The sequence below is a fragment of the Leucopleurus acutus genome (assembly GCF_964270905.1).
Source record: "Leucopleurus acutus genome assembly, chromosome: 1".
NCBI lineage: Eukaryota > Metazoa > Chordata > Mammalia > Artiodactyla > Delphinidae > Leucopleurus > Leucopleurus acutus.
The window spans coordinates 30661193-30949550 of NC_139142.1; the positions used below are offsets into that span (position 1 = coordinate 30661193).

At 39.9% G+C, this 288358-nt stretch overlaps 1 protein-coding gene across 6 annotated transcripts; it reads right to left on the bottom strand.

Moving 5' to 3' along the window:
• Positions 1–53236: 53236 nt before the first annotated feature.
• On the bottom strand, positions 53237–221998 carry PCNX1 (pecanex 1). Of its 6 annotated transcripts, XM_082844797.1 has the most exons (36): positions 221425–221998; positions 190626–190834; positions 176371–176476; positions 172222–172267; positions 170976–171065; positions 162717–164420; positions 153012–153159; positions 146867–147051; positions 134374–134464; positions 132809–132866; positions 130795–131012; positions 124997–125150; positions 117115–117147; positions 115385–115556; positions 114751–114861; positions 112595–112686; positions 105972–106081; positions 105460–105565; positions 103625–103717; positions 100736–100886; positions 98712–98853; positions 97860–98037; positions 95196–95304; positions 94225–94354; positions 91186–91244; positions 89204–89419; positions 83548–83801; positions 81295–81525; positions 75095–75195; positions 74175–74325; positions 62076–62306; positions 60957–61231; positions 59202–59407; positions 56813–57255; positions 56239–56379; positions 53237–56051 (listed from the first exon to the last, which is right to left on the bottom strand). In XM_082844797.1, exons 1-36 carry the CDS (start codon positions 221575–221577, stop codon positions 55911–55913), a joined length of 7038 nt encoding a protein of 2345 aa, XP_082700923.1. In that variant the 5' UTR covers positions 221578–221998; the 3' UTR covers positions 53237–55910. The 6 variants fall into 6 exon arrangements, with proteins under 6 accessions (XP_082700923.1, XP_082700921.1, XP_082700920.1 ...); XM_082844795.1 differs by lacking the exons at positions 146867–147051; positions 153012–153159 and having other exon boundaries at positions 130795–130997; XM_082844794.1 differs by lacking the exons at positions 146867–147051; positions 153012–153159 and having other exon boundaries at positions 74169–74325; positions 130795–130997.
• Positions 221999–288358: the final 66360 nt, after the last annotated feature.

Sequence of the window (288358 nt, forward strand, 5' to 3'; positions counted from 1 at the left end):
TACAGGAAAAGATCTGCAAAAAATACAAACACATGGAGGCTAAACAATACACTACTTAATAACGAAGTGATCACTGAGGAAATCAAAGAGGAAATCAAAAAATACCTAGAAACAAATGACAATGAAGACACGACAACCAAAAACCTATGGGATGCAGCAAAAGCAGTTGTAAGAGGGCAGTTTATAGCAATACAATCCTACCTTAAGAAAACGGAAATATCTCGAATAAACAACCTAACCTTACACTGAAAGCAATTAGAGAAAGAAGAACAAAAAAACCCCAAAGTCAGCAGAAGGAAAGAAAACATAAAGATCAGATCAGAAATAAATGAAAAAGAAATGAAGGAAATGATAGCAAAGATCAATAAAAATAAAAGCTGGTTCTTTGAGAAGATAAACAAAATTGATAAACCATTAGCCAGACTCATCAAGAAAAAAAGGGAGAAGACTCAAATCAATAGAATTAAAAATGAAAAAGGAGAAGTAAAAACTGACACTGTAGAAATACAAAAGATCATGAGAGATTACTACAAGCAATTCTATGCCAATAAAATGGACAAACTGGAAGAAATGGACAAATTCTTAGAAATGCACAACCTGCCAAGACCGAATCAGGAAGAAATAGAAAATATGATCAGACCAATCACAAGCACTGAAATTGAAACTGTGATTAAAAATCTTCCAACAGGGCTTCCCTGGTGGCGCAGTGGTTGAGGGTCCGCCTGCTGATGCAGGGGACGTGGGTTCATGCCCCGGTCCGGGAGGATCCCACATGCCGCAGGGCGGCTGGGCCCATGAGCCATGGCCACTAGGCCTGCACGTCCGGACCCTGTGCTCCACAACGGGAGAGGCCACAGCAGTGAGAGGCCCGTGTACCACACACAAAAAAAAAATCTTCCAACAAACAAAAGCCCAGGACCAGATGGCTTCACAGGTGAATTCTATCAAACATTTAGAGAAGAGCTAAAACCTATCCTTCTCAAACTCTTCCAAAATAGAGCAGAGGGAGGAACACTCCCCAACTCATTCTACGAGGCCACCATCACCCTGATACCAAAACCAGACAAGGATGTGACAAAGAAAGAAAACTACAGGCCAATATCACTGATGAACACAGATGCAAAAATCCTCAACAAAATACTAGCAAACAGAATCCAACAGCACATTAAACAGATCATATATCATGATCAAATGGGGTTTATCCCAGGAATGCAAGGATTCTTCAATATATGCAAATCAATCAATGTGATAAACCATATTAACAAAGTAAAGGAGAAAAACCATATGATCATCTCAGTAGATTCACAGAAAGCTTTTGACAAAATTCAACACCCATTTATGATAAAAAACCCGCCAGAAAGCAGACATAGAGAGCACTTTCCTCAACATAATAAAGGCCATATATGACAAACCCACAGTCAACATCATCCTCAATGGTGAAAAACTGAAACCATTTCCACTAAGATCAGGAACAAGACAAGGTTGCCCACTGTCACCACTCTCATTCAACATAGTTTTGGAAGTTTTAGCCACAGCAATCAGAGAAGAAAAGGAAATAAAAGGAATCCAAATCGGAAAAGAAGAAGTAAAGCTGTCACTGTTTGCAGATGACATGATACCTATACATAGAGAATCCTAAAGATGCTACCAGAAAACTACCAGAGCTAATCAATGAATTTGGTAAAGTAGCAGGATACAAAATTAATGCACAGAAATCTCTGGCATTCCTATACACTAATGATGAAAAATCTGAAAGTGAAATCAAGAAAACACTCCCATTTATCACTGCAACAAAAAGAATAAAATATCTAGGAATAAACCTACCTAAGGAGACAAAAGACCTGTATGCAGAAAATAATAAGACACTGATGAAAGAAATTAAAGATGATACAAATAGATGGAGAGATATACCATATTCTTGGATTGGAAGAATCAACATTGTGAAAATGACTCTACTACCCAAAGCAATCTACAGATTCAATGCAATCCCTATCAAACTACCAATGGCATTTTTCACAGAACTAGAACAAAAAATTTCACAATTTGTATGGAAACACAAAAGACCCCGAATAGCCAAAGCAATCTTGAGAACGAAAAACGGAGCTGGAGGAATCAGGCTCCCTGACTTCAGACTATACTACAAAGCTACAGTAATCAAGACAGTATGGTACTGGCACAAAAAGAGAACGATAGATCAATGGAACAGGATAGAAAGCCCACAGGTAAACCCACGCACATATGGTCACCTTATCTTTGATAAAGGAGGCAGGAACGTACAGTGGAGAAAGGACAGCCTCTTCAATAAGTGGTGCTGGGAAAACTGGACAGGTACATTTAAAAGTATGAGATTAGAGCATTCCCTAACACCATACACAAAAATAAGCTCAAAATGGATCAAAGACCTAAATGTAAGGCCAGAAACTATCAAAGTCTTAGAGGAAAACATAGGCAGAACACTCTATGACATAAATCACAGCAAGATCCTTTTTGACCCACCTCCTAAAGAAATGAAAATAAAAACAAATGGGACCTAATGAAACTTCAAAGCTTTTGCACAGCAAAGGAAACCATAAACAAGACCAAAAGACAACCCTCAGAATGGGAGAAAATATTTGCAAATGAAGCAACTGACAAAGGATTAATCTCCAAAATTTACAAGCAGCTCATGCAGCTCAATAACAAAAATACAAACAACCCAATCCAAAAATGGGCAGAAGACTTAAATAGACATTTCCAAAGAAGATATACAGATTGCCAACAAACACATGAAAGAATGCTCAACATCATTAATCATTAGAGAAAAGCAAATCAAAACTACAATGAGATATCATCTCACACCGGTCAGAATGGCCATAATCAAAAAATCTAGAAACAATAAATGCTGGAGAGGGTGTGGAGAAAAGGGAACACTCTTGCACTGCTGGTGGGAATGTGAATTGGTACAGCCACTATGGAGAACAGTATGGAAGTTCCTTAAAAAACTACAAATAGAACTACCATATGACCCAGCAATCCCACTACTGGGCATATACCCTGAGAAAACCATAATTCAAAAAGAGTCATGTACCAAAATGTTCATTGCAGCTCTATTTACAATAGCCAGGAGATGGAAGCAACCTAAGTGTCCATCATCGGATGAATGGATAAAGAAGATGTGGCACATATATACAATGGAATGTTACTCAGCCATAAAAAGAAACGAAATTGAGTTATTTGTAGTGAGGTGGATGGACCTAGAGTCTGTCATACAGAGTGAAGTAAGTCAGAAAGAGAAAGACAAATACCATATGCTAACAGATATATATGGAATCTAAGGGGAAAAAAATGTCATGAAGAACCTAGGGGTAAGATCGGAATAAAGACACAGACCTACTAGAGAATGGACTTGGGGATATGGGGAGGGGGAAGGGTAAGCTGTGACAAAGTGAGAGAGTGGCATGGACATATATACACTACCAAACGTAAAATAGCTAGCTAGTGGGAAGCAGCTGCATAGCACAGGGAGATCAGCTCTGTGCTTTGTGACCACCTAGAGGGGTGGGATAGGGAGGGTGGGAGGGAGGGAGCCTCAAGAGGGAGGAGATATGGGGACATATGTACATGTATAACTGATACACTTTGTTATAAAGCAGGAACTAACACACCATTGTAAAGCAATTATACTCCAATAAAGATGTTAAAAAAAAAAAGAATAAACTTTTAACTTAAAAAAAAAGGTGAACAGCTGTAAAATAGGTTTTTGTACAAGAGGATATCTGAGTGCCCTTCCAGCTTGGATGATTGACAATCCTGTCATCAGGTGTGGGGTCCACGTCAAGCTCCTTTCTGTACCCCCGTGTGTCTAGGGTGTCACTTATATTCTAAAAGATGGGCTCAGAACACAAAGAAGATGTAATTTGGAACTCTACCACTCATAGGGTCACTTGACTTCTCTTAGCTTCAGTTTCCTTAAATGCAAATGGCCTTACTAATGCCCACATCAGGGTGTTGATATGAGGATTAAAGATAACATGTGCAAGTCCTATGGCCCATAGTAGGCACTTAAGGAATTTCCACTCCTAAAATAAAGGAATTGAAGATGAAACGTGATGATCTGTGATCAAAGGGAAAACACGGTTGTTCTTTGGGTGGTAACAACAAAAAATTATCAAAAGCAAACATCTTGAAAGTTTTAGTTTTGGGTCTCAGAAGTATTCAATTTTTTTCTGCTCTATACTTTCCACACTCAAGCTGACTGGTCATCCACACATCTGATAACTAACACGTTTACAGAACAGCACACCTATCCATTGGAAAGGGGAATAATAGCTTGCTTGTCCCCTTTCAAAACACTGCATAAGAGTCTACCGTTCTCTATGACCTGAGTCCTCTGTAAATATGACAAAAGACTCAGGCACTGTTTTTGTGTTTGCAAATTTGTGAGCCTCTTCATCTTGACCAAGATCCCCCATTTGTTCAATATGGTAGCCACTAGACACTGAAATCTAAATAAGTAAAAATTAAGTGAAATAAAAAATTCAGTTTCTCAGTCACGCTGGTCACATGTCAGGAGCTCCATAGCTACAGGGGGCTGGTGGCTGTCACATTGAACAGAGCAGACTATAGAACATTTCCATCACCACAGTTCTACTGGACAGCACTCTCCCAGGCTGATTCACCTAGCTTTTAATAAAAATAAACTTCAAAAACCCAGCCTGGGACTTCCCTGGTGGTCCAGTGGTAAAAAATCCGCCTTCCAATGCAGGGGAGGCAGGTTCACTACCTCGCTGGGGAACTAAGATCCCACGTGCTGCAGTGCAACTAAGCCAGCGCGCCACAACTACTGAGCTTGCGCACCTCAGCTAGAGAGCCCGTGTGCCGCAAACTACAGAGCCCACGCGCCCTGGACCCCATGCGCCGCAACAAAGAGCCCGCGCACCACAAGGAAGATCTCTTGTGCTGCAACTAAGACCCGACACAGCCGAAAAAGTAAAAACATTAAAAAGAAAAGAAAACAAAAAACCCTGCCTGACAGTTGAAGTATTAGTCCTGATAAAAGGGCCATCTGGCAAGGACCGTTTTCCCAGGAACGCATTGCGCGAGAGCAGAGTCCGCCTGGTGACTTGCAGGTAGGGGAGGTTGTGTAAAGCCCGTGTCCCTGGGCTCACAAGGGCTCCAACTGGGAATGCCTTTCAGGCCACGCTATGTGCCAGCAGCTTCGTGACTGGTAGCTTAACTAGTCACCAGTTCAGATCCAGGCTGCTGATGAAGTTGGGTGAAAAGGCCCCCTCGGTGCTTTCCACGGAGCAGTTAAGGGCTGCTGGCTTTCCTCACACTCTTCCCCGGCCACAGATGAATAGATAGCCATGTCCTTGACACCTTTCCTGCCTGTCAAAATCTCCCCCATTCTTCTCCACGGTCTCAAATGTCACCACCTCCAGGACCTCCCTGACTCTCTGTGAAGCCCCTCTTAGCTCTTTCTTTGCAAATCTCCAAGAGTACTTATGCATCGTGCCTTGAACCCGAGGTAGTCTGTCGGCCTCCTCTTCACCTCTGTTGGATAGCAAACTCCTTGGAGTGAAAGGCCCCATGTTTGTCACCCAGCCCAGCACGGGGTTCTATGTCTTAACATGGCAGACCTTAATTAGCAGGACCTGATCCTTGAAAACCCCGGAGGGTCCACCCTGAAGAGTTTTGTGGGATGGCTCTGACCTATACACTTGTCACAGGGAGACCCTAATGGTGGCCTCTGTGCTTGCCACTGACTACAGCTTCATTCAACCACTGGCCAGGGCCCCTGCTTCGGAAGGGGCTGGAGTGTCACTACAAGCTCAGACCCCACCTCGGCCCCTTACTCACTGGGTGACATCAGGAAAGTTATCTCACCTCTCTGGGCCTCATTTTCTGTAAAATAGGGATATAAATACAGATCTTCCTCTACTTAAACGATGGGGTTACATCCAATAAGCCCATTGTAAGTTGAAAATACTAAACATGATAGCTTAGCCCAGCCTACCTTAAACATGTTCGGAATACTGACATTAGCCTACACTCGGGCAAAATCATCTAACACAAAGCCGATTTGATAATAAAGTGTTGAATAGCTCATGTGATTTACTGGCTACAGTACTGAAAGTGAAAAACAGAATGGTTATCTGGGTCCAGAATGGTGGTAAGTGTATGGGCTGTTTACCCTCGTGATCGCAAGGCTGCCTGGGAAACGCGGCTCAATGCCCCGCCCAGCATCAGGAGAGAGGATCGTACCGCAGAACACCAGAAAAAGATCAAAATCTGAAATTCAAAGTATGGTTTCTACTGAACGTGTATCACTTTTGCACCATTGTAAAGTTGAAAAATCATAAGCCGAACCATCTTAAGTCAGGGCCATCTGTAGTATATCTCCCCTGGAGCTGCCGAAAGAATTAAAGAAAATAATGCACCTAAAATACATCTTAAATGCCTGGCAAACAGTGAACACTCAATAAATCATAGCTATTGCATTATTATCATCATTCTCTGCAACAGACTAATTGTTCTGGGAAGTAGCTTCCTGGCTTCATTCATACCCATATTCCTGCCTTTGATCTTCAATTTCCTGGTTTCTGTCATCATCTATTCAACCAAGCATCTCCCAGACCCTGCTTGTCTCAGTCTGCCTAGCCCCCATCACCGGCACCTACCTGCCTCCTGTGAGACCCAGGATGCCCAGTCTCTCCTGGACATGGCCCAGCTCAATGCTGGGTAGCGATGCCTTGCTCAGGCTGAGGGTACTCAGTAAATGTTGGCTGGTTGGAATTGCTGTTCTCAGAAAAACTAGCTCCTGACAAACATGTTGGGGTGGTCTCCGAGCACCAGATTCTAGCTCAAATGGGGCTATGTTTCCAGGAAAAATGAGCAGGGTGTCAGGAAAATCAAAGGAGTGAGCCTTCTGAGGACATGTTATTAGGAATAATAAAACAGAAAGTATAAGCGGATTCTAAACGCTTTCACTGAAATGGTATTTTGGAAAAAAGAATTTGGGACCCACCAAACTGTCGGTGATCAGAAAACAATGGTTTACACTGTTGGTGAGCATACCATTGTAATGGGTATTCTCTTAATGATGGGCCCCAAAATGTGGAAGTAACAATACTTACCAAAAGGTCCATATCTTTTTTTTTTTTTTTTTTGCGGTACGCAGGCCTCTCACTGTTTTGGCCTCTCCCGTTACGGAGCACAGGCTCCGGACGCGCAGGCTCAGTGGCCATGGCTCACAGGTCCAGCCGCTCCGCAGCATGTGGGATCCTCCTGGACTGGGGCATGCATCCGCGTCCCCTGCATCGGCAGGCGGACTCTCAACCACTGCGCCACCGGGGAAGCCTGGTCCATATCTTTTGAACCAGAAAGACACTTCTAGAAATATAGTCCAATGATATAGTCAGAGTCAAAATTTATATATAAGAATATTGGTGGCGGCATTATTTACAAAAAGGAAACTTTGGAAGCAGCCTAAATAGCCAGCAATGTTAAAATGCTTTTGTAAGAGTGAAAATCCATCCTTTACTCAGTGGAATATCATAAAACACATTTGGTCTCTTCTGCTGCCCAGAAAACTCTTGGACCTGCAGCCTTCTCTTTTCACTCGCTTCAGGACCCTGGCTGGCCAAGTTCTTTGCACTGCAGAAGTGGCACCATGAGCCTCGAACAACACCAACAGAATTCCTCTGTGGTGTAACTTGCCAAGCAAAGAAACTGGGGCTTTTGCAACCCTGCAGCGTTCACTAATTACTACAAATTCCCTGGGTGAGAAACATAGCTCCTTCTCCAACATTTAATCTCAAGCAGGAGACAGAGAGTGGGGCGGAGGGACCGACCCGCCTCGGGGACATGGGCAAGTGAGTTCTGGTCTGGAGACAAGGCTGTTTTCTCAGAGTGGTAACCCAGTTTGGGCAGTGACCCCACGCTGAGCCAGTTCTTTTGTTCCATGGGATCAAACTTCCCCTCTAATCAGGTGGTAATTGAGAGGTTCCAAGGGAAACTGGGAGAGGAGGGAATGTTACTTGGCATTTGCAACACGTTAGCTGCAGGGGATTTCAGAGAGAGTCTCTGACCCTCACAGTAGCCCCATAAAATGTGGGGTTCTTGGCGGCTTCCCTGGTGGTGCAGCGGTTGGGAGTCCGCCTGCCGATGCAGGGGACACGGGTTCGAGCCCTGGTCTGGGAAGATCCCACATGCCGTGGAGCGGCTGGGCCCGTGAGCCATGGCCGCTGAGCCTGCGCCTCTGGAGGCTGTGCTCCGCAACAAGAGAGGCCGCGATAGTGAGAGGCCCGCGCATCGCGATGAAGAGTGGCCCCCGCTTGCCACAACTAGAGAAAGCCCTTGCACAGAAACGAAGACCCAACACAGCCAAAAATAAATTTAAAAAAAATAAAGGAATTCCCTTAAAAAAATTTTTTTTAAAAGTGGGGTTCTTGGGGCTCCCCTGGTGGCACAGTGGTTGAGAATCTGCCTGCTAATGTGGGGGACACGGGTTCGAGCCCGGGTCTGGGAGGATCCCACATGCCGCGGAGCAACTGGGCCCGTGAGCCACAACTACTGAGCCTGCGCATCTGGAGCCTGTGCTCCGCAACTAGAGAGGCTGCGATAGTGAGAGGCCCGCGCACCGCGATGAAGAGTGGCCCCCGCTTGCCACAACTAGAGAAAGCCCTCGCACAGAAACGAAGACCCAGCACAGCAAAAATAAATAAACTCCTACACCCAACATCTAAAAAAAAAAAAAAGTGGGGTTCTTGACCCATTTCAGAGACAGGAAAACTGAGACTTGCCAGTTACTGTTCCTGCAGGGTCTGAAGGGCATGGGGATCAGCGGCCAACTCAGATCCTCCCCACTCTCTCTTCCAAGCCACCTCATGCAATTAGTAGTGTTTCAAGAGGGCTGGCAGGGCAAGCGGGGGAGCCAGGTTCCAATGCATGGGCACCTCGTGGACTGAAGTTCCAAAGATTCCAAAGCACAGAGCAACCTGCAGGGTGGATGACCCCTCCAGCTGAGCTGTCAGGGTGGATGACCTCCTGCAGGGTGGATGACCCCTCCAGCTGAGCTGTCAGGGTGGATGACCTCCTGCAGGGTGGATGACCCCTCCAGCTGAGCTGTCAGGGTGGATGACCTCCTGCAGGGTGGATGACCCCTCCAGCTGAGCTGTCAGGGTGGATGACCTCCTGCAGGGTGGATGACCCCTCCAGCTGAGCTTGAATGCCCAGGCAGCCCTGAGGATAGGAGGGGAATATTTGCATGCGCACTGTTTTTTCCTACACCAGTATTTTATTCTAATTACTTGTGATTGATTCATTCATTCTTTTATTCACTCAATAAAATGTTATTGAATTCTCTCTCAAGGGCAGATCTAGCTTTTGCAGGGCCAGACACTTATTTGGGAACCCTCTGTAAGAAAATTTACAAGTAAAAAGTTAAGTACAAAAATGAATATTTAGAATGAGAAGGGAAATCACAACATATTATTAGTGTCTTGGACATTCAGCTCCTTTATTCTGAGGTTTCTTTGGGCAATGATGTGCCAGGCTTGAAGAGAAATGCTTCCCTCGTTGCAGCCTGCCACACTAGAATGTTCTGTAACTCCCAGCCCTCACAGGGGCCATGCAGGGGAGGGTTCTGAAGCTTGACCTTTATTAACTGCCGAGAAACTCCATGTGCTACGTGCAGGGATGAACAAACACAGATACAGTCTGCTCTCTTGGCACTTGTCATCAAATACCATCAAATAATCACACTAAATGTTTATAATTAAAAACTGATTAGTTCCATGGAGGAGAAGAACACAGAGCCATCTCTGAAGTTGTGTGACAAAGGGAATGACACCTTTAGGACACCTTCTCTAAGGTGGTGACACTTGTGGGGGTAACAGGGTGGACAGTAGAGGGTTCCAGACAGCGCATTACTCTGCTCCCCAAATGCTTGTTCATTCCTCAGTGCTGGTGTGTGAACGTGTGAGCTTTCCCATGCCAGGAAGGCCCTCGCCGGGTCCCCGTTCCACCTGCACTGCTGATCAGCTCTGAGAGGACAGGGCAGCTGGCCTGGCCCGTGAGGCTGCCGTGCTCAGTGCCCAAGAAGGCTGCTCCCACTCTGACACCTGAGGAACCGACGACATCCCTCCCTCCATCCTAACCCACTCCTCCTCTGGCTTGGATTTCATTCCAGTCTCCATCCCCAAGACACCATCTCCCTGTCCCAGCGGCATCCAAGTGGCACGCTGATACAGGGCACTTGGAAGGCGGCAACCGGCACTACACAGCGTGCGAGAATAGAGCTGCAAGGCTCTGTGATCTGGACTCTCCTCTACCGCTGCTTACATCCTGTGACCTGAGAAGTCAGTCCCTGGAGTGATGCAGTGAGATGAGGACCTGGGGACAGGGACCACCATAGAAGCCACAACTCAAAGACGGGGAAGTCCATGCCAAGCACCCCTGGGAACCACTGATTTTAGTGGAAAACTGCATTCCTGTGCAATTGGGAAAGGAAGAAGCCTTTGCTCCTAACTGTGCCTGGCACACAGCAGGCTCTTGGCAAGTGGTTGGCGAATGAAGGAACGAATGGATGAAAGAACACAAGTCCTGCTCGGTCCTCCCTGGAGAAGGAGAGAGAACACGGAGGGCGGGCTAGGTGTGTGCCCTGACTGGATCCCAGGGTCGTTTCTGCATCCCGACCTCAGGCTTGCGGGAGATGCTCCTCAGGCCGCCCTGAGCGACAGGAGCAAAGCAGCCAAGGAGGCAGCTCCACCCCCAAAGGGGGAGGGGAGGAGAGCTGTGCCCCCAGCTAGAGCCCTGGGGCCCTCCCCCACTTGCATCCGGGACACCCTCACAGACCCCGCTGAGCCCAAATGTGCGCTGACTGGGGTCGGGGCCTCTTGCTGGGAGGGGGTGAACTATTCCACATGGTCCTCTGCAGAGTGGCTTCTGCAGCTGCTGCAGCTGCTCCCCCTTTTCTTGTCAAAACTTCACTTGAAAATTACTGTCTCCCCCATGTCTGATGAGTCCATGGCTCTCTTTTCGTTGGGTTTTCCCCTTAGTGTGAAGAGAAATATGGTACCACACTACAGAAGGTTTGAGGAATAGAGAAAGGACACCTCTATGGCGCTACCATCCTAATACCCGCCCGTCCTCTGTGTCTGGTCTTCGCATTGCTCATGGCAGCCAGGCCAGGACTCTGGGCTCCAAATGCCTGCAGGCGAGCCATTGCTGCCACCCCCAGGCTCTCTGCTGTCATACCCAATCCCCAGGCCACCTTCTGAGCCAAGGGCAGGGCCATGGCTGGGGTGGATGGGGAGAGCTGGTCCGAGTCTGGGGGCCCCTCAAAGGGCTGCAGGGCTCAGCCACAGCCATTCTTTCATGGAAAACGTCAGAAGTCAAGGAAAGCCCTGGCTGGAAGGGAGTGAATTACCGGGAGAGGGTCACGCCTGGGCTGAAGGGCTGCCCAGCCATGAGGGGCCCCAGTGAGGAGTGATTTGCTCAGGGACTGCAAGGCTGCACTTAGGTTTGTCCAAGCTGCCCTGACAGGCAGCCTGCCCTGGGTGGCCGTCAGAGATGGGACAGAGAGCAGAGACCCCAGACCTACCTGTGGGCCTGCAGCTCTCCCACTTCCTCCGGCTGGTTTGCCTCTCACTTCTCAAGTCTCCTGTCTCACTTCATTACGGGGCTCAGCCTTCTGGCAATTTCCAGACGTTAGCCCCACCTTCTGCCCCAGCAGGGGGTTGCTGATGGCAGCCCAGGTGGAAGAGGGAGGCCAGATGGCAGGCGGCAGTGCTGACCCACGGTCACTCCAGGGATACTGGGCGCCTGGCAGAGACTGCGAGAACCTCGCGCTCGGCAGTCCTGTGCGCCTTGGGTCAAGTTGGGCATGAAGGCGGGGGAGGCTGGAGGCATTCCCATTTGAGTCGGCTGCTCATAGCACATGGCATGTGCCCGGGAGGCACACACACAGACTTTCTTTCATAAAAGAACAATATGAGGTAGTAAAAACAATAACCACGACTCATACGAGTGCAGTACTTTACAGTTTACAAGGAGCAGGAATAGCACGGGTATCGTTTCTCTTCTGCAACCCAGCCGGACACACTGGGCTTCGTTTGAGAAGAATAATTAGGAAGGGGAGGCAGACAGATGATGCTTTCTAATGAAATGAGCACAGCATTAGGAGTAAGGTAGCCATGTGACTTTGAGCTAATTATTTAACCTCTCCAAGCTGCAGTTTGTTTCTCTGTAATATAAGGATAATGTTAACTACCTGAGCACACCTGGCTCCCAGATCTTGGTTGCTAGTACTAGTCTCCAATAAAAGGAACCAGGGCTCCTGGGAGAAATGGCTGATTCTGGGACTAGAGCAGGAAATTTCCAAGATAAGCCTGGAGTACCTTGTAGTGCCAGAAAGTACTGAAAAAACAAATAAAACAAAAAATCACCCAACTCACAATGATGGGGCAGGGTGGGGATGGGAAGTTCTGTGAAAGGGACACAGCAGGGAACTGAAAGAACTCTCAATGACCAAAGTTGGGACAATTTGACAATGAGATAAATAGTGTTATATTATAACCCAAGGTACAAAATAAATTTCCATGAGCCCATACTGATACAAAGAAATGATCAGAGAACAGACTTGTGGTTGCCAAGGGGGTCGGGGAGGGATGGATTGGGAGTTTGTGACTAGTAGATGAAAACTATTATACAACAAGGTCCTACTGTATAGCACAGGGAAACCTATTCAATATCCTGTGATAAACCATAATGGAAAAGAATCTGAAAAAAAAGTGTGTATCTGAATCACTTTGCTGTATATCAGAAACGAATACAACATTGTAAGTCAACTATACTTCAATAACTTTTTAAAAACAGACTACAAAGTAACACCAAAAAAAAAAAAAGAAATGATTAGAAACATAAATAAATGGGTGGGAAGAGACAAATCTTCCATGCAGAAGAATTCCAAATAATTTATATAGATGCTCTGCCTTCAAGGAGGCATTGTGCCCGGTGACTTCCTTCCAAAGAGGACGGTATGCAAAGGGAAAACGAGTAAGCCTAGAGCAGAGAAACCGACAAACCTCTCTCAAGCCAGGTGACCAAGATTAACATCAACAGTGATACCTCATGTTAGCAGCATGTGCTCTTGATAGGATGTGATGAAAACGGCACGTTGCCTCTGTGGTCTTCTTCCCAGAACACATGAAGTCTGATCTAATGACAAGAAAAACATCAAATTACAACTGAGGGCTATTCTACAAAATGCCTCCTCTTCAAAATTGTCAAGGTCATCAAAAACAAGGGAAGTCTGAGAAACTATCATGGCCAAGAGGAAGCAAAAAGTAATGTAATGTCCTAGATGAGATCCTTGAAACGAAAAAGGACCTTCTATAAGAACGAAATTTGAGTCAAGTTTAGTGAATAATAATGTATCAATGCTGAATCATTAGCCGTGACAAATGTACCATACTAATGTAAAATGTTAATAATAGGGGAAACTGTGAATGGGTTATATGGGAACTCTCTGAACAATCTTCACCACTTTTCTATAAATCTAAAACTGTTCTAAAACTAAAAATTTAGTTAAAAACTATTGTCTGCCTCATAGTGTTGTGAGGATTATGATAAAGCATGAAAAGTGCTTAGCACAGTGCCTGGTAGATGGTAGGTTCTCCACAGATGGCAACTCGGTTATGATCAGGTACCAGAGAGGACAGAAAGCAGAGGAAGAAACACACTGGAGAGCGTATGAATACAAGACTTATGACTCGGACTTCCCTGGTGGTGCAGTGGTTAAGAATCTGCCTGCCAATGCAGGGGACAAGGGTTCGAGCCCTGGTCCGGGAAGATCCCACATGATGCGGAGCGACTAAGCCCATGCACCATAACTACTCAGCCTGCGCTCTAGGGCCCGCGAGCCACATCTACTGAGGCCCACGCGCCTAGAGCCTGTGCCCTGCAACAAGAGAAGCCACCGCAATGAGAAGCCCGTGCACCGCAACAAAGAGTAACCCCTGCTCGCTGCAACTGGAGAAAGCCAGCTCGCAGAAACAAAGACCCAAAGCAGCCAAAAATAAATTAATAAATAATTTTAAAAAAAGAAAACTTATGACTCTACGCCCAGCTGTGGCCACAGCACCTCATCAACAACTCCAGGGAGCTGCCGGCCTCCTGGAAAGGACTGTCACACCTTATCTCAGCACAATAGGGTTGCTCAATATGCATCGCTGTAAAAACCTATAGCTCAATGGATGGGGCGTGGGGTAGCAGTGCCTGCCGGTGCACTAATCAGAGCCAGGAATAACAGATGATGGATGGCTGATTTGCACACAGCCAATCAGAATTAAGGTGTGAACGTCGACACTCCCTGGGAAAGGAGGTCCCCCTACAGAGCTTTCAGCGCGTGCTGGCACCGGCTCCCCCTGCGGGGCTGCACGCTGCCTCTCTGATTAAAGTTGGAGCCTGGCCGGAAGCTCTGAATCTTGTGCTCTAATTGATCCCGTGGACCAGCCAACAATGAGATACCTCATGCCTGCCACCATCCTCGTGCCAGCTACCTGCCATGAGGGGAGACCATCTACACCTACCAGGTGACATGGGTCACTCTGGGGCTAAGACCCCACAGCTTTGATTCAATTCTTGCCCCCAAGGGGTGCTATCCAGACACAGACCAGAAAGATCAGTGAAGATTCCAGGGGGAAGTTGATGGCATTGGAGAAATCCAGGACACGGAGGAACAAACCCAGAAACCCAATACCCAGTGGGTTATTTTGCATCCTTGGGGTTGCAAGTAATAGAAATCCTACTCACCTAGGTTAGGGGCACGAGGGAAGGAGGTTAGCTCACACAGTCAGGCTTGAGAAGCAGAATCAGGGCTGCTCCACGGATTACCCTTTGGAACCGGGATTCCAGGGCTGAGAGGAGGCATTTTCTGTGGGCTTCTCGGATCTGCACCCCACCCCCAGTTGCCAGCTGTGTCCTTTCAGACCTGCTTTGTTCAGACTCAGCTCCCAGGCCCACCATCACCCCACGTCACCAACAGAGGGGACCACTCACTTCTCTCCTCTGACCAAGCTTCAGTTAAATGAAAGCATGGGGAAGGACTCTAATTAGTCCACCTGGGCTGCCGCGCTCACCTCTAGACAGGTCAGGAACCGACAGTTCCTGGAACAGAGAGGAATTTCTAGACAGAGTTTCTAATTATGTGTCAAGTTGTTAACTGAGGACCTGGAAAGGTAAAAAGAGAATTCCAATGGATCACAGAGTTAGCAACTGCCTGAAACAGCTACTAATCCTAGGACTGGGGAAGAAAGGGAAGATGTTGGAATTAGTTAAATGTAGAAATGGAAAGATGGGGACCCTGGGAGCTGGGAACCAGACTTCTGAAGAGGGGCACCAGCTGGTTGGTATCTCTGAGGGGGATGCAATAAAACTGGTTTAACTCGGGTTGGAAAAACTGCTAACTGGATTCAGCTGCTGCACAGGACTGCGTTGCTGCTGATGGATGAACAAATGTGGTCTATCCACCCGACGGAGCACGTACTATTCGACAGCACAAAGGAACAAAGTCCTGATGCCTGCTGATAACATGGAGCGACGCCAAAAATATTACGCTAAGTGAAAGACGCCAGACACAAGAGGACACAGGTTGTGTGCTTCTATTTTCATGAATGTCCAGAAAAGATAAATCCATAGAGACAGAAAGGACACTAGTGGTTGCCTCGGGTGGAGAGTGATTGCTCACAGGCTCGGGTTTCTTTACGAGCTGATGGAAATGCTGTAAGATAAGATTGTGATATGGTTGCAGAATTGTCAATAATAGTAGCAATTATTGAATGGCACACTTTAAACAGGTGAATTTTATGGCATGTAAATTATACCTCTATAAAATCTTTAAAAAAATAAGCAAGGATGATCCCATTGCTAGCCAACGCTATGGTAGTAATTATTTTGCAAGATAGGAGTGTATTAAATCAACACATTGTACACCTTAAACTTACAGAACGTTATACATCAGTTATGTCTCAATAAAGCTGGGGGGGAAAAGCAAGTAGACAGAAAACCACAGGCAGGTTTTAACCCTTCACCCTCCTCCCGCTTCTCAGAATCCCTTTAAGGACTCTTCTCTGCAGAGCCGAGCAGGGAAGGTGCAGAGTCACAAAGCATCATAGGAAAGGGTAAGTGTGAAGCAGAAAGGCAATTACTTAATTAGTGTCACAGGGAGGTAAGTGCTCCCCAAAGGAAGGAGGTTTCTGGCTTCTGAAAAAGGTCTGAAGGAGATGTCCGGCAATCAGAGCAATAAACATTCACAGCAGAGGGCCCGGGAGGCGGGGGAAGTAGGACAGGAACTCAGTTGTGGAAATACTGGGGAACAGGGCAACTATTGAGTAAGAGAGAGTCTGAGGACAGCAGGAGTCACAGACAAGGCAGAAGCTCCTTCTATCCCCCTGGCCCAGAGTCAGCGACCGGAAGCTCGGTGGAATATTTCTAGTTCTGACGATTTGTAGACGGGAGGCACCTGGTTCTGGAAGCCACCACGTCCTGGTGTGCAAGGAGTTCGCCAGCTGCACCGCACTGGGTGGGTGTCTGTGAGGGCCACCGGGTCTGAAATACCCCCATTCAAGGGCTCGTCCCTTTGAGCTCACTGCTCCCTCCTCTCACAAAATGCAAATACACTTCAATGGCAGCTCTTTTGTTTTACTTCTGAAATATGTGTCACATGTCTACTATGCGCCAAGCACTTCTAAATCACTTTAGAAATCGAAACTCCAGGCATTTTTCAATCACTCCTCGCCCTGACAGGAGAAAACATCCGTTGCTGAGCCCTGTCGGGGGGAACTGGGAAATCTGGGTGAGAAAAGTGCCTGAACCCAGACTGCTGTGGACATTCAGGGAAGGAGGAAGAGAGAGACAGAGAGAGACAGGGAGAGACAGAGACACAGAGAAGGGAAATTAGTGGTGCCGGGTCTGGGGGTGGGAACGGGGAGTGACTGCAGTGGGCGCCAGGCTCCTGTTTGGAGTCGTGAGGATGCTCTGAAATGAGATTATGGGATGGCGCACAACTCTGTAAAGATACTGACAGTCACTGAACAGTACACTTAAAACGGGTGAATTTTATGGTGTGTAAATTAGACCTCAGTAAAGTAGCTTCAGAAAATGAAAGTATCTCAAAAGACAGTTTTTTTTTTTATGGACACTTGAGCAGATAAGGACAAGACATCCACCAAGGACTCAGCACTCTGCCGGCAGGCGCAGAGGCCACTGCTGTTAGAGCCGTGAGCACAGTCGTTTCTGCCACACCCTCCCCTACTCCTCCGAGGGAGGGGCGTGGCTCACTGAACCCGGATCCTCCTGGCATTCAGCTCTGCCCTCAGCTTTGTTCTGTGCATCCTGAGACGGGGATTCAGGAGTGGGATGAGGGATGGTGGCTACGGGCTCCTACCCAGTTTTCACGCCAGTTCTGCAAAGAGGTTACTGAGTTATGGCTCAGCTATTAATAAGGTGGGGTATTAATTCCTATTCTGTGTGTTTACAAAATAAGACAGCATTTGAGCATTTCCGGTCTCCTGCCATAAAACAATCAAAATACCACCCAAGCCCAGTGTTACCCTCAGTGCAGGTTCTGATTCAGGATGTCCGGTTTTGCCCTAGATTCTGCTTCTCTCATCAGCTCTGGGCGACGCTGATGCTACTGGTGCACGGACCACACGCTGAGCAACTTGCATCTAGAGCTTCTCTGCCAGAGCTGCAAAGCCTCTGCTGCTTCTCCTGGAGAATCCAGCTCCAAGGGAAGGGGCAGGCAGGCCTTTTTTGAGCAGAAGCTCATGGGAGCCACCAGGCTCTCCAGGAGTACCCCCCGGGGATGCTTGCCTCTGCACCAGGCTGAGGCTCCAGAGAGGCTGCAGGCTGGGACAACAGCAAAGGCAGCAGCTGCTTTACCCGACCCTCCTCCCACCCCCAACAGAGAAAGTGATGAGCTGCTGGTTAAGCAGGAAGGGACCTGCTCCACCTGAGATCAGCCATTCACCACGGACTCCCGTTAGTGCGGGAGAGGACGGGCGCCATGTGTCCCCTCCTCAGCACCTTAGAGGCCCGACTCCAGCAGGTGATGGATGGGCCCTGGAGCACGGAAGAATTCTCTGCCAAAGGCAGGAACAGCCACTGCGGAACTCACATGGCTATTCTCTCAGGGAACATTCCTTCAGCATCGCTAGGTGCAAAGCACTGCCGATGAGCACAGAGATGATTAAGACCTGGCCCGTGTTTCCAGGAGCCCAGGACCCTGGGGCAGGCAGCGTGAAGTGTGAATGACCTGTGATACAGTGCATGGGGAGAAGGAGGCCCAAATACAGAGAAACTGTGGGGAAAGGAATACAGTTGTGAGCAGGGAGAAGAAAATTCGTTGGAGGACGCAGCATCAGAATGGAGTAGCAATGGCTGGGTCGAGTTGTGGTGCGTGGAGAAGAGCCGAGAAGAGGATGGGCAGTCCGGGAGGGGGAGGGAAGAGCACGTCTGCAGAACGGATCTGGTGAGTCTGATGCGGCACGGAGGTGTGTGGTTAATAGTGTCTACTAAGCATTTACTATGTGCTATGAGAGCCTCGGGAAACGACAGAAAAGCAAATGCTCTTACATGATAGCACATTCGTGCATTCCAAATATAGAGAAGTCACTGGCAGAAAGGGCCGTGAGGAAAATCCAGAGCCGTGTAGGGGTTCAGACAAGGGACACATTTCTCTGGGCCCTGTGCTGGGAGAACTTTGGGAGCCTGGAGAGCAGACCAACAGGCAGACTGTCTGATTAACCAGGAATGGCCTTCTGGTCAAAGCACAGACCTGGGAAGTTTGGCCCTTTTCCACTGGCGTTCTACCTCTGCTTTCAGCAACTTCTCCGCAGCCTGCCTGACAAAGCCTCATGCGTTCAGTACCCCACTGCGGTGAGGCCGTGCCCTTGACCAGCTGCTACGGCTGTAAGGGTCACCTGACAAGTATTAAGAAAAACTACACAGAACCTGGAAACAAGGCCAAGGGGTTATCTGCGCGTCCTTTTAATGTCAGGCTGAAGTACTGTTTAACAGGCTCACCCAAGGATTATCAACATTCTAGGAGAATGTACTGTTGTTTGACTACACTATTTTCTATTAATGAAGGGCTCAGACTCCGAAGTTAAATGTTGTCTTGCAGAGTTGTATAGATGCAAATGACTCCTGTCTAGTAGAAAAGATAACCTCAAAGGTGAGGGCTAGTTGCCAGGAGGATATTAATGAGTTTTTTTTTTTTTTTTTTTTTGCGGTACGCGGGCCTCTCACTGTTGTGGCCTCTCCCGTTGCGGAGCACAGGCTCCGGACACGCAGGCTCAGCGGCCATGGCTCACGGGCCCAGCTGCTCCGCGGCATGTGGCATCTTCCCGGACCGGGGCATGAACCCATGTCCCCTGCATCAGCAGGCAGACTCTCAACCACTGCGCCACCAGGGAAGCCCCATTAATGAGTTTTGTATCCAACCTATGTAGCCAATATTCTTTCTTTAGTACGATTATGTAAACCCCAAGGCCTCCAATGCTCTTAGAACCAGCCTGACCGTTCTGCTGTTTCCCTCCTTAATGAGTGAATTGAATAAAGTTTTTGACATGGGTTCATTCCATATTTGTAAGAAAGTCATGCTTTTGATTTTTGAACATTATACTTGCCCAGCTAAAAACTGAGGGTTCTAAGTATTATGAGAGACAAAAACATGTGAATTGATAACGCTCAATAGTATTAGAACTTTCTAATGGGCTACGATGGTCATTACCCAGGTCCCCCGTGGACAAAAGGAATCACAGATCCCAAGGGGAAGTTAATCAGAAAGAAGAGCTGATATAGACTATATCAGTATGTTCCTACGTGAGGTTTGGGACCATTTCTCTCATGTGTGTCTTGCACTAGAAGTTCCCACAGACTTGCAAACCTTGATGTAACACTCATGCTTAGGAAACAACAGCAAAATACGTGAGTGTAACATACAAAGGCCGGAACCTTGGGGACTCCATGTTTGGGGACCTGGACAGGCCAAACGTCAGCCCAGCAGGGCCTGGGACAGGTCGCATCGGGCAGTACAGACCCTGCTTGCATCATGATGCCACGTGGCAGTAACAGAAGCAACAATAGTCCAGTCCTTGGCCCTGCTGCAGGCTGAGCGGACACCTCCACCACAGTCTCTGCCTGACACAGGCAAGGAGGCGAGCCCTTTGGACTGAATCCCCTTAAGTCCGAAGGACAATTCAAGGCCTCAAGAAGAAGGTGTTGGGCTTCCAGCAGGTGGGCACCTGAATGACACACTGGAAATGAAAACATATAGTTATCTGTACCCCAAACTGGTCACACCACTTTCTATACACATGGGGTTATGTAAGAGATTGCCTTTTAATAAGAGTCCACAGCTGAAGAGAAGTCTGCTCCCGAGATGTGGGAAAGCATGGAAGGAACTGCCAGCTCCCCCATCCTGGGGCAGGAAGGGAAGGCCTCAGAGAGCACACGTGGCCGCCAGCATCTCCCAGATCCACGTACGAGGCGGACCACGGAGACTGGCATGGGACTGTGTATCACTTTGCACCTAGCAGAGCAGCCCACACCCCTGTCATAAAGTAACAATCCTTTGTTGTCATGGGTCAGGCTAGCGGGACCTGCCCCTCACTGAAGGTCTGCGGGCTGCTCGGCTCCACCCCGCACTCAGTCGGGGCTCAGGCGGAAGGTGGCCATTACCTTCGCAAGAGGACAAGCGGAAGCATAGGAGGTCTCTTAGGCTCAGAACCACACACCATTCCTTCCATCCACATCACTGGCCAAAGTCAAGGTCAAGGGGTATGCGCCTTGCCTAGGATAAGGCCGTGGTAAGGGTCTGGATGCAGGGAGAGGTGAAGGATTGGGGCCATTCGATCTGCCCCAGAGAAAGGCTGATGGCCTTGGGAGCCCCCATCTCCCGTGCGTCTGCCTCTTTCTGGCTGGGCAAGCAGAGCTGGGCCACCTCCAGCCCACAGGTCTGCACGCCCAGCGAGTCTCTGGGGGGAGCAGGGGGTCAGTCCAAAGGCTGAATGGCATGGGTCACGCCAAAACGTACAGTCTTCTCATGCATTCTTTTCCCCCCTTTCCCTCTGGACTACCCTGTTGAACATTTAAATCATTCTAGAACTGTTTCCTTGAGCTCATTAAAGTGGTCCTCTTCCTACCTCATTGTGCAGGGGCGCTTCCAATCAGTTTAATGACTGTGCTGGCATCCCAGGGGCGCTCAGCCTGTCAGATGGATCCTCACAGAGGCCCGGTGTCTACCATGTGGCCTCTGTGATCAGCAATAAGATCTCCACTGCCCCCCGCTCCCCCTTGTGGGGATGAGAAGAATTCTAATGACGAGGCTGGGGACGGGGATTTGGGGACTCAGGACTCAGACAGTCAGTCAGTAGGGGACTCAGCCGAAGTTACTGTTGTTTATTGAGTGTGAGTCCCAATTACGTGTCAGGCGAGTGTCGGGGGGCTCTCTCTGCATGGGGTGGAGATGGACCTGTCCCTGGAAGAGGAGTGGGTCCTCCGGGGAAGCTGGTGGGCCTTGGGAGCAAGGCGGCTGCCATGGAGGGGATGTGGGGCTATAGGGTCACTGGTCCTCCAGGGAAGCTGGTGGGCCTTGGGAGCAAGGTGGCTGCCATGGAGGGGGTGTGGGGCTATAGGGTCACTGGCCAGGGATCTGGAGCTGGAGAGGGTAGTGGTTTATGCATGTGGCTGAGGTTAGAAACGAGTTTACACCCTATTCACTGGCGCTGTAGAAGAGGAGTGGGGTGTGTGTGTGTGTGTGTGTGTGTGTGTGAGAGAGAGAGAGAGAGATGGGGGAGGGGTGGGGAGGGGAAGGGAATGATTAAGAGATCAAATTGCCAAGTAATTAGAGAACATGCTGGATCATAATCCCATTTACGTGTTACATGTTACCTTTGACCAGAGCCCCCAGCCAAGCTCCGGCAGATGGAGGGCAGTGGGACGGGCAGATGTGCACACCCTGCAGTCATGCCCCCCCTGCATTGTCCCCGAGGGGACTGAGACCAGGGTGGACAGGACTTACAACAGCCAGCGGAGGCCTGGCTTCAGGGCTGCGGGGTGTGTGCCTCGTTCCCAGCAAGTCTGCAGGTGGGAGAAGAGGATGGTGCTGGACAGCCACACAGCTCAGGGAGCCAGCTGTGGCCCAGAGTGGCCGCAGTGGCCTAGATTCCTACTCCACAGCAGACTGGTGAGATCTGCCAAGCTCCTCTTCACGAGGAAATTGCAACCAAGACCCGATGGCTTAAACTGATTCTGCCCCTGGCAGTAGTGGATTTATCAGGGAGGGACCCCCAGGAGAGGAAGGCTAATGCCATGATGGTGACCTGGGTGCTTAAGCCATTTATTTTGAGTAGGGAATGAATGCGTCCTTATGTATATTCCACACTGGAGACACAGAGCATAACAGCTACACATAACAGTTATACATCATCACCATCATCATCATTATCATCATCATAATATATCTCAAGGTTGTGTAAGAACTAACAGTTACACAGTTAGTTCTCCCTAATCCTTACACAGCCTTGGATATATAATAATCATTATTATTATTCCCATTTTGCGCACACACCCAAGTCTTCATTCAGCAAGCTGGTCAGTTCTATGCTCACCGAGCCCTGGGAAAGGACAGTGGGGTGTGGAGAAAAAGTAGCCTGGAGGAGAGTGGATGGGCTAGATGGGGGTGGGCCCTAGTTGCAGGCTGCGTCCTGCAATTCAGTGCTGAGGTGACAAGAGACACTCAGACAATCCCTAGGGAGCCTCAGAAGGGCCTGAAGAACACTGGGCTTCTGGAAGCTCCCCGGAATGCAGGTGTGAATCAACCTTATCTAACTCTCTAAGGGATATAAGGCTCCTAAGGGTTGGGAACAGGGCAACTACGAAAACCTGGACTGTATCTATGCACTGAGTCCCAAGTATGTGTTAGGCATCATGAACTTTAAATACATCGCAGGGTTTTCTCATTAAAATTTAAAACAAATACAAGCTTGTAAAAATCCAAACAGTGCAAATGTGACTTACAAAAGGTAAGTCACCCTTGACATGTCCCATCCTCCTCTCCTAGAGAATTTCCTGTTCCTCCTTAGAGATGGTGTTTCTCCCACGGTTGACAGTTTGGTGTGTGCACTTTCAGGCCTGTTCACAGATACATGAGACAGTGTGGGTAAGCCCTTACTAGGAACCAGAAACTACTCTGAGTTTACACACAGACACACATTCACACTTTTTTAAAAACACATAAATGGGTTCACATTCTACAGTTTTTCTAAGTTGCTTTTTAATTAATATGTTTTTGAAAGCTTCCCAAGTCACTACTTATAAATATGCTGCCTTTAAAAACAATATTTTATCTTTAAAAAAGCAGTGGGTGCACATGGTAAGAACTTTAATCAGAAGGATGAGAAATGGTATGTAAAATTTCCCAACTGCCCATTTCATTCTACTCTGAAGTCTATACTTTCATTAATTGTCAGCGCCTCATTCACATATATGTATTTTCACAATTTTTTACTTAATAGTTTTGCAACTCCTTTTTCTCACTTCATATATCGGGATCTCTTTCCTCATTAGCAGATAAACAACTGCTGCTTTCATTTTTAACTGCTGTGTAATATTCCACTGAATAAATGTATCATTCTCTATTTAATCAGTCTCAGACTTGTAGATGTCATTTAGATTGTTTCTAGGGTTTTTCCAATTATAAAAAATGCTGCAATGAACATCCTTATGCCTACATCTATGCCTATGTATATAAGTGTTGTATTGGAGATTGTGCAGTGGTCTCTGTTAACCAACCTCCCCTGCTTTCTTTAGTCATATAGCCTCTGGACTTTTGAGGGCACATGGCTGCCCAGAATAAAGACTACATTTCACAGTGTCCCAGCAGTTATGTATGGATATAGGATTAAGTTCTAGTCAATGGGGTATAGCAGAAGTGATGAGGGCGACTCTGGGATTGTGGCCTTAAAGGGAAAGGATGTGCCCCCCATACCTTTCCCCATGTGGTGGGGAAGCTGCCTTCTGCCATGCAGATGAGGGCAGCACTCTAAGATAGTAGAGCAAAAAATATGGAACCTAGGCCCTCAATGCCATGGAATCATGACCCCCCCCCCCACATACACACACCATCCCAGCCCTAGATTGATTAAGCTGAGCTGTCATGTTCCAGAAAGAAATATGTCTCTGTTACATTTAAGCCACTGTTATTTTGGGTATTATAGCAATCAACCTAATATCCTAATTTAAATTAATATATTCATAAGATTAATTCAGAGCAGTGGAACTGCTACATCAAAAAGTATATGCATTGAGGAGACCTTCAAGATGGCGGAAGAGTAAGACGCGGAGATCACCTTCCTCCCACAAATACATCAGAAATACATCTACATGTGGAACAACTCCTACAGAACACCTACTGAACGCTGGCAGAAGACCTCAGACCTCCCAAAAGGCAAGAAACTCCCCATGTACCTGGGTAGGGCAAAAGAAAAAAGAAAAAACAGAGACAAAAGGATAGGGACGGGACCTGCTCCAATGCGAGGGAGCTGTGAAGGAGGAAAGGCTTCCATACACTAGGAAGTCCCTTCACTGGCGGAGACAGGGGGTGGGGTGGGGCGGGGTGGGGTGGGGTGAGGGGGCAGGGGGAAACTTCAGAGCCACGGAGGAGAGCGCAGCAACAGGGATGCGGAGGGCAAAGCGGAGAGATTCCCGTACAGAGGATCGGTGCCGACCGGCACTCACCAGCCCGAGAGGCTTGTCTGCTCACGTGCCGGGGCGGGCGGAGCTGGGAGCTGAGGCTCTGGCTTCGGAGGTCGGATCGCCGGGAGAGGACTGAGATTGGCGGCGTGAACACAGCCTGAAGGGGGCTAGTGCGCCACGGCTGGCCGGGAGGGAGTCCGGGAAAAAGTCTGGACCTGCCTAAGAAGCAAGAGACCCTTGTTTCTGGTGCGCGAGGAGAGGGGATTAAGAGCACCGCCTAAACGAGCTTGAGCTCCAGAGACAGGCGCGAGCCGCGGCTATCAGCGCGGACCCCAGAGCCGGGCTTGAGACAATAAGGCCGCTGCTGCCGCCGCGACCAGAAAGCCTGTGTGCGAGCACAGGTCACTCTCCACACCTCCCTTCCAGGGAGCCTGTGCAGCCCACCACTGCCAGGGTCCCGGGATCCAGGGACAGCTTCCCCGGGAGAACGCACGGCGAACCTCAGGCTGGTGCAACGTCATGTTGGCCTCTGCCGCGGCAGGCCCACCCCGCACTCCGTGCCCCTCCCTCCCTCCGGCCTGAGTGAGCCAGAGCCCCCGAATCAGCTGCTCCTTTAACCCCGTCCTGTCTGAGCGAAGAACAGACACCCTCAGGCGACCTACACGCAGAGGCGCGTCCAAATCCAAAGCTGAACCCTGGGAGCTGTGAAAACAAAGAAGAGAAAGGGAAATCTCTCCCAGCAGCCTCAGGAGCAGCGGATTAAATCTCCACAATCAACTTGATGTACCTGCATCTGTGGAATACCTGAATAGACAGCGAATCATCCCAAATTGAGGAGGTGGACTTTGGGAGCAACGATATAGATATTTTTTCCTTTTTCTCTTTTTGTGAGTGTGTATGTGTATGCTTTTGTGTGTGATTTTGTCTGTATAGTTTTGCTTTTACCATTTGTCCCAGGGTTCTGTCTTTATTTTTTTTTCTAGTATAGTTTTTAGCACTTGTTATCATTGATGGATTTGTTTTTTAGTTTCATTGCTCTCTTCTTTCTCTTTTTTTATTACTTTTTAATTTAAAAAAATTTTTAATATTTATTATTTTAGTAACTTTATTTTATTTTATCTATTTTTTCCTTCTTTCTTTCTTTTTTTCTCCCTTTTCTTCTGAGCTGTGTGGCTGACAGGGTCTTGGTGCTCCAGCCGGGTGTCAGGCCTGTGCCTCTGAGGTGGGAGAGCCGAGTTCAGGACATTGGTCCACCAGAGACCTCCCATCTCCACGTAATATCAAATGGTGAAAGCTCTCCCAGAGATCTCCATCTCAATGATAAGACACAGCTCCAATGACCAGCAAGCTACAGTGCTGGACACCCCATGCCAAACAACTAGCAAGACAGGAACACAACCCCACCCATTAGCACAGAGGCTGCCTAAAATCATAATGAGGTCACAGACACCCCAAAACACACCATTGGACATGGACCTGCCCACCAGAAAGACAAGATCCAGCCTCATCCACCAGAACACAGGCACTAGTCCCCTCCACCAGGAAGCCTACACAACTCACTGAACCAACCTTACCCAATGGGAGCAGACATCAAAAAGAACAGGAACTACGAACCTGCAGCCTGCGAAAAGAAGACCCAAACACAGTAAGTTAAGCAAAATGAGAAGACAGAGAAACACACAGCAGATGAAGGAGCAAAGAACAAATGCAGCAGACCAAACAAATGAAGAGGAAACAGGCAGTCTACCTGAAAAAAAATTCACAGTAGTGATAGTAAAGATGATCCAAAGTCTTGGAAATAGAATGGAGAAAATACAAGAAACGTTTAACAAGGACCTAGAAGAACTAAAGAGTAAACAAATGATGAACAACACAATAAATGAAATTAAAAATTCTCTAGAAGGAATCAATAGCAGAATAACTGAGGCAGAAGAACGGATAAGTAACCTGGAATATAAAATAGTGGAAATAACTACTGCAGAGCAGAATAAAGAAAAAAGAATGAAAAGAATTGAGGACAGTCTCAGAGACCTCTGGGACAACATTAAACACACCAATATTCAAATTATAGGGGTTCCAGAAAAAGAAGAGAAAAAGGGACTGAGAAAATAGTTGAAGAGGCTATAGTTGAAAACTTCCCTGCTATAAGAAAGGAAATAGTCAATCAAGTCCAGGAAGCTCAGAGAGTCCCATACAGGATAAATCCAAGGAGAAACATGCCAAGACACATATTAATCAAACTGTCAAAAATTAAATACAAAGAAAAAATATTAAAAGCAGCAAGGGAAAAAAACAAATAACATATAAGGGAATCCCCATAAGGTTAACAGCTGATCTTTCAGCATAAACTCTGCAAGCCAGAAGGGAGTGGCAGGACATATTAAAGTGATGAAAAGAAAAAACCTACAACCAAGATTACTCTACCCAGCAAGGATCTCATTCAGATTTGATGGAGAAATTAAAACCTTTACAGACAAGCAAAAGCTAAGAGAATTCAGCACCACCAAACCAGCTTTACAACAAATGCTAAAGGAACTTCTCTAGGCAGGAAACACAAGAGAAGGAAAAGACCAACAATAAGAAACCCAAAACAATTAAGAAAATGGTAATAGGAACATACATGTTGATAATTACCTTAAATGTAAATGGATTAAATGCTCCAACCAAAAGACATAGACTGGCTGAATGGATACAAAACAAGACCTGTACATATGCTGTCTACAAGAGACCCACTTCAGACCTAGGAACATATACAGACTGAAAGTGAGGGGATGGAAAACGATATTCCATGCAAATGGAAATCAAAAGAAATCTTGAGTAGCAATTCTCATATCAGAGGAAATAGACTTTAAAATAAAGACAATTACAAGAGACAAAGAAGGACACTACATAATGATCAAGGGATCGATCCAAGAAGATATAACAATTGTAAATATTTATGCACCCAGCATAGGAGCACTTCAATACATAAGGCAAATACTAACAGCCATAAAAGGGGAAATCGACAGTAACACAATCACAGTAGGGGACTTTAACACCCCACTTTCACCAAGGGACAGATCATCCAAAATGAAAATAACTAAGGAAACACAAGCTTTAAATGACACATTAAACAAGATAGACTTAATTGATATTTATAGGACATTCCATCCAAAAACAACAGAATACACTTTCTTCTCAAGTGCTCATGGAACATTCTCCAGAATAGATCATATCTTGGGTCACAAATCAAGTCTTGGTAAATTTCAGAAAACTGAAATCGTATCAAGTATCTTTTCCGACCACAATGCTATGAGACTAGATATCAATTACAGGAAAAAAATCTGTAAAAAATACAAACACATGGAGGCTAAACAATACAGCACTAAATAACCAAGAGATCACTGAAGAAATCAAAGAGGAAATAAAAAAATACCTAGAAACAAATGACAATGAAAACATGATGACCCCAAACCCATAGGATGCAGCAAAAGCAGTTCTAAGAGGGAAGTTTATAGCAATACAATACTACCTCAGGAAACAAGAAACATCTTAAATAAACAACCTAACCTTACATCTAAAGCAATCAGAGAAAGAAGAACAAAAAACCCCCAAAGTTAGCGGAAGGAAAGAAATCATAAAAATCAGATCAGAAATAAATGAAAAAGAAATGAAGGAAACAATGGCAAAGATCAATAAAACTAAAAGCTGGTTCTTTGAGATGATAAACAAAATTGATCAACCATTAGCCAGACTCATCAAGAAAAAAAGGGAGAAGACTCAAATCAATAGAATTAAAAATGAAACAGGAGAAGTACCAACTGCCACTGAAGAAATACAAAGGATCATGAGAGATTACTACAAGCAACTATATGCCAATAAAATTGACAACCTGGAAGAAATTGACAAATTCTTAGAAAAGCACAACTTTCTGAGACTGAACCAGGAAGAAATCGAAAATATAAACAGACCAATCACAAGCACTGAAATCGAACTCTGACTAAAAATCTTCCAACAAACAAAAGCCCAGGACCAGATGGCTTCACAGGCGAATTCTATCAAACATTTAGAGAAGAGCTAACACCTATCCTTCTCAAACTCCTCCAAAATATAGCAGAGAGAGGAACACTCCCAAACTCATTCTACGATGCCACCATCACCATGATACCAAAACCAGACAAAGATGTCACAAGAAAAGAAAACTACAGGCCAACATCTCTGATGAACATTGATACAAAAATCCTCAACAGGGCTTCCCTGGTGGCGCAGTGGTTGGGAGTCTGCCTGCCGATGCAGGGGACACGGGTTCGTGCCCCGGTCCGGGAGGACCCCACATGCTGCAGAGCGGCTGGGCCCGTGGGCCATGGCCGCTGGGCCTGCGCGTCCAGAGCCTGTGCTCCACAGCGGGAGAGGCCACAACAGTGAGCGGCCCGCATACCGCAAAAAAAAAAAAAAAAAAAAAAAATCTTCAACAAAATACTACCAAACAGAATCCAACAGCACATTAAAAGGATCATATACCATGATCAAGTGGGGTTTACCCCAGGAATGCAAGGATTCTTCAATATATGCAAATCAATCAATGTGACACCGTATAAAGCAATTGAAGAATAAAAACCATATGATCATCTCAATAGATGCAGAAAAAGCTTTTGACAAAATTCAACACCCATTTATGATAAAAACCCTCCAGAAAGCAGGCACAAAGGGAACTTATCTCAACATAATAAAGTCCATATATGACAAACCCACAGCCAACATCGTTCTCAATAGTGAAAAACTGAAACCATTTCCACTAAGATCAGGAAAAAGAGAAGGTTGCCCACTGTCACCACTATTATTCAACATAGTTTTGGAAGTTTTAGCCATAGCAATCAGAGAAGAAAAAGAAATAAAAGGAATCCAAATTGGAAAAGAAGTAAAATTGTCACTGTTTGCAGATGACATTATACTATACACAGAGAATCCTAAAGATGCTACCAGAAAACTACTAGAGCTAATCAATGAATTTGGTAAAGTTGCAGGATACAAAATTAATGCACAGAAACCTCTTGCATTCCTATACAATAATGATGAAAAATCTGAAAGTTAAATTAAGGAAACACTCCCAATACCATTGCAACAAAAAGAATAAAATACCTAGGAATAAACCTACCAAAGGAGACAAAAGACCTGTATGTAGAAAACTATGACACTGATGAAAGAAATTAAAGGTGATACAGACAGATGGAGAGATATACCATGTTCTTGGATTGGAAGAATCAACATTGTGAAAATGACTATACTACCCAAGGCAATCTACAGCTTCAACACAATCCCTATCAAACTACCAATGGCATTTTTCACAGAACTAGAACAAAAAATTTCACAATTTGTATGGAAACACAAAAGACCCTGAATAGCCAAAGCAATCTTGAGAAAGAAAATGGAGCTGGAGGAATCAGGGTCCCTGAATTCAGACTATACTACAAAGCTACAGTAATCAAGACAGTATGGTACTGGCACAAAAACAGAACTATAGATCAATGGAACAGGATAGGAAGCCCAGAGATAAACCCACACACATATGGTCACCTTATTTTTGACAAAGGAGGAAAGACTATACAATGGAGAAAAGACAGCCTCTTCAATAAGTGGTGCTGGGAAAAGTGGACAGCTACATGTAAAAGAATGAAATTAGAACACTCTCTAACACCATACACAAAATAAACTCACAATGGATTAAAGACCTAAATGTAAGGCCAGACACTATAAAACTCTTAGAGGAAAACACAGGCAGAACACTCTATGACATAAATCACAGCAAGATCCTTTTTGACCCACCTCCTAGAGAAATGGAAATAAAAACAAAAATAAACAAATGGGACCTAATGAAACTTAAAAGCTTATGCACAGCAAAGGAAACCGTAAACAAGATGAAAAGACAACCCGAATGGGAGAAAATATTTGCTAATGAAGCAACTGACAAAGGATTAATCTCCAAAATATACAAGCAGCTCATGCAGCTCTATATCAAAATAACAAACCAATCAAAAAATGGATGGAATACCTAAATAGACATTTCTCCAAAGAAAATATACAGATTGCCAAAAAACACATGAAAAGATGCTCAACATCACTAATCATTTGTGAAATGCAAATGAAAACTACAATGAGGTATCACCTCACACCGGTCAGAATGGTCATCATCAAGAAATCTACAAACAATAAATGCTGGAGAGCGTGTGGAAAAAAGGGAACACTCTTGCACTGTTGGTGGGAATGTCAATTGATACAGCCACTATGGAGAACAGTATGGAAGTTCCTTAAAAAACTAAAAATAGAACTACCATATGACCCAGCAATCCCACTACTGGGCCTATACCCTGAGCAAACCATAATTCAAAAAGAGTCATGTGCCACAGTGTTCATTGCAGCTGTATGTACAATAGCCAAGACATGGAAGCAACCTAAGTGTCCATCGACAGATGAATGGATAAAGAAGATGTGGCACATATATACAATGGAATATTACTCAGCCATAAAAAGAAACGAAATTGAGTAATTTGTAGTGAGGTGGGTGGACCTAGAGTCTGTCATACAGAGTGAAGTAAGTCAGAAAGAGGAAAACAAATAACACATATATGCTAACACATATATATGGAATCTAAAAAAAAAATGGTTATGAAGATCTTAGGGGCAGGATAGAATAAAGACGCCGACGTAGAGAATGGACTTGAGGACACGGGGCGGGGGAAGGGTAAGCTGGGACGATGTGAAAGAGTGGCATGGACTTATATATACTACCAAATGTAAAATAGATAGCTAGTGGGAAGCAGCTGTATAGCACAGGGAGATCAACTCGGTGCTTTTTGACCAAAAATTGCTGAGCTGATGGTGGCATAGGGAGGGTGGGAGGGAGACATAAGAGGGAGGAGATACGGGGATATATGTATCTGTATAGGTGATTCACTTTGTTATAAAGCAGAAACTAACACACCATTGTAAAGCAATTATACTCCAATAAAGATGTTTAAAAAAGTATATGCATTAAAAAACTGATTTTTAATGGCAAATTGCCTTCCGCAGCTATTGTACTAATTATACTCCTACCAACAGTATGTGAAGATGCCTGCTTTATCACATCCTTGCCAACACTGTCCATTATGAAACTTAAAATATTTGCCCGTGAGTTTATAAACTTCATAATTCAGAAGTCTGCATTAATTTAACGATGATGGAAAGTCGGTTTTGCCTATGTTCATTATCCTTTTTATACATTATCTTCAATCTTTATCAGAATTCTAGGGCATGTTATCATTATCCCCATTTAGTTTACCTCTGAAATGTTAAGCAACTTGTCCAGGATGGCACAGCTGGTAAGTGATGGAGCCAGCCTTGAATTCAGGCTGGACTCACTCTAGACAAGAAACCAGACACTTTCTCCTGCATCATACCTTTGGCCTTGACGAAGCTCCCACCTCCCCACTCACTACCTGCATATTTACGAGCAAGTACTCGGGGCGCAGATAGGCGAACCAGCCTCCACAGCCAGGTCCAGCTGGGCCCTCTGGAGGGCCCACGCCTGACCGTCTCATAAGCATCTTCAAAAGAAAAATCTTTTCCTTTGGTTTTGTTTATTTTGTCTAACCCTGGAGGAGAAAATTGTCTTTGCAAGTTAACTTTGTATCATCATTATCAGTACCCTATAGTCTAGGCAAAGAAAACAGCGTCCTGACCAATAGAAGAGGTACCTCATCCTTACGTTGAGAATAATGACAGCTTCTTATCTTTGGGGAGGTGTGTGTAAAAGAGAGGAGAGGAGAAATAATAAATGTAAAATGCTTGGCGTATAGTAGAAACTCCATAAACTGCACCCATGTTTTTATTATTGGGGTTCCACCCCATCCCATACACCCCTGCAGCTCACAAGCCTGTGACATATACGCATGTACATTTATCCTATTTTCCAGCCTCACAGAGTCATTCATTCAGAAAATATTAATATTTGTTGCCCAGTCTTGGCCTCCTTGGGCATGCCAGGGAATAGCGTTCACAACGTTAGGAACACATGCATAATGTTTACTCTGGGCCAGCACTGTTCTGTCCCCTGACTTCATCTCATAACCACAGCCCTAAGCCATAGGCTCCCCACTGTACAGTTGGGGGGTCTGAGTTCAGAGGGGCTTCTGAGCAGCCACCCCGAGAGGCGGTGAGCAGCAGAGGCGGGACTCGAACCCCGGCAGGCTGGGGGAACTTCCTATGTCTCCTCCAGGCTCGGCAGGCTTGTCATCACCACCTTAAGTGGCTGTCCCAGGTGCTCCTCCCCGTGGAGGACGTCCTTGTCACATGCCCTGCCCGCCTGCCTCCAGCATCACCCTCTCCTGGCCACCCTCCCCCCAGTCTTCTCAACTCCCAGCTCTATGGCAGGTATTCCCAACCCTACCAGCCCTGAGAGCTCCTCGAGGGCAGCGATGTGTCTGATTTATCTGCGTATCTGGGCCTGGTCTAGCCTAGTCTCTAGATAAAGGAGGAACTAAGAATGGGGATGCAAGGGCCCAACTCGGGGGAACAAAGCTACCTTCACGCTCCCGCAGTGAGCCTGCCGCCGAAGGAAGGGGCTCCCCTCCAAGAGGTGGGGGAGTCTATGGGGGAGCGTTGGCAGGCCTGGGAGGATGAAATCATTAAAGCTTATTCGTTTGGGAAAGATGTTCCAACTCTATAACCTCAGTGTCCCAATCTGTAAAATGGGGGTAAAAATTACAACTATCTCCTGAATTAAATGAAATATTTCATTTAAAGCGCTGAGCCTAGTTCTGAGCACCGAGTAAATTCTTAATAAGTGTTACCATCCTTATTACCCTCATTGCAGGTAGCACAAGATACCGTTTCCATTGCCTTTAATTCCTTCTACTTTCTGTGTTGTGTTACTTAAAGAATGGAATGTCCTCGCAATGTTATTCTTGCCTGCTGAGCACAGGTTTTCTATCTTTGAAAAGGATAGACGCCTCTCTCCGAAGGACACAACCCCAGAAGGGTGAGCAGCTGGTGACTGCTGGCTCCGGAACGTGCTCAGCCCAGAGCAGGCTGGACCATGAGGGCTACCGACCCTACAGGGAATGTGCAGGCAGCGAGGCCAGGCTTCCAAGCCCTGCCTGGGTGTCCACCTGTGGTCCCTCTGGGTTCCCACATTACCCTCCTCTACACACACACACCCCTGCCTGCAAAGGCACCATTCTGGGCTGGGCTCTCAGGGAAGGCTCGGGGGAGGGTGCTCTCTCTCAGCCCACAAGACTCCTTAACTGCAGTTAACTCCAGAGTCACAGGGTAACTTCTCCTCAGGTTGTCAGCAGCTACCTGTGCCCCACACAGACCCTCCATCAGGGACCTGCAGACCTCACTTTGTGAAAGGGAAGAGCCGGGGCCAAGTCATTCGTACAGACGGGAATTCAGGCCTTAAGGAAACGAGAGACAGGTCAAAGCCCAACTTACTACCTTTAACGGGCTGAATTTCCCCGTGGGAGGGAAACAAGCCCAGCAGCATAACATTTTGCTGCTGAACGGAACTTAGGTTGAGCTGGTCGGACCCTCCTTTCACGGTTGAGGACACCAAGAGGCGAGGTATCCTGGCCCCAAATCACAGAGGGAGTTTGGAACAGAGCCAGGACCAGGCCCCAGGTCTCTCCTCATGACTCGATCACACTTTTTAATTTAAGGTCTAGCTTTTGCACAAAGGAATTATCACCCTTTGTTCGGAAAGCCAGGGACTTGTAGGTTGGTGCTATTGGCACCTACTGGGTAGAGATCAGGGATTCTGCTAAACATGGTACAAGGCAAAGAACTGTCATGCCTCAAGTGTCAATGTGGTTGGCTGTCAGTGGGTGTAGGTAACAATCCAGGCTAATCACCCAGGCCTCCAGGAAAAGTGGAACTGCAAGAGGAGAGAAAAAGGTAGTAGAAACATTATAGTTTAACAGGGAAGTGTTTGGTGAGAAAACAGGTAGTGCCTGCGGGGTACTTTCCACACCAACAAGCAATCCTCTGACACCAGCTGGGTGTCCAACAGTTCAATCCCATTCTGACACGAACTGCCTTGAGTTAGCACAGACCCCGCAGGTTGAGGGCTCAGCCCCACAAGACGGTCCCCACGTCAGACGCCAGTCACAAGTGCTGGGGGCCACCTGTACTTCTGACCCACCAGCTCTACGTTCAGGGGTCCCACGACTCTCTCCTCAGCTTTGAGAATCCGCTGGATGGATTCACAGAACTCAGGAAAGCACTTTACTTACATTTACCAGCTTATTATAAAGAATACAACCCAGGAACAGCCAAATGTAATGGGAGAGACATACCGGGCAAGATGGGGGGCTGTGCGGAGCACCTATGCCTGCTCTGGGCGCACCACCCTCCCAGAACATTGAGGTGTTCACCAACCCGGAAGCTCTCCAAACCCCATCATTTAGTGTTTTTAATGAAGGTGTCGTTACACAGGCACGATCGATTAAATCATTGGCCACTGGTGATTGAGCTCAATCTCCAGCTCGCTTCCTCTCTCTGGGGTTGGCTGTGAGCGGGGGTTGGGCTGAAAGTTCTAACCCTCTAATCAGAGTTGACTTTTCTGGTGACCAGACCCTATGCTGAAGCCATCAACCCACCCCACCCCTGACGCCCACCATGAATCATCTCATTAGCACATAAGACAGTCAATTCCAAGGGTTTCGAGGGTCTCTCTGTCGGGAACTGGGGACGACCACATATTTATTTTGTATTTTCCCACAACAGGTTAACTCCAAGCCCTAGATGTCCTGGGCTGAAGGGGAAGGAGTTTTTTTGAGTCAGGAGACAAGAGCCCGGCAGTGCAAGGTGTCCTGTGTGTTCCCAGTCTCCTGTGTGGTTCGGTGGCCCTCAGACTTCGCACGATTTAGATGGTGTGGGACGCCCCTGTTAACTCAATATGCTGTGACCAGGCTACCAGATCTCTCAGATGCCAGGCTTTTTGTAAAAGTTTCAGAAAAGACATAGCAAGCTTGAGTTTTTACTTTCTCCCCTTGCAACTGGACAATTTGCAGACAGGAAGAACAACTGAGTTTGCTTTCTCTCTGCAAACTACCATGCCGATACTGAGTGGAGGGAGGGAAGATAAGAGCCTGCCTTCCCTCTTCAGACTGTTTACAACATCTTCCAGAACCCAGCAAAGAAGGCAGGAAGCGAGCCTACCAGGCAAGTCTCCTCAGTTAAAAGATGTAAAGATGAGGTAAACAATGAGGGGACTGTGGACACGGGTGATACGTTTCCTGCTGTTGGTGTCAGTGAGATTTCATAGGGGCCTTTTCCTGTCTTCACTCAAAATGAAATGCAGTGACACCGAGGGTGTGGTAAAACCATGGGCCAGTCTATGTTTTAGAATCTGATATTTGGGAACCTGCAGGTCTGACCTGCAGACCTGAAGAGTCAGTCTTCTTATGAAGATCTGATACACAGGGGCTATCCAGACAAGGAGCTGACTCATCAAGAAGCGTGGTGGACTTCTACGTAAAGCCTCAAACCACAAATGCTTCACCCTAAATTCTGTAGACTTAGACACTTCTGTTAAGCACTGTGTGAAACAATGGGATGATTGGTTTCTTTCCCCTCCCCACGGTGACTACGTGCATCTTTTATAATATGCCCTTGCCATGTGGTCAACTTGCAAGGACGAATTTATTTATTTTTAATTAAAAAAAAAATTGTTTTTGGTACGTGGGCCTCTCACTGCTGTGGCCTCTCCCGTTGCGGAGCACAGGCTCGGGACGCGCAGGCTCAGCGGCCATGGCTCACGGGCCCAGCCGCTCCGTGGCATGTGGGATCCTCTCGGACCGGGGCACGAACCCGTGTCCCCCGCATTGGCAGGTGGACTCTCAACCACTGCGCCACCAGGGAAAACCACAAGGACGAATTTATTAATGAGCTTGTTTAGGGAGTTTCAAATGGAAGACCTTATAGGAACGTAGAGCAGGTGCTCTTCTTGTACATAGAAGTATGTGAGCCCTAATCCTCAACCCCAACCAGGCAACTGAGGTTACTGATGGTGGGAGAATAGAGATGGTGGGAATTTCCTGTAGAGGACTCATCACTGAAGAATTCTCTCTACCTCTTGATTTGACCTAGACTTTCCAGGGATAAAATAAGACTCAAGGTTTGATGGCAAAACAAAAAAAGTAATCACTTCCAATCTCCCAACACCCCTCCCCATCTCTCCAAATTTTCAGCCTGACTCACTTCCCAGCAAAACAGTAAGGGGTCCGAGCTGATCAGATGGCAACAGAAGTAGGTGTCCTTCCTGGTGGCTGCCCGTACTTATCAAGACGGGCTCATTGTGGTCAACAGCACAGTCTCTGAAACTGACTGCTTGGCTGGAGTCTCAGCTCTGCTACTTACCAGCTGTGGAACTTCTGGCAAGTTACTTCACCCCTTCTACCTCCATTTTCGCTTCTGTCTAAAGGGGGTAATAATAGCAACATTACTCATAATAGCCAAAAGGTGGAAGCAACCCAAGCGTCCGCTGGTGGACGCATGGATAAACAAAATGTGGCATAACCATACAATGGAATATTATTCAGATTTAAAAAGGAAGGAAATTCTAACACATGCTACCACCTGGATGAGCCTTGAGGACATCATGCTAAGTGAAAGGGCAAATACTGTATGATTCCACTTACGTGAGGTACCTAGAGCAGTCAGATTCACAGAGACAGAAAGCACAGTGATGGCTGACAGGGAATGTGGCGGGGAGAACAAGGAGATAGTGTTTATTGGGTAGACTTTCAGTTTTGCAAGATGAAAGGGTTCCAGAGATAGAGGGTGGTGATGGATGCACAACGTGAAAGTACTTAATGCCACTGAACTGTGCACTAAAAAATGGTGAAGATGATAAATTTTATGTAATGTGTGTTTCACCACAATTTTTAAAAAAGCAATTAAAAAAAATAAGGAGAGGTCATAGTGCAGGGTGGTGAGGATAAAATGAGTTACTGTCAAGTCAATAGTTCTCTACCGGGCTGCTCCTTCACACAAATCAGTGTGTTGGGCCCAGAATGTCACAGGGCGAATGCTGAGGAGCCCTGGAGAAACGCACCCGGCACAGGGTAGCTCTTGGTAAACAGTGGCTGTGATTTTTACGTAGTTTATATGAAAAGGATTTATCGTGCCCCCGAGTTCCCGTCGCCTCTCCATAGGAGTCTGTTGCTGATGCAGAAGCACCCAGAGGACCGCTCACAGCAGCAAAGGCCTTGAGGGTGAAGTCTGCGGGTCTGAGGGCACATGGCTTTGCTAACAGTTTTATATTACTTTATTTTCCTTCAAATTAATTTGGACCACAAACTCCGATCCGACCCCCACCCCCACCCAAAGATGAGCAGAGAATCTGGGGTCTCATATGGGGCCAGACATCCAAGGAGGCTCCTCTGGCTACAACCTGCCCAGGGTTACCCCCGGTGGCCCCCATCCAGCCTGTGTGAGCCCTGGAAGGCCCTCGAATCTTAGCTGTGGCCAGGAGTCCAAGTTTGGGGTTGCAGCCTCCCCACGCCTCCATGAAGACCCCCTCCTCTTCTGCACATCCCATCCTCACTGCTCTGAGGAAGCTGCAGACCTTTACCCACTTCTGGCTGGGAGACACCCCCTCTCCAGGCATGATTCACTCCAGGCCCACCTGGGGCAACGAGGGGCAGAGCTGGTGGCTGGTGGACCATCTCTGAGCTCCAAACTCCCTCTCCTCTCCACACATGACCTTTCTCCTCCATCAGCTGCCCCTCCCTGGGCTCTGACAAGAAGGGTCAGAGGGAGATTGGAAGGTAGGAGCCGGGGGGGGCGGGCGGGAAGGATAGCCCTGACTTTGAACCAGTTCTTGGTTCCCTCTCCAGCTGTTTCTCGGCACCAGCTGTGTTGTCACCGCCCCGCAGGGCCGCTGCAGCTCCAGGCTGGCCCCCAGGTCTGAGCACGCACCTCTTCCTTGTCTCCCCGCCTGGCGCAGGGGCTGCTTCCCAATGCCCAGCCCTGTGCTCCCAGAGCACTTTCCACTCACTACTGAGCCAGTGCCTGACATGACACTCTGTCCAGCCACTGAGCGTGGTTTCCATCTGGTGTCCTAGATGGCGTGTGTGGCAGGGCCACCAAGGCTCCTCCCCCATCCCGGCCAAGAGGCTGCTCCTGTGATGTCACCAGGAAACCGCCCAGGCGGGAAAGATCGCTCTGAGGTGTTGGAAGCACGCCACTCTCAGCAGGCAGTCCGCTGACCTTGTCGCAGTCACCTGTCTCTGCCTGTCACGGTGGAAGCAGGGCAGAGGCCCCATCTGCCTTCTCCCGAGAGGCTGAGTGGCTGAGACACACAGTGTCCCCGCAGGTCCTGGGAGAAGGTCCAGCTCCATAGCCTCAAGGGATGGCTCCTGTGAGGCTCAGTGAAATGATGGAGAGAAAAAACGACTCAGCAAGACCTGGGATGCTCTAAGGGCAGTCCTGATGGTGAGGCTTATGACCGCGGAGCCCACGTTTAGCTGGAGGCAAGGATGCAGAGGGGCCTCGCAAACAGGCACGGGCATCAAGCAGTAAACGTGAATCCGGGAGCGCACGCAGGGTAATCACCCCCAGGTAGTTTAACAGGCTCCGAGAGCCTTGTCATTTTGTTATGTTTTGTTCCTCACACCTCTTCTGGCACGTGTGTCTCTGGGGCTCCAGCCCACCCAACACACCCCGGCCCTCAACGCCTCCCCAGCCTGGGCTGAGCGCCTGCTGCCACCTGGTGGCAGTTTACGTGCAGACACCAGCGAGGCAGCCGCTGCTTCCCCTTCCTATATTGTTTTCAGAGACGGAGAGCTTCCTTGGCATTTCCTTCACGGACAGAAGGAAAGGCCACTCGGCACGTCACTGCCGCGCTCCGTTGAGATGTTCCGTCCCCGCGCACAGCACAGTTCTGGGAGATGGGACACACGAGGGGGCGTGGGGGGGGGTGTCACCGCTGGTAGGGCAGGTCGCAACAGGATAGCTCTGTCCCCCCCAGCCCTCCAGGAAGCTGTCTCCTTTTCAGTCAGGGATCTGGGCACCTCTTGAGGGAGGAAAAATACAAGCTCCGAAGCTAATGGAAAAGCTCCAGCACATCGCAGGATTTATCTTCTTAGCCACACACCCACTCACGTTGCAGACCGAAATCCTGGCACGTCCAGACTCCTCCACTGGTGCGTGGTTTCAATTGTGAGCTCCTTGAGGTCAAGGACCTTTTGTGTCCATAATCTGTATCTAGCACAGGGCTGAGCACAGAGGGGGTATTAAATGTTTCTTCAGTGAAAGACCTCTATGCCATCAGGTCAGCATAACCTGTCAATTCATCTTCCGGAAGCCATTCTCTTGTCTGTAGCTCTCCTCTTTACCCCCAGGGGCAGTTGGTGCTATGTGCCACCCCTTGACCGCTCAAACCTAAGGCCCTCCCCAGGAACTGCCCTCCTTCCAAAGGAAGCTACTTAACCAAGGTTGGGTCTCCTCCGGGAGACCAGTCATATCCAGTAACTAGTCAGTGCCGGCAGGGGCGGTTCCAGCCTCTGTACCTCAGACCGGGATAACTTGGACCATCGAAGCCCCAGAGCTTCCCGTGGGGCAGGCTGAGGCCTTGGCTGTGACTGCACTGCAGCACATCTTCTCCCTCCGCCCACCACGCACCCTTCACCCCTCCTAGGTTGAGGGCTCTCGATGCACCAGAGAAAGATAGCAAGAGGCTGAGGACAATTACTTGCCTATTTAAGGCAAAGAGTCAATGTTAGAGGGGCCTCCTTGGTAGCATGTAGAGGTTCCTGTTCTTCAGCGAGAGGGCAGAGCAGCTGAGGCCTGGCCCAGGACAGAACACGAAGGGAACAGAGCTCCAGCGAAGACTGAATTTTCGACTTAGCGGGTGTGCCATGCCAAGGACAGGGCCCGGCTGGGAAACAGGTGAGACTTGAGAGAGGGACTGTGACGTGTCTGGAGCTCCCTGTGAGGCTGGCCGATGCCTCTGTTGTAACTGCACTGCAGGTCAACTTGACGCTCTTGACAACCGTGAAGCCCCAGATCCCCAAACACTGGCCTGCAGATGTGACCCGCTCTCCGCTGCTTGAAGATGACTCAAAGGCCACTCATCCCCTCCTACCTCTCCTCCTGGCTCCCTGGCCCATAACTGGTCAGGTCACAACATCACCTGGCCAGGGGTGCGCTGGGGCTGCTAGGGGAAGAAGGGGCTAGGGGTTGAGGAGACCCGGCCGGTGTGAGCTGGCAGAGGCCAGGAGGCTGTATATGAGGCTGGATCTGGAGGGTGCTGAATCAAGAGAAACCGAATACGAAGTTGGAAAAGAGAGAGTTTATCAATATGAGAACACTCTCCTATGACAGAAGATTGATATCCTGGCAAAGTCCCTAAAAGATTATGCAAATATACCGCTAGGTTGGTTCCCAGAAGGCTGGAAAAAGCAATAATCCATACTAAGTAGAACAGAAATGCCAGAATTGCCATGGTAAGTGGTAGAGAAGGAATCCAAGGCTCAGAGAAGTGAGCATGCTAAAATGGGTATGTTGCATAAAGTCAGGAAACCCACCAACTGCATTCCACGGAAAGGAGGGCCAGCCTCCTGCCACTTTGTTTAGCAAAATGATAAGAAATGTGTTGGTGACAAGGGCACCAGCACGACTGAGAAAGGTTAGTGGGGGCTGTCCTCTGTGGGCCAGGGCTAATGCTAGAAGATGCTGTTATAGAGCAAGATTCCTTGATAGCAGTGGGATGATAGAGTCTCAAATTAAAAGAGGCCAGGAAGCACAAGGCATCAGAAGCAAGGTGGATGCAATGATTGTGATAAGGAGCAAAGTCAGCATGACAGCTGGGAAGACTGACCCAGAGGGAACGTGGAAATGGTTAATTGAACATGGCATTCAGAAGGGCAAGATAGAGAAACAGGCACCAACAAGGGTATCATGCAATCTACACAATCAAAAGAAATCAAGGGGGCTTCCCTGGTGGAGCAGTGGTTGAGAGTCCGCCTGCTGATGCAGGGGACACGGGTTCATGCCCCGGTCGGGGAAGATCCCACGTGCCGCGGAGCGCTGGGCCCGTGAGCCACGGCCGCTGAGCCCGCGCGTCCGGAGCCTGTGCTCCGTAATGGGAGAGGCCACAACAGTGAGAGGCCCGTGTACCGCAAAAAAAAAAAAAAAAAAAAAAAATCAAGGAGGCTGAGGGAAGTACCCCAATAAGAACTTAAAATCTGTGGCCCAGTTTCTGGGTCTGGGCCAGCTTTCAGACCTGGAAGTCAGTGACTGAAGGAAAAGCTGGGCCCTCAGGAGGAAGGATCCTGCAATACCACAGCAGCATATACAGAATGATTCCCTCTGCTCTTCCCCAAGGGATCTACGGGCCAAGGTGAAAATCCAGAGATTCTAATCACTGGTTGGACACAGACACAGGATCTGAGGTCACGGATACTGGGCACCCAAAGCATCTTCATGATCCCTGTTAGAATGCGGGTCAGGGAGGCACATGAGAACCATATAAATAAAATACAAATCAAGTCCTAGTGAAGGTCTGGTTTAGAGTGGGCCCACTGGGTCCACAGATCTGCCCAGTGTTTTATCCCTCATCCCTGAAGGTATGATCAGAGCGGGCATACTTGGTAGTCAGGCAAACCAACTAGCCAACCACACTAGGGAAGGCCGAGTGGAAGAATATGAAACTCCCTCCGACCCCATCCCTCCACCCAAGACAGTACATCACAATACCTGTAGGGATGAGAAGAGATATAAAGGAGAGGGGTGGTGGCTCTCATATTCCCAACTGATTCACTAGTCAGGTCCCTACAAAAAACACAAATGCAAATTAACACTGCTTCAGGTACATGGTCACTCCGGCAAATGTATTCTTATCCATCTCTACTGAGAACGAAGGTCAGAAGCAGTCTGCATTCATGTGGGGTGGATAACACTGTACATTTACGGTCTTCTGCCCTCCCTCAAAAGGCATGAAGGAAGCTGTGTAGACATGGTGCAGAAAATCACATTGGCCCCCTACACTGATGACATCACGCCGGTCAGACTGGATGATCAAGAAGGGGCAAGGATGGTAGGACATAAAGCCTATAAAAATTCAGGAGCCTGCTGGAACTTCCCCTTCAATGTAAAGGACTCATTTCTCCCATGACTAAAAAGGACTCAGAACACCCATAGGTCAACATGGATTCTGAAGTCTGCAAAGTCCATTTGTGAGAACACTGCTCTGACCCACTTGCCGAATCACATGGAAAGCTTTGAGTGGGGCCCAAAGGAGAATGACTCTGCAGCCAGTCCAGGACGTGGTGTAAGTGGTCTCGCCACTTGGTCCTTACAACCTGGTAGATCTTACGATATTTAAAGCATCTATGATGGGAAAAGATGCTGTGTAGGGTTTATGGTAAACCTAATTGGAGAATCACAATGCAAACTCATAGGATTCTGGAGTAAGGCCATGGCATTTATACCAGCTCCTGGTTTGCTGCTGGCCTTGGTAGAGAGTGTCTGGCTACGTGACTTGTCAGACATTAAGCCGTAAGCCTGCATAGGCTCAGCAGCAACCCATTTGAAAACGGAAGTGGTACACAGGGCATTGGACATGAGCAGGGAGAGGGGACACAGGTAGGCTGCATGAGTAGGCAGTCCAGGCTCCCCGCCATGTCATTCACTGCTGTCGCACGAGCTCACCCCTATGGCTAAGGGCATGTGTCCCTTATAACCAACTTACAGAAGAGGAAAAAAGCCAAGTTTGGTTCACAGGTGGGTTCCTGTGGCAGGTAGATGCAAGCCAAAAATGGACTGTTGCTGCAACGCAGCCTCACTCGGGTGGCCCTTTAAGACAGCGGTGAAGGGAAATCACTGCAAGGCAAAAATCAGGCTATCCAGTCGTCCACTTTGTGTGGAATCAGAACGAGCCTAAGGCCAGAAAAAACATGAACAAATGGGAGTAGCAAATGGCTTGGCTGACTGGTCAAAGACCTAGGAGGAGAAAGATAAGGTGGTCAGGGACACAGGTTGGAGCACGTGGTTGGTCTACGGGAGTGGGCGTGGTGTATAAACATCTTTGAATGGTGTTCATGGCCACCAGAGAGCATCTACGATGGAAGAGGCACTAAACAACCAAGTGGTCCAAATGATTTGGGCAGTTGATACCTGCTATCTTCTTCATTAGTCACTCCTGTGCTGGCAAAATGTGTGCATGAAAGGAGTAGCCATGGTGGCAGCAATGGCAGATACACAGTGGGATTCCATTCACCAAGGATGGTCTAGCTACTGATGTTGCCAGATGTTTAACCTGAGTGCTAGAGATCACTGCTGTATATGGTATATTGACTAAATACCCACCCCTCAAGGAGAAAAACCATCCACCTGATGGCAAGTGGACCCCTTCCACTCTAGGTGGGGCCGTCACTTATCTTGACTAGAATTGACACACATTATGAGAATCGGTCTTGCCTTCCTGCATGCAGGGTTTCAGCACTATGATCACATGAGGGTTTACAGAGTGTCAGACCCACTGAAACAGGATTCCATGTGGCACTGAATAGGACCGTGGGACTTTACAGCAAAGAGAGTGAAACAGTGGGCACGTGGTCGGGGGATCTACTGGTCCTATCATGTACTGGAAAAGTTGCTGCTCTGATAGAACAATTAAGTGACATTTTAAATGTGCAGCTGAGGTGCCAGTTTGGAGATGATATTCTGTGAGGATGGGGCACCACCCACGCTCCAGGATTGCAGGATACATCCTAAATCAATGACCATTCTAGTGGTTCAGTGGCCCCAACTGGCGGAATACACCAGACTGGGAACCAACAAATAGAAATGGGAACGGTCCCGCTAACCATCTTTACCAATGACCCTCTTGGGGAACTTGTGCTTCCTAGTCCCACAACTTTAGGCTCAGCGGGTCTAAAGAACCTGGTTTCCAAAGGGAGAAATCTTCTGTCAGGGGATATAGCAAGAGTCCCATTCAACTGTAAGCTACGGCTATCACCCAGTCACTTTGGGTTCTTTGTGCAATGAGGCCAGTAGGCACGAAAAGTCACCACCACGTTCTTTCCTTGGTGGAAAGGAAATTAGGAGAGGTGGGGCTGCCGTCTCGCAATGGTAGGAGGAGAGACACGCGGGGCATGCAGGTGATACACTGGAGTGTCTCTTGGTAATCCCTTGTCCAATTTAAATGGAAAATGGTCAGTCAGGTACAGCAGTCACTGCTTGAGAAGGGCCTGGTGACCAGAGGCTCAGAGCTCTCAAGGATGAGGGAGTCTGGGTCATCCCAGCAGGTAAGCCTAGCGGTAAGAGCAGGTAAGCACCTAGACTAGCAGAGGTGCTCGTCAGGAGAAATCTCAAAAGGGTGACAGAGGAGGGCGACACGTGGATGTGAGCAGGGCAAGAACTGCATTGGGCGCTGTGGTGCTCTGCCCAGATTCCACTTCAGGATGGACATAATGATCCCTATCCCAGCTGCCAGGAGTACTGCCGCCCCAAGGTGTGTCCTCAGAACATCTCAGAAGCGCTCCAGATCTTCCCATGGATTTTTAACTGAAGCCTTTGTTGTACCTGCATCAACAGTTCATCAGTCCAGCTTCTCCTGCTCCCTCACCTATGCTGTCCCCGAAGAGCACTCTCCAATAAACTGCAAAACCCCCAGCCTCAGAGTCTGCTAACTAACGCCCTACGGTCAGCACCCCAGTCCCAGCCAACACTGCCCCAAGGCTGAGCCACACCAGCCTCCGAGGATGCCCTCAGGGCTTCCCTTGCAATTCAAATGTCCTGGACACCACCGCCCAGATCTTCTCCATCATGCCACTTATTATGTGGATTATCTCAGGCCAATTACTAAAAGTAAGGTAGACAAAACTTGCACGCCAATGGAAAACTGCATCGTCTACAGCATGCTTCTCTGTCTTATCAGGTTCTGATTCTGAGGGAGTTATTTTATAACTTGGTAAAATGTAGGTATTGAAAAAGTCATGTAAATTCTGTCTCCTCTAGTAGAGGTTCAGTGGACAAAAAACCAGAACAGTTTGTCTCCATTTCACAATTCATTTGTAACATTCTTTTACTCCACATACACTTGTGCCCTTTTCTAAAAAATTTAAATTTGAATGTGTTATAACGTGTGGTTAGTGCTTCAGATTAATGCATCAGATAAAGCCTTGAACACATGTAGTACATTTTTATACCTGAGGACCATGATTTTACCTTTTCCTTAAAATTATCTTTTAAGCCTCCACTTTCACATATGCAAGACAGTAAAAACATATGGCAGGTTTGTTGTGAATTTATCTGGCACACAGTTTACTTCGATAAACACTTTCCAAAGAGAGTCATTACTGCTTTATATAGAGTCCTTTTGCTCAGATTTGCAATGGAAATATAATTTATTACTTTCCAGAATCTTTAATCTGGCAAGAGTTATCATATGCCAGCCCTTTGCCACAGACACGTCAGCATCTTGTTTTAATGTCTTTACACTATTAGATTGTGTCTAGTCAGTCTGTCAGTGTCATTTATCTTCCGTCCTTGAATACTGAATATTTTCAAGATAATTTACAACAATCCCTTTCAAGCTAAACAGATCCTGAATTTTAAACTTTTTAAAATTAGATTTTGCTTTTAATCTCTTAAAACACGTTTGCTCTTAGTTTAAAAGCTATGAGACATTTTCCCCTGCCCAAACTGATGGGTGTATTTGGAGAAAATAATTAAATTACTGTTAGTTGGAAATGTAATGAAGTAGGAGGTGTAGTAAATTTGTGTCCTCTGAACTGTAAGATAAAGAGATTTTCCCATGTTTCAACTAGTGAACTTCACACCAGTGGGTAAGACCAATTCTCTGCAATCAAAGCAGGAAGGGCAAGGTGTTGAGTAATCCAATTAGAGCATCTCAGCAGAAGCAGAAGCTGAGTGTAACACAGTCGTATTGACACACCTGAAGGAAGAATGTGACAACAGAAGAAATGTGGTCTGCTTGGAGTCTAGAAAAAGGAAGCCAAAGATCAAAATTTGACAATGTTTACTGCAGAGTGAAAAAACTAAGACTGATGGACATAAATATTCCATCACTAAAAAAGTAGAAGAATTATAAAGCATGCTTTCCCCAAGGCAGGAAAAAAAAATGTTCAGAATTATAAAAAATGATGTTCCTTGTGCTCTTAATTCTATGTCCATAAACTAACTTCTGATGACCAAAGTGGCCTAACAGTTACCTTCTGATATGAGGCTGCGAGTGCCCTCATCTCCTAATCTGCCCTAATTGACTGAAAATGCCAGTCAATAAACTGGCATTTTCATCAACATATTGACCTTCTACTACTTTCATTATCATTAACTGCTTCTGAAGTTAATTCAGGTTCTGACAAAATCAAGTTTGAGTACTAACCCTAACAAACGCCAAAGCCAAGCATATCTGAATAGCCAGTCTGCCTCTCTCCAGAAACTCTCTCTCCACATTAATTCTAGCTCTTAAGCCATCTTCCTCCTTTACCTAAAACACACTCTGTGCAACTTTAGCTACAAAGGGATGCTAATGAAAACTTCATTATGAAAAAATGCATCCTAAATTTAACCTTATTCTTCACGTTCTCTAGAAGTGCAGGGGCTGAGGAGCTTGTATTTTTTAGGCCCAATACCCAGTTCTATGAGGCTTGCTGTGCTGGCCGTGGGCAGCTGGGCCAGTGCTTGCCTTGGTGGTGACACCTCACCATCTAATCACTGGAGACACCAGAGCTTTCCCTGCTTCAGTACTTGTCATTTCTTTGGCCCTCTCACCCATGGCCCACATAACCTGTAAGTTTTCTTTCTGACCTGCATACCCAGAGGGTGAACCAACACAGGTTGAGAAAGAGAGATGTTAACTAGAACATGTCAGAACTCGTGCAACTGGAGGGTTCTCTCGTTTCCAGAAAGGAAAAGATATTATCCAAGTGAAGTATTTTTTGCCTCCCGTCCTCTGGCCCCATATTTTTGAGAGAAAAAAAAAAAAAAAAAAAAGTCTACGGTCTTACAAAATGAATTATAAGCCTCTGGACTGGATGGTTTTCAGTAAATAAACCATTTTATTTCTCCGAACACTCAACTCACTCAGCTCAGCAGATTAAGCTTTAAGAAACTACCACTTAGCAAATTTCAGTGAAGTAACAAAACAAGAATATTAACAATTATCTGAAAAGGCTATTCAAATATTCCTCTTTTCCAACTACATATATGTATGAAGTCAGGTTTTCTTCATATCCTTCAATCAAAATAATGTAATGCAACACACTGTATGTAGCAGCAGATAGTTCAGATGTCTTATGCAATTTTTAAAATTTGGAAGCACTGTTCTAAATAAAAATGTTACGTTAACATGTAATGAGTTCATTATTTATTAATTCATTTAGAAATAACATCTTTAGTATTTGTTGTTTTAATTCCTAATGCAATAGATATCAGTAAATATAAGTATTTCTTACATAAAAAGAAGTTCTTTGGTAGCGGGGGGCTCAGTAATTTTTTAAATGTCAAAGTATTCTGAGACCAAAAAGTTTGAGATGTGCAGTCCTAGAGAAATCCAACTTACCATAACTAACTAAAAAAGGAATAGGAAATCTGAGTAGTCCTTTAGAAACTGAACCCATCATTAAAAGCCTTTTCCTAAAGATCATCCTGTGTCTAGGTGCTTACTTTTTTCTTTTTTTCCCCAACAAGTTTAGGAAGGAAATAATTTACACGGAGAAAAGCAGAAGCACGATGAGATGTAAGGCAGCCCCTCAGAAAAAAAGAGCAAACACTTGGACCTAGTCCACCTCAGTTTCTGCTGACTTTCTGTTCTAGGTCTGCTACAGATGCATCCTAAAAGAAACACCTTATTTTGTAGGTAGTCTGAGCCTTCGTTTCTTGAAAACAATACTCAGGTTCCAAAATGCTATGTACAGAACAGTTGCGGACATTGCGGCCAACTCCTTTGCACACGTCGTATAGCAACCATGCTGTTTGCTGAGTGAACTCTGGGTTCCGGGCTAAGCTCTGATTTGTCTGAGCCAATCGTGGTGACTGTTCTTATCAGTGGCCGGTTCAGAAACTCGGGACACAGGGACAGGTTAAGGATCTTGCATATGTCAACTCTTACATTAATGAGATGCAAGGAGAAATATGCTCAGGCTTCTGGGAGATTTTCCCACCTAAGGGAGGCAACAGGAAGTGTTTTATTCTGAATGATAATGTGTATGGAGTGAGGTCTAGAAATAGACACCTAGTTCCAGTCTGAAAAGAAAGCCAGCATACACAGGAGGGCAGAGTTGAGAAAATTAGATACACGGAGCTGGAGTAACATGATTAATCAATCCTGAAAGCCCAGTTTACCTTTCATTTTATAATGAGCCAATTTCCTGTTTCAGGAACTTTGAATTGGGGTTTTTCTTCCTTGCAACTGTAAGCATTCTAAGTAAATATTTTAGAACTATTTAAATAGTATCTTAATGCAATTGTACCAAAGGAGTCATCCCCAAATTTATAAGCTAGATAAATCTGCATTTTGTCTAAAAAAAAGGTATACCTTACTTTAGCCATTTGTACTCCACTGTTGAGTTCCCACTGGGACATCCTGTGTTATTAACTAGTACACAACCAAGAAGTGGTGGGTGGTTTTTGAGAGCAAACCCATTAACAGTATTAAAAACGCTGCTTGGTATCTGATAAAATTCAGTGCTGGCCTGGGATGGTGACTATATGATAAAGACAAGTCAGGATGCTTGTGCTTCAGGATGGGACTGGCCTGGAGTATCCTTACATGGGCCCGGTTATTATGGATTCATACAATGTCCTTGGGAGCAAAAAGGAACCCTGGACTAAAAGATGACTTTTCCCTTTCAGCACAGTTTACTGGGCACTGAAACTGAATGGTTTCTTAAAAGGCTTTCAGATAAGACGGATTCACCTCTTACCACTTGCTGTTAATATATATCCTGAGAAATTACAGAGCGATCTAGGGATCCTCTTGTACCAAATTACATTTTTCTAAGCATGAAGTTCAATCATATTTACTTTTCTTTAATAAGCACATATGAATGGGGGAAAAGGGGAATAAAACAAACGTTTTATATAGTAAGTGCTGAATGAATACCCCAAAAGCCATCATTTCGTCACGTCCTCACTTCACAAGGTGTGTTTTACCTTCCCCAGAGGAAAATGCACCTACATGGTGAGATTCATCGGTTACAGGCCAACATTTTCGGATCCTTTAGGAGAAAAAAAAAATCCTAAGTAAACTGCACTTTACGAACAACAAAGAGCTTTTAGGGGACCCAAATTTCAGGTCAACTCCCTTTTGAATCTCTGGCTCTAAGATTAATGTAGATCACATACACAGAAAATCCCTTTCTTTGAAGATGTGTTTCATTTAACCAGCATGTTTCCTGTCACTAGAAAAAATACTGTCCTATAAGATCCTGTAAGACTAAATGCCATTTCATTTCTAGGTGTGCCACTGTGATCCTGGGCAGGAAGACAGCAAACTGTTTGGGACTCTGATGCCAATGGCACGTCACCTGCACCCTGCTGGCTTTGGTTGTTATTTATAGTTAAAATGACTCATTGAAGGATTAATAGGTGACTCAGTCAAGAGTACATCTATTATCATTGTAAGTCAGCTTGCATTTTCTTGAAGTATTATACATGAAATCAGTGGGTTAGTACACACACCAAGTTAGCATTTGTCTGATTTTGATGACTATAACCTGTACGTTCTTTCCATTTTCTGTACTGTAATTTAGTGTGATACAGTGAACATGTACGCATTTTCATCCATCATCCTACATGTTCCATCTGATATTATATCATTAATAGGACACATTCAGATAAGTTCAGAAGATGTAAACTACAACCTTTCTGCCAAGTGTGAAAAGCTATCCTTTTATTATGAAATTTATACATTTCTATTATAAGCTGAATCCCATGTTAATAGGCCAAAGCTTCTGTTTAAAATGATTATTTTCAGAACCAAGTACATGTTTTTAAAATATGCTAGGCAGAGCTTAATATGGTAAACTCTGATTTTTCTTAATTTGACAAAAATGGACAGAAGGCAAAATGAAAAAAAATTTATTTCCTCCGTGTTTTATCCACTGTCGATACTGTATCTTTGATGCAATATATTTGCAAAGAAAAAACAATCTCAGCTTTTAGTTTCCATTTTAAACATCTACCGTATTTACAAGCTGTTTAGAATAACAAACACTCAGACACGCGCACACACACACACTCACAGACACACGTGAGTACATATATTCTTATCTCTGGTTTATACTGAATGCTGGTAGAGGCAATGAATACTTTCAGAGCCCATGATCAGAAAAGGGAAAACCATTCTCCTTCCTCCCACCTACCTTCCTGGAATCATTTTCAGTATTCTTTCTTCCATTTCCTCATGCAGAGCTCATTGCCAGACTTGTACAGGGTTAAGGTAATCATTTTTTACAATTTATTTTTACTTAAACTATAATAAACTTTAAAAAAGCATAAGCAGACATGATTTTTCCCCCCATTTCTATTATTTTGGTTGTAGAATCGAGTTTCATATATAAAAAATCGTGTTTAACCACAATTATGCTAAATCCAAGAGTCATCTGGAGCAGCCATCTCATTCTCCACTACTACTCTGCTCTGAATTCCAGGGTATCACCCCATCTGTGCAGATACCACGCAGGAATTCATCCTTATCACAATCTTAGATGACCTTTCTTCTTCTAGCTTGGATCCTCTGAATCATAAATTGTCAGGTGCAGAGCTGAAGCATAGAAAAAAGGTATAACCCTATATAATAGGTGTGCCTTAGAAGAGAGCTGTCATGTAACCTTGTGATGACACTCAGCTCTGGTCCCCCAAAGAATGTTATGCTGCTTCCATAAAACGGCAGATCATGAAGTTCAGTTCACAAATAGAACTTATTTTCTCTAATTCAGAAAGAATATGTGGCTGATAGGCAGTAAAGAGAAATTCTTATCACACATAATTCTTGACAAGATGACTCTGGAGAGGTGATTCAAAGCAGAAAATATACATCTGTTTCAAACAAAATTAATACTTCACTCACATACCTACCAGATCTATTTGTATAATAATTAACTTCTTTCCAATCACCTAAACAAATGAGAAGGACTAGGTATATATGAACCAGATTTTTTTAAAAAAATGAAGTGAAGAAAAGAGAGGCTGGTTTTTTAATACTTAATTAAAAAAAAAACTATACATATCCAACATAATATTAAAATTTATGCTGCACAAATACATGGTAATAGCTAATTTTCCTCTTTCTCCAGATAAATAAAACTCAATTTCCATATATGACTGAAACAGAAAGTTCAAAGTCCATTAATGGGCTCCAAGTATCATCTTAGCCTTGAATGACATCTTACCCTTGGTCTGTGTCCAAGCAAAGTAATTTTATGTGATTAAAATATACTACAAAAAAGAACAAGAATGAATATTGAGGACTTTAAAAAAAAGGGGGGGCTGTGTCCATATTCATGAAAAAGTAATGAAAACAAACACAAAAGTCAATCACAATGCGGGCAGCCATTTATAGTTTTGTAGCTAGTAAACATAAATTCAAAGAATTCTCATGCAAAATTATTGTTATCTTCTTCTCAAGTCACATATTTGGGAGGGAAGAGTTTTGAAAGAAAACAATAACCTTAGCCTCTGGGCAAATCGTAAGTTTAAAAGACTCGGTTCTGGATGAATGGGACTCAGGGCAGCAATCCACCACATGAAGATTTCCTAAGCAGAGGCAGAAGGACGCTGCTCAGAAGCAAAGTGGGATGCATTAAGGCTAAGCTACCCTTGCTTAGACTTGAGGCTGTTTTTTCTTATATTTTCATATGAGATGGAAAAGTAAACTAACCCAGGAAGAAAAATACATCTTTTTAATGAGCTGTTGTTTCTTACGTAAAAACTTCTATTTTCACTGCCTGACATTTGGTACACAGAGTAATTTCCATAGTTCACTCGGGAGAAAATCTTGTCTGACTAATTCTGTTTCAAGGGTCTGTAGACGTATCTCAGATTTACTTGAAATATTAAAAAAAAAAAAAAAACTTCAAATCTAATGGAAGTTAATTTTCCAGTAATGGAAACTCAAAGAAGGCAGAACACTGATGAAGTCTGTTCGCTAATTTCCTGAAAGGTAATTAATCTCCTTTTACCTTAAAAATATAGAGCCTCACCACCTACTCTCCCAAGTCCCTTAAAGATCAACATCTTGTATTAATCTAGACTTTTGGAAAAATTATAGTTCTTTAGAAAAAAGTGAACATATAAAGTTTTATCAAGTATTGAAAAATGGTGTAAAAACAAGGCTTACACCAAGTTATAAACTGGAAGATTAAGCAAAAATTTGAGTTATAAAATGATTTTTAACACTGAATAACAACAACAGCAAAAGAGCTAGGAATTTATAACTTATTCCAGAACTCTCGCTAACGGGGGAAAAAGCAAAATCAAACAAGAAAAAACCCCGAAAGATATCAATAAAACTACTGAAAGCAAATGAAAAAAACTAGTGTTTTAATTACATATTTTTACTTTCAAATTATGGAACTCTGAACGTTTTGGCAACTGTGAACTAAAGACGCTAATGTGTGTATACTGGAGTCTTATATACTAATCAAAAAGGCTAAGCAGGGAATCTAAATGAACAGCTCACTAATCTCCAAGGGGGGGTGGGGTGGCAGGGGACAGGGTTGAATAAGACATGTATAATCAACTTAATTAATGAAAGTGTGTATATTTCTATATTATACTTTAGTTCCAATTATTTTTAAGACATGACTCCTTCTTTAATTATCAATGCTTCCCCTGCTGCAATTATTAGAAAAGTATTATGATTTTAAAAAGACTATATGTTTTAGTCTTAAACATTTGAAGTTCAGGTTTTTTCTTTTTCTCTGTGTAGGAAAATGAAGTATCTTCTATTTAAGACTGGAAAGGCTCCACTTATCTTCTCATCTAGGCAATGACCATGAAGAGATCATATTCATCTCAGAAAGGGAACAAGCAGCAGGGAGCATAATTCCTCTGAGAGGATTTTAGATAATACAGATAGACAAACAGATAACATATTCAGTTTCAGAAGAAAAAAGAAGAACCTGAACCTTAATGGCATATTGTAGATTTGCCAAAATAAGGCAAACACAGAATATAATGACAGCATCAGGAAAAATACATTTTAACTGGTCAATTTAGAAAGGGTACCTTTGTGTAAATGTTCAGTAAATCATTTGACAAAAAGTTTTTCAACAGTAAATTCTGCAAAGTGTGTGAAGTCTGGAAACCTCAACACAAGGCACATTGGCTCCTGAATACCCACAAAAATTTAAAATTGGAAAAAGGAAACGTAAATCGGTTTTGGAGTGAAAATGCAATCAGAGGCTATATATTAGCTATTTACTTCCTTAGCTTTCATTCCTTCCACTGAAGTGTCATGTGATACTGTAAGATCTACATCAGAATTAGGAGGAAAAACAGCTTCTATCTCCTCTCACCTCATCAGAAGACACTTTAAACCCACGCTGCCCAATACAGTAACCACTAAGCACATGTGGCTAGCAAGTACCTGAAATACGGCTAGTACCACATGGTGAAATAGCAATACTTTGGATATAATGGACTAAACAAAATGTATGACTGAAATTAACTTCACCTGCTTCTTTTTACTTTCCATTCACGGGGGGGCAGAAAGATGGCTGCTCCTAAATGCTCAGATGTAGTCTTCTTTGGAGTTTCACACAAAAGGAGAAAAATTTTCTGAAGGATTTAAAAAACGCCATATGTTGAAAATTAAATCTAAACTGCAGTTCCCACCTAGTCTAATTGTAAATCTGAGTTATATATTTCCCTGAATACATACATTTAAAAAAAAACCAATAAAATTTAAGTTATGAGACAACATATGAATTAAGTCAAGTTCATCACAGTTATAAATATTCCAAATTACAGCTACACACTATAAATCACAGGAAATAAAATTCAAGTAATAGAATAAGAAGAGAGGAGGAAAATAATAGGCAAAGTTTTAAAGAGGGATATAACAATAAGAACTGCACCATTTGGATAATTTTGTTTGAAAAACTTTTACTTGATTAACTGAACTGCATGTGAATAACTTCAAGAGCTAAGAACTCTTAAAATAAAAGGCAATCCATCCTTTCTTTAAATTCCAGGACGTTCACCTTCTTCTTTGAAAAGCAAAAGTATTTTCTTCCCAGAACTGACCCCAGCAGAACTTGCCCCAAGTGGGAGAAACAGGGTAGCTGGGACGCACACAGTGTTGGAGCCCATCTGAAATGTGGACACAGGAGCTGGCAGGAGTGTTCACGGGACTGAGTCACTGACTAACTGGCTCCGGAAAATGCCAGTGATGAAGCTACGTGTTTCTTGAGATTAAGTATTCATTTTAAAGGAAACATCCAGTGGACTGGCATGAAGTACAGACTACAAAAGAAAAATGAGCAGCACAGTTCCTGCTACGTATAAGGAAAGGGAAGGGGTTAATCCCAAAGGCAATTTAAATAATGGTATTTTATTTTTATATATAAATAAATGTTCTGAGAAATCTCAGACTTTATAGTGCATTGTAAAAAATTAGTGCAGTTTTTTTCATTAAAGTTTTTAGCGCTCAAGGAATAAGATAAATCTATGTCTGTTCATAGTCTTTTTCACTGTACATTAAACTTTTATACTGCTATATGTCAAACTGAAGGTTTCTACACTTGTCTGTTTTTAAAAATCAAGGTAAATGGATTTCATGTTTTATGACAAAACATGGCAATTATTTTTGGCAAAAAAATTAGAAAAATATGAGATCATAGTTTAGAAAGCAAGAGTTTGTTGATTTAAAGCATAGGCAATGCATAGGAAAAAACTTTTTTTAAGGATGTATTTTAACAGAACTTTATCCTTCATGCACGATGTTTTCTCAGCAGCTAACTTAAAAAAATATTTCAGCTTTATTTGGGGATGGAGACAGTGACAGGAGTCAGGGTGAAGGGCGAAGGAGAGGTGCTTAACCAAGCCCACTCTATGTTCAAGTCTCTCCTACAGGATCAAAGGGATACCTGCAGGCATCTTCTGCTCGCTCCTCTTTTTTTCCAATCTCTTGGAATTTTGAGGGAAAAGAAATGAAGTTATAAAACACTGGCTCACACTTCAGCCCCAAGTTCTAGTACCCCAGTTTCGATTACAGTCACGTATTTATCTTCAATCTGAACCAGAAGTACTGTCTTGTCGATGTGGGATCTAGTACCTGGATCTCTGCTGCAAGGCACCCAACGGTGAATCACCTAATGATTCAGAATAAAACAAGCAGTTAGTGGCAGAGACCCTGAATACACTCACAGACTCTATCCTTAAGATTAGAGGTAGTAATTCAGTTTGGTAATTAAGCATAAGTACATAAATCAGCTAAAAACCAGGCATACCAGTCAGGCTACAAAAAAGTCAGAGCACCAGCTTCATAGGAGAACTTACGTGGCCTTCCATGCCCTCCTGGGGACTCCAGTCTTTCCAGCTGTTTCTCCCAGCTTTTAACCGAATACCCTCATCAGGCCACTGCAGCTCTTTCCTTTTTGACAGGTTGATCCCATCCAGAATCTGACTGGGATCCACAATCTGCAGTATAAATAAATATGGATCATTCATTCAAAAATGAATGAATGAATTCAAAAATTCACTTTCCCCTCGATGACAAATAATTATATAATCCCAAACAGAATTTCCTTCACAGTGTCTCAAATTCTCCACTGACTATAACGGAATAAAAAACCACCTAAAGAGCCACCTGAACTCCTTTTAGCCTCCTAGGAGACCTTAACTGCAATGGCCACATAACCATGCTGAAGAGGGAACAAATACCACCAGTGAAAAACTGCTTGCTTTCAGTTTTTATACTGGCAGAAACATTTTTTCAACATTCAAAACTGTTCTAGTCTTCAGACTAAGCGATATAAGGTGTGTCTTCACAAGAGTCCTTCACTCAAAAAAACAAGAAATAAAAACAAACGAGTAAGAGAAACAGTGCAAGAAGAACCGTGGGCTTACTCACCTGGACTCTGTAAATCACCTCCCCCTTTTTGGCATGGGAATTATTGGCAGGACTTAAGGTGTTGCCGGGCTGCGTATCAGCGGCACTGCTCTGACCACCGTCTGTCCCAAGAAAGCCCACGAGGGTGTGATGCTTGCAGGCTGGGATGCTTTGGCTGGAGCTGCTAGAGGAAGGCAGGCCATGCTGCACACAGGCCGGGCCGCTCTGACTGGAGGGTTCCATCTGGTTCACCACAGAGAGGCGGGACTGGATGGATGACGGTAAGTTGCGAAGCGATATCTGGCTGGTGGAAGAGCGCCGACAAGGCACAAATCCCGTGGTGGACATCCGGAGAGATGAGTGCCGGCTGCTATAGCAGTATGACGACTGGCTGGCTACAGAGGCCCGGGCAGGGGACTGCCGGACCAGGCTGGACTGCACAGAGTGAGAGCTGTGGCTAGCGGCTGGGGAGGGAGAAACAACAGCAGCGCTCCTTCTCAGTGGGATGACCCAAACACAACTGCTTCTTCAGTAGTTTCTAAGACTTTCTCCCTTAAGCCTCGCACCTTAAATTAGTTGGTGAATTTACTGAATTTAATATTTATACCTAAAACTTTTAAAGTTGCCAAAAAGAGATAAATATCTGAGATCTATTTTCTTATGTGGTTTTTGTAACATAATTTCTATTTGCTGAAGCTTTTTAAAATTCAAATTCTGGGGCATAAAAAAAATACAATTAAATAATTTATAGGAAATAGCAGGTATTTAGGTTGAGATAAATCCTAAAATTTCTTTCACTGAAATATTTCAGAATACATGAATATCTCATAGAAATGAGACAGTGAGAAATATTTATTAAGGATCTACTATGTGGCAAGCTCTGTAGCTACTATTTCTCAAAATACAGTATTAATGCCCTTTCAATCTACCCCAATGACAAGCTATACTACCTATAGAGGCACAGTGATGCCACACTGTAATATGCATGTACATTAAGGGATCACTACTGAATATGAATGATCAGTGATACTAAATAGTAGGTTATCCTGTGTCCTTTTTTCTAATGGCTCGATAGGATTCTTCAGATTTGTGAAGAGTGATGCGAAGATTATTAGAAAATTATTATCAATTATATTGAAAAATAACTACATGTACTTTTTAATCTGAAAATAAAAAGAGCTAATCAATGTTAAAAGTAAAAGGTGTGTTTAAAGAACACTGGCAGTTTTAGGTTTTCACTCAGAAGTTAAAAAAGAACATAACAAAGTGTCGATCACACACCTATTTAGAGTCTTAACAATTCCAGTGCCATTACATTTTTTTGAATCATTTTAAGTATATGTTTTTAAAACTTCATCTGATCCACGCAAAACAGAGGGGGAAAGGACAGTGCTGGATCAACCGACCAGCCATCCAGGAACAGGTAAGACCTGAGTCCTGCTGTATGCCAGGTGGATTACAGCTCTCATGTAAAAGGCAAATTAGTAAAAGAATAGCTTCCTTTGGGATAAGGAAAAATTTCTTAAATAGGATACAAAAAGTATTAATCATAAAGGAAAAGATCAGTAAATTGCTCTACACAAAAATTAAGAACTTAACCAAAAAAGGCAAGCCACTCTTCACAGAAAGAGAAGGGAAAGCCAAGATACAGAATGGAAAAAGATGTCTGTGGTACAGAAAACTGACCAAGAGTTCCAATCCAGAATATACAAATAAGAAAAAGACAACCAAGTGGAAAAATGGGCAAGAGACTTAACATGTACTTCAGAAAGAAGATCTGATAAACTCATTTAAAAGTTTCCAACCTCAGGTATTATTAGAGCAATGCAAATTAAAAATATGCAACTAAAGACCACCCCCCTCCTCCTGTCTCTCTGAGAGAGCAGGCAGCAGAGGTGGAAACAATGATACTCAAAGCTGGGCATTCCTCTAGACGACCGGTCAGAGTACCAATTGGTGTAAAAGAAATCTGGAAAGATTTTTGGCATTATGTATCATATCTTAAATATTCTCATATTTAAATATTCTCAAACTTTGACTTGATTCCATTTTTAAAGTTTCCAGCCTAAGAAAATAATAAGTGATTACAAAGATTTATATACAAAGATTATTACAACACTCAGAAGAAACCAAATCGTTGTTCAACAGGAGAGAAGTAAATTATATTAGTTAACTATTATTGGCCTTTAAAAATGATACTTTCAAAGAAATGCTATTTCAAATGGTGTATATTTATATATATTAAATGATTAATATAAACAAGTAGGATAACGTCCTACTGGGAATCAAACAAAACATTCTATTTATATATTTCCAAGTAGGTAATATGTCACCCTCTTTATACACACATACTACCTGAACCCCACAGTTGAGAGGCTGACATTACACACATAATTCTGTTTCACATTACCTAGTGCTGGAGGGTAAGATGTGACAGGCGGATGGAGTCCTGCTCCCGGTCCCTGGCCTGGGTTTCCAGTGCTTCCTTGGGATGCACTGCTGTGGGGATCATTGGCAGTTGTCGCACTGTTACTAGTGCAAAAGGCTCCACCTCCAGCATCAGAATCTTCAATATTGCCACCACTGTTACAGCCAGCTCCACAACCTTTCCTTAACCTAGGAACAAACACCGGAGTAGGAGGCATGGTCCCAAGATCACTTCAAGATAGGTACTGTATTCCGAACATTTAATGCTACTAATGTTCACCTTTGGAAATCTTCATGGGGCAATCAACATTAAGAAGCAAAAGAGTCTATGATGTTCGCGTATCTCCCTCATACTCACTGCCTCCGTTCTTCTAATCAACTTCACTTTTACACTACACTCTATCATCTCTTCTACACCATAACAAAGAACTGCACATAACAAGTTGTTCCATTAAGATCTCAGCTGGAAATAGTATCCTTGTCACTGTATACAAACCACGAATACCTAATTGATTTAAATTAAACCTAATTTATTCTGTAGCACACCTGAAGAGAACTGTTGTAATAATTTTTCTTCTCTTTTTTATTTTTTTTATTTTTTTGCGGTACACGGGCCTCTCACTGTTGTGGCCTCTCCCGTTGCGGAGCACAGGCTCCGGACGCACAGGCTCAGCGGCCATGGCTCACGGGCCCAGCCGCTCCGTGGCATGTGGGATCCTCCCGGACCGGGGCACGAACCCGCGTCCCCTGCATCGGCAGGTGGACTCTCAACCACTGCGCCACCAGGGAAGCCCTCTTCTCTTTTTTAAAACGTAGGGTGACCAACTCTCCTGGCTTGCCCACAACTGTCTCAGTTTGGCACTGAAAATCCTGCATCCCAGAAAACCACTCAGTCCTGGGCAAACAAGGCAATTCCAGCACAACACGTATTTTTTGAAAAGAAAACTTCTGTGAACACTACCCTGGTTTGTATTCTTCCCTCTGTTTGAATAGGGGTAGACGTTAAAATGGTGAAATTTTACTCTTTAATGCTGGGTATTCCTGGAAGAATTTTAAAACACCTATTTCTGAGTTTGCTGCTCTAGTCTTGTTTTGGATTAAGTTTTGATATTTAAGGATCTGAACAACTCTTAATCTGAGATTTTTCTTTGCCATCCATCAAATTATGATGTTCCTGCACCATATATCATAATTTACCACACAAAAGGCAGAGGAAAAAAATTCATGTGCATAATTGAAGACACTAAATATTTGAGATGTGAGTGCTGACTAACTGTTAAAATGGCAGCAGTATCTCTGCATCTCACAAGGAGGAGTTTCAACATGGACAGCATGCTCCCCCTACTGCTGGAACGGAATACAAAAAGAATGTAATCGACTTGCACCAGTTTCTTTTATTTTTCTCTCATTTGCCCTGTTTGCTGACCCACACATTCTAATAGTGGCAATAAGCTGCAATAGAGAGTTTAAAAAACTACAAGGAGGGAATTATCCAAGATTCTACTAAATGCTAGAGCAGTGGCTCCTGACCAGACTACTGTACATTAGATTTACTTAATAAGAGTTTGCAGATACAAATGCTCAGATTCTACTTCATGAAGCTCAGGTGTAACAGGTTTTTATTGTACCGTGGCATCTGTATTTCTCCTACAATCTTTCCAGGTGGTGCTATTGCACACCGCCTAGACTAAGCGGGTCAGGACACACCACCACTGGAAAAGGCAGTCCTAGGGCTCACCTGTGCCAGGTTGACACTACGAAGTTTCTGATATTTCCCAAGCTGATAGGTCCCCCAAGAATTTCTTTAAGCTGTTCATGGCTGTCAGAGTAAGAAGTTGTCAGGGGTGAGACGAAGATCGGGTAGCCAATAGGCTGGTCACAAGATGAGTTGATCATGTTCCTCAGAGCTTGCTTGGCATTTTGGATGCTACCTCTCTCCGGGTTACGGTTACGTAGGAAAACAAGTTCCTGCTGTTGCCCTGCCCAAAGGCCTCGGACGCACTCCTTATTCACCTGAAAACCAGAACACATGGGAATTAGGTTAAGGGGCCAAGAATAAAATTTATATAAACAGAAGAGTGGAAATGGGAGGGACATAAAAGACATTACGATAACCAACTGTGAAAAGCAGGAAACAAATATAAGCAGGTCACATCTGAACAGGAGTTAACTATTTTCCACTGTCATTAGGCTATTAAATAATAAACACCTACAGAGCTCTTCCCTCTGCTGTCTTGTAAAAATACCAAGTAAAATGTAGTCCATTTAGTTTTCTAAATTGGTGAAGCACTGAATTTTGTAACTAAGATAATAAATATTTTTGATAGAAATGAGAGGTAACAAATATTTAGAGTTGAAAGGATGTTTGTGATTTTGGGGGCTGATTAAATGAAGAAAAAACATTACAAACTATCAAAATAAAATGTCAGAGATTAAGCCTCCTAAAGCCCTGAGATGCTTAAAAAAAACAACAAAACAAAAAAGCAAGTTAGAGTGAACCATTTACAGTTAGCTACTGTGAAGTACAAGCTGTAGTATTATTTTGCAACCTAGGAATCACATCTTATTAGCAATACAGTGCTGACATTTTAGGAAGAGATGCTTCCCCAAGAGCACATATAACAGGCAAGAGATAAATAAGCAAAAAATGTAAGGCTTTACGGCACATGAAAAAATTTCAGAGGGCAGAGTAAATTACTGACAAAATAAATTAAGAGCTCAAAAACAATAAACGTTAATGTAGTATGGTCATTATTTTTGTTTTCTATAAAAGAGTTTCAATTACTTTTTAAAAGTTTGGATACAGTTATCTAAGTTCCATTGTTTTCAGAGGCAAACGCGTGCCTCCAAACCTTACTTTAATGACCCTGAAGCTAAGGTAGCGTCTGTTGAGCATGATGATCTTGTACTCGTTGGCGCCGTCGTCCATGACGTGCCGCAGAGCAAGCAGGGAGGGTGAGTTGGCGAGGACTGCACTCCGCCACGCAGGGTCCCCTTCGTGGGCTATGACGAGGTTCTTCTCATGAGACACAATGGCTTCATAGAGCACAGTGGGGTCATCATATTCATCCGGAGAAGTGAAATGGTCCTATACACAGAGATAAAAAATACACCTAAAATTTTAGGAAAAGAAGAGAATGACTTCCAGGATGATGAAAGCTTCTGAAATTACTAAATCAGTTACTAAATTAAAAGTCTTAAAAAACTAGTTTATATATTTCATTTCAGCACATGTTAATATTATTAGAGATAAATTATTCAAGTCGGTTTTCATATCTTCATTCATTTTTTTTTCTGTTAAAGGATTATCTCACTGCTATCAGTTAAGGGAGGCTAAAACTACATAAAAGGTCTCTGAATTGCGTTTCTTTTTAACTAGGTGCTTTTCACTTAAAGCCACATCTCTAGAATGATTATAATAAACCATTTTATCCTGCCTCTCATTTAGTTAAGATAAGGCTCAAAACTATGAGCTCTGAGGACAAATTAAGGGTCCTAGCCCTAGAGAAGCTAGTAAAGTCTTCCCTAAAAAACCTCTCGGCCTTATGTGACAAGTCGTTATTTAATATCTACCACATGCAAGACTACGTGGCAGGTAGCATGGATGAAACAAAGGAGTATATGAAATGTGTTTCCCATTCAGAAACCTAAAAATTAACAGGGGATACAGGATATAAATCCAAAATAATCATAACACAAATCAGAATTTCTGAAATGGTGTGCTATTAAGGAAACACAAATATTATATTGGCTGCCTTGATAAATTTTTACATCCAGGTAAAGTGACTCATTTGTGCTCAAGTCAACTGACTGGAGTATGTGCTATCTGGAGGACAGACAGTGACAGCAAGAAGCCGATGTCCCCAAGAATGCACTTCCAAGTCTGGGGGTTCATCTACATGAGACTAAGGGAAGTCTTCACTGTACACGTGGGTACATAATGTAAGAAGTTCTCCGATACAAGATTTCATCTCACTCTTACAACAACCTGGTGAAGTAGATTGAGCAGGTAATACCAGAATTTTACAAATATCAAAACTGAAGCTCAAAGAGGCTTAACTGCTTCCTAGGTTTAGAAAATTAGTATATGATTGTAATGCCAGGACTTGAACACATTTTTTAGAGTATTTTTTCATTCTGATTTTTAAAAATTTACGATTATAGAAGTTAACTGCAACACCTTTCAAATCCAGTTGCTGTGATTAGGGAAAGCTACACAGTGCAGGTGGTCTGGGGCTGGATCTTGAAGAATGAGTACACTTTCAGTGGATGGAGACGGCACCGTGGGGGAAGGGAAAAGACTCCAGGCAAGACGACCTACTAGTGCCTCTCCAGACTTTTTATAAGGCTGGTGCACTCCTCGCTCCACTGCTTTGAGCTTGGCTCGTAACAGGTCACAGCTGTTCCGTTTTCTACGAACTGCCTTCAGCTAATGGAGCTGCCTGGGTAGGAAATGCCAGGAGAGGATTATTCCCCCCTTGGCTGTGGAGGTGCAAGGTACAAAACGGAACTCTGGGTGACATTCACACTCCAGAGCTCCCTCTGGAGACCAGGGAAGGCTAGAGCTCAGCTGAAAGACACTTCTGCTTAGCTTCTTCCCTTGCTCTTTCCTGCTTCCATCATTTCCTCACAGACTGTCCTGAGGGCATCCCCTCAATTAGTCTTTTGCACGAGAATCCTGGACTCTGACTCTGCTTCTAGTGAACATGCCCTAAGAGAATTTACTACTTAAAATACTGATGGATGGCTCTTGACTTCTGTCCATCACACACCAGCAACCATGCTAATCTTTCTTTTAAATACTGAGTTCACTTTCCTACACCAGCAGATAGCTAGATGCCATAAGATGTGCTCTCTTTCATCAAGCTGTTCAATTAGGGAAGGAATGACATCCTTGGATAGCGGTATTTGTACAATTATTTGAATGGAAAATAAACATACAGAGACAAGCAATAATCACATTCTTAATAAAACGGAAACAAAGTTGGAAATCATTAGGCATGCCAAAAGTGGAGAATGCTTAGTCTTGTCCAAATATTTCTTCTCACTTAAAATAGTTGAATGAATATGTAAACTTCTATGTACATCATTCAGCACTGTTTTACTGATAAAATATTTGAAACAGGGACTTCCCTGGTGGCTCAGTGGTTAAGAATACACCTGCCAATGCAGGGGACATGGGTTCAAACCCTGGACCGGGAAGATCTCACATGCCGCTGAGCAACTAAGTCCGTGAGCCACAACTACTGAGCCTGTGCTCTAAAGCCCATGAGCCGCAACTACTGAGCCTGGGTGCCACAACTACTGAAGCCCGCATGCCTAGAGCCCGTGCTCCGCAACGAGAGAAGCCACCGCAATGAGAAGCCTGCATGCCACAACAAAGAGTAGCCCCTGCTCACCGCAACCAGAGAAAGCCCACGCACAGCAATGAAGACCCAACACAGCCAAAAATAAATAAATAATTTTATTAAAAAAACAAATTGAAACAATCAGAATGTCCATGAATAGTGAGATAGCTTAATAAATGGAGTAAAAATTATACTCTGGAATACTACAGAGTCATTAAAGAATGTGGTGTGCCTCTATATGTGCTAACGTAGAAAGGTGTCCATGGTAAACTAAATGGGAAGAAAGCTTGCACTCCAGATCAATTTCTATAGCATGATTACACTTTTAAAAAGGAAGATATTTATACATATAGTTGGAAATGTCTGCATGAACTTGGGGAAGTCAGAAAAGATAGGCGTCAAATTATTGGCAGTGACTTCTTTGTGGGGCTGTTGTATGATGGTATGGGATGACGGAAGGTGCTTACTCTTGGGAGATGTTTACTTTTCAATGTTTTTCATTAGTTTTCAAATAAATAAAAAGAGATAATGTTTCCAATTCTAGGAAAAGATTTCAAAAGCATTTTAGAAACTTCTCATAAGAAGTTATGAGCAGAGGCACACGAAATATTATTTTTCGAAAACAATGAAACTCATGTAGCAAACATTCACAGGGCACCAAGCACTGTGCTAAGCAAGGAGGACACAGACATAGAGATTAATATTGCCCTTGTCCTCAAGGAGATCACAGATTGTAAGATTTTCATTATATATCTCTTGTAAACCAAGATAGACTTTAATTGGTTTATTTTACTTCTAACAACCAGGTAAATCCTTAAAGAGACTAGCGAAAGAGAAAAAAATAAGGAAATATGCTGTTTTATAAAATGATTAAATAGAGGACAAGAGAGAACACATGAAAAGGGCAATTTGTGTAATTTCTCTGAGTTTTGATTAATCTTCATCTATAAAACGGGGATTAAAATAATTTTCTGGGTTGTGGGTGATATAATGTGTATGAGAGCACTGATACACTATAGGATACTGTAAAATTAAATATTACACAGATAACAGTTTTAATTTCTAAAGTAAAAAACATATAACACATTAGATTGTAGAATTAAAAAATTAAAAAAGAACTGTAAAGGAAAAAAGCAGAAGTTAAAAAAAATCTATGAAATCGCTAAAAGCACCCTATCAAAGACTGTGTCTGAAACAAAAGTTATTACAAATTTCGTATTTTTAGCTCTCTGGGAACAGGATCTTTTTTAAAAAATCAGGTTGACGTACAATTTACACACAACAAACTGCACCCATTTTAAGAGTACAGTGAGAGGCGTTTCGACAAATGTGCAAACTCGTGTAATCAGTGCTACAATCTAGATATAGAACATTTCCATCATCCCAAAGTTCCCTCCTGCCTTTTGGTATTCAATCTCTACATCCCAAACAAGCACTGATCTGCCTTCTGTCACTAGAGATTAGTTGGGCCTGTTTTAAATTTTATATAAATAAAATAATACAATATGTACTTAAAAATATTTTTAAATTAAATTTTATTTTTTTATACAGCAGGTCCTTATTAGTCATCAATTTTATAAACATCAGTGTATACATGTCAATCCCAATCTCCCAATTTATCACACCACCACCCCCACCCCTGGCTGTTTTCCCCCTTGGTTTCCATATGTTTGTTCTCTACATCTGTGTCTCAATTTCTGCCCTGCAAACCGGTTCATCTGTACCATTTTTCTAGGTTCCACATATATGCGTTAATATATGACATTTGTTTTTCTCTTTCTGACATACTTCACTCTGTATGACAGTCTCCAGATCCACCCACGTCTCTACAAATGACCCAATTTCATTCCTTTTATGGCTAAGTGATAGTCCATTGTATATACGTACCACATCTTCTTTATCCATTTGTCTGTCGATGGGCATTTAGGTTGCTTCCATGACCTGGTTATTGTAAATAGTGCTGCAATGAACACTGGGGTGCGTGTGTCTTTTTGAATTATGGTTTTCTCAGGGTATAGGCCCAGTAGTGGGATTGCTGGGTCATATGGTAGTTCTATTTTTAGTTTTTGAAGGAACCTCCATACTGTTCCCCATAGTGGCTGTATCAATTTACATTCCCAACAACAGTGCAAGAGGGTTCCCTTTTCTCCGCACCCTCTCCAGCATTTGTTGTTTGTAGATTTTCTGATGATGCCCATTCTAACTGGTGTGAGGTGGTACCTCATTGTAGTTTTGATTTGCATTTCTCTAATAATTATGTTGAGCAGCTTTTCATGTGCTTCTTGGCCATCGGTATGTCTTCGTTGGAGAAATGTCTATTTAGGTCTTCTGCCCATTTTTGGATTGGGTTGTTTGTTTCTTTAATATTGAGTTACATAAGCTGTTTATATATATTGGAGATTAATCCTTTGTCCATTGATTCGTGTGCAAATATTTTCTCCCATTCTGAGGGCTGTCTTTTCACCTTGTTCATGGTTTCCTTTGCTGTGCAAAAGCTTTGAAGTTTCATTAGGTCCCGTTTGTTTTTGTTTTTATTTCCATTACTCTAGGAGGTGGATCAAAAAAGATCTTGCTGTGATTTATGTCAAAGAGTGTTCTTCCTATGTCTTCCTCTAAGAGTTTTATAGTGTCCAGTCTTACATTTAGGTCTCTAATCCATTTTGAGTTTATTTTTGTGTATGGTGTTAGGGAGTGTTCTAACTTCATTCCTTTACATGTAGCAGTCCAGTTTTCCCAGCACCACTTATTGAAGAGACTGTCTTTTCTCCATTGTACACCCTTGCCTCCTTTGTCATAGATTAGCTGACCATAGGTGCGTGGGTTTATCTCTGGACTTTCTATCTTGTTCCACTGATATATGTTTCTGTTTTTCTGCCGGTACCGTATTGTCTTGATTACTGTGGCTTTGTAGTACAGTCTGAAGTCAGGGATTCTGATTCCTCCAGCTCCGTTTTTTTACCTCAAGACTGCTTTGGCTATTCGAGGTCTTTTGTGTCTCCATAAATATTTTAAGATTTTTTGTTCTAGTTCTGTTAAAAATGCCATTGGTAATTTGATAGGGATTGCACTGATTCTGTAAATTGCTTTGGGTAGTATAGTCATTTTCACAATATTGATGCTTCCAACCCAAAAACATGGTATATCTCTCCATCTGTTGGTATCATCTTTAGTTTCTTTCATCGGTGTCTTATAGTTTTCTGCATACAGGTCTTTTGTCTCCCTAGGTAGGTTTATTCCTAGGTATTTTATTCTTTTTGTTGCAATAGTAAATGGGAGTGTTTCCTAATTCATATTTTTCATCATTAGTGTATAGGAATGCAAGAGATTTCTGTGCATTAACTTTGTATCCTGCAACTTTACCAAATTCATTGATTAGCCCTAGTAGTTTTCTGGTGGCATCTTTAGGATTCTCTATGTACAGTATTATGTCATCTGCAAACAGTGACAGGTTTACTTCTTCTTTTCTGATTTGGATTTCTTTTAGTTCTTGTTCTTCTCTGATTGCCGTGGCTAGGACTTCCAAAACTTTGTTGAATACTAGTGGTGAGGGTGGACATCCTTGTCTTGTTCCTGATCTTATGAAATGTTTCAGTTTTTCACCATTAAGAATGATGTTTGCTGTGGGTTTCTCGTATATGGCCTTTATTATGTTGAGGTAGGTTCCCTCTATGCGCACTCTCTGGAGAGTTTTTATCATAAATGGGTGTTGAATTTTGTCAAAGGTTTTCTTGCATCTATTGAGATGATCATATGGTTTTTATTCTTCAATTTGTTAATATGGTGTATCACGTTGATAGATTTACATATATTGCAGAACCCTTGCATCCCTGGGATAAATCCCACTTGATCGTGGTGTATGATCCTTTTAATGTGTTGTTGGATTCTGTTCGCTAGTATTTTGTTGAGGACTTTTGCATCTATATTCATCAGTGATATTGGTCTGTAATTTTCTTTTTTTGTAGTATCTTTGTCTGGTTTTGGTATCAGGGTGATGGTGGCCTCATAGAATGAGTTTGGTAGTGTTCCTTCCTCTGAAATTTTTTGGAAGAGTTTGAGAAGGATGGGTGTGAGTTCTTCTCTAAATGTTTCATAGAATTCACCTGTGAAGCCATCTGGTCCTGGACCTTTGTTTGTTGGAAGATTTTTAATCACAGTTTCAATTTCATTACTTGTGATTGGTCTGTTCATATTTTCTATTTCTTCCTGGTTCGTTCTGGGAAGGTTACACCTTTCTAAGAATTTGCCCATTTCTTCCAGGTTGTCCATTTTACTGGCATAGAGTTGCTTGTAGGAGTCTCTTAGGATGCTTTGTATGTCTGCGGTGTCTGCTGTAACTTCTCCTTTTTCATTTCTAATTTTATTGATTTGAGTCCTCTCCCTCTTTTTCTTGATGAGTCTGCCTAATGGTTTATCAATTTTATCTTCTCAAAGAACCAGCTTTTAGTTTTATTGATCTTTGTTATTGTTTTTTGTTTCTATTTCATTTATTTCTGCTCTGATCTTTATGATTTCTTTCCTTCTGCTAACTTTGGGTTTTGTTTGTTCTTCTTTCTCTAGTTCCTTTAGGCGTAAGGTTAGATTGTTTATTTGAGATTTTTCTTTTTTCTTGAGGTAGGCTTGTATATCTATAAACTTCCCTCTTAGAACTGCTTTTGCTGCATCCCATAGGTTTTGGATCTTCGTGTTTTCATTGTCATTTGTCTCTAGGTATTTTCTGATTTCCTCTTTGCTTTCTTCAGTGATCTCTTGGTTATTTAGTACCGTATTGTTTAGCCTCCATGTATTTGTGTTTTTTATGTTTTTTTCCCCATGTAATCCATTTCTATCTCATAGCGTTGTGGTCAGAGAAGATGCCTGACATGACTTCAATTTTCTTAAATTTACTGTGGCTTGATTTGTGACCCAAGATGTGATCTATCCTGGAGAATGTTCTGTGCGCACTTGAGAAGAAAGTGTAATCTGCTGTTTTTGGATGGAATGTCCTATAAATATCAATTAAATCTATCTGGTCTATTGTGTCATTTAAAGCTTCTGTTTCCTTATTTATTTTCATTTTGGATGATCTGTCCATTGGTGTAAGTGAGGTGTTAAAGTCCCCCACTATTATTGTGTTACTGTCGATTTCCTCTTTTATAGCTGTTAGCAGTTGCCTTATGTATTGAGGTGCTCCTGTGTTGGGTGCATATATATTTATAATTCTTATATCTTCTTCTTGGATTGATCCCTTGATCATTATGTAGTGTTCTTCATTGTCTCTTGTAACATTCTTTATTTTAAAGTCTACTTTATCTGATATGAGTATTGCTACTCCAGCTTTCTTTTGATTTCCATTTGCATGGAATATCTTTTTCCATCCCCTCACTTTCAGTCCCTAGGTCTGTGTCCCTAGATCTGAATTGGGTCTCTTGTAGACAGCATATAGATGGGTCTTGTTTTTGTATCCATTCAGCAAGCCTGGGTCTCCTGGTTGGAGCACTTCACGTTTAAGGTAATTATCGATATGTATGTTCCTATGACCATTTTCTGAATTGTTTTGGGTTTGTTTTTGTAGGTCCTTTTCTTCTCTTGTGTTTCCCACTTAGAGAAGTTCCTTTAGCATTTGTTTTAGAGCTGGTTTGGTGGTGCTGAATTATCTTAGCTTTTGCTTGTCTGTAAAGCTTTTGATTTCTCCATCGAATCTGGATGAGATCCCTTGCTGGGTAGAGTAATCTTGGTTGTAGGTTCTTCCCTTTCATCACTTTAAGTATATCATGCCACTCCCTTCTGGCTTGTAGAATTTCTGCTGAGAAATCAGCTGTTAACCTTATGGGAGTTCCCGTGTATGCTATTTGTCGTTTTTCCCTTGCTGCTTTTAATAATTTTTCTTTGTCTTTAATTTTTGCCAGTTTGATTACTATGTGTCTTGGTGTGTTTCTCCTTGGGTTTATCATGTATGGGATTCTCTGCGCTTTCTGGACTCAGGTGGCTCCTTCCTTGCCCACATTAGGGAAGTTTTCGACTATAATCTCTTCAAATATTTTCTCACGTCCTTTCTCTCTCTCTTCCCCTTCTGGGACCACTATAATGCGAATGTTGTTGCATTTAAGGTTGTCCCAGAGGTCTCTTAGGCTCTCTTCATATTTTCATCCTTTTTTCTTTATTCTGTTCCGCAGCAGTGAGTTCCACCATTCTGTCTTTCAGGTCATTTATCCGTTCTTCTGCCTCAGTTATTCTGCTATTGATTCCTTCTAGTGTATTTTTCATTTCAGTTATTGTATTGTTTATCTCTGTTTGTTTGTTCTTTATTTCTTCTAGGTGTTTGTTCTTTAATTCTTCTAGGTCTTTGTTAAACATTTATTGCATCTTCTCGATCTTTGCCTCCATTCTATTTCTGAGGTCCTGGATCATCTTCACTATCATTATTCTGAATTCTTTTTCTGGAAGGTTGCCTATCTCCACTTCACTTAGTTGTTTTTCTGGGGTTGTATCTTGTTCCTTCATCTGGTACATAGCCCTCTGCCTTTTCATCTTGTCTATCTTTCTGTGAATGTGGTTTTTGTTCCACAGACTACAGGATTCTAGTCCTTCTTGCTTCTGCTGTCTGCCCTCTGGTGGATGAGGCTATCTAAGAGGCTTGTGCAAGTTTCCTGATGGGAGGGACTGGTGGTGGGTAGAGCTGGCTGTTGCTCTGGTGGGTAGAGCCCAGTAAAACTTTAATCTGCTTGTCTGCTGATGGATGGGGCTGGGTTCTCTCCCTGTTAATTGTTTGGCCTGAGGGAACCCAACACTGGAGCCTACCTGGGCTCTTTGGTGGGGCTAATGGCCAACTCTGGGAGGGCTCACACCAAGGAGTACTTCCCAGAACTTCTGCTGTCAGTGTCCTTGTCCCCACAGTGAGCCACTGCCACCACCCACGTCTGTAGGAGACCCTCCAACACTAGCAGGTGAGTCTGGTTCGGTCTCCCCTGCAGTCACTGTTCCTTCCCCTGGGTCCTGATGCACACACTACTTTGTGTGTGCCCTCCAAGAGTGGAGTCTCTGTTTCCCCCAGTCCTGTCAAAGTCCTGTAATCAAATCCCACTAGCCTTCCTGATTCTCTAGGAATTCCTCCTCCTGTTACTGGACCTCCAGTTTGGGATCCTGACGTGGGGCTCAGACCCTTCACTCCAGTGGGTGGACTTCTGTGGTATACGTGTTCTCCAGTTTGTGAGTCACCCACCCAGCAGTTACGGGATTTGATTTTACTGTGATTGCGCCCCTCCTACCGTCTCATTGTGGCTTCTCCTTTGTCTTTGGATGTGGGGTATCTTTTTTGGTGAGTTCCAGTGTCTTTCTGTTGTGACTGTCCAGCAGCTAGTTGTGATTCTAGTGTTCTCACAAGAGGGAGTGAGAGCACATCCTTCTACTTCACCATCTTGGTTCCTAAAATATTATGTACTCTTTTTATGTTTGGCTTCTCTTACTCTGCATAATGTTTGAGATTCATTCTTGTTGTGGCATGTAACAGTAGATCATTTCTTTTTATTGCTACGTAACATTCTATCTGTTGATGAACATTGGAGTTTGCCGTCTGGGGCTATAGAATGGCTATGCACACTTGTGTGTAAGTCTTTGCATGGCCATACACTTTCATTCTCTTGGGTAAGTACATAGGAGTGGAGTTGCTGCGCCATATGCCAAGCGTGTACTAATCCTTTAACATATAAGCCTTCTGTGGATTTTCATGAGTACATATGAACTTTGGAGATGACCAGTACTGACTGACACATCTATCTTTTCCTGGCCAGAGAGTCCCTCACTGGCAACCCATCGTCTGGTCAAAGTGGTGTGCAGTGAATGGCTGTTGCTTGTTACTTTACAGGTCAATCTCGCCCTTCTCAAAGGTGTATGTGAATCACAGAACTTCTCCAGGTTGCATCTGCGTTCTCATCTCCTCCCCTCCCCCAGCCCTCCACGGCCCCCAGTTCCCGAGTCCACCTCCTTACCCTCTCTGTTTGTCACTGTTGCTGTCTGTCATGGCTAATGATGACAGTGTGCTATACTCAACTGTGTTGGCCCTGATTATAAGGTGGAGAACCACTGTCACAGGCTAAAAACACATGTGAGGAAATGGACTGGGAGCAACAGGCAATAGCACTCGTAGGGAGAGATAGGGACAGACATGGAAGGATCAGAAAATACAGAGAGCCTGTGCCTCAGCTCCTCTCTCCCAGATGGAGATAAAATACCTGTCATAATGTTCAGAATTAACAGTTAGTCATGCTACATAAAAGAGTATTTCTTATGTAGCAGACACATAATACCTTTTGAGAAATTCTGAAGTTTTAAAAATATTTTAATATGAAGTCATTATCTTTTTCTTTTCAATACATTGAATTTTGTCTTGAAACTCTAAAGCTAGCCTGAAGATGGACAATTCTATTTGATCCCTATTGTACATTTTCCCCATCATCCTCAAAATAGTATTCTTTTCACAGAGATTTTCAAATACTATAGCCCTTATCAGTAATGCTCCTAAATAATGTGGGGTGTTAACTTCATTGCAACACGTTTTACCTTATTTTATTTTATTTTTTGGCTCTGTTGGGTCTTAGTTGTGGCATGCGGAGTCTTCACTGAGACATGCAGGATCTTTCGTTGTGGTGCGTGCACTTCTCTCTAGTTGTGGTGTGTGGGTTTTCTCTCTCTAGTTGTGGTGCGTGGGTTTTCTCTCTCTAGTTGTGGTGCGTGGACTCCACAACACGTGGGCTGTGTAGTTTGTGGCGCGCGAGCTCAGTAGTTGTGGCACGTGGGCTCAGCTGTCCCGCAGCATGTGGGATCTTAGTTCCCTGACCAGGGATCGAACCCGTGGCCCCTGCATTGGGCGGCAGATTCTTTATCACTGGACCACCAGGGAACTTCCCATTCTAACACTTTAGATCACAGTAAAATCATCTGAAGAGTAATTCACCCTTTATTTGGTGAAAAGAGTCATCCAGATTTGAGCACAGCAGATGTGCTTTAATGAATATTGTCATGTGCTCTCTATCATCAGATCTCATCATTACTGTCAAGTGGAATGATTAGAGCAGCAAGTGCCCGTATTTAATTTCAAAATATATTCTTAAAGTGATCCGGGGCTTTAGATATACATTTTGGAGCCCTCATTTTCATTTTATTACCTTACTAGGATTATCTAATTAAGGCTGAATCTGTCCTAACCATCTATTACTCTATACAACATGCTGAATGGAGCTCATAGTTCAGTAACAGCAGCACTTACAAGACTCCAGAGATGCTGTTACACTGCACCAGAAGTCAGCTACGTCCACCCACAGAACAGGAATGAATTACAATCACGTGAAGTCAAAGCAACCATTACAGGGGCCATAGGTATTTATTTCCAGTTTATCACTGCTTGCATTTTTCCCTCAAGTTCATGCCCAGGTCACTCTCTAATATTAACGTTCAAATTTACTGTTAGAAACACAGGTTTAGGCTCCTAAGATTTAATATCATGTCATGAATCATGTTTTTCTTTGCTTCGAATCAGAGTCTTTCTCAAAAGGATCCTAAGAAACATAATTTGCAAGTCAAGTGAAGAAGTACCATTAAACACCAGTAATGCATTAGAAATTCCCTACTCTTACCTGATGAAGTTTAATGGACATACGAATTCCAGGGACTACTACTTTTCTCAGCAATTCCATGTCAGCAAAGATCCATTCGTCTCGAATTGAAGAAATTCGGAAATCTCCCTTAAATAGGGCATGCAATCCATAGAGGAATGACTCTAAATTACTGTTAAGATTAGAGATAAAAGTTTACATATTTTAACAAAGGTCTTCCATTACACTGATTCTAACATTTGGTTATGCATCAGAAGAATGTGGGAGTGTTTTGAAGATACAAATGCCAAGAACTAATGTAAGCACCCCTGAATCAGAATCACAAGGGACAGGGCCTGTTTGACCTGGGACCCTTGTTTATGAACTACTATAATAGTGAGTCCCTGAAAATAAGCAACAGGCAAAGACACTGTAACTTAAAAGAAAGTAAGGAGGGCCTAATGGAAAACATGTAGGAATCACAGAAGAAACTTAAAATATGTGGCATTTCTTAATTCTAATTCAATTGGATGTATATGTCAAGAAATTCAGTTTATATTTAGTCTCCAAATCTAATGTACCACTATATTAACAGTATAAATGCTGTGAACAAAAATTGCAAGGAGAAATGGAAAAATAAAAAGAAATGAATTGTTAGAAAAACAGATGTATATGGGAAGAGACCAATCATACCTTATGAGTTGATTATTTCTTAAAATGTCTTAAGTCTATTAAATTCTCATTATCTATAGTTGCCCACACGTGTGAATTTTAAAAGCCAGTTCTGTTAACCACTTAGAACTCCACTGTGTTCAGCACAAAGATCTATACAATACAATATCCGAAGAGGCATTTGCAATAAATTAGCACAGAATGCTTCCATTAAAAACTATTTCAGATTTTTCAGATTTCAGTTATAGAGCTTCTCAGTCTCTTTCTGAAAATAGAAATGCCTTCCTTACCTGGACATATGGTGGGATGCAGTCCCCAAAGCTCTCCGTCCCAGAACACAGAGTCCATAACAAAGAGTCACCAGGGATGAATCTTTGTCCACATCCAGTGGCTTTAAAAAAACAAAGAATGGGGTGACAGGGTCAAAAGGCACAAATTTCCAGGTATAAAATGAATAAGTCATGGTGATGTAATGTACAGCAAAATGACTACAGTTTAGTAATACTGTATTGCATATTTGAAAATTACTGAGTGAGTACATCTTAAAAGTTCTCATCACAAGGAAAAAATAATTCTGTAACTATGTATGGTGAAAGATGTTAACTAGACTTATTGTGGTTATCACTTTGCAATATACACAAACATGGAATAATTATGTTGTACACCTGAAACTAATTAATGTTATGTCAATTACACCTCATTAAAAAAAGGAAAAACAAAAGAATGTTAGTTATCAGAAAGGAATATGAGTATTTAACAAGTCAGAAGATATCTATTTAATAAATCAGAGAAGTTCAGGAGCTCAACTAGTACATACTTTCTATCTCTCCAGATAAAATTTCTAATGAAAAGAAACTTAACAAAACAGCATAAAATGAAGTGTGAATGTATATGAGGAGGTTCTTTGGAATCTTTAAATAAAATCTAATACTTTATAATAATACTAGAACATACTAAAAAAAAAGTGGTTGTATTACAGAGTATTAGGATCTTAACTAAACATCTCAAAGTACTTGTTGATATACATCATTACTGATACTGTCCTCTCCTGAAAAATATAATATTCTATCTATATAGCCTATTAGTGACTATAACCATAGTAAAGAAAATCAAATTGATATCTGTAGACTACTGCTTCCCCTCAACCTTTTAATTTTTCAACAACTGCATACCTTGATTATTGACTATTACATATATATTATATATTAAAAATATATAATACAATAATTATATATATGCACAAGCAAAATGGTATACTTTATATAATACTACAGAAAATCTTGGTAGCATCTCAATGACTGGAAACAATCTAAAGCAGTGGTTCTCAAAGTGTAATCTTGGGACACAACATGAGAATCATCTGGGAACTTATTAGAAATGCAAATTCTTGAGCCACTTCAGACCTATGAAGTCACATTCTGAAGGTGGTGTCCACCCATCACACTCCAGGTGATTCTAACGCATGCTAAAGTTGAAGAATCATGGATCTAGGCTGATAATGAGCTTAATTATTCTAACTTTGCCAATGGTATATATATCTGGCTTTATAAACCATTAACTTATAAACAAAAAAGGGCAGTTATCTAAGATACTAACTTAATATAGCTTGGTTAGTTAATTACCATTAATTGCGTAATTCAGTTAACAATAGTAACTGTGTAGGAGATCCTATATTTCTTTCTTTTCTGGCTCCCTCCCTTCCCCACCCAGTCAACTTTATATACTGAAAATGTATTGCTTTTGTGATGGGAAAAAAAAATATTTTTTTTGGCTGCACCACGTGGCATGTGGGAATCTTAGTTCCCTGACCACAGATTGAACCCGTGCCCCCCTGCAGTGGAAGTGCAGAGTCTTAACCACTGGACCACCAGGGCAGTCCAAAAAAATTTTTATTTTAAATTTAGTTCAGGCCTCTGCTACTGGCCAAGACAGAGTAATAAAGGCCGGATTTACCCCTTGCAACTGAAATGACCAAGAAAAGAATATATTGAGACACTGGATACTAATCTCTGAGAAATGGGAAACCCTACAAGAGTTTCCAGGCTGTAGTACAAGGAAGAGGAGCACAGGTAGAGCCTAGAGGCCTCCAAGTTGAGGAGATAGCTGGGAGTCTGGGGAGGTCAAGGTGGCTAGAGTTTGCAGGGCAAAGTGCTCTCTCTACATATAGAGAGCAAGCTCTGGAGATCTGCAGAGGATCCCTCTTGCCCTCTTGAGTCCAGCAGATTACTGATCAGCACACACAGCAAAGGTCCAAGGCTGAGAACAGAACCATCAGAAAAAAAGCAGAAAGGAACAATGGAAAATTCTATGATTGGTTAGAGTGCTCAAAAGAATACTGTCTCAGTAATGGGGAAAAATTAGCCCCAGACTAAAGGCTGCTTTGGTCCCTCCTAAGAAAGCTTAAAAGTAAACCCTGAAAAGATCAAACTGTCCCCAAGGAATTTGTGTCACAGAATAATAAGGTCAATAATATTTATGGGAATACAAAAATATCTAGCACTCATCAAGGTAAAATTCATCAAGTCTAGCACCCAATCAAAAATTGTCAGGCATGCAAACTAGCAGGTAAATAGGATCCGCAATTAGAAAAATAATCAACTAATCAATCAAAACTGACCCAGAAATGACGCAGATGTTAGAATTAGTCAACAAGGACATTAAAAGAGTTATTATAACTGCATTCCATAAGTTCAAAAAGATAGAGGAATGACAGCATGCTAGTAGAGACATGGAAGGTTTATATCAGTATAAAAGACACGAGGAGTTCCCTGGTGGTCCAGTGGTTATTACTCCACGCTTCCACCACTGGGGGCCTGGGTTCGATCCCTGATTGGGGAACTAAGATCCCGAAAGCCCCACAGAGCAGCCAAAAAAAAAAAAAAAATTAAAGACAAAAATTAAACCTCAAAAATACAAAAAAATGCAATGTCTGAGAATAAAAAAAATACACTGCATGAGATTAATGGCATATTAAACAATGCAGAAGAAAAAATAAATGATCTAACAAATATAACAGAAACTATGCAAAATTAAACACAGAGACAAAAAAAAGACTAAAAAAAAAAAAAATACAGGGCATCAGTGAGCTGTAGGACAACTTAAGGCAGCCTAATATAAATGTTAACTGGAGTTCCCCAGAAAAGGGAAACAGGAAGACAGGAAAACAAATTTGAAAAAAATAATCACCAAAATATTCCCAAATCTGATGAAAATGATATATACCTAGGGATTCAAGTAGCTCAATGAACTCCAAGAACAAGAAACATTAAGAAGACAGCACCAAGGTACATCATAATTAAACTGCTTGGGACTTCCCTGGTGGTCTAATGGCTAAGACTCCACGCTCCCAACGCAGGCGGCCCAGGTTCGATCCCTAGTCAGGGGATCTAGTCCCACACGCTGCAACTAAGAGTTCGCGTGCTGCAACTAAGAGTTCGCATGCTGCAATGAAGACGCAGCGTGCAGCAACTAAGACCCAGGATAACCAAATAAATAAGTAAATTGCTTAAAACTAGTGAAGAAGAGAAAATCTTAAAAGCAGCCAGCAAAAAAAAGACATCATTATGTGGTACACACAGGCATATATTGTTTTATTACGTTTTGCATATACTGTGGGGTTTTTTTTGGTTTTTTTACAACTTGAAGGGTTGTGACAATGTTGTTTTGAGCAAGTCTATTGGCACCATTTTTTCCAATGGTATCTGCTCACTTTTATGCCTCTGGGTCGCATTTTGGTAATTCTCAAAATATTTCAAACCGTCCACCAGCAAAAAGATTATGATTTACTGAAGGCTCAGATGATGGCTAGCATTTTTTAGCAATAATGTATTTTGAAATTAAGTAATGTACATGGTTACAGTTTTAGACGTAATGCTATTGCACACTTAGTATACTTCATAACATTTACAATTGGGAAAAAACCCAATTCGTGTTGACTCGCTTTTACTGTGATACTCGCTTCACTGTGGTGGTCTGGAACAGAACCTGCAATACCTCTGAGGTGCGCCTTTATTATTTGTCAGAAACCATGCAAGCCAGAAGGCAGCGTAGCCACATCGTTAATGTACTGAGAGAAAAAATAATTGGTTCAACCCTGGTAGCTCTATTTTGTCACTGTTGGAGAAGACATGTGTCTTACATCCTCAAATGCATTAGAAATTCTCACAAAGACTTCTTGCTAATACTAACAACAATGGTGAAAGAAATATACTGTCATTTAACAAGCAGGAAGCAAAGTCAAGCTGAGACGAATCTTTCCAATTTAGCATTCCAGGTAGTTTTAATGCAGTTAATCCAGGGCTACACTTACAAAAACATTATTTCAAGCTCTTCAGAAGACAGGTACAGCTATTATATGAAAGATTATTTCCTCCTAGAATACATATAATAAGAGAAGGAGGAAAGAATGACTTTTTTATTTCTGTGTAATATGCGAATTAGAGAACTATCTTGGAAGGAAATTAAGGGGAAAAAAGTCTGGAGGTAACTTTATTAACATTTAGGTGAGGGTACCAGTATTTGGAGTCAGCAAATCTTTCTGGTTTAATTAACTTCCTTCCCTAGGAAGAGGCTATTCTGGGAATGGTGATTCAGAAAACAGAATTCATGGTTTTAAGGAGGTAGGGATAATCTTGTTCAATTTAAAAAACTGGAGAATGAAGGGATTATTTTAATTTTCCTGACAATTTTCTTCTAGAGGGGACTACAAGAGTAGAATATAAGCCAGACTGATCTAGTGATAATAAGCTCTCTGAAGAGACTGGGGATATCCAAGTTTGGAGGTAAACCTTTTGAATATGATTTATTAGCAATTAAGAGGATGACTTCCTTGAGGTACATCCGTGACCTCAGCAATAATTTCTAAGAGATTATTTATTCCTTAAAGTTAGGAAGGATGGAGCCTGTTCCTGAGTCGGTAGACTGAGTTCCTAGCCTAGGTGACGATGGTTAAACCAAACAAAAGTAACCAATATAGTCTAAGCCGGAGAAAGGCTATTAGAATAATATGGTCACTCCAACCGTCCCCCACCTCCCCCTCCCCCACCAAGAAATAAGTCCAAGGATTTGAGAACAGTGTGCAAAGCATTCTAAGTATATTTCATTTATGGAAAAAAAATAAACTGCTTGTTATGTGTTTGAAAGAAGAGAAGATTAGCTTTGAGGGCCTCCATTTCCAGACATCGTCTGCTGGTCCTTTTTCTGAGCTCTTACAAGGTTATTTTATTCTATCTTTTATTCCTTCCTTAAAAATATGCTACTCTGCTCAGTATCTACTGTGCATCCAGTACAAAAGCTCAAAGGCCACTGTTCAAAGAGGAATTACAAGGATGCCCCCTTTCTTATGGATGAAGTAAGAGAAACAGGCTGATTATGATGGGGTGCCTTACTCTAATTGAGTATCTGTGAAGGAAAGACTAAACTAGGTGCTACATCTAAAGACAGTCAGTGTGTACAGCCCCAACCATGATAAAGGCACTGGTTGTCAAAGTGGTTCACTATGCTCCATGGTACAGAGTAATCCTGTACATAGGATGCTGGTGGTTCAACTACACAAGACTTCGCACTCTGCCTTGGTACTGTGGTTACGGTCCCTGGGGTCTAACCGGGGGAGCAACACTGCCACAAGAGCCATGGGACCTAGGAGGAAAGCTGTAGTTGCTGAAGTCTGTAACTCAGCTTCCCTTTAGGATAAGACAAGTTATCCTGGAGTGCGGATTACGAACCCCTTGCATTATAATCACCCAGCATGACACAGATCTTGGGTCCCCAGCCTAGACCTACAGAATAAGAATCTCGCAGGCAAGGCCCATGAATCTGCATTTTTACACATTCCTGTATCATTTTTACCCATGTTAACATTTTAAAGTCAGTAGTCTAGATGAACATTGTCCAGTATGGTAGCCACTAGCCTAAATTTAATTGATTTAAATTTAAATCAATTAAAATTAAATTTAAAAATTCATTTCCTTAGTCATACTGGCTACATTTCAAGTGTCTCATAATCTACCATATGTGGTGGGTTAGTAATTACCATATTGGAACAACACAGAATGTTTCAATCATTGCAGAAAATTCTATTAGCATTGGATTAGACTTTGAATTTGGGACAAAGATATTAACTTATCCTTAAGTCTGCTGTGTGTGTTTGGGGGCTTGGGGCTGGGAATGCTCCAAAACGCAGTCTTTAAGAAAGTGCTACACGTAATCTACAACCTAAACCTGTGTATATGTACGTACCTGCACAGGGTGGAGGGGTTGCTATTTGGACAGTGAGATTATGACACTGCAGATGAAAGAATGAGAAAGGTCGCTTACTCTAACCTGTTTTGGCAGTTGGTTTGGCCCAATCTTAATGAATAGACAGGTTCTCTTACCCAGATAGTTAGAAAGAGGAAAGTCTAGAAAAACTAACCTCATGATAACAAACAGAGGTATTCTTTCCATCTTTGGAAAAACAGATTCAAAGAGTTATAAACGAAATAAACTCTACCTTTGCTCTTCGGGAAGAGCAATACTCTATCCAGTTGAGGTAAATCACACAGAAACTCTCCCTGGATATGCCTGCAAGTCGATGGTCATAGTCTTCATCAATGTTTGGATTAAACGTTGGGTCCACATCAACGTAATTTCGATCTGCACACAGACGTAGTCCTTCCTGCATCGTCTCATTAGCTAGCCACTCCTCCAGTTTAGAAGAGGTTGTAACATAATAAATGATACCCTAACGAGGAAAAGATAAAAAAAAAAAAACAACAACAAAACTCAGGCTAAACCACAATCTGAATTAACTGCAAGTCCTCAGTAAATTAATTCCAACTGTTTATATGATAGCAGGAATCAAAAATGTATATTCCAGCTCAATACTGTAAGTATACTATTTTGAGAATGCTACAGTAATACATCTCAGGCCTTCCTGGATAAAAAAAAATTAATACTTTTAAAATCACAACCATAAATTCAAGAAGGCAACTTCAAAACAACTCCAGTCCACTGATTTTAGGATATTCTAAAAACAATTCTGTCTACTGAATTTAGGATCTTTTAAGAGAGATGAAAAACCTTTATTGTGGTGTACTTATTTTGAGAAAATTCTCATAGAAAGCTATTAAACCATCTTGTGATCCTAGGTCAAGTTATAAAAATATAACTAATAAATAAAGCAATAGAAATATACATCTTTAGAGAGAGGAACTTCCACACACAAATGCACACGTTAAAAAATGTTGTAGGGCTTCCCTGGTGGCGCAGTGGTTGAGAGTCTGCCTGCCGATGCAGGGGACACGGGTTCGTGCCCCGGTCCCGGAAGATCCCACATGCCGCAGAGCAGCTAGGCCCGTGAGCCATGGCTGCTGAGCCTGTGCGTCCGGAGCCTGTGCTCCGCAGCGGGAGGGGCCACAACAGTGAGAGGCCCCCGTACCGCAAAAAAAAAAAAAGAAAAAAAAAGTTGCAAAGTCTATTTCTTTAGCTTCCTGAGGTTGGGTTTAACCAAACATTCAACAGAGGACTCAGGCTTCAACCCAATCAGCACAAATAAGGTGGTACATAGAGGTAATAACACATGAATCATTAAGATTTAGCATACGTTTTTCCTCTTGAAAATGTTGGCTTAGCCTGTAAACCCCCAGTCATAACCATGCTGTACTTCTGTAAAATCTTTAGCAAAAACAGAATACCTGTGCAGTAAAGAACTAATCCTGCCCAAAGAGAGGTTTGGCCTTTGCACCTGGGTTCTGGGAGGTAACCTCTAATCCCATGCACTGTCCTGCCTGATAAGAGTCTTTATTTACCTGGAGGCTTAGAACCATGAGCTCTAGAGGACGTGGAGACTAAGGCTGGCCATGTGGATGGTCAAACAAGTCTAAATGACTGTGTGTCAAGACGAACTCTGTACACTGAGGCTCAGGCGAGCTTCCGTGGCTGGCAACACTCTGTAGGTATTCTCTCACATCGTTACTGGGGGAAATAAACATTGTCTACGCAACTCCATTGGGAGAGGACAACTGGAAGTTCAGGCCTTAGCGTCTCTAGACCCTGCCCTATGTGCCTCTTCCCTTGGCAGATTTTAACCTGTATCCTTCCACTGTAATAAATTCTAACCATGAGTATAATGGCTTTGCTGAGTTCTGTGAGTCCTTCTAGCAAATTATTGAACCTGATTGTGGTTTCAGGGTCTTGGGAACCCTGAAATTGCAACTGGTGTCAAATGTGAGGGTGTTTTTGGAGACCTCCCAAATCTTGCAATACTTTCATTCAGTTTGTTGAAAGCAGTGCAAAGCAGTGGTTAATAGCAAGGACTCAGGAATCAGACAAGCCTGTGTTTTAAATCCCCAACTCCACTTGCTAGTTAGAGGACTTCGGCGAAGTTAACTTTTGATCCTTAACTTGTTTATATGTAAAACAGGGACGTAATATTCCTTTAGAGAATTAGGTAAGATATACATATCATATATATACATGCGTGTATGTGTGTATTCCTTAACGCAGTGCCTAAAAGATATGTACTACAGATGGTAGCTATTAATATTAATGAACAAATGTAATAAGTTTCACTAAAGAAGGAAATAGCAAGACCTTCACAGGTATAATTTACTGACTGTACTGGATACTACAGAATTTAAATCACTACTTAGAAGCAAAGCACAAGTTAAAAAAACAAACGTGCATGTGTGTGCGCACGTGTGCGTATACGTATGTCTTTTCCAAGAGCCTCTGATACCAGATCTAAGTAGGCACATATCCTTACCTTGACATAGTAAGTGGTGAGTACTTTCCGAAGATCAAAGACTTGAAGCATAGAAGCAGCACTATTGTCAGTGATGCTATAACCCTCCAAAATATACTTGGTGACTATCACTTCCCAAGCTAGCCAGCGCTGGCTAAATGCAGCATTAAATGAAAGCACATGAGGAATATGGCCAGGTTCACAACAGCAAAATCCTTCATCTTCCTCAACACCTTCAGTAATGGCCTCCACTTCCCGTTGTTGACAGTAAGTACCTTAGAGAGAGAGAGAAAGCACTTACGACAAAGGAGAAAGAAACATGAGGTGAAAAAAACATGAGGTGGAAAAATGAATGCTTCAAAGACATAAGAAACTTAGAAAAAAGACATTTTATTTATAGCAATTGAGAGGATGCGACTGATCTGCCTTAGACTGTCCATTAACAAACTGCGGCATGCTCCAGGAAAGAGGCGCAGTATATACTCACCGTCTGCAGAATCGTAACGTGCACTAGCACATCCAAGGTTCTGAGAATTTGTGCAATAAAGCAAACTGAATTTTGATTCATTGATTCCCAAATTTTTCAAATTTGGGTTTACAACTGCATTCATATCAAATGAAGACCAAATGAGTCAATGTGCGTCTCATGAAGGTCTGAGTTAACTCAAAACTGGATGAGTGGAATGAAAACTGAATCATCCCAGGGCACACGATACAGACAGACATGCAGAACTCAAAAGAATCTGGGCTGTATTCTCACCAGCACTGTGTCCATGCTGCAAGCAGAAATAGTATACACACATCCTACTTACTTGGCTATACAACTTGTAATGGTTCACTATAGTTTAATATTAGATATATAATTACAATTTTTCTCTGTTGCCAATTCCAACAATAAGTGGGTAAGATTACATTCTTGGCACTTGAGGCTTATCTGCTGATAAGGCTTATCTGCTAAGTTTCAATTAGGTACCAGGTCTGATTGTTCTGTACTAGCAAACAATTCTTGGAAATTACATGCTTTTATAGATGATACTTATCTAATAGGCATTCTCTGCGTTAGTGTTATTGAAATAAAAATAGAAAATCAGATTAAATACAGAATTAGATACACAGCCATCTATGCCAACAACATACCATCCATCACATTCATGTTAATTTTTATTTCGTTCTGTGGGCTTGCTTCCATTTAATTTGTAAATTCCTTATAGGACTACAGAGTGACTATAGCTAATTTTATAAAGGCACATATTAAAGCTACATTATAATAAAAGTAAGTGGGACTTCATAATAATTTTTTTCTTTTAAAGAGGATATATACAACATCCATATTTAAAACACCACTTTGAGAGAAAAAAATGCCATGAAATTTAGCCCCGGTTGGTGATGGTGGTGGTGGTGGTGGTGGTGGTATGATGAACGATAAGACTGAGAGGTAAGCTTGGCCAAGCTAATGAGCTGTACTGTCGAGAACTCTAGAGGCTTCAACAATTTTATTATTTCATTTCTTGTTTAATTATGTTGACGAGCCCTTCCAAAATAGTGTTACATAGTGGTGAAAAAACTTTGTCTTGAACTTGACATAAACAGGAATGCATGCTGTGGCTGACCATTACACACGATACTGACTACAGATACACACATACACTTTTTCCAGAATAAGAATGTTATGTAATTTTATAAAGTACTTTTGAAACCAATAATGAAAATGAAATTTAACCAATTTGCTTTTAATAATTAATTTAAAGAATGAAAAACGGCCGAATTGGTGAGGGATACTTAAAAATAAAAGTACTAAAAAAAAAAAAAAAAGTACTGCTGGTTCCTCCTTACTCTGGGCTCTGAGGATTTTTGTATCTATAGTCATAAACGAATTAAACTATAGTTACTTTTTTAGCCAGTTCAGTCATATTTTGACATCAGTATTACATTGGTTTTGTACAAGAGAGCCTTGAGATATTTTCCTTCCTTATCCATTTGCTAGAATAGATTAGAGAGGGCAGAAGAATTATTCAATTTCCAGAAGAAACTATCTGAGGCTGGGTTTTTTAAACTGTGGCATGAAGTTGGGTCTATTCCTTAGGTTTTATATGTTTTTACTTTATTTTATTCATTTTGTCATCCTTCTGCAAAGTCTGTCAAAGGTTTTTAAAGTAAAGGAAATAACATAACGAGAGCTGTATTTTGTGCAGATGACTCTGGTAGTAGTATACAGAGAAGAGAACAGGCAGGAGTGAATTCAGAGGTTTGACATTTTCTCACAAGAGAAAGAATGAGGTCCTTGTTCACAGTAGCAGAATAAACAGAGTAACTGAATTAATGTGGGGTGTTTTCACTCTGACATACAAACCCCAAGAATATTTTCTACCCCAACATACCCAGTAATACATTTTGCTTAGAAAATGAAGTCAACAATAAGCACAGGAATATTAATAACCGAAAAAAGAATTTTGAGATTTGGAAAGGGATTCTAGAGAAACCATTACTAATTGTTTCCTGGATTAGCTAGATCCTTCAGTCACTTCATAGTGAATATAACTGGTAAAAATTAATAAAACTAACAATTATGAAAACCAGACACGTTAAAATTAATTTGAGTAAAAACTGAAAGGAATCCAAACAGAATAAAAATGTTTGACCTATAAAGTTTGACCTGAAAAACCCCACTTGGTAGAAGTAACATTTAAAAATATACAGAAGTAACATTTACAAACTTGGTAGAAGCTGTAACCAGGGAATTCTGATAGACAAAAAACATGATTGATAACTCAAATATCTGACATAAAATTTGCATGGAAAAGAATCTTGAGAATATCAGTAAAATGAAAATGGAAATGAAAACTATGAAGGTATTTAACCAAGATCTATAAAAAACTGATCAAGAAATTTTAGTTAAATGTCACTTAAAACTTAGCATCCACTATGAGAGACAATAAAATCAAAGGAATTAAATTGGCTTAATGGAGTATACATCAGAAAACACATCAAAATGCTCAGCAGATCCAAATATCTGCCTGGCAAAATACTGCCTGACAACACTCTTAATTAGTATTTTGAGGAGCGGGCCGTAGATGGAACAGGGACTACCACTGTGAAGGAAAGAAAATAACCAAAGATCACAACAGCATTTGAGCAAGAATATAATCATTCCTCATCAAAGTTCTGCAATGAAGAGGAAGCAGAAAAGACTGTTACTTAGATTACTTAACCAGTCTACAAAATGATCTTTATCATATGCTAGCTGCTGTGATAGGTCCTGGATATACAATGATAAATGAAGCAGATAGGACTCCTGCCCTTGAGGAGTTTATAATCTACAGCAAAGGTTTACAAAATACAGCCCTGGGCCAAATCCAAGCTAAGAGTGGTTTTGATATCTTTAAAGGGTTGTTTAAAAGAAAAATCAAAGAAGAACATGCAACAGAGGATGTGTATGGCTCCAAAAGCCTGCACTATTAACTATCTTGGCTCTTCACAGAAAATGTCTGCCAACCCCTGGGCTCGAGAAGAAATAAACTTTAAACAAATAAATAAATAAATATAAAATTAGAACTCTGCTAAGTGCTAAGGAGGTAAAAACAGGGTAATATGAGAGATAACCATGTGGGACAGGTGGTTAGAGACTAAGGCTTCTCTGAGAAAGTGACAGTTAAGCTAATTCTTAAAGATAATTAAGGAATTAGAGGTGGAAGATTGGCAGGAAGAGGGGAGACGTTTGGTACTTTCTGGGCAAAGGGAAGGGCGATAAGGAGGCCTTAATAAAGAATTTAGCACAGCTAGGACACTGAAGGAAGGTCAGTGTGGCTACAGTGGACGAGGAGGGTGCTACAAAGTAAGGTGGAGAAACTGACAGAGGCCAGATCTCACAGCTGTCCATAGGATGTGTTAAGGAATTTGAATTCTATTTTAAATGCAATGGAAAGCCACTGAAAATTTAAAGCATGGAATGGAAAGGACATAACTGAATTTGCCTTTAAAAAAAAAAAAATCACGATGGCTGAATGAAGAATTACAGGTACGGCCTGCTATTGAAATTCAGCATGAGTTCAGAAAGTAAGGGGGTACTGTGTTCTCAAATTGATTTGAGTTTTGTTTGACAAAGAGTGAGAGTTTGGATGGCAAAGGATTTATCCAAAATTTTACTTGAATCTATTTGGTACCAGAGAGTAAAGTGGGGAGAGTGAAAATCTGGATCAATTTTTGATTTGGACAATTTCTGATCAATACGGTAAAATGAGCAGATAAGAAGGACCCCCTTCCAATTCACACACATAGAAATTCTGGATAAAATAACCTCCCCACAAATACCTGTTAAAAAAGAAAGTTAAATTAAAATCAAAAAGCAAAGATGAAATCTTCAGGTGCCAACAATTTAAAAAGAAGGTGAAGTTATAGCAGTGGTATGTGTAGTGGTTAAGGGGGTGCTGGCTTTTGGATGAGGATAGATGGATTAAATTTGAACAGCACTGGGTTAAGACCCTAGAAGAGATGGAATTAAGGTCCTGGGCTTCTGACAGAGAGTCAGAAACAAACCATAAGACAAGAATAGGAGATTGTGAAGAAGAGAGAGCGAATGGGTTACAAATAAATTACAAATAACAAACATTAACATTTACTACCTTGAGTTTTACACAAGTAAAATCTTATTTCCAATGAATGGAGTAACTTTAGAAAAGCACTTGCTCCATTAACAAAGATATTATGTAACAAAGGTGCAAACTTTCTGATTCAACACCAGGGTAAAAATAAAGCTATAGGGTACAGGTCTAATTTGATCCTCTATTTAGACAAATGCTTTCTTATTTCCTATTTCAGGTTAAAAACACCTAAGGTGCTTCTTAGAATAGACCAAAACACTGCTTGGATGCTTTCTTTAAAAACTCTCAAGTCCAAATGTTGCCTAGATTGGAAACACATGCATTAATAGGACTCCTTCAATTCCTATAAGACAAGTTTCTATTCCTGCTTACAAGACATTCAACTTACAGAAGTGGATAACATCAAGCTGGTATGTTTCTGAATGCATGATTTTCTGTGTAGAAACAGCTTCATTTGTCAGTATACAAAACTGTTGAAGGCTGGTGGGGGAATAGGGAGTAACTGCTTAATGGGTGTGAGGTTTTATTTGGGGTGATGAAAATGCTTTGGAACTAGACAGAGGTGGTGGTTGCACAAGATCGTGAATGTACTAAATGCCACTAATTTGTTCACTTTAAAATTGTTAATTTGATGTTATGTGAATTTCACCTCAATTTAAAAAAATTGTTGAGGACAAAGGCATGGCAGTTATATGAAAGTAACTTGGTTAGCTAATCTCTGCCTCACAGCATTCTATGCTGCCAGCCATCTAACGAGCATGTGCAGCTGATCACAATAAAAGACTAGCAAGAGGGCAAGCACAGAACAACAGAAATTCACTCTTACCAGGAAAAAACAAGTCTGTTATACACTATTGATACTACCTTTACATACAGAGCATACTGCAAAAATGATTCTTCTCTGAATGTGAAATTTGGAAAATTTGGAAAAAAACTAATAACTACTCTTTAGCAGCTTTTCTCATTCCAGAATTCCAAATACTAAGGACCTACTTTCATAACTTTTGATTTGAGACGTAGACACATCAAACTTAGATGTCACAGGAGTACGTTATAGAAATGAAAGGTGAATGTCTTACCTCTGAATTCAAGTCCCCGCAGCTGGAAGGTGACCAGCCCATTGCCTATCTCTATAAGGTGTACTAACGCATTGAGGTAGTCAGAGGCAAGAATGAAACAGTCCCCTGTACTGTAGTTTCCCCATCGTCCTAGGTGCAAATCACCACAAAGACTGTGTTGTAGGGATCTGGTTAAATGTTCATAAAAGATGGAATTCAGATTGTTGTCATCTGATCCTATAAGAAGGGATTAAAAAAATGTTAACTTTACCTTAAGTACCCTTTATAACAACAAACAAGATTGTTAAAAGTATTAAAACTAATTTCCAGTTAGGGTTGTATCTATAGTTCTTTGACAAGGAAGATAATATACCCTTACAAGGGTACCCTGTACCCTTATAATACAGATACCCTTAGAATTTCTATACAAAAATGAAATATGGGATAATGGGAAAAAAATTTTCAAATTAGAGTCAGACGTAACGTAACCTCTTTGAGTCTCTGGTCCCCATCCATAAAATGTGGGAATTGGATTAGGTGAAATCTAAGGTCTTTTCCACCTCTTTAACAGTCCATGATCAAAATTTTCTATCACTGTTCAATTAACTATGCCTTATAATTAAAACCATGCAAGAGAAATGAAAAAGATAAAAGAAATTCAAAACTAGAACAAAAAGACATACTGGTAAAGGAAGTGGGTTAAGTAATACAAGATTTGAACCAATGAGATAGTCCAAAACAAAGAGAAGTTGGTCAAAAAAACTCTGTATACTGAGATGCCTAATATTAGCTAAACAGAAATAAACTGTATACACAGAAACAGCAGTAAAGAACCACCTACAAATTTTAGTCATCCTTTAAGAAAAAAAATTAGGATAAAACATCACCCAATAAATTAGAAAATCATCTTTAGAAGTAACCCATACAAAGCAATAATCTGTAAATGGGTGCCCAAAGCACAGAATTGAAGAATGGCAAAACATACTAAACTTAATAATTACTTGAAACTCAGCCTAACTAAACAATAAAATAAAAGGGAAACCCTAGGCTCAAGCTTCAATAAAATAGTTGTATCTAATGCTGTCTGCCCATTACAAAAGTGTGCATATTAATTCAGGACATGGTCTTTGTGATAGGCATCTTCAGCATCATAATTCCAAGCCCCCTACAAGGACATGCCAGAGCTGAGATGGCTGCTATATCTACCAGAACATGATAATGACAGTCATTAATATCAAATAACTAGTCCTCCTTAATCAAATTTATAATTATGAATCAATCTGATTACTATAATTTAGTTTCTCAAGCAGAGCATTTGAAGTAATCTGTGAGTTAAATGAATACAAATCTTCCAGTGTATCGGGAGTCATATTTCTTTAGTAAATTAATACACTGATATTCTGGTTGATACATTAATCTTTTATGGGTGGGGCAGTGAGATTCACCCTCTCTGTGCCAGATTACTAATAGGTGGGCCGACAAAAAGATGTTTCCCAAAGGACAAAACTAAGAACCAAACTTTAGATAATGGTAACACCACCAAAATGTCACCCACTGAAGCCTTATCTTGAGTGGCTATTTGGCTCCTCTAGATGACATCTCTGTATGTAATAAACTTAATGAAATTAACACTTATCTAACCATTTGGCGAAGCAGGGAAGCAAACATAATAATAAGTTCAGACTGCATACTCTTCAATACACCTCATCAGTTTTACTTTCACTGTGCTCTACTTTTTTAACCTATGTAAGAACAATCTTTCAATGGAATTTTTTATTCTTATCAGCATTCTTACAATGCATTTTATAAAAGATGGGTATATAAATTTTAGATATTCTAATTCACGTATACTTTGCTAAAGTAAAACAAAATAAAGCGAAGGATATTTAGTTTTTCAGAAATGCCCTTTGGATTCCATAGAGGATTCCCAATAAGTCGGGAGTGAAATACGTATATGACGAATTCCTTAGACTTGCTTCTTTACTCACAAATAGGGCTATTACCTGGATTTCTATCAAGCTGGGAAGCCAATCTGGTATTTGAATGATCCACTCGTTTTGTGCTAAAAAAGGCAAAATGAAACATCTTTAGTAAGCTTTTGTATATTAAAAAAGTCTAACAATTAAAAGGGAGAAAACTATACAATAAAGATGAAATAAATATTATCGCTTTATAAAAATGAGAAAAATCTATGCGTAACATATTAATAAAGCTCTTTGATAGAACAATTTTAGGGGTAAGGATTTATTTTTTACTCTTCCACCTCCATTATACATAAAGACAAGTTTTTTCTTAACTGATGTTTCACCGAACAGTGTATAGAAAGACACTGAGTTTAATGTAAAAAAATTTTTGATCAGGATGAAAAAATGCATACTGTATACAGTTCCTAAAAATATACAGTGCATGAAACATTCCTTATAAGGGGAAGGTTATTAATGTCCAGAGGTACAGTGTTCTTTAGAACAGTGGTTCCCAAAATGTGGTCCACAGAACCTGAAGCAGGACACTTCAGATCTTTCAGGGAGTTTTCCAAATCAAAACTATTTTCATAATAGTACTGAACTGTTATTCGCTTTTTTTCACTGTGTTGACAACTGCACTGACGGTGCAAAAGCAACGGTGGGTAAGACTGCCGGTGCTTTAACATCAATCAAGGCAGTGGCACCAAACTGTACTATTTTTCACTGCTACCCATGCACAAGAAAAAACAATAAATAAAAATTCAAGTTTCCCTTAAAAATGTCCTTAACGAAGCAATAAAAATAATACTTTTGTTAAAATGCAGCCCCTCAGTACAGGTCTTTTCAATATTGTGTGTGGCAAAATACACATAAAGCCCTTCTGCTGCATTCTGAAGCAGGACGGTTAACTGGAGGGAAAGCATTTGTGCAACTGCTTGAACTGTAAGTAGCAGTAGCTGCTTTTTTTCCCATGGAACACCATTTTCACTTGAATAAACTATGACTATTCAGACTTGAGTATTTGACAGACACTTCTCAAGTGAAGAAAGTAAGTCTGACATTTCAAGAAAAATAACTGATAAAGATACCTGTTGCCAATAATAAAAATTCAAGTTTTCAAGCAAAAATTAGAATTTCAGAAAACTTGCATCTACCACCATGCGCTTGATAGCTTCCCAATACTTCAACACTTTTTTGAGATTGGTGGTGATATGAATACATATATTTTTTAATATTGTACCGTGAAATGGGTCAAAATTTGGAAGATCTACATTACTCACTGAGCAGGTATTTTCCAAACAGTAGATAAAGATGTATCAATGTAAGTGTATGCATGGGTAAAAGACCCATTCAAACTATAAGACGTATCAGTGAATTCCGATGTAATACAGTTCCAAAAATTCACTGATATGGCTTTAGATTCCACATTGCCACTAATCTTTAAGAAACTCCATTTGTCGAAGGATCCAAGAATATCCACAATTGTCTAAAAAGGCTATTAAAATACTTCTTTCTTTTCAAACTGTATGTCTGTGTGAGGCCAGATTTACTTTATATACTTCAACCAGAACAACACAATGCTACAAGAGATTGAATGCAGAAGCAGATAAGAGAATTCAGCTGTCTTTTATTAAGTCAGACATGAAAGAGATTTACAAAACTATCAAAACAATGACATTCTTCGGATTTTTTTGGTGGAACGGTAAATAGTTATTCTTCGTTAGAAAAATGTTATTTATATTAACATGTAATAGGTTTATTGTTGTTATTTTTATATTAATTCATTTACAATATAAAATGAGTTTTGACTTATAATACAATAAATATTGTACAGTATTTATTATAGTAAATAACTATGTAGTAGATAAAACCCCTAACAACAAAATCTCTTTGGAGACGTCAATAATTTTTAAGATTGTATGTAAAGGGGTTCTGAGATCAAAAAGTTTAAGAACTGCTGACAAAGATGTTATTCTGGGGCTTCCCTGGTGGCACAGTGGTTGAGAGTCCACCCGCCAATGCAGGGGACACGGGTTCGTGCCCCGGTCCGAGAAGATCCAACATGCCGCAGAGAGGCTGGACTCGTGAGCCATGGCCGCTGAGCCTGCGCGTCCGGAGCCTGTGCTCCCCAACGGGAAAGGCCACAACAGTGAGAGGCCCGCGTACCGCAAAAAAAAAAAAAAAAAAAAAAGATGTTATTCTGGACTAAGTTTAAGTTGGTCCAGAAGAAAAAAAGGGTATAAATAACACTGAAATTCACCAAAAAGAGAAATACTATGTGTGATTTTAGGTAAAAGACCAGAGCAAAAGTTTCACATCCATAAGCCAGTTCATTGTTAAAGATTACCATTTTCACCTATTATATGTACCTATGTGTGAACGTGTAGAGAGAAAGGCAGTCGTGGAGCTGGCCAGTAGAATTATAAATTAGTACAAGCTCTTTCTGAATCAACATGTTAATACATTTATAAGCCTTTAAAATGTTTAAGCTCCATGATTCAGTAATTCCCCTTTAGATATTTTCTTAAATTAGAAAAAAATTTGGAGATTACACACAAGGATAGTTACTAGGCATCATATTAAACAGCTAACCTAAGGAAGTAAGCTTAAATGAAGAAAATACTTTATGTACAAAGATGGTTATTTAAAAACCTATCCTCATGAAAAACTACAAATAACCTATAAAAAGTTTAGCTCTAAAAATAGCTACTTCTTAGAAAACTATGAGATAACTACTTATGACTGTTATAATGATGTAACAGTGTATAGCATAAAGTTTCAAAGCATTATTAATGTGGAACAATTCTAAGAAATAACATTAAAAGAAAAAAGACAGAAAAATGAATATATTTAACTAGGACTATGTTTTAAAAATCTTATAAATAGAAAAAAAGGTAGAGAAAATAGAGTATCCTCTGACTCTTCCAATTTTATATAATTTTGAAACTTTAAGAATATAAAATTTTAAATATTTCAATAGAAAAAATGTTAACCATGAATAATTTATAACAATGCTGTCAATAGTTTTTCCTAGTAAAAAAGATAAAAACTGGCTTTCAAGTGTTGTTCTTTACTCACTTATAGTCTCTCTCCCAGAATTTCACAGGTCGAACATATGAAGTGATGAATATTGCACTTCCCAGGAAGGGGTTCAGTGGAGTAGAAAAGAAGGCTGATACGGCAGCCTGAACAAACAACATGGCTGAATCTATGGGAAAACTGGTTAAGGACCTTAAAATTCATCTGATTGTGCACGCATGTTCACGCACCTGCGTGCACGGCGCACACACACACACACACACACACACACACACACACACACACCCCTCACAAACACATTGCAATTACAGCAATTAGAAAAATGAGGTTCATCAGAGGAATACAGAAGAAGGTGTCACTGGACAGTATAAGGGGTAGAAGCAGAAAGACACAGCCAGGAAAGTACAGCCTGGCATGATGCTCTGAAGGGAGCCAAATAAATATTTGCTAACGTGTGTCTGGTAAAATTCCATGTATCACTCTTGGGTAGAGATGGTTTTAATTTTCCAGAAGATAAAAACTAAAATTTAAAGATAAAAAGTCTGCATATCAACATCTACAAGGTCACTAACCTTTATGTTTACTTAGAAAGTACCTTTAAGAAAGGATGAGAATAGAAAATTTTGAATGTAAGTTTAATTACAATCGTATCAATATGGAAAATGTTTTGAATGCTCATTCATTTATAAATATTTCTAAACACATTTTGTATATATTGAAAATTCCTGGACTTTAATACTCACATATATAAACATGAAATTTTTAATCAGCATTACTTAATTATAAAACCTTAATACTTTTCTCATGTTCAGATGATCTGTGGGCCACAGAAGTTAATACAAATTAAACAATCAAAATTGGTATAGGTGTGGGCTCAAAAGACTGTGAATTTTTGATAATTTATCACCTAGTAACCTATATTCTATGCCTGTGAAAGGTTATGACTACAAACCAACATTCTCATCAAGGATATGACTGCCCTTTCTTATCAACTTTTATTAGAAGGATACGGGGCACTGCAAAGGGCTGAGCGAAAGCATGGAAAGCAGAACCCCATGTAATTTGCCATGGAGCAATGTAAGTGTATACAAACTGCAATTTGTAAAGGAGTTCCCAAAGCTGCAGGAGGAAAACGAAAACAATAAGTAAAAAGCTTACCATCAGATTTTTAAATTAGAAAATGAAAAAATTCTAAAATGATTTTCTTCCAAATAGGGAAATAGCATGGAAATTATTTGCCATTTGCATCAAAGGAAAAGAAATATCACTGCCAAAACACTGAATGTGTTTTTAAGTAAAGACAGTTAACTGACTTACGGATTTGTGTTTTATCAGTTTAAAAATTCTATGCTGTCTATTGGTTCTATTACTACTAACAAGCAAAACCAAAAAAAAAAAAAAATATATATATATATATATATTTTTATTCTGGCATTTCCCTCAAATTTTAGTGCTTTGTAAAATGAGTAAGTTTTAAATGCAATGTCAAAAGGAATTTGAAAGCAGCCAGGCAGGGGATAAAGTTGTAATTCAGTTGTCACTGTCTGTTTCCTAAGAATTTACTAGTGTGTATTAGGCATCTGTTCATAATCAGAATTGTTATTGCCAATGGAAGCATAATATACATTTTAATCTTATTTCAATTAGGATCTGCTTTGTTGTTGAACATTTCTTCAACACTGAAACAGAACTATTGTGCCCAAGATTGCCTCTGCATGCTAGGCAATGCAAGGCCCCATTCTCAGAACAGATCACAGAATCTTAAAAGCAAGAGGTTCTGACTAGTTCAGTGCCATGATTCAGGCACCAAACACCTCACATTTAAATTATTTAGCTGATTTACAAATGAACTTGTTTAATTTCCAATTTAAAAAAGAAATCACACCTTCAACCAATCAGAAAATGCAGATGAATCCCTGCACTCTTTGCCATGACTCAAAATTATGCTGGCAACCCTCGGCACTAATGGGATCAGGATGACAGGAAGTAAAAGCATCATGTGTACTGTCAGATGCCATTGCAACTGCTTAAAAACAGTGACTCAGAACACTCTTCTGTTTCTAAATGGTAAACAGACTGTACTCAAATTTTGATTGTAATATTAAAGAAAAATGATATGTAATTACATGTTTAAGTAGTTAGTGGGTGAAAATAGCTTTGTATACATTCAGAGCAATTTTTTCTTGAAATATTATTAAGTTGGTGGTACACCTTACAATGATATCTTAAAATAAATATATCTAAAGAGATCCCTTGAATATTACTTGCTTATTATCACTGTTAAGTTCTATGAAGTAACCATATAAAATGCAAGCTCCTTGCGGGCAGAGCTTTCTCTGTTTTGTTAACTAATGTAGCCTAAGCATCTAGAATAGTTCTGGAACATGGTACACTCTCAAAAACAATTTGCTTAACAAATGAAAGTATTAAGAAAATCCAAACTAATGCGAGTTAAGTGTAGTGACTATTTCAAGGACTGTTTAGTTTATATTTTACTGCAACTTTCACTTTTTCCAACCGGTATAAGATTCAATACAATTTCCAATCTAAATATTAAATTTGTGAGAAATCACATGCTTTTTTTATACAGACAATTCTCTGATTAACTTTCTGGCTCCCTCCTTTGATTAATCATGCTCACTAGAAGAGGAAATAAATGATAAAAATGCATACAAATTAGTGATTGAACAAATATAATATTGTGATATTGAGAAGCTATTTAGCATAACATTTAGTACAATATTTAGAAACTATTTCTAAAAGCTTGTTCAGATTAACGGTTTTCATTTTTACTGTCCCCATCCTAGGCCAGACCTCTATCACATCTAAATTACTGTCACAATCTCTTAAGCTATTCTCCATACCTTTAGGTTCTCTCTTCCCCAATTCATCCCAAATGTGGCTGACCAGGCTAACTTTCCTAAAACTGGGATTTCATTGTGTTTTGTAGCTGCTCATATGCTTCAGCTCTCTGTCACCTATCAAATGGGATAATATATGTCAAAGTCCTTTGTATGTGGTCAGTGTTAACAGGAAATCTAAACTATTTAATTTCAAATAATCTGACTACACACCTATTTCACTTAGAAAGGCAGTGTGGCTCAGCAAGAAGCTTCTTGGAGGCAGAAGATGCAGGCTTTACCATCTCGTTTGTAAAAAGACTACAGCCAACTATCCCATGGGTGGTAACAAATTGTAGGAGCATTCTGTAAACGTCAGTATATTCTGCAAATAAACTAGCATCTCACTGCTCCCACATGGCCTCACTGCCCTCAGTCTCCACCATCTTCATTCAGTATCAGGTTATTTCCTCCCTCCATCTATGAAGCAGCCTACAGTTTGGTTCAATTATTACCATGTTTGTTTCTAAAATTATTCAAAACCACACCCCCTTTTGGAAGAACCCATATATTTATATACTTATTAGAGTTCCTCTAATGTTTCCATAGAATTTAATCTTACCTTCCTAGACACAGCAAGAAATATATCTTCTATGGATGACAGTGACTGGCATTGTTTAGGGATTCTAATCCTAAATAACTGGTTGACTGAAGAAAGATACTACTTAAAAGATAATGAAGCAAATGAAAAGCAAGCGTAATCCTCACTAAATGGCATATAACTTAGGGAGACACTTTTTACAGATAAGGATGTTTCCTTCAGTGATAAATTACCTTGTTGAAGAGTATGGACATGAAGAACAGATCCAACAGCATAGTCTCTGAAAAAGCTTCATAGTCAATTTTGAAAAAGAGCACAGTAAAGATGACTGTGACATACTGATATGTAGGGCTGCTGAAAGAGGACCGTAGCAGCTTCAGACCAGCAATGGTGATCATTAAAGCACCTAATCTACAGTATAAAGAAAGCACATTCATCAACTGATGACTGAAAACGTTAGTCTACAAACTTCAGAAAAATCACCATTTCATTTACTAAACTTAGAATACATATATCAAATTTAAACTTCTAAATATTCCTTTTTAAGCATATGTATCATAATTCTTATCCTTTATATAAATAATCATGTTTAAAAAATAAGTAACACTATTGCAATTCTGACATTGGGTTCTCCAGTTTCTCAGTACTTCTATTGCTTAAACATTAACAGCATTTGGCACATACAAAACATATTAATGCTTACCCAACAACATGTACCTAGTGTAGTGGGTAGGCCTACAGGATGATTGTATAGGCAAGTGAACACCTAAATGGTCTGATTCACACAGTACACAAAAATAATCATCTCCAAAACTTACCATCTAATATTAAAATTAACCTTATTTAATAAATGTCATCTCATAAAATGTTAGTTTACAATGAGATGTCTGGAGTAGTAATATGCCAAGAGCAGAAACAGATGTTCAGAAAAGGGAAGTCAAAGACAAAATTTCACTTGAATTTTTCACACAGTACTTTGCACCAAAGAGACACTCAATGATTACTTGTTACTAGATCAGTAACTTAAGACATTGCTATGACAGACCCCAACAGTCAAACTTAGATAAGAGGAGTACTGTACTTACTCTGTATCCAGTTTTTTTGGACTAGCAATTGTCTCTGCACTGCTACTAAGTTCATTGAGAACAATCAATGGATAGATGATATTCTTCTCCACAAAAAGAAGCCACACATGAAGTTTCTCAAACCACATCACAGTAGCTGCGTCTAACAAGGCAATATTAAGTCAAGAAAACCATGTCATCTAATGCATAAAATAGTCTGGTAATGTGATAAGAAAGGAAAATCTTACCACTCAAATTCAGCTGTACTATAAATAATGTAAGTAATCCAGTATGTCAATCAATAGTCAATTTTATGAATTCTGAGACACAAGCAACTTTCCAACTTAGATGTTAAATTTAGATGAACTGAATTTCATTTTAAACTTTTATTCTTGAAATCTCAGTTTTTAACCATAACTTTTTCTTATTTATGCCTATAACTTTTGGAGAAAAGATTAGTGAAGATTATTAGACTGCCCCTTTCCCCAAAAAGAAATAAATGATCTATTAAATTATCTGTTTTTAAAATCCTTACATACACATACATCTTATAAGACATACATCTCAGAACAGATATGAAAGTATATGTTTTGGATTCACACACTTCATAAGTGTCATTTTCATTGCCAGTAATATTTTCCCAATACTTTAATATTTAATGTCATTGGGGAAAGTGTCTAGGATAAGCTGAAAGATTTAAAATACGGTCCTCCAGCTATCTGAAAATAACGTCAACCACCTCTAGGAAGTTCTCTAATGAATCAGATTTTTCTTTATAGCTACTACAGTCAACTTTGCTAATGCCTAATACTCTCAATAAGTGAAAAATGTTATGTTGATTCAAAATTTATAAAAATTTAGACTAAATGTTTTGTTAAGATAAAAAACAAACAACATGATCAATGATTTACTTTAATGAAAACTGTTCTTCAAAACAAACCAGATACACCTGCTAACATTTATATATGAAAGCAATTAATCATTAACTATCAAAAATACATCATTCTGAGTTATTTTCCTTATGGTAAGAATAGGCCAGTACAGATTTTTATAGTTTTATGTCATTTTACTATAATCTACACATTAATATTTAATTATCTCTCCAGGATCAAAATAGTGATCAAGATTACAGTACCATGATGACTTAAGCAATTCTGCTAAAAGGCCCAGGAAATACGCTTTGATACTGCAAAGTCAAGTTTGGTATAGAAATCTTTCAAAAGCTTCAGAGTTCTCTAAAGAAGTTAATTCATCTCCAAACAGTTGAGAAATTTACTCTCTATAGTAACTCATTAACTAAAGAGAAAGTCTGAGGAAAAAACATTGGCTTGTTTAATCACTGGTATATAATAATGATGACACAGGTATTAACTTTTATTATATCCCTAAAATGAGGAAGTATATTATAGGTCATGGAACCAATGAACCAGACTGATTACTTAAAACAGAAAAGTCAGGGTTTAAAGTGACAAGTAAAAAGCTTGCCAAATGGACTAGCCTTCTACCTCTTTTTAGTCATTTTATACTTTATCCCAAATCTGAATGAATAATAACAATTACAAATGTTTTTCACCTCTTTTCTCTTGATCAACTCTTTATAACCCTCTCTGGTAGGACATAGTGTCACTGGTGGAAACAGGAACGAAGACCTTTCTATTCCCTTTATGCTTTGAGTTAAAAATATATCAAATAGAAGTCTTAAAGAGGATTGAGTTGCCTGCATATTGCAAGGAAGATTGAGGGTAAAGGTAGGGACTGGAAAGAGAAGTCACAGACATACACTGAAGAATTAATCAATGAGAGGTCTGTGAAGAAAAACTTAAGAGGAGGAAAGAGCAAGGCTTATTCCGTGGTAAGTTGGCATTTTAGCACTGACATTTATACTTCAACTGAAATGAAAGCAAAAGGTCTGATTCATTAGTGTCAAACCTAAGAAACACAAGCCGAAGTGTTACTTGATGATAGTTACTGAACAGTCACCTGTCAACAAAGTAAAAGAAAAAAATCCATAGTATTGAAAGGAAAAGTGTTAATGAAATACTTACTTCGAACTTCATACTGATTATACTCCACCGTCTTGAGCAGAGGGTGAGAGAAGCAGTGCCATGGTAGCTGCTTCCTAACTTGAGGCAGCACGTAATGGGTTACAAAACCCACGAAGCCGACAAGCGCATACAACACATACTTGAGCGCAGGCTAAAAGAAGGATAAAGTTGAGGACATGAAAAGTGATTTTGAGACCCAAAGGAGAACTTCTAATTTGTCAGTTCAATTTAGTCAATTATAGAATCTAAGAACTAAACATTTGTCTGCAGTTAACATTTCTATATTATGTAATTTTCTGATTAAATCAGCCATAAAAGGTAGTGACTGTTCACGTATTATAAAATGTGTTAACTACTTTCCTTGGTGTCTCACACTGTCAATGTAATTAGAGTGTGGCCTGAGGTATATTGCTTGCTTCCCTAAGAATGTTCTATGTGACTTGCAGAGCAATGTATTCAATTGTTTTAGCTAGTAGAGATAAAGGACATGAGCTAAATAAAACTGTTAAGTTTGAGTGAAGAGCAAAATAGAATGAGGAAAAAGTTCTTTTTTTGTGGCTTCACATGGTTTGGAAGAGAGTTCTTATGTATGACTAAATTCACAAAAACCAAGTACCATCACTTCAAGTATTCAAATTAAAAGTCATACATTTAGAAACTAAAGAGGTTTCCATCGGACCCCTGAAGACCCACTGGACCTCACTCAGCTTGTGAGGTACTCAGGAGTTAATGGTTCAAATTGGAAGAGAAGAAAACAGGCAAAAATGTTAAATTTAAATAATATAACCTTTGCTTCTGGCCAAATGGAATAATAGAGATTTACCCTATTCTACATGAACCAAAATAGAATAAAATATATGAACCAATGTTTTGCAATATACTAGACGCAAGGAAATAATCAGTTAACACTGAGAGAAAGAAAACAGATGAGGTAAGTGTCAGGACTGCCCCAGCTTACTGCCCTTAGATACTTTCCAAGTTGCAGTGAAGGGAGGGGAATCCACATGAAGCCTGGTACCTCCTGAGTTGAGGAGATAGAACTAAAAGCCTGGAGACAGCAAAGCAGCTAGTGTTCACCAGAGCTCACCAGAGCAGACAGTGCTCCAAAGAGAAAACTGCATGGAGAGAGAACTTAGAAGATCTGCGGAGTCTCCCTCGAATATTCAGGGGAATCAGCACATGTGTGTGGGAGAGAACTACATATGCAAAGGGAAGGAACCTCGCCAAGGGATTAAAGAGAAGAGCATCCAGCACTCACACAGGGCTAGGAATAGTGCCTGTTCTCACAAGCCAGGTTGGAAAAACTCAACATTCACAGGGCACTGGTCAGAGTATTCCAAAGCATGTTGCCTCAGTAGGGGGAATATTAGCCCTAAACTAAACAGCCCTAGTCTCAATTAAGCAATCTTAAAAGTTAGATCTGAGGGGATCAAACTGTTAACAAGTAACTTAATAGTGCCAAAAAACAAAGTTCAAGAGTATTTCTAGGAATACAAAAATATCCAATACACAAAAGGCCAACCTTATAATGCTTGACATCCAATCAAAAATTACCATGCATGCAAAGAATCAGGAAACTATGACCCATGGGGAAAAATATCAATTAATCAAAACCAACCCATAAGTGACAGAGAAATTAGAATTATGAGACAAGAACATTAAGAGAATTAGAGGTGAATTCCATTTGTTCAAAAAAGTGAATAGAGGCATGAGAGATATAAAAAAAGACCTAAAATCCAACTTCTAAAGATGAAACTTGTTAGTTCTGAGACAAAAAATACACTGGATGGGATTAACTGCAGATTACATATTACAGAAGAAAAGATTAGTGAACTTAACAACAAAGCAATAGCAATAGAAAACATTCAAAATTAAACATGTGGTGGTGGGGGGGAAAGAATTTAAAATGAACAAAGCATCAGTGAACTGTGGGACAAATTCAAGAGGCCAAATATACATGTAACTGGAGTCCATGAGTGGGGGTGGGTGGAGGGACAGCAAAAGGAAAAGGGAAAAAACATTTACAGTAATAACGACCAAAATTTTCTAAATTTGATGAAAACTAGACCACAGATGCAATGTACCCCAGACACAAAAACATGAAGAAAACTACGTGGAGGTGCATCATAATCAAATTGACACCATGTAGAAATACAGGTCTGCACAAGAGAATGAAGAGCCCCGAGGAAGGTAACCGCGTGGCCTGCAGACGCGCAGCACTGTACTGCAGGACCAAGCATCGCCCACACCCGGGCCTGATTTAGAGGACGACGTTCTGGACTTCCAGTTGTAGTGGAATGAGACTTTGGGGGGTTTAGAAGGATGTGAATCACGGAGCCCAGAGGGCATACGGTGTCAGTCCAGCACGGTTCCTGGTGTTTATGCCTGCTTGTATTCCCCTCCCACATTGCAGCAGGGTTGCCCTGTATGACCAATGGATACGGAAGAAGTGGTGGTATGTATGCCACATCCAACATCAGTTATAAAAGACTGGGCCTTCGGTCTTGGGCTTTCTCTCTCTAGGATCACTGGCTCTGGGGGAAACAGGCTGCCATTCTGTGAGGATATTCAGGCAGCCCCTGGTGAGGACCACATGGAGAAGAACTAAGCTCTCTGGCCAACAGTCAGCAAGAAAGTGAGGCCTGCTAACAGCCTCAGCTGATTGCAGCCACATATGACTGCAGCATCATAACACATGCTGAGCTGGGATCATCTGGCTAAGCCACTCCCAGAGTCACGACCCATGAGAAACCATGAGAAAATAAGTATTTGTTGTTAAAACCAAACAAAAAGTCATATATTTCGGCCTTATGGACCAACACTACAATCAAATCAGAAGTGAATCCAAAGTTATTTTCCCCGAGTGAAAAGAATAAAATGATTCCTTACCTGCAATACTGTGAACACTGTGCTTACATGAATAGCAAAATACAGCACACCAATTACAATGCACACTACTAGGTCAGACTGTAAACGCTCGCTCTGCAGAACAAAACAGAATTATCTAACATTACACAAAAATTTAAACAAAATCTTTCCTCCCAAGTGGCCAAGCTTAAGAAATAAATTTTCATTGATCCTATTCTGTAGCACTTCTAGGTATTTCTTACACATAATAATTAACTACAGTGAGTCTTATTTTCTTCCTCAGTTTCCTCATATTTTGGTTTGATACTGCAATGCCAAGGAAATTAAACTAAGCTTAACTAGTTCCACACACAGTAAACATATCATAACAAAGTCTTTTAGAATGAAGATTTTCCCCCCATTGGTCTGTAAGCTTTACATACAGGAAAAAGAAATGAGATATTTAAGTTCTTTTATAGGGTATATCCTTTTGGATAACAAAGTTATATTTTCATTGGCCTTCTGAAATGTTGAAACTGCATGCATATGTCCTGTTTTACTTATTGAATCTTGTTTTTTTTTTAAAAAAAAATTTATTTATTTATTTATTTTTGTCTGCGTTGGCTCTTCATTGCTGCGCGCGGGCTTTCTCTAGTTGGGGGGAGCGGGGACTACTCTTTGTGGCGAGTGCGTGGGCTTCTCATTGTGGTGGCTTCTCTTGTTGCAGAGCATGGGCTCTAGGCACGCGGGCTTCAGTAGTTGTGGCTCGCGGGCTCTAGAGCGCAGGCTCAGTAGTTGTGGCGCACGGGCTTAGTTGCTCCGCGGCATGTGGGATCTTCCTGGACCAGGGCTCAAACCCACGTCCCCTGCATTGGCAGGTGGATGCTTAACCACTGCGCCACCAGAGAAGTCCCTACTTACTGACTTTTGGTTCTTTTAGTGGTTGCAGTGAAAACCAGAAACCTCTTGATATCTTTGGTCATCAACTGACCCACAGATCTATGCTTTTAAGCTAATACATTCAGAAATATCCTATTTTACTTAACATGAAATGTCCTTTGCTAACATGAAAACTAAAGTCAGAAAAAACTCTTTAAATTATATCTTGAGGCAGTTTTGTATTTTTCTAAAGTTTTCTAAAGAATATATGAACAGCTCAAGTTCAGTGAAGGTAAATATTAGTCTAATTCAAGACCTATATAAATTCAGTCTTTCATAAATGGAAATATGTAAAATAACTTAGGAAAAAAATGTTTTATGTTTTGTTCCATATGGCAGATACGAATCCGTAGAATTCATTTTTTAAGTAATAACTGAAAGAATGCAGGTAACATTAAAATTTTTAAATTACTACATCTGCTTGAGTATATGAAATTAGTACAGGTTATTGTTCTCTCCTTCAACCTGGAAAATAAACATACACACACTCTTACCCTTGAAAAATAAAACACACTAAAAGACCAGCAGATGACTTATAAAGACATAGTTTTTATCAACAAAAATAACAACAAAATAAATCTAATTTATGTTAATATTCACCTTTCAAATCCTAGTTTAAATTCAATAGGATTAAGAATTCTATAAACAATGAAATCACTTAATCTCACCTTATCTAAAAATAAATATTTAGCATACTGTTCTACATTGAAACAAACTTTGAGGAATGAGCATTTCTTACATGTTAAAATTTGAAATAAAAACCACCAACCATGTACAACTATATATGTATTTTTCCCCAGTTACTAAAATTGTGTTACCTCAAAAAGTGTTCATTGTTTTATATAGTTCAGTGTTTATAGTGTTCAGTGTTTTATATAGTTCAATTGAACTATATAAAATTGCAGTCTTCTAGGTGATTTTAAAAAGCTAAAACTTACAACAGAATTTCTAAGTTTTTCAGGCAGTGGGTCTTTTACTTCAGACAACGGGTCTTCTGGATTTTTCTCTTCTGTTTTTGGAAAAATCTTGGATTGCACCAAAGAGCTTTACATTAAAAAAAGAGAGAAAATAATTTAAAAGTATATTTATAACCTAAAAACCAGTACTTCAAATGGCAAATAAAGTTTATGATAGAAAATGAAGTGATCCAAGTATATTTACTCATTAAGCAAATGACAAATTCTAAAAAGTTTAAGATGCCATAAATAAGCATACAATAAGAATATTTTTATGAAAATATAGTTTTAAATCTTAGGAGAGAAAAAGCTAACAAATACTTTCAGCCAATGGTAATCAGAATGACCCAAAGTTAATATATTTTGAAATCAAATATAGATAAGTCAATAGCACTTTGACAAGGCATTGGAAAAACAGATTTTGGAAGTTAAATTTGAAAGAAATGCCAACTTATTTAAATTTCTTTAATTCAATAACAAGTAATCTCACTTACAAAAGTACAGATGGATCACTGCTTTGTCGGCTGAGATGATAGGATACTGCCACTAATAAACCACAAAATATGGAGAAAAGCACTGGAATATGCTGCCCATCCCAAGAATCCTGTTGGGGAAAAAAAGTTTGACAGAACAATATGCTTCTAATTCACAATGTATCACATAATCCTTTTATGTCAGTATTTTGGAGAAAGATAACTTAATTAAACAAAACCTTTTCACATGTTATTAATTGCATTTTATTCCACATAAACTTAGATTTATTACTTTCTGATGAACTAGAATCTAACTGCTAGATCATCGTCAGATTTCTTTTGGTACTAAAGCTCTATTATACACTAGGAATAATACATTTGTTTCTGATACATGCTGCTGTCAATTTCTTTCATATTTTAAGTGGTATTAAGTTTACAGTAAACTACGTTCTCTTTTTTGAAAAACAAAATAACTTGGTGTAGCAAACTTCTGTTATATATAATAACGGAGTAGGAAAAGGTAATACATGATACAACACTTCAGGCAAAACAAACTGTTGACATTTGGTATGCTACTTTCTGGATGCCTCTGCTCATATAAAATGCCATTATGTCCTCCAGAGCACTGAATAGGCATCAGTGTTTCTTGAGTGAATAAACTGTATATTCCCAGAAATAAATAATACAAAGCTAGCTTCTAAGGCCAACCAAACATGTGGATGTGGATATGCCATGTCTGCTTTGCTCACTGCAGTATCTCTGGAGTCTACTAGCACAGTACTTGGTATAGGGTAGATAACACTGCTATAAGGAATAGTTAACAGTACTTAAGTATGGCCTGTGAGGTAAGCGCCTTTGTCTTTCTCTGGGGATTCAAGAGGAGAGAATGGCAGAGTGGGTAATCAAATGGTAGTTTATTATACAGCCTGCTTTTTTTTCCCATTTAGTAATAGTCTTGGAAATTGCTCCACATCACAACAGAGACCTTTTTTTTTAATGGCTACATCAAAATCTTATCATCATCATTGTATTACGTGTATCATACTATGTACTGAGCCCCATTCTCAGAGCTTGTAAGTACTTCCTAAATTCTTACAATCATCCTTGGAGATATGTACTATTACCCCCCAATTTATAGATGAGGAAACTAATGTACAGATGGTTTAAGTAATTTGTCCAGTTAAGTGGTGGAGCCAGGAACTGAACTTCCTTATATGTTTGAATTTACTGAGAAGAAAGTTAAACGATATGTGAAGAGTTTGAGAATGAAAGAGAGATAAATACATAAGAAAACAAAGTAAAGGAGAAAACGAAATGTATGTAGGAATAGCATTTGCACAGTGATAGTAAGGTAAACATACCGGGTGTATGAGGGAGACAAGGAAGGCTGCGTCTAGTAGAAATGTGGGGGGGAGAGGTGAAAGAAAGTTAAGCCTACAATTCCATGACGTGCAGTCCATGGATAATGCCTAAACCTTGACAAAATACAAGAAGTGTAAGTTAGTTGCTTAGAGATACTGAAGGAAATACCAAAAGAATCAGTTCAAAGAATTGAAAGTGGTTAACTCTGAGGAAGAAATAACGGGGTAGGGGATTGCTGTCCCTGGCACTAAGTCTTGTAGAAATATTTGACTCTTTAAAAGATAACTATGTGCAACTCTGGTAAAAATGAAAACTGAAAAAAAGATGTGCAGTACAACCACTCTGGAAAACTGGCAATTCAGTTTTAGTTATCTACCCAAGAAACATGAAAACATATATCCACAAAAAAAGACTTGCACAAGAACGTTCAAAGCAGCCTTATTCATAATAGCCCTAAATTAGAAACAACCCAGATGTTCATCTCTAAGACAGCAGATAAACTGTGACATATTCATACAATGGAAATAAGGAGGATTTAAAACTAAATGGGATACTTCTCTGCAACAAAAAGGAACAAACTACTGATACACATAATGTAGATGAATCTCAAAAACATAATATGAACAAAACACATCAGTTACAAAAGAGTAACTATGGCATGGTTCCATTTATATGAAGCTCAAGCACCGCAAACCTATAATAAAATAAAAGCAGCTGGGGCAGAGCAACTGGGAAGGAACAAGAGGGAACTTTCTGATGGTGATGAAACTGTTTTGTATCTTGCTAGGGGTGTATATTACACAGGTATGTGCATTTGTCACAACTTATCAAATTGTGTACTTAAGATAGGTGGAATTCACTGTGTATAAATTTTGCCTCAAAACAAGTTCTGAAAAAAACCCAAAAAGATGCTTGCATTTATTTAACAAATGCTTGACACTACTTTTTATTGCTCTCAGACAAAGAAAAAAATCCTTAAATTGGTCTCAAAATGACTTATTTTATTTACATTAATAATTTAGAATGATATGCAATACAATGATTAAAAGATGGCTTTGTTCTACACACTGTATTGGGTCTGAACGTTTTCACTTCATTACATAATGGCCCAAATTCTGGCAATCTCTTAATAATATGTAAGCATCTAGAAAGTATATACATAAAAAACAGGAGGTACTAAAGCTGTCTTAGAGGAATAATGTTAACTTTTAATAAGCTTTAAAGTTCAAGGAAAAGCAAAACGTAAACACAAAAAAAGCAGAAATAACAGATGTAAAAGTCTACATTAGTGAATAGATAAAAAAATTAAACCATTCCTAAAGGCATGCAATAATGTTCCCCAATGAGCCTAACTGTCCAGAAGTAACTTCTATTGTCAATTTCTTGTGTATTCTTCCATAAATGCTCTATGTATACACAAGCCATCAGGTGTGCTTTTTTTAAAAAAGGCACAAAGGAAACATCTAGTTTTTGGCATATTGCCTTCCTTTATATTAAAACATACACACACACACACACACACACACACACACACACACACAGGAATATTATTTAAGCTTAAAAAAAGGAAATTTTGTCACCTGCAACAACATGGATGAAACTGGAGGGCATTATGCTAAGTAAAATAAGCCAGACAGAGAATGACAAATACTGCACGTTATCACTTACATGTGGGGGGGAAAAGTCAAACTCATAAAAACAGAGAATAGAAAAGTGGTTGTCAGGGACTGGGAGGTGGGGGAAACAGGGAAAGGTTGGTAAAAGGGTACAAACTTTCAGTTATAAGATAAAGTTTAGGTACGGCATGGGCAAATGGGTAAAGAGGGTCAAAAGGCACAAACTTCCAGTTCTGTTTAATATTTATTTACTTATTTATTTGGCTGCATCGGGTCTTAGTTGCAGCATGCGGGATCTTTTTTTAGTTGTGGCATGTGAACTCTTAGTTGCGGCACGTGGGACCTAGTTCACTGACCAGGAATCGTACCCGGGTTCCCTGCATTGGGAGCGTGGAGTCTTACCCACGGGACCACCAGGGAAGTCCCAAACTTCCGGTTTTAAGATAAATAAGTTCTGGGGAGGTAACGTACAGCACAGTGACTACAGTTAATAATAATGTATGCATATTTAAAAGGTGCTAAGAGAACAGATCTTAAAAGTTCTCAACACAAGAAAAAATATTTGTAACTATGTATGGTGACAGCTGTTAACTGGATTTATTGTGGTGCTCGTCTTGCAATATATACAAATATTGAATCATTAGCTGAAACTAATATAATGTATATGTCAATTATACCTCAATAAAAATTAAAATAATAAACTTAGAAAAATTTTTTTAAAAGATGAATAAGTTCTGAGGACCTAATATGTAACACAGTGACTATAGTTGATAACACTGAATTGTAGAACTGAAATTTGCTAAGAGTAGAATTTAAATGTGCTCACCAAAAAAAGAGGTAAATATGTGAGGTGATAAATGTGTTAACTTGTCAGGAGGAATCCTTTCACAATGTATACGTATATCAAATCATCATACTGTACACTTTAAATATCTTACATTTTTGTCAATTACATTTCAATACAGCTTGATAAAAAAGAAACAAATTGTATGTCTTGGAAATCATTCCACATTTGCAGATAAAAAATCTATTTTGGGACTTTCCTGGTGGTCCAGTGGCTAAGACTCTGACTAGTCTAGGACTGAACTAGGAGTTCACATGCTGCAATTAAAAGATCCTGCATGCCACAATGAAGATCCTACATGCAGCAATGAAGATCCCGTGTACCACAACTAAGACCCAGTGCAGCCAAATAAATAAATAGGATAGATAGATAAATAAATAATTTTAAAGTCTGTTTTTATTCTTTTTCGTGGCTGTATAGTATTCCAGTGTAAGGCTATACCATATTTGATTTAAACAGTCACAAACAACAAATACTAGGTCGTTTACAGTTTTTGCTGTTACAAACACTGCTATGATGAAATCTCTGCACATAGTCTTTGCTCATTTATATAAGTACATCTGCACATTTATTCTATTACAATGGGGAATGCCTAAAACTAAAATAGTCTAATGTAAATGCCATGGCCAAGAAAGAAGGAAAATAAAAACATATCTCCCTGCCTGTCTTAGGACACAAGTTTCTAGTTGGCAGTTTTACAATTGCTGCTCTTCTGCTATATAATTATAGTTAAATAGGTCTTTAGAAAATTAGAAAACTTACTGCATTGTTAACTTCTATGACTGCAACTTTCAAATAATGACCCACTTTCCAAAACATGTTCTCCAAACATAGATCTAAAACCTTTATACCAGGATGGTTTATAGGTAGTGTAGCTGGGAGAAGCTTGGATTTGGATCTCATTACCTCCAGTTCCTTCCTGGGCTTAATGTCATCGAGTATCTCCCTCTCTGATCAATTTTCCATCTCCCATTTTAAATGCAATCAAGGCTCAGATCTTTTTTAAAAAACAAAACCCAGAAAACAATCCTCACCATGTGCACAGGTTTCCCGACTATATTCTAGAGAGAGTAGAATACGTTTCCTTCATATCTATTCAGACCTAAACTTATATTAATCTAGCTTCCTCAGCCAAAACACCAAAAAAGCTGTTTTGTTAAAGTCACCAATATCCTATTAACTGCCAAATTCAATAAATTTTTTTTCACACTGTATTGCTTCTGAAGTTTCCTTTGTTGGATTCTGTTCCATCTACTGCTTAAATATTGGCATTTCCCAGGGTTCTATCTGCATCCTGCCAACCCAGGCTAGCAGTCTTTTTCTTATACTTTGTTGATGAATTCTAAATCTTTTCATCATTACTGCAAATAACTACCCACTGTGTATCTCTGGATACCCCATTAATGCCAACAAATAAAAGTGTCTAAATGTAAACAATCACCTTCCCCGGTAAACTCAAAGATTTCCAATCATGTGCATTAATATCACCATCTAACCAGATGTTCAAGCCAGCCCCTACCCAGAAGTCATCCTGGATCCTACTCTGGCTCTTTTCATCCACAGAGTGCCCAAATATATTCACTGAATCCAATTTTCATTAAGTCCCTTATAATTAAGACGGCAGCACAAGAGTCACCCTACTTCTGATACTTCCTGCTTATATTTCAGTCTCCTTCACACTGGGGACCAAGTAATCTTTCTAAAATGCAACACTGATCATTTCCTTGCCTTACCTCAAATATTTGGTGGTCTTCCATCTCCACCCAATACGTTCAGGATAAAAGATATTTCATAATCCAGCCGTTGCTTACCTTTCCAGCCTTACTGTAGGCCATCTTTCCTCATGTACCCAAATTTCCAGCAATTCCAAATTATTTGCTGTTTCCTGTACATAACACACTTTCTTTACAACTCCATGGCTCTTCATCCCTTGTTTCAACTAGCTATTTCCTATTGTTCTTCAAATTTTGGTTAAAAAACCACCCCCTTGGAAAATCATCTTTAATCCCTTTAGGCTGAATAGGGTAATATCTTAATTCGTATACCTGTAACACTCTGTTTTCATAGCCTTCATCACCCTCTATTAAGAGCATCAACTGACTTGTTAATCACAGTTAACATATAGGCAAATTAAAAGCAGAACTAGGCACACAGTAAGCACAGTAAATTCTACTGAATAAGTGAAGCAAGGAAGGATGCTATGAGTCACTTTTCATAGCCCTTTCAACCCTATCGTTCCCTGATTATCTTGTATTAATCATAAAAAAATAAAATACCAGGAGCTGAGAGTTGTTTATGAGAAATCTAAAATTTTTACAGTTATAATTTGGTGACAATTGTTTTAAGTTGGAACTAATAAGGCTTGTCCAGATTCTTCTAAACCAATAATGACATTAAATTTCAGTGTATTAATTTTTACTAGACTGTATTTTAAATTGCAGTCCTTGAACAACTTCTCCTAAGTTTTAAAAAATCTTGATGTGAAGAGTAGTTACATATATTCTTAAGTAGAAACCTAAAGTTAATTTCATATTCTGTTATTACTATGCCCACCTCTATCCCAGACCAGCCTAGTTTTTACTAATCTGTTTCTAATATTAACCTATGATTACTACATGGAAAAGGATTTTCCTTTAGTAATGATTAACTATGAAATTGCTTTCAAATTCAAACTAAATGAGAATAAGAATAATGCTCAACATAGGAAGACCATGAAAATTAATGCTGAAGAGCTACCAGGAAAAAACTCATTAGTTAATTTAAAACAATCTTAATATAGAAAAGTAGCCTTAAAGACACAACATACTACATGTATTGCTCACCTTTAAGGCGCCGTAACACAATCCATATAGTAAGGCTACTGCCACAATGCTACAGATGAAACTGTAAAGTGCTGCAAGCAGGCTTGTAGTGGCTAGACAGGAAAGGGAAAATGAAATCAACATTTATGTTGAAAACATACTTTAAAAGGTCACTGAAAAGTATTTAAAATGGTATGCTATTAACTATAATTAAATATCTACTTGTTTGATTTATAAAACTTCAGTTTCTTCATCCTATCCTTTCAAAAAATTTTGAGGACTTTCCTGGTGGCACAGTGGTTAAGATTCCGCCTGCCAATGCAGCAGACACGGGTTCGAGCCTTGGTTCGGGAAGACCCCACATGCCACGGAGCAACTAAGCCCATGTGCCACAACTACTGAGCCTGCGCTCTAGAGCCCGCGAGCCACAACTACTGAGCCCATGTGCCACAACTACTGAAGCCCATGTGCCTAGAGCCCATGCTCCACAACAAGAGAAGCCACCGCAATGAGAAGCACGCGCACCACAACGAAAAGTAGCCCCCGCTCACCACAACTAGAGAAAGCCCGCGCGCAGCAACGAAGACCCAGCGCAGCCAAAAATAAAATAAATAAATTTATATAAAAAAAAATTGAAACGACAAAGGTTTACTATCAACAATTTCTGATACAAGGTAAAATATATTCCCCTTGGAAGTAATAAACATTTATCTACAGCAGAAAAAAACTGTACCTATATTATGCTTCAAGAATATATCTTATTATTTATAAAAGTATGGGAAAATGAAGCTTGCAGAGCCTGAAAAGAAGCTAGAAATGTATTATGTAGACTGTCTATGTAAACAGAACTTGTGTTACCCACAGAAATAAATGTATATTCCCATGTGTTAATCAATTCTCACAAAAGAGTAATGATCTAACTGCTAACAATAACAAAAAATAGATCTAATGGGATTACTAATAATAAGGAATAGAGGATGGCTAAGATAACAGACTTTAATAGTAATTTTATATGGCGACCATAAAAGAACTCTACAAGAAAAATTTTTCTTTAGGAGATATTAAAAGCCTAACACCTTGCACAAGTTTGTAAATTATGACGAAGCCCACTATTATAAATTACCTACACTAAACCTTCTGCATAGTATTTAGATTAATATAGCACCTATAATAGTCCCCTAAATACTGAAATTGTTTTCTACCCATTAAGCTATGCTGAAGCCCAGCCCAGTCTTAATTCACACTCCTTCAAATTTTCAAAACAATAAAAATGCTCTAGATACATAGTGACATAGAAGAAGCTTAGCTTCTATTTAAAATTTAAACCATAATATCAACATTTTATCAGTAGAGATAATTTCAATGCATATACTTGGAAGATGTGGACTGCAAATGTGAAGTATAGATAGAAATAAACTATAAAGTTCAGTCATTTCTTTCCCTTTCATATTTTTTTCTATAGTTGTACACTCATCTTTCAATAAGATGTTAGATGGTTAAACTTTATAAATAAGGGTATATTTTAACCATGGTAGCTGCCCAAAGTGTTATTTTCAAGTTCTGCAAAACATTATTCCAGGGTAATTTTGGTATAGTCTTACTTATTTTGAAAATAAAATGTACATGTAACAAGGAATACATTTCTAAGTATATCAATTCATATCCACATACCCTACTCTAAAAACAGAGATATTTCTAAAAATCTTATTCAGTAAAATGCTTTTACTAAAAGCATTCTGGTTTTGGTGTTCCCATTCTAAAGATAAAATAAAGCTCTGAAACCAATATATAGAATATCAAATGCATACACTAGTTCAAAATCTAAATATAATGCCATGTATCAGAGCTCAATCTATTTGATCTTTTATCAATATTTCGTTAAGTCTATTCAGGTTCCATGTAAACTCACTATAACTTTTACTTTAAGATGACAGTATTTTAACACTTACAAATCAACTCCATTATCCCTGGATCTTTCCGTAAAGTAGCAGCCTTGACTATTTTTTCCTATCTACAAATTAATTCCTGTTCAGTCTTTAATTATTAAATAAGTGCCTTTTTCTTTCTAATTACAATTCTAAAATAAAAACCGGAAAAGTAATTTAATGTTCAGTTTATTACTTAGTGATCTGTAAAAGTAATACTGTAAACTGTAATTTTTATAAAGAAGTACTCACCATTACCACCAAAGACATGGATATCCAATTGTTCACAAAGGTACATTACGAATGTATTCACCTGAGGCAGGAGACCAATGAAAAATACTATTGGGAAACAGAGTGTAAACACTATAGAAGGAAAGAAAAGCAAGTTAAAAACAGTATATCACATCCATCCTTTTGTTCATCTAAGATCATAAAATAAATGATAAAAAGAAACCCAAAATTAATATAAATTACTAAGCTAGTTTCTTAAAGTTGCTTAAAACTACAAACCAAATTTCTTAAAATATACCACTTTAAATTATTTCTCTCTAGATAACTGCCTGAATATTAAATAATCTTTCCAACTATAAACAACAGCTTTTAAAATTAATTCAACTGTTTCACATAATAGGAACCTGAGATCCAAAGGAAATCTTTCATTCCATCTGCTTCAACAACAGAAGAATTACCATAATATTTGTTCATCATTAGCTTTTTTCATTCCTCACAGCCCTATAGTTTTGTTCCTCACTGAGAGGATGGCAATAAACAGCAAAATAAACCCAGTAAAACTATTTTTATCTACATAATTGATCTATTTATCAGTGAATGGTTTGTATACAAATAAATTAACATTAAGATCTAAGATACTTTAAAGATGACTCACCTATAACTAAATCCCTGGCTGATATAAGCACCAGCGGATTGGTGAAAGTTATTCCGTATAATTTGAACTTGGTTGTAGTAAGGTTTCTACTACCATAATCCAAGAGCCAAATAAGACCACAACACAAACAGAAATAAACTGGTCTACTGTAGGCAATGATACGATTATGACCCTGAAAATGATATTAAAAAAGAAGTCAGTTTATTTAATTTGAAGTGTCACAACTAGCTACTGAGATCTTTGATGGCTTATATTCTAAGGATTCAAAATGCTTCCATATGGTGGTCAGGTTTCTGACTGTGGCAGAAGGGAATTACAAATAAGGATAGGAGGAAGAACAGAATAAACCCCACGATAATTGATTGAAATTAAGTATCAGTATGAACTCAGTATTTTTAATATGCATATAAATAGATAGGTATAAGAATAAATGTGTGTATATACATGTACGTGTGTATGTTAAGTGTATACATATATTTTTCTAGCTTTATCCACTGAGAGGACCTAGAAGCAATGACATTCTAGTAATAAAGATTACTAGCATCCAGCTCTTAGTTTATAAATAACATTATCCACTAAAAAGAACTAAGGATCCACAGAGAAAAGGCTGGTTTCAGGCTAGGGTCGGGAAAGTATAAGATGAGCCTGGAACAAATAATTGTGCCCTAAAGGAAGAAAGTACTTTTAAAATGATGAAGGTATGTCAAAAGGACACAGAAGGCAGCTTGATGGGCTCCCAATGGCCAAATCAGGAACAATTTGAGCATCAAAATAATGATAGTAACATTACTGTCCATTTAATAAAATAAGAATCCATGAATCCACACCAATACAAACAAAAAGGGAAAGTTCTTACGGTAAAAAGTCAACTTATAAATGTAGAAGGTCTGATGGAGCTAAAAAAATCACTATTTGGCAACCATCAAATGATAACTGATTCAGGCAAGAAACATCAATAGATACTAAAAACAACTGGGCAGAGGTTTGCAGGGCAACAGGACATATACACAATCTCAAAGTATCTCCTATGATATACTTATTAACTACAAGAGAAAAATGGTAACATTTCAGTAGAGTATTCGTTCTCAAGGGAGTGGGAGGGGATTCTGCCCCCCAGGGAACATATGGCAATGTCTGAAGACATTGTGGTTGTCACAGTTGGGGTGAGGGTGCTATTAGCATCTAATGGGTAGAAGTCAGAGATAATGCTAAACAGCCTACAATGCACAGAACAGATCCTCCCCACCCCCAACTTTCAACAAAGAATTATCCAGCCCAAAATGTTAACATTGCAGTGTTTCAAAAGCACTGCATACACTACCCTTAGCCAAAAAATCAAAGTTAACATCACCAGTAAAAGCATAAATTGACATTATGTGCGTCTGGATATGATGAGTTACGAAGAACACAGCATTTTTGTAATATTCCTACCAAAAAAGCACAGCCTGTATCTAATAAAGAAGAAATATCAGACAAAGTCAAATTGAAGATCGTCTGTCTACAAAATTACTGGCCTGTACCCATTAAAAATGTCAATATTGTGTGAGACAAATACTGAGGAACTGCTCTAGATTAAAGGAGGCTAAAAAGAACAAATGCACTATCAGGGACTTTCTATTGCCAGTGAGAAAATAATCACATAAATCTTAGTTCACTCTGACATATGACCAAAAAAAGGCTTCGAGGAATGTTAAGGAAACACAAGTTACAGGTGTATTAGAGTGACTTACATGTCTGGGAGAAGAAGAATCTGGTTGAACACTCTAAAAAAGAAACAGACAGATTATACTACTGAAGACCTGGTAATTTTACATTAACTTCCAAAATGCCCGAAATAATTTCAAGTAAATATCCCATAGCTAAGAAATGACCTACATTAATTCTGTTGAAACATCAACAGAAGACAAAAAACATCAGCTCCAGATACTGAGGTCACTGATATTAAAACATCTCAAATCTTTCCTAACTCTTATACTGACTATGATTAATTAATAATCTGCATCTAGCTTAATGCTTCTGAAATGGCATATAGCAGACAGATCCATCCCACTACTTGGCTCATTCCAACACCTAAGTACAGTTAAGGTAGAATGCTTTCTCATGGCAACATCACTCCTTCAGGAAATGCACAAAATATGGGTTAGCTTAAAAGAAGGAGTCCAGTTCTGCCCACAAATTCCAAACTTACTAAACAATTCAATGGTAGTTGTGTTAAATATATTCTCTATATTTTCACATCAAACTCATCAAATTAGTTAAGCTGTATCCTTGTAAGAAACTTTAACAACTTTCCATAAAAATATTCAAAATGTAGAGTGCAGCTACCTCCCAAATCATGGCTTTTCTCCAAAGTTGCTGTGCATTTTCAATAGCATAGCAAACAGTTTCACTAGGATGGTCTATCACCATCCTACAATTCTATATTGGACTAAACTCACTGAGTTTGGCATGTGGCCCCTGGCTGGATACGAGACCAGACAATCTTTAAACTCTTTCAATTCGAACATCTATCCTCCTAAAGCTCTGTTCCCGCCTTTCTTACTTCTGTTTATGATATTACTATTCTTCTAGTCAACTAGATTTTAAAAATCTAAATAGTTTTAAAAATCTCAGTCATCCTTTGCCTTTTCCATATCTAATCATATTAAGCAGTGGACAAAATTAACAGGATAAGGGACATTGGATCCAGGGAATGAATTTAAATGGCTTAGGGCAATAAAGGGATGGATTAAGGGGAACTGAAATGAAAAGCAAGAAGAAACGCCAGAAATTGTAACACAGAATCACCAAATTTAATCAGAGGGACTTAGTCACTGTCATTAGAGGTGAAGAAGAAGGAGCAGAGGCTCTAAGATCTGGGTTGGTATACAACTATCAAAAGCAAAGGAACTGGAGCAGAGTCAAGATGGCGTACTAGGAGGAAGCGGAATTCTCGTCTCCTCAGAACTGGGCACCTGCCAGGCACCCGTTGGGGAGGGCACCTAAGGGGACGGAAGGAACCCCAAGTGACCGGGTAGGACGTGGCACGTCGGGGGAGTGAAGGGGGAGAAGAAGTAGAGGTAGGGTGGGGCTGGCACCCCTGAGGGGTGGCTGGGGGAGGGGAAGGGATCCCAGGCCCAAAGGGGGAAACTGGGGAACCATTGGGAGGGCAGAGGATCAAAAGGGAGCATGGCCAGCTTTCCCCTGCCCACTTGGACCCCCAGAAACCTGTTGAGATGCCGGGCCTGATCCTCTGCCCACCTAGGCCCCCTCCAGCCATGCGGGTCCTGAGGGAGTGGGAGGGAGGGAAGGGGGAGCAAAAGTAAAGGCCAGACCTCTGGGACTGGCACCCCTGAGGGGTGGCTGGGGGAGGGAAGGAGTTCCTACACCCAGCAGGACACATCCACAGTTAGGGATCCAGCAGCAACAGGGGAGACCCTGGGAGAGATGGTGGGGGAGGTGCACGAAGGAACAGAAGGGAACGGGGCCAGTGCTTTCCCTGTCCACTTAGGAAGTGGGAAGCCACTTCCACTGGGAAGCCTGTTGGGCTCCAGGACCTAATCCTCTGCCCTCAGAGCCTCCCTCCTGCCATTCAGAGCCCAAGCCCCACCCCTACACCTCCACCCAGTGCCCCACCTCTACACTCGGAGACTCCCTCCATCGAGCTGGGCCTAAACCCCACCCACACACCCTCACTCAGGGCCCTACCTCCAAACTCCGGAACTCCACTCTCCAGAAGCTGTCCTTTCCACATGCTGCCTCTCCCCTTCTCCCAGGTGCTAAGCAGCGGCCCCGCCCCACACTTGAACTGTCACCCTGCCTAGGCCCCGCCCCATGCTCAAACATCATCTCCCCCAACCGCCTATGTCCCACCCCACCCTAAACCCAACCCCTGCCTAAGTTCCACCCCCCAACTAAACTCCACCCCCATAGACAAGGCTTTTTTTTTTCTTTTCTTTTTTCCTCTTTTAGATTAGGGTTCTGTTTTACCTTGTTGATTCATTGTTGTTGATTTTTTAATTTTTCCTAATAAATCTTTTATTTTCCTAGTTTTATTTTATTCTTTATCCTTTGTTAGTGATCTCTCCTTTTCGCTTGTACCCTCCACCCTTTTTTTCTGCTGTGGTTTTATTTACCCTGTTGCAGTTGTTTCAATTATACTTTTATTTTTCCTAATATATTTTTTAACGTTCTAATTTTATTTTGTTTTTTATTCTTTGATATTGTACTGCTCCTTTTTTTTCTTTCTTTCTTCCTGTTTTTTATCTCTTTTTTTTACCACGCCACAAATTTTGCAGGATCTTGGCTCCCAGGCCAGACGTTGGGTCCCAGCTCTTGTGGTGGGAGCTCCGAGTCCAAACCACACTAACAGAGAACCTCAGACCCCAGGGAATATCAATCGGAGTGAGGTCTCCCAGAGGTCCTCATCTCAGCACCAAGACGCAGCTCTAGCCAACTGCCTGCAAACTCCAGTGCTGGATGTCTCAGGCCAAACAACCAGTAAGACAGGAATACAGCACCACCCAACAACAACAAAAAAAAGAAAAAAGATATGTTACAGATGAAGGAGCAACGTAAAAACCAAATAAATGAAGATGAAATAGGTAACGTACGTGAAAAAGAATTCAGAGTAATGATAGTAAAGGTGATCCAAAATCTCGGAAACAGAATGGAGAAAATACAAGAAACATTTAACAAGGATTAGAAGAACTAAAGAGCAAACAAACAGTGATAAACAACACAATTACTGAAATTAAAAATACTCTAGAAGGAACCAATAACAGAATAACTGAGGCAGAAGAAAGCATAAGTGAGCTGGAAGACAAAATGGTGGAAATAACTGCCAGGGAGCAGAATAAAGAAAAAAGAAGGAAAAGAATTGAGGACAGTCTCAGAGACCTCTGGGACAGCATTAAACGCACGAACATTTGCATTATAGGAGTCCCAGAAGAAGAAGAGAAAAAGAAAGCGTCTGAGAAAATATGTGAAGAGATTATAGTTGAAAATTTCCATAACATGGGAAAGGAAAGAGTCAATCAAGTCCAGGAAACAAGGAGAGTCCCATATAAGATAAACCCAAAGAGAAACACGCTGAGACACATATTAATCAAACTATCAAAAATTAAATACAAAGAAATAATATTAAAGCAGCAAGGGAAAAACAACAAAAAACATACAAGGGAATCCCCATAAGGTCAACAGCTGATTTTTCAGCAGAAACTCTGCAAGCCAGAAGGAAGTGGCAAGACATATTTAAAGTGATGAGAGGGAAAAACCTACAACCAAGATTACTCTACCCAGCAAGGACCTCATGCAGATTCAACAGAGAAATTAAAACCTTTACAGACAAGCAAAAGCTAAGATAATTCAGCACCACCAAACCAGCTTTACAACAAATGCTAAAGGAACTTCTCTAGGCAGGAAAACAACAGAAGGAAAAGACCTACAAAAACAAACCCAAAACAATTAAGAAAATGATAATAGGAACATAATATCGGTAATTACCTTAAATGTAAATGGATTAAATGCTCCAAACAAAGACATAGCCTGGCTGAATGGATACAAAAACAAGACCCGTACATATGCTGTCTACAAGAGACTCACTTCAGACCTAGGGACACATACAGACTGAAAGTGAGGGGATGGAAAAAGATATTCCATGCAAATGGAAATCAAAACAAAGCTGGAGCAGCAATTCCCATTTCAGACAAAACAGACTTTAAAATAAGGACTATTACAAGAGACAAAGAAGGACACCACATAATGATCAAGGGATCAATCAAAGGAGAAGATATAACAAGTGTAAATATTTAGGCACCCAACATAGGAGCACCGCAATACATAAGGCAAATGCTAACAGCTATAAAAGGAAACATTGACAGTAACACAATAATTGGAGGAGACTTTAACACCCCACTTTCACCAATGGCCAGATGATCCAAAATGAAAATAAATAACGAAACACAGGCTTTAAATGACACATTAAACAAGATGGACTTAATTGATATTTATAGGACATTCCATCCAAAAAAAACAACAGAATACACTTTCTTCTCAAGTGCTCATGGAACATTCTCCAGGATAGACCATATCTTGGATCACAAATCAAGCCTTGGTAAATTTAAGAAAATTGAAATTATATCAAGTATCTTTTCCAACCACAATGTTATGAGACTAGATATCAATTACAGGAAAAAAACTGTAAAAAACACAAACAGGTGGAGGCTAAACAATACAGCACTAAATAACCAAGAGATCACTGAAGAAATCAAAGAGGAAATCAAAAAATACCTAGAAACAAGTGACAATGAAAACATGATGACCCAAAACCTATGGGATGCAGCAAAAGCAGTTCTAAGAGGAAAGTTTATAGCAATACAATCCTACCTCAAGAAACAAGAAACACCTCAAATAAACAACCTAACTTTACACCTGAAGCAATTACAGAAAGAACAAAAACACCCCAAATTTAGCAGAAGGAAAGAAATAAAGATCAGATGAGAAATAAATGGAAAAGAAATGAAGGAAACAATAGCAAAGATCAATAAAACTAAAAGCTGGTTTGTTGAAAAGATAAACAAAATTGGTAAACCATTAGCCAGACTCAACAAGAAAAAAAGGCAGAAGACTCAAATCAATAGAATTTGAAATGAAATAGGAGAAGTAACAACTGACACTGCAGAAATACAAAGGATCATGAGAGATTACTACAAACAACTCTATGCCAATAAAATGGACAACCTGGAAGAAATGGACAAATTCTCAGAAAAGCACAACATTCTGAGACTGAACCAGGAAGAAACAGAAAATATAAGCAGACCAATCAAAAGCACTGAAATTGAAACTGTGATTAAAAATCTTCAACAAACAAAAGCCCAGGACCAGATGGCTTCACAGGCGAATTCTATCAAACATTTAGAGAAGAGCTAACACCTATCCTTCTCAAATTCTTCCAAAATATAGCAGAGGGAGGAACACTCTCAAACTCATTTTATGAGGCCACCATCACCCTGATACCAAAACCAGACAAAGGTGTCACAAAAAAAGAAAACTACAGGCTAATATCTCTGATGAACACAGATACAAATATCCTCAGCAAAATACTAGCAAACAGAATCCAACAGCACATTAAAAGGACCATACACCATAACCAAGTGGGGTTTTTCCAGGAATGCAAGGATTCTTCAGTATATGCGTATCAATGTGATAACCTCATTGTAGTTTTGATTTGCATTTCTCTAATGATTAGTGATGCTGAGCATCTTTTCATGTGTTTGTTGGCAATCCGTATATCTTCTTTGGAGAAATGTCTATTTAGGTCTTCTGCCCATTTTTGGATTGGATTGTTTGTTTTTTTGATATTGAGCTGCATGAGCTGCTTGTATATTTTGGAGATTAATCCTTTGCATTTGCATCAGCCAACATCAAAAAATCTACAAACAATAAATGCTGGAGAGGGTGTGGAGAAAAGGGAACCCTCCTGCACTGTTGGTGGGAATGTAAATTGATACAGCCACTATGGAGAACAGTACGGAGGGTCCTTAAAAAACTAAAAATAGAACTACCATATGACCCAGCAATCCTACTACTGGGCATATACCCTGAGCAAACCATAATTCAAAAAGAGTCATGTACCAAAATGTTCATTGCAGCACTATTTATAATAGCCAGGACATGGAAGCAACCTAAGTGTCCATCATAAGATGAATGGATAAAGAAGATGTGGCACATATATACAATGGAATATTACTCAGCCATAAAAAGAAACAAAATTGAGTTATTTGTAGTGAGGTGGATGGACCTAGAGTCTGTCATACAGAGTGAAGTAAGTCAAAAAGAGAAAAATAAATATCATATGCTAACACATATACATGGAATGTAAAAAAAAAAAAAAAAAAGGTTCTGAGGAACCTAGGACAGGAATAAAGACGCAGATGTAGAGAATGGACTTGAGGACACGAGGAGGGGGAAGGGTAAGCTGGGATGAAGTGAGAGAGTGGCATGGACATGTATACACTACCAAACGTAAAATAGATATCTAGTGGGACGCAGCTGCATGGCACAGGGAGATCAGCTCGGTGCTTTGCGACCACCTAGAGGGGTGGGATAGGGAGGGTGGGAGGGAGACACACGAGGGAGGGTATGTACGTATGCGTATAGCTGGTTCACTTTGTTATACAGCAGAAACTAACACAACACTGTAAAGGAATTATACTCCAAAAAAGGTGTTAAAAAAAAGAAAAAGCAAAGGAACTGGGAAAGGAAAATATCAGAAGATGATGATGTGCCATTTTCAGAATGTGCCCAGCTGCCTGTCAGATATATAGGACTAAAGCTTACAAGAAAGGTGAAGACTGTGCCATAAATCTGGACATAATTCATATACAGGGGCAACAAAGTAATAAAAGAGGATGACTTCACTGGCAAGGAATTACAAACTGAAAAGAGGGCCAAATAAAACCCTAGAGAGTTCTTGTAAATTAAGAGGTAGTCAAAAGAACAAAGAGGCATCAACAAAGGAAAATAAAGTTACTTGCAAAGTAGCATAATCATGAGGGTAGTATAAAGTAACAGATCGGCAATGAGGAAAACACAAAAAATGGAAGAAAGTATTCACAGGCATTTAAATGATGCAGCACTCACAGAGAATGAAGACTAAGAACGTAGATTTGGCAATTAGAGATTATTAGCCCACAAAGACTGTAATTTCAATACTGTAACGAGGAAAAGAGTATGGATGGATCTTGAAGAAATGGAGCAGTTGACAAAGGTGGTTTACTCCAGATGTCTATAAATGGAGAGAGAAAAGAGAAAGGATAGCTGATGGTATAAACAGAACTAAACAAATAGTCTTCAGGATGGGAGAGGGTTCTGCATGTTAGTATGTATCAGGCAAATAACCAGTACTGGCTAAGAAAGGAAAGAAAACAATCCATGTTAGTAGGGCACACTGATGTGGCATGGAAAGTGAAAAATTTGGTATTTGATTCTCCCGTTTATGGAAAGCTTAAAATTGATAACATTTGGTATTTTAGAACCATTATTTAAACATAAGCAAAGGGACACTGATCTTCTGCTCTCTGTGTCCACAAAGAATGTATATGCTAGTTTTGACATTATTCTATCTACCAATGATGGATCTTAATAAATTTCACCTACATAATAGAAGACTTAAAATATGAGAGTAGGACAGTCTCATTTTCTTTTAATTTATCAAATGAATTTCAAGAACTCGAATTCTTGGGGATTCCCTAGCGGTCCAGTGGTTAGGACCTGACACTTTCATTGCCAGGGTCTGGGTTATAACCCTGGTTGGGGAACTAATCCAGCAAGCCATGTGGCATGGCCAAAAAAAAAAAAAAAAGAAAAGAAAAAGAGAGAGAGAAAAAAAGGACTCGAATTCTTATTTTTTTATTTTAATACAAAAAAAGTTTTTAGGAAGCTTCATTCATATGTCATTATGTTTTAAAGTTTACATGTCCCTTTTGTTCCTTTCCCAATCTTAACGTAAACGTCCAAGGAAAATAAATCTAAAAATTATATTCTTACTATAATTCAATGAGTGATACAAAACCTTCTGCTTTTTAACATAACTATGATGCTAAAGTCTGAAGAGAAGGGAGATGCTGGTACCTTAAGTAGTGAATATTGACAGCTGGCTATCACCAGGCAGAACTGGAAGACCCAGATATCTCTGAAGAAGCCTTGTATGAGAAGAATAGATCCCAAAAAAGCCACAAGAATAGCCAAGATGACAGCTAACACATTTTCCAGGATCTCACGATTTCTGTAGACAGAAAAAGTTATGAGTAAGTATATCATCATTACAAGAAATTAATCAGAGTGCAAAAAGGGAAGACATCAATATGAAGTTCATACTATACTTGTTAAGATTTTTTTTTTAGTACTGGGTTTGAACAAGGTTTTGAATCATACTGAAAAAGTATGTTCAGTTTAGATGGAAAACTGGCACACATTCTTATGTGCAAATAAAGCATGCTACAGTGGATTGTGAATTTCTTATTATAATACATAATACAGTTTCAATTTCTATGTTATAACTTTACTCTTCTTATCATCTGCTTCTCTGTCAAGTTTGTTGCCAAATAACTGAACAACCTGAACGGAAAATAAGGGAAATATACAAAGAAACAAGTTCGAAAAACAACATCTCAAAAGAGTTTCTAGAAAATTAAATTGGAAACATTTATATGACAAAGTTTGTAACCAAATTTTGATACCAAGTGGTTTCATTTCCCATGTCTAAATCATCTGAAATAATCAGAAATCTTACTAAAATTACTTAAACACAGGCTCTTACATATGTTGAGAATGAAGGCAGTGATAGACCATCAATGCTGCCTCTATCAAAGTTACTCAGACAATTCTATATTTTACTAAACTGACACTGTAAAAGAAGCAGTACGATGTTCAACATACTACATACAGCAATGAAGATAATTTTTTTTAAATGTATTTTATTTTTTAGCTGCACTGCACAGCATATGGGATCTTAGTTCTCCGACCAGAGATCAAACCTGCACCCCCTGCATTGGAAGAGTGGAGTCTTAACCACTGGGCTGCCAAGGAAGTCCCTGAAGATGACTTTTATAAATCATGCCAAAAAATAAGAATCTATCTTACTTCTTGGGGATATTTTATTCACAAAATGTTAAGTATGTGCTAAAACTCTTGATTTTAAAGAATATTTACTGACACAGGAACATGCTCAGTACATTTGCTACACAAAGAAAGGAGGACACAAAACTGTATACGAAGATACAAGTTCTATTACTTAAGAAACATACATATACAGGTTTAAAAAGACAATATATCAATTGGTACTACTAATAATGGTTCTCTCTGGGTGGAAGGATTTGGGCTGGCCTCTGTCTTAAAATCTTTCTACATATTTAATAAAGAATTGTTTTCATAATCATAAAAAGATTTTTATTTCTTTATATTACATCAATGCGCAATTTATAATCAATTGACCTAAAAAATAAAATTCACAAACATCTCTGTACTATTTCACTTGATAGTTCTCCCAGATTAAAACAAGTTCAATAGTAATTTCAAATCAATAAATGCAACACTGGTATTTTCATTTGTTCTCATATGGCAGTTGTGGAATTCCAGATTTGCCGAATCCAATGGTCCCTGTCAGCCCTGTTACACTATATTCTGTCCATGTCGCTTGTCACTGAACACATGCTCTCCCTTCGGCTTTTGTTAGTTTTTAATTTTGACGAATCCAATTTATCAATTTGTTTTTTCATTGATCTGTTTTTGATGTCACATCTGTGCAATTCTGCCTACTCCAGGGTCACAAATCTTTTCTCCTACGTTTTGCTTTTTTCTGAAGTTTATGTTTTAGATTTCACATTTAGGCCTATGATCCACTCTGAGTTAACTTTTGTAATATGATGCAAGGTAATAAAACAAATTCTTTCTTTTTCTTTTCTTCTTTTTTTTTTGCATATGGAAATCCAATGTTTCTAGCACCACTTGTTGAAAAGCTTATCCTTTCTCCACTTCACTGATTCGGGATATTATTTTGGCACTATCTAGGCCTGGAATTTTCTTTATGGGAAGGTGTTTAACTACAATGCCCATTTATTTAATAGATATAGGAACATTAAGATATTGTATTTCTTTCAGAACTTTGATAATTTTTATCTCTCAAGAAATTTGTCCACTGTCAAATTTATTTACATACAGCTGCTCATAATATTTTATTATCCATTTATTACCTGTAGAATCTGCAGTGATATCCTAGCTCACATTCCTGATATTGGTAATCTGTAACTTTTTTTGTCCTGATCAACCTGGCTAAAGTACATTACTTTAATTGAGCTTTTTGGTTCCCTTGATTTTTCCCTACTGTCTTCTGTGTCCTCACTGATTTCTGCTTTGTTCTTTATGATTTGCTTTCTTCTGCTTTCCTAGGCTTAATGTGATCTTCTTTTTCTAGTTTCCTAAGGGGGAAGGTGAAGTCATTGAATTGACTTTTCTTCTTATTCAGTGCTATAAATTCTTCTAAGTACTGTGTTAGTGGCATCACAAAAATTCTGATTGTGTTTCACTTTTATTTAGTTCAAAACATTTTCTAATCTCCCTCTTGATTTGTCCTTTGATCTATGAATTATTTAGATGTATTTAGCTTTCAAATATTTAGGGATTTTCCAAGGTTCTTTTGTTACTGATTTATAATTAACTCCGTGGTCAAGGAACACACTATATAGGACTCAAATCCTTCTAAATTTGATCCTTATATTATGGCCCAGAATATGGTCTATCTTGGTAAATGTTCTGTGTGCACATAAAAGAATGTGTATTCTGTGGTTATGAGTGGAGTGTTCCATAAATGTCAATCAACTTAGGTTGGCTGACAATTATATCTTTGTTGATTTTCTACATACTTGTTCTATCAATTATTGAGAGAGGTGTGTTGAATTCAACTATAATTGTGAATTTATCCATTTCTCCTATTTCTATCAGCTTTTCCTTCAAAGCACTGTTTGAGATGTAGAAACATTTAGGATGGTTAAATCCTATGCATTAATTGACCATTTATCATTATAAAATGACCTCCTTTTACCTTGGTAATATTCTTTGCTTTGAAATCTACTTTGTCTGACATTAATTCAGCCACTCTAGCTTTACTGTGATTAGTGTTAGCATGGTATATCTTTTCTGTTTTTATATTTAAAGTGCATTTCCTGTAGGCAGCAAAGAATTGAGTCTTGCTTTTTTTCTCCAATTTGACAATTTCTGACTTTTCCAACTATCATACTGTCATTTATCTTCTGTCAATCTGTTTTTGATCTCTTTCTTTTTCTGCCTTATTTTAGATTAAGAGAGTAATTTTTATGAATCTATTTTATCTCCTTTATTTTTTAACTTACTAGTTATAACTCTTTCTTTTGTTACTTTAGTAGTTGCTTTAGTATACGTTTTATGACAGTCTACTTCAAGTGACATAGTATAAGTATACGTACAGTATAAGCAACTTATATTTAATTCATATACAGTATAAGAAACTTATAGTAGTATACTCTTATATGCCCCTTCCTGTCATTTATGCTATTATTGTCATGAAATTTACTTTTACTTATCTTATAAATCACACAATACATCATCATTATTATTATTATTTTTAAACTTTTTTGCTGTATGCGGGCAGCTCACTGTTGTGGCCTCTCCCGTTGCGGAGCACAGGCTCCGGACTCGCAGGCTCAGCGGCCATGGCTCACGGGCCTAGCTGCTCCACGGCATGTGGGATCTTCCCGGACCAGGGCACGAACCCGTTTCCCCTGCATCGGCAGGCGGACTCTCAACCACTGTGCCACCAGGGAAGCCCCATTATTATTTTTGTTTAAACATCCAATTATGTCTCAAAGAGATTTAATTAGTAAGAAAAATTTTTACATATTTATTCATGTAGTTACTTACCATTTACAGTGATCTTTTATTTCTTTGGGTAGGTCCATATTTCCAGTTGGTATTACTATCCTTCTGCTTGAAAGACATCCTGTAATATATTTTGTAGTGTGGGTCTGCTTGAAAAAAATTCTTTCAGTTTTTCCTAGTCCAAAAATCTCTTTATTTCATCTTGGTTTTTGCAGTTTTGTTGGCTACAGAATTCCAGATTGAGTTTTTTTCTCCTTTCAATACTTTAAAAATGCGGCTCCATCATCTCCTCATTTGTATTTTTTCCAACAATAAATCTGATGTCTTCCTTATTCTTGTTCCTCTGTACAAACTACATCTTTTTTTCTCTTGCAGTTTTTAAGATTTTATCACTGGTTTTGAGCAATTATGTGCCTTGGTACAGTTTTTTTCATGTTTCTTGTACTTGAGGTTCATGGAGATTCTTCAATGTGTACATTTGTAGTTTTCATCAAATTTAGAAAGTTTTCCACCATTACTTCCTCAAATTTTTTTCTCTCTTCCTGTCTCCCTTGGTTTACTTTCATTTTGTATATTCTTTTCATTGGGGGATGGGAGTAGGAGAATGATTCTTTTCTCTTTGTTTCATTTTCTATAGTTTCTACTACCATGCTGTCAGCTTCACTTACATTTTCTTCTGTAATGTCTAATCTACCATTAATCTCATCCATTGTATTTTTCATCTCAGACATTTTAGTTTTCATTTCTAAGTGTGACTTGGGTCTTTTTTTTTCATATCTTCCATATCTCTACTTAATTTTTATTAACATGCGAAGTACACTTATAACTGTTTAATGTCTTTGCTAATTCTAATATCAGTGGCGGTTACAGGTTGGTTTCCTTACTTCCCTCATTATAAATCACATTTTGTCATTTCTCTGTATGCTTGGTAGTCTCCGACTGGATGCCAGATATTGTGAATCTTAACTTTTTATGTGGTGAGAATTTCTGGATTTCTACAAATCTTGTTGAGCTTTGTTATGCTACTTGGGAACAGTTTGATCCTTTCAGGTCTTGCTTTTATGACTTGCTAGGTGGGTCTGGAGCAGTGCTCATGCTAGGGCTAATTACTCCGCACTTCTAAGGCAAGACCTTCCTGCGTACCCTACACAATGCATCATAAAGGATTAATTATTATGGTGGGTGGGGACAGGCACTATCCCCAGCCCTGTGTGCCAGGCACTGTCCCTCTGTTTCTTTCACATCATTCTGACCCTGGCTTCCTCATATACATTCTCTTACCAATACTCTGCTGAACAGTTGAGGAGACCCACGAAAAGTCTCTGAGGTTATCTCTCTGAGCAGCAATCCTCTCTCTGATGTTCTATCCTACAGACTTGAGCTGCTCTAGTCTGCCTGGACTCTGAGCTCCATCTCCTCAACTCAGGAAGTCTGCTGGACTCTACTTAAGTACCACAGCCTGGGGACTCTCTTAAGGCAGTAAGGTGGGCTCACATAATTTGCTTCCCATTTCTCAGGAATCACGGTCCTTTTCTGTCTTATTTCCAGTGTCTTGAAAACCACTGTTTCATGCATTTTATGTTTTTCATTGTTTCAGGTAGAAGAGTAAACCCAGTCTTTGTTACTCCATGTCAACTAGAAGCAGCAGTTGGTCACCAAGTTCATAATTGACTAATACTGTTTACTATTATACCTTTTATAGTTAGAGTCATATTACATATAACCTTACAGTCATTAACACCTCAAATTCTCTGGCTTTTAAGTACAGTTGCATGATTCTTAATGATAAAAGCATTTTTTTAAATAAACCTATTAAAATTGCCACAAAATAAGCTTTTAATGGATTCAGGAGAGTCCATGTTTGGGAGCCTTACTAACTTAAATTTTATCTCAAGAGAACCAAAATAGAAAACACCTTCCAACATGGAAACCAAGTCAAATACTCAATGGGTAATTTAATACATTTCAATTTAAAAATAAAATCTGCATATATCTTTAATATCACACTATATTCTCACCTATCAAACAGGGCCAGAAGTGTGAGTCTGTCAAAGTTAACGCCGATCCACAGCTGGGGCAGGATCCAAAAGCGATAATAGTGTTTAACTTTCTGGGCAGCTTCTTCTGTTGGACCGTAAGTAGCTGCCAAATCAGGGCTCAGGTCAATGTCTTGTTGCTCCAACAAATCTGTATCGATGGTCAATAGTCTGTTCAGTCGAATCTGTGGAAGAGAGAGCTAAAAGAAAATCGGCATTGAAAGGCTTAAAGTGTCTTTAATCAAGTCATGCTTCAAGGGCTACGCAATCAGCTTGCAAATTATCTAAACCTCCTTAATTCTCTACACTAGTCCACTCTTGTGGATATTTTATGATTGTTAGAAACTACAGAAGGTGACAAAAGGAAGTGAACTACAACAAAGGCCTTTTGGAAAGATTTTACTAGGAAGTATTTGAAATTTTAGTATTTTATGATTGTATAGCTAGGGAATCCATTAAAATCACCAACAGGGAATCATCAGCGGCTTCCCTTCTCCCTACCCCTTCTCTTCTCTCATTAAGCTATGAACCTCACTACTGCGTCAAATCTAAGCTCCTCTGCACTGGATTCAATGCCTTCAAATCGCAATTCTTCGTACAGTCTCTTATCACTGTTACTGCTGTTTTCAAATCCCTCCCACACTCCTTTATTTTTGTTTTGGCAGGCTGCTCATCTGAGGCTATACAGGATATTACCACATTACATTTGTTTCAGCTTCAACTCATCCATTCACCTGTTTCCCCTTCCTCTGAAAGAATCCAAAGTTTACTGCATTTAGCATAGCACTAGCCAGTATTCTGCTGTCTCAAGGCTCTCATACCATTTAACAGTGGAAAATACTAATATGCGATTTTATATAAAGGACTTGGGCAAACATAGATTTTGGTATCCGCACAGGGTCCTGGAACCAATCCCCTGCGGATACCAAGGGATCACCGCAATCATTTCCCCATTTCTGCTTTCCTGTGGAGTTTCCAGGAATACACTGCAGCAGAAGAGTAGGGACAGTCTTTATTTTTCCTACACAGGGGTGGGGTATAGTCAAGAAAAATATGTTTCTTATATATAACAGCCATTTCTGTCTCTAAGCATTGACAAATATCTCCCCAAACACTTTTTTTCCCTTATCCTCTATGCCAGGGTTTCTCAATCTTGGCACTACAGGTACTTTCAAGCCAGATAATTCTTTGGGTGGGGGCTACGCTTTCCACTGTAGAATGTTTTACAGCATCCCTGGCTTCCACCCACTTGATACCTACAGCATCCCCGTGGTTGTAACAAGCAAAAATATTTCGAGACATTGCCAAATGCTGAAAACTATTATTCTGTGCCAATTCACATCTATGGTTTTAAAACCCTGCTCACAACTCATCATCTTCAGGAAGCCGCTAATAATTAATCTCTTTGGCACTAAATTTATCTACACGTACCTCATATCTCTTAAATATTGCTTATAAGGATTTCAACTGTTTTATCTTTTCTAACCTTGATATATATATTTTGATATACATCACACAAAGGCAGTGTTATCTTTTTAAAATATACCCACTGCTTCTCATAGGGCAATTTTTTATACAGCGATAACATCACTAAGCACACACACTGGTATATGAATAACTAATAGTTAACCAACAGTTAGTAGATAAGTACCTAATCAGTTAGCTATGTACCAAAATCATAATGTTCAAAATGAAGTTTTAAAATGGCACGGTTAAAAATGGCACAACCAGATTATGACACTGGTGAGTAAACAGACCTCTATGTACCCTCAAAAGTGTAATTACTGATTCATAAATAGCTAATTAAACATCACGGTGCTTTACGCTTGTTTGTTTCTTAACAAAGGACTTATGAGAAGAGATCCACTATGGGACAGCAAAGGTGATTTTGCCAGTTTTCAACAAAATTGATATGTTGTAACCTCATCAATTTTCTGATTTGTATAGCTACTTAATCTGAAAATACAGCATTTTATAAAAATAAAGGAAAACCTACCACATCATGTGGATAAAACCGAACTGAGGTAGAACTGGATACATGTGAATCCGTGTCACTAAAGAAAAATGAAGAAGACTTTAGGGAATAAACAGCTTGTCAAGTAGTAGAAAGAAAAATAAGTCTATTAACAATTACATGATACTTACACTGTCTACTTTTCCATGTAAAGTTCAAAGTGCAAAATCGAATTTTCCTAGAGTTGTGATTAGGCGCATAGCCTCTGGGTCAAAGTATCTATATTCAAATCTCCTCAACAACTGAATGAGATCTTGGACAAGTTATCTAACCTTTTTATACCTCAGTTTCCTCATTGGTAACATAGGATAAAAGTACCTCTATCACAAAGTTCTTGTGAAAATTGTTTAAGAAAGCAATTAACATATTGCCAGGAGCCATAATAAATTTAACCTATGATATAATAGTCTAGAACGTGACAATTCAGTTTCCACAGTTCAGTCAAATTTAGATTTCAAAACTTAAGACCTTACCACATTTACGGTGTAAGGAATTGTTCTTATCTTGAACTATATTAAACATAATAAAGTGTTCCCATTGCTCCATCCTCCTATTGCTTCCACTGCTACAAAATCATCTAAACACTCCAATCATTTTTGAGGGGGTGAATTCTGAAACTGGACTGAAGGAGCTTTATTAAAGAGTACAGTTTCTGAAATGTTCTATCTTTTCAGCATGCTAAGCTAAGTGATCACAAGACTCTATTGCTTTAAAGAGACCCTCAAAACTGAAAAAACTGCCCATAGATATGTAACATATAAATAGGTGTGTCCCACTATTGAATGGAAGTCCTAAAATAAGAATCAAATGACTCTTGTGGAAAAAAAGTGAGCTAATCAATCAACAATGAATTTCAATGCAGCAATTTGAACAGATGAGTAAGATTAAAATTTCAGAAAAAAATTTAACACATTCTAAACTATAATTGATTATGTTATACGATCAAGATTTCTATTTCTTATTTGCTTTCCTCCTAACTTCTCTGTTATCTTACATAATTCCTTCCTGAAGGAAGGAGAGAAAAGAAACTAAATGCAACATATGACCCATATTTTAAGAAATTCCTCCTTCTTACAGCTGGTAAACACATTTTAAAACAAAATGAAAGATAATCATTTAAAAAGACACTTGACCAAAACCCTCACACAGAAATAAAAATTTGAAATTACACAAAGAAAGAGAATCGATGGGTTTGAACTTAGCTGTGTAAATATTTTTCTAATAAGTTTTTTCCATCATGCAATATATATACATAGTTAAATTTGAAATTGCGGGAAACCGCTGTCCCATGGTAAGATCTACAGGAAATTTTTACTTAATTTTTTTTTAATACATAATAGCTTTTGTTTTAAGAATAACAGCTTTCTTTTTTTCCACAGCAAAAAATTCTACTTTAATTCTTTGGCGACAAATGCATAATGACAATTTATTTAAGCCAATATAAACAAATGCTTTCAAAATAACTTTTCTATCTCAACGCTTACAAACTTTAAAAACGGCAAACATATGCAAGTACATACACTCTCCTAATATGACTTCACACATACCAGATATTGGATGCTCTTCTTGCTGCTGGTTCAAAATTCACAAGTGACATATCACAGCCACCAGTCTCATAAAGCGTAGAAGAGAACTTACCTAGCAAATAAATGATTTTTTTAAAAAAGCCATTAGAATACTCAGAAATTTTCCTTCATGAAACACTAATTTTAAGCTTGTTACAATCTAAGAAAATGTACTATAACCTTCTTTTTCCAAAATATTTAAAAAACAATGATCTACATGTAATTCAGCATGATGTGAATTGAAAAGGAATGCTAAACAGTGGGCCAAAATGTCAACATACATAATCAGGTGTTACAAGTGATTTAAGTCAGCTTCCTAATAGCAGTCTCCTTCTCTTTTCTCCTCCCAGCACATTCTCAATTCAAATTATAATACAAACAAACTGAATGTTGTTTAAAGGTCACCTGACCACTACTTACAAGTGGTGAGTAGCCATTTAGAGGGCTGCTTAAGTTTTAAGATAGCTCAAACTGCAAGACAACAAATTTATGTGATTACCTTCAGAGTTTTTTGGTTTTGTTTTACTTTTAAGAAGAAATGAAAAGTATCAGAATGGATCTAAGGAAGTTCAATGAATGAAGTATAATAATGTTGGTGACAAACTACAGTATTCAATGAATATTAATAGTTGTATGATTCTACAAGAACTCTATGAAAGAATTTAGGAACACCATTTTCTGTAGCCAAGTATCTACAGAACTGATAAAAGGCTTAGAAATTTTATTGGTTGCAAAGAATATAGGTTTGAAAAAAAAAACTCTCTTAAAATGAACTGTATAACGTAAAATGATTTCTGATAATGGAATTTTAGAAACCTGAATACTGTCTGAAATGCATGCTGTACTTTGAAGATCTATGGTAAGCCATATCAATGGTGGGTAGGGAGCATAAATAAATGAATATAAATTTCTAGTAGGACAATAAGATGAGGTATATAACTGCAACTGTTTGGATCTAGTCCAGACTGCCTTTTGAGTATTTATGAGGTTTTTGTTTTACTAGCTAGAACTACTGAGGTTATAAATATGAGAAATCTAAAGGGCAATTTCAACTTGATGACAAGGCTAAAAGATTTCTTTTCCATGACTACAATGAAAACAGCATACAATAAGAATTTTTATTTAAGTGAAATCCTTGAAAAATGACAATAAAAGGCCCCCATAATATTCTAATATAACCAAGGGTTCACAGAACATTTCAACAATTACTTCTTTCGTCAAAAGGACTAGAATCAGAAAAAGTACTTTATTAAACAGGATTATTTGAGTACTTTCTATGAGTCATAATATTTTATCCTATTATGGTGTTTTCTGTAGTAGCATTTTTTTTGGTCAAAATACTCCTGAGATAAATTAGGGGAAAAGGCATTCTATGAAATGCTCAGCTCATTTGCTGTTTTTCAAAGGATTACTGAGCATGTAGATTATTTAAAACTCCGCTTTTTACAACCCTGTCTTCCAGCCATGAGTTACTCACTCTTCGCACCTCTAACAGAAACCAGAGCAGGGAACTAAAATGAAATGATAGAGTTTTTTGAAGTGATAGGGTGGGTTGCAGAAATTGTTAGTAAAGAAAAAAGTTTAAAACTGCCTTGACTGAGATTTTAAAATTATTTTTAAATTGTAACTTTTTATGCTGTGCTCTTTCCTTACTTATTAGCATGGATAATCAGAGATGGGCTGTGCTAAAATTAACTTAGATTAGCAGAAAAAAAGAAACACCTGATCAAAATCACAGATTGCATAAATGCAGAATTATAAAACCATACTAAATGACTAAATCAGAGTAACAGAGCTGGGCGGGCTTGTGTGAAATCCAGTAAGAATGGAATGCATAAATATTTGTGTTTATATCACATAATTTGTGTGTATTTTTGAAATAAGTTAATTCTATATTCAGTAGGATTTAAATTATTGGAGTATATTCTGAGTATTTAAGCATTCCATGGGATTTTTAGTAATATAAGTCCTGTTCTTGGGATATTAAAAATAATACATATTTATATGCAACTGAAATCAACTAAAAAATTACTCTTTGTAATTTTCAAATGAAACAGTAAAAGATGATTAAGTCATTACTGCAACTATGTTGTCTTTTATGTATAGATGCCTAGTATGAAACTTATATGGGTGCATTTTAAATAAAAATAAAACACCCCCCCCAAAAGCTTTTCAGCTTTTGTAGTAATAAAACTGAGTAGTTTTATTACTACATAACTGCATACAAACCACAGAGTAACAAGGAGTAAAATTTAAACAAGGCATAAAACATGTCTAAGAAAAGGGCAGTTATAATTTCAACAAACGTGCATGACTTCAACAGTGCTGTTTTTTTCCCTTAAGAAGCGTCTGTCTACCTACTAACTTTACAAACATGTCAGGTTCATAAAAACATACATGGCATATGTCAGAACAAACTAACTTGGTATTAAGGCTTCACGGTGTAGTCCCAACTTAACTCCACCAAAAGAACAGATCCTATGTCCCTCTTACATCTTTGGGCTTGGCCGCTGACAGCACTTCAGAAGTAACAAATTTTATTCAGAAGATAATTCAGAAAAAAAAATTACACTAAAAAGTGTTTAGCTTAAGGTTTCAGACAAAAACTTAGTAACATTTTAATATATGAATATAATAATCTACTAAAGACATCTTCAAAAATAACCGAAACAGAAATAAGTACATATTGCTATTGGTTTATAAAAATTAATAATATCTTAAATTTGTACAAATCTTCTTAGCAAACCTAACAACTTGACATATACCTCATTTGAGATTAAAACCATAATCACAGGTAACCTTTCTGAACTAATAAGTAAATGTGCCCTTATTAATAACCCTATTTTAGTAAGTATTCTGTATTTAGAAAAATACTTCCATTTAAATATTATTTCTAATGAACATTAACTGGGAAGAAAGTAGAACATCAATGAAATATGTCCTTCTCACATGCATTATGATTATAAACTAAGTTATCTCCTCATAATTCAACTCCCAGGTCATAACTAATTATATCTAACAGTATGGCTCTGTCATGATTTTAAAAGAAAAACATTAATTTCTGACAAACAAGATTGGAGGCTGGAATTTCAGACTTAATAATGACATTGGCCATGATATAGCATCTCTAAGATAAAGAAAAGTTAAGGCACCTGGTATTTCTGTTTCAAATATTCAATAATGACTGCTATTGTCTTCAAAAATTCAATTTAATTACACAAAACCCTATTTTTCTTGAGGTGGGAGAATTTCCAGTAACCACAGGTCAATACGTAAGTGATGAACAAGAAGATAAGTAAAACTGAATACTGACTTAAGGAACAAGGACACTTGAAGCATTTCCCTGAAGTCACAAATTCAAAATAAACACTGGGGACTTCCCTGGTGGTGCAGTGGTTAAGAATTCACCTGCCAACGCAGGGGACACAGGTTCGAGCCCTGATCCGGGAAGATCCCACATGCCCCGGAGCAACTAAGCCCGTGCGCCACAACTACTGAGCCTGCGCTCTAGAGCCCGCGAGCCACAACTACTGAAGCCCACGCACCTAGAGCCCGTGCTCTGCAACAAAGAAGCCACCACAATGAGAAGTCCGCGCACCACAGCGAAGAGTAGCCTCCGCTCACCGCAACTACAGAAAGCCCGTGCGCAGCAACGAAGACCCAACGCAGCCAAAAATAAATAAATTAATTAAAAAACAAAAAACCAAAACAAACACTGGCAAAACACTGATAAGACACAGAAATTAATGAGATTCTCTAATTAGTCCTATCAATAAAACTCCTCACCACGTAGCACAAAGTTCAGTTAATATTGTGAGAAACCCTTAATGCATTCTTAATGTCACTCTCATTTCACTTATTTATCTTAGAAAGAGGTGGTTACCAGAAGGACAAATCATCCGTAGGGTTCCTCCAATCTTCCTAGCACCAACGACAAAGAAGGCCTCTTACATTTCTTGGACGATTTCCTTCTGTAGATCCCCACCCTACACCCCCATTCATTCTGCATTCTCCAAGCCTAACCCTGATACACTGCTTGACTTCTCACTTTTCTAGCATTATTCTTAGCGCAAGGAGGGCCTACAAGAGCAAAGAGAGATAGAGACAAGGGAGGCAGCTTTACAGTGTTTTTAGAAGACAACTGGGGGACTACACACATCTCTATGACGAACTTGAGTACTCTAAGAAAAGTGTCTTTTTCTGGTGGTGATGAGTATCGTGCTCACAATGCCATTCCAATGAATACATGACACTTCTAAGAGAGAAGGCCTTGACAAGTTCCAATTTCTTGGATAGCACCCCCCTTATTATGAGTGGTGCCTGTGAGTCTCTGAGGAAACATGAGTTTTCACCCAGACAGAAATGACTCATTTTACTGCTGCTTACAGGTTTATGGACCTGTTTCTCCCTAGACCAGGGATCAGCAAACTTTTTCTGTAAAGGGACAGATAATAAATATTTTAGGCTTTGTGGGCCAGATGGTCTCTGTTGCAACAGTTCGAGTCTACCGTTGTAGCGTGAAAGCAGCCACAGAAAACACATAAAATAAATATTTACTTTATTTACAAAACAAGCGTCAAGCTAGATATAGTCATCAGGCCATAGTTTGCCAATCCCTGTCCTAGGCCAAAAGCCTTACTCTCATAAAATCTCTTTAATTCTCGTGCTAAATGGAAATCAAGTCACTATGTTGCTCCTGTTCAACACTGGCAACCAGCCCTTCTTCCTAGAACGTGCAATGCTGTGCTAGGTTTTTAAAACAGGAGAAGAATAAGAAAAAGGGTAGAAATGAGAAGAAAGAGGTTGGTTTAGAAGAGAGCTTTTGAGTACTGGTAAGAAAAGACAGATAAAGTCTATGGCTTGGTAACACTGAAAGAGATTCATATACTGATATATTTTACTGCCATGGTCACTGTTCGCTAGTTCTGACTTAACACAACATGTCAGTTCAATAAGTGGAATCCCCAGATCAGGTGAACCTTCCAGAAGTGAATGTACAAGTTCACATTCTGATATAATTTCATCATCTCACATCTCCTTCAAAAGGGCAAGTCCTCCTCATCTTGGTAAAATAATCCATAACAATGACATTGATGACATTACAAATGATTAGATAAATAAACAAAAAAAGTCACAGAATGGGAGAAGATATTTGTAATTTGTATCTTACACATTAGCTGTACCTAAAATATCAAAAGAACTCTTAAATGTCAATAATAAGACAAACAGCTTGATTTTAAAACTGAGTAAAATCTGGACACACTTCACAGAAGATATATAATATGTATAGTCAATAAACACAGCAAAGCATCCTCATCATCCCCGCTCACAGCAGAAATGTAGATTTAAGCCACAATGAGATATCATTATACACCCATTAGGGCTAACATTTAAAAGGCCAAAAATAGCAAATGTCAGCGAGAATGGGAACAACTGGAACTCATACATGCTGGTGGGAATATAAAATTACTTTTGAAAACATTTTAGACATTTTATTCACAAGAGCCAATACCTGGAAACAACACAAACTTGTCCATTGACGGATGAATGAACATAAAATATATAGTAAGCTCGTAGAATGAATACACAGCAACAAGGAACATACTGCTAACAACATAATGAATCTCAGAAGCACCATGCTAAGTGCAAAACTAAACACAAAAGGCGACATATTGTGTGACTGCATTTATATGAACTTCTAGGAGAGGAAAAACATAATGACATAGAGCACACAGTGGATGCCTGTGGCCAGGAGCAGAGGAGGCACGGACTGCAACGGGGGCACAATCTTTTGAAGATAATGAAAATGTTCTGTATCTTGACTGTGGGATTTCACAGACGTGCACATCTGTTAAAACTCACCAAATTGTACACGTTGAACGAACACAATTTATCATGCCAAAATTGTATGTCAACAAAGTTGATTTAAAAACAAACAAGGAAAAAAAAGACTAGTCAGGTAAAAGACCAAGTAGATGGATGAACATGAGACAGCATGTAGTCAGTGAAATTCCCACAAGTTACTAATCAAGGTTCTGGAGAATGAGGGACATTTGTTGTTTTGTTTTTGTGTTTCATTTTTAAAATATGACGCATCGAAATATTCAAAAGCAGTATACAAAACGAAGAAAGTTCCCCACTCCCCACAGAAAGCCACTGCCAGGAGCAGTTTCTGTGTCTTCTGAACAATTCTTATCTACATTTTGTCCCCAAACAAATGGATCATTCTCTTCATACACACTTTCTAAAATTTACTTCTTTTGCTTACTAAATAGCTTACCTTTTCATGTCGATAACACATATATATCAAGTTCTAAACATTACAGTTATGTTCATGAATAATACATCAGGGTTCCTCTAGTAACAGACATTTAGATTGTTTACAGTTTTCCAAATTACAAGCAATGCTACAATGAATATCCACGTACATATATCTTTGCATTTTTGTGAAACTTGTGGATTAAAATATATCGGCATTTTTGGTCTATTGTTCTAAACCTCCCTCCAAAAATGTTCAATCTTGGAGTGGACTATTTCACCAGACCCTTTCCAACAATGGACATCACTACACATTCAGTAGATGAAAAATATCATAATCCTATTTTTAGTTTGCAATTTTAAAAATTATGAGCAAAGTTGAGCTGTTTGCCCATAATTGCAAGCTACTTGTAACTCTCAACTTTTCTAGTAGGTCATTGATCTTAATCTTACTGATCTGAAGCGTTTATTGTCTTACTGTGGCAAAGACTGATGTCTGGCCTCCAGTATGCATCTTGTCCTTATCCCTTCTAAAAATAGGACCTTCCCCTCGCTGAATTTCAGCTGAGCCTATGTCTATCTACTTAGAGACCTCTCCCAGCCTCTCCTGAAGCTAGAAGTTGCCACGTGACTATGTATGAGCCCATGGAAGGCAGGAGAAAGTGACAGGCACATTTCCCAAGTCACAGTCTGAAAGATAAAGGCTAGCTGTCCTTGACCTTTTTTTAGCACCACCCTCCCCACTGCCCTCCTGTCTGGGGGGAAATGTCAACAACTGGAGCAGTCACTGTGGACCAAGCAGGGAAGCCATATGTGGAAGATAAAAGAACCAACCCATCTGCTAGGGACAGCTCCCAACAGACTGTTATGAGAGAAATGTAAACTTCTAATTTCAGTCACTGATGGGGGATGAGGGAGGGCAGGTCTCTCCGTTAAAGACCCTACCTATATTCTAACTAATGCACATACTAGTCAAATTTAATTTAGAATCTTAAGAATGTTAATGTTAGAAAGCAGTTAATATAGTGCTTCAATGAATTCTTTACAACACAGACTGGCAAGAGACAAATCAGATATCTCAACCAGTCTCTGTTATCTACTGTAAAATTCCTAGAGTAGTTCAAGCATCCCAAACTTTTAAAAATAATATGCCGGTAGTCTTTCCACAGTAACAATGATAAACTTCTGAGCATTTCCAGGAAATGACGGTTAGAGTAGATAAAATATATCTAGGTTTATTTTTAATTTTAATATTTGTGGGGATAAAACAGACACTCTCAAACCCTGCCAGATAAAGTGTAAACAAGCTTTCCATAAAGCAATTAAGAGTATACATCAAAGTCTCAATAATGTTTATTTCCCCTTGACGGATAATTCCATTTCACTGTATTTGTCCTAAGGACATAATCACAGCTGTACAGAAAGGGCTGTGCAAAGGATGTTCAGCAAAGTGTTTATTAAAATAGAAAATATCAGGACTCATCTTGAAGACTAACAATGGGGTTAATTAACTGGTTAAATAAATTGTAATAAATAATAATGTTAACAATAATAGTGATGATTATTTATGTAATTTACTATTGCCAGGCACTGTTCTAATTGCTTTCAATATTTTAATAGGTATAATCCTCACCGCAAACCTATGAAGTATTATCACTATCCCCCCCTTTGATACATGAGGAAACTGAGGCACCGGGAGAGAAAATAACTTGTCCAAGGTCACACAGCTAGGAAGTGGTAGAGCTCGCATTTGAGGCCAGGAAGTTTAACTCTATAGAGTTCACTATTCTACACTACCTTTCATGTAGCTCTCAGTGATAAAATATTACGCAGTCTCTTAAGAACAAGTTAAAAAACAACATGAATAAATGTTCAAATGTGCTAAGAGAAAACAGCAAGAAGCAAAACTCATACCGTGACATAAAAGTCATACAACATCATCCCAGTTCTGTGTTAGAAAAGCATATACATGTATGCATTAAAAAAGAAAGGAAATAAAAATAAAATGTTAATAGTGACTATCTCTGCATGGTAAGACTGCAGATGACTTAATTTTCTTCATTTTATTTTCCAGTATTTGTAAACTTGTATTAGAACATGCTTTTCCCATCCTTACACCAAAAAGTATAAATAGAATACATCCCCCCTAAATTCTTAATACTTCTTCCTTCCAGAGATAATGAAGCATTTTTACTGTTTCCATAAAAATAAACATTTTACTTTCATTTATAAATACTGGAGATATGGGGATATATGTATATGTACAGCTGATTCACTTTGTTATAAAGCAGAAACTAACACACCATTGTAAAGCGATTATACTCCAATAAAGATGTTAAATAAATAAATACTTTGTGTTGCCCTCCCCTGCAAAAAGGTCCAAAAAATAGAATTTGTATTCAAAAACAACAATAAAGGGTAAGATCAAGGTTGTTGCAAAAAAGAATACAACTTTTAGTTTAGATGAATGAAAAAGATCTACCATAACACAGGAGACTAAAGTATGGACTCCAAGGTCCCTTTAAAGCCATCTTGACTTTGTATTTATAGTAATGAGAAGTACTTAATGACAGAGCCCAAAATGTTACAGAGTAGTCCATAATAATATAATCTATTTTAAACACTAAGACGAACATAAAAATCACTGAAAGTATTATAGATCATCTGAGTCTCTGCTTTTTAAAAAAAAAAAATTTTAAAGGCTCCAAATTGTATTTCTCCTTAATAACGCATAGCTGCTAGAAACTGCTTAAGAAGGTCAATAGGGTGTTGCCAGATTTCCATTAAATCTTTTTCTAGAGCTGATCACATTTTCAAGGTAATAAGTTCTGTAGTAAAGCGGATTATCAGAAAGAATACCTTCTTTGTAAATACTTGTACAATAATGAAATTTTTAGAAAACCTTAGAAAAATCAATTCATTACTCTTTAAACCTCTAATACATTAATGAAATTAAGAAAGTCTTAAATTCAGAGGAACACTACCTATATTTATATATTTTACATTTATGTCTTGATAAACATAGAACTCTATTGTCCTCATTTCTTGCCTGTAATAGTATTTTTATTTTTCACATGAAAATAATTTTATATATACTTCTCAAAACATATCCTCACCACCACTAATTTCATACACAGAAAAAAAAAAAGACAAATTTTCCTGTTTGATCCCATCTAGAATACTTCCTCTGAGATGTGATATATATTAAGAGTTTAACTATCAATTATAATAACCTGTTTCATCACTACATCAATTTACTAGTCTTAATTCACAAGCGGAAGCCAGGATTAACATAAAAACTGTCTCTTGTGTGACTTACCTGGGTAATAAGCAAAAGCTTGTTTTATTTAGTAAAACTGCAGTTTAATTCAGACTATAGTATGAAATCAACTGCAAATAAGTTCAACAAAAGGCTGATAAAAAGAAAATTAACCTTTAGAATGTGGTTTTTACAAAAAGAGTAACATGTTACATTGAAGGATTTGAGAAATTCTTTGATAGTAATTTCTTTTTCAAAGATTTTAACTTCAAAACTTACCCATCACTTACATAATTATTTAAACAAAGTTTCCATGGAAATGAAGTCTAGAAATGAGAAAGGAAGCCATCCAAATTTTTCCAACCAGGTTCTAAATTATACACTTATAATTCAGTTTTTAAAATTATGATGAACAATTATTATGCCTGTGGAAAATGGATGATGAAAATGTATTTTTCTCTGCTGATTAAGCTACTAATAAAACCTTATAATGCCATTGTCAATGAACTTTTCCACCACGTCCAATGCTACCTGATAATCTTGAAATGCTAGATAAAATGCAACAGAAAAATAAGGATTCTCAGGGTTTAGTATAGGAAATGGATGTGGTTATGTATTATGACACCACAGAGTAAAAATGTCAAAAACATAGTTAAGGAAAACTACCTAGGCTTGGAATTAAATAATGCCTGACTGCAAGTTTCCTTTAATCGAAAAAGGCTAATATTCCTCACTTTAAAAAGTAAACGCACAATTACAACATATACATGTATACACATAAAAACATTTATATGCATCCAAACATATATATGTATAAGTGGATATATGTAAGTTTGAGTGTGTATGAGTGTGTTATATAAATGTATTATGCGTATTTATAAATTTTCCCATGTAAAAATTATACATTTAAAATTTTCAGTTGAAGAAGCTAAATTTGGAAGGAAGCAATCCTTTGTAAACACTCCATACTTTCAGGGAATATCATGGCTAACTTCAACATATTTGAGTATACAGTATCCAAATTCATTCACACAAAATTATTTTACTACTGTTAATTAAAATCATGTAGAAAATTAAACTATGCAACAAAAATATTCTAGTGGAATATATTAAAAAATCAGTGTCTACCAATTCCTTCAAGTTCAGCTGCAGTTCATTTTTAGAATCTTCTTTGGCCAACCTTATGTGCTATGAAACGAACAGGTATACACTGTCCATTGATTGTGTGTTTTGTGCTAATTATTACTAAGCATTCAGTTTGGCAACATTCAATTACCACAGGCCAAGAACTATCAGAAAGCAGTTAACACAGAAGATAAAATCCAAATTTTAAGAGAATATCCTGAATATTTACCAGTAGATGCTACATTGACATGTACCTATTCTCAATAATCTGCATGCGGTTTAAGCGTGGAACTTTATAACTAAATCTTGCTTAGCAAGTTTTTTGAGCAAATTAAGAATTTTTACAAAGGAAAATCACCTACTGGTTCAATTTATTCTTCATTTGACAAGAGTTTAAAAATCCAAAATGGATTAAAACTAAGCTTAGCTAACCTACTACCAAATGATCAATGGACAATGGTGATAGTGACTGTAATTTTACACATACAAATTGACAAGTCCTCTGTTCACAGGAACTTTGGGTTAACCCAAGAGAAATGTCAATAAAAAGATACTATTTACTCAATATATTTGCAACTAAGGAAGCATCCCTACTATCAGTCAAAGCAAGTAACTAAAGTTTACCTTACTCTTCTCAAACACCCTCTTTATAGACTCCCTGCCCTCTTCAAATTACAAACTCATAAGCAAAAGCATTCTAAAATTAAAATGTTTTATTGCCTTCTCATTTTATTTAGAAGTCACCGTACATTCTAATGTATAAATATCTTAGATGACCATTTTCAGCTTTCTATAAGATTTGCTAAAGACGACAATTTTCATCAATATGCATATCTAATACTTACTAATTCTCTCTGTAACTAAGAGTCTTTACAAAATGGGTAAAGAGTCAATAAATAGCATATGAAATTTTATTATACCTATTTTGGGCACCCTATACCATACATCCTTCTAGTAAAAGCATCAACTAAATTATCTTCTTTATAAATGAAAGACAGTTATAATATGGAGAAACAAAATCACAGTAATAAGCAAATATAATACTTTGAAATATATATTTCTGAATAACAGGATTTTCTTCTTCATTATATTTACTTAAATTGCTATTAATCTGCATTTTGAGCACGAGAAAGCTGAACTGGACAGAGAAGTTGAAAACAAACCAGTATAAAATACTGTCTTTTTAAGGCATTACTGAGGCTTTAAACTATACCACCTCTCTGAGAATTAACTATTTAATAACTTGTATTTCTATTTTTAGATGTATTAACAGGAAAAAGAAAAAACTTTATAAAGTGATTTGATAGTGGTATAGAGCCATCATGTCCTCAGAATACTGCATTTAGAATTATAGTAAGTCCTATTTCAGATGATAGACATTGAAGTAAAATATAGAATACTTAAAAGAAAGATTATACAGTAATAGGCCATTAGAAAGTACTTTTGCCTTTCCTGCAGCAGAGAATTCAGAGAAATTAAGGTTCAATCAAAATAATTTTTTAAAACTCAACATTTCACCACATGGTACAAATGCCAAGAAATAGTAAAATTGCCCAAATCGTTATAACAGGACAGTAAAGCATGAACATTTATTAATACTTTACCATTAATAACGGACATGCTCAAAAGAAAATGTAGAGTAAGAGTTGAAAGAAACAGAAAAGGGAAAAGCAAATATCAAATTTTCCTTATACACAGGGCAAATCCTAAAAAAAAGTGCTCTTATGCATAGTTCCAAAATGAAGCTATCTCAGGAGAGAAGTGTAATCATTGTTACCCATTATCTGCCACATCAAAGTTTTACGTCACCAAGATTATATAAGGCCTGCGTACCAAGTTCATCGTGCAAACTGCTGCCGCCTACAGCAGATGCATTGTCATGTGATGCTTCTAAGTGGACACTCCCATTTCTCACCAGCAAGGAGGCACTAGCACTGAGCACTGCAGCCTGGGAAGGGGGGCGGGACTGGACTTTGACCTGGGCTGTGGACTGCTGGTCTTGCTGACCATCTTGAAGGCTAGGAAAAAACATGGATTGGGGAGACATTACAGGGAAGAAAAGAGAAAACAATAGCTAGAAGTCAATATAGAAAACTAATTAAAAAAAAAAAAGATTTCAATGTAACCTAAGAAAGAGCCAACAAACTTTGTAAAATATGCAGATCATACTGCCAGCCTAAAATTTCTGGTCTTTAGAAATCTGATTCATGGTGATGAACACAGAAAAAATTCAATGTATACGTAAAGCAACCAATCTGTGACACCTTTCCACCTCAAGACAACAAAGTCCTAGTATAAGGAAAAAAGTAGCAAAGAAGAGTCACAAGTACACTAAATATATGTAGGCTGTAGCTGGTCCCTCACAGAAAAAACCTATTTTTTAGTTCAATATGCATTTTTATAAATAACCTTGATATAATTATTCTAGAATTGTTCTTTCAAATATTCTGGCATCTCAAATTCACAATAAGACAACATTTCTATGCACTTGAAAACCAAAGAATCGTTATCAAATGCAACCAAGATGACAATTTTGAATCAAAAGAAAATCACAAACTAGTGAAGAAAACCAGAATAAAAAACACTGACTCAATCAAGTGAAATAAAAATGACTGCTGAGATGCTAGAAGAAATATAATTCATATATAAAGTGTTTTTTCTATCAAAAGCCTACATAGTTCTGAAATAAGGCCACAGGCTTTATATACAGTTGTTAAAATAATTATGTTCCCTTAGTGAATTTTGTTCTTATCTTTTCCAATTCATATCCAAGTTTCATTACAAGAACCATCGTTTTACAAAACCATAAAAATAATTTGGAAACCAGTAATTTCTCAAGGGATATTATAGTCTTTTCTGAATTTTACAAGAATTTAAAAATACTTAGTATTTTGAGATTATAAATGTTATTAAAATTATCTAAAGGATCTAAAAATTAGATAAAATTAAGAAACTATATTATATTCTTAACTCATTTTATGTTTATATATATTTTAAAACACTATGAATTTTAACTTTCTTAGTATAACACTCAAATTTAAACTGATGAAACTCATGAAAACACTCTGAGTATAATTATTATATGTCGTTCTCTACATAACGTTCAATGCATATCTGCACTATTATTAGACCTTTTAGGAATTAAAAGAAGTATCCTACTTAGAATGGCCTTATTCGGTCACTTTATTATTTTCATGAGTATCAACTTCTCTCTAATCCTTCGAATTAAACGCAGCGGTTTCTCTGATGTCTATAAAACAAGACTAATCCTGCTGCAGGCTGGGAAGAGAGCTGTAATTTGAAGTAGAGTTGAGCCTTGAACAACGCGGGGGTTAGGGAGCCGAATCTCCAGAGTTGAAAATCCGCGTGTAACTTATAGTGCCCCTCCTTATCCACGGTTCAGCGTCCAAAGATTCATCCAATTACGGATCATGTCACCCTATAGTATTTATTATCGAAAAATACCCACATGTAATTGGAACCACACAGTTCAAACCCATGTTGTTTAAGGGTCAACTGTAACCATGAAATAAGACTAAGTAAAAAATACTTCACATATTGCTTAAAGCTGTGGTTATGGTAACAGAACACACTCTGGAACTGTACTGTCTAATACAGTAGCCACGCATGACTAAAGTAACTAAAATGTTAGTTCCTCATTCATGCTAACCGTATTTCAAGTGCTCAAGAGCTACGTAACACACCTAGTGGCTACCATGGCTACCACAGCTACCAGAGTGAGCAGAAGCTAGTAGTTAGTGTGTTCTATACTGGACAGTGCAGATTATAAAATATTTCCACCACCACAGAAAGTTCTGTTAATCATCACTACCTGAAACATTAAGTTTTCTTCAGGCTTCTTTTAGAGCCAATAAAAAGTACATAATCTAGGGCTTCCCTGGTGGCGCAGTGGTTGAGAGTCCGCCTGCCGATGCAGGGGACACAGGTTCGTTCCCCGGTCTGGGAAGATCCCACATGCCGCGGAGCGGCTGGGCCCGTGAGCCATGGCCGCTGAGCCTGCGCGTCCGGAGCCTGTGCTCCGCGACGGGAGAGGCCACAACAGTGAGAGGCCCGCGTACCGCAAAAAAAAAAAAAAAAAAAAAAAAAAAAGTACATAATCTAAATAGAGCACAGGAATGTATGCAACATATTAAAAACAAATAAGTCTGCAAAACACTTATAATGCTTACCGGCACTAACTTTTTAAGTCATAACTATAAATAGTAAGTCTGTCCTTGGAAGCCATCTAAAGTTATCCATAAACCTTACCAAAATGACCAAATTTCACAAGGGAGAAAATTTTGAGTAGCTCAAGTACTATGATCCTTCAGATTCAGAAGACAAAATTTTATAATCTACGTATATATATACTCAACAAATTTTTCCATCAATTTCTTCACTTAAAAGTCATAAACAAAGGTGCTATACGGCAGTTAGATGTATTCTAATGTGAACGTATTGAGAATACGCTAACCTTCAACATATCAATATATAAAAGGTTTTCAAAATATTAGGCAATGCATGAAAATCAACTCCAGAATAAAGAAACAAAGAAAATTAGCCAAAATCTATGCAGTTGTAAATGTCCAGTTTCTGAACATCAAAAGCTAGACAAAAAGTATTTATGTCCCTTGAATTCCTGTTTGCAAGAATCGTCCAACAAGAAAAAAGCGTATTATTTTTGCACAAATTGCTAGGAAAACTATTCCTGGAGGTGGTACTTCACCTTAAGCTAACTAATAACTGACAAAAATTAATCTTTTTTACAATACCAATTATATATCAAAACTATCAGTTTCAGAAAAGGTAGCAACTATTTCACAACACAGCAAAAGTAGAAATTTAGGTTTCTAAACCATTAATTATCAGTAGCACCACTGACACGCAGTCTTACTAATTAATTAACTCTTCTAATTTAAATGATTAAAAAATATAGTTGGTCTTGGTCTTTCCTTCCTCTGTACCACTTACTTAATATTTGACACATTCTGCCTTACACTGTTATCTTTGTATGTATCTCCCCAACTAAACAATAAGCTCTAAGAGTATGATCACATTATTGCTATGAATCTCCAGATTCCAGAGAACACTCAGAAGAGTATCTTGAACACAGTACACAAGCAACAAATATCTGGTGGATTCCTTCCTGTGTACCACAAAATGATATGAATTTCCAATTATTGACTCAGTTATTACTATGACCTTATTTGATTACAAGTCCTTCAATCTTATATTTAAAAAAATAAATTTAAGGGCTTCCCTGGTGGCACAGTGGTTGAGAGTCCTCCTGCCAATGCAGGGGACACGGGTTTGTGCCCCAGTCCAGGAAGATCCCACATGCCGCGGAGCGGCTGGGCCCATGAGCCACGGCCGCTGGGCCTGCGTGTCCGGAGCCTGTGCTCCGCAACGGGAGAGGCCACAACAGTGAGAGGCCCGCGTATCGCAAAAAATAAAAAATAAAAATAAATAAATAAATAAATTTAAGAATACAGTAAAGCTTCTTTCCCTTCCCCCAAATGCACTGATGATTTATTTTCATTCCAGTCCATTAACTAGAGTTCTAAAAGATATCACATTTAGGCTGATAAATATAGAACTAACTCTTAATATTATTATAGAATTTTTAAATATTCATTTTTGTTTTTATCTCTAGTAACTGGGAAGAATTAATAAGGGCCTACAAGGTTAAGTTAATGAACAAAAAAACTTTAAAAAGTAATTCTGAAATAGGATATTCTAACAAGCATAAAAAATACATGCAAATTCTCTTTATGAGGAAATTGATGATTCACCCCCAATCTTTGGAGACATATACTTTACCAAGTTGCTTTTTAGACTGTCGATTACTTACACTATTCATTAAACTTTAAAATAAGTTAATAGATTTTACTGATATTTATAGAGTAATTATAATTAAAGTGTTATCATACCTATTCCATTTCTTTTTGACAAGTTTTTCAAGTTTTGCATAACCATGCTATCCTATATTTATTTAAATATGAGATTATTATGTAACTCACATTGAGAATACCACTATTGCTTTACCTGAATATTTTTGCAATTAAAAAAGATGGTTTTATTCAATTGGTGTTTCTCCTAATTCCTCACAGCTAAATTTTATCTTATTTCATTCATAATGAAGTCCGCCTCTTTAAGATACATGCAATCTTTGTACTGGAAATATCATGGAACCTTAACAAAATCTACATGCTGACTGATTATTGGAAGACTACTTTCCAAAAATCCTAATGTGAGCCCTTTACAAATAAAGGGCTCACAGCATATCCTCATTTGAATGGTGATGTATTTAAAACCTTAGAAATCCTATGTGGTTGGCTGGAGTTAGAACAGTTCTTTAATATTCCACCAGGCAGAGAAAAAAACCAAATTTGTCTACATTTGTTTAGTGAGTGAGATCCAAAGAATGAAAGGATTTTTAAAGACTAAAAAGGTTAAAAAAGATTAAGAAATATCAACATGGCGTGAGAAGGTAAGCAAAGAATATGTCTATGGTAAGTATAATTCAAGGGGAAAAAAAGAAGAGGTTAGAAAACACAAAATAGGAAAAGTAAAATGAAATGGTGAACACTTTCTGCAGGTTGGGACTACACCCCAAATCCATCAGCAAAACAAAGTTACCTCAGGGAGCAAAGGAAATAGAAGAGGAGGGCTCACAAAAAGTAAAGGCACTCAGAAAAGATTTCTAGACCAAATGTTTCTCTTCGATGGTTGCTTTCCCATTTTTATATTTTAAGTATTGGTTTAACTAATCCACACTGCATTATAAATTATGTATTACTGCAGGATTAATTAGGAACATGATCTATGAAAGATGAAGTTCCTGATTGTAATGTAAAACTCAGAAAAACAATCCAGTCTTAAATCCCAAGGGGAATATAAAATAAAGCAGTGATTTAAAGATATAAGGATTTTGCTACTTTTATGAACAAGATTTTAACAAGGGAAGGGATTTATCTCTTCAAACCTACCATGCATTCAAGAGCAGTTATTTCACCAAATTTTCTTCCTTTTGAATTTCAAAATGTAGTAAAATAATTTGGGTAATGATGCTTTTGGACACAAGAGATTAATAAAAGCATACAGTATAAAAACATACGCACTGCTTAAGCAAGCACATATATTTTCGTCCATATTTGTATTCTTTAAATAAAGCATAAGTCTTTTGAATAGGTTTTTTTATATTTCTAATTCAAGCCATAGGCTCATGAGATTTGACATAACTGAGAATAAAAAAGCTTAAGAATTTCAATTAAAAATTACTCCCAAGATTATAAATAGATGCTTTCCTAATTAGGAATATTGGAAAAATAATTTTTTTTTGTTCAGCATACTATAGAGGTTGAGAAATTCACCATAAATGTACATACAAATATATATATCTGCATATATATATACATATATATATCTCCAATTGACCATAAGTTACCAAAAATTAAATATTCTAGTTTCGTGTCATTTACTAGGTCCTGGTGTTTAATTTTCAAGCAATGCAAAATAAAATATATTATATTTTAGTGAAATAAAATAATCAAACTGGTTTATCAGGCTGACGTCAACAAGCTCACCACTCAGTCCATATTTGTTCATACTGAACACTGTTCAAGGTGTTCGGGAAAGATACTGCATTAATATTACTAATTTGGTGTAGGAAAAAAAATGAAAAGCTGACTTAAGGCCTCTATTTACATTTTTATAACTGCCCTAAAATAATTTTTGTGATTTAAAATTGGCTAAACCAATCTGATCATTTTGTTTAAATAATGCAATATAAGACATGCATAATTCAATAAGCTCAGTCACATGCAGAGAAAGCCTAAAGAAGCGTACGGTATAGGAGAGAAACTGGAAGAAAAAAGAAAAACAAACCTATTTAATAAATGCTTTCTTGAGACTGACAGAACAAGTTAGAGGTCTGTTACATGCATGCTAAGCTTGGTGGAATTTTAAAATACCATACCTTAGGGGTGATCCGATGAGCAATGTAGGAGGGGTAGGGTTACTCCCTGCATTGTGCCGGCGCCGTACTGCCTGGCGCCTAAATGTGCTGCGTTCACGGCGAAATGACACTGCCTCCTCGCTGGCCTGTGCTGCTGCATTAAGACAGACTTAGGTCAAACAGGAGCCTAGGTCAGAGGCGTAAACAGCAGCTGAGCCTGTCCTCCCCAGATACGACAGATTAACGGTGAACCTATGAAAACCTTTTGGCTCAGTTAGTCAAGTTCCCTCTACTTTGAGGGTGGGAAGTCAGGGACTACACACAATCCTTTTTATTAAAGATAACTGTTTCTTTAAAAATAATGTTTCTGATGTTATCTGGCCTCACCGTCTTCTCTTCAACCTCAATTTTCTATTTTAAGATCTCTGTTGTTTTAAATCTTTTTCTAAAAGTCTTATTTAGTCCCATATTCCTCTACTAGCCCTTTAAGTCAGCCTTAAAAGTACTGTATGTGTCAGTTCCAACCAACGGTAAAGGGGCATTAATTTCTTCCTTTCATGAAGACAGTAAAAGCAACAATGATAGTACCTGTGATGATGAGGAGTCAGGCAGTAAGTTTATCTCACACTACCCTGTGCCATAGTTTTGGCAGCATTAAATGAAACTGCTGCCTGCTATGCTGCACAACTAGCTTTTTAAATGCTCAATTCAAGGTAGCATGTGTATATATTAACTGTAGAGTAGTTGGCTACCATCAAACTTTATTCAACTCCATGCCCTCACACTGGTCCCCTCAACACTAGGAAGCAAATGTCAGCAAAATATCACCAAAAAAATTAGAAACCCATAGCTCAATCCAAAAGCAATAAAGTACAAACTAAAACCAAATATATAACAATGAGAAAATCGAAACTATGGCTTAGTAGAATTACATAAAATTTTATAAAACCATGACTGATTTGGGTTTCTAAAACAAAACGCAAAATGATGTTTATCCATTTGAATCTAAAACAATTGTTTCCTATAGTGATCTAAATATTTTAAGAATCATTTTGATTTTGCGAAAGGGTATTTTGATACTAAATATGAATAAAGACAAAACAACTTAGTCCAGATGACATTTTTTTTTTACAACAAATGAAAATTTCTTTCTTTTCAGCAAGTATGAAATGGATTACAAAATCAACAATGTTGTATTTTGACTTCAGTTCTCTGACAAGTGTTCTTGACATTTTGAAGGCGTTACTAATTCTCATCATTATTCTGCTTAGCAACAGCCATTTCCATCAATTTAAATGTTGATTTTAATAAAGTATTCTTTTAAATGTTTACACCTTTATCCCTTCCCCAGGCTGCCCCAGTGAACGTTTTTTGTGTAATTAACCCCTTATAATTAGGAATATATGGATTACCTCCAGAAGACATGGACTTCTCTATCTTTAGGCAATGTTTTCTTTTATTAAAGGGATGACAAGCACAGAATTATTTCACCCACTTGGCAAGCTTCTGCCGGTAAGAAGTGTAAGTCACAAATAACGGGTCAACAATTTACATTCCTTCTTTCTTTCTCTGCTCACGCACTCCAGTGACATTCTAAAGTTAGACAACTAAATCAGAATGAGGCTTTGGGGCTTTGAATCCAAACCAAACTTGATTCCCGGAGCTAATACTTCTTTTCTTTTCTTTCACCAGTTTTATTGTGATATAATGAAAATTCCTTTAATGTGAAAAGGCTGTTACTTGTGATGTAAAAGCTCATGTATACAAAAATTATATATGACCTGTGAGAACAAATAATGCTGATTAAATATGATTATTTAGAACTGTGCTGTCCAACACTAGCCATATATGGCTATTTAAACTTACATTAATGAAAATTAAAAGTTCAGTTTACCAGATTCATGACCCATACTTCAAGTGCTCAACAGTTGCACGTGGCCAGATACAGACACTTCCATCACCACAGAAAGCTGTATCGTATGGTGCTGATTTAGAGTCAAGGATGCCTGTTTGTCACTGTAACCTACAGAGCATATTGTGTGCTTTGTCTATTCCTGACAACCAAGACCTCAACAAAGGAAAGAGTAACCAGCACTGTCACTAAGAAGAAAACATAATATTGGCATGGCAGTCATTGGATGAAGGATAAAACAAAGCAAACAAGCCACTTGAAAGAAGAAATGAGAAGTTAGATGAGTGACTCGTATACCTATTAATGGTTCTCAGACGTCAGTAAGGTTAATTTGGGTTATGAAATTTTAAGTCACTATTTTAAACCTCAATTCAAGACTTATTTTTGAAATTATATTGAAGATTTCTATTCTTCTGTTGTAATAAACTATTGCTCAATTTACAGGTCAATTAACTTCTCTTAAGAAACTATCAAACATTCATTCTAGTTTTAGATATGTTGTTTCAACCAAAATAACAGAGTAAATTTACCCAGATAGAATTTATAGGGGATAATTTAATCCATAAAATGTACTAAAATTATTCAGAAGGAATAGATGATCACTGAATACTGAGAAGAGGAAGAAGGGACATAGGAAACAGCCTTCTTTACTATCTTCCTTCTACTGAGGACTTAATGGGGTTAATTTAAAATAAAAGCTAGTTATTCCATAGTATTGGGACAAAAAAACAAAACTACAGTGTCCATTTGTAGTCAAAATGTTCTTTGGCTTCTCCAGAAGGCACTTTTTTTTTTTTTTGGCTAGTAACATACCACTTACATTTTGTTATCTGCAAAATAACTATTAACATTATTTTCTTAAGAAAATAGTTTTAGAAACATATCAAAAGTTTAGACGTCCATAGAACAACGTATTAAAATGGAGTTCTGATTACTGCCCATGTTATCCTCTGTAATATTCAGGGTATAAATAACCGATGATAAAAGAATATTCAATGTTTACTAGAGCCACCCGTTTAACAGTAGCTAGGATCACACATTCAGCTGAAAACACTGTGCTATTATTTATGGTCACACAAATAAGATTAAACCATGCCCCCCCTGGGAAGGTGCTACTTATATAGAACATTTCCATTTGGAACAGGTTCCAGTGGGGGTCCAGTTCTATTAGAGCCGAGGGGGAAAAAGTGTCTAAAGTTTAAAAATAATTTGCTGTAAGCATGCTCAGTCACGTAAGTTATAGCCTTACTTGATGAAAATTCACTTCCACAATGCAACTACAAAAAACTCTTTTTGAATCCTTTAACTTTATAAGAGAAAGAAAACAACAACAAAATCTTTTAACTAGGGAACCAGAGGGGAGAGAGAAAACACTTTAAAACCTGGTTTTGAAGTTGATATTGCTTAAAACTCAGTATCCCCTGGCAAAGAATAAAATTAACTAGTATAATAATGAGTATAAAATGCAAACAGTAAAAATTTAGCACTCTAGGTACAATTAAATTTTATGCATGTGTAGGTAAAGGAGAAAAAAACCACAAACATTCAAGTGATTCAAAAACCATGAATGGCAAGACAGATATAAAGCACTTTCAAGGACATATATTTAGACAAATGTGAATTTGTTAACATTTTTTTAAAAATTATAAGAGTCTTGACTTTCTAATTATTTCTTTGTGTTAAAAAGACTTCAAGAGACTGAATTACGATCGTAAGTTTAAGAGATAACTTCAGATAATTTACCTCTATTTCTGGAGTAGTGATACAATCATTCAATTAAGTTTAAACATTCTCATGCACAAGGCACAGATATCCAATGATATTTTAGACAGCTGTGGTCTGATCTATTCCTAAAGACCACAGAGAAAACAAAATACATACCTCCCGCCTAAGGAGTTACTTCCCGTTTATCTCAACGAGTTAAGGAAAATTCTACACATTCTATAGTGAATTATTTTAATGCAGTATTTTTTTTTTAATATGGGGGTATTAAAACAATAGACTTCCAGTTTGTTTTAGTCTGTTAAAAAACAGGGAAAGCATTAAAGGCACTAATATACTTTAAGGATAACTGGGATGGCACAAAAGAACACAATTTGGTGAGGCAGGAGGTGAGGATTGTTCACATTGTATCTCAAACATTGGAAAGTTATGACCAAAAATACATATAGAAAAAGATGCCACTTAAAAATGATGCGAATCATACAGCTGACTGCTTAGTAAAAGGATTCATACGTAATAAGCTGCTTTCTAGTTGTTACATGCTGCTATGGCTGGCCTCTTGTGATAGCTCAATGGCTAGTAAATGAATTGATAAAAATTTAGACAGAAGACACTGCTCAAGAAAGGTGTTGTTTTCAGAGGGCAGTGTCTATGGTAGGAAAAAAGGAGTAAATTTGGGAAGATCACGAAAATAAAAATGTGTGTTTTGGTACCACAGAAGCAAGCTGTTTAAGCCAACACTTTAAGGAAAAAAGATGAAAGTATGAAACAAATATGTACACAGTTCAGAAAATTAAAATATAAACATTCTGAAATACACAAATATTCTTCAAGGTAAAAATTATTTTACTTAAGAATTAAGTTACTATATGAAGAAATGAACATTCAAATGATTTTGCAAAAAAAAATTTTAAAGGAAATATTTTAGTCTAGGCATGAAATCCATTTTATCTAAACATCTTTTCCCTTTCTTACTTTCCATGTCAGTCAAGAATGATGCTAACATCAGCATGCAAAGATTTTGTTCTAATATAGAAACAAATGCTTACAAGCATCATTTTCTGGGAGGCCAAAGAACAAGAATCTGCTGCACAATTTCTAAGCATTCATTCTGAATTAAAATAATTTCCATCTATGAAAACATTTTAAAGGTCTACTCTATTTTTTGAGACATAAACCAACAAACAGTAGCAAACAACAACAAAATTATTAGCTGTATCTTGAGTTAGAGAATTTGCATATCTTTATTGATACTCTCCATAATCCCAGGCAGTCACACAAATATAGTTGGGTAGACAAAGTTAAATGATACTCTGGAGTCATTTAGGAACAGTTCCTAAAAGATATATAGTTTAAGGATTACTTACTTTCATAGGTGGTTCCTAATCTTTTTGAATCCTTTGTGAATGGTCTGATAGACCCTCTCTCCTGGAAAACTGCACTCAGAAACAATTTTGAATATATTTTCAGGAGACTCACATAATAAGGGATCATTAGTGAAGAATATATATTTGAAGTGACATATCTGAAAAGGAAAACTTCCTTACAAATGGCATCAGTGTCTTAGTTTTCATAATAAATCTAAAAAGCACTTGATACATGGAAGCTTGTTAGAGTCTGATCATTAACTGTGAGACATGCTTAAACAGTTATTATTACTGTTTCACAATTGAGGAAATTGAGACACAGGTTTAATGGCTTGCCGGACTATCCAGTTAGTAATTAGAGGTGGTATTAAAATGTAACTGTTTGAATCCTTATACAGAACTTCACTGCTGCTAGAAAGAATGGGCTGGTTTTGGGAATTTGATACACAAACCCTTATTTGCCTCATCAATAAAATACCTCTTTTCTTGACACTGCTTTAAAAGAAGATAATTTTTTCAAGTAACTGAAGCATACAAACCTGCTTACTACATCTAATGAGCATTCTTCTATGTGGTTTTATATGTCTAAGCTTTCTTCTCAGTATAGACTAAATATAATACAATCTTTCCTTAGTCACATACATTTATTAGTGCGTTATACTGTAATACAGCATTAAGTTATGATACTATGATGTCCTTGAACAAATTAAGATAGTTTGCCCTGGATTTAATGACTCCCTACCATTCTGTTTTTGGCACTGGTGTGTATGGTTATTCCAGCCTCCGTAGAATTAGCAGTGCATTTCTTCTGCTGTCATTATTTTTAGCCTCTACAAGCACCCCTCCCTTTCTACTAATTTTCTTCTTCTCACTTACTATGTTGACTGGGAAATCAGAAAATTAAGTTTCTTAGAATTTAGAGCCCCTCTATTCAGTAAAATAAAACAGCTTTAATCCACATATTCTTGTCTGTTCAGTGGTCTTTGTCTTTTTTTTTCAATGATATTTGGGATCAAATTTACATGCATGGTACAAACCCTCATAAACTGTTTATCAAGAAGATTTGGTTTTTCTTTAAATAAAGTGATATTCCCTTAAAAAAAGACTATCTTTGGTTCCTAACACAAAAATATTATAATAGGATCCTATTTCATGCTTATAAAATAGTGACCCAAGTATTACATTTAAAACAATTTTCTCAAACAGAAAAACAGAGGTTGAGAAATTCAGAAAAAAAATACAAAGAATAACAGAATGAATATAAACCTTCCTATTCTGGTTGCTCTTTACAGTCTGTTGAATCAGGCAATATATAAGTTTAAGTTACCCAAAAGAAAACAGGATAATTTTCTATCGTATATAACTTGTCTGTACTTTTTATTCCTAAAATACTAGTCATAAGTTATTAAAGATATGCTTTATAATTATAAAAGAAAAATTAAATGCAAAAACAAGAGATCATCAATAGAAAATGTCTTAGCCTGAATATAAAATTTTCCTGCCTAAGCAATCACAGAACATTATTGATGAAATCCAGTTTTAACCAAAGTACTAGATCAATGGCGAGACGTCCTGTGAAAACAATCATTTGCTATGTGACTCAGTATCAAAAGAAAAGTTATATGACCTATTGCTGCCAAGGTAAGATTAAAATCCATATTACTAGATTAGATGTTAATAAAAATATTTTTCTTTTTGGTATTATGTAAGAAATTAGGAATTCAGATTATTTATTTTTACTATTATTGAGTTTCACAATGGCACAATGAGAGTATCTTTAATGTTTTTCTATATCTAATCATTTTCTTCAACTTTAAGGACAGGATACATATGAGTAGTGTAACAGACTGGCCTGTGAAATAGAAACATCAGCACTATTAAGCTGTTACTACGTGCCAGGCACTGTTGTAAGCATTTTACATCTATTACCTCCTTTAGTCCTCATAAAAACCCTATAGGATGGGCGAAGCTGGGGCGAAGTGAGAGTAGCATCGACACACATACACTACCTAATGTAAAACAGATAGCTAGTGGGAAGCAGCAGCATAGCACAGGGAGATTGGCTCGGTGCTTTGCGACCACCTAGATGGGTGGGATTAGGGAGGGTGGGAGGGAGGCCCAAGAGGGAGGGGACATGGGGACATGTGTATGCATGTGGCTGATTCGCTTTGTTGTGCAACAGAAAGTAACACGGTATCGTGAAGCAATTATACTCCAATAAAGATCTATTAAAAACAAAAAACAAACCCCTATGGGATAGAAACTACTATCATCTCCATTTTAAGATGAGGAAGCCAAGGCTTAAGAAGGTAAGCAGCTCTCCCAGAGCCACAACTACAATGAGCCCATATGCTAACAAGGATGTATGGCTCCATGTCACTGTATTAGGCACCTGCTATTTTAGAATATTTTATTTTACTACTTTAAAGTACACTTCCTTAGTTCCATCCTTCCACAGGACCAACACCCATTCAGCTTAAAGATAAGACAAAAAGAAATCATCAGAGAGCTCATTAACACGTCCAAATTCATTAGGATAAAACCTACTTATGGTTTATGTATAGCCATGTGAATGGTCAAGCAGTATCCTCTGTTGTGCTGACACATTTCAGGAGCAGAGTATGTAAAGCAGAATAGATAGCCAAGAAAAATTTCTCCTAATTATCAAAAAGAAGTAACAATCTAATAAATTTTACAAAGTACTTGGGAGTCTATATAATTTTTAAATAATGAAAACCAAAATATATCCCCTCCCACTACCACCAATCATCCAAAAAGCCCAAACAAGACCCTAACAAAATGTCATGAAAACCAACCAAATATAAATCCAATACGTTTAAGCAGTTTAGTTTTGATCTTATTTTTATTCTAAACACACTGACGCTCAAAGAAAAATAGCCCCGACAATGCCTTCCTTTGGCAAAAAATGTTTTTTAACAGCCCATAGATGATTACATTTATTCCACTCAAGTGCCTGGAAATTTTTAGTTCATTATTTGTTTCTTATTAACAGTCGATGATTTGTTTTATTAAAAAAAAATAAGAACACAAACAAAAGCTGGAATCTCGAAAAATGAGGGCTCATCTTAGTCAAAGATCAGCACTGAGAAGCAAATAAGACCTTCATATAACTTTTCCTAAAAAACAGAACGCCCCACGTCCCTGTGAAAAGGCAATGGCATTTTAAAGACAAAGACATAAGATTTACTATAGTTCTTACATATATTTTAGTATTTACATTTCAACAATATTTAGAACAGCAATATTTTTCTATCACTGCATATTCACTGTTAAAATTTATTTTAATGACTTTAATAAAAATTAAGCTATAATTTAAAACCCAATGGTTTCTTGCATATTGTGAACATATCTGATATGATTTGTGTGAGAAATCACTAAAAGCATTTCAGACCTTTTATAAAAAACAGTTTTATAAAAAACACATCAAAGACTTGAGGGAATTTAATTACTATATTGTCACCAAATGATTATAACTTCAGATATAATTAGTTCTCAATATTTAGGTCTGACAGACTAGTGTCTTCCTTAGGTACTAAAGATCATTTTTTTACATTCCCATTAGAAATTAATCTTTGTTAGAAACTATACCAAAAGAAGAGAATGTTTACCACATTATGGACTTTTAAAACACTGTGGGTGAAATTAGAATTCTTGGAGAGAAAAAGCTTGTTCCTTGTTTCAGAATGTTTGTGCAAACAAAAAACTCAGCTTACCTTTTCATAAAAGACTGAACATTACTACACCAACAGACTATAAACTTTAAAACTAAAGATATAAGCTTTATTAAAGGATATGAGGTGGAGGATAAAAAAGCCACGTGCTAGCTAGCAACACAGGACTTCACTCTTCTGATTCTAGTGAAGAATGAGACTCCATAATAACCAAACAGTAAGCAAACTATTCCGGGCAGAAGGAAATACCAAGAAACAACTCTGAAACAAACAAAATGGCCGATACACACTGACAATACAAAATCACCTATCAAATTTTGCACAATTCCTCATAAACCTGAAACAAATAGGCTATTACTTTAATCAAAACAGCATCACTGTTATCATAGGGAGCACCATATATCCACTAATGGACAATAAATGTCAATATAAACTATAAACGCTGATTAATAAATTTGATGTGAAGTTACAGAAAAAAATAAAATGTTTTTAATGCCTAAAACTTGAGTAAGCAAGAAATAAAACCAAAGAGACAGACAAAAAAAGAGCCACAAGTTTTCAAAGTACACAGTCAGAGCTAAAGTAAAATTTGGACAAATCTTATATAACAGGTTGAGCGACCTGATTCTGAAAGTTCAGTAGCACACAATGTATAAGAGAGAACTAAAAATGGTTTGGCGCCCTAATAAAATTCTACATTTTGTTGTTGCTATGGCTGTACAAAGGAGGAAGGGGACCAATTCTTTGTTACTCCTGGTAAACCATTAACAGGTGGCAAATGGCTTAGAAAAGGTGAATCCCTCAAGAACAAACTGACACACTCAAATAATACAACGAAAAAGCATTTTCTTGGTGTTCACACCAAAACCTTTTCTAAGATAACCATCTCCTTCTTCATGGAAAGAAAGTTTATTTTAACAACATAGTGGAAGAGGGGCTATTAACACAAAATACACTCTAAACTGGTACTCCAATCAACAGCACCAAAAATGACAGTGACTCCTGGGTAAATCTCTTCCTGCAATTTACTTACCTCCACTGACCGCGTCTTGCTCTTCGCCTTCGGGAAACGCAACCTGGCTTGGCAAGCTGTTCCTAGATCGAGTGACTGTCTCTAACTGGGAAGCCCGTCCCAATAAAGACAGCTCATCTAGCACCTCTCCCTCTTTGGCCTCGAGATCTGATTTTGAAGTGGTTAAGGGTTCTATGCTTTCGGGTGCCATGAGCCTACTGGAGTCATTCAAACACGCTACTGTGCCGCTGTCCAGGCTCAACACTCGGGCCCGAGTCTTGGCACTGTTTGTGCTGGAAGTCCGCCGCGCTGTCCGCTTTTTGCCAGTTCCTTCAGGGCCCAGATGGGCTTTGTGTGCGTGCTCAGGGTCGGTGCCCCTCTCCTTAGGGTGTTTGGTCTTTAGGGCGCTGTATCTGCCCTCGGGAGACTGACATGAATGAGAAGTGGTGCTAGAAGAGCTGTCACTGCCGAACTGGTGAGCAGACTGAACGCTTGACGCTCGGCTCAAGTCACTTTGGTCACTGGAGTCCTCATCGTGACAGAATATAGCACTATGTGGCTTGGTAGCGGAAATACCTCGAAAGGACACATAGTCCCTATGCCGACTTGAATCAAAACTGCTAGCCCGTTTTTTTCCTGTCCGTCTCCTGCCTGACTTATGGCCAGAGGCTGTCCGGTGGATTAAGCTAGAGGATTTAGGTCGTACATCCCCTTCCTTTTGCTTTCCACCAACATCTTTACCAACTTTTGAATCCACTGAAACAGCTGGCTTCTCACTCTCCTCCTCTTTGTTTTCAGCAGTTTTCCCAAGTGGTGCGTCCCCCTGTGAAGTGAATTCATTTGCATGGGGGTTTTTATTGGCTTCTTCAGATGCAGAGGTGCTGAGACCTTTCTGATTGTGCATATCATCAGAGCTATTAGAATGCTTGGCTTCTTGAACCCCACTATTCGTACTCACTTCCAAGGCAGTTTTTTCACTGCTAGTCCTTTTGTCACTCGCACAGCTACTCTTGCCCTCTGGCTCAGCGCAGCACTCTTTCTTCTGACCAGTGTTCTTTCCCACTTGGGGAGACTCCTCGTGCTCTGACAAGATGCTCTCTATGTGAGTGGAGCTGGTCTGCTCGCTTTTGTAGCTGCTGACGGTGCTGTGAGTGTCCCGGTCCGTACCACTGCAGTAGCTCTCTGTTGAGCCACTACTGCGCGTGCTCAGACTCCGCAAGCTGTCCATGCTTTTGTCTGCTTTCAAGGGTTTGCTCTTCCCACTTTTGGTAGGTGGCTGAGAATTACTGTTTTTCAGCTCACCAACAAGCTGAAATTCCCCAGATAAACAAGAATTTTCCACCAAGGATTCTTTGGATCCAGAATGAGGCTTGGAAGATTCTAACTCACTCACAGGATCTAACCCACGTCTTTGCTGATACAGAGGGAAGTCATTCAGTGAAGTGTCTGGAAAAGCCACAGCAGAGCTAGAAGTCCGTGGTACACCTCGCGGCCGGTGATCTTTCCTGTAAGAGTGTGAATGTAAAGGGACAAGAGATGCTACTTCTGTGTCACAGGCACTGGATAGAGACTGCTCGATGTGGTGGTGGTGGCTGTGACTTGGCAGGCTCACTTTGTCACTGAAGTCTCTTGGTAAGTCCTGTCCACATGAGGATAAGGACGGCTGAATGGAGATGAAGGAATCATTGGAGACCAAACGGAAGAGCTTCCGATCAGTTGCCAAATCTGTTTCAAACATATATTTGGAAATGTTAACACAAATCTACAATCTGTTTTTCTACTCTTTAACAATGGAAAGAATTCACAGTGTACCATAAAAGTATAAACAATTTCTCAAGTAGCTTACTGAATAACAGTTGACCAGTTATTCCAAAGGGCTGGTTTTATTTCACTGCGGTACAAAGAAAGCATTCTACTAACGGAATGAACTCAATTTCCAACTCTTCAACTGGCTTCAGAAAAAGTTCTATAGATTATTAACAATAAAATAAGAAGCAACGAAGGATTATACTTAAAATGAACCTGGATTTCTGTGCGAGTTCTGTCCCTAACTTACTAACTAGGTAACCTTGGGTTACCTTTCTAAGCCTCTGTTTCCTCATCTGTAAAATGTGATATCAATCTCAGTACCATGGAATAACTTAATATTGAGTTAATAACATAACGTTGCTTAGCACAATGTATGGTAGCTATCATTATTTTGCCTTGCAAAATTAAAAATCTTTAAAAAAAACTAATATAATTGCTTTACAAATCCACAAAAACCTAGAGTAATCAGAAACAAACAAAAAAATCAAGAGGCTGACCAATGCACAGACAAGATATGATATAATGATATAAGATATGTTACTGTTCACAGGGGTTGAAAAAAATTAAAACAGTAATTACAGGGCAAAATACTACATTTTATCTTTCACCACGGATGCAACAATTACAAAATGCTTCATGAAAAAAATACATATCCCCTCCTATATCTGTAAGACTATTCCTTCAGTTCTCCATTTAGGGCAGTGATTAGTGACTTGAGTTATCATATATACTATATATATAAATATAGATATAAATATAAATAAACCCATCTACCCACCTACCTACACAGTAATTTATCTTGAAATATAGCTTGACAACCGAAGTGTACAATAGCTGATTTTCTATATACCTTTTGACAGATAAGGATGGTTGAATCTCCTGTTAGCTCAATAAAATGAAATATTATTGTCTTATTTATCATAACTAGATAGGAAAAATACAATAACGGATTCTATAATAAGTTAGACTCTTCCCAGTAGAGTTACCTTAAATAATAAAAGCATACATTTTCCCTTAAGACTAATACAAAATAAAAATGAACTACTAGAAATACTTATGTACTTTAAAAAATCTAAATGTAGATTAGATCTAAGTAATTAAAAACTTAGAGGTACCCTCTAGAATGTACCATATAAATTGTGATTTATAAATGACATATTAGGTTTTATCTTATGTTTTAAAGTCTTCAAGATAAGTGAAACCAATGTTCTTTTCATTTGTCCAAAACTGTGCCACTGTACTTGGGTTCTTATATTCTCTAAAAACCCAAATTTAAAAATTAGTACCGTATTTACTTTTCTGTAGTATTAATTTATGTTATTTCTAAAAACTCTCTATATCCCTAATAAGCAATTATGGGATGGTGTAATAGTCACATTTCAAGGATATGAATTTCATAAAACAAAAACTTAACTGAGTAAGTAGTTGAAAATCACTAATTCTAAAATACAACAAAAGACTTTTTAAAAAATACTAATGATCAAAACCAACTCCTTTCCAAGACATTAATAAAGCAGAAATTTAAATTTTTCATTTTAAAAGATGCAGCCAAACTTGCTTTAATACATGTGTTCTTTTCAGTGTTGCTAAATAAATATACCATAATAAGTTTGACTTTGTCAGGAAGAACTTCAGGTGGTTTTAGGAAACTTCCAAGTAAACATGTCTTCTTAGACATTTCTCTTACTGGTAGCAATACCGTCAAAGACAGCCTCAAATCAACCCAGAGAGATACTATTTTTCATCTAATTAAACTTTTTTCCAGTGACAGCTACCAGTAGTGTTCAGGATAAGAAAAGCATCTCACATACTGCTCATGGTGGTGCAAACTAGCGCAACCAACCTTCTGCAAAGCAATTTAGCGACGTTGCCAAAAGCCTTCAAAAATATACTTACCCTTTGATCACTAACTATTTCTAGAAATTTTTACTAAAGGATAAAAATCATATATGTGAATAAGGTTTTAGAAAAAGGTGGTTCATCTCAGGTTGTTATGAAACTCCTTAAAACACAGACCTATAAAAATGTCCAATAATCCTATGAGGTTGAATAAATTACATTGTCTAGTAATAACACCATGCAGGCACTACAAATGTTTTCAAAGATTATGTAATATGAGAAAATACTCAGAGTGAAAAAGATGGCACTATATAAAAAATATGACTCCAGTCTGTAAGAGTTAAAGAGAATACTAAGGGTATATGTACGTATGTTTGTAGGAATGTTAAAAGTAATATACCATATTTAGCCATAAAAAGGAATAAAGTCCTGACACGTGCTATAGCATGCAAAGTGAAAGAAGCCAGACACAAAAAGCCGCATATTACAAAATTCCATTTACATGAAATGTCCAAAATAGGCAAATGCATAGCAGCAGAAAGTAGATTAGTGGTTGCCAGGGGCTGGCTGAAGGAGGAAATGGGGAGTATAATGGTTATGGGTTTCTTTTGGGTGTGATGCAAATGTTCTGGAGTTGGATAGTGGTCATGGGTACCCAAATATGTGAATATACTAAAAACCACTGAATTGTATACTTAGCAGGGTGAATTTTATGGTATGTAAACTATATCACAATAAAAAATAAGGAAAAAAGTGACACGAAAAAATATTAACAACAGTTATCTCGATGGCAGAAGTGTAAATTATCTTCTTCCTCATACTTAACTGTATTTTCTAGAACATACTACTTTTATAAACAAAAATCATTATCTTCCTCCTCTCTTCTAGATCATCCCCATCAATTATAAAAAACAAGCCGTTATTTCTCTTACATTCTTAGAAATTCCAAATCTCCTCCTTTGTCCTCACTTCCCCTGCAAGCTATCACCTTCTACCTCTGATCTCCTTTACAAAAATTCACCAAAAAGTAGTCTATATTCACTGTTTTCAATTCACCTCCTCTGCCAAGTATTCTAGTCCCACCCCATTAAGAAGCTTATCAAGGTCACCAACAACCTCTACGCTCAGTCCAATGGTCAAGTCTCAGTCTCATATAACTTGGCCTATCAGCAACATTTGACAAAGGTGATCACTGTACTCTCCTTGAAATGTGGGGATACACACCTCTACCTCACCAGTTGTTCCAATTCAGTCTCCTGGATTTATTAGACTGCAGTGGCTTAGAGCTCAACAGCTGGAACTCTTCATTCTTCTATCTATACTTTCTCTTTTGTAGGTCTCATCCAATTTTCTGGCCCCATAATAACTGAAGTTCAGAAATACGTGTAACTAGTTCCTGCATCTTCTACCCAGCCCCGGTACTATACAGGGATGGACTAGAGTTCTGATCTTGGGTAGGGAAGACATGAGTGAGGCTGGGGAGGGAAACTGTAGATAACCCCTTCTTAGAAAACGTAGAGGACACATCCCCACAACCTCGGTTTTCTCCCAATCATCCTGAATCATGTTGACAAAATGAGGGCCAACTAGTCAACTAACTGCTAACTAACAACTAACTAAAGGTCGCTGTCCTGTAAATCCAAACCAGTCAGAGAGCCAGAAGAGCCCCCGCTGATATTTAAGCCAGAATGAACGACAGCCACTAGGTGGTGCCTAACCGTAGCCAAGATCTACAGGGATTTGGCTCAGGGAGTCAGGCTGCCTCAACTCCAGGCCAGCTAACCGTAGAGGCTTTCCCTGTTAGTTCATGAATTTCATGTTGACCCAACCCCACATTTGACATAACTGAATTTTTAATATTTATACACTGAAAACTCCTAAATTTAAAACCTCAACCCAGATTTCTTACCCGAAATCCAGACCTATCTAATTATCTACCAATTACTGCTGCTTAGAAGTCTAACAGCAACTCATACCTGATATGCCCAAACTGAACTCCCTCTCTTGCCCTCCACCATGCTCTCCCCACTCCTAAATCTGCTCCTTCTCAGTCTTCCCCCTTTCAGTTAATGGAGACTCCATCCTCCCCATTATTTAACCCCCAAATCTTAGAGTCATCTATGACTGCTATTTCTCTCACATGGTATTTCCAAATCCATCCACATATCTCTCATTAACATCTGCCACACACAGTCAGACCACTTCTCACTACCCTGATCTGTGCCCCGATTATTGCAATAATCTGCTAACTGAGCTCCCTGCAACAGTCTTTGCCCCTTTTAATATACTCTCAACACAGGAGCCGGAACAACTGTTAAAACGTAACACAGATGATGACACTTCTCTGCTCAAAACCCTAGATAGCAGTTCATCATCTCACTGGAGATTAAAAGCAAAATCTTTAAAATGGCTTTTACAAGACTGTAATTTGGCCTCACTTACTCTGTACCAGCCCCACTATTTCTCAAACCTGACAGGCATGTTCCTGCTTTAGGACTTTTGCCTGTGCTGCTACCTCTGCACGGAGGCCGCCTTCCTCCCAAATACCCCGACTGCTCGCTCCTTCACCTCCTTCAGGTCTTTGTGCTTAGCCAGGTTTTCCCTCAACCGTTCTATTTAAACTTACGATGGCCAGGGCCCCCAGCACGCCCCCTCTGTCTCTATTACTACATCTATATTTGATTTATAATAGTATGTTTCCGTACTAGTAGTAGGGAAGCCATAAGGGTAGAAATTTTTGTCTGTTCACCCATTATTTCTAGGACTTAGACTGGTACCAGGCATATATGAGTACTCAATAATAATTGTTAAATGTGAAATACGTGTGAAAATGTTACATGATGAAAGCAAGTTATAAAACTATGTAAAAGTAGTATTGCATAGTGATTAAAATTAGGATTTAGAACTCGATTTGAACTACAGAACTGCCACTTTGCAGATGGGTGACTTTGGGCAAGTTTCTTATAACTTTGCTCTAAGCTATGATACACTCATCTGTAAAGTGAAAATAATAACCGTATTAACTTCAAATGCTTGTCGTGAAGATTAACTGAGTGAATGCATATAAAGTGCTTAGAAAAAGACCTAAACCAGGGTTTGATAAACTAAGGCCTGTAGAGCCAAAGAGGCCCTCTGCCTGTTTGTAAGTAAAGTTTTAGTGTAACACAGACATCCCCACCCATTTATACGTTGTTTACGGCCTCTTTCACTCTACAATGGCAGAGCTGAGTGGCTGCAGGAGAGACCACGTGGCCAACAAAGCTTTACAGAGGAAGTGTGCTGACCCCCCACAGGGCAACGGTATGCACTCAGTTACTGTCAAGCACCATTATCTATGTCAATATGTATCTGCCAGGGTAGATTTATAGGAATATAACTCCCAACGTACTTGCACAAGGTACTTTCCAGAGGAAAATAAAGAGACCTATGACCCGTAATGGTAGTGGCATTAGCCCCTCTAAGATCACTATCCAGTTTCTGAGACACTAATGATTACATATTATAGAAAGGAATACTGTAATTCTCAAAGAGATTAATTCGCCTTTCCTTTTTATAAGAAAATAGCTTCCATACCATATAGTATGTTTAAAAGTATTTTTAAGGGGAGAGGGGTAGGTTGTGAGGGGTGGTCCACAGAAGCAAACAGTGACGAGGTACTGTAATTCCAAAAAAGCAGCTACAGTGATAAACCTAGAATGCTAAGTACCAGGAACAAAACATACTTGCAAGAATTAAACCTGGGTAAAACATTAAATTCATGGGAAAATGTCACAATTCAGCGATCTATTTGTAACTTCAGAAATAAGTTTCATAATTCAGTACAGGAAATTTATCACCTTGCCTGCCTACCAAACATCACCCATAAGCTAATAAAAACAACAGGCTGGAAACAGGGAGACAGGTTTCTAATCCAATTTTGGCTCACTGATTATATAACCTAGGATAATCTCCACTTGAAATGGGTATGACATAGCCATCCTTTTATGTCTGAAAATTAAAAACCAAACTTGAAAATGTGGCAGTTCTTAAAAAAAAAAAAAAAAAAAAAGGAACTCTATAAAATCCAAAATACTCATTTATAATGGAGTTGTATAAGGAGCAAAAAAAAATCACTTAAAACCAAAATTTCTATTAAAGATTAAAAATCTGCTACAGGAAGGCACCAAGCTGGAAGCAGACAGTTTCTCAGTAAGTCCAACAGCAAGTTATTTCTCCGTGAAAACACATTGTCATTTCTGCAGTTGGGCAACATATACAGTAGTTGGCATTTAGACGTCACACTGAATGGAAGAGAACAGTTTTACATACTAGGTTATCACTAAGCTAAGCAAGATGCTCTGACCAATTAAAGGAATAGCAGATTCTTATCTCCCATCTGACATTCATTCTGGGGCACATGCTCATAAAGTTTCCCTGTTTACTTGGCAGAACATGTGTAGCTGAATTCCAGAAAGCTGTAAGTACTTATAACACTGTGTTACTGTTATGCTAGCAAACCATTTTATTTTAATGTTTCTAAAAAATACCATATTAAGTTATTATAAACTTCTGCCAAAATATGAGCAGCACATTCCACAAACTCACCCTGGTCACCATAATACATAAGGGCATCATGAAGTAAAATGTTCTTACCCTGTTCTTCACTTCCTTCCTTACAAAGACTAGAGCTCTGGCCCAGACTTAAACTGATATCATCAGAAGTCTTAGCGGTGTCTGTATCTCCTACAAAGTGAAGAGAGACCCATGAAGACATTATATGAAAAGTAAAGGCCGTACAGGGTGGCATAACAAGGAAGGACGTGAGAGAGTACAGTAGATATGTATTAACTAAAGCAGTTTTTGTATCAAGGGTTACAATGACGGGAGATGCATTAAACTAACAGGAAGTATCGTGGACTGTCAGCTCACATAATTATTCTCATAGTGCTACAAACCAAATACAGAAAGCTTCATAATATTAGCTAATATAATTATTTCTTTCAAAAGAAGTTTTAAAAAGGAAATGCAAATCATGTAATAACAAGTTGAAACAACATAAAATTCCCTCCCAGGGAAAATTAGAGAGTTATAAAATTATAGGGCAAAAATAATAATGAACTTATCTGAAATAGATGTATTGAATAAAAGGGATATATAAGATGTACAGGAAAGAAACTTTTTTTAGCGTCTTATTCCTGCCCAATTTAAAGGTTTCACATTAAATTAGTTTTCTATGAACCTCATCAAAACCCATGAAAATATTTTCCCTCAAGGCAAAGAAGTTTCTTAAAGATCAAAATTTATAATTCATACAATGTAATGCAAATGGTCAAATACTTTTATGAAATTTGGATGATGAAAGGAGACCACAATTTAAATCAATTAATCTTTAATATAAGATACATAATTTTGGGCTTCCCTGGTGATGCAGTGGTTAAGAATCTGCTTGCCGTTGCAGGGGACACAGGTTCGAGCCCTGGTCCGGGAAGATCCCACATGCCGCGGAGCAACTAAACCCGTGCACCACAACTACTGAGCCTGCGCTCTAGAGCCCATGAGCCACAACTACTGAAGCCCACACGCCTAGAGCCCGTGCTCCACAACAAGAGAAGCCACCGCAATGAGAAGCCCATGCACCACATCACAGAGTAGCCCCCACTCGCCACAACTAGAGAAAGCCCACACACAGCAATGAAGAGCCAATGCAGCCAAAAATAAATTCATTAAATAAATAAATGTTTTTAAAAGTTTACCATAAAAAAAGATACATAATTTTATCCACAAAATAATTTCAAAAATGATTTTTCATTACACGTAAATATATGATACAGTTATCTTTACTAGAAACAAAAAAAGAAATGGGAAGTCAGAGGTAACTTTCGGGTTAGATCACACCTACCTTTAATAGTTGTTGCTGTTCCAAGACGAGAGGAACCAGATCCAATCTGAAAACATGACATGAAGTAAACGAAATGCTAGCTACGCCATCGGCACAGACTAGCAAGATTATCAAATGAAATTATATTATCAAAACATGTTATCAGTCACTTTCACCAAAAGGCCATGATGTATCAGAGCCGCACTCCCTGTCTGCTGTGGCGCATGCTGCGCATCTAGTACAGATCTGCTGAGACACTGAACCCCTCTGCGTACTCAGGGCTGATGGAGCCCCCAGGGCAAGAGTCTCCAACCTCGAACAATCCGTGCCAAACGGTCATTGTCATTTTTATATTGCATCATGACATGTGCAAGTTATAAACAAAAGCAAAACTAGGTGTTAAGTCTACCTGAAATAAATTTAGACTTATCAGGGCATATAAAGGGAAAGTTTGGAGGACATAACATACTAACAAAGAGCAACCCAAATTTTACTTTCATATTGTTAGTAAATCAATATGTTCTTTCCTGAGTTTCAGACAGAAAGTAAGTACTTCTTTGTAGGCTGCTATAACATATTTTTAAAGAATAAAAAAAAACTAAGCCATCTAAGAAAAAGGAATTTTTAGCACAAACTCTATAAACAGAACACTAAAATCTGCGGAGCTTTTAGGGCTTATATTCAAGATGGTATAAGACGTCCCTAAGATTTCATAACCATCAATTATTATACTACCATAAAAATCACAGAAACAAATTCCATGAACACATTAAGGAAACCAAATATAACATGACAGTTACTAAATCAACAAGTCTGAGTAACTCTTTTTATAACCTGCTTTCAAGGGATTCAAGAAGAAAATAGTCAAGCAAATTTAACACCTTACACTAAAATCAAGAACAGTCATATAATACTCATATTTTGCCAAATCTTTTCTTTCATTGATTCAACTGAACAGAAGTATACAATGAGAAATCTGGTCAAAATATAGGTTAATACTGACTTTGAAGGGGCATGAGGGACTTTCTTGGTCTATATTTGGGGGGGATAAATACAGAAAAGCATAAGAATAAAACATAACCACCCATTGTATCTGTTAAGATTGCTTTTGTCACCAAATAATAGAACTCAACTAATTAGGTGACTTAAAGAAACAGTTTTATGTTTGTCACCTAAGTTTGGAGTTGGTTTAATAGCATTTGTTCAGCAGCTCAATGATATTAGGGCTCTGGACGGCAGAGCCTAATTGTGTAATTGTCTGGACGGCAATTAAATGGGTGTACACATATGTAAAAATCTACTGAGCCGTACACTTAATAAGTGTATACTACGCTGTATAAAAGTTATATGTCAGTGAAAAAGTAAGTAAAAATAAGCATACACATACAGGTTAAAACTGCTAATAAATTCTTATGTAGCCAATAAAAAAATGAGCTTGGCAATATTTTTTGAACTGTTTATTAAGTTTGATTCTCCTGATTTTTCCTAATTTTTGCTTTCAATTAGCCATAAAAGGCACTGCAACTAGACAGAAAGAAAAAGGCCAAAAAGCATTTTACTGCAAGAGTTTCATTCTTATAACACCTGCTAAACAAGTTATAAAACTAACATATGTTATTTATCTACTAGAGTAATAAACATGTAACTTCCTAGACAGAAGTTTAAAAACAAGTAAGCAAACAAAAAACACCATTTCATGCCACCCTTCTAAGAATTTAAACTTAAAAAAAAATGTTTTTTGAATATGCGTACAGTAGTCATTTGCTCACAACCTCCAAGTGTTCTCTTTTTCTTTCCTTAACAAGCTTCCCATTTTGTTCAAATGTTGGGCATGTTATCTTCCGACTTATGAGAAGAGGGCCCAGACTCTGACCTAGGTGTGTGCTCTAGTTCTGCTCAATGAATGTATGGGAGAGTCTGCTGGAGGGCTTTGAGGAAAGACCTTTTCATGTCTGAGAAGATGATGAGCAAGGACAACTCTGCCCCACACTGTCACCTGCTTCTTAACTTTTCAACAGGATCATAACTGAAGCTGCTGTGCTCATCCTGCAAGTCTAAGGAAAAGCCAAAAGAACTAGGGAAATTCCAACCCAGAGCCCTAATATTATTGAGCTGCTGAACAAATGCTATTAAACCAGCTCCAAACTTAGGCGACAAACATAAAACTATTTCTTTAAGTCACCTAATTAGTTGAGTTCTATTATTTGGTGACAAAAGCAATCTTAACAGATACAATGGGTGGTTATATTTTATTCTTCACGCTTTTCTGTATTATTTAAAATGTATCCCCCCCGCAAATATAATGGAATCGTGACTGTTCACACACGAAACAATAAGGGATTGAAAATATAAACCACAGTGCATACAAATAAAAGAATGCGATACAGTCCCCAAAATGTCACTGCAGAAAAACACTTAATAATATTAACATTCATGATATAGTCAGTAAAGAGAATCAAGTTCCAAAGAACAGCACACTAAAATCCCTCTTTGTTTAAAAAGTTTTTTTGATTATGACATTACAGATGATTTTTATTTTCTTCTTGTTATTTGCTAACTTTCTAAAAATAAACACATTCAGAAAAGGAAAAAATTAAGAAAAAAATGATATCTTCATACACTTAGAGGTAAAGTTTTTACTTAATAGGTTTGCACAAACTAAGATGGTCCAGTGTTTCTTCTCTTTGATAAGTGCCAAAGGAAAGTCCAGGAAGGATTATGGATGTCAGAGAAGAAAAACTACTTCCAACTAAAAGAGCAATCAGGCAAGGCCACCTCCTCCATGAAGCCTTGCCCCTCTCTCTAGCTGGAAACAATTACTTTCTCCTCTGAAATCTATAGCCCCTTTTCTGTACCATTCCTATGGCAACTATTACTTTGTATCTTGTACTTACACTTACTTGGTAACATATTTATAACTTCAGTTACTTATAGACATTTACTAGGAAATTGCAAACTCTTTGAGGGTTAAGACCCACTCCACATCCTGGACAAACAAAATGCCTTAAATACCATCAGGCACTAAAATATTTTAAGGAAGGTAAGTGATAAAAGGGAAGAGAGGGACAGGGCGGGGGTGGGAATGGAGAGTAGAAGATGGAAAGGAGAAGGGTAGCAGTGGCAGAAAGGAAAGAATGATCACAATGACTATGACAGAGCTACTGTGTTCAAGGAGTTCACTATCTAGTACAGAAGACATTTATATACAACTATGATAATGTGTAATAAGACCTATATAATAAAACATGTGTGAGAAACATGGTGTGTCTATATTGGTAATATCTCTACCGATATACAAAAAGCCCAACTTTACTTCCCCACTTCAGCTTCCCTAAAGGATAACAATAATTATGCCAATAATTCCTTTTGGTATAAAACAGTATAAAACTAAAACACCAAAATCTAAGTAGCACAATAGCTTCTGATATCTGCCCTTTTTTACTCAAGAGTTAATATTTTAAGGAAAACCAAATTAGATGTGCTGTGCATTTAGGTGCAGACATGCAATAATTACATTCAAGATGGGACACCCTCCCTAAAACAAGTAGGGCAAGTTCTAATGGACATGATGCCAAGGGTAGAGTTACCAAAGGTGGCTGGCCATTGCTGTGTCCTTTTGTCTGTCCTAACAGAAAAAGAAAAAGAAAAAGAAAAAAAAAAGGTGTGGCTCTTCAAAATTTGTTGCAAAAGTATAGGCTTATTCCCCAGGGTAATCTGATGTTGCTAATATTTGTCAGTAAGAAGAAAGGCCAGGTTTAATTAAGAATATAAAATGTGCAGCCATATTTAAGGACTAAGTCATTTCATTCTATCCAAAGAGACTGAGAAAAGCACAAGGGATAACCTATATGTCTCCAATACAGACAGACACCATGAAGGTAAATAAGCACACACTAGGAGCTAAAGTTCCTAAGGGCGCTCACCACAACTGTCTCGATCAAAACTACCCCTGGGCAATTAGCATGTGGTATGTGCTCATCAACAAAGTACTTAATTAATGTGAAAATTCTATTTAAAATAATGGTAATAAAAGATAATCAGTAAACAATCAAAATATTATTAATCAGCAAGATAAACCCAAACACTGACTGACTGTTACAGACAAGAGAACACGTGAGACCACCATCAGGAGGAGGGAAAAAAGCAAAATACAACAGCACAGGTTCCTACCTGGTGGCCTGGATCAAGGCCAGCATAAGAATTTCTTGAACTGCAACCAACTGGGGGTGTGGCCTCTCGAATGAACTCAGACATTTCAATGCCCCCACCAGGATCACTGTGGGGAAAAAATAAGAAAAGGAGAATAACTGTCATTATTCTGACACCAATGGTTTTCCTTTTGTTTGTTTTTTAAGTTATTATCTTTTTTTCTGTAGAACTAACAGGTTCAGATATTTAATATAGCAAATTGAAAAAAATCATTCTTCTTTTATAAGTCTGGTAAATTTGAACTATTTTATAACCATGTCACTACTCCAAAACATTTAAAACTCTCTCCCAAACTGTCTATATCCAATCCAGTATCAGAAACTGGCCTTGATTACAATTGTACCATACTAAATATAGCACATATTTTATGATATGTGCCATAAAACCACTCTAGCAAAGAAATTATTTGCCTTTTGTTTCCTAACAGCAAAGAGAAATTGGTCAGAAAGTAATCAGATCTTTTTTTTCAATTTATTTATTTTTAATTTTTTAAATTTATTTATTTTTGGCTGTGTTGGGTCTTCATCACCACACACGGGCTTTCTCTAGTTGCGGTGAACAGGGGCTACTCTTCGTTGTGGCAGGCAGGCTTCTCATTGCGGTGGCTTCTCTTGTTACAGAGCACGGGCTCTAGGCGCACGGGATTCAGTAGTTGTGGCACGTAAGCTCAGTAGTTGTGGCTCGTGGGTTCTAGAGCGCAGGCTCAGTAGTTGTGGTGCATGGGCTTAGTTGCTCCACGGCATGTGGGATCTTCCTGGACCAGGGCATGAACCTGTGTCCCCTGAAATGGCAGGCGGATTCTTAGCCACTGCACCCCCAGGGAAGTCCCAAGTAATCAGATCTTACACTCCCTGATCTCTCCAAGAGCACAGTCTGATTGAGCTGCATGATACAATGACGAACATGCATGAGGGCAATTATCCTGGTCAAGCTATCTGTAACTGTATTTCTTAAGTTAACAGAATTTAACTAGGATACTAGCTTGTCTCACAGAGCTGGGAACCTAAGATTTCAGACTTGCATGTGTAGAGTTAGAAGGCACACGTTTAAAAAGTGAAATGATGCTATGTAGTAAAAACAGGCATTAGAAAGACAAAAGAGAAAAGTACTAGGTTCAAAGAACTAAGGAAGTCCACATATAGAACTTAAAGATAACGGGATCCTAAAATAAGGAAAAAAAAAAAATCACACCAAATTTCAAAAAACTTAGACAATTAAAAAAAATTTTTTAAGTTGCTATGTTGTATTTTTATTCAGTTCAAGAAATTTTCTTTTTAGTGAGGGAGCCACTCGGCACATGGGATCTTAGTTCCATGACCAGGGATCGAACCCGCACCCCCTGTGGTGGAAGCGGGGAGTCTTAACCACTGGACCACCAGGGAAGTCCCCTAGACAATTTTATAATAAAGTTCCTCAGGAACACAACTTTTAGAACAATTCAGGCCTAAAAGTTATCATAATCCTATTTCTGCCCAAAGATTTTTACTCATTCTACCTGGTATACAAAATCAGTCAATAAATTTTTTAGCTATTATTATCAAGGATAAAAGCTCTAGTATATATGCTCGACATTATTGTGGACATAAGCTATCTTACCATCTAGCATCTAATTCAACCTCCTGGTTAACAAAAATAAAAAAGCAACTCCAAATTCTTCTGGTGAATCACCTCATCCCAATCTCTCATATGGCTGTGGGTAATGCTGACCCCACTCTCAAGTTTAGGGGTAAGCTCTACTGGCCAAAGTCAATCAGCATATCCCAATCTCTTGGTCACAGCAACTAGTAGTTCTAGAACAAGCACATGACCCAACTCAGGCCAGAAATGTTCTACTGTTGAGAGAAGAAACTTCTCTCTATCTGCTTGTCTTAATGCTGAGAAGATGAGTCCTGGAGCTGCCGTAGCCATTTTACAACCATAAGGGGAGAGCCTGTCTAAGAAGTCAACTAAAAGAAAAGCATAGCCTGGTAAAGGGCACCAGAGTCATGAAGCTACTTGAAATTCTGCACATTGCCACATCTGAAGACACCCCTTAAACATAGACTTTTCGGTAATGTGAGCCATAAATTACCTTAAGCCTGTTTGGGTGGGGATTCCAATAGCTGCAATCAAAAGATATAGGCAAAATACAATCTGCTTACAAGTTCACCTTCCATTTATGTACTTCTCACTATAGCTGTTTGAATTCTAGTGTGTTTTTTAAATTAATGGTCTCATAACTACCATGTCCCTGTTTGCTCATTGGGTTTCTAACTCTAAGCCATTGGCTACAGTTAGCTAATGGAAATTACCTCTCTAACTTGTTACCCGTTTATAAAAATAAAACATAATGGAACTCAGTTACCAACACGATGGCCAAGTCCGCATACAAATGTCCCTGTGTGAGAAAACTGGAGTATGACCAAATTTGCTGGCCATTTGGTGTTAAGTCACACGGCTATCTAGACCGGAATGAGAAATATTTTTCTAATTTGGCAAAATCTCAAGTGTGTATATACAGGCAGCTGTCACCCACTGAACTAGTGATGAGTAATAACCAGCAATACTGTTAACTCCATTGGAATGCATTCTCTAATTAAGATTGTAAAGAAATCAGAAGATGGAGGCCAAGGTGAAGACCAAGGAATAAAATGTTCTACGTCACAGAAAGGATAAAGTTTGTACACATCAGCTTTAATGATATGTAATTCACATACCTTACAATTCATGCACTGAAACTGTGCGATTCAATGATTTTTAGTATATTCATAAAGTTGTGCGTCCATCACCACAGTTGATTTTTAAACATTTTTATCATCTCACAAGCAAACCCATTTAGCTATTACCCTTCCCACCCCTCCTCCCCCCAGCCCTAAGCAACCACTGATCTACTTTCTGTCTCTATAAATTTGCCTATTCTGGATTTGTTTTTTCATATAAATGGAATCACATAATATGTGGTCTTCTGTAACTGACTTCTTTCACTTAGCACAATGTTTTCAAGGTTCATCAATGTTGTAGCATGTATCAGTGCTTTATACCTTTCTATGGCCAAATAATATTCCATTGTATGGATAGAACACATTTTGTTTATTCATTCATCAGCTGATGGACAATCTTACCCAGTTTTATACATCACTTCTGATAGCAAGTCTAAATGATTATAATTGGAACATAAAATTATTATTAATAACAAAGCAAATATTTACTAAATACTTAATACATTCCAGTCATAGGGTTGCGTGCTTTATTTGCATTTTCTCATGAAACATTCCCCTAAAAATCTATGATATAAATACTATCATCCTCATTTTACAGATGAAAAAACTGAAAACCGAAAGGTGTAAAAACTTGCCTAAGGTCTCAGAGGAGTAAACAAAATAAGCCAAGTCATTGGTATATGGAGTTCAGGTGGGAAGGGAGGACACAAATAATACTTCCTCATCACTCTACAATGTGTTATCATATCTGCTCTTTCTGGTTTTTCTCCTTCACACGTGAATGTAGGTACTCGTAACCAGTAAGGACTGAGAAAAGATTTGAACACCAGGTCTAACTCTAAAGGCTATAGTCTAAGACACCAATAATGCCTTTTAACAAGCAGGCATTAAAGTTCTCTTTCCAGTTCAAAACCAAAAGAAACACCAGTATCCAGGGAAGGTTTCTTAACCTCAGCACTACTGACATTTTGGGCCACATAGTTCTCGACTGTAGGAGACCATCTTGTGCACTGTTAGGATGGTCAGCAGCATCCCTGACCTCTACCCACCAGATGCCAGCAGCATTTCTCCCTGTGATAACCAAAAATGCCTCCAAATATTGCCAAATGTCTCCTGGGGGGCAAGGTCATCTTCAGTGGAGAAACAATAATCTAGAACTAATGCTCAATGGTCAACATTGAGTGGGAACGAGGTATTAAGGGAGAAAAAAAGATGAAGGAAAAAGCAAACAGCTCCTTTTATAGAAAAAATATACCCTCTTGCAAACTTACTGTGCCTTTCTCTTCTCTACAAATTCAGGAGCAGAACTTTTAGTCAGCTGTTGGTGTCCTAACATATAAATTGACTGAGTAAGAATTTTCTTTATTAGCAAGACTTGCAGATTTTCAGGAATGGAAATTTCAGCACATACCTGGGAAGTAAGTAGTTTACAATTCTCACAGAAGCAAAGTGGTCTACTGCAGTAAGCAGTACACCAAATTCAGGGAATCTCTACCTTTATGCCTTAATTTCCTCATCTGTTTAAAAATAAAAACAGGTACAGGGAAAGGCAGAAAAGCAGAAAGGGTTTGATCTGAATTATAAAGGAGACGTCACAAATTAATTTGTTGATTATCAGTATCATAAACTGCTCAGGCTTTAATTAGAACTTCACAGAACCGGCACAGTACTAAATTTACAAATCTAATCTAGATCACAACGATGTTCCTCAAAGGAACATTCATAAGCATTCCTTTATGAATAGATAAAAGCAAACTCCCTAAACAGAATAAATCTTCAGAAAATTTAGCTTAAAATTCACCTGTGTATATTTTAAATGGATCCTTAATTTACAATATTGTAAGCATCACTGAATGAGAAACGGAAAAAAAATATGGTTTGTCTCCAAATAATTGTATTCAAATTCCAAAATTCAGTGTGCTAATTTCCTCTGATGAAACGTTAGAAATGTAATACATACATTAATGGCTTTGACTCTTTCTCTAAGATAAAGATTGAACAAGCATTTCTGAGCTGCTATACCACAGCCAATGACAACAAGAAGCACAAGTAGTCAGTCCTACTATATTCATTCATTCATGCAACCAATTGACAGCTCTAGTGTACCAAGCATAGAAGGCTCTGGAAGTAAGTGTATCTGTTTTCCTGTTCATTTTTGTTCAGAACGGAGATTTACAGGTGGGAGAGTGGGGGAAAGGAGATGTCGAAAGCAAAAATCTACAACAAAGACCTTATTTAATGGTGAAACTTAAAAGCACTCCTAAAAAGACAAGGCTGTACACCAATGCTATTTCAATTTAACCACGTGTGAGAAGTTATGAAAAGTTAAACCCAATGAAAAGTTAAACAAGAAGCATAAGGTCTAGAAAGGAAGAAATAAAACTGTCAACATTTACAGAAAATCAAGAAATAACCTACAAAGTTTTACCATTAATAAGGGAGTTTAATAAAGTTGCTGGATACAAAGTAAACTGCTACATTTAAAGGGAGAAAATCAAAAGGTAAATAGAAAAAATCATATAGTAGCAGAAAAACTATAAAATAATTTGTCAAATTTAATAAAAGCTATGAAAGCCTTTTTTTTTTTTTTTTTTTTTGCAGTACATGGGCCTCTCACTGTTGTGGCCTCTCCCGTCACGGAGCAAAGGGTCCGGACGCACAGACTCAGCGGCCATGGCTCACGGGCCCAGCCGCTCCGCAGCATGTGGGATCTTCCCGGACCGGGGCACGAACCCGCGTCCCCTGCATCGGCAGGCGGACTCTGAACCACTGCGCCACCAGGGAAGCCCTATGAAAGCCGTTTAATGGAGAAATGATAAATCTTTACTGAAAGACATTAAAGAAGACTAAATAAATGGAGAGATTTAATATTGTAAAGATACCAATCCTCAGCAGAGGAATCTACATAGCCAGTGTAATTCCAATAAAAACCCTAAGTCCTTGTAGATTTTGCCCAGTAGACTCTGAAGTTTACACCAAAAATCAAGGAGGGGCTTCCCTGGTGGCACAGTGGTTAAGAATTGGCCTGCCAATGCAGGGGACACGGGTCCGAGCCCTCGTCTGGGAAGATCCCACATGTCCTGGAGCAACTAAGCCCATGGGCCACAACTGAGCCTGAGCTCTAGAGCCGACGTGCCACAATTACTGAAGCCCGTGGGCCTAGAGCCCGTGCTCCACAACAAGAGAAGCCACTGCAATGAGAAGCCTGCACATCACAACGAAGAGGAGTCCCCGCTCGCAACAACTAGAGAAAGGCTGCGCACAGCAATGAAGATCCAAAGCAGCCAAAAATAAATAAATAAAGTAAATTTATTTAAAACAAAAAAAAAATCAAGGAGCTGACAGTAGCAAATTAACTCCTGAAAAAGAACGAGGTACGAGGTTTGCCCCACTAGGTATCAAAAGTCATGTTATAAAGCACTTAGGATAGTGTGGTAACTGCACAGGCATAAACTAGATCAACAGAACAGAAGAGAGCCCAGAAACATACCCACCATGTATGAAAACTTAATTTATGACAAAATGAGTACTGCAGATCACCAAGGAAAAGATACTCTGTTTAACAAATACTGATTAAACCAGTTATTTATAAAGAAAAAAAACAAATCCTGAATCCCTACCTTACAACAGATCATAATAATTTCCAACAAAACTGAAATGTGAAAACAAAAGAAACATGAAACTTTAAAAAGACAAACTTTCTGAGAGTATTCTTCTGATATCTGTGTAGGAATAATTTCTTAAACAAAACACAAAATTGTTAATTACCAAAAAATGATAAACTGTGTATTAAATTTAAGAATGTATGATAATCATAAGAAACCTTAAGAAAAGCAAAGTGACAAGCTACAAACTGGGAAAAGATGTCTGTAATGTACATAACCAATAAGGAGTAGTACAATGAATATATATTTTTAAACTCATTTTTCTTAATCAATAAGAAAAAGAGAACTCCAAAGAAAAATAAAAAAGAAACGAATGGGCACCGGAAAGAACAGAAAACTTAAATGGACCATATATGTGAGATAAGATGCTCAGCCTCATTAGTAATCAGAAAGGTTAACTAAAGTCAAAATGAGACACATCTAACACTTAACTGTTAAAACGGCAAACTGTTAAAACTTACCAAAATCAAAGACTGAGGATATGAAACAATAAGCACTTTCACATACTAACGGTGAGAGTATAAATTGGTACAATCGTTTTGGCAAACAGCTTGTATTACCTAGTAAAACTGAACGTGAAAATACCCTGTGGGGCTTCACTGGTGGCGCAGTGGTTGGGAGTCCGCCTGCCGATGCAGGGGACGCAGGTTTGTGCCCCCGTCCGGGAGGATCCCACATGCCGCGGAGCGGCTAGGCCCGTGAGCCATGGCCGCTGAGCCTGCGCGTCCGGAGCCTGTGCTCCACAACGGGAGAGGCCACAACAGTGAGAGGCCCACGTACCACAAAAAAAAAAAAAAAAAAAAAATACAGAACTAATAAAGTTTCATAGAATGGAACACATCACAGAAAAATTAATTGTGGCATATAAATACACTGCCATAAAGTGAGGAAAAGTATTTGACACAAAATGATATCCTTCATAAATATCTTCTTCAAATCAATAGTAAAAAACTAACCACCAACAGAAAAATATACAATTCACAAAATAACAAATATAAATGGAACAGCACAAGAAAAATAGCTCCATATCACTAGTAATCCAAAAACTGAAAAAAGTAAACAATGAATTATTTACCAGTTTGTGAAAATACTAAATAGTGTAGTGAAAAGTACAAAAAAAGAAGCCCTCAAACTGCTGATCACAGTAATGAAAAGGTAAAAATCTTCAGAATTTGGCAATATATATTGAGAAACTTTAAAATGGGTGTAGCTTTCCGGTAATTCTACTTCTGCTAAATCATGATAAAAAATTTAGTCATTTAAACTTTGAACATCACAGTGATCTAACACAAATTTAAATTAGAAAATAATTGAAATAACGAAAAACAAGATAGCTAAATTAAGGTACTGTATACACACAAAATGGAATACAGTGTAGTCATTAAAAATACTATCACAGAGTTAGATATAGCCTCATCCACCAGAGGGCAGATAGCAGAAGCAAGAAGAACTACAATCCTGCAGCATGTGGAACAAAAACCACATTCACAGAGAGATAGACAAGATGAAAAGGCAGAGGGCTATGTACCAGATGAAGGAACAAGATAAAACCCCAGAAAAACAACAAAATGAAGTGGACATAGGCAAACTTCCAGAAAAAGAATTCAGAATAATGATAGTGAAGATGATCCAGGACCTCAGAAAAAGAATGGAGGCAAAGACCAGGAAGATGCAAGAAATGTTTAACAAAGACCTAGAAGAATTAAAGAGCAAACAAACAGAGATGAACAATAAAATAACTGAAATGAAAACTACACTAGAAGGAATCAATAGCAGAATAACTGAGGGAGAAGAATGGATAAGTGACCTGGAAGACAGAATGGTGGATGTCACTGCTACGGAACAGAATAAAGAAAAAAGAATGAAAAGAAATTAAGACAGCCTAAGAGACCTCTGGGACAACATTAAATACAACAACATTAGCATTATAGGGATCCCAGAAGGAGAAGAGAGAGAGAAAGGACCCGAGAAAATATCTGAAGAGATTATACTCAAAAACTTCCCTTACATGGGAAAGGAAATAGCAACCCAAGTCCAGGACGCACAGCGAGTTCCATACAAGATAAACCCAAGGAGAAACCCGCCCAGACACATAGTAATCAAATTGGCAAAAATTAAAGACAAAGAAAAATTATTAAAAGCAGCAAGGGAAAAATGACAAATAACATACAAGGGAACTCCTGTAAGGTTAATAGCTGATTTCTCAGCAGAAACTCTACAAGCCAGAAGGGAGTGGCACGATATACTTAAAGTGATGAAAGGGAAGAACCTACAACCAATATTACTCTACAAGGCAAGGATCTCATTCAGATTCGATGGAGAAATCAAAAGCTTTACACACAAACAAAAGCTAAGAGAATTCAGCACAACCAAACCAGCTCTACAACAAATGCTAAAGGAACTTCTCTAAGTGGGAAACACAAGAGAAGAAAAAGACCTACAAAAACAAACCCAAAACAATTAAGAAAATGGTCATAGGAACATACATATTGATAATTACCTTAAACATGAAAGGATTAAATGCTCCAACCAAAAGACACAGGCTTGCTGAATGGATACAAAAACAAAACCCATATATATGCTGTAAACAAGAGACCCACTACAGACGTAGGGACACATACAGACTGTAAGTGACGGGATGGAAAAAGATATTCCACGCAAATGGAAATCAAAAGAAAGCTGGAGTAGCTATACTCATATCAGATAAAACAGACTTTAAAATAGAGACTGTTACAAGAGACAGGAAGGACACTACATAATGATCAAGGGATCAACCCAAGAAGAAGATATAACAATTATAAATATATTTGCACCTAACATAGGAGCACCTCAATACAAAAGGCAGCTGCTAAAAGCTCTAAAAGAGGAAATCGACAGTAACACAATAATAGTGGGGGACTTTAACACCACACTTACACCAATGGACAGACCATCCAAACAGAAAATTCATAAGGAAACAGAGGGTTTATATGACACAACAGACCAGACAGATTTAATTGATATTTATAGGACATTCCATCCAAAAACAGCAGATTACACTTTCTTCTCAAGTGCACACAGAACATTCTCCAGGATAGATCACATTTTAGGTCACAAATAAAGCCTCAGTAAATTTAAGGAAATTGAAATCATATCAAGAATCTTTTCTGACCACAATGCGATGAGATTAGAAATGAATTACACGGAAAAAAACATAAAAAACACAAACACATGGAAGCTAAACAATACGCTACTAAATAACGAAGAGATCACTGAGGAAAGCAAAGAGGAAATCAAAAAATACCTAGAGACAAATGACAATGAAAACACGACGATCCAAAACCTATGGGATGTAGCAAAAACAGTTCTAAGAGGGAAGTTTATAACTATACATGCCTACCTCAAGAAAAAAGAAAAATCTCAACTAAACAATCTAACCTTACACCTAAAGGAACTAGAGAAAGAAGGACAAGCCAAACCCAAAGTTAGCAGAAGTAAAGAAATCATAAAGATCAGAGCAGAAATAAATGAAATAGAAACAAAGAAAACAATAGCAAAGATCAATAAAACTAAAAGCTGGTTCTTCGAGAAGAGAAACAAAACTGATAAACCATTAGCCAAAGTCATCAAGAAAAAGAGGGAGAGGACTCAAATCAATAAAATTAGAAATAGAAAAGGAAAAGTTACAACAGACACCACAGAAACACAAGGCATCCTAAGAGACTACTACAAGCAACTCTATGCCAATAAAATGGACAACCTGGAAGAAATGGACAAATTCTTAGAAAGGTGTAACCTTCCCAGAACGAACCAGGAAGAAATAGAAAATACGAACAAACCAATCACAAGTAATGAAATTGAAACTGTGATTAAAAATCTTCCAACAAACAAAAGTCCAGGACCAGATGGCTTCACAGGTGAATTCTATCAAACATTTAGAGAAGAGCTAACACCCATACTTCTCAAACTCTTCCAAAAAATTGCAGAGGAAGGAATACTCCCAAACTCATTCTATGAGGTCACCATCGCCCTGATACCAAAACCAGACAAAGATACTACAAAAAAAGAAAATTACAGACCAATATCACTGATGAATATAGATGCAAAAATCCTCAACAAAATACTAGCAAACAGAATCCAACAACACATTAAAAGGATCATACACCATGATCAAGTGGGATTTATCCCAGGGATGCAAGGATTCTTCAATATACGCAAATCAATCAATGTGATACACCATATTAACAAATTGAAGAATAAAAACCATATGATCATCTCAATAGATGCAGAAAAAACTTTTGACAAAATTCAACACCCATTTATGATAAAAACTCTCCAGAAAGTGGGCACAGAGGGAACCTACCTCAACATAACAAAGGCCATATACAAACAACCCACAGCAAACATCATTCTCAATGGTGGAAAACTGAAAGCATTTCCTCTAAGATCAGGAACAAGACAAGGATGTCCACTCTCACCATTATTATTCAACAAAGTTTTGGAAGTTCTAGTCACGGCAATCAGAGAAGAAGAAGAAATAAAAGGAATACAAATTGGAAAAGAAGAAGTAAAACTGTCACTACTTGCAGATGACATGATACTATACACAGAGAGTTCTAAAAATGTCACCAGAAAACTACTAGAGCTAATCAATGAATTTGGTAAAGTTGCAGGATACAAAATTAATGCACAGAAATCTCTTGCATTCCTATTCACTAATGATGAAAAATCTGAAAGAGAAATTCAGGAAACGCTCTCATTTACCATTGCAACAAAAAGAATAAAATACCTAGGAATTGTAGGTATTTTACCTACCTTTTGTCTCTCTAGGTAGGTCTTTTGTCTCCTTACTTAGGGAGACAAAAGACCTGTATGCAGAAAACAATAAGACACTGATGAAAGAAATTAAAGATGATACCAACAGATGGAGAGATATACCATGTTTTTGGATTGGAAGAACCAATACTGTGAAAATGACTAGACTACCCAAAGCAATCTACAGATTCAATGCAATTGCTATCAAATTACCAATGGCATTTTTTTCGGAAGTAGAACAAATCATCTTAAAATTTGTATGGAGACACAAAAGACCCCGAATAGCCAAAACAGTCTTGAGGGAAAAAAACGGAGCTGGAGGAATCAGACTCCCTGACTTCAGACTATATTACAAAGATACAGTAATCGAGACAATGTGGTACTGGCACAAAAACAGAAACATAGATCAATGGAATAAGATAGAAAGCCCAGAGATAAACCCACACACCTATGGTCAACTAATCTGTGACAAAGGAGGCAAAGATATACAATGGAGAAAAGACAGTCTCTTCAACAAGTGGTGCTGGGAAAACTGGACTGCTACATGTAAAAGAATGAAATTAGAACACTACCTAACACCATACACAAAAATAAACTCAAAATGGATTAGAGACCTAAATGTAAAAGACCGGACACTATAAAACTCTTAGAGGAAAACACAGGAAGAACACTCTTTGACATAAATCACAGCAAGATCTCTTTTGATCCACCTCCTAGAGTAATGGAAATAAAAACAAACATAAACAAATGGGACCTAATGAAACTGCAAAGTTTTTGCACAGCAAAGGAAACCATAAACAAGACGAAACGACAACCCTCAGAATGGGAGAAAATATTTGCAAATGAATCAACAGACAACGGATTAACCTCCAAAATATATAAACAGCTCAGGCAGCTCAATATTAAAGAAACAAACAACCCAATCCAAAAATGGGCAGAAGACCTAAATAGACACTTCTCCAAAGAAGACATACAGATGGCCAAGAGGCACATGAAAAGCTGCTCAACATCACTAATCATTAGAGAAATGCAAATCAAAACTACAATGAGGTATCACCTCACACCAGTTAGAATGGGCATCATCAGAAAATCTACAAACAACAAATGCTGGAGAGGGTGTGGAGAAAAAGGAAGCCTCTTACACTGTTGGTGGGAATATAAATTGATACAGCCACTATGGAGAACAGTATGGAGGTTCCTTAAAAAACTAAGAATAGAAGTACCATGTGATCCAGCAATCCCACTACTGGGCATATATCCAGAGAAAACCATAATTCAAAACGACACATGCACCCCAATGTTCATTGCAGCACTATTTACAATAGCCAGGTCATGGAAGCAAGCTAAATGCCCATCGACAGATGAATGGATAAAGAAGTTGTGGTACATATATACAATGGAATATTACTCAGCCATAAAAAGGTACGAAATTGAGTCATCTGTTGACACGTGGATGGATCTAGAGACTGTCATACAGAGTAAAGTAAGTCAGAAAGAGAAAAACAAATATTGTATATTAACGCATGTATGTGTAACCTATAAAAATGGTACAGATGAGCCGGTTTGCAGGGCAGAAGTTGAGACACAGTTGTAGAGAACAAACGTATGGACACCAAGGGGGGAAAACCACAGGGGGGGGTGGGGATGGTGGTGTGCTGAACTGGGCCATTGGAATTGACATGTATACACTTATGTGTATAAAATTGATGACTAATAAGAACATGCTGTATAAAAAAACAAAGAAACAAACAAAAAAATACTATCACAGAAATAGTATTTTCAGTAGTTCAAAGTATTTCCTGAGTACCTATCAGTGCAAGACACTGTTCTGGAACCTGGGAATATAATAGTTTGTAAGAAAAACAAGGCCCTGCCTTCAGAAAGCTTATAAATGCAAACAAATGATTAAGTAAGATAATTTCAGATAGTGATTTATGCTATTAACAAAATTATTATAAGGTAAAATATCTGTTCAATGAACAAACAGGGTAATCATGTTAGGGATGGAGGAAAATGTAACTGAAAAAGGATGAAGGTTTTCAGTGCACTGGAGAATATACAGAAACATTACCTGTCTTAATAGATATTGAGTACCCACTTTTAGTGATATTATTTATATCTTGAACCTGAAATATTTCATATTATACTGACTGGAAACATGGCATAGTGGTTAAAAGCACGGCCTCGCCTCCAGAGCTTGACAGCCTAGATTATTTGATCTTTCTCACCTCACTTTCCACATCTGCAAATCAGGGATAATAACAGCAACCATCTCATAGAATTGTTTTTGAGGACTGTATGAGCTTAAAAATGTCAAGTGCTCATATAGCAACTGTTTAAAAATTATATTAGGGACACCTATTATTTCTATAAAGTCACTATAACCTTTTGACTATGATAAATAAATCCCTCTGTCAGAAAGAGAAAGTGGGTGAGGCCAAGGTAATGGGATAGAATGTGACTGAGGGCAGTAGGGGACTATTTTAGCTGAGACAGGCTCCAGGAACGCCTCCAGGAAGGGGTGACAGCTACACAGAGTTGAACCCTAGGAAGTCAGTCATGCTAAGATCTAGGGAAGGAACAGCTAAGTTTCTAAGGTAAGAATATAAAATTGAAAAAAATTTACAATGGATAAAATGAAAACTGTAGATTATAAATGTCAAGTAAAATATCACAGTCTGCTTAAGATATATATACACATTTTATTTATATGTATAAAAATAAATGTTTAGATTTATAAAGCCATGTTTTATTATTTCTTTAACCTGTTTTCCATTGGTTTTGGTCTTTGGTATGAATAACTATTACACTATTATGACTATTATTGTTCTAAAATGTTATTTATTAACAAGGCCAAGGATACTGATTTATCCCCAGATAGCCAGTCAGCTTTGCTGTGGTCTAATGTGACAATCACACTTGTCACTGTATCAACAGTGGTAAGATCTACCACTGCCTTAAAACCAGGTAAACAGAATAGGCATGACACAATAATCACATCATTGTACACATGCATCACTGTACATCGTTACAAACTGAGTGGCATGGGTTTCCTTACCTTGGGCCATTGCTGTCTTTTCTCCTTGTTGAACAGTTGCCTTGCTCAGCTCTGGCTCGCTGATCTGTGAAATCATTTGTGTTCCTATCTACAATCTCTCCAGCATCAAGTGCTCTGTGGAGTCGATAGTTGACCATCTTCAGAACAATGAAAACAGCAGCTATCACAGGACAATAGACTGCTACTATAATCATGGAAGAAGGAAGGGCCTTAAAGAGAAAGAAAATAAAGACAGGAATTTTAAAATATCTTATACTTTATTCAATGAGAGAAATCTGTAACTAAAATAATAAACACACACATTCTCACACAAAGCAACAATTGTGTTCCTAGCACTAAGTTGTAAAAGTATAAGACAGCACCAGCCAATACAGTAGCCACTTGCTACATGTGGCTATTGAGTGCTTGAAATGTGGTTAGCCTGAATTGAGATGTGCACTAAGAATAAAATAACACTGGATTTTGAAAATTCAGTACGAAAAAAAGAATGCAAAATATCTCAATTTTTATACTGATTACATGTTGAAATATATTTAATTATACTGGGTTAAATAAAATATATTATTAAAGTTAATTTCATCTGTTACTTTTATTTTTAATGTAGCTACTAGAAAAGTTTTAAATTACATATGTGGCTTACAATATATGTCCACTGGACAGCACTGTTACAAAGTCCATGCCAAAAAGCTTATAATACAAGTAGAGAGTTAAGGGATCACATTATATAATATGTGAATAAGACAGGGTTGTGATCCAAATACACATAATCTCTGTTTATGTGCTCCCTGTAATTTTTTTTTAGGATATAAACTTTGTGTTCTAGAAAATTCCAAGTTAAAACTTATGAGAATAACCTTAGAACTATGACTATAAAACCAGATAAGACATGGGGGACATTCAAAATCCAAATGTTTTATTTTAAAATACTTAAGTGCTTAAAATACTGAAAAATTGTAACCTGCCAAATAAAACGAATAAAAGAATACAGAATAGAATCAAGCAATAAATAGATTTATTGAAATAAGTCAGAAGCATCCTGGGCATGGGGACTGCACACCCATCATACCTGAGAATTCAGTGATGTGGACATGAGTCCAGGGCTGGCAGGCTGGAGAACACCCCACTTGAAAGGCATGACTCAGAGTCACTGTTAGCAAAGCCTATAAAACTAGGCTCAAGTTATGCCCCTTTTCATGAGAAAAAAATCATCCCAGGTGTTTACAGCTCTAGATTTCACGTTTTCATAAGGTTCACCTCAGTAATCTGAGAACATGGCTCTAAATTTACTTGGAAAGATATCCTCAAATCGCTTGAGAAGGTGAAATTGAAAAGGTTCTAATGAACCAGGGAGGTTTCAAAGACAGATATGATAAAAGTTTAAAAAATAAGACAGTTATTTGGGAGGTAGAGAGAGGGAAACAGTGTGGGTTGGAACTGGGAGGCGGGAAAAGAAAGTAAATCAAGCCTAAAGTTTAATACTTTTGGGTTGAGTGCAGGCATAATAGGTGAATATTTGGTATTTTTATTTTTTAATTTTATTTATTTTTGGCTGCGTTGGGTCTTCATCGCTGCAACTTTCTCTAGTTGCGGCGAGCGGGGGCTACTCTTCATTGCGGTGCATGGGCTTCTCACTGTGGTGGCTTCTCTTGTTGCGGAGCACAGGCTCTAGGCGCACAGACTTCAGTAGTTGTGGTTCGCGGGTTCTAGAGCACAAGCTCAGTAGTTGCGGCACACGGGCTTAGCTGCTCTGCGACATGTAGGATCTTCCCAGACCAGGGATCGAACCTGTGCCTCCTGAATTGGCAGGCGGATGCTTAACCACTGCACCACCAGAGAAGTCCTATTTGGTATTTTTAAATGCTTAGATTAAGAAGCCCTTCATATTGGTGTAATCTAAAAAATTACACTGGTGACTTCAATTTAAAATGTCATTGAATAACAGATCTAGGCTTATAAAATGTATTTAAAATCTTACAAAATCCATAAATACCAGGTTGAGAAGAGTTAAGTACTCCAAAGATTTGTTAATTTACATAATTTACTTAAAATTTATAAATGCAATTTAAATTCAAGGGATCTTAAGCTACATGAAAAAACCGAATCTCTTAAAAATGATTGTTAAAATGTGTTCAATTTGTAAAGAGGTGAGTTTAAAATTCTAAGTTAATTTATAGCTTTAATAAATCTAACATTCATTGCAAAAAAAAAAAGTTCCCTGAAAAACTTTTTCCAAACAGAAACACACACACACAAATTGACAAAAATTTCAAAGTAAACATGCACATAAATACATACAAACACATACACTGCTTAGAATATTTATAGAAGTTCTGCATGATGCTGATTTCCATATGATATGTTCACTTAAGAACTGGAATTCTTGGAGATCATTTAGTTCAACACCCTCATTTCCAGACTAAAAACAGAGCTACTGTATGATCCAGCAATCCCACTCCTTAGCATATATCTGAAGAAAACCATAGTTCAGAAAAATACATGCACCTCAATGTTCACTGCATCACTGTTTACAACAGCCAAGACATGGAAGCAACCTAAATGTCCATCGACAGATGAATGGATAAAGATGTGGTACATATATACAAGGAATATTGTACATATATACAGTATTACTCAGCCATTTAAAAGAATGAAATAATACCGTTTGCAGCAACATGGGTGGACCTGGAGATTATCATACTAAGTGAAGTCAGACAGAGAAAGACAAATATCATATGATATCACTTATATGCTGAATCTAAAAAAAAAAAAAAAGATACAAATGAACTTACTTACAAAACAGAAACAAACTCACAGACTTAGAAAACGAATTTATGGTTACCAGGGGGGAAGAGTGGGGTGGAGGGATAGATTGCGAGTTTGGGATTGACATGTACACACTGCTGTATTTAAAATAAAATGACTTTCCATGAAATTAATTATTTTAAAAACATGTATCACTGTATATAGCAATATGTATATATTTATATATGTATGTGTATATATATAATATGTATATTATATAAAGAATAAATATAAAGAATTCCTTCAAAATCAATAACAAAGAGGCAGACCAATGAAAATAAAGGACAACAGACAGAACTTACACAGAAAAATATAGACAGCCAATAAAAACAACATGAAAACATGTTCAACTTCATCAGTAATGAGCAAAATACAATGTAAAACCTCAACAATGTATCATTAACACCCATCTTAATGAACAAAAATTAAGAAATCAGACAAAATTAAGTATGGACAACCAGACCTCTTGTAAACTGCTAGTAGAAATATAAACTGATAGATACATCACCCAAGATCCAGCAATTTCTCTCACAAGCGTAAAAATGAAAGAAACTCTTACACTCGCAGCATAAGACTTTTACCAAAAACTGGGGGTGGGGGGGACCTCAATTGAAAATCAAAAGGAAAATGGAAAACGGCAGACTAGTTACCAATGGAATCTAACAGTAAAAACTACAGCTACAGGCAGCAACATATACAATATGTGTTGTATTCCAAATGTAAACTTACGTTTTACTGTATTTTCTTGATTTTTTGGTAATAAGCATGTCTTTCTTTTATAGTTAGAAAAGAGAGCTAAAATTTTAATAGTGATAAGAAGGTTTTCATATTAGAAAAAGAGTATATTAGCTTTCACCTTTTACAAAGACATGATCTACATTCTTCTCATTAATGGATGCCTTATCAATAGGTCAAGTTCCACATCAAGGCCGTTTGTCACCTTATTTGCAAGAAGTTAAAAAAAAACCTTAACTCTCAATTATACAGCCCTGAATGGCAGGAAGTGTTAACAGCTGTCAGAGAGCTCTAGATATTCAGATCAAACATAGCTCCCGAAATTGTAGTAAGCCTCCTTACTAAGAACTATGTTAGATACTTTACATAAGATCAATCCTCTTAGAAGTTGGATGAACAGAAATGTAAATGAAAACTACAATTAAATATTACCACATACCCATTAGGATGGCTACTATCAATTAACCAGAAAAAAAAAAAAAGGACAGAAAATAACAAGTGTTGGCATCGGTGTGGAGAAATTGGAACCTCTGTACGCTGTTGGTGGGACAGTAAAATGATGCAGCCTCTATGAAAACAGTATGGTGGTTCCTCAAAAATATTAAAAATAGAATTACCATATGATCTAGCAATTCCACTTCTGGGTATTTATTCCAAAGAATAAATCGAATCTTGAATAAACTGCAGGATCTCGAAAAGATATCTGGACATTCATGTACACAGCAGCATTATGCACAACAGCCAAGAGATGGAAGCAAAGCAGTGTCTATGAATGGATGAATAGATAAAAAAAAATGTGGTCTATATGTATGATGCATTATTCAACATTAAAAGGAATGAACTCTTTTTTTTTTTTTTTTCTTTTTTTGCAGTACGCGGGCCTCTCACTGTTGTGGCCTCTCCCGTTGCAGAGCGCAGGCTCAGCAGGCCTGGCTCACGGACCCAGCCGCTCCGCGGCATGTGGGATCTTCCCGGACCAGGGCACGAACCCGTGTCCCCTGCATCGGCAGGAGGACTCTCAACCACTGCGCCACCAGGGAAGCCCAAAAGGAATGAACTCTTGTCGCATGCTGCTGCACAGATGAACCTCGAGAACAGTATGCTAAGTGAAATAAGCCAGTAACAAAAAGGCAAAATACTGGATGATTCCACTTATATGAGGTATCTAAAGTAGTCAAATCCATAGAAATAGAAAGCAGAATGATGGTTGCCATGGGCTGGTGGGAGAGAGAGTGAAGAGTTGTTGTTTAATGGGTGTACAGTTTCAGTTTTGCAGAATGAAAAGGTCCTGGAAATGCATTCCACAACAATGTAAATATACTTAACACTACTGAATAGAACACTTAAAAATGTGTTAAAATGGTAAATTTTATGTTACGTGTTTTTTACTACAATTTAAAAAGTTAGACGGACGAATGTTTCACTCTTTTCTCTCTGGTGAGGAAAGTCAAATGTTGAGAAACAAGCTAGGAGACTGAGCCATTTACACCACTTCTTAAATTCTGACAGGTTATCCTGAACGTTAAAAAGTTGTATTATTTCAGCCAGGAGTGATAGGTTCAAGCTATTCAAGACGCCAAATATATTTCTGATAGGACTCTTGAGAGAGCCACTTGGAATCACAGAAATGGTCATACCGGAATTAACAGTGCCCTGAAGTAAATTTATCTTACATTTCATTTCAAAACTCAAGTGAATAATTCTCCCCTATGGCAGGCACACTGCATGGCAGAAAAGCTATCCTTTACATAATGCTCATTTCATTGTGCAGCAATGTAAAGACATTATGTTCACTGTCTATGCTTTGTGGTGGAATCTTAATTTTCTCTATTTTCTACACCACTGAGTCGAGATCTGAAGCATACTGTTAACAAATGCGTATCCTTCCTTAATATATTTGTAGCTGTTCTCAATTAGAACTGATTTCACTGCATCTTTTCCAGTTCATGTTACAATACTTAGTGCCAACTAACATACTTAGATATCAACTAACATCTAACACTTAGTGAACACCATGTGCTAGGCACGTTTCTAAGTGCTTTATGTATATTAACTCATTTAACCCTCACATTCACCTCATGAAGTCAGCACTATCATTCTTCCCGTTTTACAAATTTAGAAACTGAAGCACAAAGAGGTAAGTAACTTGCTCAAGGTCTCAGAATGAGACGTTAAGGAGCAGTTTGGCTCCAGAGTCCTTGCTCTTCATCATGATACCCAATTGTCTCTAAATCAGGGGTTGGCAGACTTTTTCTGTTTGAAACAAAAAATATTTCACAGTTTGCAGGTCATAATCTGTCATAACCACTCAACACTGCTGTTGTAGTCTGAAAGCAGCTATAGGCAGCATACATGAACGTGAACATGAACATGGTGTTTTCCAATAAAACTCTATGGACACTTTGTAGACACTGAAATTTGAAATTCATTTAATTTTTACATAGCATAAAGTATTACTCTTCTTTTGATTTTTTTCCAACCGCTAAAAACTGCAGAAACCATCCTTACTTAGCTCATGGGCCATACAAAAACTACATGGGCCGTAGTTTATTGATACCTGCTCTAAATCAAAGTTTATTTTCTTCTCTCACCAGTAAGATATCGTCACCAAACAAAATATCATCAAGCACTTCCCCCTCATACATGCCAAGTACAAATCTATAATCTCCAACATCCCCAGTTTCATCCAACTATGAAGCAAAGTAACTGCTAGCAAACATAGGACAGTAATTGCTCTTCCCTTTCAGTGAGAAAGTCTATCAATTTACACAGAAAGCATTGGTTTGGGATTATCATGGAAAATTCCACTGGTTCCACAGAAATCACTGGAAAAATGAGAAAAACAATGGCTTTCAGAAACTATTTGACAAAGTTTCACGAAAAGAAACTAACTAGGGACGAGGGGCAGAGGGTCTCTCTGTACTATGAAGGAAAACTTCCGACGCAAACACTGAAGACTGAACCTCACTGTCTCTAAAATAGTAGATTGACTGTTAAGAGAATCGTAGAAGGGACTTCCCTGGTTAGGACTCCGTGCTCTCACTGCTGGGGGCCTGCGTTCAATGCCTGGTTGGGGAGCTAAGATCCCACAAGCCATGTGGCACAGCCAAAAGAAAAGAAAAACAAAACAGAATCGTAGAAGTGAAAAAACAAATTTAGGTCAGCCTTTCAAAACAAATAGATAGCAAGAAGGTCACGTTTCTACACATCTCCTTTAATTAGATATTTTTCCTCAAAATGTTTAGCCATAAATTTGTAATTAATAAACACAACTGTCATTCCCCTGAGGCCTTTCTTTGCTGCCTTACGATAAATCATAGTTCGATATCCAGCTATAAGAAAAAACTGAGTAACACTTTCGCTTCCAAGTTCAAAACACTAAATTCATTCAGATTATTCCTTTTAAGTCCAAGCTTCCCTCCTTGTGTGGTTTGGGATCACTGAATGCTGCCAACTACCAAGGTAGCTGGTGCTTTTACCAAGCTACAACACAATCAATCACTGAGATATTTAGACAGAAAAACTGAACTTAAATTTTTCTTAGCTTTAAAGTCCTGTCTGCTCTGTCAACATGTAATAGAAAAGGAAGTAAGAATAAAATTATAGCCAAAAAAATCTGGTAAATGATAACAAAAATTAGCAGAATTTGAAGCAGTATGCCTTATGCCCCGGGGATGGGACAGGGAACCACAGATACTAATCCTGTCCTAAATTATAAATTCCATCCATCAATAATATCCGGACTAACTTTTCTTAAAACTTTTTCAGAAGAAAAACTAGACAGCGATAACAAGGGTACTCCCTTCCTTCCATAGGCTACCCCTAAATGCATCAGGCCTATGGCTATTCTGCTGGGCACAAATGGCCAACCGGGCAAAGAATTAAGAACCAGTCTTCATAAAGCTATACCAAGATAGCCAATTGGCCCTGGGTTCTAGCTTTTCTACTGGTATACCTGAAGCTGTGGGAATACCTGTACTTCCTCATCCTGATGGAAAATCCCTTCTGGCTTATTCACAAAAAAAGATAAATGCATAAGCTAATTCCTGCAAAGTGCAGAATTCAGTTCCATATCTGTATCCCCTTTCATTTCTGGCCAACAGAGAGAATGTTGGGGGAAAAGGGAGGGAGAAGGTCTTAGTAACCAAATATTGCCCATAAATTGTAGACAATGACTATTAATTAGGGGTAAAGAAAGAGATTGGATCAGAAAGAAAAGGACTGTTTTTAAACCTTAGGGTTTTTGTATGTAGGCTGCCCCCAAAGGACTTAGGAAAGCCCTTGTGTCACAACCCTAACTCTAGGGATTCGGCCCTTGTCACAGCCCCCTTCGGGGGTTGACAATTAAGCACTGCAGGTAAATACCTCCTTTCATAGGACGGGCTGCAGAAGAAAAAGAAACTACTCCCAATGTCAGGATTCAGGCATACTTGCCCACAGGAAAAAAAACCCAAAATATAACTTCCTAGAATTCCAACTACATAGGGAGTCAAATTGATTTCAGCAGGCCAGCTAAGAACCTCGAACAAACTCAGAATACATTTTCCCCAAAGGCACTGGTTTACAAGTGACTACTGGAACTTGAACCTACCCATATTTCTGCAGAAGTTTGAATTTTATCTACATACTATTTTAATACAAATACAATCATTAAAAATACTAGATATTTTTCTGTTTATATTTGCATTTTATATTTATGTCACTCTAAAACATATATTTGTATTTACATTTTTATCTACAGTAGAATGTTCTTTGTAGGAAAGCAACATTCAAAAATACATATTAACAAGCTGCAAAGAGACCAAAGTAATATAGTACATACAACTCATCACCAATAATATGTGTTAGGCGCTAAAGATAGGCAGGATAGGCATATATAAAACATAAATGAGAAGTCAGGGCACAAACGTGAAAAATAAGGGAGGGAATAAGAGTCCTAAGAAATAAAAGCAAGGATGTATACTGATGGACTAAAGTTATCTCCTATACTTTATAGGAATTTTCCTATACTTTTAATTTTCCCAACAAGGAAAGAAAAGGCTTTTAGACAATCTGAACCTGTAAATTTTGGTGAAAGTCAATGTCTTTACAGTTAAAATGTTCTATAAAATATATTTAGATATACTATATTTCTACCCTGTTTCATAAAACAATTTTGTTCAATTCATTTACATATACCTTTAGCAACAGAGCTTTCTTCATCACAAAAGCCATCATGAGTTATTTAACATAGGCTTACATAGCACATCATCATCATTTTGGTATATGTCATTTAAGTTACAAGACTTTTTAAAAGTACATGATACTGTTACTGGAAATTCTGCTTATAACAAATATCAATTAGCATTTCATTAGGACAACTGTTCTTTTTCCATTCACATCATAAATACATATTCCTATCTCCAACTGAGTAACATATTGTTTTACCTTTAATAATTTATTATGACATTCAATACTTGCAAATTATTAAGTTATAACCCTAGTAATAGTTACTATACCTATTGATATGTTAAGTTTTTTAGGACTTTAACCAAAAAAACATGTTTAAAACACAAAAAAGCAACTGGGTGAAAAAAGTAACTGAGCAAGCAGCAGGTAATATAAAAGACTTTGTAACGACTCTGATAATATGGTAATTCTTTCTTTGCTGAGGGATAATTGTTGGGGAGTCGGGGAATCTAGCCTTACACAGGCATACCTCTGAGATATCGTGGGTGTGGACCCAGACCACCGCAATAAAGCGAGTCACATGAATTTTTTGGTTTCCAAGTGCATATAAGTTACATTTAAACTATACTGTGGTCTATTAAGTGTGCAAGCATTATGTCTAAAAAAAGGAACATATCTTAATTAAAAGATACTTTGCTAAAAAATGCTACATCATCTGAGCCTTCAGTGAATCATACTCTTTTTGCTGGTAGAGGTTTTGCCTCCATGCTGATGGCTGCTGACTGATCAGGGTCGTGGATGCTGAAGGCTGGGGTGGGCGTGACCATTTCTTAAAATAAGACAGCAATGAAGGTTGCCACATCGACTGAATCTTCCTTTCATGAATGATTTCTCTGTAGCATGCAACACTGTTTGATAGCATTTTACCCACACTCGAACATCTTTCAAAATTAAAGTCAATCCTCTCAAACCCTACCACTGCTTTATCAATTAAGTTTTTGTAATATTCTAAATCCTTTGTCATTTCAACAATGTTCACAGCATCTTTACCAGGGTAGTTTCCATCTCAACAAACCACTTTCTTTCCTCACCCATTAAGAAGCAACTCCTCATCTGTTAAAATTTTATCATGAGGGACTTCCCTGGCTGTCCAGTGGTTAAAACTCCATGCTTCCACTGCAGGGGGCGTGGGTTCAATCCCTGGTCGGGGAACTAAGATCCCACATGCTGCGTGGTGTGGCCAAAAAAAAAAATTTTTTTTCTTATCATGAGATGGCAGCAATTCAGTCACATCTTCAGGCTCTGCTTCTCATCCTAGTTCTCTAGTATTTCCACAACAACTGCAGTTACTTCCTCCACTGAAGTCCAGAACCCCTCAAAGTCATCCATGAGGGTTGGAATCAACTTCTTCCAAATTCCTGTTAATGTTCAATATTTTGACCCCCTTCCATGAATCACAAGTGTTCTTAATGGCATCAAGAATGGTGAATACTTTCCAGAAGGTTTTCAATTTACTTTGCCCAGATCCAGAGAAATCACTATCTATGGCAACTATGGCCTTAAGAAATGTATTTTTCTTTCTCTTTTTTTTTTTTTTGCGGTACGCGGGCCTCTCACTGTTGTGGTCCCTCCTGTTGCAGAGCACAGGCTCTGGACGCGCAGGCCCAGCGGCCATGGCTCACGGGCCCAGCAGCTCCGCGGCATGTGGGATCCTCCCGGACCGGGGCACGAACCCGTGTCCCCTGCATCGGCAGGCGGACTCTCAACCACCGCGCCACCAGGGAAGCCCAAGAAATGTATTTCTTAAATAATGAGACTTGAAAGTCGAAATTACTCCTTTTTTAAAAAAATATTTATTTACTTATTCATTTATTTGGCTGTGCCGGGTCTTAGTTGGGGCACATGGGATCTTCACTGCAGTGTGGGGGATCTTTAGTTGCGGCATGTGGGATCTTTAGTTGCAGCATGCAGGATCTTTAGTTGCAACATGTGAACTCTTAATTGCAGCATGTGGGATCCAGTTCCATGACCAGGGATTGAACCCGGGCCCCCTGCATTGGAAGCGCGGAGTCTTAGCCACTGGGTCACCAAGGAAGTGCCCAAAATTACTTCTTGATCCATGGGCTGCAGAATGGATAGTGTTAGCAAACATGAAAAAAAAAAAAGAATTTCATTGTACATCTCCATCCGAGCTTTTGAGGGGCCAGGTGCATTGTCAATAAGCAGTAATATTTTGAAAAGAATCTTCTTTTCTCAGCAGTAGGTCTCAAGAGTGAGATCTACTGTTGAGACATAAAATATACAGTAAACCATATTGTAAATGGATGTGCTGTCACCCAGGCTTTGCTTTTCCAATAGAGCACAGGCAGAGTAGATTTAGCATAATTCTTAAGAGCCCTAGAATTTTTGGAATGGTAAATGAGCATTGGCTTCAACTTAAAAAGTCACCAGGGGCTTCCCTGGTGGCGCAGTGGTTGAGAGTCCGCCTGCCGATGCAGGGGACACGGGTTCGTGCCCCGGTCCGGGAGGATCCCACATGCCACGGAGCGGCTGGGCCCGTGAGCCATGGCCGCTGAGCCTGCGCGTCCGGAGCCTGTGCTCCGCAACGGGAGAGGCCCTTGAGCATCTTTTCATGTGCCTGTTGGCCAACAACAGTGAGAAGCCCGCATACTGCAAAAAAAAAAAAAAAAAAAAGTCACCAGCTGCACCAGCCCCTAATGAAAGAATCAGCCTGTCCTTTGAAGCTCTGAAGGCAGGCACTGACTTCTCTCTAGCTATGAAAGTCCTAGGAGGCATCTTCTTCGAATAGAATGCTGTCTCATCTACACTGAAAATCTGTTGTTTAGTGTATCCACCTTAATTAATGATCTTAGCTGGATCTTCTGGATAACTTGCAGCTTCCACATTAGCACCTGTTGCTTTACCTTGCACTCTGACGTTACAGAGATGGCTTCTTTCATCAAGCTTCATGCACCAACCTCTGCCAGCTCCAAACTTTTCTTCTGCAGCTTCCTCACCGCTCTCAGCCTTCACAGAATTGGAGAGTCAGGACCTTGCTCTGGCTGAGGCTTTGGCTAAAGGGACTGCTGTGGGTGGTTTGATCATCAGGCCACTCGAGCTTTCTCCATATCAGCGATAAGGCTATTTCACTTTCTTGTCATCCACGTGTTCACTGGAGTAGCACTTTTAATTTCCTTCAAGAACTTTTCCTTTGCATTCACAACTTGGCTGTTTGGTGCAAGAGACCTAGCCTTCAGCCTGTCTCGGCTTTTGACATGCCTTCCTCACTAAGCTTAATCATTTATAGCTTTTTATTTAAAATGAGAAATTTAAAGTGAGAGAGTTTCAGTTGAACACTTAAAGGCCACTGAAGGGTTATTAATTGGCCTAATTTCAATACTGTTGTGTCTCAGAGAATAAGGAAGCCTGAGGAAACCGAGAGAGGTGGAGAACAGCTGGAGCAGTCAGAAGACACGTTTACCAATTGTTCGCTGGCTTATGTGGACACGGTTTGTGGTGCCCCCAAACAACTACAACAGTAACATCGAGGATCACTGATCATCACAACAAATAATGAAAAAATCTGAAATACTGCAAGAATCACCAAAATGGGACACAGAGACACAAAGTGAGCAAATGCTGTTGGAAAGATGGTGCCATTAGACCTGCTTGATACAGAGCTGCCAAAACCTTCAATTTGTAAAAAAAAAAAAAACACAGTATCTGTGAAGCACAATAAAGCAAAGTTCAACAAAATGAGGTTTGCTTGTATTAAAATATATATAGTAATGTGGCAGACTAGAGACAGAATGCTACAAAAGATGGTGAGAAAGAAAAAAACTGGAATGTACATTAACAGCAGAGTTTTCCCTCAGTTTCCATAATCATCTTTAGATTACTATTAAGAACAAAAGGAGGGTAAAAAAACAATCATCACGTAATTCCAAAAGATTCTTCAAACAATTCCTGTCTACAATTTCTCAAAGATAGCACACTGAAATTTTAGAAATTTTTCAAAAATGAAGGTAACAAACAGGTATTGGTCCTCAAATAGAATATGCAACAATCCAAACTCTATAGATGGAATTAATGACACAAAAATCCTTTCTAAAACAAATTCACGCTTTCCTCTATGTTGAAATGGTTTCCTGATGAGATTAAATTCCCAAGCCATCAAGCAACAGCCAACCTGAAGTATCGTAAAAAAAATAACTGATATACATCTGGAAATTATAATTGGTTATTAAAATATGTCAGAACAGCAAATAAAAACTGGAATATAGAGATATTCATGCATCTAAAATAAAGACCAGTACATATTTATCTTTCAATATTATCCAGATGGTATTATCTAGAGACTGATTCTGTTCTTTACCAAAAAGCCCCCCAAATGAAATTATAAGAACATTGAGAGGCACCAATGTTTTGTTTTTAATTTAAAAATTTTTTTTACAATTTTTAAAGGTTATTTTTCATTTACAGTTATTACAAAATATTGGCTATATTCTCCATGTTGTAGAATACAACAATCCTTGAGCCTATCTTACACTAAGCGTTTGTACCTCCCACTCCCCTGCCCTTATATTGCCCCCCCCCCGCCCCACTGGTAACCACTGCATCTGTGAGTCTCCTTCTTTGTTATATTCACTAGCCTGTTTTATTTTTTAGATCCTACATATAAGTGATATTATACAGTGCTTGTCTTTCTCTGTCTAGCTTATTTCACTTAGCATAATGCCCTCTAAGTCCATCCATGTTGCTGCAAATGGCAAAATGTCATCCTTTCTTATTGCTAGGTAGTATTCAATTATATATATATATACCACGGCTGCTTTATCAATTCATCTATTGGACACTTAGGTTGCTTCCATATCTTGGCAATTGTAAATAATGCTGCTATGAACATTGGAGTGACTATATCTTTTCCAATTAGTGTTTTTTTTTCAGATATATACCCAGGAGAGGAAATGCTTAGTCACACAGTAGTTCTATTTTTAGTTTTCTGAGAAACCTCAAACTGTGGAAAATACTGTTTTCCACAGTGGTTGCACCAATTTACATTCCCACCAACAGTGCAGGAGGGTTCCCTTTTCTCCACACCGTCTCCAGCACTTTTTATTTGTGTTCTTTTTGATGATAGCCATCCCGACAGGTATGGTGTGCTATCTCATTGTGGTTTTGATATATAGTTCCCTATGATTAGCAATGTTGAGCATCTTTTCATGTGCCTGTTGGTCAACTGCATTTCCTCTTTGGAAAAACGTCTACTCAGTTCTTCTGCCCATTTTTTAATTAGCTTGTTTGTTTTTTTGACGTTGAGTTGTATAAGCTGATTACACATGTTGGATATTAATCCCTTACCAGTCATATCATTTACAAATACTTTCTCCCATTCAGAAGGTTGTCTTTTTGTTTTGTTGGTGGTTTCCTTTGCTGTGCAAAAGCTATTACGTTTAATTAGGTCCCATTCATTTATTTTTGATTTTATTTCCTTTACTTGAGGAGACAGATCCAAAAAAATATTGCGGCGATTTATGTCAAAGCCTATTCTGCCAATGTTTTCCTCTAGGAGTTTTATAGTATCCAGTCTTACATTTAGGTCTTTAATCCATTTTGAGCTCATTTTTGTATATGGTGTTAGAGAATGTTCTAATTTCATTCTTTTACATGTAGCTGTCCAGTTTTCCCAGCACCACTTGGAAGAGACTATCTTTCTCCCTAGTATATTGTTGCCCCCTTTGTCGTAGATTAATTGACCATAAGTGCATGGACTTACTTCTGGGCTCTCTATCCTGTTCCATTGATCTGTGTGTCTGTTTCTGGAGAGGCACCAATGTTTTGATTTACGTGTTTTTCTGAGTAAACCTAACCATCCTGGAAAGAGAATGGGATATCCTATACTAAGAACTATCTTGATTCATATCATAAATTAGTAACTTGACATTTTGCTGTATGAATCACTCTTTTAATCGTTTTATCAGTCTAAATAAATCCCTGAGTAAACTGATAAAAACAATTCATCTCAACGGTAAATATGAGGACCAGAAGCCATCTCATAAAGTCCAACATAAATTGCTTGACCTATTTCTTTTTTTTGACCTATTTCTTTATTCTATTTGTTTCTGATATATTCTATTGAAACAATTTTTCAGGATTTATAGTAAGTGAAAATAAGAAATCTGTCAACATGACTTTGCAATTCTAAAGAACGGAAGCTAGGTTACCTTTTTACTATACCTCACAAAACAATAGTTCAGGATATATTCCGTGAGATTATTTTATAGGCAAACATATGTAAAATAATGGGACTCTTCTTGCACTAGTTAGCTATACTCCTATAAAAGCAGTGTACTATACAAGCACAAAGTAAGTAACAACAGTTCAAATTTAAGGCTTAAAACTCAGAAGAATTTAATTCAATAACAAAAGCATTAAGCCAAAGTAAAACTACAAGGATCAAGCAAAAATAAATATTTTTAAATAAAATACGAATATACACAAAAAATTAGGTTATCAAACATTATTACTTGTGTATTCTTTTATGTTTCACTCAAATAGAACGGAATAAATTGCAAGCTGAGGTCCTAGCACAAGAATGTAAGTCGGTAAAATTTATAATTAAAAGTATACTAGCTCTCGGGCTTCCAAGGTGGCGCAGTGGTTGAGAGTCCGCCTGCCGATGCAGGGGACACGGGCTCGTGCCCCGGTCCGGGAAGATCCCACATGCCGCGGAGCGGCTGGGCCCGTGAGCCATGGCCGCTGAGCCTGCGCGTCCAGAGCCTGTGCTCCGCAACGGGAGAGGCCACAACAGTGAGAGGCCTGCATACCACAAAAAAAAAAAAAAAAAAAAAAGTATACTAGCTCTCTTGAGAGTACTAACAAAACCCATATTTCGTTTTTGCCCTGAGCTCACTCAATTGGCTTGAAACAGAATGATGGTATTGCATGCTATATAATCCACTTCTTCCTTTAAAAGTAAATGCTAAAATAGGGAGTGCATCACACACTAGACGTTAGGTGAGATAAATATGAAAGCTGCCTACCAGAAAAAAAGAATGGAGAGTATAGCTTACTACCACCATTTCCTCAGCTTCCATAACGGCAACTCTGACACACTTAAATCAGTAAATAAGATTTTTATTCATTCATTCAACATATATTTACTGAACACCTATTAAGCCCCAGATATTCTTCTAAGGACTGTAAACACTGCGACAAATAGGATCCTTCCTCTCCTTGAGCATCTTAAGGAGGATGACTATTGTTTTACCAAGTGCCAGGTACTTTAAATGGATTGCCTCACAACAATCCTTTGAAGAAAGTGCTATTATTATTTCTATCTTACAGATAAGAAAACTTAGACAATGAAGTCATTGCCTGAAGCCAGTAAGTGGCAGAAACAGGATTTACATCCAGTCTGACTCTAGTGGTTAAGAATCTGAGTTTTTAACCACTACACTAGACAGTCTCCCTCCAAGGCAGTGTTTCTCAACTTTTTTTTTTTAATTATTGCTCTCCTAAGGAGTCTTTTTAGGCATTTTTTCCCTAATTACTCCCTGTGAAATAATAAAAAATACATAGATTGGCTTCTGTCCCCGGTTCTTGATACAGAGCTCCTAAAACCCTTGCGGTTTCCTAAATGTAAGAGCGCAAGGAGCATCTTCTGTTCTAATATTTGGTCTTTGGCTCTGGTTCCTGTCACCTAAATCCCTTGGAAGTTCCTGGGTGATGGGAATGCCTTTTGTTCTAATGAGGTGACTCTGGGTGGACTCCTGGATGGGGGCTGGTCACCAGAAAGACCAAGCCATGATTGGAAGCTTGGGATTTTCAGCCTCATCTCTCATTCTCCACAGGGGAGAGGGGCTGGAAATGGAGTTAATAATTGATCATGCCTATGTGATGGAATCTCCATAAAATCCCAATAGTATGACGTTCTGAGAGTTTCCAGGTTGGTGAACACAGGGAGGTGCTAGAGGGTGGCACACTCACAGAGGGCATGAAAGCTTCGTGCTCTTTCCCGCATATACTGCTCTATGCATCCCTTCCAGCTGGAGGTGCACCTGTATCTTTTATCATAGCCTTTTATAATAAACTGGTAAACAGTAAGTAAACTGTTTTCCTGAGTTCTGTAAACCTCTCTAGGAAATCAATCAAACCTCAGGATGGGGTCACAGGAGCCAGTGATTTACAGTGAGTCGGTCAGAAGCACAAGTAACAACCTGGACTTTGGACTGGCATCTTAATTGTGGGGAAGAGGAGCAGTCTCGTGGGACTGAGAACTTAACCTGTGGGATTTGACGCTGTCTCCAGGTGGACAGCATCAGAGTTGAATTAAACTGTAGGACTCCCAGCCAGTGTCTCAGAGAATTGCTTGTGTGGGGGAAAACCCCACACATCTGGTGTCAGAAGTGCTGTGAGTATAGCAGTGTGAGAGTAAAGGAGAAACACACAGAAGTGCAGGTTTTCTAAACACTGCCCCTCATGAAAGTTTACCACCACAGGAACACTGTATATCTATATATACTGTGTGCACATCTGTACTTTGTACACAAAAATATTTGACTACCACCCCCCAACCCAAGAACTAATTTTTGCCCCCTTGAGGACAACAACATACCCACTAAGAAGGAATGCTCTAGAGCAAAGTTTCGCAGCCCCAGCGCTGTTGACATTTTGAGCCCGATCATCTTATATGTTGCTGGGGGCTGTCCTATGCAATATAGGATGTTTAGCACCTTCCCTGGCCTCTACCCGCTAGAAACCAAGAGCACCGCTGTGCCAAAGCTAGGTCAGAATTTCCCGAAAAGTGCCAGTCCTTGAAACAATTGCTTCCCTTGCTGCTATTGACCTGTTCATAAGGACCACAGTTCCAGATTTTGTTCATAAAAGACTGTAATGGACAGGATATAAACAGACTGCAAATGTTGCATCTCTGTAGCTGGAGTGAAGGAGCACATGTAATAGTAGTAGCAGCGGCGAGAAGAAATAGTATTTTATAGAAACACAGCAAGGAAAGAGGCCTGTATAAGACCAACTAGTAAAAGGATATCAAATTTTCGTAAAATCCATTTATAATACAGGCATACCTTGGAGATATTGCAGGTTTGCTTCCAGACCACTGCACTAAAGTGAAGAGCACAGTAAAGCAAGTCGCACAAATTTTCTGGTTTCCCAGTGCATGAACATATGTGTGTATATATATATATATATTTACACTATACTGTAGTCTATTAACTGTGCAATAGCATTATGGCTAGAAAAAATGTACTTGTTACCTTATTTTTTTGTACTTTTTACCTTATGTATTTTTACCTTAATGTAAAAATACTTTATTGCTAAAAAATGCTAACCATCATCGAAGCCTTCAGCAAGTCAGAATTTTCTTGCAATTGTAAACAACGACCACCGATCACCATAACAAATTTGATAATAATGAAAATTTTGAAATATTGTGAGAATTACCAAAATGTGACACAGAGACACAAAGAGAACAGTGCTGTTGGGAAAACGGCACCAAAAGACTTGCTCAATGCAGGGTTGCCACAAACCTTCAACATGTTAAAAAATGCAGTACCTGTGAAGCGTAATAAAGCGAAGCACAGTAAAACGAGGTATGCCTGTACATTCTATAGAACAAGGCTAACTAACCTCTCCCACCAAAATGATGAGTGAGACAAATTATCTCACTTTAACTGTATGTGAGAACCGTAACTAAATCCCTGGGAGATTTATAATGGGCTTCCACTGTATTCATATAATATGCTAGTTGGGGAGGGGAGCCAAGATTAAAGATATAATTAGATGGTGATTTCAAGGCCAGCTCTGAGAGTTCTAGATTCAGAATACATATTGAAAAAGATCCAGGGACACTTAGTTCATCCCAATCAATCACAAGTAGGCTTTCAGAAACAGATTAATCAGAAAAGCACCGTGCAAGACTGTGGAGGAACACGGTGGAGGGTGACCGTGATGGTCCTCCGGAGGCCAGAGGGAAAAACGGCAGAGGCAATCTACATAACCCTGAACCAGTGGTTTAACTTCTAGGAGCCTCTGTTTCCTCATCAGAAAAATAGGGATAAAAACGGTATCTTCACTTCACAGGGCTACAATGAGTATTTAGTGAGAAAACTTGAAAGGAGATAGTGCATGGGCATATAATAGCACAAGAACTATCTGACTTTGTTAATAATGCTTGAGCAATGTAGTGACAAATCTGAGATAAGCAAACAAAGAGACCTCTGAGTAGAAATGGTTCAGAGAAAACAAAGATTAACTACAAACAAGACGACGACGTAGGTAAGACTTGTGAGACCTCAGAATACACAGAGGTAAACATTAGTCTGATAGTGAACCACCAGAAGTCACTGGAAAATGGACAAATACTTCCATAACATAGTAAAGAAAAAAGAATCTATATTCCAAAAGAAACTTAGTACGCTCAATGGTAAAACACTAAAATTCCCATTAAAGAAGGGTACAAGGCAAGGTTGTTCGTATTTTCAACATTATTTATTACATCAATAGATATGTAAAGTACCATACCAAGCAATTACACAAGAGAAAAAAGTATAAATATTGGGAAGAAGTTAAAATTATTATTTACAAATATAATTGCATATCTGAAAATCCTTTTAAAATAAACAGAAAACTTATTAGAAAGAATAACCTAATTCTACAGTGTCTGGTTGCAAATTTAATAAATTGAAATCAATAGATTTGGATGGGATCCTGGAACAGAAAAAAAGGACATTAGTTAAAAAAAGGAAGAAATCTGTACAAAGTACAGATTGTAAGTTAATAATGGTGTATTAATATTGGTTCATTTCTTGTGACAAATGTGCCACAGTAAACTAAGATGTTAAAAACAGGAGAAACTGGGTGTAGGATACATAGGATCTCTCTGAACTATGTTTACAATTTTTCTATACATCTAGAACTATTCTAAAATAAGGTTTTTTAAAAAATCATGATTTTTCTTACATAATAAGCAACAATCAGTTAGAAAGAATTGGTTGCACTTACAGTAGTGTTAGAAACTAAAATCTAAGAATAATAATCCTAAGGGAAAATGTGCAAGGTTAACATAAAGAAAACTTCTTTAAAAAAAATCTACTAAGGGACATAAAAGAAATGAAGAGTTCACCTTCGCTCAATATTATAAAGACATCAAACTTCCCTCCCTAAAGTAATCCAAAATTCAATACTTTTCAGTAAAAAATTCAGCAACATCCCTGGGAAATGTAACAAAATGGAGGAATAAACATGCAAGAATAGCCAAAGAAATAACAAGAAGAAGAAATAACAAGGTAAGACTATTACTAAGAAGGAAAAATACATAAAACTAAGATTACTAAAAAAAGTATGGTATTGGGCTTCCCTGGTGGCGCAGTGGTTAAGAATCCACCTGCCAACGCAGGGGACACGGGTTCAAGGGGACATAGGATCGTCCCTGGTCCGGGACGATCCCACATGCCACGGAGCAGCTAAGCCCGTGCACCACAACTACTGAGCCTGCGCTCTAGAGCCCGTGAGCCACAACTAATGAAGCCCGCACGCATAGAGCCCGTGCTCTGCAACAAGAGAAGCCACCGCAATGAGAAGCCGGCGCATCACAGCGAAGAGTAGCCCCCCGCACCGCAACTAGAGAAAGCCTGCACACAGTAACAAAGACCCAACTTAGCCAAAAATAAATAAAAGAAAATAAATTTATTTTTTAAAAAAAGTATGGTATTCATGTAAGAAAAGACATATTGATAAAACCAAATGCAAATACCCCCAGGGAAACTTAGATTAGAAAGGTGGCATTTAAATCACTGAGAAAAAGACAGGACTGTTTAATACATTAGGTTGATTGGGACAATTGCCTATCAAAAAAAAATTTTTTTTTAACTAGACACTCATATATTGCTTACAGCAAAATAAATTCCAAATTGGATGAACTATAAAAACTATTAGATGTTTGCAATTAGATTACAGAGGACTAACATATAATTAATTCTTAACATATAACCTAGTAGAAAATGGATAAAACATATGAACTACTACAGAAAAATAGGGAAAAAATGACCCTGAAGCTTATGAAAAGCAGCTCAATCCCACTCAAAGTAGGACAAATGCCAATTAAAACCACTCTAAGATACTATTTCTTACCTATGAAAATCGCAAAACTATGTGAGGCTGTGTCACACAGGAGCACTAAGAGGCTCTGATACACTGCCTGCGGGCATGCCAGTTAAGTGGTACAATTCCTCTGGAGGGCAATTTGGCACTCTCTTTCAAAACTACAAAAGCATTTACCCTGTTGACCAACCAATCTCATTTCTAGGAATTTATCTTAATATTATATCTAGACACATGTGAGATGACATCTGTATGATTATTTCCTGCAGCATGGTTTGTGTTAGCAAAAGGCTGTAAACAAATTAAATATCTATCAGCAGGTAACATGATAAATAATATATCCATGCAATGCATTACTATGGAACTATTAAAAATAAAAAAAATAAACCCAACAAAAGTCCAGGACCAGACAGCTTCACTGGTGAATTCTACCAAACATTTAAAAACCTAATACCAATCCTTCTCAAAGTCTTCCCAAAAACACAAAACAAAGGAACACTTACAAACTCACTTGATGAGGCCAGCATTACCCTGATACCAAAACCAGATACAAGAAAAGAAAATTACAGGCCAATAACACTGATGAATAGATGCAAAAATCCTCAACAAATCAAAACCACAATGAGATATCACCTCACACCTGTAAAAATGGCTAATATCAAAAAGACAATAAAGAGCAAGTGTTAACAAGGATGTGGAGAAAAGAGAACCCTTGTGCACTGTTGATGAGAACATAAACTGGTACAGCCACTATGGAAAACAGTACAGAGGTGCCTCAAAAAATTAAAAATAGGGCTTCCCTGGTGGCGCAGTGGTTGAGGGTCCACCTGCCGATGCAGGGGACACGGGTTCGTGCCCGGGTCTGGGAAGGTCCCACATGCCGCGGAGCAGCTGGGCCCGTGAGCCATGGCTGCTGAGCCTGCGCGTCCAGAGCCTGTGCTCTGCAACGGGAGAGGCCACAACAGTGAGAGGCCCGCGTACTGCAAAAGAAAAATAAAATAAAAAATTAAAAATAGAATCACCATATGATCCAGCAATTCCACTTCTGCATATTTATCTGAAGGAAACGAAAATATTAACTCAAAAAGATATATGCATTCCCATGTTCACTGCAGCATTATGTACAATAGCCAAGACATGGAAGCAAACTAAATGTGCATCAATGGATGAATGGATAAAGAAAATGTGATTATATATATAATGGAATACTACTCAGCCATAAAAAAGGAAATCTTGCCATTCGCAACAACGTGGATAGACCTTGTCTGGCATTATGTTAAGTACAAAAAACCAGAAAGAGAAAGACAAATACTGTATGATCTCATATGTGGGGTCTAAAAACAAAGCAAAACAAAACGCAGACCATAGATACTGTATAAAGCACAGATTGGTGGTTGACAGAGGTGGGGGTAGGGGGTGGGTGAAATGGGTGAATGGGGACAAAAGGTACAAACTTGCCGTTATAAAATAATATATCATGAGGATGTAATGTACAGGTGATTACAGTTAATACTACTGTATGATATATTTGAAAGTTCCCAAGAGAATAAATCTTAAAAGTTCTCATCACTAGAAAAAAACTTCCTAACTATGTATGGTAAAAAATGTTAACCAGATTTATTGTGGTGATCATTTCACAACATATACAAATATTCAAACATTATGTTGTATACCTGAAACTAATATAATGCTATATATCAAGTATATCTCAATTTAAATAAAACACTGAGGAAGCCCAGTTGGTACTGATGCACAGGTGTTTAAGATATATTCAATGGTGGGAATCAGCCGCATAGCACAGGGAGATCAGCTCCACGCGCTTTGTGACCACCTAGAGGTGTGGGATAGGGAGGGTGGGAGGGAGACGCAAGAGGGAGGAGATATGGGGATATATGTATATGTATAGCTGATTCACCATGTTATAAAGCAGAAACTAACACACCATTGTAAAGCAATTATACTCCAGTAAAGATGTTAAAAAAAAAAAAAGATGTATTAAGTGGAGGGAAAACAATATATAGAATGCAGTGGTGGGGGACTTCCCTGGTGGTGCAGTGGTTAAGAATCCGCCTGCCAATGCAGGGACACAGGTTTGAGCTCTGGGCTGCGAAGATCCCACATGCCACGGAGCAACTAAGCCCGTGCGCCACAACTACTGAGCCTGTGCTCTAGAGCCTGCGAGCCACAACTACTGAGCCCACGTGCCATAACTACTGAAGCCTGTGCGCCTAGAGCTCGTGCTCCGCAACAAGAGAAGCCACCGCAATGAGAAGCCCGCGCACCGCAACAAAGAGTAGTCCCCTCTCGCTGCAACTACATAAAAGCCCGCGCGCAGCAACAAAGACCCAACGCAGACAAAAATAAATAAATAAATTTATTAAAAAAAGAATGCAGCGGTGGGAGACGGAGACAGACATTTGAATTTGCGCCTGTAAGCTGCGGTGGGATTCACAAGAAACTATTCACAGTGTTTTTTTTTTTTTTAATTTTATTTATCTATTTATTTAATTTTGGCTGTATTGGGTCTTCGTTTCTGTGCGTGGGCTTTCTCCAGTCGCGGCGAGCGGGGGCCCCTCCTCATCGCGGTGCGAGAGGCTCTCACTGTCGCGGCCTCTCTTGTTGCGGAGCACAGGCTCCAGATGTGCAGGCTCAGTAGCTGTGGCTCACAGGCTTAGTTGCTCGGCGGCATGTGGGATCTTCCCAGACCAGGGCTTGAACTCGTGTCCCCCGCACTGGCAGGCAGATTCTCAACCACTGCGCCACCAGGGAAGCCCCCACAGTGGTTTTTTATGGGAGGTACTGCAGGTGGCAACTGGGAAGATGGTGGCAGATACGAAAGAGGGACTTCACCACCTTTTAGTTTCTTTTTTATTTAACCACGCAAATTTATCCCCAAATTTAAAAATTATTAGATGAAAACATGATTTTTACAAGTTTTTAACAGGGAAGGTCTTTATCACAGGAAGAAAAGTAGCAAATGTAACTACTAAAAATGTTAAATTTATATGCTCAAAAAACTCAATCAGGGCTTTCCTGGTGGCGCAGTGCCTGAGAGTCCGCCTGCCGATGAAGGGGACACGGGTTCGTGCCCCGGTCCGGGAAGATCCCACATGCCGCGGAGCGGCTGGGCCCGTGAGCCATGGCCGCTGAGCCTGCGCGTCCGGAGCCTGTGCTCCGCCACGGGAGGCCACAACAGTGAGAGGCCCGCGCACCGCAACAACAACAACAAAAAACCTCAATCATACACTTAAAAGACAAATTATGGGAAATTTTTAATACATAACAAAGAGCTAATTTTTAAACATACAAGGGGCTCTCAAAAATCACTTAGAAAGAACATGACTTTCAAAAAAGGATAAAGGATACAACAGGCAGCTAAAAGAAAAAAGATATAAATGTCTACTAAGCCTATGAAAAGATACTCAAAGAACCTATTAATAAAAAAACAAAAATTAAAACAAGATACCAGTTTACACTATCACATCAAAAAGACATAATAACCAATGTTGGTGAAAACAAAGGGCAACAGGTCCTTTCATACACTAGTGAGAATAAAAACTGGTACAACATTTTCTGAGGTATAATTTGACATTCAATTTTAAATATACATAATTTGACCCAGCAATTTTTCTAGAAACTTACGCTGTGAACTTCCAGGTGTAAAATCTTATATATACAAATGTGCACCACACTATTGCCACAGCATTGTTTGCTTTTATTCTGGACACTTACTTTGGATTATATGTACTTTTATTTTGGATTATGATTACCACATGGAACAATTTCTACAACTAGTAATATTTTCATGATAAAAACCTAATAATGGCTTTTTAACTGGAGGGTGAAATGCTCAAGAATTATACTATACTGGGTAAAAAGCACTATATAAGCATTACTATTATCAGTACCATAAAAGCCCCTATTACAGCCAGGGTCAAAGTTATTCAGTAATTTATTCACTGCTGAAAAAAAGGAGACGAGTTAAACCAGCAACCTAAGCAGGAAACAATAAGGTATTTTCAGACAGTCACAAATAATAGACTAAAACTCCCAGGTAGTGACTGTTAGCATGAGGTGTTCACCAGCAATCACCTACAGGCTTTTTCTGTTGGTACATCTAGGGGGAGTGGCTTTTCAAAATACACTTGCCTGGAATCTCCCCCAGATACTGATTTATTGGAGTAAAGCAAAATAGGAATGCAGGCAAATTAATTCCCAGTTATTAGATGGTGGGCTTTTTTTTTTTTTTTAAGAAGAAAGGTAATGGCAGCTCTGTCCTATGTTATCTCTTGTGTAGAAGGCTGTGTCATATGGCAGGCCAGCAATTCTCAAGTGAAGTATCATGAGAGACACTAGTAAGGAATATAAAAAGAATTCGTAATAATCTTCCAAAGCTGCTGAGTAACTTCCTTTTAAAAGAAAAGAAAAAGCAGACTCAGGATTATCTCAACATCAGCCTCACGCCAGCCTGTGTTGTGATGTGCACCTTGCTACAGAAGGAAAAGGGATAAGCAGTTACTCAGAATGAGCAGAGGAGTGGAGGGCAGGTAGTTTGAAACCATCCAATGGAGAATTCTAATTCTGCTCACCCCACTAGTGAGCAAAAATATATAGTTATAATTAGCTGAAAGCCACCTGCCAATGCCTAGAACAATGTGAAGAGCTATGTGGTGCACTTTGTGATTTTAGTTACTTTGACTTTCTGTGTTTTACCTACAGATATTCTTTAATAAGGAAGAAAGCCAAGATAGATACACAGTGAAAGTTTGAGTACCACTGACATTGCATAATGATGTGAACAAAAACGATGCTATAAACACTTGTCAGCAGTTGTGTAAGATTACCAAATCAAAGGCAAAGCCAACAATGAAAGGGAAATTTGGAACAAAACACTAACCATGTTAGATATCATGTTAAATTTTATAAATTCTAGGAACTATAACTTTGAACAATTAAACAAGGTTTAAGAAAGCTTTAACATGTTGGATATATTACAATAAAATACTTGATAGCAGAGCAAACCATTACACCCAAGAACACCTATTCTTTCACTAAATGATCTTTTCCATAGAACAAAGATTCACTTGCCTGGTGGGAAGATTATGGGAAATGATGTTCCAGCACAAATAACAAACCTTATAAAGGTCCCCCACCATAAGGCCTACCACAGTGCCCAGCATACAGTCAAGGTTGTGAATGTACGAATTATCCTCTGCATAAAGCCTTCTAGGAAATACCTGCATCCTCCTTCCAATTCCTGAACACTTTACGACACATAAGGGATTAGTCACAGTCTACCTTGTAATATGGTTGTGCATTTGTCTCATTGCTTCTAATTTATAAATTAGGGAAACAGCATTATAGGAGGAAGCTAAGACACTGGTGTCCATTTTGTGTGAATGAGGTCTAAAGTCTTTTTCTTCTTTAGAATTATTTCATGTCATACAATTCTTCATACGTAAAATATCTCAATTCAAAAACAGCCTCACATAGGTTAACGGTCAATGCTTGGTTTAAAAATCATTCAGAATACTCTCCTCTTTTCTCCATCTAAAATGTACCTATCACAGACATATAACCTTTCACTAATTTTTCTTATAAGACACAATTTGATTAATTGTTATAAATTGTAAAATTCCTTAAAGAATAGAATCCCAGCATGGTAAGGGAAAACAGAAAGAAAGCAGCCATGTTAAAGATGATGATACTAAATGCAATATAGTATCCTAGGCTGGATCCTGAAACAGAAAAGGGACACTAATGAAAAAACTGGTGAAATCCAAATAATGTCTACAATTCTACTAGTACTGTACTGATGTTAATTTCTTCATTTTGACAAATGCACCATGGTTACGTAAGATTTTAATATTAGAGGAAGCTGAGCAAAGGGTATATAAGAATCTCTATACTATTTTTGTAACTTTCTTGTAAACCTAAAATTATTTCAAAATACAAAGTTTTTAGGTTGACAACTATGGTGCTTGGATCTGTTTAGTTTATGTCTAGACAACTTTCAGGGAGTGAGGAGGATTAGGAAAACAGCCACATACATGATTCAAGTTTCTCAAATTTGTGACTAATATTCCTGCCTATTCTCAGGGCAGCTGGCACTCAGGTTTCTATTTGGTTTGTACAAAGCTCTACAAATAGGACTTTTTTTTTTCCCCTTAAAATCTCAAAAGGAAATGGCTTGCTTTCCCCTAGGTTTTCTTTTCTTTCTTATTATAACACAAAGCAACAGAGACTAGCACCAACGGTACAAGTTATAAAACATGCAACCCTTCAGGTTCTCATGATAAAGGAAGGAAAGGAAGTGTGAACTATTTTACAATTCCAGCAAAGAAAGCATTTAATAACTTTTAAGAGGACACGGAGAGGAACCAGAGGAATCAGAATCAGTAACTATTCCACTGTGGTTTGGTAAAATTCATCTGAAATGCTAAAGAAGTCAACAGTATAGTAGAATCTACAGAATACTTGTTGTAATCTGTGCTTTTCCATACCATTACTCTATGCTATCCTAGTGTTACTACCCCGGTGTCCCAGATGTCCTAGCCCACCTACAAAATAATTCTCTGTCCTCCCCAGCTATGCACAGAGACACAGGAAAACCGTTTGATTTAACTCAGATAAAATAACAGAAAGACTCAATCAATCTTCTCTCAAAGAAACATTTCTGCTTGTTTACCAATTACCTAACTGTGAAAATTATCTGAGTGCAGAGAATAGGAAAAATCAAATAGAAGTTGTTTTGTGATATATGTTAGTGCAGTAAACATCCTTAGCTTGGACTAAGAAAAGTTTGGATTAAAAAGTACTTTAAGACAAATTCTGCCTATTATCAAAAACAGAATATTACTGAAATCATTTATTCAACATTCCGTTGAAAAAGAAATTTACAACCATTGACACTCTTTTTTGCAAAGTGTTGAGAAGAGATGGGAAGACAAGTACTCTCAATCCTGTTGATGAAAATTTAAATTAGTACTGCCTTTCAGGAGGGCAATTTGGCACTTTTTACCATTTTCTCCTTTTCCAAAACTTTTTCCTTGGCTTCTGTTATGGGTTCCTCTCTTCATTTTCCTTTTACCTTTCTTGTCTCCTTTGCTGATTTTTAACTGCTGTTAGGCTTTGGAGTTCTGGCCAAGCCATTTTCTTTTTAATGAATTATACTTTCTCCCCAGATATTCTAGTCTGTGGCTTGGACTGTCCTCTATAATGCTGATAACTTCCAAGTAAACATTTACCAATCTTCTTTGCTAACTGCCCCCAGACTAGGATCAATCCCCTGACTAAAAGCTCAGGGTCATTCTGTACTTACCTTTTCACAACAATTCTAATGCTTGTAATTGTTCATTATCCCCAAGCTAGACTTGAACTTCCTTGAAGGCAAAAGCTGTGTTTTGCTCATTTCTAATCATTCATTTCATATTTGAGTTCTCACTATGTGCTTGGCACTGAACTAGGTCTTGACAACACAGCAGTAAACAAAAAGTCTCTGCCCTCTTAGAGTTTATATTCTAATGGGATAAGAGAGACATTAAGTAATAAATATATACCAATTTGTAACAAGTGCTATTAAATAAAGGAGGGTAGGAGGGCTAGGAAGTATTGTAGGAGCTGGGAAGTTGCTATTTTACAGTGGTTATCAAGGAAAGCCTCACCTATAACTGAAACCTGAAATAATAATAAGTGCAGCATGTTAAGTCACACATATATCTGGAGGGGAGGAGTCATCCAGAGGGAGAATAGCAAGTGCAAAGGCCCTGAGGCAGGAACACACTTATTGTGTGGGGAAAATTGTAAGAAGGCAAATGGAGTGGGGGGGGAGGGTAAACACATGGGAAGGGAGGCTCTGAGCTGAGTGCCATGATCTGACTTATGTTTTAAGGAATCACTCAGACATCTTTATGAATAGAGAATAACGAATGGAAGCACTGACCCTCATTAGAACACTGCAACAACCCAAGAGAAACATAATGATGGCTTGAACCAAGGGAGTGGTGATGATGATTAGCTGGATTCTAGTTAGGTTTCGAAGATAGAACCCACAAGATTTGTTGATGAACCGGATGTGAAGAGAGAGGAAGAGAAGAATCAACGAGAGCTTTTTAAAGGTTTAGGAAAAACAGAGTTGCCATTAACGTAAACAAGAAAGTCAGAGAAGCAATTTTATTTTCCCAGAACCCAGCAAATTGCCCAGCACACAGTAGACATTCAAATATTTATTTGTGAATTAAATTTAACTGAATAAACTCCCAAAAAGAAGCAGTGAACTCAGTGCTTTCCATTTGCTCTAATAATGCCTTAATAACACCAAGAGTCTTAGCTGAGAACCAGCTTCAGTTTTAAATTTACAATTCTCCTGGATATAAAAGAAAACTGCTATAAAGAGCTCTGTGACAGCCTGAGGATTCTTACACCCAAAGTAATTAACCTGTTCATTAATTATGTCATATTCCTGGAAGATAGAGAAGTGCAAATAGAACTAACTCCCTGGGCCAGAATTAATGGAAAATTATAACACTTTGTGATAAATTTTCAGAAAGTGACAAGACTGAACAAGTCCCTAAAGAAATAAGCCATCAGTTACTCAGTATTTTTTTTAAAACGGCTTTTTTACCTCTAGCAGCAGGTCCCTCCCAAACGATTTCAATGAAAAATTAAAAGTTGTTGAGAATGTGAAATTTAGTACATCTTCCTCCACTTTTTCTGCCAAGTAGTGTAAATGAGCTTCACTTAGGAAAGAAATGGGTATCCTCACCAGATTTTCTAAGCCAGCACCCTTACTACAGCTCCACGAAGAACCACAACGTTAACAGAAATATATTCAAAGGCATTCTCCTAAAATAAATAGTTACCAATCTTTCCTCCCTTCTGGTTACTTTAAAATTTTAACTGAAGCGTTAAGTATCACCTCTCTTCCACATTAGTCTCCCTAATGCCCCACCCTAACCCAATGTGTTTTAAAAAAGAAAATGCGCTCACAGCTTTCGGCGAAAATATATCTTAAAAACCTAGATCGTTCGGAGAAACTGATCGTACTGAATTCATCAACAGGCAGTACTTTCCTTTCTTCCTATCAGTACAAGGCCTTGAACCAACCCAAACAAATCTGCTGAAATGCCAGCCAGATTCCCCGTATCTCCCCCGCTCCCTACCCCCAAAGCTGGCCTGGAAATAACAGCCACTGACCACGGAGCCGAACAGAAAAGAACCACTGGTAAGCAAAAACAGGATTTTGAGAGGCAGGAAGGGCGAGAGGCAGATTTTCAACCACTACGTCTAAGCAAGTAAGAGCCCGGACTCCCCACAAAATATATTCCGCACCGAGCGGCACACATTCTTCCCTGCGGCTCCAAAAGCTCCGCACCCGGATTAGAGGCGAGGTGGAGGGAGAGTACTCCCCGGAGAGGAGGAGCGAGAACTGCCTCAGGGGCAGGGAGTGCCCCAGGGGTGTCCGGCGCCCGAGGAACGGAGCGCAGATAAGCACGCGCGCCAGGGACGGATGCGGCGGCCCTTGGGAGCAGAACGCTCGGCGCCCACCACCAGACGCGGAGGCAGGGAGCCCCACTCGGGCTTCACCCACCCGGCTAGAAAGGCTGGAGAGGGCAGGATCAGGAACCCCGAAGAAGGGGCCTAGGAAGCTACTACTTCCCAGAAAACGGGCTGGGCGCCCGGGGGCGGGAGGCGGAGGCTGCTGCTGATTCGCTTCTCCTGTCATCACTGAAATAGGGGAAGCCCTCCAGGGAGAGGACAGTGGGGAGTACGGTGGGGGAGGGGAGCACCAGAGCGAGGGGGGCGGCGGGCCCCTAGGGGACCGGGGCGCGGGATGGTGGGGGGCGGGCACCGGGAAGGGGAAGAGGTCGCACCCCCAGCCCGGAGCCAGGGAGGCGCGACCGCCCGCCGGACTCGGGAAACCCGGCCCGCCAGAAGGGTATGGAGCCGCCCTCCTCCCCGCCCCCACACTCACCATGTAGAGGGTGAAGGGCAGGCCGAGCAGAAAGAGCCACAGGTAGAGGTGCAGCGCGTTCACGAAGGTGGCCTGGTGCGGGTCGTAGTACCAGCCCCCGCTGAGCGCGGCCCACACCCCCTGCCGGAGGATCTGCAGCGTCTGCGACCCCATCCCCACCCGGCGCCGCCGCCGCCGCCGCCGTCGTCGCCGTCCCCGCCCCGGCCCCAGCTCTGCCTTGGTCGCCGGAGCCCGCAGCTGCCCAATCTATCCCCCTCCGGAGCTCCGGGAGAGCCGGCCGGCGCTTCTGCGGTCGCTGGGGTTGCTGCAGGAGGAGGAGGAGATCGAGGAGGAGGAGGAGGCGAGCGGCGGGGCGGAGGAGAGCGGAGAAGAGGTGGGGACCGGCCTTCGGAGCGCCGCCGCCATCTTGTTTCCTAACACCCGGAGCTGGAGCCAGGCCCCCGCCGCCCGCGGCCCGCCAGCGCCGCTGCCACCGCCGCGACCCCCGCCGGCCGCCAGCCCAGAGCCTGGCGGAGAAGGAGGCCCGGCGCTCGGGAGGCACCGGGAGCAAGCCGCGCCCCCTCCAGCTCCTCCTCTCCTCTCCCTCCGCCCCTTGATCCGGCTCCCCGCGGGTGCGCGCAGCGCCTCCGCAGCTGCGGGCGCCTCCTGCTGGCGCCCGGGGGAAGCGCGAGCGGACGCGGACGCGGGCCCGGGCCGGGCCCGGGGGCGGGGCTGCTGAGGTTCCGGGGATAGCGAGTCGAGGCTGTGGTAGACCCCACTGCGCTCCCGGTACCCAAAGCTGGCAAGTTCCTTCACCAGTCCAGAAACCGGGTCTTCCACCCCCCGAAACCTTGTCAGCATCCTGGCTGACGAATTACGATATTTATTAAAGGCCTAGGAACAATGAGGCTCATATCTGAGATACTCCTTGAAGGCCGGAAAGAATTAGGTACAGCTGATGACGGTTGAAAACTCACAAACGCACCCACTTTGAGCAAGAGCTGTGTTGGTCCATAAAGTGAGCTGGAGGCCCTTGACTGAGAAAAATAACCACGGCCAGGATTGGACAGATTTACTACTTACAAAGACAGATAAATTAACAGAAGTTGCAAGAGGTGTAAAGGTATGGGGTGGACAGGTTGATCATTGTACACGGTGATTTTATTTTTTAACGTGCTGTAACTTGTAGCCATTTTTATTAATGGGCCAATTTAAACAGGGTTGAAAGATTAACGGCGTCTCCACCCCAAGTCACAACAGGGTCTCGTACTTTTCTTTTTATAGCTGTAAAGTCTGGGAATCATTCTTGGCTCTGTGTAATGTTTATATGGCATGTCTGATCTCATTGAATAAAATTTTTTTTTAAAAAGTTTGAAGTTTGAGTTTATGATAGCAATAAATGTACTCTCTATTCCTGGATTAAAGTTGCTATAATTAATGAGAAAAGCAAGAGAGCCAAAAGAAATCCGTGGTGACGTTTTAAGAAGAATATTGAAAAACAATTGCAATACCTCCCAGAGTCACACCACTTTACAGTTCAAACATTTCCACACCCATTTCATTTGACCTTCACAATACTCCTGTAAGGGCAGCATACAGGCTAGCCTTACTTTATGAATTAGGAAACCCAAGCACAAAGAAACTAAGTGGTTGCCCAAGTAGTTCTCAGAAGTGGTTGAAGGACCTCTGGAACCAGCAGTCATCCTAACTGCATGGACTGGACTTTGGAAGTTTACTTCTCAGCACTCTCCACCTTATCCATTCAGATAAGAGTTTGAACTGGTCAATAACTGCTCAGCTTCTGGTCACCTGTGGCCAGTTTAAACGTATGGCCAGTTGTTCTCAAAGTGTAATCCCAGGACCAGCTGTGTCAACATTGCCTGAGTACTTGTTAGAAACACAAAGTTTTAGGATTTCCCTGGTGGTCCAGTGGTTAAGACTCTTGTGCTCCCAATGCGAGCAGCCAGGTGTTCGAATCCCTAGTCAGGGAATTAGATTCTGCATACTGCAAGTAAGAGTCCCAGTGCAGCCAAATAAATATTTCTTTAAAAAGAATAGTTTATTTTAAAAAAAGAAATGCACATTCTCAAGCATCCAGAGAAACTCTGGGTGTGAAACCTAGCTACCTATTTTAACGAACCCTCTGGAAGATTTTAATATACCTTAAAATTTGAAACTACCAACGTAGAATACCATCCCCAGCCTTGATTTGTTCGTTTCCTTATAAGCACAAAGCCATGAAGTTCTAATAACATGAAATTGAGAGACGTGAATGAACATGAATGAACACTGGCTGAAATATACTTTAAAATATATTAGTATGTCTAAAAGCAAAATTAAGGTTAAATATGCAATTTTACAATTAAGAGAGTGGCCTTGAGCCTTTGTCACAGACACAAGGTATTGTCAAGTGTTCATTTGTTTCTCCTGAAGAAGACAGGAAAGCTCTCTAAGCAGCTTTTGGAAGTGATCCCAAGCTTTTCCAACACAAAGGAAGATGTAAACAAGGATAAAATTCCAATACCACATCAGTTTCCACTCCAGCAAATATCTGCTGTAGTTTAACGTAAAAGGATTAACTGTAATTGGGGTGAGGTAGACTGGAAGAAGTGGAGACCAGAACTAGGTACATCCATGGAATTGGAGGCAGACCCATCTGCTGTGACGAGTGTGCAGCCAGAAGACAGTATTTGGAGGGTATGTAACCGGCAGCAACCAGGAAGGCAGCCAGGATAGGCTTGTTCAACACAGAGGATGCGAGTGTGGTAAGCCAATGGGCAGCGGCTACGCGGCCTTGGGAAATCCAGGAGCAGACAGAAATTGGGAAATCATGGCAAGCTTTAAGGAAATGTGTTGCTTATAGCAAGGCCCCAGCCTCAGTACTGTCTTCCAGGTCTGGATTTCTCTCCCTTTGGGGAACTGATGAAAACAAGTAGAATTCAGGTCCTTGAGAGGAGGTACTGGGCAAGTTTGGAGGACAAGGACTTGGGCTCAAGGCAACAAGACAAGTATCCAAAGCCCAGATCTGGCAGACAGAGGGAGACTTAGAAACAAAGGAGGCACTTAATACCTAGAACTGAGACTGCATTTCACACTGACCATGGTTACTTCATGCTGAGGTCCCAGAGTATTAATATAGAACTCTAATTCCCCTCCAGTATGGCTGGGTTTGATCCAAGAGCCTAGAAGTGGGAGTCACATGGCACCAGCCACTGAGTAAAAAGGGGTCAGTAGGATGAGCAAATCCAAGAGATAGAAAAGACAGTTATAGACTTCATCTTTGAGCTCTGGACTGGTGAAAGCATTTTAGAAAAATGCTAATTAACTGACTTAGGGAGTTGGCCATTGAAAGAATTCAGCGAAATGGACGACCTTTCCCAGAGACGGACTCAGTCTTTGGGGTGAGGGTGGGAGGTGAGAGAATGCTGCAGTGCTTTTTACCTGTAGCTTTCAAAATTTTATGAATGTTGCCACAACAAGCTTCCTATTTTAAAAACAGGAAGCCGAGGCGCAGAAAGGTAACATACCCTATCATACCCATAAAATACAAGAGCAGGACAAAAACTGAGGAATCTAATTTGCTAAATGTTAACCCTCTTAGCCATACATAAAGCCATCAATAATGTGACACTTAGGCTGTCAAAGTTAGCAGCAATGACTTACTGCCAAACCACCACCTGACATGTGTTCATCTTTCAGCTAATTCTATTAAAATTGTACTTTCTGACCAGGCCCCTTGAGGACTCAGAAGGCTCTGACAGTGGATGCTCTCTCCTGCCTGAAAGGGACAAAGCTGAGTGTGCAAAACCTTCTAATAACCCCCACCCAAGCCCACCTCAGAGCCGAGGCATACAGACTGCAGCTCTGGTCAGTTTATGCGGTAGCAATGATCCACTTAGACATCATAGCCTCATGTCCTGCCGGCAACCTAAATGTAGCAGGTACCATGTCTTTCTCTACACACATGCCCCCCAGACCAGCCCTTCTTATTTATTTCTCTTGGTGAAACCCACATTTTCCCACTCACTCAGGCTTAGAACCTCATACGCCCTCCTCCATGTCTAGCTTCCTAGGGTTTCTCTGGCTCAAGCCTTCCTTTACACTGCCAGATAATCAATCTGGTGAAAACTCTCATAAACTCAGACCACGTAGCCTCCTGTTGCCTCCAATCTCTCTTCAAAACCATTTGCATTCCACCAACAAATTAATCTCCCCAATCCACTTTGCCCATGCCCCTCCTTTTCTCAGAAGCTTTCAATTCCCTGCTGGTGCCTAGAGTACTAGAGACACACTCGTTAGCCAAGCATTCGAGGTCCCCTACAACCTGAATCCCTGTTTTCTCTAACTTAGCTCCCGTTATTTCCTAACATAAAACCTTTTAACATGAATATCAGCATACACATTTATTTATTTTTATTTATCAGCCCATTGATTTACCAGTTTCTGCCTCTATACCGTTACTGATGCCATGTGCCTTACCTAGAAAACCTTACTCCTCCATCTGTCTACTAAGATTCATTATGACTATTTCAAACCCATTCATCTATTTTTTGAATAGCCTAGAGTACTCATATGTTCCATTCTTTTGGCACCTAAGTGTGTACTTCTTTATATCCCTCCAACTAAACTGTACATTCCTTGAGGGGAGGGCACTTCTCAGCCTGTCACACAATGCCCAGTAGCAAGCTGTTAAGATCAATTGACAGTCAATGTAAGTTGAATAAATAAAGCAACACAGAAAGCAATGACTTTTCAATTAAAGATTTTAATCTGTTTTAGCTTTTAATTGGTAACTCTTCAACAGTCAAAAGCATTTCACCAGCATAGAAGAAATAGCGAATAAAGGTGAAGAAATTTGGAAGAGACGGGAGGTGCCCTAGAATTCTTCCCTGATTCTCTTTTTAGTCGTTAGCTATATACCACTTTATAACACATCAGGAAAATGAAAGTCAAAGGGTGGCTGGGGCGGGGGTTGAAGGAGTGTGGAACTTCCCAAGTCTTACATAATACAATTGTAAAATACCACTATCTGGTTATGGAGCTAAATATCAATAAGTAAAATAAGAGCAGCTGGGCTTCCCTGGTGGCACAGTGGTTAAGAATCCGCCTGTCAATGCAAGAGACACGGGATCGAGCCCTGGTCCAGGAAGATCCCACGTGCCACGGAGCGGCTAGGCCCGTGAGCCACAACTACTGAGCCTGCATGCTACAACTACTGAAGCCCACGCCTAGAGCCCATGCTCCACAACAAGAGGAGCCACTGCAATGAGAAGCCCGCGCACCGCAACGAAGAGTAGTCTCTGCTCGCCGCAACTGGAGAAAGCCCGTGCACAGCAGAGAAGACCCAACACAGCCAAAAACAAATAAATAAAATAAAAAGGGAACAGTAAGGTATTAAAAAAATTTTTTTAATAAAAAAAATAAGAGCAGCTCATCCTTCTTGGAAATCTCATCTCAATCTACTCTGTTGTTTTTTTAAAATGTCAATTCCATAAGATGAGTACTTTAGAACATGTTTTAATTGACACTAACTAGTTCAGTAACTCACTATAGTTTTGCGTCATCCTAAGGGTATCTTCTGATGTATATTTAAAAATGCAATTCACTTTTCTTAAACTCACACACAACACTTTTGGGGCAGGGCAATGAAAGGAAAGGGGAAGTGTATAAAAACTCCCCAAATACTGGGAATCCCTGAATTATAAACAAAATACCCATGCATTATTCCCCATCTTTTGACATTAAAGGATTCTTCTACATCAGATGTCTGACGTGTTTAGCTACACCATATTAAGAAGCTTGTTTACCATTCTGATTCAGCCAGGGTAGCAAAATTCCAGCAGGACCTATTGGGCCAACTGATGAAGCTGCGTGATTCCCTGAAAAGCTCACTTGATTAGTAGTTACCAGTGTCATCTAGAGCATCTGCCTGAAGTTATGCAGAAATGAGAGAGGTGTCACCTCTGGAGGCTGGATATCTGGTTTCCCTGGCAGGGAGCACCAAGAACATGCCTTGGTGGGAAGTAGTGTTTGGTAGTGGAAAGATAATGAGGTGTGGAATCAGATAAATTTGTGTTTCAGTCCAGAGTCTGCTACTACCTAAATTAGTCCTAGAGCCAAGTCAAAACATCCAAGCAGAATTCAAGAATCCTGAGGAATTCAATGTTGTAGACTCATTGCATTTAGTTTTGAGTGCTGTGGCTTTTTTCTAATGGCAAAAATGAATATCCCAATGATGTAATAAAAAGATCTTTCCTTTGGAGATTTTTCACAGCTTTCTTTATGGAAACCTTGACAGCACATGGGAATGTATTTCTTATTAGTTTTGTTTGTTCATGTGGTTTGACTTGGTTTGGTTTGGTTTTGGTTTTGGTTTTGGTTTTGGTTTTTGCTTTTGCTTTGCTTAGCGTCACTGGGATTCAGCAACTGTTGATATACATAAGCCTTTTCTAATTATGCACAAAGAGTATATTTTGCATCTATGTCCCAGGGGAGTGATATAGTCGGGATAAAATCTCTCAAAAAAAGATCAGTAGAGATCACTATGCAAAGTGAAACCTCCCTGTTTTTCTAGTTTTCTCACTGTCTTTCTCTAAGTATTTCCATCTTTTAAACTCATGCTCTCAAGTCCTGTGACAAGTGTTTTTCAATGTGTAGTCCAGGAACCACCCAAATCACAATGTTCTATTAAAAACGTAGACTTCCAAGTTATGGCATGTCTATACGTAGGGTGTTGAAAAACTTCTCCAATGTTGGGAATCCCTGAATTAGAGAATTAATATATACACCCATTGTTTTCCATCTTTTGATATTAAAAAATAGAATTCTAAGCAGCCAATAGAATATTAAAGTAGCTTTCTTTTCAAATTTTATTTATTTATTATTTTGGCTGCACTGGGTCTTCATTGCTGTGCACGCGTTTTCTCTAGTTGCAGTAAGCGGGGGCTACTCTTCGTTGCGGTGTGCAGGCTTCTCCTTGCGGTGGCTTCTCTTTGTTGCGGAGCATGGGCTCTAGGCGCAGGTGCTTCAGTAGTTGTGGCACATGGGCTCAGTAGTTGTGGCTCATGGGCTCTAGAGCTCAGGCTCAGTAGTTGTGGTGCATGGGCCCTAGAGAGAGCAGGCTTCGTTAGTTGCGGCACATGGGCTTTGTTGCTCCGCGGCATGTGGGATCCTCCCGGACCAGGGATCGAACCCGTGTCCCCTGCATTGGCAGGCAGATTCTTAACCACCGCGCCACCAGGGAAGTCCAGAATATTTATATAGCTTTTAATAAACCGACATGGATTGATCTTTAAGATACATAGTTAAGTGCAATTAAAAAGTGTGGAACAGAGCTTCCCTGGTGGTGCAGTGGTTAAGAATCCGCCTGCCAGTGCAGGGGACACAGACTCGAGCCCTGGTCCGGGAAGATCCCACATGCCGCAGAGCAACTAAGCCCGTGCGCCACAACTACTGAGCCTGCGCTGTAGAACCCATGCACCCCAACCACTGAAGCCCGCGTGCCACAACTACTGAAGCCTGCGTGCCTAGAGCCCGTGCTCTGCAACAAGAGAAGCCACTGAAATAAGCTGCGCACCGCAACAAAGACTCGCTGCTGCTAAAGAAAGACCGCGCGAGCAACGAAGACCCAACACAGCCAAAAATAAATAAATAAATAAATAAATTTAAGGAAAAAAAAAGTGTGGAACAGCATGTATAATATGTTATCGTTTGTCATATATATGTTATACATATATATATTATATATATATTATGTACATATATATTATATATATATATATATATATATAAAGAATAAGATTATGTATTGAATGTCCCTAATAGGACATCTGAGAAAATGACAGCAGAAGTTACCATAGGAGTGAGACACTTACTTTTCATTGTATGTCTTCTGTACTTTCTGAATTTTATGTCATTCACATATTAACCATTTTTGAAAAGCAATTAATAACTTGGAAAAATAATGCAGATCCCTAGGCTCTACTCGAGACTTACTAAATTGAAATCTCTGACATGGGGCCCAGACATCTGCATTTTTGATAAGCTCCCTATTCTTCTGCAAACTGGTATTGAGAACCACTGTTTCTGACCTTTCCTTTTAAAAAATTTCTTCCTTCTGTTCTTTCTCCTGACCCCTCTACCACCACACCCATAACCACTTCTCCTCCCCTAACTTCCTTATCTAGTTTAGGTCTCGCGGTTTTGCAATTCAATTATTCCATGGCTAGTGCCTTTTCACTCCTTTACCTCCCACCCTGGCCATCAACCAAAACCTAACACTGGACCTATCTTCCTTTACTGCCCCTAGATTCCAAGTCCTAATCTCAGCTGCTACCTGGATTCTTCCTGGCAGTTCTTTGGTTCTTATTCAGTACCTGTTGCATCCCTCTTAATGACTTAAAAATAATCTCACCAATATTCTCAAGACATCTATATCATTCTCACTCCCATAAGCACAAAGAAAACAGAGGATATAGGACTATAACCTCTCAATTTCCTGCCCTTCTACTTTTAAACTTATCTACACATGAGTGCATCTTTTTTTTTCTTCTCTTAGTGGAAGAGGTGTCGTTGGGTGTAAGGAAATGGTTCCACCCATGCTCTGCGCCCCATCTCCTGCACTCTCTAACCCATACTGTTAACCTGCGTCCCTTAGGCACTGCAAGCATTCTCTTTCCACTGGCACTTTCCTTGAGCCTATAAGCAGGTCCTCTCGTCCCTAAGCCTTCTGACTACTCCAGCTTCCACCCTCATTCTCCTCTCCTTCACGGCCAAGTCTCTTAAGGGTGAAACAATGCTCCTAATCTTTCTCGAACTTAACTCTCATCACTGCTCTTGCCCAAATTGCCAGTGATTTCCTAGTTGCAGAGTCCAACAGGCACTTTTCAGTCTCTACCTTAGGTAATCTTTTTGCTTCTGGATCATTGCTTCCTCTTCCTGGTCTCCTCTTAGCTCCCTGATCACCCTAGTCTCAAGTGTCCTTTATGGAGATCTCATCTCCCTTCTACACTTCAAAGGTGGCCAGTGGATTAATACAGAGAAAAACCTCTTATCATCTACCTCCGGAATTCTCCCTGGTCCAGAAGATGCTAAGGCCTCCCAGTCTCAATTGTGTAATGACCCTCAGCCTGTGGCAATTACCAGAAAATGAAAACAAACTCCATATGAGGGGTGATCAGAAATATGACATCTCAGAAGTATTTGTGAAAATCATTGTCTCAAGAAGAGAAAAATGAACTCTGCTTCAAATAGTACAGCTGTAATCTAAATTTGCTTTCTCCATTTTGGTTATTTTAAATCCCTCACTCCTAACAGCCTCATGTTTACAAGGAATTCTTAAACTTCCTAATCTCTAATTTAGGAAGAGCCTTTTTTTAAAAAAAAATATATGTATATATTTTTAATGAATTTATTTATTTATTTTTGGCTGTGTTGGGTCTTCGTTTCTGTGCGAGGGATTTCTCTAGTTGCGGCGAGCGGGGGCCACTCTTCATCGCGGTGCGCGGGCCTCTCACTGTCGCGGCCTCTCTTGTTGCGGAGCACAGGCTCAGTAGCTGTGATGCGCGGGCTTAGTTGCTCCGCGGCATGTGGGATTTTCCCAGACCAGGGCTCGAACCCGTGTCCCCTGCATTGGCAGGCGGATTCTCAACCACTGCGCCACCAGGGAAGCCCTATGAAGAGCTTTTTAAAAGATTTATTGATTTACTTTTTTGGCCTTCAGGCTTGTATTTGAAAACCTGACATTATCTTATTGGGGGTTTGCTTGGCCCAGCCTCTCTACCATTCTGTTTCCAAGGTGCCTTTTGGACTGGTATGTAGTTTTTCATCATAAAAATAATATATTCACATTTTTTAATCTGAGAAAATATAGAAAAGGGAGATAAAACTTTGTGAGCCCCCACTGGGTCATAACCACTGTAGATGTTTGGTATCTTTCTGCTCAGTGTCTCCACCCCTTCCCCCCAACTTATTTCTGTACCATATTCTAATTGGAGTTCAGAGCCTGATTTGGAAAGATTTATGTCAACACATGCCATGTACCTTGGCAGTTTGCTAAGTCTGAGAAAATTCAGAAGGCATTTTTTTCCTTCTGACTTACCCATGTGTTTCCCTTCGATGCTTGGAAACATATTCCTCTGTGCAATCTGGGTATTATTAGCCTATGGCTTCAAGTAACAGAAAATTCAATTCAAACTCACATAAACAGTAAGGAAAAGTATTGCTTCATAGAACTGCAAGTCCAGGGGGTAGGGCAGTCTTCAGAGAGTTTAATTAGTGGCTCTGGATCTATTTTTCTGCAGTATCCTGAGATGACTCCTCTGTGTGTTGGCTTTGACCTTGGACCACTTCCTTCACAGACACAAAATGGCTGTAGCAGTTACTGGTTTCATATAGAAATGCCATCAACTTGGGCGAGGTTGTCCTAAGACCAAGGAAACTTCTTTCCGAGGAGCCTCTAGTATTCTTGAATCAATCCCTGTTCTCAGGGCAATGCCACACACTAACTTTGGCCATGGTTCCTGAACCAATTACTGGCCATGAGAATAGAAGTACACTTAGACCAGGCAGTCCCAGATGTGGACTGAGACACAGGGGGTATGTTTGGAGGAGCAGGTGCCTAAATAAAACTGGATTATGTTAAGGATCAAAGAGGAGGTTTAGAGACTGAACAGACAGACAAGCATACGTGTGTTTAGAAACCTGGCCATTAAATTATTTATTAATAAAATTGATTTTATTTAATGCATTAATTAACTAACTGACTTATTTACAAGTTTTGGCTTATTATTATTTCATTTTTTAAAGTTTTAATAGATGATACCTTCATATAGTTGAATATCCAAAAAAAACCAACCAAACAAACAAAAGGATATACAGTGAAACATACTTTCTACTGCTATACAGAGATATTTTATGTATATACAAGGAAAAAATATATATACATAGATAGTCATATAAACTCGCTTTCTGTACACAAAGTATAACATTGTACACACCCTTCTGCACCTTGCTTTTTTCACCTAACAATATATATTGGAGATTACTGTATCAGCACATAAAGAGCTTCATCATTGTTTTTTCACTGCATCGTATTATACTGTATATAATTATATATTATATTATATGAATGTGCCACAATTAATTTAATACCTAGGGATGGGCATTTAGGTAGCTAATAATGTTTTGTTTTTAAAACATGGCTATAATTGTTAATATTGCGTATATTGGGCTGGTCAAAAAGTTCGTTCGGTTTTTTCCACAGCATACCAAAGCCCGAACGAACTTTTTGGCCAACCCAATGTTTCATTTTGCACATTTGGGGAATATCTAAGGCATAGACTCGTAAAAGAGGAGTTAATACCAATTGCTCTACCCAGCTGTTGCACCAGCTTACACTCCCACTAGCAGGGCATGAAAGTGACTGTTTCAGAACACCCTCGTCAACAGAAATTGGTATCAGGCTTTTGGGTCTTCGCTAATTTGATCATTGAAAATAGATATCTCAGTGTAATTTAAAATTTATTCTATTGTGAGTGAGGCTGAATCACTTTCATTTGTGCTTTCTCTTCCAGGTCCTGCCTGTTCATATTCTTTGCCCATTTTCCTGTTGCACTGTTGGTCTTCCTTTCTGATTTGTACGAGTTCACCGGCTAAGGAAAATTAGTCTTTGGTCTGTAATAGAGCTGCAAATATTTCCATCCTAGTTTTTCATTTGTCTTTCAAATTTGCTTATGGTTTTTCTATGCAGAAAATTTTTATTTTATGATATTGACTATAGAAGCTTTTCTTTTATGGTTCTGGATTTAGTGTCATAATGAGAAAGGCCTTCCCCACTCTATGGTGAATAACTCTCTTTTACCTTCTTCTAAAAGAGAAGATGGTTTCATTTTAGACATTTATATATTATATCTACTTAGAATTTATCCTGGGCAGGTGTGAGAAATCAATCTAACTTTGATTTTTTTCCCATTTGACTTTAATTTTATGCTATTTAATAACGATATCCCTTCTTGCTTTGTGACGTTCAAGGTATTCCCAATATTCTCTATAAATATTTAAAAATCTAAGGTTTCATTGAGTTTAATTAGCAAAACAATGGCCCAGAGGGTTTCTGTAACTCACCCTAGGCCATGGTATATTTTGGAGGTTGGGGAGATCATGGGATGAAAAGGTCTTAAAATCATATGAAGAATAATGCTTGTTACATTTCCATCATCATTGCTATTTGGAAATGTGCTTACTCAGGACATGTACTCGCAATATAAACAATTAAAAACAATAAAGTCTGACAAGTGATTTAAGTCACTTAAGACTGGCACATTTGATGATCTACCTAATAATTTAGGCTCTTTTTAGACACGGCATGAGTAATCTCCTAGAGGATCAGGACAGATAGCTGGCTCCTGTATGCATTTTAAGATGCTGCTGAGCCCCCAGACTCTTAATCAAGAGGCAGAACACCTCGGGGTCTGAAGCCCCCTCCAACGCTACCCATGGAGAGAGGAGCCCAGAAGTAAAGACAGAACAGAGACACATCTTGGTTCCTTAAGCTGTGGATTTTGACAGAGGGACACTCTACTTAACTCTCTCTCACTACACGGGGAATGTAATATGCATTGTGATTCTCCAGTTAGATAGAAACTAACATCTATCCACAGCAACAGTGTCTCGGTCACTGCTAAGTAAAAATCCTTTAACGAGTATAAACAGACTTCTGCTGTAGCACTGTCACATTGAGTTATAGTTATTTGTTTACTGCTCCATCTTTCCCAGGAAACTGGGTGTTCTCTAAGGGCAGAAGCCCTTTGTCTTCTTTGAACCCCTATAGCTTAGTACACTCAGCCCTCTATAGGAATGTGCTTATTGCACGCTTTCTTTCTTATGTGAGAAGTCTGCTTATATACCCCACTCTTCAATACTCACCGTTTGTTGAGTAGCTTCCCTGTGTCAGCCACTGAACTAAAGTACTTCACATGCACTAACTTTTTAATTCTCACAACAGTTCTATGAGGTTGGTACTATTATTTTCCCCATTGTAATAGCGAGGAAACTAAGGGACAGATTGGTTAGTAACTTGCCCAAGGTCACACAGACAAAAAATGGTAGTGCCAAGATTCAAATCCTTGATGGTCTAACTCCAGTGCCCACTGTTCTTAATAGCTACATCACATCGTTTCTCCCCAGTCTGTTGGAAAGCCAAGAAAAAAAAAATTCTAGTAAAAAAAAAAAATTCCTGGTCCTGGAAGATCCCACATGCTGCGAAGCAACTAAGCCCTTGCACTGCAACTACTGAGCCTGCGCTCTAGAGCCTGTGACCCACAACTACTGAAGCCCGTGCACCTAGAGCCTGTGCTCCACAACAAAGAGAAGGCACCTCAATGAGAAGCCCACGCACCGCAACGAAGAGTAGCCCCCGCTCGCAGCAACTAGAGAAAGCCCGCGCTCCGCAAGTAGAGAAAGCCCGCGTGCAGCAACAAAGACCCAGTGCAGCCAATACTAAAATAACTAAATTAATTAAATCATAAAAAAAAGAGTACTTACAATTTTGCCTTCAGCCCATGGGATATGGGTTTTTTATGATTGCTGTTATTTGTCTAGGAAAATGCTTTGATGTTCTTATTTGATTGATCCCACTTCCACCTGACCCAGGGCAAGTGAAACAAAGAAGGCCAAATTACTTTGTATACTGAAGAAATAGGAATCTGAGTTTTTAGCTGACCGCTCAAGAGACAGCATATGGCACCTGAAAGAGATGAGCGGGGCATGAGAGAGTGACATCTGGATGGGATAGTGAAACCCTATGTAAGATCATGGCCAGGAGGAAATTTCATGTGGTGAGGAAGACTTGAGAAATGTACAAATAACCCTGAACCATCAGCAATAGTTTGCAACCTACAATAAGCACATGTAAGAGGTGTTTTGTCAGGATTTGCAGAAAGCGAGAAAGAGGAATGGGCCTGGGGAGGCAGGCAGCAGATGCAGGAGTTGAAAGCAACAGTTTGGAACAGGTAGTAGCAGTGAAAAAAAGCAAATAGCATCAACAGCCCACTGCTAAAACCAAAGCCACCCAGAAACCCACAGGAAATACTGAGGGTGACTTTCCACCCGTAATCTGGAGGCTTGAGCAAAACTGACGCCCAAAAGCTGAAGGACATAGAGATGGCTGAGTTCTAATAACAAATTTTCTCCCCTTCTATGATTGAACCTGATTGCATTTGCTCAGCTGCATCACATAAAAATTTTTATCAACGTGTTTATCCTTTTTGTGTCAGTGTAGATCAGAGTTGGAGCCTCGGCCCTCTTGGTATTTGGGGATGAATAATTTTTTGTTGTGAGGGGGCTGTCTTGTAAGATGTTTAGCAGCATCTCTAGATGCCAGTAGCAGTAGCAAACCAGCCTCCAGTCGTGACAATAAAAAATGTCTCCAGGCTTGCCAAGTGTTCCGGGGCGGGGGGAGGGCGGCAGAAATCACAGCATTTTGTGCAAAAATGGCTCCCAAACATATTTTGAGTGTTTCTACTAAGTCACACTAAGTGGTACAGCTTCTGAACATCTGCAGAGTGGCCAAGAGTGATGCTGCAGCAAGTTCCCAGGTCTTCAAGAATATTTATATTGTATTTGTGTAATAATAGCATTTATAGTTTTCTATGGCCTACATTACAAAGTGATAATATTGCCATTAATAGAACATTGTAGTTTTAACGTTATGTACAAATAGAAATTAAGAGTTGGTTATACAAGTTTTCCCTCTAAGCAAAAGTCCATTTACCTTAATATGTGTCTGGGCTGGGTACCCAGCATTGATACAGAGTAGTAGCTCCCAGGAATCGGTTCTCCTACTTCCCAATGCCCAAACTATGTGCTGCCAGAGTCAGGTCTGTTGGGAAGGCTGCATGATGAGCTCCAAGGATTCCCCACCTGTGTCTTCTGGAGATGTTCAAGATGGATGACATTCACACATGCAGCACACTCTTGTGGGAGAACCCAGATTCAAACTTTGGTGAAAACCAGAGTTTTGCAGGGAAGTGAAGCATGGCAATAACTTATAATCATGACAACTATTATTGTCTCCACCAGCCATGGTCCTTCAGTGCTATTGCACAGATAAAACTGACGTGTGTGGTTCCCCAGGGAGCGTGCTGCAATTTGACCCATTCTCCTTGCTCCAAAAGCACATTTGAATACAAGAAAGTGAGAGAGACATCACCTACTCTGATTTATGATTCTAAAATATATCACCATTACACCTGAAACTAACATAATGTCACACTAATTTTACCTCAATTTAAATCAATCAATCAATCACCATCAAATCTAATTGTCTTGTTAATGACAAATTATTGTGTGACATCTCACAGCTGATTGCCACACAGCGGACTAGAACCTCTGGTTCCCTGGGAAGGATGTGGGATTGAGATTCAGACAGTCTGCGTTCATTTCTGGATTGCAATTTACTGACTTTTGCTTAAGAAAGGGAGTCCCTTTGCACATCTGTAGAATGCATAATAAAATAACCTCTTTTTCTCAGGCTTGTTGAGAGGATTAAATGAGGTTTGAAACAATCTGCTGTAAATTGCTGAACACGTGTCAATCACTGTCATTACCTCCCAGAACCACTGGCACCTTGCACAAGTCGCCCAGTCCAGCCCTGTAGGGTGCCTGGCTCTTTCCTGCCACAAGCCCACAGAAAAAGCCTCCTCAGTGGCGTGGTACATATGTTACCTTCTGAAGGTGAAAAAGTTGCTACATTGGGGTGAGTTGAAATACTAATCCAACCCAAGTGTCAGGTCTGCGTAAGCAGCTGCTAATGGAAAGGAATTATCCCAGCTCCTATTTCTCATTGCTCCTGAGGATTCAAACAGCAGCTGAGAGCTGAGATTCTCTACCACCAGTTCCTTTCTCAGCGTTATAGGCTAGGTCAGTGTCCTGGGATCTGACATTAACAATTAGGAATTTCTTAAGCAGCAGCAGTCTGGGAAAGGCAACTGTCAGTGCTAAACAAATATGTTGAAACTCATTTTTTTTGTGGTACGCGGGCCTCTCACTGTTGTGGCCTCTCCCGTTGTGGAGCGCAGGCTCGGGACGCACAGGCTCAGCGGCCATGGCTTACGGGCCCAGCCGCTCCGTGGCATGTGGGATCTTCCCGGACCCGGAGCACGAACCGCTGTCCCCTGCATCATCGGCAGATGGACTCTCAACCACTGCGCCACCAGGGAAGCCCTAGAAACTCATTTTTTTTTTACAGTAAAAGTCACAGAGATAGACAAATATGCTGAGTTGATTCATTCGTCTCAATACAGAGCATTCATCTTGCAGGTGACTCATTCCGATGAAGCTAAACAGGTGACCTATTCTGTCAGCAATGGGATCCAGAGTTTCTGGAACACAGTGTGTCTCATTATGTCATCTAGCGGGGAGAAAACGTTGACTCAGGCTCTAAGATCCCAAAAGTTTTAATCAACAGGAAAATTTGATTCAATCATAGTCATTAAACAAATGGAAAGGAACCAGGAATCAGAGTGATAAGTAAGGTTGGGGAGCCCAGGCAGGAAGCATGTAGGAAAATGCCCTGCAGGCTTGTGATGGGCACTGTTGCAAGTCAAGGCTGGATTGGCTAAGAGACTGAAACAGATTCTTGGCCACAACTACAGAACCTGGGAGCTACCTGCACTGTCATCCTCAACATGTTCCTCTCTTATCAAGCAAACTCCACTTCCTTTCTTTACCTTCTGCTTTCCAAGTACTCATCCATCAGCTGTTCTACCAGTGGCTGCCCTTGCAGGAAAGAGTCTTAACTATTCTTACCTGGGTAAGAACAGGATGAGGACGATATCTCAGGATATTTTTTACCCTCCTCTCTCCACCCCCGTGAACATCTCCTACTCCCAATGCCCAGAATCTGCTCCTCTTTGCTTAAAATTTCAAACCATCCCCCATGGCCCACCAATTCTATGAAACTTTCCTTGACATCACTCCCTGGCACATACTAATTGTTTCTTTTTTTGTAACACCTGCAACTTGTACATAACGCAGTTAAGGGACATCCAGACATATTTTTCTCTGTTTCATGTGTGCTGACCTTTTCTTCCCAAATAAATTATAAACCCCTGACGACAGGAACCACATTTTAAACTTCTTGAAATTGCATGCCTAATTCTGTGATTTGCCAGTTAGTCCAGATGAGGCCCTCGAGATCTCTACGGTCTGGGAGAATTTAAGGAGACCTAAGCTGGTTCCTCTAGAGAAGAGCATCAAATCAGCCTTGCTGTGGGGTCTACACAAACCTTTTCCGACATCCTAGTCTCATGCCTGGGGATCAAGTCCCTAGCAACCTGAATCTGGGTCCCTTTTCCGGGATCCTTGTTCTATCCCATTTGTTCTGGATTGGGTGCTGGGCTCTTGTTCTTGTCAGTCCTCCCAAATCCTGCCTCTGAACCACACTCTGCAAGAATCAGTTCCCGCAACCCATTATCCACAGCAGCTAGTTTGGACTTCAGGCTGCCCAGACCTCTCTCCATGTGGGTTATGCTCCAGTCACATATAGTTCATCTCTTCCCCTTCCTGGCACTGCCAGCCAGCCAGCTTCTCAGTCTGACTCTTTCTGCCAAGACCTTCTGGGAATGTCTGCCGTGCTCCAGGGCTTCTGGCTGACCTGTGTGTCCTTTCCACTCTGCCATCAACTAAGCCATCATTCTGAAATTAAAAAAAAAAAAATCACCTCTAAGTTGGAGACGAGCATGCACACACACACACACACACACACACACACACACACACACACACACACAAATTCATTTATCAGTCGAGAAGATTTCTGTTACCTTCCTAAATTTATACTCTCCCTTTTCGGGCAATTATCATCATTTCTAAGTCTGCCAATGTCCACCTTGGAATTTTCTTTAAATCAAAGGGGCCTTTAGAGATCACTCATTCCAACTCTCTTATTTTATTTCTAGTCTCTATTTTGCTACCCTACATTTATGCCTCCATTTAGAAGCCAGTGGCAGAGAACTCTGCTAATGATAACCTTAGTGAGGAATTCTTGTCTGTTAGCAAACTGCCACAGTGTTAGAAGACTTCATAGAAGGTCTCAACTTGGGAATCAGTTACCATCAAAATGTGTTTATCCGTTGCTGAGATGAGATCATTTCCTTCTCAGCCCCAGAAAGGAGACACATACACACCGTAAAAGTACACTCCCTCTCTCTCCCTCCCTTTCTCTCTCTCCCTCTGTCTCTCTCTCACTCTTAATGTGATCAGCCAGCTTTCTGTCTGGAACAATCAAAATACCTCCCAGCTGGAATGACAGCGTCATTTTCTTGATGCTAAAATAAGAGAGTGATAAAGCAAGTCTCAGCAGGCACAGCAGAAATTTACTGCTTTTATGATTTGTATTTCAAAAATGATGCCATGCGACCAAAAATGCAAAGCAGAGCTTGTTATGTGTTGGCAAAAATATAGTTAAGGGCAGTTACCTCAGCCATGGCTTTCAAGCTGTGGAGGAAGAAACACTACTACCAATTTCCCCTCCTCACCCGAGGTTGCCATGGACACTGGGATTTTCCCGCAGCCATTCCCTCGCTGCGCTCTATGCTGTGAGCGGGCTAAGAAAATTGCAGTATTTCCCACGTGGTGCTCTTGCTATAGCTTTGAAGGTACTAAGGAGAATTGTGTTGGAGAGAGCATCACCAGGATTATGTCCTGCTTAGCCCCACCTCTTGACCGGGGGCAGTCTTTGGCTACACTTTCCAAACCTAGGATCTACAGGGTGTTCATGTTCCTCCCCTCTCTGCTTTGCTTGGAGAGGGAACTCTCCAGACTACAGAAAACCCCTAGGAATTTCCTCCCCCTGCAGGTTTCCAGCAGCTTACTTCCCACTTCTCACTTTGACTTGTCTTCTTTGAGATCCAAGTAAGGAAAACAATCCTGGGTTAACACTTTATGAGCCATGTAACTGTAGGACAGTGCCATTGGGAGGAAAACAAGATAGAACTCAGAAAAGATGGGTTTGAGTCCTGGGACTTCAGTCAGATCTTTGACGTCAGGGTATTGCAAACCCTCCTTCTTTAAAATGCAGACACTAATGTTTATTTTATTTTATTTTTTTAACATCTTTATTGGAGTATAATTGCTTTACATTGTTGTGTTAGTTTCTGCTGTATAACAAAGTGAATCAGCTGTACGTATACATATATCGCCATATGCCCTCCCTCTTGCATCTCCCTCCCACCCCCTCTATCCCACCCCTCTAGGTGGTCACAAAGCACCGAGCTGATCTCCCTGCAGGCACTAATGTTTAATCAGCTCATGTCATCTACGGAGCACTCAGGGTTTTTTGAGTAGAAGCTGCTGTCTTTGGGTAAATATCACTCTGTCTGGGGACTTATTCCTGGACATTGGTTATGTGTCAGTGAAAAACTCCAAATGATCTGTGTATCAGTTGCTATTTCACACTTTCAGTTTATACAACAAACAAGAAAAAGAGCTTAGCTCAATTTGCTGGAACCTCCACCAAGACAGTACGTTTCTATTTTGAAACCATTGTTGGTAAATTTTAATAGTAAAGAGAAGAAATGAGAAGAAATGGAAGCAGAAATGAGGCAGTTTATATAGTCTCAATTTCCATAGCTCTAAAATCATCACTCAATCAACACACAGCTCAACCAGAAAAACCAAAACCTTTGGTTATAGGCAGAATTCTTAAGATGTCCTCCAAGATTTCTGGCCCCTGGTATCCTCAAGCCTTCTCCGAGTTGTTCAGTCAAACACTAACCTAGGTGCTGCTGTGCAGGAATTTTACAGGTGTAATTAAGGTCCCAAATCAGTTTCACCTTAAGATAGGGAGATTGTCTGGGTGGTCTTGACCTAATTGCATGGCCCTTTAAATCTGCAACTAGAGGTCAGAGGCAGAAAAAGCCAAAGAGATTTGAAGTATGGGAAAGATTTGACAGAAAGGAGATTCTCCGTTGCTGGCTTTGAAGATGGAAGAGCCAGGTGACAAGAAATACAGCATTTCCAGGATGGCTGAGAGTGGCCTCTGGTGACAGCCGACCAGGGAACAGGGACCTCGGTCCTCCAGCTTCAAGGCACTGAATTCTGTGACCACCAGAATGAACTTGGACAAACCTGAGCCCCAGACGAGAACACAGCCCGGATGACACCTTGATTCAGCCTTGTGAGACTCTGAGCCAAGTCATGCTCTCCCCAGATGCCTGACACACAAAAACGGTGAGATAATAAATGGGTGTTGTTTAAGGTGCTAAATTTGTGATAACGTGTTACTCAGTGTGAAAAATGAATACACACTCCATAAATGGTTTGAAAGCTTCTTATCCAAGACCAAAATCCAAACTCCTCAGGACAGAAACCTACCAACCATTGTGAATCAGATCTATCAGGCAAGCCGCTTGCTGCTCCAAGTACGATCCATGGACCAACTGCATACACATAGCCCGGGAGCTAGTTAGAAATGTAGCCTCTCAGACCCCAGCCAGATCTACTGAGTCAAAATCTTCATTTTTTACAAATCCCCCGTGACTCATATGCATGTTAAAGTGTGAGGGACACTGGTTAGCATTCTAATTCAGAGCTGGAGAAGCAGAATCAGCAAAACCTGAATTCCCAACTTGGCTCAGAGTTTTACTAGCTGTGTGGCCTTGGACAAGTTGATTAACCTCTCTGAGCCTCTATTAATCTATAAAATGGAGCAAACAATAGTACCAGCTTCATAGAGCTGTGATGAGGCTTAAATGCGACAGTACATAAAATGCGTTAGCCCAGTGTCTGGCATGCAGTAAGGGTATAATAAATGTTGGTTGTTATTGGATTGGACACTAAGAGTTGAGTGAGTTCAGTGTAAAGGATGAAAACCACATTAGCTGGAAACAATGCAGGATCACTGCAGTGAACGTCCTCCTCTGATGAAATATGCCATCACGGACCCCTCAGAGGCTGCAAAAGGTTATGACCTTGGATTTCTACCGCAATCAGTATCCCCTGACACCAGGCTGGGTCAGCCACGTCCTTCCATCTCGAAAATCATCTCTTGTAACCACCTGTGTCTCCCGTCCCCCTTTTCCTTCTAACCTCCCCTGCCAGCATTAACCTATTAACCTCGCGGGGCTCCACCTCACTTAGCTAATGAGATCTGGCCAGAAACCATAGAGACGGTTGTCAGAACCCCCCAGCAGGTGGTATCCTTGGATATCAGTGACAGCTCACCCCACAGAAAAGATGAATAGATATGCCGGCCACAGAGCACAAGCCGTGTGGCTGTTTTAACAAAAATCAAAGGTTCTTTTCATTTTTGCTGGAGGGAATGATGACAGTGGTGATAGCAGCACAGAGTATAAGAACAAATGACAAGAACACACTGACAATTACAAATGGCCAATAACTAAGTCAGAGAAGTCATCTGGGATCAGTTCCGGAGAGGCCCGGCTCCCCCTTCTGGCTTCTCTGCTCTTGGCAAACACGCCGCTCATTTGCTTTATCTTCTCATTCTGAGCCGAAGAAACGTCTATGGTTCAATATAAATAATGAGGATGATATTGATAATAATAATAGCTCTCATTTGTTGACAGCTCCAAGTGCCAGGCACTTTTCATGAATTATTTATACTCGTTATAACAACTCTGTGATGTAGACATTATTATGTTCCTTTTTAGTCAAGGAAATGGAGGCTCAGAGAGGTTAAGTGGCTTGCCCAAGTTTACACAGCAGGTAAATAGTCGCCATTGGATTCAAACCTGGGTCTGCTCGACTCTGAAACCTCTGCTCTCATCACCTTGTCTCTACAACATAGCTCTTGTCCTGATTCCTTGTCTAGGCTCTTGACCCTCTGCCCGAACCCAGTATTTGGGCCTTTGATGCTATTGCCTGATCAGCTGCTGCTTCTTCTTCTTCTTTTCCTATTTTTGCTGAAGTATAGTTGATTTACAATATTGTTTTAGTTTCAGTTGTACAGCAAAGTGACTCAGTTATACCTATATATATGTACATATCTATATTCTTTTTTCAATTTTTTTCCATTATAGTTTATTAGAAGATATTGACTATAGTTCCCTGTGCTATACAGTAAATCCTTGTTGTTTATCTATTTTATACATGGTAGTGTGCGTTTGTTAATCTCATACTCCCAACCGGTTTGCTTCTGAATTGCCTTTCTTCTGTCCTTCCCAGGTGTGTACCACTTCTGGATCTTGTCTTCTCTACTCAGATACTCACCTGTCTGGCCCTTGGACACATGCAGCCCTCACCTATTTCCTGTTGGTCCACATGGTTCCGATCCAGGGTTTCGTCACCTCACTGCTCCGAAGTGTGCTGGCTGGGCCTGACCAATGAGGGGCTGGCGTGATACCCCTAGACTCTGGATAACTATCCCTCCATCTAGACCCCACCTCACAAGTAGGGTCTCTTATATCTACTAGCTTGGCTCACGACTCCAGAAGAGAATTTCCTGGATGTTTCCGGTGTTAAAGTAATTAAACAAAGAGGGCATTAGACTGAGGCGGCTCTAGTGTCTTGGCAGCCCACGCAAGAAAACTAAAACTTAAGCCAGAGTCAATGCACTCATATCCTGCAAAATGAAATTTAAGAACAGTCACAGACACCTAGGCTTTCCCAAAGAAGGTGCCTACTTAAACTATAGCCAAGCGAATAATTTCCTTGCTTTGCTTCCAAGTCCTCTCTATAAAAACCTCTCCCCACCTTCTGTCGGCTGAGTGTCCCTAACCACTTTTGGTTTTGTGTTGCCTGATTCGAATCACTGTATGCTCCAATAAACTCTGAACATTTTAATGTGCTCCAGTTTACCTTTACACAGAGAAACCACTCCACCTAGGTTCTGCTCTCTGCTCCTGCTATGCCCCGTCTTGAATACTCAATTTCTTTCTTTCCAAACCACACTCTATTGCCCAGCTCATACCTGATTCAGTTTCCACCCTCCTGCTCACGGAATAACACCTGGACTTGGGGTCACAGCCCTTCACCATTTGGCCTCAATGACCCTTTCAAGCTCCAGCTCTATTTTTCAGCCAGCGGTTCCCTATCCTCTCTCCATGATTTTCTTCTGGGCCTTTACCTCCTGCTCCCACTCTGCCAGGAATGCTTCTTTTCTTTGCACTGTTTCTGTATCACTCAAAATCCGTCTTTAGCAAGGTCCTCCTGTATAGCACAGGGAACTATATTCAATATCCTGTAATAAACCATACTGGAATAGCATATGAAAAAGAATATATATGTATAACTGAATCATTTTGCTGTACAGCAGAAATTAACACAACGTTGTAATTCAACTATACCTCAATTAAAAAAAAATTTTTAAATCCATCTTCTCCACAAAAATGGCCCTAATCCCCCCAGCGGAAAACAATCTTTTCCTTTTGTTAATCGGCTGTGGCACTTTATCTGCACTTTAGTGACACTTCACAGTTTTATACATTTTGCCATAGATAATTATATATATAATTTCCTGCCCCTTTCAGACGGTAAGGTCTTTGAGAGCAGAGAGCACTTGATTTTTTTCTTTTGGTAGCCTAACGATACCTAGCAAAATGCTTTGATAAATGCTTGCAGTAAATCGTTGATCCATCAGCTGGATGGTAGATGGATGGATGCGTGGGAGGATTGGCGGGACATTACAGGCACTGGGACTCCAGCTGAAATTTTCCAGCCAGGCCTCCTTGTCAAGAGAAAGGCTGCACCTGTCAGGTGAGCAGGCTCTCATAATTATGGAAAAGGAAGAATAGCTTGAACAAATGGACCGTGCTGGGAGTGAAATCAGGCCATGAGGCTATGCATGGTCACCATTTTTTTTTAATGTTTACAGGCTATATCAGTAGGATAATTTAAACTACAAGTAACAGAAAAGCCAACTCAACTTCGAATTAGCTCCCATGGTAAAGAAACTTACTGGCACAAGTATAGGAAATCAGAAGTAGGGGTAGGGTTAAGGATTGGTGGATCCGGTGGCTCTTCCCATTCCTCTGCTCTCCTATCCCCAGTGCTGACTTTATCCTAAAGTAAGTTTCCCAGTTCTTAGAAAGCTTCTAGTAGTTATGGGCTAATTGCCTCCTTTTTCAAACATTCTGCTAACTTCCTACGGCTCTTTCATTTTCTTTTTGTTCTTTTTAAAATATATATATTAATACATTCATTTTCATTGTCCTCGAGATCTGCCGAACTCTGGATCCAGGCTCAGTCAGTAGGGCTCTGTGGTGCCTTATATGTCTCTGGCTCCTAAGTTCCTATTTACCATCTCCAGAAGGCTCAGCTTGTAGAGGAGCTGAAGGTATGTTTAGAAGGGTACATTTCCAGCAAGAGAGAGAGTGATTCGGAGCCCAATCTGATGATGTCAGATACGCTGAATTTGTCTCTCTGTTCACTCTGTTCTGGCTCCAGAGAAATAAGACAGTTGCTAGTGAGACTGGTGCCGTTTTCTGCAGTTTCTATACCACGAGCTCTCTCATCTCTGAGATCTTGTCTCTGGTTTTGCCTTTGTTCTAAGGCCTCATCAGGTTCTCCTTTTCTCTGGACGTGGAATCTAGATCTTTAATTTTGAAACCAAATTTGTGTTCAGCTCTGGAACCTCAATTTCTTTAACAAGTTGCTCTCTGGAATCAATCCCAGGTTAAGGTTTGTCTATAAATCCCTTGCTGAGGGTGTGTAATTGGGAGGAAGCGGAGATGGTAGGACATCGTCTGTCTTCTCTGCTTTGAATCTTCTCTTCAGGGTGATCTTGGTCTTGGCTTGATTCTAAGTCCTCCTCAGGTTCTGATCTTTTCTGGAGTCAGTGCCTAGTTCTTCAATTCTGAAACCAGATCTGGATTCTAGACCCTTCGGTGTTGATTTCTAAAGCACATCTCTGTTTGGTAGCATAACTTGGGTAGGAGTTTTGGTGAATTTGGTGTGGCTGCATCTACACTTCATTGTTTGGAGGGCTGTCTTGGGCCATGTTGGAAGAGGGTCATGAAGTCTAAGGATTCAACCAGGAGCCTATGTCTCTTTCTTAAGGGTGAGGGAACATATTTTCCAGAAGTGCCTAGAAAACCCCTCTTAGTGACTCCTTGGTGCAAACAGGCCTAGACCTGCCTACTCCAGACCCATTTATTACTGGCAGTGGGGATGGGGATGGGGATTGGGCTCTGACCACTCAAGGCCCACCCAGGAGCTGCAGTGGAACTTGTGATGGAGAGTCACTACAAGATCGATTACAGCAGACCGTTGCCTGGGTGCCACTCCCATTGAGGGCTGGCTCTTGTGACCTTCTCATTTTAGAGAAGTAATAAACAATGGAAAACACATCATCCAAAAGATCTCATTGCTATAGATTTTACAATGTATCTGCTTGCCTAAGTGTCCTTCAGTGTTTCTTGTGTCAAACCATTGGTTAGTCAGTAGGGTTTATTGACATGCTTTTTAGATAGCATCATTCTAAGCTCTGTGCAAAGATTAGAAAAGGAAAAGGAGACAATGGCAGTGACTTTTTTTTTTTAATATAGAATGAGTGTTGAGGGAAATAGTTCTGTTTCAAGGTCAGCATTAATTCTACTCAATTATTTTCCAGAATGTGGAAACTTCTTGAGTCCCTTCCTCCTGTCCTTGTCTTCTGTTATTCAACTCTCCCTTTTCTTGTCACTATTTTTCTCCTCTCTTACTCTTTGCTCATTTCAGGAAGGCAACATAGCTGAGATTAAGAGTGTGGAATCTGAAGTCAGACTTCCTGGGTGGGAATACTGGCTTTGAGGCCCAGCTGTGACTTTCTAGCCAATTATTTCATTACTCTAATCTTCTATTTTTTGTGGGTAAATCATACCTAATAATTATACCTACCTCCTAGGATGAGGCACATTCAAAATGATTAATAAGAGTTAACTATTTTAATTTTCTTTTTCATTAATTCTCTTTCAATTGGGTCACATTTTGTGCCTATTCGTCCCTGTTAAATCCCAGAGTGATAGACGGTTAGGAAATAGAGTCAGGATTAAACTTACAGAATCAACTTTCTAGTGAGGAATGGAATGGAGCCATTTTATTTCCTTCTCTTTTCCTTATTTCTTTTTCTTTTCCTTATTATAATTAGAGTATTTAAAGAGTGCTATGTGAATATAATTAAGGCAGAGATAAAAATGTACAAAACCAGTTGAGAGGAACACATATGTACTATACATGCAAACAGGAGAAAGTCCTAGTTCAAGTAAGAATCTCCAAGATGACAATATCAGCTTCATCTAGGCTTAGTTTATTCAGTTAGTGAGAGCACTTTCTGATAAGACCAAGAGGAGGGCTTTACTAATTCTAGCATGTGGTGACCCTGCTTTATGTCTTTTACGGCTATAGACTGCTCTCCTGACCCTGGCCAGCCATCTCTAAATGCATCCATTGTTCAAAAGATGATTAGTTGGAGGAGTCTGATGAGAGCAGTGCAAATGTATCAACTTAGTAGGAAACAACAACTACAATTGAGAGCACATTCTATCATGATGATGGGTTAGCCTAATGTTTGTAGATGAAGAGAACACAGACTGACATCACCGTAGACTTCATAAAAGACCAATAGGTTTGGAGTGATAGGTTCCACAGCAGTTGACAACCCACAGCAAAGATTACCCCTGTGTGCTTTGCCTTCAATGCCCCAGCTCTTCCCAGAGACCACTGGAGAATTACCATCTATCCCTTCAGTTTCATGTTTGTTGAATGAATGACTGACTGAATGAATTTGTGTGATTATTTGATCAATGTATCTGGTTCCCCTCCTAGAATGTGAACTCCCCAAGGCCACAGCAAGCCTGTTTTATTCACTCCTGTATTCCTAGAGCTGAAGTGAGGGCCTAGCAGGTAGTAGACATTCAGTAAGTATTTTTTAAATAAATAATTTAAAATATCAATAATGCCAGTGTTGAGAGAAGGAATTTACTGGCAGGAACATGATAATGCAGCTGTCTTCACAGCTGTGAGGCTGCCTAAGCAGTCTCCAAATTAACATCAGAGTAATACTGGGTATTGTGAGGATGGGGGGTCACTTTTCATACACGCTTAGCATCTGACAACTTGAAATGACACACTACAGTGTGTGGCAGTGGTGTTGTACCAATCTTGGAGTTTGGGTTCCAAAAGTCAGCACATAGGGCAAAAATCATATCAATAAAAAATTACCATTAAAAATCTCTTAAATCACCCATGTAGTACAGATTACTTGGTTTTATGTATTCTGTGCCATCTCACAGTAAGTTCAACACAACCAGTTTTCCCCCAGAGTTGGAACAGATGGCCATGGCTCTTTCTTTGGTTGAGCACCAGATGAAATAGTTGGCTTGAACTGAAGGGCCATATTGCTGGGGGGAAAAATTGCATATATAGGTATATATTCATCTGCATTATTTTCTTTTGTTGAATGTGTAGCTGACTACAAGCAACTTAAATACTTGTGTACGTAACTCCATTGTACTATTTGGTCCTCAGTGTTGTCAGATGCTCTTCACTGTTTATCAGGAAGACAGGGGTAAAGGAGGTGGAAAATAACGTTTTGGGGGCACCACAATAGCTGGCATAACCGATAGGAGAATGTTAACCATAATGATTTTCCAAATTAAAAAAAAAAAGCCTTCTATCTAAATTGCATACATGCTCTAAATCCCTACAAAAAAATAATACAGAGCATGTGTGGGGTGCCTGCTATGTTCTGGGTACTAGGTTCTTTATGTATATTGTCTCATTGTACTGCCTCATAGTAACCCTTTGAAGAAGGTATTACAAGCCCTGAGACCCTGCTGTGATTCTTCACAAGAGCCAGGCAGGCACACAGGCTTGGCCCATTGCCTGAAAGAACACATTTAGCTGTAACCAGTGATGGAGACACTCCCAGCCCAGGGCATGATATAAACATTCCTGTCCTTTTCTCTTGGGTTGTCTTTTCGTCCACACCAGGTCTGTCTTGCAGGGTTGCTTGGAAATCTCTTCCCCACTCCACAAATGTACCTGGGTATTATCTGCAAAAAAAAAAGAGAGTCGGTCAACTTGTTTCAAGAGTTCTGCATTATGATGCTCACTTTATTAGTAGCATTGGAAAATTTTAAATTCCACTTTGACGGGAACTTATGAGTTACGTAAAAACCAACTCATTTAAGGGGTGGAAGGAATCATATTCACTGCCTTTGTTTTTCTTTTGAACCTATTCTCTGCTTAGTGTCCTATTTTCTACATTAGATAAATTCTTTGCTTCAACCCGCTCTCAGTGAAAAGACTACTAATACAGCACCATCACTTCAGACGAGCCGCATTGGAATATTCCACCTTGGTTATTTTTTACATCTCCTCATACGTTTTTTCCTGAGCTCCTTTAGGCATCACAGTTTCTTCCACATCTTCCCAAAACATATTTAATATTGATCATAAGCATGGGCTGTGTTGTCAATATGCCTAAACTTTCTATCATTTTCCTTTCCTTTCTTTTCTATTCCCTTTTCTTCAGGAACCTGGCTTCATCCTACCACCAGCCATTGTGTTCAAACTGGGGAAAAAGAACTCTACTTGGCCACACTGGTGAAGATGGAAAAGGTGCTGGGGAAGGAGGCAGAGATGTGGTGATCCTACATCTCACATTTACAGATTGTGACAGTGGTTCTTGGGGACTTTAGGTAGATTTTCCCATGTTACCCACCTAGAAAGTAGCAGTGCTGGGAGTTGAACCTAGGTCAGCAAGGCTCCAAAACCCCTAGTTTCCATTACACCACACTGCTTACCACAAGCAGCAAAATCCCATTAAATGCAGGTTTGGGGCAACAATGATGAGCAGATTTGCATGAACAAACAGAATCATACATGATTAATAGATCTGGTAATGTGACCTTGGAAAGAGGGGCCAGACTAAGTGAAGGACTTTCCTGAGATCACCAATAGCACGGATGACCAGTGTTTACTCTTGCATGGGACCATGCTGGATATTTTGAAGAAGACACAGGGCATCTTATAAGAGACAGGCTAGTTGAAGGGAAAATCTATGACTTGTAATATCCAGGGTACCTCCTGGATACAGAGAGCACACTCAAACTGTACAATTAAGAAGAGTTTAAGGGAAAAGAAGCAGACTCACAGATATAGAGAGAAAACTAGTGGTTACCAGTGGGGAGAGGGAAGGAGGGAGTGTCAATATAGGGGTAGGGGAATAAGAGGTAAAACTATTATGAATAAAATAAGCTACAAGGATATATTATATAACACAGGGAATATAACCAATATTTTACAATAACTATAAATGGAGTATAACCTTTAAAAATAGTGACTCACTGTACTGTACACCTGTAACATATAGCATTGTACATCAACTATACTTCAATAAAATTTTTTAATAAAAAAAAGAGTTTAAGGGTCTAATCTACTTATAAAGTGTGGGTGAGGTTTAGGGAACTGGCACCAGCAACAGTGGGATTCTGTTACCCACCCCCACACATGCAGGGGCAAGGGGAAGGGGCAGAGCATAGCTGTGTGAGGAGGAAGGGACACTCGCCTCTCCCAGGAGCTGTGACCTTCAGTACAGAAAAGCAGCCAAGCTGTGGTGACCCATGAGGGAGGGAGCCACAGTCATAAATATCTCAACCTCACTGTTTCTACTCTTCAATCTTTTGGTGATGCTTCCCATTAGCTAATCCCAGCCAGAAGCTAGAGGGCAAGCATTGATTCCATCCGTAAAGCCAGGCAACTAAAATTGTCAGCAAAGAGATGTTACAGACCCATGTTGACATCTTCCACTCTGAAAATATGGAGCCCTATATCAGCATGAAGAAATTATAGAAGATGGACCTTCACCCTTAAACCCATAGAAGTGGAATGATGTCTGACAAATGGGGATTTGTAAGCATCTCTTTTGCCCCTTTCCTGTTGGTCTATTTCTGTTCCCCTTAAGCCTTAGTCATAAAAGTGAGATTACTAAGTAACATTTAACCTAACTCCTGATTTTTGCTTTACTGAATGTACACAACACCTTGCCTAAACTGTTGATTCTTTTCCCAGATTAAAAGGAGTATGAATGAAGAATTAAGCAGTTAAAGAATGACTGACTCTCTATCCCCAGATGCCCCGATAGCAAATTTGCAGGGAGACCATGTGGGTAAGAGAACATCCAATTGCAGGTGGACCATGCAGGCAAGACAGCATCCAAGAGGAGATCAGGAGAAGTCAGCAGGTCTGCACATAATGGAAAAATGACAAAGAATCTGACCTCCTACCTTAATGATTAACTGAGATTGTTTCCCCTTTTTCCCTTTAAAAATGTCATGGCTGAGCAGAACCTTCCCAGTTGGTCTCTGGACAAGAGTCCACCCTCTCCCCAGATTGCCAGCTTTTCTGAATCAAGTACCTTTCCTTTCTACAGACACTTGCCCCTCAGTTATTGGCTTTTGAGCTGCAAGCAGCCAAACCCGAATTCAGCAACAGTTTCAAGTAAGAACAGTTCAAATTAAATACTGAAATAGACTGCCTTCCTGGTTCACCCAAAGTGAAGAGCAAGTTTAGCTTAAGCTTTCAATTGCATCGCATAAGCAATGTGTTTGCTCAATTCTCTGTCCACTGCATAACTTTATTTCACTCATTCAGAGTTTTCTCCATTATTTTTTATATCTTCCTTCCATTTTTGCTCTTTCCTTTCCTCCAGTAAAAAGGGCTGCTTGGTTTGTGCCTTCATCGGCAGACACTTGGAAATAATGCACCATGGCAGCTTTGCAAGGATTTTTCTCTTTCCTCCGTCCAGAAAGAAAAAAACAAAAGGGTAAGGATGGCTTGAGAGATTAGATCAGAATGTTGTTTTATTGCGGCTGTTTCTGGATTGCAGGAGTCACCAGAGGAAAACAATGTGCTCAGGGACTGAAGGAAATGGTTTGGCTCCAATCTGTCCTGAGTCATCTGGGGAGGAATTTCTCATTGTTTGAGACGTTAATACTCAACAAAGATTTTGCTTCTCTCTGCAGAGAGTGTGTGTCGGGGGAAAGGCATGGGAACTTGACATGTGATGGGAGAAAAGGAGGCAAATGCAAAAAACTAACTGAACTTTGGTCAGGGCACAAACCATTTACTCTCTGGGCTCTGGTTTAGATGTGTAGCTCAAGAAAGATCCACCATCCATTTCTAAGAGCCGGAGGGCTGGTGAGTCAGTGAGATCTCCATTTTCACCCAGCAGGCAGAATAAAGATGGGGTTAATTTAGGCAGGTGGATCTAGTTGATGAATGAATGAGTGAAACAAGTCCAGGGGAAGATTTTCAAGTGATATTTATGTGGGAGGCTCATTTTGGCTTCTCATCAAGGATGAAAGGCTAAATTTATTTGCTTGAGTGTTGCTGGCTCTGTAGGTATGTAGGACAAATAAATCCATCTTCACCTTTGCCCTCATATATATGTGTTATTATTTGAAGAAGGCTCTGTGTTTTCCTCCCTGGTACTATCCCTGCTATAGATCCTGTAATCTTTATGGAAGGAGCCTGTAAAACACTCTGCAGTTTGGCAAAGATAAGGCTAGGTGGGCTGTGGAGACCTATCCAACTCCTATTCCAGCTTCTCTTGGTAGATGTTTCAATTTACTTTTGGGCTCACATATTTTCCCCTTATTGATTTTTTTTTCCACAAAGTTAGCGCTATGCATTGAATTGTGTCCCCCTAATAAATATTGAAGTCCTAACCCCAGGTACCTATGAATGTGACCTTATTTGGAAATAGGATCATTGCAGACAATCAAGTTAAGATGAGGTCATTAGGGCGGGCCCTAATGTAATAGGACTTGTGTCCTTAGAAAAAGGACAAATTTGGACACAGAGACAGACTTGCATAAAGTGAAGACAATGTGGAGATGCAGGGAGAAGGCAGCCATCTACAAGCCAAGGAATGCCTGAGGCTACAAGAAGCTAAGACAAAGAAAGGAATAGATTCTCCCTCACAGCCCCAACCCTGCCAATGCCTTGATTTCAGACTTCTGGCCTCCAAAACCGTGAGACAATAAATCTGTGTTGTTTAAGTCACCCAGTTTGTGGCTTTGTTTGGGCAGCCCCAGGAAACTAATACAGTTGCATATGATGAAATCTTCTGGTTCAGTCCTTCAATTTCTTCAGTGAAGACTGAAGTGTAAAATGTAAAATGGCTTAGACAGTCATAGAGCCAGTTGGGGATAGAGCTCTAAATTCCCAGATCATCCTTCTACCCATTGATATAACTGGTCTGATTTGGATAAATCACAGCAACTGGCTTCTATTGTTAGCTCAAGAGGATGGAGAAATGACATCCCTATCTTCTGTTTTTTCTTTTAATTTCTTTTATTTTTGGCTGTGTTGGGTCTTCGTTGCTGCACGTGGGCTTTCTCTAATTGCAGCGAGCAGGGGCTACTCTTCGTTGTGGTGTACAGGCTTCTTATTGCGGTGGCTTCTCTTGTTGTGGAGCATGGGCTCTAGGTGTGTGGGCTTCAGTAGTTGTGGCGCATGGGCTCAGTAGTTGTGGCGCACGGGCTTAGTTGCTCCACGGCATGTGGGATCTTCCTGGACCAGGGCTCAAACCCGTGTCCCCTGCATTGGCAGGCAGATTCTTAATCACTGCGCCACCAGGGAAGTCCCCATCTTCTAATATATATGCTACTAGACTTTAACAGTTTGAAGCAAGACTTTGATATTATTAACGTGGAGTTGGAATGCTTATTCTGTGTCAGTGTCAATGAATTTGTCTCAATGTCAATGAAGTCCACTTAATGCTCACTGGTTTAACTTTTGAAAACCTACAGAAACTTGAAGAAGATTGCTAGTGGGTTATGTATCTAAATTACACCTTATACATGAAAAGAGGTAACTACCTAGGGCACCTCTTGGGAAGGTCAAGGGCACTTTCTCCTACATCTGGTGGCTTCTCTTATAAGAATCTAAAGTTCTGGTGAAGTTGCTGGAGCTCCTGAGCCAGGGAAAGTTGTGAATGGTGAGGAACAGAATTAGGAAGGAACTCAGCCTTCCTGGCTCAGTTCTCTTCAGCTTCTCCTAGGACCCAACATCCTTCCTGGTGCTGCCCTTCTGGGGTGGTGGGGGATGGGAGGGTCCACTAATCTCTCCACACCTGATTCCTTTTTGGTCCTTATGCAGAGCTCTCAGCAGCCAGTCCCAAGATCCCATCTGACAAGGAGGGAGTCAACACTTTTGATTTCTTGCTCTATGGATGCTAGCACAGCCCACGCCTCACACATCTTCCCTAGGCTTCTCTGCATACTCCTCCCAAGCATCTGCTCCACGTCAGAGAGGTGGTTAGTAACTGGATTGGAATTGGGAGAGAAAGGTCTCACCCTTCATGCCATCATCATCTGGATTCGGTGAATCAGATGTAGAGATTTGGTGTAGAACCCCTACATACTCAAATATTCAATTTAAGTATAAGACTTTGGGCCCAGGGCTTCGCTGGTGGCGCAGTGGTTAAGAATCCACCTGCCGGGGCTTCCCTGGTGGCACAGTGGTTGAGAGTCCACCTGCCGATGCAGGGGACATGGGTTCATGCCCCGGTTCGGGAAGATCCCACGTGCTGCGGAGCAACTAAGCCCATGTGCCACAACTACTGAGCCTGAGCTCTAGAGCCTATGAGCCACAACTACTGAGCCCATGAGCCACAACTACTGAAGCCTGCGTGCCTAGAGCTGGTGCTCTGCAACAGGAGAAGCCACTGCAATGAGAAGTCCATGCACCGCAATGAAGAGTAGCCCCCGCTCACCGAAACTAGAGAAAGCCCACACGCAGCAACCAAGACCCAACACAGCCAAAAATAAATAAATTAATTAATTAAAAAATAATAAATTAAAAAAAAAAAGACTTTGGGCCCAAAGGACATGGACTCACAACATAATAACTGAAAAAAACAACTTCTTAGAGAATATTGGCATTTGTTTGCCTGCAGGAAAGTTTTGATTTTGTAGCTTGAGAAATGGAGAGGAATTTTGGTGAAGGGGGAGCCAGAAAAGAAGGAAAGAGCTGTCTCATCACTATCTGATCCAGTTTGAATCCCTACAGTTCAGAGGAGAAGGGCAAAATGTGGACCCAGCTGCCTAAGAGAGACTTTGTGAGCTTCTGGCAACACACGTATCTTCTGCAGGAAGGGCTGCATTACCACTTCCAAGGGCCGTTAGGTACTTGTGCCTTCCTGGGCCCCTTCCTCAATGAAAAACATTAGAAATTATATTTTATAACTGTACTGATATACACATGAATATTAATATTAAAACATTTTCTTGGACCCCAAAGTTTAGTTTTTTCTTCTGGTTTTAAAAGAACTTATTTCATGGGGCCCTAAAAGTATTGTGGGCCCTAGGTACTGTGCTTGTTGTGCCTAACAGATAAAGCCGAGGCTTTAGAGCCCTGGAACAAAGTGTGGCACAGAGTTAGGAAGGAGGCCCTTCTTCCAGCTTCTGCATGAAACTCTCATCCACTCTGATATCATCATAATAAGAGGCATTGGGAAGACCCCAAGATAGCATCCACAGCACTGATTTGGCTTTCTCATGATGGGTAGTGGCATAGACAAGGCTACTTCAAGTGGTTCTGAGGTCAACGTACATGAATAAGTGGGAGCTAAAGCAGGAGAGGACAATCAGGATGGACAAGTCATGAAGACTCTGGTGACAATTTTTATACTTTGAGACATTAATCAGGGTATTTTTGTCTTGCAAGTCCTTACACCTTTTATTCCTCCCTGATGCTAACTAGCATTTATGGCCAAAGAGGACAAATGATAGTATAGGGTTTCATAAACCGATACTTTCCCATTATTATTATTATCTTTTGGCTGCACCACACGGCATGCAGGATCTTAGTTCCCCGATCAGGGATCAAACCCGTGCCCCCAGCAGTGGAAGCTCGGAGTCCTAACCACTGGACTGCCAGGGAATTCCCTCCCTCCATTATATTTAAGAAGATTTAAAATTTACTTACAGTAAAATTTATCCTATACTGTGTGGTTCTGTGAATTTTGACCAAAGTATATAGTCATGTAAGTAACCACCACCACAGTCAAGTTCCATCACCCCCCAAATTCCTCCGTATCTCTTTATAGTCAGCTGTTTCCTCCACTCCAGCCCCAGGCAACTGCTGATCGGGTATCTGTCCTTATAGTTTTGCCTTTGCAAGAATGTCATATCAATGGAATCATATTGTACGTAGCCTTTTGACTCTTCTTTCACTTAGCATAAAGCATCTGAGTTTCACCCACATTGTTGTATGTATCAGTAGTTTGTTCCTACAATTTTGGTACCAATTCCAATGTGTGTATTTTTTTAACACACCACTGAGCAATTTTCTGCCACCAGCTGGGTGTCCTGCAGTTCAGCTCAATTCTGTCACTATCCACCCAGGCATACGATCAGATCCCACAGGTTAAGGGCTCAGTCTCACAAGACTGTCCCCCACTTCAGATACCAGTTGCAAGTCCAGGTTTTTACCTATGCTTCTGACTGACTGGCTAAAAATCAGAGGTTCTCACACCCCCCCTCTGTGGGTTCAATGAATTTGCAAGAGTGGCTCATAGAACTCAGGGAAACATTTTACTCACTAGATTATCAGTTTGTTATAAAAGGGTGTAATTCAGGAACAACCAGATGGAAGAGATGCATAGAGCAAGGTATGTGAGGAGAGGCAAGGAGCTTCTCTGCTCTCTGAGCAAGACACTCTCCTCCGATCTGCACATGCTCATCAACACAGAAGCTCTCTGCACCCTGTTTTTTTGGGGGTTTATGGAAGCTTCATTACATAAGTGTGCTTGATTAATTTTTTTTTTTTTTTTGGTCTGCACTGGGTCTTCACTTCACTGCGGTACGTGGGCTTCTCTGTTGTGGTGTGTGGCCTTAGTTGTCCCTCAAACCTGCGTCCCCTGCATTGGAAGGCAGATTCTTAACCACTGGACCACCAGGGAAGTCCCTTGATTGATTAAATTTTTGGCCATTGGTGATAGAATTCAATCTCTAGCCCTTCTCTCCTCCCTGGAGGAGAGGGTGGGCTGGGGAGGTCTGAAAGTTCCAACTGTCTAATCACATGGTTGACTCCACTGGTAACCAGCTCCCAACCTTTGGTGAGTCCAAAAGTCACCTCATTAACATAACAGAAGATAACTTTATCACTCTCATTATTGGAAATTCCAAGGGTTTTAGGAGCTCTGTGCCAGGAACTGGACAAGGCCTAATACATACTTCTTATTGCAAATCACAATATCACGTTCCTTTTTTTATTCCTGAGGAATACTGTGTTGTAGAGATGTACCAGTTTATTTATCTATTGTGAAAATTAATAAAGGGAAACCTCACAAAAATGTTGTCAGGAGGCCAGAAAGGGAAGTGCTCATGTACTTACCACTTGAGGTTGGTGCACATCCCAACAGTAAGAGATGTACTTTACATCTCCCGCAGGAAGTGACACTGCTTTACTGCTGCCAGCAGGAAGAAGAAAGATTTCCTCCTTGCTTGGAAACAGCTCAGCCAATGAGAGACTGTCACAACTCAACCAATGAAAAGTCACTATACTTCAACCTCCCAGTTTCCTCCAATGAACTTTTTGTTTAAAACAGCTCCTCCCAACTTCCCCTTCTCCTCTATAAAAGAGTTTCCTCTCTTTTGTTTTCCTGGGATTGCATTTCGTTCACCATAGTTGCATGTCCCGAATTGCAATTCTTTGCTATTCCCAAATAAAAGTGTTTTGCTAGTAAAATAACTGGCTGTTTTATTGTTTTAGGGTAGCACCATTTACCTGGTGAGGGACATTTTGGATTTTTTCAGTATTTGGTGAATGTGAATAAAGCCACTGTAAATATTTGTGTACAGCTTTGTGTGTGTGAATGTAGATTCTTATTCCACAGGGTAAATACTTAGGAGTAGAATTGCTGGGTCATGTGGTAAATATACGTTCAACTTTAGAGGAAACTGATAAAACTGTTTTCCGAAGTGACGGTATTAATTTGCATTCCCACCAGCAAAATATGGGAGTTCTAGCTGCTCCACATGCTTGTTAACACTTGATTCTCTCCTAGTTCTGAGTACTTATTATTAAGCCATTCTAGTGTGTATATTACAGTTTTAGTTTGCATTTCCCCAATGACTAATCATGTTGAGCACCTTACTATGTGCTCAACATACCTTCTTTGGTGAAGTTTCTGTTCAGATCTCTTGCTCTATTTTTTAATTTGGTAAGCTGCTACATTTTATTCTCAAGAGTCTGGGCTTTTGAGCATCAAAAGCCTGAGTCCCATTCCAGCACAACACTTTGACAGCGATTGGAGAGGAATTCTTCTTCAGCCAGAGTCAGCACTACTTTTTACCACTACTCCTCAAATGACCAAGCAAATATTCATAGGCAAATTATTGTAGATAAAATAAATATTTTTTATTCCAAGTGACAGAGAATCTGATAGCAAATCTATCAGACAAACCCAGAGATCCCATCCCACACTAGAATGGTGGAAAGATCTGTACCTGCAGTGTAATTCTGACACTGACTACCTGGAATTAGGATAAATTTCACAGGTTGAAGTCACAGTCCTCCATAAAACTCCTCCCACTTCAGTTATCAGCCACAAACTCTGGGGATCCCAGGATACCTGCTGTTCTCACCAAGTAGCTACAAATTTGGGAGATCCCACTACCTCCCTCAGATTTGATAATTCACTAGAACAACTCACAGAACTCAGGAAATCACAATACTTATGAATACAATCTTGTCATAGAGCATAAAAGTCAGGATTAGCCAAGTGAAGAAACACGTAGAGTGGATCTGGGAGAGTCCCAAAGGAAAAGCTTCTATATCCTCAGGATGCATCACCCTCTCAGCACACTGGTGTCTATCACCAACCAGGAAGTTCACTGAGCTTCAGAGTTTTTTACTGAGGTTGATTACATAGACACGATTGATGGAATTATTGGCCACACGATTGAGCTCAGTCTCCAGACCCCTCCCACCCTTTCCCAGTAGGTCAGGCTGATATCACACGGCTCAAAGCCCCAACCCTTTCATCACTTGGTTGGTCTTTCTCTTGTGAACAGTCCCCTTCCTGAGTCACTTGATTAGCATAAACTCAGGTGTGCTCCAAAGGCCCATCATGAATAACAGGGACACTCCTATCACTCAGGAAATTCAGAGGATTGAGAGTCTTCCTTCTAGGAATCAGGGACCAAGACCGGTCAAATTCTACATCAGACACCACTACTTAACAGATGTGTTGTGAGACTAATGCATTTAAAACCATCTGGTATATAATAGGCACTTGATAAGTAGTAATTACTAGTTGTTATTATGTTATAGCTTATATTATAAACTATTAAGAAAATGTCTTTGTATAATTCCTGTAGAGTACCGCATGTAAGAGGACACCTGACAAAGCATCTTGATGATGATGGGATTACTCCCTTTTTACTACTAAAGTTGTTAGGTCCCTTTGGAATTGATAACAGGTTCTATTTGCAAAATAAAGACCTGCTAGCAAATCTTTTAGTTGTGAGGGAGAGGTGATTAAATGGAAAGAAGACAATTTTATTGTTGATTATGCTGACATTAAGATAGATTTTAATTTAAAATTTTAATACACAGGATTCAAAGAGGGTTGAAATATAAGTGTTCTTTCTCACCACTGGCCTTTTGTACTATCTTTTGAAGATGGCTCCAAAAGCTGTTGCCTCATTTGCTTGCAAAATCTCCTACCCGAGCATATCATAGTTTCAGTGAATTTATATCCCAGGCTGGATTCTTCACTGAGGAAGCCTATGATCACATTGTTAGAATTTTTAATGTTAGCTACATCACTAGCGGTATTTAATGATGTGGGAACTATTATCTCTAATATAGTACTACACACCTAGATGATGTAATTTTTCTTTTTGGATGACTTGAATTTTATATTTATTTATTTATTTTATACAGCAGGTTCTTATTAGTCATCAATTTTATACACATCACTGTATACATGTCAATCCCAATCGCTAAATTCATCACACCACCACCCCCACCACCCTGCCGCTTTCCCAGCTTGGTGTCCATACATTTGTTCTCTACATCTCTGTCTCAATTTCTCTTCTGCAAACTGGTTCATCTGTACCATTTTTTCTAGGTTCCACATATATGCATTAACATACGATATTTGTTTTTCTCTTTCTGACTTACTTCACTCTGTATGACAGTCTCTAGATCCATCCACATCTCTACAAATGACCCAGTTTTGTCCCTTTTTATGGCTGAGTAATATTCCATTGTATATATGTACCACATCTTCTTTATCCATTCATCTGTCAATGGGCATTTAGGTTGCTTCCATGACCTGGCTATTGTAAATAGTGCTGCAATGAACATTGGGGTGCATGTGTCTTTTTGAATTATGGTTTTTTCTGGGTATATGCACAGTAGTGGGATTGCTGGGTCATATGGTGGTAATTCTATTTTTAGTTTTTTAAGGAACCTCCATACTGTTTTCCATAGTGGCTGTATCAATTTACATTCCCAACAACAGTGCAAGAGGGTTCCCTTTTCTCCACATCCTCTCCAGAATTTGTTGTTTGTAGATTTTCTGATGATGCCCATTCTAACTGGTGTCAGGTGATACCTCATTGTAGTTTTGATTTGCATTTCTCTAATAATTAGTGATGTTGAGCAGCTTTTCATGTGCTTCATGGCCATCTATATGTCTTCTTTGGAGAAATGTCTATTTAGGTCTTCTGCTCATTTTTGGATTGGGTTGATTGTTTTTTTAATATTGAGCTGCATGAGCTGTTTATATATTTTGGCGATTAATCCTTTGTCCATTGATTCGTTTGCAAATATTTTCTTCCATTCGGAGGGTTGTCTTTTCGTCTTGTTTATGGTTTCCTTTGCTGTGCAAAAGCTTTGACGTTTCATTAGGTCCCATTCGTTTATTTTTGTTTTTATTTCCATTACTCTAGAAGGTGGATCAAAAAAGATCTTGCTGTGATTTATGTCAAAGAGTGTTCTTCCTATGTTTTCCTCTAAGAGTTTTATAGTGTCCGGTCTTACATTTAGTTCTCTAATCCATTTTGACTTTATTTTTGTGTATGGTGTTAGGGAGTGTTCTAATTTCATTCTTTTATGTGTAGCAGTCCAGTTTTCCTAGGACCACTTATTGAAGAGACTGTCTTTTCTCCATTGTATATCCTTGCCTTCTTTGTCATAGATTAGTTGACTATAGGTGCATGGGTTTATCTCTGGGCTTTCTATCTTGTTCCATTGATCTATGTTTCTATTTTTGTGACAGTACCATATTGTCTCGATTATTGTAGCTTTGTAGTATAGTCTGAAGTCAGGGAGTCTGATTCCTCCAACTCTGGTTTTTCCCTCAAGACTGCTTTGGCTATTCGGGGTCTTTTGTGTCTCCATACAAATTTTAAGATTTTTTGTTCTAGTTCTGTAAAAGCTGCCATTGGTAATTTGACAGGGATTGCATTGAATCTATAGATTGCTTTGGGTAGTATAGTCATTTTCACAGTATTGATTCTTCCAATCCAAGAACATGGTAGGTATATCTCAGCATCTGTTTGTATCATCTTTAATTTCTTTCATCAGTGTCTTATACTTTCCTCCATACAGGTCTTTTGTCTCCCTAGGTATGTTTATTCCTAGGTATTTTATTGTTTTTGTTGCAACGGTAAATGGGAGTGTTCCCTTAATTTCTCTTTCAGATTCTTCATCATTAGTGTATAGGAATGCAAGAGATTTCTGTGCATTAATTTTGTATCCTGCAACTTTACCAAATTCATTGATTAGTTCTAGTAGTTTTCTGGTGGCTTCTTTAGGATTCTCTATGTATAGTATCATGTCATCTGCAAACAGTGACAGTTTTACTTCTTCTTTTCCAGTTTGTATTCCTTTTATTTCTTTTTCTTCTCTGATTGCCATGGCTAGGACTTCCAAAACTATGTTGAATACTAGTGGCGAGAGTGGACATGCTTGTCTTATTCCTGATCTTAGAGGAAATGCTTTCAGTTTTTCACCATTGAGAATGATGTTTGCTGTGGGTTTGTCATATATGGCCTTTATTATGTTGAGGTAGTTTCCCTCTGTGCCCACTTTCTGGAGAATTTTTATCATAAATGGGTGTTGAATTTTGTCAAAAGCTTTTTCTGCATCTATTGAGATGATCATATGGTTTTTATTCTTCAATTTGTTAATATGGTGTATCATATTGATTGATTTGCATATATTGAAGAATCCTTGCATCCCTGGGATAAATTCCACTTAGTCATGGTGTATGATTCTTTTAAGGTGTTGTTTGATTCTGCTTGCTAGCATTTTGTTGAGGATTTTTGCATCTATATTCATCAGTGATATTGGTCTGTAATTTTCTTCTTTTGTAGTATCTTTGTCTGGTTTTGGTATCAGCGTTATGGTGACCTCATAGAATGAGTTTGGGAGTGTTCCTTCTGCCGCAATTTTTTGGAATACTTTGAGAAGGATGGGTGTTAGCTCTTCTCTAAACGTTTCATAGAATTCACCTGTGAAGCCATCTGGTCCTGGACTTCTGTTTGTTGGAAGATTTTTAATCACAGTATCAATTTCATTACTTGTGACGGGTCTGTTCACATTACCTGTTTCTTCCTGGTTCAGTCTTGGGAGGTTATACCTTTCTAAGAATTTGTCCATTTCTTCCAGGTTATCCATTTTTATTGGCATACAGTTGCTTGTAGTAATCTCTTAGGATGCTTTGTATTTCTGTGATGTCTGTTGTAACCTCTCCTTTTTCATTTCTAATATTATTGATTTGAGTCCTCTCCCTCTTTTTCTTGATGAGTCTGGCTAATGGCTTATCAATTTTGTTTATCTTCTCAAAGAATCAGCTTTTAGTTTTGTTGATCTTTGCTATTGTTTTCTTTGTTTCTATTTCATTTATTTCTGCTCTGATTTTTATGATTTCTTTCCTTCTGCTAACTTTGGGTTTTGTTTGTTCTTCTTTCTCTAGTTCCTTTAGGTGCAAGGTTAGGTTGTTTATTTGAGATTTTTCTTGTTTCTTGAGGTAGGCTTGTATAGCTATAAACTTCCTTCATAGAACTGCTTTTGCTGCATCCCATAGGTTTTGGATCATTGTGTTTTCATTGTCATTTGTCTCTAGGTATTTTTTGATTTCCTCTTTGATTTCTTCAGTGATGTCTTGTTTATTTAGTACTAGTACCGTATTGTTTAGCTTCCATCTGTTTGTGTTTTTTACGTTTTTTTCCCTGCAATTCATTTCTAATCTCATAGCATTGTGGTCAGAAAAGATGCTTGATATGCTTTCAATTTTCTTCAATTTACTGAGGCTTGATTTGTGACCCAAGATGTGATCTATCCTGGAGAAAGTTCTGTGCACACTTGAGAAGAAAGTGTAATCTGCTGTTTATGGATGGAATGTCCTATAAATATCAATTAAATCTATCTGGTCTATTATGTCATTTAAAGTTTCTGTTTCCTTATTTATTTTCATTTTGGATGATCTGTCCATTGGTGTAAGTGAGGTGTTAAAATCCCCCACTATTATTGTTTTTCTGTCTATTTCCTCTTTTATAGCTGTTAGCACTTGCCTTATGTATTGAGGTGCTCCTATGTTGGGTGCATATATATTTATAATTGTTATATCTTCTTCTTGGATTGATCTCCTGATCATTATGTAGTGTCCTTCCTTGTCTCTTGTAACATTCTTTATTTTAAAGTCTATTTTATCTGATATGAGTATTGCTACTCCAGCTTTCTTTTGATTTCCATTTGCATGGAATATCTTTTTCCATCTCCTCGCTTTCAGTCTGAATGTATCCCTAAGACTGAAGTGAGTCTCTTGTAGACAGCATATATATGGGTCTTATTTTTGTATCCATTCAGCAAGCCTGTGTCTTTTGGATGGGACATTTAATCCATTCACGTTGAGGGTAATTATTGATGTGTGTGTTCCTATGACCATTTTCTTAATTGTTTTGGGTTTGCTTTTGTAGGTCCTTTTCTTCTCTTGTGTTTCCCACTTAGAGAAGTTCCTTTAGCATTTGTTGTAGAGCTGGTTTGGTGGTGCTGAATTCTCTTAGCTTTTGTTTGTGTGTAAAGTTTTTGATTTCTCCATTGAATCTGGATGAGATCCTTGCTGGGTAGAGTAATCTTGGTTGTATGTTCTTCCCTTTCAACTCTTTAAGTATATCATGCCACTCCCTTCAGGCTTGTAGAGTTTCTGCTGAGAAATCAGCTGTTAACCTTATGGGAGTTCCCTTGTATGTTATTTGTTGTTTTTCCCTTGCTGCTTTTAATAATTTTTCTTTGTCTTTAATTTTTGCCAATTTGATTACTATGTGTCTCGGCATGTTTCTCCTTGGGTTTATCCTGTATGCAACTCGCTGCACTTCCTGGACTTGGGTGGCTATTTCCTTTCCCATGTTAGGGAAGTTTTTGACTATAATCTCTTCAAGTATTTTCTCTGGTCCTTTCTCTCTCTCCTCCTTCTGGGACCCCTATAATGCGAATGTTGTTGTATTTAATGTTGTCCCAGAGGTCTATTAGTCTGTCTTCATTTTTTTTCATCCTTTTTTCTTTATTCTGTTCTGCAGCAGTGAATTCCACCATTCTGTCTTCCAGGTCACTTATCCGTTCTTCTGCCTCAGTTATTCTGCTATTGATTCCTTCTAGTGTAGTTTTCATTTCAGTTATTTTATTGTTCATCTCTGTTTGTTTGTTCTTTAATTCTTCTAGGTCTTTGTTAAACATTTCTTACATCTTCTTGGTCTTTGCCTCCATTCTTTTTCTGAGGTCCTGGATCATCTTCACTATCATTATTCTGAATTCTTTTTCTGGAAGGTTGCCTATCTCCACTTCATTTAATTGTTTTTCTGGGTTTTTTTCTTGTTCCTTCATCTGGTACATAACCCTCTGCCTTTTCATCTTGTCTATCGTTCTGTGAATGTGGTTTTTGTTCCACAGGCTGCAGGATTGTAGCTCTTCTTGCTTCTGCTGTCTGCCCTCTGGTGGATGAGGCTGTCTAAGAGGCTTGTGCAAGTTTCCTGATGGGAGGGACTGGTGGTGGGTAGAGCTGACTGTTTCTCTGGTGGGCAGATCTCAGTAAAACTTTAATCTGCTTGACTGCTGATGGGTGGGGCTGGGTTCCCTTCCTCTTGGTTGTTTGGCTTGAGGCAATCCAACACTGGGGCCTACCTGGGCTCTTTGGTGGGGCTAATGGCGGACTCTGGGAGGGCTCATGCCAAGGAGTACTTCTCACAACTTCTGCTGCCAGTGTCCTTGTCCCCAAGGTGAGCCACAGCCACCACCCACCTCTGCAGGAGACCCTCCAACACTACCAGGTAGGTCTGGTTCAGTCTTTCCTGGGGTCACTGTTCCTTCCCCTGGGTCCCGATGCACACTCTACTTTGTGTGTGCCCTCCAAAAGTGGAGTCTCTGTTTCCCCCAGTTCTGTCAAAGTCTTGCAATCAAATCCCAGTAGCCTTCAAAGTCTAATTCTCTAGGAATTCCTCCTCCCGTTGCCAGTCCCCTAGGTTGAGAAGCCTGATGTGGGGCTCAGAACCTTCACTCCAGTGGGTGAACTTCTGTGGCATAAGTGTTCTCCAGTCTGTGAGTCACCCACCCAGCAGTTATGGGACTTGATTTTACTGTGATTGTGCCCCTCCTACCATCTCACTGTGGCTTCTCCTTTGTCCTTGGACGTGGGGTATCCTTTCTGGTGAGTTCCAGTGTCCTCTTGTCAATGATTGTCCAGCAGCTAGTTGTTATCCTGGTGCTCTCGCAAAAGCGAGTAAGAGCATGTCCTTCTACTTTGCCATCTTGGTTCCAATCTGAGATGATGTAATTTTACCAGAGTTATTCCAGTACAGGATAAAAATAATTAGAAGGAAGTGTTCCAAAATGCTGTGGGTGATTGTATTAGTTAGGATGGTGGAATTAAGGATCATTTATTATCTTTTCCTGAGCTCCTGGCTTGAAGAAAGTCCTAATTCAAGAGGAGTTGGTCTATAAAGGAAGGGGTGGGGTAAACCTCAGCCTGTGCCAACTACATGGAGCCAAAGGAATACAGATATGGCCACGGATGGGCAGACCTACGGATGGGGGCCAAGAAGGAAGATTCCTCTAAAAGGTGAAGAAATAAGGACTCCCAGAGTGAAGATTTTTGTATAATTATGACATTCACCAGACAAAAAGAAAGAAGGACAGAATGAGCAGGAAGGTTGAAGATAATAAGAGAATGCCAATGAGCGGCTCATCAGAACATGGAGAGGACATGTTCAGATCAAGAATTGGTCTGCTTAGGACAATAAAGACGCAGATGTAGAGAATGGATTTGAGGACATGGGGTGGGGGAAGGGTAAGCTGGCACGAAGTGAAAGAGTAGCATTGACATATATACACTACCAAATGTAAAATAGATAGCTAGTGAGAAGCAGCCACATAGCACAGGGAGATCAGCTCGGTGCTTTGTGACCATCTAGAGGGGTGGGATACGGAGGGTGGGAGGGAGGCGCAAGAGGGAGGGGATATGGGGATATATGTATACACATAGCTGATTCACTTTGTTATATAGCAGAAGCTAACACAACATTGTAAAGCAATTGTACTCCAATAGAGATGTTAAAAAAAAAAAGAATTGGTCTGATTAATGCAAAAGTTATTTTCACTTTACTTAATGGGCTTGCTAGACAAGCTGACTCTTACATTTGCTATTTTCCTAATCTTTTTAAAGAGCATTTCCATTTTCTTTCAGACTCTGATGGAAAATCAGCTTCAGTTGCATTTTGTCACATGAACTAGCTTCAGTGAGCTCTATTAAGTTGGCTTCATAAATAAGCTTCTCCGATCCTTCATCATTTATTCTGCTCTCTCCTGGATTCTCTCCCACTTGTCTCTTTCTGGCAAGGAGTTATCCATGGTGAGCACAGTGTCCTTGATCACAGCACCAAGTGTATGGTACTTTCTCACTCCTATCATCCCTCGGTCCTTTCTTTTCATTCCTCCTCTCCTAGGTCTTCGCTTTAGTGGATGTGTTTTAGATACTACTTTGTTCTCAACTCTACTTCCAGACAGGACTCTGGGCCAAATCTTATCTAGATACTTCTTGTGGGTGTCTCTGTCTTTGCCTACAAACTTGGCAAGCTTCTTCAGGCAGGAGTGACATATGGTGCATTCCTAAAATAAATTCCTACAGAAAGTGTCATGAAATTGGGGCTCTCAAAGCATCCGGGGGCTGGAATTAAGTGTCAATGGTGAGAAAACTGTTAGGCAGGGCTCAAGACCAAACTTAGACAAAATTGTGAAGCTGGCAGAACTTATCTTCAGACCTACCGCCCACTCTCCGTTCAGCCCTGACCACCCTCCTCCCAGTTTTCAAAGCCCACACACTCTTCCTGCATGTTCTGGTCCCCGTTCCCAGGCTTGCCCAAACTGGACAGGCAGTAAGATTCTGGGTCTAATTTTCTATGCTTATGCTTATTCAAATTTACATTTAATTAGCTCTCAATCAATAATAAAAGAGCAAAAATATTGGAACAGATACTTCACTAAAGAAGATACAGGAGGGCTTCCCTGGTGGCACAGTGGTTGAGAGTCCGCCTGCCAATGCAGGGGACACGGGTTCGTGCCCCGGTCCAGGAAGATCCCACATGCCATGGAGCGGCTGGGCCCATGAGCCATGGCCGCTGAGCCTGCGCGTCTGGAGCCTGTGCTCCGCAACAGGAGAGGCCACAACAGTGAGAGGCCCGCGTACCGCAAAAAAAAAAAAAAAAAAAAAAAAAGGAAGATACAGGAACGACAAGTACATGGAAAGATGATAAACATCATTAGCCATTAGGGAGATGCAAATTAAACCCACAATGAGATACCACCATATATTCACTAGGATGGTGAATAATAAATTGCTATCCAAAATTAAATTGTTTTAAAATTAAAAATTTTTTAATTAAAATGACTGATCATACTAAGTATTGGTAAGAATGTAAAGCAGCTGGTAATTCCATACACTGCTGGTGGGATGCAAAATGGTACAGCCAGTTTGGAAAATAGTGTGGACAGTTTTTTAAAAAGGTCAATATACACGGACCATATGACCCAGCCATTTCACTTCTCTTTAGTTACCCAAGAGAAACAAAAGCATGTGTCCACACAAGCACTTGGACACAAGTGTTCAGAGCAGCTTAATTTGGAATTGCCCCAAATTGTAAACGATCTGTATTGGTCGACTCAGGCTGCTGTATCAAAATGCCACAGGCTGCATGACTTAAACAACAGAAGTTCATTTTCTCACAATTCTGGAGGCCAGAAAGTCCACAGTCAAGATTCCAGCAGGGTTCTGGTTCTGTTGAGAGCTCTCTTCCCTGTTTGCAGATGGCTGCTTTGTCCTTTCCTCTGATTATGCTTGGAGAGAGAGAGAGAGCTTTCTGGTGTTTCTTCTTCTAAGAACACTAATTGAATCCCATCAGAGCCCCACCCTTATGACTTAGTTTACCTGAATTACTTCTTCAAGACCCTATTTCCAAATACAGTAACATTGGAGGTTAGTGCTTCAATTTTGGCGGGACATACTTCAGTACATAGCACAGCCCAAATGTCCATCAACAGGGGAATAAACAAATAATTATGGTGTAGCCATATAATGGTATACTACCCATCAATGAAAAGAAATAAACTATTGCTTTACTCAATACTGTGGATAAAACTTAAAATAATCATGCAGAGTGAAAGAAGCCAGGCAAAAAAAGAATGTATACTAGGTCTTCCTATTTGCATTTAGAAATGCAAAGTCATCATTAGCAACAGAAAGCGGATTACTGATGGCCTGGGGATGGGTAAAGCGGAGAGGGACGGGAGGAAGGGATGATAAAGCGGCATGAGAAAATTTATGGGCTTGGTGAATATGTTCATTATCTTGATTGTGTCCATGGTTTCCTAGGTAATGGTTTCATTACCATATCGTCTACTTTAAATATGTGCAGTTTACTGTATCAATTATATCTCAATGAAGGCTGTAAAACTTTTAGATTTCATTAGCCCTCACTTGGACAAGTTTAATCCATTTGTAGCAAGGTTGGCCTCTCTTAGGTATCTTGTACAGAGCCATTTCTGGCTCCTTCCTCACTCCTTCATCTCCTTGTCTGAGCCAGGAATTTCTTGTGTTCTGCCAAATATTGAGAGGCCTGCCTATAAAGAAAAACAATAATCAGGTCTAGCAAAGTATTTTCTTCTAAAACATACTGTGAAATCTGAAGACAATTAGTTTGCTCTGTATTAACTTGTCTTTGAAGAAGTGATGGGCCATGTCTGGGGATGCGAGGCTATCACCTGAGAAATCATGTGAGGATGTGATTATGAATGTATGGTGTCTGCTCTGTGTACCTGGGCATTGATGGCAGCAATAACCACTAACGTGTCTACTCAATGATTGCTGGTCTACAACTTCATTTATAATTTCAGCATATATATGTGATGATATCCCAGGAGTTCAGGCATCATCCAGGGGCTAAAGCTAAGTCCCCAAGTTCTCAAGCTCCAACGTAGAAGATGTTTCTTGCAACCATCCCCATAGGTAGCAGGGGCTTGTGGATGCTGGTTGGGTCCCAGCTGTGACAATAACAGCCAATGTGTGTAGCTTGGTAAAAATGAGGCCTAGCTATCTCATTGTGAAAAGCATGGCCATAATACTTTGCAGCTCCTGCCATCAGAAGGTGAAGTCTATTTCCCCACTTCTTGAATTTGGACTGGTCTTGTGACTTGCTTCTTGACCAATAAGATGTTGCAAAAGTGACACTGTACAAGTTCGAGAACCTAGGCCTAAGAGATCTTGCAGTTCCACCCTAGCCCTCTTGGCATGCTTCTGCAGCCATGTAGCCTGCAGCAGACAATTGAATGACATCAACTGGAGAGGAGCAGCTAGCATCAAGACCCTGGTCCTGTAAGTGAGGTCATCTGAGATCATCCTGCTTTAGTCAACCCACCAGATGACTGCAAACTCATGAGAGACCCCAGGCAGGACTGGGAGAACTGCCCTCATAAGCACAGTCCCAATGCAGAATCATGAGCAAAAGATGGTTATTGCTGTAAGTGGCTCAGTTTGGGGGTGATAGGTTATTTGTTGTGCAGTCACAGGTAACTGCAATGCTTATCTAAGGACCCTTTGTGAAATCTAAGGCAGTTCCCAGGAAGCTCCTTAGAACCAGTTTCTAGGGTTTTCACTGCCTTGCCTCACAATAGCAGGCAAGTCACTTACCATCTGCACCTCAATTATTTTGCTATTCAGATGGGAACAGCGGCGTGTATTGCAGAGGGTGTGTTGTAAAAAGTTATTCTTGTGAGATATTTCTATATGCAGTTGTGGGAGAGTGAAAAGTTTAGCTACATATTTAGAAAGTGGGTCTATTTTGATAGTGTTGGCTAATAAGTTTTCTTTGTTGAGGCTGTTCTTAAATAGACTTAATGTCAGCCTGTTCTGGTTTTACTAGCAGACAGTCTTCAGACTACTGATTACTGTCTCTTCCCTCTCGTTTAGCACTGCTCCCCTCCCCACGCCCTTCCTGTCACCTTTGGGGCAGGAGACCTGGGGATGTTGCAGCCTTGTACAGCTTTTATCCTTTATCTTTAGGAAAGCTTTTTATCTTATTTCTATCTTTTGCTCCTAGCACTGTGCCCTACATATAATAGGTGCTCAATATATGTTGAACGATGACACTATTAAACTGCCAATGCTTGGATAGAAGGGCCTAAGGAAGGTAAAAGTTTAGTTATTTCATTAGAGAGAGAAGCTGCCTATTCAAAGAGGCACCTGCTAAAGTCTAGGATGGGTACTACAAAGGACCTTGGGGCAAATCCTGTTTTGCAAGAATTGTCTGAGTTGGCCCTTTATGCAAAGATAGAACCAGTGGTGGCCCATTGTCCTGGAGGAAGGAAGCAAATATGGCAAGCTTTGTGGCTAGGGTTTTGTCTGATGCCTTGTGTGTGGTTGACAGTTGGGAAGAGGTTGGAGAAATATGCATCAGGGGCCAAGGAGTCTACCTGAATGAAAGGGATTTAATACTCAGACTACATCTCTTTACAGTTTAATATTATTCAACACTTCCGATGCCTGAGATGGTCCCAGCTAAGGTCAGCAGGCAGGAAGTGACACCAAGCCTCCCCAAAGGGTAAATTAAATCAATGGCAAGGGTGAGTCTAGAATGGCCATTTGGGCTCAACACTAGTACTGAGATTTTCAGATTAGAAAGGCTGTTGTGGGCAGAATGTGTCTAAGGCTGGAAACCCTTCCTGACCTAGTCACCTAGTACTTTGAGTGAGCTTTGGAATCAATAACTGTGTGCATGTGTGAAACACACAGATGAAACTTCAGGAGCCCAGGTCTTTAGCGGTGAGGAAAGACCGTTATAACAACCAGGGGCTAAAACTCTGGCCTAGTGTAACAGTGTGAGGAAGGACAAGCTCTTTCTCTATTCCTTACACTGACAACAATTTTATCTCTGATTAAGAGTGTGGGGTGTGGGCTTCCCTGGTGGCGCAGAGGTTGAGAGTCCGCCTGCTGATGCAGGGGACACGGGTTCGTGCCCCAGTCCGGGAAGATCCCACATGCCACGGAGCGGCTGGGCCCGTAAGCCATGGCCGCTGAGCCTGTGCGTCCAGAACCTGTGCTCCACAACGGGAGAGGCCACAACAGTGAGAGGCCCGCGTACCGCAAAAAAAAAAAAAAGAGTGTGGGGTGTACATAAAACTCCTAGAAGAGAACATAGGCAAAAAATTCTCTGACATGAATCATACCAACGTTTTCTCAGGTCAGTCTCCCAAGGCAATAGAAATAAAAGCAAAAATAAACAAATGGGACCTAATCAAATTTACAAGCTTTTGCACAGCAAACCATAAACAAAACGAAAAGACAACCTATGGAAAGGGAGAAAATATTTGCAAACAATGAAACCAACAAGGGCTTAAATTCCTAAATATACAAACAGCTCATACAACTCAACAAAAAAAACCAAACAACCCAATAGAAAAATAGGCAGAAGAACTAAATAGACGTTTCTCCAAAGAAGACATACAGACAGCCAACAGGCACATGAAAAGATGTTCAACATTGCTAATTACTAGAGAAATGCAAATCAAAACTACAGAGATACCACATCACACCTGTCATCATTAACAAGTCTACGAATAACAAATCCTGGAGAGGGTGTGGAGAAAAGGCAATCCTCTTATACTGTTGATGGGAATGTACATTGGTATAGCCACTATGGAAAACAGTGTGGCGGTTCCTCACAAAACTAAAAATAGGGTTGCTATATGATCCAGCTACCCCACTCCTGGTCATATATTTGAACAAAACTATAATTTGAAAAGATACATGCACCCCTATGTTCATAGCAGCACTATTCACAATAGCCAAGACATGAAAGCAACCTAAATGGCCATCAACAGGTGAGTGGATAAAGAATATGTGGTATCTATCTATCTATCTATCTATATCTATATATAGATATAGATATATTACTCAGTCATAAAAAAAGAATGAAATAATGCCATTTGCAGCAACATGGATGGAGCTAGAAATTATCATACTAAGTGAAGTCAGAAAGAGAAAGGCAAATATCATATGATATCACTTATATGTGGAATCTAAAATATGACACAAATGAACTTATCTATGAAACAGAAACAGACTTGTGGACATAGAGAACAGACTTGTGGTTTCAGGGTTTGGAGGAGGATGGAGTGGGAGTCTGGGATTAGCAGATGCAAACTAGTATAAATAGAATGGATAAACAACAAAGTCCTACTGTATAGCACGGGGAACTATATTCAATATCCTGTGATAAACCATACTGGAAAAGAATATAAAAAAGAATGTATGTATATGTATAACTGAATCACTTTGCTGTATAGCAGAAATTAGCACAACATTATAATCAACTATACTTCAATGAAAAAAAAGAGTGTGGTGTGTAGAACTGAAGTACCTGGGTGCAAACCTCAATTCTACCAATTACTACCTTACAGTGTTTTTAAAAGGATTAAATAAGAGCTACGTGTTACTTGCTTATAGCAATACTTCATATGGAGTGAAAGATCAGTAAATGTTGGCTGTGTCCTTTCACAGGTGTAGGCAAGGATCACAGGGCTGAGCAAAATGTCCTTTTTTTCAACTGTGGTCCCATGGGCAGCAATGGCAGATTCTCTGGCTCTCCCTCTGAGAGGCACTCGGAACAAGTAAGGACTGGTGCTTCGTCATGACCATCAACAGTGTGTTCCAGTGCCCATGGTACTGATTTCAGAGGATTGTCATGTCCAGGTGCGAGCTATGACACTGTGTCTCTGGCTGCCTATCCTACACTACGAGCAACTTTAGGTGTCTGTCAGCCTCAAGGAGGCTCTCTTTGTCCCAGCTTCAAGGTGAGCACAGAGGTATGTGCAGGATTTCGACTATCACCAAAGGTAGCCCCAGGCAGGAAAGAAGCCCAGTTTCATGTGGCAACACTGAACCCAAGCTGTCTGATAAGACATTGAATAGAAATGTGACCTAGCTTTGTATACCTTAGCTGGAGTGAAATGTCTCATCCTAACCACCGCAGTGGTTCTTAAAGTGTGGTCCTGGGCCAGCAGCATCACATGACCTGGGCACTGGTTAGAAATGCACAGCTTCAAGCCCCATCCCAGACTCCCTGAATCAGAAACTCAGGGGGTGGGTCCCAGCAATCTCTGTTTAACAAGCTCTTGGGATGATTCTGGTGCTTATGAAAGAGTTGGAGAAACAGCGCTCTCTAACATCCCTGAAAAATGATTGTTTGTCTGACCTCTGCTTGACCTCTTGTGACGGAGAACTCACCACCTCTGAGGATCCCCTTAAATACGTCGTGCCCAAATCAAATTCCTTGTCATTTTTCTTTCATTGGTTCTAATTCTACCGTTCACTTTGGGGAGTGAAAAAAAAATAATAACTGAGTACCAGGTAACTTTGTTTACATTGTATTTAGTTAAGAGTTGAGTGTACATTAAATTGTGTGATTGAATTCTATATCCATACTGACAATCTGCATAAAGTATGGATCTTGGATACTAGTGGAGGCACATACTTCAGGGTTTTTGTATACAGATCCTCTGTCGGGTATTTATCGCCCAATAGAATATTTATATATATACAGATTAAGGAAATTCTTATATTTAAAGAAAGTGAGTTGTAGTGTGAGAGGAGGCATGAAATAGCGGAAAAACTCCGACCTAGTGGCGAAAGGACATGCGTTCTGGTCCTGGATCTGCTGTTGGTTAGCTCCATGTTATCGCGTGTGCAAGCTACTTGCTCTGCACCTTAGTTTCCTCATTTGTAAAATGAGGGGCTTGGATTTGTGGTTTATTTGGGGGGATTCTATGAGTCTTACTTTGGGAGGCAACCTTTGTGAGATAAGAAATGCATTTTCATGAGGCATATGTGTTGACTGGAAAGATTATATTAAGACAATTTATGACAAAAATCACACACTTGTTTCTCTAAGCATCACTTACATCCTGCTTTGGAATCTGGATCCTGGTTCTTTTTGCTCTGGAAATTAGCGATAGGTGGCTTGACAGAAGAGAGAACAGGTGCGGGAGGAGCTAACAGGGGCTTTGGAGAAATGAAAGACTTGCTTTCCTGAAATAAGCTTCAGCCTTCAGCCAAATTACTTGTGTAGATTTCCATCAATAATAAAAAAACCTCATGATAAATATAGGCTCAGTAAAGGGTCTTAAAAATAGGATCGAGGCTTGGGCTGTAGGCTTGGGTAGGGAACCTGAAGCAACTTTCCTCTTTCTTCTACTTTCCTTCTCTTTTCTTCATTCATCCATGAGCACTGATCTGAAAAGGAGACAGTTCAGGACTCTTAGATTACAAGTAACTGATTGGCCGATTTAGTTCAGAAGATATTTATTTTTTGAGTGACGGATGCTGGAGTGGCTACAGCTTTAAAGGAACAACTGAGTCCAGGGAGTGGGCTGCCCTGCTCTCAGCAGGGCACCGGGGGAATCTGTTTTATGGGGTGCTGCTATGAGATGACTCTCTGTATTTGTCTCAACTCAAAATCCAGATTCCCCAGGAAGAGATTCTGATTGCCCACTTAGGTCCTGTGTCCACACCGTGATCAGGGGAGGAGTCCTGTGATGAACAGCTTCACCAAAAGACCATGGAATGGGGTAGGGCAGCTCCCCAAAAGTATGTGTGTATGTTGTGTGGGGGGGTAAGAGTAGGGTCTAGTGGCTGCTACCAGAAGGGGAGGGGTGATGCGCAGACAAATGTCATGGTGTCCAAGGCTCCAGAGCCTCTCAGGAATAACTGCACGTGACGGCACCATCAGGTGCCACAAAAGGGCTCCCAGGGCACGAATGGGGATTTCAGGAGCTCTGAGAGCTGGCTGGCCTGAAGGCTGACACCCAGTGCCTGGTTTATATCATAGAAGATACAGCCAACTTCTCTTCTACTTCTTATGAATCTTATGAATAGCTGGCATTCAATAATATTCATTGACTAATTGACTGAATGAATGAATGAATGGCACAGCTCTTACATGGGCTAGGGAGGGACTTCTGTCCTACATTAGCCTGAACTGAATTTGTTTAGAAACTGCTTAATGACAAATCTTTTAGCCGCAAGGGATTGAAGGCCATCAGAGCTGTTTAGCAAAAGATGGCCCTTAATGGGATGCCATTTCTGGCAGCCAGGGACAGACCTCAACTAAGGCCTGAATGCCAGGTAGACTCTGCCCCTTGTCTTGTCTCCTTTCTAAATCTGCTTCACTTTTCCATTCAGATGTGGCAGTTTGGCATTCTTTAATTTTTCAGTCCACCTTGTCAGAAAATAGCTGTCTGTGCCTCCAGGATTTGTATCTGCTCTAATCAAGAGGCCAGGGTGACTGAATCTGAGTTACCTTCATTCCCACTCCAAACCTAGAGCAGGGAGGCCATGTGGCCCAGCTTGGGCCAGGGGTCTGCGTCTGGCTCAATCAACCAAAATGGCCAAAGTGGCGCTTGGAGGGGGGGCGTCACCATTATGATGTGGATTTGGGTATAGGAGCAGTTCTTGGAAAAGGAGAGATCTGAGCACACAACGCATCTGGTGTCTCCTACAGAAGACAAATAACATATTTGCTTACATTCGCAGTGCTTTAAGAATACTTGAGGGCTTCCCTGGTGGCGCAGTGGTTGAGAGTCCGCCTGCCGACACAGGGGATACGGGTTCGTGACCCAGTCCGGGAGGATCCCACATGCCGCGGAGCGGCTGGGACCATGAGCCATGGCCACTGAACCTGCGCGTCCGGAGCCTGTGCTCTGCAACGGGGGAGGCCACAACAGTGAGAGGCCCGCGTACCGCAAAAAAAAAAAAAAAAAGAAGAATACTTGATATTCATGACCTCATTTGATTCTTGGCCCAACTGCCAAATCAGGTTGGCAAATCAGGTATTAATAGCCTTTCTTCCATATCTACTTTATCTCACTCTGCTGTGGGTCCTGCTTTTTAATTCCTGACTCTCCCATTTGACTTTAATTTATTGAGGGCAGAGACCATATTCTGTTGATCTATAGCCCTACTACCCAGCCTGGGCTCTGTAGGTGGTGGTATCTAATTCATATTGATTAAGTTAAATTCCTATTTTCACAGATGTCAAGACTGAGGTCCAGAGTACTGAATAGCTTGCTATAGGACACACAGCTAGAAGGAAGAGAACCTGATGAATTGTGATGATGAATATAGAATATATATCATTCCTCTCTATCCAGTGGATGATTCTTAGCAATTACAGAGGAGCCCTCAAGAGCCCCCAGTTATATCGTGGCTTACGCTAGGTTGCCACCTTAGAGACGGGGTCTGCAACAACTCAGAAAGATCATGCTTTAAGGCAGAGGGCCCGGGCTCTGACATTAGAGGCCTGAAGTCTGGTGGCCTCCAGGAGAACAGTTTCTGCTCTTCAGGTAGCCAGAGGAGGTAGACAAGCAGGGAAAGAAGCCAGGTTATCAAAATTTTCAGCTAGGGAATTCCCTGGGAGTCCAGTGGTTAAGACTCCATGCTTCCACTGCAGGGGGCATGGGTTCGGTCCCTGGTCCAGGAACTAAGATCCCACATGCCACTCAGCCCAGCCAAAAAAAAAAAACCCTTTCGGCTATCTTAGACGTCTGACCATTGAACTTGATGGGAGAGAGGAGAAGGAAGGTGAGGGGAATATTGACTTTTGGGGAAGTTTTCTCCTACGTGACAGGAGGCTTTCAGGGACACCTACAAGCTGGGGTTGATGGTCCCCAAACTGGGTGAGATCTTCCAGTTCTACTATTTATCAAATGACCTGGGCAAGTCGTGTCACCAGGGCTGTGTGAAGGCTAAATGAGAAAATGTAGGGGAAAGCCTTCATGATGGTAGATCATTATATAACCACTCTTACTTCTCTCCATTCAAAGTAGGACAACCAGGAATGTGCCAGGCAAAGATGAAGGCCAAGTCTCTTTCCTCAAAGATCTGATGGTCAAGGGAGGGGAGGAGATGGCAGTGCAAAGTGGCGAGGGCTCTGAGTGCGGGTTAGTCCTGTGTGACCCAGAGAGGAAACCTCCTGTGTGTCTTCAGGATGGTCAGGAGAGTGTTCCCAGAGTGTGGAGCTTTGGAGCTAGGTCTTCAAGGGTAGGTAGGAGTCCACTAGGCAGAGGAAGGTATGTTTGCAGGAAGTAGTGAAGGATGATTTTGAAGAGATGGAATTACAAAAGGGCCTGAGGCTGATATCACTACTGTCAGAGTCATAGTATTTATGCTGTATAGGCCACACTTGGCCATCTGATTTCAGGGGTCCCAACCAGAAGGCTCTTTGAAATCACAGGCTCTTAAGATTCCTTTTTCCCAGCTTGCTGGTGGCGTCCGTTCCTCTGTTCATCTCCGTTTCTTCAGAGCTAGGAGAGATCTTGAGGGCGATCTGATGCCATCCTCTGCTCCAAAGTAGGAATGGGTTGGTGTTATTGACGATGCGAATGTGCATGAGAGATGCTCTAGTCCGTAACTGGGGACGTAGAACCCAGAGCCGACTCTCCTAGAGCTCTTGTTCTCTATTGAGATGCTTCTCTTCTCGGGTCCCTTTTAAGTTTCAAATCTTCATTTCAGGTCATAGTTGAGGTATTATTTATTTATACTTCAAATTTCAAGTCCTTCCTTGGTAGCAGTTTATAAAAAAGGAGAGAAGCTGAGTCAGGGAAGAAACAATCAGAATGGGAGGGCTGAAGGCTTCACCAACAAGAAGATAAATTTCCTCGGCTGTTAGTGGGTTCAGCATCTGTAGCAAGCCTATCCAGTGGAAAGGCTCCTTATCCAAACCACAGGCCTTGGGAACTCTGAGACCCAGGAGCGCTATTTTCATCGTCATTGACTGGAAGGAACCCGGGTGTAGAATGTTAAGGGTTGGAGGGTTTATCAGAATCAGTTGTTATTATTTTATTTCCTTCTTTCCTTTCCTTCTCACTTCCCGTATTAGTGACCTGGTGTCACGGCCCCAGAAGAGAGCAACCCAGGGATGGAGAATGAGGCACGTGAGAGAGGGGAATGTGGAGCAGATGGCATCTGTAGACCCAGCTGTAGCTCGCGAGGGAGGAGGGCAGGGCAGAGAGTGGGTCACTGTTGGAGCAGCTGGAGTGACAGGGGACAAGTGGGCTGCCTGCGGTTATTAATAGGCACTCGGACATATAGTTACAATCAGTGGTTTAACTTAGGGGGAGAACAGTCACACCCGGCCACATCCGCGCCCCGCACCAAAGACACCTGAAGCGTGCAAAGTGCCTGTTTTGAACCCAGCTCGCAGGCCTGTTCTGAACCCAGCTCGCAGGCTGCCTCTGGTGGGAGTAGGGAGATCGGAGCTCGCTCAAGCTGTATGTTGTGGTTCTGCCTCTCTCTGTAAAAAGAAGGAAGGATGGAAAGAAGGAAAGAGTGGGGGGAAGAAGAAAGGAAGGAAGGAAGGGAGGGAGGGGAAGGAAGGATTGAGAGAGAGAAACACCAGGTTGCTCAGATTAAAACCTAAGCTCAGGCCAAGCCCCCATAGGTTTCTATTCTCCCACACCTAGCCTCACGTCTGAGTGGGGAAATTGTCCCATTTACCCATGAGAAATTCTACTTATGACGTGCTGGAGGCCCAGAAGAGGAGCAAGGGAATCTAAATGCCAAGAGGCAAGGAATAAGCGCAGACTGCCAGCCCTGACCCAGGAGGGTGGGTGAGGCCTGCGATGGGGATGGTGACGGGGCGTGGGATGGAGTCCAGATCTCAGACTTCCTCTGCGCTCTCCTTGGCCCCAAACAGACATCTTCAGTCCATCCTCCACGCCTGGAGACACCCTCTGGACCAGGGATTCTCTGAACTGGAGGCTACACTCACTGCATCTCAAGTGGAGGGGTTCGGCCTGGCCCTGGGCTGGGAGGGCCGAGAGCCTGCATAGCCTCTGAGCTTGAAGGGTGGGTGGGGCTGCCCCAGGTGTCATTGCTTGGCTGTCACAGCTTGGCTTGGGGACCGGTTAGCATAAGGGGGCGGGAGTCAATCTGCCTCCCCCAGTCCGGATCTAAAAGCCTTCTCATACCGGAACCTGAAAGTCTTCCTGTGCCTAAACGGGTGGATCTTGGATTCTGCCCCAACTCACACCACTCCTGTAACTTAATGGCTCTGGGCCCCAGTTTATATACAAAGGGGTTATTAAAAGTACCCAGCGCATAGTTTTTTGGTGAAGATGAAATGTGAAAGGCATGAGAAGTGCTGGACACCAGCCTGACACACTAAGGTGTCCGAGAAGGGTTATTTTTGCTGTTACTCTCCTCCAATCTCAGTGTGTTCTTTCACAAAGCCAGCGGACACCAGAAGACTTGGTGAGAAAGTGAACACAAAAACCAACCCTCTGGAGGAAATGGATTCCAACTAGGAAAAGTTTGGGGATTGAAGGCTGTTACCCGTGACTGGGTCTAGGGCTTCTGCTACTTATTACTGAGTTATCACGTTAAATAGCTTCCCTGAGCCTCAGTCTCCTTATTAGCAAAGTCGGTTAAAAAGAATACCTGCTTTATAGGAATTTTTTTGGGGGGGCCCGAAGAGGTAATATAATCCCATCTGCCTTTATCGAGGGCTCACTAGACTGCAGGCACAGTTCTTAGAGCTGCCCATGCATTACCTCAATCCTTAAAACCACTTCAGATTGTGGGCGTTTACATACATCCAAACTTACGAAATTTAAAACATTAAGTATGTGCAGTTCTTTGTATATCAATTATACTGAAGTAAAGCTATAGAAAAGCACTTTAGGCAGTAGGAACGATCTTTTAAATCCCCATTGTGCAGATGAAGAAACAGGTTTAACAGACACGTTAAGTAAATTGTCCTAGAACACACAGCCAGTCATAACAGAACTGGGATTCAAACACAGACAGTCTGGTTCTAGAAGCTATACTCCTAGTCAGTGCACCTATATGTAAAAGTGTTTTGGGAACTGAAAGTGCTGTTTCCATGTTGGTTGTTGTTACAAGCGGTGGCCTCGTTGGTAGGTCAGCGGCTTTGTCCTTGGACGCCAAATGAGGGCATGTGAATCAACTCCTAACCTATTGCCTGGTACTCAATAAGCTCTCAGTCACTCTGCCATCCCTTGCTGTTGTCCCCAAGAGACGACAAGACGCAAAAGAAAGAATGTCAATTCCATCGCGTATAAAGCTATGGGAGGGTGGGTAGGGGGTGGGTTAAGGGCAAGTAATAAAATAATAAAGAGACAGATCACACTGCTGCAAGCAATGGCATCTTACCTGGGCATCAACACAATCCAAAGAAACAAAGAAGGGACGTCTTCCAATCGGGATCGAGCCACCTTTAGTTCAACAGGAAGCACAAGATCATTTCCCTGACGTTCCACTGGCCTGACAGGCCGCCCTCTGGGGCTCCCACTGGCCCACGCGGGGCTCCATTCTGTAACCCAGAAAACATGCAAACGTCATCCCACAGACCTGACCAGTGTCGCGAGACTTATGTCACGTCTGTGAGCAAAAGATGAACAGCCTTCAACTCTGCAAGGCAGAGCCGTTTAAAAAGTTTCTTTGGATAAGTCAGACATAGAAAGACACATACTGTATGATATCACTTATATGTGTAATCTAAAAAATACAACAAATGGGACTTTCCTGGTGGTGCAGTGGTTAAGAATCCGCCTGCCAGTGCAGGGGGCATGGGTTCGAGCCCTGGTCCGGGAAGATCCCACATGCCGCGGAGCAACTAAACCCGTGCGCCACACTACTGAGCCTGCGCTCTAGAGCCCGTGTTCACCGCAGCTAATGAGACTGTGTGCTGCAACTACTGAAGCCCGGGCGCCTAGAGCCCATGCTCCACAGCAAGAGAAGCCACCGCAATGAGAAGCCTGTGCACCGCATCGAAGAGTAGCCCCCACTCGCCGCAACCAGGGAAAGCCCTCACGCAGCAACGAAGACCCAACACAGCCCCCACAAAAATAAAAATAAAGAGTAAATAAAAAATACAACAAACTAGTGAATAAAACAAAAAAGAAGCAGACTCACAGATATAGAGAACAAACCAGTGGTTACCAGTGGGGGTAGGAGGGGGAATCTAGGGGTGGGGGAAAAAGGGGTTATTATGAGTTTATATGCAATCATGTGTGTGAAACTTTGAAAAGTGTAAAGCACTATAGAATTTAAAGAACCTTTCATTCAGTGAAAATAAAAAACAAATTTTGGGGGGTAGAAATCTGGAAAGCTCCATGCTAAAATAGGAAGTATTTTACCATTTGGGCTTGAATGTTTTCTATGGTGCCCTTAGTCACTTTATGGAGTTCATGCTTTCTGGACTGGACTCTTACTACTTAACAGTTCTCGGCTGAACTCCAGACCTACATAATCAGCTGCCCGCCCGACATCTCCACTTGGGGGTGGGGCGGTGATCTCACACTGAGCATGCCTAGCAGTGAGCTGCTGAGATGCTCTCTGTTTTCCATTAATGGCAAGGCTACGCTTTCAGTTGCTCAGGCCATAAATCTTGGTGTCATCCTTGACCCCTCTTTCTTCCCCACCTCTTCCAATCCACCAGCAAAGCTAGCTGCTCTACCGTCAAAATATAGTTTACAATTCTGACCACGCTTCACCACACTCCTGGTCACCCCCATCGCCTAGCCTGCTGTTATCTGTTGCCAGGATTGTTGAAGAGCCTCCCCATCTCATGCCCCTGCCCTTGTTTCTGCAGCCTATTGTGAACCTAGTGGCCTGAGTGTTCCTGTTAAAGTTGGACCATGCAACTCCCCTGCTGAACACTCTTCAATGGCTCCCATCTCATTCAAAGTGTCAACTTAAAAACACACAACATAAGAGTTGTTGAGTTTCAGTTTTATTCAGGGACTTACTAAGGACTGTAGCCCAGGAGACAGCCACTGAGCTCTGAGGAACTGCTCCAAATTAGGGAGTCAGTTTACATACAAATTTTGGGGGCTAGGGAACACATGCAGTCAAGCATGCATCTTGGTAGAAGAGTGTTGCTGGTCACAAAGAACAGACATCTCAAGTTAATGACTTTAGTGCTTTTCCATGTATGGAAGATGCAAGAATCTGGGGTCATTGAAATTCTTCCTGAGACATGTGGCTACTATCTAGCGGCCCATTTATCCTGAGCACAGAGTGCCTCATCTTGTTTTGCCTTCTGAATTCCTCTCAGGGCACACTGTGAGTGGGAGACCCCAGTGGGTTGCGACTTCACCCTGGTAGAACTGGGTGATGAGTAATGCTTTTTGTTCTTCTTTGTTCACAAAAGTAAAAGCCAAAGTCCTCCTTTGACTGGAAAGTACCCCATGATCTGGCACCCCATTACCTCTCCTACTTCTTGCTACCCTGGAACTCTCATACCTATTAGGTTGGTCTCCTTGCTCTTTTCTTCAATACACAGGTATGATCCTGCCTCAGGGCCTTTGCACTGTTGTTTCCTCTGCCTAAATGCTCTTCCCCCATATCTGTATGGTTGGCTTCCTCAATTTCTTCAGATCTTTATTTCAAAAGTCACCTTGCTAAGGACTTCTCTGGCCACTCTGAAATATAACCTCTTCTAACATTTCATCTTCCACTCTCTCCCTCCACTGCCTTTTTTCCCTTCTTAACACTGATCCCTCTGTAATATTATATTGTGTATTTTACTTGCTTATTCTATTTGTCTGTCTCTCCTATTAGGAGATGTGATTTATGAAGGGCGTTTTGTCTATTTTTGTTCACTATTGTATCTCTAGTGCCTTGAATAGTGCCTGTCACATAGTAGACACATGCGTAAATGTATGGTGAGTAAATGAATGAATGGAATAAAAAACAAGGGACACAGAATTAGCTGTGGACCCTTTAGCAAGTAATTTGTCCTCTCTAGACTTGGGCTTCCTTGGATGTAAAATTGAGTTATTGCATTAGATGGCGTTAAGTTTCCCCGCAAATGACATGCAGCTAGTCTCTGAGCGAACTTGAAGAACTAGAAGTAATTGTGTGGCAAGAAAGGGCCAGAAGAGGGTCTGAAGATTTGGGTTCAAGCCCCAGTGATATCCATGGTCTAGGTTTTGGTTTCCACAACAATTGAAGAGGCTCCACCCAGTGATCACGAAGGTTACTTTCAGCACTTAAAGTGTAAAACTAGGGCCTTCCCTGGTGGCACAGTGGTTAAGAATCTGCCTGCCAATGCAGGGGACACGGGTTCAAGCCCTGGTCTGGGAAGATCCCACATGCCATGGAGCAACTAAGCCCGAGCGCCACAACTACTGAGCCTGCGCTCTAGAGCCCGCGAGCCACAACTACTGAGCCCGCGTGCCACAACTACTGAGCCCGCGTGCCACAACTACTGAAGCCCGTGTGCCTGGAGCCCATGCTCTGCAACAAGAGAAGCCACCACAATGAGAAGCCTGTGCACCGCAGCGAAGAGTAGCCCCCGCTCGCTGCAACTAGAGAAAGCCCACGCGCAGCAACAAAGACGCAACGCAGCCAAAAATTAAAAATAAATAAAGTTACTTAAAAAAGAAGTGTAAAACTAGAAAAAAAATGTCATTAAAAAAGAGAGAAATATGGCCGCCATACTCCTCAATACCACACGGTGGCGAGGTTGTCCACCATGGTCTCTAAGAGGGCATTGCTGTGCCACATCTGTAACTACACAGCTCCTGCTCTCATAAAATCTATTTTTCACGAACAACTGTGAGAGTTGCTCATTCATCAGATCTTACTGGTTTATTTAAATAAGAAATAACAAAAATCTTTAAATTGATTTTTTTTTCTGATAAGGAGGCATTAATCCCAAAAGCGAGACAGTGAGCTGAAGTTTCAATTAAGTCTTGGTCACCAACATGATTTAAAGACGGAGATTTGAAAAGCTGAAGAATAAAAGAAGTCTATGCCTATGTTAGGTGAGTAAGACCACAGCTAAGCTAAATTACTGAATAGTTCTAAAAGTACCTAGCCACATGTCTGTCTGCATATAACTAAGAATGTTCCCTCCAGGAGGTGGAAAAGATAGGCAAGCAATGGACTGTTTATATTCCAGGAATTTCTGTTTGCTTGGAAGAGTCATTAAAGACTCTGAAAAATAAAAATGATTGTAAACAGTGATGGCATTCGCAGTGTGCCCTCAATTCATAGGAATCATTATCAATACTGTTATTAATATTATTATTATCGTAATCCTCGGGGTCTATCTTTTTTACCTCCTCTACCATCTCTCTAACTCGCAATAATGCTTTCAGCTTGAAATCTATTTCATTATTACCAAAAAAAAAAAAAAAAGATTTTGTGGTTCTTTATTCTAATAGTATTGCATGGTTATTTTAGCTATATGGAAAATAAAAGTAAAATGAAGGCAATACAAATTACCCATACTCCACCACTCAGCTCAGAAATAACTAATAATGAGATTTTGGGTACTACACTTGATGCACACAGACGCACGCGTGCACCCACACACATTTGTAATCGTATTGTATGAAGGATTTTTTCACTACTTTTTCATTTGTTATACTATACACATTTCCACATCCTTAAAATTTTTCATAATGACCATTAATAATAACATACTTTTCTGATTAGAAAATCAGTACATTTTAATGGTAGAAAATACTGAATAGTACAGGACAAAGAAAAAATATCACTCCTAGACTGGAGATAATCATCTAGACTGGAGATAATTATTCACATTGTTAAAAAATTAAATCTATTTATTCATTTATTTATTTTTGGCTGAGTTGGGTCTTTGTTGCTGCGCGCAGGTTTTGTCTAGTTGCGGCGAGCAGGGGCTACTCTTCTTTGCAGTGCACGGGCTTCTCACTGCTGTGGCTTCTCTTGTTGTGGAACACGGGCTCTAGGTGCGTGGGGTTTAGTAGTTGTGGCGTGTGGGCTCAGCAGCTGTGGCTCACGGGCTCTAGAGCGCAGGCTCAGTAGTTGTGGAGCACAGGCTTAGTGGCTACACGGTATGTGGGGATCTTCTCTTGTGGAGCACGGGTTCTAGGCATGCGGGCTTCAGTAGTTGTGGCTCACGGGCTCTAGAGCGCAGGCTCGGTAGCTGTGGTGCATGGGCTTAGTTGCTCCGTGGCATGTGGGATCTTCCTGGACCAGGGCTTGAACCCGTGTCCCCTGCATTGGCAGGTGTATTCTTAACCACTGCACCACCAGGGAAGCCTAGTTTACATTTTGATATATTTCTTTCAATAATATTAATGTAAATATACATTCCATAAAATAAGAAATATATTACATATACAGTTCTTTTTCTTGATTTAGCCAATTTACTTTAAATTTTTTTAAGATTACAACAGATAGTTTTCTATCTTTTTTTCCTTTCCACTTTATGTGATCATTTTCCCAGTCATTTCATGTTCTTCAAAAACCCCAATTGTACAGATAATCTTCCTTTTAATTCTCTTTTGATTGGACCTATTTGGGGTCCCTGATTAAAAGGCTTAAATGAAATCCTTGCAGACCCAGCATGGTCGTAAGAGGTGTAATTTCATAGAGAGCCGTCCCACGGGGCTAGCTCTGCAACCAGGCTGAAAGAAGCAGAAATTACGTTTGATCTTTATTCCTTGATTAAAAGACTCTGATCATTGTTAAAATGCAACTTGGTCTCCAGAGACGAGACATTCTAAACAGTTGCCATGGGACTTTCCTGGCGGTCTGGTGATTAAGACTTCGCCTTCCAATGCAGGGGGTGTGGGTTCGAGGCCTGGTTGGGGAGCTAAGATCCCACATGCCTCGTGACCAAAAAACCAAAACACAAAACTGAAGCAATATTGTAACAAATTCAATAAAGACTTTAAAAATGGTCCGTATCAAAAAAAAAATCTTAAAAAAAGAAATAAACAAAGAGCTGCCATGGTACAGTTGTTTTCTGAACTGAGGTTTTTGTAGGAGATGCAAGGGAGAAGAAAGGAGGGAAGATTTCTTACCATTTTGTTGTTTCAAGCCCCATTAACTCTCAGAAGACAGGAATTAAAATACTATCGATTGTGATAAGAACATTTACAATTTATTGAGCACCTATTATGTATTAGGTACTGCAGGGAGTCCTCCTGACTTCATCTAATCCTCAAAACAACCTCATTCTAGGGCTTCCCTGGTGGCGCAGTGGTTGAGAGTCCGCCTGCCAATGCAGGGGACACGGGTTCGTGCCCCGGTCCGGGAAGATCCCACATGCCGCGGAGCGGCTAGGCCTGTGAGCCATGGCCGCTGAGCCTGCGCGTCCGGAGCCTGTGCTCCGCAACGGGAGAGGCCACAACAGTGAGAGGCCCGCGTACCGCAAAAAAAAAAAAAAAAACAAACCAAACAGCCTCATTCTATAACAAATGAAATGGAGACTCAGAGGAATGAAGTGCCTTGTCCACAGTGACAATGACAGTGACATTGACAATGATTTGGTCCCGAATGTTTGGTTCCAACTTCTGTCCTATCAGCCCTACCACACATTGTCCCCAGACATTTACTGAATGTCATATTACTGCAAATGGGGTTTATGAATCAGGAACTAGGGCTCCTCTCCTGAAATGGTGTACTGTGAGAGGTGAGAGGGGTGGGCTGACTCTTGGAAAAGCTGAACATCTGCCTGAGGGATTTTAGCATCAAAGTACTTATTTAAAATACTTCCCAGAAGACCTGAGGAGAGAGTGATATTCATTTACCAAATCATGCTTTAGGCTCAAATAATAACAATAACTACTACCACTTGACAGACTCTGTGCTAAGCACATAATATACATCCTGTCATTTAATCATTCTAGGAGCCCAGTGAGATAGTTATTATCCCCAATTTCCAGATGAGGGAGCTAGGGGGACCAGGGGATTAACTTGCCTAATTGCAAACAGTGAGTATGGATTCCGATTCAGTTAAAAGCCAAGGCCCCAAACTTTAATCATCAGTCTATGATGCCTGTTGGTTTTTTTCTCCCTCCCTCTCCCTCCTTCTTTCTCCCTTTTCTTTCTTTCTTTTTTTTTTTTTTTAAGGGAAAAACCCTGGTTTAACTCTCAGTCAAGAAGCCTCTGCAGGGCTTCCCTGGTGGCGCAGTGGTTGAGAGTCCGCCTGCCGATGCAGGGGACGCAGGTTCGTGCCCCGGTCCCGGAAGATTCCACATGCCGCAGAGCGGCTGGGCCCGTGAGCCATGGCCGCTGAGCCTGCGCGTCTGGAGCCTGTGCTCCGCAACGGGAGAGGCCCGCGTACCGCAAAAAAAAAAAAAAAAAAAAAAAAAAGAAAGAAAAAAGAAGCCTCTGCAGTTTCCTAGCGTGCCATTAACTAATTACTTCCCTTGAGTGCTTCTGAGTGTGATGGGTAGAGGAAAGAAGAAAATAAATACGTTTAATATCTAGTGGGTGCTAGGCAGCATGCTAAGAGCTCTTGTAGGACTTGTCTCATTTATACATCTCTTTAAAAATAAGGGAACTGAGGTTCAAACAGGTACCCTACCCCAAGTCACATGGATTTCAAAGGACAGAGCCAGGAGAAAGCATGATCTTCTGACATAAGTC

What these genes read in the sequence shown, in the direction of transcription:
- PCNX1 (XM_082844797.1), bottom strand. Translation starts at nt 221,577, where the DNA reads ATGGGGTCGCAGACGCTGCAGATCCTCCGGCAGGGGGTGTGGGCCGCG. An exon ending in GGTTTTATCCACATGATGTG is followed by an intron (nt 131,013 to 132,808) that starts GTAGGTTTTCCT and finishes ATTTTCTTTTAG; the next exon opens with CTCTCTCTTCCACAGATTCG. An exon ending in CCAAAAAAACTGGATACAGA is followed by an intron (nt 98,038 to 98,711) that starts GTAAGTACAGTA and finishes TTTATACTGTAG; the next exon opens with ATTAGGTGCTTTAATGATCA.